Source organism: Paralichthys olivaceus, chromosome 11 (genome assembly GCF_024713975.1).
Source record: "Paralichthys olivaceus isolate ysfri-2021 chromosome 11, ASM2471397v2, whole genome shotgun sequence".
Taxonomy (NCBI): domain Eukaryota; kingdom Metazoa; phylum Chordata; class Actinopteri; order Pleuronectiformes; family Paralichthyidae; genus Paralichthys; species Paralichthys olivaceus.
In genome coordinates, this window is record NC_091103.1 from 25,423,979 (window position 1) to 25,712,250 (window position 288,272).

Below are 288,272 nucleotides of genomic sequence, written 5' to 3' on the forward strand. Positions count from 1 at the left end.
TTTGGGCTGGTTTCGGATCGGTTCGGCAGGGTTTTGTAGCCGAAACATGGGCACTTAAGATCCTTCTTCCTGCGACCCTCAGTTCAGCAGGCAGCAGTCTCACTCACTCATTCACTCACATACACACACACACACACACACACACACACACACACTACAGCTCTGGCTGACGTGCTTAACTCGCAACTTACTCCCACTACTTTCAGCACACATCACCCACACAGACCCGTTATTACCAACCGTTATTAACAAATTGTTTATTTAAATCAGTATTCGCATCGCGCATAGAGAGAGAGAGAGCGGGGCGAGCGACGAAGCGGTCTTTTTTTACTGTCTAAGTTTTACGGTTAGTTCATTTACTTATTTTGTAATGTGTAGGTATATTTTATGTTAAAACTGAAATAAAAATACCTATACAAGTAGTTATGTCTCGTTGTTTTAGTTTGTCCTCCTGTTATTGACGCATATATTCGAATGGTTCGAACCTATGTGTTTTTTAAGAGCAAATATTCGAACGTCATTTCGGAGCAATTTTCAACCCTAATTGACATCTAGAGGTTAAGTGTCATGTTGCAACTGAATACTCACCCTCTCCTTCCAAACATGAAAGAGAACCTGTGGTGAACTTCAGTTATCATGAAAACTCAAAAGGTTTTAGTTTGTCCAGTTTGGACAACAGTAAAAAACATGGCGGCCTCCACAGAGAGGACCCCCCCTCCATGTAAATATAAAGTTTTTGGTAACACTTTAGTTTAGGGAACACAATATTAGTCATTAATACATAACTAATAAGGATATCTATTAGTGCTTAGTAAGGTTTTTATTAAGCATCCGCATATATGTATTAGGTCTTAATTGAACACATTCTTATTTTGCTTAACAACTGGTTTATTCTTGGTAAATCCTTAGAAGGCCACTAGTTGGCCATGATCGTAAGTTATTAGTATTGAGTAGCAACATATTGCGACAATGTATTAGGAGTCTACTTTGATCCATACTATATATCAGCAACTTAACCAACTAACTAGCTGCTTATTAAGGGTTTGTTAAGAATAAATTACCTATACAGTAAGAATAAGAAATTGTTGAATAAATACCTAATACATACACCTGCGCAATATTATGAAAATTAAGAAACTAGTCCACGCATTTGTTACCTCTAGACGATTACTGTAACTCTTTATTATCAGTATCAGCACTCTCTGCCCAGCCTACCATTTATTTTACTACATGTCACTAACTGTTTGTCTCTCTCTCTCTCTCTCTCTCTCTCTCTCTCTCTCTCTCTAGATATTTCTGACTCCCGGCAGCTGTGGCTCTCTAACCAGAAGGTCTGTAGTTCTATCCCAGTCCTCCCTATCTGCATGTGTGTCCTTTGGCAAAATATCAAACCTACTTTGCCCCTGTGATCTGCATTTGTTTCGCCTTGCCAACGCAACATCTCAGGTTAACCTTCAGGACTTTTCTTCAAATTTTTTACAAATGTCCACTTGGACTCTAGGATGATCTGATAAGTATATGGTTAAAGATCAAGGTCACTCTGACCTCATAAAACCCTGTTTTGCTCTGTGACCAACCACATTATATTAAGATGCTTTTGGGTGGTCCTAGTGCTGTGTGTTTGTTTGGGATCTGTTTTCTCTTTAGATTTAGAGATACCATTCAGATTTTTATACTTCATCAGGAGCTGGAGCTGAAAAACAGGAGAAACTGCTCCTTTTCTGGCCATTGGACAACTGGTGTGCTGTGTATGGTCTTTTCTGACTTCAGTGCTTAAAGGAGAAGTTCGGTTTTTTTCAACCTGGTCCTTATTTCCAGCAAATGGTATGTAGAACTAATCACCCATAAAGGTTTGGAGTAACTTGGAGTCCTTCGGACTCTTTTAGATCCACACGCGATAGGCGTATATACATACAACGCAAGTGATTGGGGCATTCACAATACAGCCTCTAAATAATGTATTATCTGCCGCAAAACTCTTTATTTACTATGAATCACCAGCACTAGTCCCCTGTGAGTCTCGCTAGCCTCGGAGCTAGCGTTAGCTTAACGATTTGCTTTGTTTACATCCTGGGCTTTCACTGGGGTGACGTCACCGAGGCGCGCAGCCGCAGCTCAGCTGACGATCAGCTGTGTTTGTTTACACGGAGTTTGCTGCTGCTAGTTTTGCGCAACATGGCAGAATACTTATCAGGTGCTTTACAGTACAGTATTCTTTTAAAGCAGCTGTGTCCTGGTGCTCGGGCGTATTCACCCGGTTAAAGGCTAGCTAACTTCAGCGGGCTAATGAGCAGCCTTGGAGCTAGCATTAGCTTAGCGAACTGATTTGTTGATTAAACAGGGAGACAACTCGCTCTTGGTTCGCTAAGCTAATGCTAGCTCCGAGGCTGGCGAGACTCACAGGGGACTAGTGCTGGCGATTCATAGTAAATAAAGAGTATCGCGGAAGATAATGCGCTATTTAGAGGCTGTATTGTGTATGCCCTGAACCCTTGCGTTGTATGGATATATGCCAATTGCGTGTGGATTTAAAAGCATCCGAAGGACTCCAAGTTACTCCAAACCTTTATGGGTGAGTAGATCTACATACCATATGCTGGAAATAAGGACCAGGTTGAAAAAAACGAACTTCTCCTTTAAGTGTGGTACCGATAAGCATAAACCTTTTTGGGGGGGAGGAGGGGTTCTGTTTACAATTAACTTATTAACAGATTCATTTGTGTGTTCTAGATTTGTGATTGTTTTGAAGCTTGTTTTGAGTTTATTTATTTTCTTTAATTGTGAAAAAAATCTAAATTATTTTGAATATCAGCCTCCCTCATTTCCTTTTGCCCAGTTTTACTTATAACATGTAACTTCCCCTATCCCCTCTACTTCACAGGAACGAGACATATTTCTGGGGTTTTCCTGTTATTTATATGGATGAAACTGGTTGTCGGAGGCATACAAACGAAGGGTAGTAATTCAAGTCAGTATACTGGCCCGGGTTCTTTTACCTCCTTTTCAATCTGAAATAGCATACAAGAAATGCATGTGAAAATAACAAGTTAAGTAAGATATTCAATTTATATTACAGACATCACATCAACAGTAATCAAGCAAATTCAGTTTTATTGTATACAAATATTTTGACTCTCATTGATCATGGCCGCTCAATGACTTAATTGCAGTTAAACCTGGTTGGATTAATTTTTCTAAATTAACTCTGCATTGTAGGCTTTATTTAAAAAGCTCTGCACACAATGTCCAGCACACAAACAACAACACAATTATAATATATTGTAGAACTGTTTGAGGAGGGCTCAATATAACAAGGAATCATTCTGAAGTAGAGTGATACCTAGAGCATATCAAAGAAATAGTCATTCATTATAATATAATGTACATGTGATAATCATGATATGGAAAGACAGAGCTTTAAGAGCATTTCATCTGTCTAATAAGTACAGATATCTGTCTATCTAGGGTTCACATATGTAGAGAACTGTTAATCTTATCAGCTTCACACTTGTGTATTATTAATGGCCCAATTTCATGTCCCATGTTATCACCACACAGACAGCCACATCTGTTTCCTGCAGCAGAGACTGCATTGTTAATGAAACAAAGTTTGGGAGAGTTGATTTTGCAAGTGGTCTAAAATACACTTCCTCATCAACAGGTGCCATCATGGGACTGTAGTGGGTAATTTATGTATTTAGGGGCTCTTTAATGAATCTGACTTAAAACACTGGTACGAAAAATGTAACACATCTGCGTCAAGGAGAAGAATATGAAAATGTGTAGCTATGCTGCTCAGCTGCTTACAACATGGCTTGAAAGCTGACTCATTATGATATGCTTCTTTCTCTGTCAGGTTCCTGTAGGTACTGTGAAGACATAGGGCAAGCTGTTGCGGAGACACCATGAGGCAGCTTAAAGGCAAACCCAAGAAAGAAACATCCAAGGATAAGAAGGAGCGTAAGTTGGCCATGCAGGAAGCGCGACAGCAAGTGGCCACTGTAGTCCTACCTACATTGGCTGTGGTGGTGCTGATCATTGTGGTCTTTGTCTATGTGGCCACTAGGCCTGGTGCTATTGAGTAGACATATCCATTAAAGAGACATAAACTCTTAAAGTAACCAGGCTTTGACAAACTGACAGGCTATAGCTACCCATAATATGGCTCTGTTGTGACTGACTTACCATTTGTCATCATGAAAACCCCCTCCAAAATGTTTTTTGCTTTAAGACAAATGAATATGACCCAATCGTTTACATCAACAGATGGATTCATGTTGATCTGTTGCATAACTATGCTATATCAGGCATACCAAAGGACTTGCATGCAACCTGTCAGGTGTGTCCAGAAATGTTTAAAAAAAAATGTGTTGTCTCGTGTTGCATTTTGACCAGCACTCTCCTCCAGTACCTGCATGAATAATGTTTGAAAAAAGAACTTAAGAAGTTTGTCCATTGTAGAGTGTTTTCTCTGAAGCCCAGTATGTTTATACATCGAAATGTTTTCATGTATAATGTCAGAATTGCCCTATGATATTGAGTCACTCGTGACATCTGTGCAGAAATAACAAGGTGCCTTAACAGAGCTGCAACTTTTACTTTACTGCACTGCTCTTATTCAGTGTTTTAGAGTTCTTGATTTCTGCACATTTATCTGTTTATGTGTCACACAACCAGAAAAAAGTGTACGTCTGAGCAAAAAGTAATTGTCTTGGTCATAAAAGGGTAATTAGGTAGATTAGGACTTGACTTGTCTCTGTTGCGCCAGTTTGTCCAGTAGCCTAGTAAACATTTTGAAATCAAGTGCACAAATGTTGTGCTAAGGGCTGTTTTTTTACATTTGGATAAATATTGTTTTTCAAAAATAAAAAACACATGGCCAAGTCCAAATCCATTTTTGCTAGTTTAATGGCAGAAAGAAAAGTTGCTGAACCAGGTACTAACCCTCTAACATGCAATATACCAATTTGAGTGCCATCTCCTATTCCCTTTTAAAAGTTATGTGCACTGCACTTGCACCTTGCTATTATAAGGACAGGTAAATAGATGTGTGTGCTACACATTCATGTTTCACACTTGCCTATGTGGGTGTGGATTACTACTATGATGATGGGCCTTTACATACGGGTGGGAAGTATGACAACAGTTTCAAGATTTTTTTTTTGTCAAGCAGGATCACAATCTTGTATACTTTTTCATGTTTGAAACATTTGTATATATTATAGCCTGACAAGAAAATAAAACTAAAACAAAATAATGATACAGACCATTTAGGCAAAGTACCTTTTCAAATAAATTCAATCAACTAAGTACATTCAATGAGAATGACTTGTAATCAGTTGAAATTAGAGTTGGTATGAATCTCATCCAAAAATGAAAGTTGGTGTCAAAAGTTAAACAGCACACAAGTAAAGTGTACTCTTTCTACATAAACCTTAACAAAATAAGACAGATTCTCATCAAAACCAAAATTTTGCATAACTCCCAAACAAACATTGGTTTCAAAAGTATCATTAGTTGTGCAGTGCACGTGAGTCATTGCCTGTAAAACATCAGAGACACAACTATATGAATATGATTCAGTTTTAATAAGGAAAGTATCTTACAGGAATATTTTTGATATACTGTACAAACCTGTTGATGTTTTAGATATGTGGTATAAAAATAACAATTACAACCTATAACTTCTAATCACTACCATTATTCAATTCAATCTGTTTTATTTGTATAGTGCCAAATCATAAAATACATAGACATTTGAAGTTTGGCCAATTTAAGCATTAACAATCAATTTACAACAACTTCCTATTTCACAGCAAAACTTCAAAATTCAACATTATGCATCATACATCTTCAACTTCTTTTGACAGCACTAACCAAATTCGAAGTTGTTGATTGAAGAATGCCTGCGAATAACAAACACCAAGCAAAAAGTGTACATCACAATCAACATTGCCAACGTCCTGTTCAATTTAGGGTATGGGTCGAAGACTTCAAAGTCTGGCCCTGATACATACTGTATACCTACCAATTTTCCTAAGCCAAATACAAATCCAAACCAAAGTTATGACACAACAATATAAAATAATTCACATGGAGGAAAAGCAATCGATAGCCAATAACATAATCAACAATTATAAAGAATATAAAAATAAATCAAGAAGGAGGAAATGCACTGAATGATAAATGGAATAATTTTAAAACTATTACACAAGAAGGATTTCAAAAATAAGTAATATTTTTGTCATTACAGCACAATCACCACATGTCTTTACCCTCTGTACCTGTTTGTCCATGATGGCAGCTTGGAGAAGGGGGAGATCTGTGGCTGATCAGGTAGGAGAGGGGTCAGACCAGTTCAAGAAATGATTGAACTTTCCTCCTCACTCCTCTGACCTGTGCTCACTTTACACTTTAACAAAAAACACCATCACTGATTACGAGTTATCAGGACACATACAGGGTTGACGTTTACTTTGTGTTTTTTTGATTCTCCAGAGATTATCAGTTTAAACCTGCGAACACAAGACAGTCAGGACATCAGGGTTCAAATGCAGCGTGGTGTTTTAACTTGAAGAAGCAACGCCCTGTCTATTCAGGAACATTAATATTTATTCAGCAGGTTTTTATAAAGATCAGTGTGATGATTAGAAAACATCAGAGGAGCAGAGTCACTTGTTGACCTGTGCAGAGTAATGTGTCTCAGTGCAGTGGTGCTGCTAAGGTGGGGTGTGGCGGGGCCACCTTGATACCTTGATTGATAAAGCACTTCCCTAATAAAAACTGAGTTTTGTCTGACTGATTTTATTTAGTGATATTAACTGATGAAAAAGCAGCCATGTGCAGTAATATAGGACATTGTGGATGTGATACATAGAAATACATCAAGATGCTTCGTTGTTTCCTTTGTTGTTGTCTGCTCTTGTGATAAACCTAGTGAATACCAAAGAAGACCAGTGTGTCTGTATGAACTGTTGAGTATTTGACAATTGCGCGAGTATGAGGGTTATAAAATAAATTGTTAAGTGGGTCAGAGATGTTCTACTAAAACTTTTTTTTAATAAATAATTACGAGAAGTGCCCTTTTTCCTATTTGAGCCCTTGCCCTTCAAAATGTCTGTGCAGGTCCCTGCCTTCACTCCATCTAGAGGGTTTCATCAGCACAGAACCTAGCCCCAAACATTAATGAGCTGGCAGCCAAGAAAAGATGCCAAACATCTGGCTCTGGCACAAGTACATAAGAGAAGAATGTAGCCAACCTAAATATGTTTTTTTTTGCACTTTATCCAATATCCTGTCTATCTTGTTTATAAATGTTGACCCCGTTAGACCCTCACTGTAGTCCCAGTTTTAAATGTTGGCCCTCTCTGTGATTGAGTTTGACACCCCTGCTCTAAGACAATCGTCGCCAACCCATTGATTGTGATAACAAATTGAAATGTTACGAATGCTTTTACTTTGATAAATGGTTTAAAATAGGTACTAGAAAATTATCTTTCACCTGAGTTTGAATGTTTATCTGTTGAATTGATGTCACAAACATGAATGGTTGCAATACTTCCTGTATTCGTTTCACAATAAATCTGTTTTTTTTATATGAAATATTACAGGAGCAGAAGAAACATGGCTGCATACTGTATAATGCTGGTATTTATTTGACTACAGAGGTCTACTTTTACAAAACAAAATAGTCATATTAATGGCCATATTTAAAGCAAAGGCTGTGTAAAAACATTGTGCTGCAGAAGATATTATTGAACTGAGAAGATACATATTGTGCATTGAACAGATCCTGTAAATATGACTTCATAATAATGTAAATATTGTGCATTGAATAGATAAAGTTGCATAACTGCCTTTCTTTGTGTATATTTATGCTGGTAAATTGAGCCTTTTAACAGAAATTGCACAGATATCACCCCTAATCAGGGTGGTATATCTTGGTTTATTTGGAATTAAAAGGTGATCTCTGCTAATGATTGAGATCAATTGGGTAAGCACCTCTGATTACAAGAGAGCCATCTCTGTAAATGGTAAATAGTTTATATTTATATAGCGCTTCTCTAGTCTTGATGGCCACTCAAAGTGCTTTACAGTACCGTTTGCCATTCAGCCATTCACACACACAGTGCATCTATTAGCAGGTGGTTTTTTCCTATGATGGGCAATTTGGGGTTCAGCATCTTGCCCAAGGACACTTCGGCATACAGATGGGGAACACTGGGATTGAACCACTGATCTTCTGGTTGGAGGATGACCACTCTTCCCCTCAGCCACAGCCGCCCACACTCTCTGTGTGGTCATTGTTTGTCGGACAAAGTTCTAATTCCTTCCAGGATATCAAATGTTTGCCGTGATCAGGGCTTGTTTCATGACATTTTAAGATTGCACCAATATTAACCCAGTCATTCTGTCCCTCTGAAATGAGACTGAAATAACTTGCTAGCAAAAGCAGTACACTGCATCATTCTGCTTTCAATATGTTCGCAATTTCGTCTCACTTTCTCACCATTTGTAAGGCTTCTGAACATGTGGTATTGGAAGCTTTTATTTAAATAAGACTTTCTTGTCTTTCGGTACAGGACCTCTGCGAACCAAGTCAGTCCTTAGTTGGTTAGACAGATTTGAAGGTCACTGAGCAGGATCCATAGGTTGTGGTGGAGCAGAGTTCCTTTACATTAAATATTTCGGGCAGTGCGATGATGGGCCTGGTATGAAATGAAAACATTATTTTTTATTGGCAACACTAACACTACTAATAGCATGGTCTCTATCATTAAAACTAAGTAAAGTAAAGGAATAGTTTGTTGTACACTAAGACATTAATATTGGCTGGCAAGATATTGTTAACTTGGTTAACATCATCTGGTGTTGTATCCTACATGTCTGTATCCTGTTAACCTGGAGTTCCAATTGGGTCATCATCAGCTGCTGTGTGGGACACTTAGCAGTACACACTCTTGACTTATACCGTCAAGAGTGCAACATGATTGCATAACATGCAGGGTAGACAAAACAAGATAAATCATAAAAGGTTCTATTCAGGTACAAGAACACAACACAGTGAATTGGGATTTAAAAACTAATTTTACTTTGGCTGGAGGGTGCATGTAGCTTTCATTGTACAGGTTGTTAAAAATAACATTCAAAATTCAGGCAGTCGATGACGGTGTGAAGGTGCTGTAAAGAAAATCACGTGATCGCCTGAATGGAATTAAAACATTACTTTCTGCCTCTGTCTGCTGTACCGGCTGCTACACCTCTCGCCTGAAAAATATGGATGATTTGTTGCTGTTGTAAAAGCGTGCAAAGAATATTGTGTGTAGCTTGAATAGTGATCTATGACCAGTTATATAACTGTCCTATGACCAGTCAGCTTAACCTAACTTGATCAAAGACATACAAGGGCGCACACACAATTGGCTCGGAAATAAGATACATACACACTAATGAGCAGTTAAGGGAAATGTGACTTGCACATGCACAAGTCCTGGCAGCAATATTGTTTATTAAAGAGTATAAAAGTTCTGGTTACGGTTGAAATAAGCAGACCCTTCCACTGCAATTCTGCCTCTGTGTAAGACTGCATCTTAGGCTGGGTCTGGACTGTAAAGCGGTCACAAAAAGGTAAGAAAATTCATTCCATTATTTAATTTACTGTCTCACCCAGACCCAAGAGCAGTGAGTAGTGTCTAACACTCTCCAGGAAAGATAATGAAAGAGTCTTGCAGGTGGTCTATTCACACAAAATAGTCCCCAACCGGGACAAGAGGCCCCAAACAGTGAAGGAAAAAAGGGACTCTTCTGTGTTTGAGCAAATTTGACTCCATAGTCTTGTGAAGTGAATCTGACCTAATTAAGTTTGTAAGTAGAGTTAATGAGTTTGAGAAATTCCTAGAGTTAATGCCAAGGATGGCAATATGAGAATAAGCGCTATTGATCATACTTGTGAGGCAGCTCACAGATACGAGCAAGGAGAAACTTCTTAACTAGTTAACATTGAGACTACATAAAGTAATTAATTACGTGAAAGTTTAGAATGTAACTCTGAAAAATTTGCAGTCACTATGAGAGGGCACCTCTAATTAGGGTTTGAGCCCTGAGGGGCAGAACCCTATTGTTTTTGCTTTGGTTTGTTATTATTATTTTACTTACTCGGCTCAAACAGGACTGAGAGTAGGAAGGAAGTTAAGGGATGTGGCCCCTTCTCACTCCTTCAAGTTCCTGTGAGCCTGCCTGCCTCTGTGTCTGTAAAGCTGCACTATAGTGCAATACAATTAAATGATACACACTGTATGCCCAAGATATAGTGCTGAAAGATTTTTTTGTTAATGATCTAGAAAAACATAGTACCTGCTTTGTATCATCCTTTTTTGCTTGATTGTTGTGGCTGAGGGGTAGAGCGGTCGTCCCCCAACCAGAATGTCAGCAGCTCAATCCCCAGTCTTCCCCATCTGCATGCCGAAGTGTCCTTGGGCAAGATGCTGATCTCCGAATTGCCCCTCGTAGGTATAAAACTACTGCTAATAGATGCACTGTATGAATGTGTGTTTGAATGTTTTTGAATATAAAACATAATACATATATATATTTATAATATAAAGCAGCCTGTAATCAAAACATTTAAATCACAATAGTTGCCAAAATCAAACTATAATCTAAGCCTAAGAGTACAGCAACAATATGGATACACCAGTGGTTATCCTACACTGTAACGAATTGCTGTATATTTACGGTGGATTTACAACAGTATCCTACTGTATTTTATAATAATTGTAAAATACTGTTAAATATTCATCCTTCACATGTAAATTAACAGTTAAATCAGTCATTTAACAATACCAGTAGATAACTGTAATTTAACAGCATAAAACAGTATTTGTAATGAATTGCTGTAAATTTACGGTGGATTACAACAGTATCTTACTGTATTTTAAAATAACTGTAAAATACTGTTAAATATTCATGCTTACATGTAAATTAACAGTTAATGCTCAGTTAAATGACAGTTACAGTTAAACTACAGTTACAATAACAGTTAAACTGTAATTTAACAGCATAAAACAGTATTTTCTGTCAAGCAGTGGAAACATCCCTTCTTAAGTCCAGTCATTATCCATCAGCATCTTACTGATGATTGCAGTCTTATGTTTCTATTTTCATGATAGCACTTCTTTACTGATCAAACTCCTCAAACTCCTCATTTTCGAGTGACAATATACTAACTGACTATTCCCGAACACGACTTTGGAGAGCACAGCTCCGTCATATCATTCGAGAAGTCCAAGTGGAGTTCATCAGAGCAGGTAAAGTAAAGTTATGCTTATCTCCTGAAATTGGTAGTGTCCAGTGTTGCTTTGTCTGCATGATTATTGAACTGTTGACATTTCAGATGTTTTATTAGGTCTGTTTCATTAGTTCAGGTTGCCTGGCTAAGTGAAAGCTAGCTCTGTAGCTAGCTTGAGCTCAATTAGCTGTAGGTGTTGCTGACCTTCATAAAGTTTTTTTTATTGTAAAATGTATGTCATTAAGATCTCAGCGATTGTTACGTTATTAAAGTTAATCACCAATTTTGTGAAGATATAACTAACTTGTGTTAACTTGTGCTTTTATAGAGCTGACTGTGCAAACACAAACAGGAAGGAATGGAGGATTTTCCAAAGGGAGTGAGTTAGGACCTACAGTCTCTCACCAAGTGGAGAAGTAAGGTGTGTCAGTGTGTTCCTGCCAGGAGCAACATTCAAAACATCAGACACGTTTTATTATGTACTCCATTGTAGTAATGTCTGTCTTTCTCAATCAGTGAAATTGAAGAAGGAAAAAAATCAGCTTCCTTAACTTTGCTTAATCGTTTCATCATATAGGCAAGTCTGCACATTTAAACTGCATGATATTGTCATATTAGCCAAGTATTGCTGTGTAATGCGAACATACAGTAGCCTACTTTGTTTTTCTTAAATGCCAGAAGTTATTCTTTTATCACACTAAAGCTGAAAACACATTTTTGTTGTCAAAGACAGACATTTAACTAAAGCAATATATATATATATATATATATGACAAAGATGTCAGATGTCTGATATTTTGCCTCTCTCTCTCTCTATCTGGTCTTTAACCATTTTCTGCAAGAAATTGTGTTGCTAATTTTATTTATTTATTTTTTTTTTTACAGGCACTTGTCATTAGTGACTGAGGAGACCAGCCAAACGCTGCTGTCAAGTACTCACTCTTTCTTTCTCCCCCTTTTCTTTCTCCACTCCCACTGTTATAGTTCACATGCAAAAGACTTGTTTTCAAGCTATACTGTTCAGTTACACTGTTCTAGATGGTACTTTAATGCACTGTTACACTGTTCTAGAGTGTAGGGCTGGGTATTTAAAAGGCCCTGCATACTTTGGTTTTAAATGGGTGAGGATTTATAATGTAGAAAAAAAACAGATTTTATAACACACTGGCATCTACTGTAAAATTACTGTAGCTGATGTTCATAATTTATCATTGATTATGTAATTATTGTCAATTGGTACATGTTTCAGGTGTTTTTGTTGTTTGAGAGGGCTGTCAACCTTTATTTCTAAAGTATGACTTATTTTGACATGCTGTGTTCGCTGCGCTGCTCCGGAGAGTGAGAAGTAAACCTACGAAGGTGAAGAAGTGCTTTAGCTTATACAATAAAATTAAGAACCAATTTAACGAGGTAATTAATGTGTTTGTCTGTATTTTACTTTGCACGTGTTTCATTTTGATGTTGTAATGCTATCGCTAACACTTTTTGTATATGTATGTTATAGTTTTCACGGTGGATTTGGAGGAAGCTTCAAATAAATCAGTACCAAGAAAGCCACTTGTGTTGTCCGTGCCTTGAGGGAATTACAATAACCATAACCCACAGTTCTCCTACTGTCATGTACTGTAATCCAAAATACGGAAATATACTGTTAAATAAATTACACTATATGCGCTGTAAAATTACTAAAACACAGTTATCCTACCATCATGTACTGTAATCCAAAAAACGGTAATATACTGTTAGATAAATTACGGTAGATGTGCTTTAAAATAACCACCAAACACCCACTGTTATTCTACGGTCATATACTGTAATCCAAAATATGGTAATATACTGTTAAAATAAATAACAGTAATTTCACTGTAAAATAACAGTAAAATACTGGCGTCCCTGCTGCCAGTATTTTACTGTTATTTCACAGTGAAATTCTTTACAGTGTAGGCGTAAAATATCATCAAAGAAAACAAACAGAAAAGATGTCTGAAATTAACTAAAGGGTTAGACATACCGCATAAGCAAATCAATCAAAGGGTTAATAAAGGCAGGGGTGCTAGTTGAGACCCAAAGTCGCTATAAAACTTCCCTGTTACCTGTGTTAAAAGCAGATAAGTCAGTATCGGCTGGTACATGACTGACGTGCCGTGAATGAAGTAGTAAAGGATTGCCCAGCAGAGGTTCCAAACCCTCCTATGCTTCTCACTAATGTGCCACCTGAAGCTAAGCTTCTCACAGTGATTGACTTGTGTTCTGCCTTCTTTAGCATTCCATTAGCTGAAGACTCAAGACAGCTGTTTGATACTGTTCATACAAAGGTAAAAAATACACATATAAGAGAATCCCACAGGGGTCTAGACTTTTGGAGCAAGACCTCGATGGATTGGTGCTCAACAGCACTCTGATCCAATATGTTGATGATTTGCTAATTACTGCACCTACACTTGATGGTGTCCAAACAACATAACGTGTGTTTCAGCAGTTTTGATGCAAGAAACATGTAGCGGTCATAGAAAACAATCGATTGAGTATTACAGCATGAAGCATAAAGAATTGTTTTAATATTAATCCTGTAGATGCAGTCAATACATCTATAAATCAATCAATCAAATCTTATTTCATATTCCCATATTCACAAATCACAATTTGTCTCAAACGGGTGTGACATCCTCTGTGCCCTTAAACCTCAACAAGAGGGTAAGGAAAAAATAACAAAACGGGGAAACATAACAGAAACATGGATCAACATGTGAGGGATTCCTCTCCCAGGACAGACAGAAGTTCAATAGATGCTAGGGATGAGCGAGTACACCATTACCTGTATCTGTATCTTTTCAACCAACTAAATCTGTATCCGTTTCTGTACTCGGAAGTGGGCAGGACCCAATTGGAAGTTGGTATTTTAAGCCTGACATGGATATTGGTTGATCAGAAGTTGCTATATTTAATGTTTATTTGAAAACTTTACAGAACAGCCTTAGAATTGAGCTTCAGATCAATGTTTTTGATTACAGGAGTAAGATAACTATTCACAAGTTTTTTAAAAACTTCAGTGAATAAATTTCAGTGAATCAATGAACGCACCACATGCAGTATTGAGACGTATTAAGTAAAATGCAGGTTTTCATACTCAACTCAATGAGTTTTCATACTCCAAATTTTTTCTTTTTTATTGATTTTAACTTTGTAACTTTTTATAAATTATATTTAAACAGTGTGATGTTTTTGTGTGTGACCTGTCATAGTTTTTTTGGTAGGTGCTGCTTTATTTATTATTTCTTCACAAAGTAGAGCACAATGTTAATTATGTTGTGTGGTCTGTATTTACGTATATAGCGCTTTTCTAGTCTTGATGACCACTCAAAGTGCTTTATAATACAGTACTTTACAGTTTGCGATTCATCCATTCACACACACATTCATACAGTGCATCTATCTGCAGCACTATTTTCTATGATGGGCCATTCTGGGTTCAGCAACTTGCCAATGACACTTCGGCATGCAGATGGGGAAGACTAGGAATGAACTGCCGACCTTCTGGTTGGAGGACAACCGCTCTACCTCTCAGCCACAGCATGCCAGTACTTTTACCCAAATGCAAAAGCCAGGCCCAAAGCCATATTTTGAGAGAGATAACATGAGGAACCCCAATTCCACCCAGTCGGATTTTGACACCGTATGATATTACAAGGTCAAGTGTGTGGTTACAACAATGAGTAGGTTGGTGTACACAATGACTGAAACCAATTCAGTCTAATATTGAGATGAATGCAACACTAAGGCTATCATTATTATTGTCAACGAATAATAAAGTCACCAACAATAATAACTTTATCTGACGTCTGGCGTAGCGATCAATGGAGTAGACATGACTTTCGGTGCTCCTGCAACAATCATTACAATTACTATTTTAAGGCACATTTATATGTTCTCTTTTGGTTTTTTATTATTTATTTTATTTTCCCAATACTTTAACTTTTTACTTTTAGTGGACCGAAATGCTTCTAAAGCCCAAAACCAGCAGTAATTAATATGAACAACCACAGCGGCCTGCTACACCGTGGCATCCCTGCCTCATAGTGTCTTCACACGCACCAAAGGTGCTGCCACCCCAACAGGTAACACTACCTTCTCTGGTTTCTGGGACGAGCTGCTCTCTTCCCTACGCAATGAGATGGTGGCTATTTTCAAGACCGAGCTACAAATAGATCTGAGCAATAACTTATCATCCATTAAAAGGGAGCTACAGGCAGTGTAATCGGAGTTATCATACAGTCCGAGGTTTGTGCTCTAAAGTGCACCGTAGGCGAAATGGAAACTTCCCTCTCTTGGTGCACCGACAACATTATAGGTCTCCAGGCTAAAGTGGAGCATATGGCAGCCAAGCTAGCCCGATTGGATAATAAATGTGAAGATCTTGAGGCGAGATCACAGCGCAACAATATAAGGATAGGGGTATCGCCGAGGATAAGCCCAACTCCTCCACTACAGTGGCTGTCTTCACTTTGCTTAAGGAGGCACCTAAACTTGAGAAAGAGCCTCTCCTGGACCGCACTCATTGCACTCTCCAACCAAAGCCGAAACCAGATGACTGTCCCTGTGCAGTAATTGTTCATTTACACTATCACATGGACTGTGTTGACATCCTGACCCACGCCAGAGCCCAACAGCGAATCAAGACCATGCTCATTCTCTTTCTGTATTGTAATGGAAAATTTGCATATGGCCTTAGCTTGAACTCTTTCCTATGTCCGATCAATGATATGTGCTGTTCTCAACAATAACTCCTCATATAGAAACAGTTGTGCTCGCATAAGAGTAACTGTCTGGTGTACGGGCAGACAGACGATTCAAAACTAGGCAGACACCTTTTTGTCTTTTTTACGTGTAACTAACAAATGCCCTGGGTGTTGCTATGCACTTGGCTGATGCAACCTCAGAGTTCATGTCCTTACTTGATGATGATCTTCTTGTTGACCCTGATCTGTGCAGCTAGCAAACTCTTTCTTTCATGCAGAAGCAAGAGCGGACAGTTTCCTGGGTTAACCAGACTACAGGTAGCTTCAGTTTTCATGATATTTTTCAGAAACAGTTGTCTCTAATGTTTCCTGTTTACTCAACTGTATAAAAACCTTCTCCTTTAACTATTGGAGGTGTTCCACACTGAGCATTCATCCTGAGTGTGAAACCCTCTGCAGAGCTCTATTAAAGACCCAAAGATAACTCCGGTCTGAGAAACTCTTTATTTCAGATCTCAAGATAAATTTCCACCACAATATCTTAGTACTTCAAACATTGCTACTGATACTAGCAATTCAGGAATGCAACATTTTGGATCATCTCTGAGGAGTTCGAATATTAAAGGCTGTGGAGCTCTGTTGAGCGATCGAAAGTACTTGGTCATTTGAAATGGCTAAAAGCTGATGCAGTGTTTCTGCCAGAGACCTTGCTTACCAAGTACCAGGTCAGACTAAAATTCCCCTGGGTTTCAGAGGTGTTTCACTCAAATTTCAATTCTAAAGCCAGAGGGGTTGCCATTTTGATTGGTAATAGAATTCAATTTTCAGCTCCCAAAGTTATATCTGATAGGGATGGTAGATATTTAATCGTCTCAGGTTTTATTAGTTAATATCTATGCCTCCAACTTTGATAATCCACACTTTATGAATAGCTTTTTGAACACGTCCAATTGTTAAGTAGCAGCTTTCTTACATTTGGCAGTGACATGAACTGTGTAATTGATCCCAAACTCGATCACTCTAATCCCTGTTCCCTGAGCCCATCATTGATGTCGAAATCTGTTTATGTTTAAAAATGGTTGCATTGATCCTTGGAGATTCTGTAACCCCCATATTAAGGAATACTCCTTCTTTTCACATATGCCAAACTAATCTCCAAAGTGTTGGCTGTCAAATATCATCTTATCATCATCTCTGACCATTCAAGATTCAAGATGTTTATTTGTCATATACACAATAACAGACACAGCGGTTATTATTGGGTAATGAAATTCTTATTTTGCAACTACCTGACCAAAGAACTATGCTTACTAATATAAAAAAGAAATATATGTAAAATATCAAATATCAAATATAAAGTGCATGGGGGGTCACCTGATGACGGCCTAGGAGACAGTCATTTTTGCGGGAGCTCCGCCAACACCCTACATATTTTTGTACATTTTCTCTTAACTACACTGCCTTTTTGTAGTGCTTGTGCTGTGGTGTGACTCTTGAGCAATTTTGGTCGAAACACCACCAAACAATGCCGAAGGGAAAGACTAAGTCACGACAGCCAACCGACGACACGGCTACGGAGCTAGCCCAACATGGCAGCGAGCATGAAGAAGATGGCGAGGAGGCAGAACTTGAACCTGGACTCGCTAAAGCGATGGACTTGATGACTACGAAACTAATGGTGGCTATTAAGGACAAACTCGATCCTTTGGCTAAAACAGTCCTCTCTCATACTGCCGAGCTGAAGAGGGCTAGCTGCTGCTTGGACGAAGCAGAGGCTAGGATACTACAGCTTGAGACCGCTAGCGAGCCACAAGCTAATCGCGTAACAGCTCTGGAGAAAAAAGGCGATTCCCTCCTCGACCATAATGACGACCTGGAAAACAGAGGACGGCGGAAAAATATCCGCATCTTCAACCTGCCCGAGAAAAGGGAAGGGAAAGATGCTGTGGCCTTTTTGAACACTGGCTACCGGATTTTCTTGACATGGATGCTAAGAGGGGGCGAGTCAAGATAGAACGGGCTCACCGCTCTCTAATGCCCTTGCCCGGGGCTGAGCAGCGCCCGCGCCCGGTCATCATTCGTTTCCACGCGTTCCCGGACAAGCAGAGAGTGATGGCAGCTGTACGGCGTAAAGCAGCAGGCGGGGATGTTATTGTGGAGGGAAGGAAGATATCCGTCTACAATGACCTCTCCGCCGCAGTACTTCGCAAACGGAAAGAGTTTAATGAAGCCAAACAACACCTCAAGAAAATCGGTGCTGATTACTCCATGCTCTTCCCTGCAAAGCTACAAGTGTCGCTGAATGGCACCAAGAGGACCTTCCTGTCCCCCACAGAGGCTCTGACCTTCGCAACCAATGCAGCGCATCAGGAATGACGGACTCTACGACCACATGAGAGCTAAGTGTGGACACTCGATGTATTCTGGTGACTACACTCTTTGATTCATCTTACATTCATGTGAATAACTATTCGCTGTCATAATGTCTATTAAGAGGTCCCCCTTGCTTAATCATACTCGAGTGTCCACCCAGTTAAATCCAACTGTTTTAAAGATAGATGGCGATTCATACTTTAAAAAACAAAACAAACTTTTGTTCATCATTTAATAATCGGGTGTAGCTGTGAGCCCCGGTCATCTGGGTTATGTCACTTTCTTTGTTTTCTCTCTGTTCACATGATGTGAGAAACACACTCGGCCCTAATGGAGATGGCTTACAGAACAGCAATTCCCCGCAATCTGGGGAAGGATCCCCATTATCCATCCTCTTTTCTTTTAACATTTCCTTTTTCTTTTCTTTTTTCTTTTCTTAACATGTGCAGTTTCTTATTGTTATGGTTCTGTGTTTCTTGTAGTTCATGCTCAGTACTGGTCTCTTACAGTTCAGTGTATAATGTTGTTGTATTTAGAGAAATCACATAAAAACATGTCCCTAACAGCAATACAACCTAGTAGATATTATATACAACTGCATTTTAGTCATCTGTATGGATTTTCAATTTAGCTCATTATATTTTCTAACAGAATGATGCCACCTTTTAAGTTAAAACTCTATTCATGGAATATAAGGGGTTTGAGGGGTAATGTGAAGCGTAGAAAGGTTTACTCTTTATTGAAGAGGGAGGGAGTAAATGTGGCTCTATTACAGGAGTCCCATTTAGATGATAATCAGCATCTCAAACTTAAATACAGTTGGCCAGGTGTACTTTTCCTCTTTTACTACCAGGAGCAGAGGGGTTGTTATATTGATCGAAAGAATCTACCATTCCAATTAAAAAAGTGTATAAAGGACACACATGGAAGATTTTGATTATAAATGGTGTCTTAAATGGTAAAGATATTACTATTATGAATCTTTATTGCCCACCCAACTATTCACCAGATGTATTAACTAAAGCATTTTCAGAATTTGCAGAAGTGTCTTCACCACTGGCCTTGGTGGGAGGTGACTTTAACTGTCTACTTAACCCTCGACTTGATAGACACCCCCCACAAAATTCTCCCCTGTCAAACCAGGCTAGAGCCGTCCTGTCAACTTGTGGGGAAATCAACCTGGTTGATACATGGCGAATATTACATCCTTCTGATATAGAATTTACCTTTTACTCCTCTCCTCACAAATGCCACACGGATTGATTATTTTTTCATACCCCAGACTGTGGTGCAATGTGTATCCTCCTGCTCAATAGGCAATATTGTGGTTAGCGATCATGCAATTCTGCTCCTAGAATTGTCTCTTGACATAGAATCTACGAAAAGTAAACGCTGGAGATTTGACACGCGTCTCCTAAAAGATAACAAATTCGTGTCTTATCTGAAAACTGAATTTAGGATATTTCTGTCTATTAATTCACAATCTACTCATAACCCATCCTTACTGTGGGAAACTTCCAAAGCATACATCAGGGGTATAATTATTGCCTATTCAGCTTCAAAAAAGAGAAAACAATCAGAACAATAACTAAAACTTGAAAAATAACTGTCAGATATTAAAAGTGCACTTTGTTTAACATCAGACCCGTTACTACTGCAGAGGAAATGCGCCATACAGGCTGCTTTAGACACTTAATAACCCAGCAAGCAAAGAATGCTCTTCTTTTCTCAAAGCAAAAGCTATATGAGTATGGGGATAAGCCCAGTAAATATTTATCTCATTTGACCAAAATTAAAATGGATCCTCAGGTGATTTACTCAATTTTAGATGCAAATGGCACCCGCCATTTTGATAACAAAAACATTAATGATACTTTCAGGCAATTTTACACTAAGTTGTATGAATCAGATCAATCACAGGGAGTCACAGATAGGATGGAATCATTTCTAGGGGGACTAACCCTTCCAACCATCTCTGATTCCCTAAAGCGAGATTTAAACGCTCCCATATCCAGGGAAGAGGCCTTATTAGCACTTTAAAAAATATATAAGTAGAATGAAAATAAACATAATTTAAATAAAAAATAATAAATGGCCAATCAATGTGCAGTAGGACAGCAATTCAAACAATGTGAAATAGGAGATATGATGTGCAATGTCTTGTGCAAAATTGTAAGGTAGATGGTGGTTATAGTCCGTGGTTCAAAAGCCTGATGGCCTGGGGATAAAAACTGTTTGTCAGTCTGGTAGTCCTTGCTTTCATCTGCGTCTGCCAGATGGTAGGAGTGTGAATAGTCTCTGTTGTGGGTGAGTGTGGTCCCTGATGATGCTCTGTCCTTTTTGTAACCCAAGTGTTACCTGTGTGTCCTGTATTGGGGGGAGGGCAGCTCCACAGATGAACTGTGCCGTTTTAATGACACGCTGGAGAGCCTTTCTGTCCTGGGTTGTGCAGTTCCCGTACCACACAGTGATGGAATTTGTTAGGACGCTCTCCACTGTGCACCTGTAGAAGTTACTGAGGAGTTTGGTGGACAGTACAAATTTTCGCCCAGCTTCCTCAGGAAGAAGAGTCTCTGTTGAGCCTCCTTGATGGTCTGCTGTGTGTTGTGTGTCCAGGTTAGATCCTCACTGATGTGAGTTCCAAGGAATTTAAATGTTTTCACCCTCTCCACTTGTGTCCCGTCGATGTGCAGCAGGGCGTGCTGGTCTCTCCTCCTCTTCCTCGGGTCCATAATCATCTCCTTGGTCTTCTCAGGATTAAAGGCGAGATTGTTTTCCTGGCACCAGGGGACCAGCCGAGCCACCTCCTCCCTGCAGGCTGTCTATTCTGCGCCGGTGATCAGCCCAATGACGGTGGTGTCGTCAGCGAACTTGACGATGGAGGTGTTGCTCTGGCAGGGGGTGCAGTCGTAGGTGAAGAGGGTGTACAGGAGTGGACTGAGTACACAGCCTTGGGGGGTCCCTGTGCTCACTGTCTTGGTGCTGGATGTTCTTGTACCGACTCTGACAGCCTGGGGTCTGTTTGTGAGAAAGTCGAGGACCCAGCAGCAGAGGGAGGATGTCAGTCCAAGGTTGGAGAGCTTCTCAGTCAGTCTGCTGGGGATGACAGTGTTGAAGGCTGAACTGTAATCCACAAACGGCATTCGAACATAGGTGTTCCTGTGTTCCAGGTGTGACAGGGCTGTGTGGATGGCTGCATTGATGGCATCGTCAGTTAAAGGGTGCTGATGATATGCAAATTGAAGGGGGTCTATTGTGTCTGGGATATCCTTTTGGATGTGTGACTTGACTATCCTCTCAAAACACTTCATTTCAACTGTATTGAGTGCAATTGGGGGCGATAGTCATTCAGGCATGTTATATTGTTTTTCTTTGGGAGGTGCACCATGGTGCACTATGGTGGTCTTAAAACATGTGGGCACAGATGACATGGAGAGGGACAGGATGAAAATGTCTGTGAAGACCTCTGCTAGCTGTGTGGAGCAGGCACTCAAGGCACGGCCGGGGATGATGTCAGGGCCGGCTGCCTTTCGGGGGTTAGTCCTCCTGAAGATCTTGCTCACCACGGTTATGGTCACAGTGGGTAAAGAGCTGTGTGCTGCGTCTGCTGGTAGAATTCCTCTGCGTTGGTTGGTGTTGAGGGTGTCGAGGCGTGCATAAAACTCGTTCAGCTCATCTGGTGATGTGTTGTGGTTGGCTGTGACCCTGCTGTTCTTCTGCTGGAAATTGGTGTTGCAGGCCTTGCCACATGCCCCTGGAGTCTGAGGTTGTAGTAGCCTTCCAGCCTCAGCCTGTGCTGCCTCTTGGCTTCCCTGATGGATCCTTGAGGTCTTATCTGGCCTTTTTATATCCATCTGTGTCACCAGAGGCAAATGCAGCATGGAGCGTACTTCACTGATAATCCAGGGTTTTTGATTTGGATAAAATTTGCAGCGCTTGGTGGGGACAATGTCATCAATGCACGTGCTGATGTAGCTGGTAACCACAGATGCATATTCCTCTAAATCCACATAACAGTCTTCTTTCAAAGCAGCAGTCTCAAACACATCCCAGTTTGTAGAACTGAAGACGTCGTGGAGCACCAGATCAGTCCCTTCATTCCAAACTTTAACAGTTTTACTCACTGGGGGGGCTTGTTTAAGAAGGGCCTTGTAGGCTGGGTAGAGGAACACAGAGATTTGGTCAGACTGTCCAAAGTGGGGGCGGGGCACCGCCTTGTAGCACTTCCTCACATTGCTGTAGACATGGTCCAGGATGTTGTTGTCCCTTGTCGGGAAGCTCACGTGTTGTTGGTACTTCAGTAGCACAGTCCTGAGGTTGCAGTGGTTGAAGTCCCCAGCCACGACGAACACGGCATCTGGGTGCGCGGTCTCGTGTTTGCCGATGATGTTGTGTAGTAGTCCTAGCGCTGTAGTCCGGTCGGCCTGCGGCGGGATGTAAACAGCCAGCATAAACACAGCACTGAACTCCCTCGGTAGATAAAAGGGTCTACACTTCACCATCAGCACTTCAATGTCCGCGCAACAGTGTTTTTTGACCACCTGTACGTCCATACACCATCTGTTGTTAACATAAACACACACACCGCCACCTTTGTTTTTACCGGAAGCAGATGTGCAGTCTCCGCGGTGCGTGGAGTGGGTCTGTAGTTGAATGGCTGGGTGTGGCAGGCTTGCAGTAGTCCAGGTTTCCGTAAAAATCAGGGCACAGCACTCTGATCTCACATTGAGATATTATCCTGGTTCTCAGCTCATCCATCTAATTTTTGAGAGAGCGAACGTTGACTAGCAGAAGGCTAGGTAGTGGTGGTCTTGTAGCTCTAGCCTTTAGCCTAGCATCTAGCCCGCCTCTCTTTCCGCGCCTCCGTCTTGGGTGCATGGATCGTCGGCCGTTTCGCCTACTCGAGTCTGGTGGTGATGCGGCCTGCCTGATGGTGTCGGTGTGGAGAAGAAAGCTCCAGTCCAGAAGGACTGGACTGGGCCCGTGGTAAATTTAGCCAATATCCAGATGTATGTCCTTGCTGTATGTGATCGTAGTGTACAAGCACTGAGCATTGTCACGATCAAAAGTACTAAAATAAACAATAAAGAAGGTTGGTGTCGGGAGCGTGTCGTAAAAATGTTCACCATGGGGGGCGCCATGACCATGTGCCTCTCGTTCTGCATACTACGAAACACGGCGATGAAGCAAGTCGGCTCCTAGATCACCAGTTTGCCCACCAGAAGGCCTTGCGCATAATCATTCAGATTAAAGATTCATCTGGCAAATTGCACACAGATCCTACTTCTATTAACTCTGTCTTTTGCTCTTTCTATTCTTCTTTATATAAGTCTGAATCCCCATCAGACTCCAGTGTTACTAATTTTTTCTTAGATTTCAATTTCCCCGTGATACACCCAGATGTTGCCAAAGAACTTGATTCACCATTAACTGTAGAGGAAGTGTGAATTTTGCCAACCTCTACACTGTCAAGAACTCCATATCCTTCAACTTTGCTAGCTATTTATGTGTCAGTTTAATTATTATTTAATATTAATATTTTTAATATTATTTTTAATATTAATATTTAATATTGTTCTGATAGCCACATTTATTGAATGGCCAAAAGCACACCATTCAATGGTGCCCCGCGTGAAGGAAAGTACATAATCTTACCCAGCGCGAGGGGAAGTACATAATCACAACATTTTTGGTGCTCCGTGTGAGGCAAAGTCATTAATAATAACATTATTTTGACGCCACGTTGAGCAAAGCACAACAACAGTATTGCCTGCTTACGCAGTCTCAAATCTGTGATGTATAGGTAGTGAAGGCTTTGAACTTCGCCAAGCTCTCCCACTTCCCACACACAACAGCCTGTTGCACTATGCCCCAGAGAGGACAAGAGACAGTGTCTATGAAAATTACATAACACCCATTCCCCTCTGGCTCAGTGCTTGTCAAATATTCTCCCAGCTATTGTTTCAGAGGAACAAACTGGATTCATAAAAGGGCATCAGCTGTTAATGTCCGAACCCCCTAAATAAAATTTGTTCTAAAACCACCACAAACTCCCCCGAAGTTGTGATCCCTCTTGACGCTGAAAAAGCATTGGACAGAGTCGAATGGGACTGCTTGCTTGCTGTTCTAAATACATTTGGGCTGGGAAATATATTAATTTGAGGATATGCCTCCTTTATACATCCCCACAAGCCAGCATCTCGACCAATGGCATTCACTCCAACTTTTTTACTTTGACGTGTGGCATTCTACTGGGATGTCCCTTGTCACCTTTAATATTTTCCCTAGCAATAGAACCCTTGTCAATTTATTTTCGGTCCTCTTCCATTTTTGCCAGGATATCTTGATCAGACATGGAATTTAAGCTATCACTTAGAGCAGTTGCCCACCCAATCCTTTAGTATAGAGATGGTGTCTGTCCTCTGTCCACCTACATTATTTAAAGATAAAACAAACAGAAGAGGAGTTCATCATAACAACTTAATAAAAAATTAAATCAACATCTCCAGCAGTCCAAAATAAGAGAATTAAATGTGGACTCTTGAATATCAGGTCCTTGTCCTCTAAAGCTGTTTTAGTCAATTCATTAATATCTGATTATGATATTGATTTATTTTGTCTTAATGAAACTTGGCTACAGGAGGATGACTATGTTAGCTTAAATGAATCCACTCCTCACAGTCACTGTAATACTCATATTCCTCGAAGCAGCGAGGTGGTGGAGTTGGAGCCATATTTGACTCAAGTCTATTAATAAATCCTAAGCCTAAACTAAATTATAAGTTCAATTCAATTCAATTCAATTTTATTTATATAGCGCCAATTCATAATTTACATTATCTCAAGGCACTTTACATTTAAAGGTCAAGACCTTAAAACAATATTAACATAGAGAAACCCAACAGTTCCCACAATGAGCAAGCACAGGCGACTGTGGAGAGGAAAAACTCCCTCATTAACAGGGAGAAACCTCTGGCAGAACCAGGCTCAATGTGGGCGGTCATCTGCCTCGACCGGTTGGGGTGAGGAAAGAAAAGTAAGGGGGGAGGAAAGGAGAGATGGGTGGAAAGCGGGGGAGAGAAGAGAGATGAGGTGGAGAGAGAGAGACCGGTAACAATTTGGCACCATCAAAATCAAGGCTAACCATAACAATAACAATGTATAGATCTACAACATGACTAGATATATTAATGAATTGCTGAGTTCTTGTAATAAATGCAGACAATGGTGATGGTGGTCGTTGTGGTCCTGTAGTCCCGGTGCCGGAGTTATCTGAAACGAGATAGAGAGAAGAGCCAGAGGGACTATGGGAGGACAAAGTGACACTTTGACATGATGACATGTTAAAACTAATAAATAAATAAATGAGTGTGGGGGGGCAGAGAGACAGAGAGACAGAGGGAAGTGAAGAAGTGCTCAGTGCATGATGGGCGTTCCCCCAGCAGTCTAAACCTATAGCAGCACAACTAAGGAATGGTTCAGGACTCACCTGATCCAGCCCTAACTATAGGCTTTGTCAAAGAGGAAGGTTTTTAGTTTTACTTTAAATGCTGAGACAGTGTCTACCTCCCGAACCCAGAGTGGGAGCTGGTTCCACAGGAGAGGAGCCTGATAGCTAAATGTTCTACCTCCTGCTCTACTCTTACAGACTCTTGGAACCACTAGAGAGCCTGTGTTTTGGGAACGAAGTGATCTACTTGGATAATAAGGTGTTATCAGCTCTTTGATATATGAGGGGGCGTGATTGTTGAGGGCTTTAAAAGTGAGGAGCAGGATCTTAAATTCTATTCTAAATTTTACCGGGAGCCAATGTAAGGAAGCTAAGACAGGAGTGATATGATCTCTCCTTCTAGTTCCTGTCAGCACTCGTGCTGCAGCATTTTGGACCAACTGGAGACTTTTAACAGTCTTCATGGAGCATCCTGCTAATAGAGAGTTGCAGTAATCTAATCTAGAGGTTACAAACGCGTGGACTAGTTTTTCAGCATCCTGCTTAGACAGGATGTTTCTAATTTTGTTAATATTGCGCAGATGGAAGAAAGCCGTCCTAGACACTAGTTTAATATGGGCGTCAAATGACATGTCTTGGTCGAACAACACTCCAAGGTTCCTCACAGTGGAGCTGGAAGCCAGACTGACACCATCCAAAGTGACTATCTGGTCAGACAGTGTTTCTCTGAGATGTTTAGGGCCAATTACAACAACCTCAGTTTTGTCTGAGTTTAAAAGTAGAAAATTTTGGGTCATCCACGCCTTGATATCTTTGAGACATTCCTGAAGTTGAACTAAGTCATTTGAAAGTCTTGTTCTTAGCCTTACTCATCCAACCTGGAAAACATTACAGCCAATATCTATCGAGTTTGCATCAGGCTTGATCCTTAAAACAGATAAAGTAAAAATGATTTTAATATTCATGTGGACAATCACGTGCTGCATTTATCTCTCTATTAGATTCAATTGGCTTCTGTCAGAGTGTAAATAAACCGATTCATTGTCTGAACCACACTCTTGATCTTGTTATCTCATATGGCATTGAAATCGATCATCTAACAGTCTTTCCACAGAATCTTCTTCTGTCTGACCATTTTTTAATAACCTTTGAGTTCATATTACTGGACTATAAGCCTTTTGGCAGAAACTCCTACAGCAGATGTTTATCTGATAGTAGGCCTGGGACGATAACAAATTTTGCTGGACGATATATTGTCACTCGAATTATTGCAGATAAATGATATCATTCTCAACATGATAATATATAATAATAATGCACACCCTTTCAAATACAATAAACTTTTATTTCTCAGTGTTTTTTACCTTTTGCGATATAGCGAACTTCACTTTCAATGAGCGCACACCATTTTGCGCTGTTCCGTTTATATTTACTTTGTCGACCAAACGCCTCAGTGAGTGTTGACTGTCGGGACGAAGGCTCTGCATCTCGAGGTGCACTTTGTTTCCCCAGCTGGTTAAACTGGGTCGGGTGGTGATGCTTTAAGTTTGTTGTGTTGCGTTTTTTTATTGCCACCACTTTTGAACTGGCTCGTCCATGTTGATGGGCTCACCTTGCTCATTCGGTTTGAAGCCGAAACATTCCCACACCGGGGCTGTGGCATTTGACTTTGCAATCATCTTTTCTCCTCGCGTTGCTCCGCACGACGCTCACTCGCTGCACTCTGTGTGTGTAGCATGTGTAGCTAATGCTAGCGGCCCCGCCTCCCTCCACAGAGACAAAGAGAATGGATGACTGACAAGAGGGTTCACTCCATTCATTCCGCAACCAGCGCCCCCAGGTGCTGAGACCGAGCACAGAGTGAACCCTCTTGTTATCCAGCCTGCCTGGAGGCGAGAGACGAAGAAAACAAACACGCATGCACATGGCGATATATCAAGGCCGGAAAAATTATCGAGTTCATTTTAATTTATCGTGCGATTAATTGATTTATTGATTATCGGCCCAGGCCTATCTGATAGTGCTGTAGCCAAATTTAAGGAAGTGATTCCTTCAGTATTGAATTCAATGCCATGTCTCAATGTAGCAGAGGAATTGTCTGCTTCCTTTAGCACCTCACAAATTGAGCATCTTGTTAATAGTACTACAGGCTCATTACACACAACTCTCGACTCTATTGCACCTCTGAAAAAGAAGATAATTAAACAAAGGAGGTTAGCACCATTTTATAGCCAGCAGACTCGCAGCTTAAAGCTAGAAGCACATAAATCCAAACATAAATAGTTTGCTACTAAACTGGAAGAATCTCGTTGAGTCTGGCTAGATAATCTTAAAACAAACAGGAAGGCTCTCCGTAATGCCAGAGCAGCCTATTACTAATTATTAATAGAGGAAAATAAGAACAATGCCGGGTTTCTCTTCAGCACTGTAGCCAGGCTAACAGAGAGCCACAGCTCTATTGAGCCATATATTCCGTTAGGTCTAAGTAGTAATGACTTCATGAGCTTCTTTAATGATAAAATTATAACTATTCGAGACAAAATTCATCACCTCTTGCCCTCAACAGGCACTGATCTGCACTTGTACACAGCAAGTTTGAAAACAGCTGTAAAACCCGATATATTTTTAGACTGTTTTTCCCCTATCAACCTTCATCAAGTAAGTTCATTAATTTGTTCATCAAAGCTGTCAACCTGTCTCTTAGACCCCATCCCAACCAGGCTGCTCAAGGATGTTCTACCTCTAGTTAGCCCTTCTTTTTTGACTATAATTAATCTGTCTTTATTATCAGGATTTGTACCATAGTCCTTTAAAGTAGCTGTAATTCAAACTCTACTTAAAAAGTCCACTCTAGATCCAGAGGTTTAAGCCAATTACAGACCAATATCAAATCTTCCCTTTCTCTCTAAGATCCTTGAGGAAGCTGTAGCCAATCAGCTGCGTGACTTTCTCAATAAGAACAGTTTATTTGAGGATTTTCAGTCAGGATTTAGAGTGCATCATAGCATAGAGACCGCACTAGTCAAAGTTACAAATGACCTCCTAATGGCATCAGACAAAGGACTCATTTCTGTACTTGTCTTGTTAGATCTCTGTGCTGCATTCGACACCATTGACCATCAAATTCTTTTACAGAGACTGGAACATCAAATTGGCATCAAAGGAACCGCCTTAAGCTGGTTTGAGTCCTATTTTTTAGATCAATCTCAGTTTGTTAATGTCAATGATGAATCCTCCATGCATACCAAAGTTTGTCACGGAGTCCCACAAGGATCTCTGTAAGGACCACTTCTATTTAGATTATATATGATTCCTTTAGGGAACATTATTAGGAATCACTCCATTAATTTTCATTTTTATGCCGATGACGCCCAATTATACTTATCGATCAAGCCTGATGAAACCAATCCGTTAACTAAACTTCAAGAATGTCTTAAGGATATAAAAAGTTGGATGACCTCCAATTTTCTGATACTAAATTCTGACAAAACTGAAGTTTTTGTAATTGGACCCAAAAACCTCAGAAACTCTCTTTCTAGAGACTTAGCTACTTTAGACGGGATCACCCTGGCCTCCAGCTCCACCGTTAAGAATCTCGGAGTTGTTTTTGATCAGGATCTATCCTTTAATGTCCATATAAAACAAATTTCAAAGACTGCTTTCTTCCACCTACATATAATCGCCAAAATTAGATGCATTGTTTCTCAAGCAGATGCAGAAAAACTAGTCTATGCATTTGTTTCTTCTAGGCTGGAATATTGTAACTCTTTGTTATCGGGTTGCTCCAATAAGTCTCTTGCACTTTGCAGCTAATTCAGAATGCTGCTTTACGTGTTCTAACAGGAACCAAGATCAGAGATCACATCTCTCCCATTTTGGCTTCTTTACATTGTCTACCTGTTAAATTTAGAATAGAATTAAAAATGATCGTCATTATACATACAAAGCTCTTCATGGGGAGGCACCATCTTATCTCAAAGAGCTCATAGTACCTTACTACCCCTCCAGAACACTACACTCTCAGAATGCTGGGTTCCTTGTGGTTCCCATAGTCTCCAAAAGTAGATTGGGAGCCAGAGCTTTCAGCTATAAAGCTCCTCTTCTGTGGAACAAACTACCATTTTGGGTTCGGGAGGCAGACACGTTTAACACTTAAGAGTAGACTTCAGACTTTCCTATTTGATAGAGCTTATAGTTAGGGCTAGCTCTAAACATACATGTCTCATTAATGCATGTTACTAATTAAACTTGTTCCCCGGAGTTTCTGTGCTCTCTCATCCAGCAGGTTCTCATGGATCATGGCTGCTTCCGGTCATGGATCGTTGTTGCCACTACTGCCATGGCCCTGCCTGACATCCACTCTTGTTATTACTATTAGTCATAATTCTATGACATTAATGTTAACTTGTTTATTATTGTAGCATTATTATATATTACCACCACTGCTAACCAGTACTGTAATCACTGTCTTTCATTGTAATTGTACAATATGTTTCTGTTGTCTGTCCATCCTGGGAGAGGGATCCCTCCTCTGTGGTTCTCCCTGAGGTTTCTTCCACCTTCTTTTCCCTGTTAAAAGGGTTTTTTTGTGGGCAAGTTTTTCCTCACTCAAACCGAGGGTCTAAGGACAGAGGGTGTCACTCCCTGTACAGATTGTAAAGCCCTCTGCTGCAAAATGTGTTTTGTGAATTTGAGGCTATACAAATAAAATTTGATTTGATTTGATTTGACTTTACAAGGATGATCTGTTACTGTATGTCTCAGATCCAGATCATTCTATACCTGCGATCATATACTTCCTACAGACATTTGGTTCATTCTCAGGGTATAAAGTAAATATTTCTAAGAGTGAATGCTATCCTATCAATGCTTCGGCCCTACAACTTAACCAGACTGATATCCCTTTTAAATTGAGCCCATCTGGCTTCAAATATATGGGGATCGATGTGACCAGAACATTGTCTCCAACTTCTCCCCTTTGATGTCCAAAATCAAATCTGACCTTCAAAAATGGAGAAGTTTACCTTCATTGTTGATTGGAAGTATGAATGAGGTGAAAATGAACATCATGCCCAAATTTCAGTTTTTGTTCCATTGTCTCCCCCTATTTTTGCCAAAATGTCTTTTTTAAAACTATTGATCAGACATTTTTTCTTTTTTATGGTGTGGAAAGGTAACCAGAATCCGCAAAATTACTATTGGAGAGATGCAAATTTAATGGTGGACTATCTCTCCCCAATTTCCAAATGTATTATTGGGCAGCACACATCCAAAAAATACATTTTGGTTCAACCTAAGTGATTCACCATGGTGTAAGCTAGAGGCACAGTCTTGTGTCTTGTCCTCTCTGTCAGCTTTACTTACCTCCTCCATCCAAACCAGCCCCTCTGGCTTTACAAAAGATCTGGTACCAATTCACAAGACAGTTAAAATTTACTTCAGCTTCAACTTTTCTTCCCTTACTAATGAATCACTTATTCCAACCCACATTCACAGACTCCACCTTTTCTGTATGGCACGCTAAAGGCCTGAGTTTTGCAGACCTGTCGTGTGAATTTTACCTCCCTCCCTCTCATTTCTTTCGTTATTTTTAGACACTGTGTCAAATCTTTGTTTCCAACTTTTCCTTTCTCACCTCCAAATAAATTATGGGATGAGTTCCCTGCTCTAGTCCCCTCCAAAAATCCTTAATTTCGAAGTTGCTATCCTATAACTGTTCACCAGCCACTAAGGTCAAGACTGCCTGGGAAAATTAACTGGGGTTCAACCTGGAAGACAATTGGTGGGATAAGGCACTTGGCAAGATCCACACAGGCTCAATTTGCGCTTGTTTGACACTCATTTTTTGAAAGCTTAACTGTCACTAATATATCCCAACATCATTGATAGTTGACAAACGTCATTCTTCATCCGTCAATTAAACCCACAAGTTTTATTCTTGCCCATTATTATCCTGCTCTGTCAGAACAATTTACACTCTACAAAAATACTTTTGATAACTATAACGCATAGGTTCTTAAAGTGCGGCCCGCGGGCCAATGGCAGGAACATTTCTGGCGGCCTGCAATGAATTACAGTTGATAGTTATAATACAACTGTACATTGATTTGAAAGGATGAATCTCCGTTTCGTGGTCTTAAGCAACATCTATAGGGATTAGCGTTAATGACAGGGTAATTACAGGTGTGGTTTAGACCTCACTTGACCTCACTCCCAGAGGTCCATGGGGCAATGTTTTTATTTCACCACTGGGGCGCTGACGACATCTCCCACTTCACTCTGCCTCGGGGAAGAGAAGAGACCGTGACCGCATCATGGAAGATGGATTCAGAGCCAGGCCCCTTGAGGAAAATACCTTGTGTCGGCGAGGAGAAAAGGCGGTTTCAAGCTAGGTGGACGAACGCGTACTTTGTCGTACCTCACGGATCGGATAAAGTCATGTGCCTGATCTGCAAGCAGGTTAACACAATGCTCAAAGAGTTCAATATAATTCACCATTATGTTACGAATCATAAAAGCTTTGAAAAATTCACCGGCAAGGAGCGCACTAGTAAGCTCAAACAAATGAAAAGAGGCTACACAGCACAGCAGTCAGTGTTCACAAATGTGGCCAAATCCAGTGAAGCTGTGACAGAGGCTAGCTACGTGGTCACTCAAGAAATATCCAGGCGGAGCAAGCCGTTCAGTGAAGGAGAACTTGTGCGAGAATGCATTTTAAAAGAGGCTGACATTGTATGCCCAGAGCAAAAAACAAAGTGACATAAGTTTGTCGAATGACACAGTGACACGACGAGCCGAAGATCTGGCCAACGATCTCAAAGAGCAACTGGGACAATGTTTGGAGGGCCTGGGAAAGGGGGCCTTTTCAATCACACTGGATGAAAGCACGGACATTTCCAGTACAGCGCAATTGCTGATTTTCATCCAAACAGTCACAGAGAACTTTGAAATAGGCAAGGAGCTGCTAAGCATGGAGAGTATCAAGGACCGAACAAGAGGAGTCGACATTTGTGATGCTGTGTGCCACAGTCTCGATGCATACAATGTGAAGCTGCTGTCTATGGTCGCTGTCACAACAGATGGAGCACTGGCAATGGTCTAGAGAAAGACAGGTGCTGTGTCGCTGGTCTCTGAGAAAGTGGCCAACAACGGAGGTGAGAAACTAATCAGGTATCACTGTATAATACACCAAGAAGCCCTCGCTGCTCAAATGCTTGAAATGAAACATATCATGGACATTGCTGTGAAGACAGATAATTTCCTGAAGTCCAGAGGTCTGAATCACCGCCAATTCAAGACTTTTTTGGAGCAATCAGAGCCAGATTTTGGTGACGTCATATACTTCACTGCCGTCAGGTGGCTGAGCAGAGGTGCCACACTGAAGCATTTTTTTAACCTGAGGAAAGAAATAAGAGAGTTCATGGAGTCAAAAGGACAAGGTGTGACACAGTTAAGTGACACTAAATGGCTCTGTGACCTAGCGCTCCTTGTTGACCTGAATACTTGCCTCAGTGATCTCAGTGTGAAGCTGCAGGGCCATGGGAAGCTCAAAACATCAATATGTGGAGTGGAGGGACCGCTGGCAAGCTGCTGCCGTGCCTCCCCCGCTGCTTTCACTACTTTGATGTTTCATATTGATTCCATAAAATTGTCTCGTATGAATTGGACTTCAAACCCATCTGCTTGATTCAGCTGCTCGATCTAACGCTCTGCGACACCGAAACAGCCGTTAAACAGCCTCTACCTGTCTGCTGCTACTGCCTCGCCACTCGTTAGCCAGAAGCTAGCTTCGCCGGTACAGGGCTCACCTGTGAGGGACTCCTGCAGCTCCTCTCCGCACTCTGTGGCTGGATAGCCTGTTCTGGTGTGCCCCACGAAGCACATCCATTCAAACCGGTCCGCTGCCACCCTTCCAGCTCTCCTGGACGCTTACCTGGGCCCGTGGATTGCTGTCAATGCGGAGGACGCCACCTCCCTGCTACACTGATACCCGCCAGTGTCCACCTGCAAGCTGGCTAGCCGACTGCTAATCCCCGGCACCAACCAACGTGTTTCCCTGTCTTCAGCGAAGCTACTACCAGCACGCTATACTCCTCTGCCTCTGCTGCGCTGGCTCGCTGGCTCTGTGGTTTCACCACAATCACCTGGACCATCTACTGTTGGACTACGTTAGTTGCCGATCTCACATCAGGGTGATTTTTAACCTGTTCCTTTGGATCGCACTATGTTTTGCTCTCACAAGCGCAGCTCTGCCGCTCCGTTACTCGGCAATGGAGATGCTACATCTCCGGACCTTCTCAAGGAGACCCCCACCTCAGCTTGCATCCCACCATCACATTCTCAAATGACCAAGATACATCCACCGAGGCTCTGGACGGAACTTTCAATACACCCAACACAACAGCAACACAAACATCTGCTCCTTCTGGTCCACTGGGCCCCGCCCCCCTCCTCGCACTGCCCGTCCTGTCCGTCCTGTCAATCACATTGTACTGTCCCCACTGCTCAAAGATCCAGACATCAAAGTCACTGCTGTCACAGTCCCCCATCACACCTCCTTTGAATGTTTAGCTGTAAAACTCACAGGCCCCAAACCCACTATCATTGTGACCATCTACAGGCCACCTAAACCCTCTGCTGTTTTCCTCACAGAATTCTCATCACTACTAACATCTGTATGTGCAATGTCTCCCACTGTTATCCTCCTCGGAGATTTCAACATCTACATTGACAAACCATCCAGTATCTTTGCTAAAGACTTCACATCACTCCTGGACTGTCTTGGTATCACACAACCTCAACCTCCCAACCCATGACAAAGGCCATATACTGGACTTAATCTGCTGTACTGACATCACTCCCACTAACCTTGATGTCACTGATTTCCCCATCTCTGACCACAAAGCTGTACTTTTTGACATTCACACCCAACTACACAAAGCCAAAGAACAACGGACCATCTCCTTCAGAAACATCAAACATATCAACACCACAGATCTTTCCACCCTGATCAGCTCCTTCCCCAGCCCTCCCACAGCATCCTTCCCGGCTGACCTGGTGACTTACTATAATAACTGCCTCTCCTCTTCCCTTACCACCCTGGCCCCCCTGAAAACCCGCTCAGTCTCATTTACTCACACTGCTCCCTGGTTCACCCCTAAGCTCGGCCAGCTCAAAGCCACTGGCCGTCGACTGGAGCGACTCTAAAAAAAGACTGGACTCACTGTACACAGCCAAATGTACTCAGACCACCTCCATCAATACAAGAACATCCTCACCACTGCCAAATCTTCATACTTCTACAACCTCATCAACACTGGTACAAGTAACAACAGACTCCTTTTCTCAACAGTTAGCCACATACTTCAGCCCCCTAAAAACCTCCCTTCAGACATCTCTACCGATCAGTGCGCTGCCTTCCTGGACTTCTTCAACTCCAAAATCAACACCATTCACCAACAACTGGCCTCATCTTGCACCCCCTCAAATGACCCACCTTGTGCGATAACCATTGACCAACCTCTCATCAGCTCCCTCTCCAACTTCACCCCAGTATCAGAGCACACCATCTCGGAACTCATCCTAAAAACCAAAACCACCACCTGTCAGCTCGATCCTATTCCCACCTCCCTTGTCAAAGCCTGTCTGCCGTCCATTTCCCCCATGATCACAAACATTATTAACTCCTCCCTCATCACTGGTACTGTACCCCCCACTCTCAAACTGGCTGCCATCACACCCATCCTGAAAAAACCCGGTGCTGACCCAGCTGTCCTTAACAATTACCGGCCCATCTCCAATCTCCCCTTCATCTCCAAAACACTTGAAAGGGTGGTTGCCGCACAATTACAGTCCCACCTCGACACAAACAACCTCCATGAACCCTTCCAATCCAGCTTCCGTCCAAAACATAGCACCGAAACAGCCCTGGTCAAAATCACCAACAACCTCCTCTGTGCAGCTGACTCTGGACTACTCACTATTCTCATCCTCCTCGACCTCAGCGCAGCGTTCGATACCATCTCCCACCCTCTGCTCCTGGACCGCCTGGCTGGCATTGGGATCACTGGTGCTGCACTCTCCTGGTTCACATCTTACCTCACTGACCGCCAACAATTCGTGCAACTAAGGAACCACAAGTCTGGGTGTTCCGGTGTTTCACTGGGTGTCCCCCAGGGGTCAGTCTTGGGTCCACTTCTTTTCACCATCTACCTCCTCCCCCTGGGCTCACTCCTCCGTCACCATGGGGTCCATTTTCACTGCTACACCGATGACACACAGGTCTACATCTCTTCCAAACCCACTGCTGCCATCCCTCCCACCTCCCTCATCAATTGCCTTGGTGACATCCAGAGCTGGATGACCAGAAACTTTCTGAAACTGAACGGCAATAAAACCGAGGCCCTGCTCATCGGCTCCAAATCCACCCTCACCAAATAACAACACACCCCAGCTCCACCCATCATCGTCGACGGATTCCCTGTACAATTCACCCCCCAAGTCAAGAGCCTCGGCATCATTCTGGACAGCACCCTTTCATTTGCAACCCATATTCAAAACATCACTCGGACTGCATTTTTCCAACTCTTTCCAGACTCCGCCCATCACTGACCCAATCCAGCACCGAAATCCTGGTTCACGCATTTGTCGCATCACGCATCAATTACTGCAATGCCCTCCTCACTGGACTCCCCACCAAACTCATCAACAGACTGCAAATCACTCGGCTGCCCGGATCATCAGACCACATCACCCCTGTTCTCATCCAACTCCACTGGCTCCCTGTACAATACCGCATCCACTACAAAAACCTTCTCCTCACCTACAAAGCTCTCCACAACCTAGCCCCCACTTATCTCTGCGACCTCCTTCATGAATACACTCCCTCCCGGACCCTCCGCTCAACCTCTGCTGGACTGCTAACCGTCCCCAGATCACGCCTCAGTACCATGGGTGCCAGGGCCTTCAGCTGCTCAGCACCCAGGCTCTGGAACTCCCTCCCCCCACATAACATAACACAGTCAGACTCCATCACATCATTCAAGTCCCAACTCAAAACCCACCTGTTTAAACTAGCATACTCCCTGTAACATGACACTGTGCAATTCACTTGTTTTTATGTTTTTATGTTGATGTTTTTTTTTTAACGTTGTTTATGAATATTTAATCTTTTATTTTATATGTATTTTCTTTGTAAGGTGACCTTGGGTGACGTGAAAGGCGCCTCCAAATAAAATGTATTATTATTATTATTATTTCCACACTATTTGACAACATCAGAGCTTTCCAGTGAAAACTTCAACTGCTGCAGGGACACCTCAAACAGGGAGATCTAACCCATTTTCCCGCCTGCAAGGCGCTGGCAGGTGACACAGGCACAGATGGGCGCCATGTATTATGTCACCTGCATTCAGACAAGAACCATAACCTCGTAAAAAAAACTCAAAGAGGATTTTGACCACTTCTTCTCCGACTTCAGGGACCACGAGAAGTCATTCTACCTCTTCCAAAATCCTTTCTCATGTGTCCCTGAGGAAGAGCCTGAAGAAATGCAGTTTCAGCTCATCGACCTGCAGGAGAGCTCAGAGGCCAGAGCAGCACAAATCCCATGCCAATAAAAAAAGGTATGTTGAACTAGTAACAAATAGTCAGTGTGACTTAATGACAAGCTTATTGATGATAGGCAATGATAGATATTGATGATGATGACGACTTGTTTGGTAAGCTTCTACTTTAAAAGTCTCTCTCTCTCTCTCTTTCTCCCCCTCCCTGCTCTGTGTGTGTCTGTCTGTCTGTCTGTTTGTCTGTGTCTGTCCGTCTATGTCTCTGTCTGTGTCTCTGTCTGTCTGTCTCTGCAGGTTTTCCTGTGGTGCTTTGGTAGCTAGAATTGCTCCTGAATAAGGTCCCTGCTGATGATAAGACAGGAAGCAAGGCACACTGAGACTGACTGTTGTAAATAGCTTTATACATACTGTATATTCTGAAATGGACTGCACACTGTGGACTGTTATATCCTAAATTTGACCAGATTTTGGTGTGCATTACAATGTTCAAGTTTCGCCAGGTTTAGGCTCATTTATGAATTAAAATGTGTTTATTGCACATTATTGGATGCATACCAATATGTTTTTTTTTTAATATTTTCTTTTATTTATTTGTCTATTTATATATATATACATATAAATCCATAGTATGTGCTTTGTTTATAATGGGATGGGTGGGATGGAGGGTCAGGGGAGGGTTAGGGACGGGCGGAGGGTGTTTGCTTGTTCTTATGTTTTTATGTGAAGCACTTTTTGTTGCATTTTTTTTTTAGAAAAGTGCTATACAAATAAAGTTTGATTGATTGATTGAAGTGTAAACTGTAGAAATGCAACCTGGTGATTTAAAATTATTACAAATGGGATTTTTCTGTTTTTTCAATATTTTTTTTCCTTCAGCGGCCAATGATGAGTTCCTAAATTGGCCCTCAGCTATCAAAATTTTGATAACCCCTGCTATAACAGTTTCTCCCCACATTGCTATATTTGGGCTTCCTGAAGATTATAGCCAATATACCTCCATGCAACTAGACATTCTGGCCTTTACCTCTTTACTTGCAAGACGCCATCTTCTGTTTCACTGGAAGTCCACTAGAGCTCCCTCCAGTTCTCAATGGCTCAGTGAGGTCATGTCTTTTCTTAAACTAGAGAAGATTAAATATGCAATGTGAGGTAATTTTGATAAGCTCTTTAATAAGTGGCAATCTCTCTTAACATTCTTCAACTCTCTTCCTTGTCTGCAACCTGATTGATGGGCCCTGGACCCCACCCTACCCCACCCCTCTTCTTCTTTTTATTTATTATGGGTGCCTTGCCAGCTGGGGGCTCCGCCCCATGCAATGCATTGGCACTTATATTATTATTCCTCGAGGATTCCAGGGATATTATTCTTCGTTCTTCTTCCGTCATTTTTTCGTCCTGCTACTCCTCCCACAGATTTCATCGCACATACTTGAGACCTATAAAAATACATGCGGAATTACGTCGAATGGTGTGCTATGACTTTTCTAAGAATTTCGTCCAATAATTCGCTCAAAAATCGCGAAAACGCGGCCAAAACTGACGAATGGGACTCAAGGTCTAACGCCCAAAAGAGCGAGAGGGCAAAAACGGGCGTTTTTCAGCTACTTTTTTTGTCTTTAAACACTTCTTTTAGCCACAAACGGAGTCCGACAGACATGATTTTTACATCTGGTGAAAATAGAGATTGTTTCCAACGCACACATGTCACTCTGACATCTGTTGGTGCAGTAGTTTAGGCTTGAACATTTTTTTGAAAAATCTTTTCCGGTCTCACCTCTCCATTGACTCCCATGTTAATTTTTGGAAAAAGGGGGTGGTCTGAAGCCTGTTCAGGTCTCGAACGTGAGGAGACAACAGGTGTTCCTCATCTAATCAGTGAGTAACCATAGCAACCCCATAGACTGACAGAGGGAAAGTCTCCTCTTTAAATTTACTAAATTCAAAATTTTCACCATGCTCTGCTTTGGCCTAGTGGTTAAGGTACTTGCATCATGTGACGTAAGTCTGGGTTCAAGACCGAGTGAGGGCGGTGGTTTTTGCTAAATTTTGAAAATTTAAATAAAAGTACAAATAAGCCCCCCCACCCCCCCATAGTAACTAGATATTACCAGGAACATGTAATGGGCCTTTATTTTGAAAATGAGCCCCCCCACCCCCCCATATTACAAGGAAACATGTACAGAGCCTATGTTTAAGCATATAAATAAGCCCCCCCACCCTACCCATAATGAGTAATGAGCCTTTATTTTGAAAATAAGCCCCCCCCAATAGTAACTGGAAGTTACTATTGGAAGTCTGTACAGAGCCTTTATTTTGAAAATAAATAAGCCCCCCATAGTAATAGAATGTTATCAGGAAGTCTGTACAGAGCCTTTATTCTGAAAATTAGCCCCCACAATAGTAACTGAATGTTACCAGGAAATCTGTACAGAGCCTTTATTTTGAAAATAAGCCCCCCCCCCATTATAATAGAATGTTACTAGGAAACATGTAATGAGCCTGGTTTTTCAAAATAAAACCCCCAGATGGTTACAAAATATTCCCAGGAAGCATAAAAGATGCTGGATTTTCAAAATAAAAGCCCCAGACAGTAACGGGATGTTCCCAGGAAGCCTGACAGATGCTGGATTTTAAAAATAAAATCCCCAAATAGTTACAGGATGTCCCTTGGGAAGTCTAAAAACGCTGGACTTTCAAAATAAAACTCCCGAATAGTTACAGAATGTTCCCAGGAAGCCTGAAAGACGCTGGATTTTCAAAATAAAATGCCCAAATAGTTACAGGATAACCCAAGGAAGTCTCAAAAACGCTGGACCTTCAAAATAAAATGACCAAATAGCTACAGAATGTTTCCAGGGAGCCGGAAAAAGAGTGGATTTTCAAAATAAAACTCCCAAATAGTTACAGAATGTTCCCAGGAAGCCTGAAAGATGCTGTACCTTCAAAATAAAATTCCCAAATAGTTACAGAATTGTCCCAGGAAGCATATAAGATGATGGAGTTTCAAAATAAAATGCCCAAATAGTTACAGGATGTCCCTAGATAGTCTAAAAAATACTGGACCTTCAAAATAAAATGCCCAAATAGTTACAGAATGTTTCCAGGAAGCCTAAAAGATGCTCGTTTTTCAAAATAAAAGTCCTGGATGATGACAAGACCTTACCAGGAAGCCCAAAAGAGTCTGGATTATCAAAATAAAATCCACAAATAGTTACAGGATGTTCCCAGGAAGCCTGAAAGAGGCTGAATTTTTAAGATTAAATGCCATGGATGGTGATAAGACCTTTTAACATGGTTTCTCTCGGTCTCTGAAATTGGTCAAGTCTCTCTGTCACCGACCTGGATCATGCATGATTATAAAATCAAGCAGCTTTTGGAAATGTCTTTAGCTCACACTGTCTCTCTCTCTCTCTCCCAGGGTCTCTGTCCTTCCTCTTGAACTGGTACAGTCTCTCTCTCTCTCTCTCTCTCTGAAATTGGTCCACTCTCTCTCTGTCCTTCCTCTTAAAGGAAATGTCTCTCTGTGCGAGTGTCGGGAACGAGCACAAGGCACCCATTCAAAATGTCTCTGCGGGAGAGATTTTCTAGTTTTATTATTTTTATTTTATTTTGTGTTAGGTCTTTATTTTCTTATTATTTTTTCCTGATCTTAGTTACTAATTTGTCGTAGAGTTCAAAGACATCTGTTAAAAAAAAATAAAACAAGTAAACTTAGAAAGTATAGCATATTTTTCACTGGACCCAGTGAGACACGTAGTACCTCTGATTTTACCATCAATTGTTTCTAGAGGCCTTAACAATGATTCTCTCTGTTAAAAATGTATTTTATATGTATCCCCTGTGCCATATTTTCAATAAAAATACTGAGAAAAATAAATAAAAGACTTTCAAATGAGTTGTAGCAGTTTATGTTTAGGATTAATTGATAGATAAATTGAGGCTGCTCTGTGTACTAACGCAACGCACTTGTTAGCATTAAAAAATCACAACAAGAGTAAAGAGTGTATTGGCCACTGCTTCCTTCTTTGTGAGATACGACACACAGATAATTTGTTTACTTACAGGTTGATGATCTTGCACCAGGATGTGCAGTGTGGAATGTTGTATCCTTGAGGTGTTGTAGGTTGAGAGTCTGGGGTGAAATGCACCAGACTCCTGAAAGTCTCCTTCATGTCAGATAAAGTAAAGCGTAACTGCTGGTTTCGAGTGGTAAAGTTCTTAGGAGGAATGTGCACAGACACATTCTCTTCCTTGCATCCCAACACACTGCAGTGTTTCTTCAGTGTTGTTTATTGTGGTTAGCCTGTGGTAGCTAACATGCTGCCAGCACAGCAACATGTTTACCTGGTGTTGTGATCGGTGTGAAGGGGAGGAGAGGTGGTGGCTGGGAGCGGGTTGGTGGGTTTGGAGGCTGGACTGGTACCGGCTGGGTGGGGCTGAGAGAAGAGTGCAAGAGTAGCTGACGTTATCCTACCTTGGGAGTTTGAAACGAGCCATTTCAAAGACATATTTCTTGGAATGGAGTGAAAATTTCCGCGGACTGACTGTTTTAATATTTTGAGGGTACCGACTGACCCCCTCCAAGTAATTATGGATAGTAAAAGCCAAGGAAATGTATTTTACACTATATGGGCCCTTTAAGAATTGATCACAGTTACTATCCTTGCACCAGGTTCAAGAATATTTTCACAGTTGACAAGATAATACAAAAGTGTCATGCAGAGCACAGAGGTTTGGTGTTTTGAGGACAATGGATATGGTCTTAACAAAGAAAATACAAATAATATTTGCCCTTCAATTGATGCTAAACAAAGGAGGTGGTATGGCAAATAGCATATTTTCTACAATTGTTAGTGATTTGGAAGAAATTGCTACTGAACTGATACTGTCTGACATATTGTGATTAGCATATTGTGTCACATCCGCTGTAAGCTGGTGTTTGTGTATCAATCTCTTCTCCTCTTCGTATCTCTCAATTCTGCTACTATCTGACTCACTGAAGCTGATTTGGAGTCATATTCACAGTTGTATTGTTCTTTACACAAACCTCTCCCTCTTTTAAGGACTTGTTCGCTAATTCACAGTGATTTACACACTACTCATGTCTGGTGTTAGCTTAGCAACTTAACTTTAGCAGCTAATGATGGCTTCTCCCTCTCACTCCCCTGCTCTCTCCTGCTCAGTGTGCTTGATGTTTAGTTACTCCTCTGCGTCCTTTAGCGATAACGGTATGTGTATTAAAAGTAGCATATTCGCCAGTATGGAGGTGAGGATTAGCCATTTTGAATCGCTGCTCTGCACAATGGTATAGGTATACGGTGCGAGCCAAGTAGCTGTAGCTTCTCCAGTAGCTCCCGAGCAGCCAGGAAGCCAGGTCGGCTGGGTGACTGTGTGAAATAAGAAGCGTAGTCCGAAATCGAAGCCCCCGGTTCACCACCAAACCGGTTCACCACCAACTGGTTCACCACCAACCTGTTCGCGTCTCTAATAAATTTTCCCCACTCAGAAACGTGAAGTTCAGTCATATTTAAAGTCATATTTAAAACTGCTGGCTACGGGTAAGCGTAAGTACAGTAAGACTGTTATTCATGTCGGCAGTAATGACCTCCGTCTACAGGAGGTCACAAAAATCTATATTGATTTGGTGTGTACATATGCAAAGACAATGTTGGACTCCGTAATTTTCTTTGGACCTCTGCCTAATATGACCAGCGATGACATGTCCAGCTGTTGTGGTGAAAACTAAGTTTCACTCGTGGTCTAAAGGCCAAAAATTCAGTCGAATAAAAAGCAGTCAACTTAAAAGCAGCAGAGTTTATTGTCGACAAAAAACCAGAGAGCATTCAGTAGCGAGCCGGAGCTTCACCAGAGAAGAACTCTGCCTAACAGTAGTGTGGTGTTTTCTTATAAACCCTTTAGAGACCACACCTGTCGGCATTTCATTGGTTATCATTATTTCGAGGCCACACCTGTCAGCAGGTCATTGGTCTATCGTTTTATCGTGGCCACACTTGTCAACATTTCATTGGTCAATTTTCTAGCTCTGGAAATTTCCACTGGGCATGTTGGGATCTTACACTGGTTTTGCCCAGACATGCCCAGGCTTGTCTATTTTACTTTTAAACAGCTTTGCTTATTCTTGACACCATTATCTTTTGTTTAATAAGCTTACTAAAAGATATTGTGCTTACATTTGAAACCATTATCTTTTGTTTAATCAGCTTACTATTTTTTAAAAAGATATTGTGCTTACATTTGACACCATTATCTTTTGTTTAATCAGCTTACTATTTTTTAAAAAGATATTGTGCTTACATTTGACACCATTATGTTTCAATTCGGTCAGACTGCCTTTTTAAAAAGATTAATATTTCTTCACACAAGTTATACAATCAGCTCATACTGTTTGTTACACACAGAATATATGGTTTGATTCGTAATTTCTTTCACAAACTTATTGTAATCAGTAGTAAATCATGTTTCAATCATACCTTAGTTTGTTGTGCAGATTTTTAAAGGTATATAGGGACATTCATATGTGACATGGTTTAATGACCAAAAATTATACTACACAGCCATAGGTCATCCTTTCATCGCTGGCTGTCGAGGTGGTGTCCAAATAACAACTTGGGCTTCGTAGATAATTGGTGAACTTTTTGGTAGAAACCTGGTCTGATTAGAAGAGATTGTATTCATCCCACTTGGGATGGAGCAACTCTCATATCTAGAAACATGACAAAGTTTGTTAGACAGTCCATACCGTGACAATCCAGAGTTGAGACCAGGAGGCAGAGTCTTACACGCTTCTCTGCGCTTCTATTTGAGCAGTCACCCTTACAATATCCTATAGAAACTGTTTCTGCCCCCCGACCACCTAAATTCATGAAATCAAAAGTAAACAGGAGAAGAGTAATACATTCAAACCTAATAAAAGTTAACACAACCAATATATCAGTAACAAAAAACAAGAGTATAAAATGGAGTTTATTAAATATCAGGTCACTCAATCCAAAATCCTTACTTATTAATCATCTGATTACCGATCATCAAATCAGTCTACTATGTCTATATCATGTCACCCATACTAATCTCAAACTCATATTCCTAGAAGCATAGGCAGAGGTGGAGCGGTTGCAGCAATCTCTAAACCTGATTTATCTATGAACCCTGGACTGAAAGAAAGTTAGAACTACTTTGAAAATCTGATAATCAGCCTCATCCATCCAAGACTGAAATCACATAAACCAATTCATCTAGTTATCATATATCGTCCGCCTGCCCCTTATTCAGAATTTTTATCAGAATTCTCTGGACAGGTAAAACCATTACAGTAGGTGATTTCAACATTCATGTAGATGTTGCCAACGACAGCCTGAGTTCAGCTTTCAAATCAATAATAGACAAGATTGGTTTCACTCAACAGAACCCTCTTCTGTCTGACCATTTTTTAATGACATTTGAATTTAGAATTATTATTATTAACATTAGACAAAGGTCTGCAATTGACTTGGGCCCCATAAAGAGCCTGATAAACTTATGGTTAAGATTTTTTTAAAACTTTTTTGTTAATTAATCATTTCTCTCTAAAAGTCCATACACTAAAACACAATGGCGCTTGGTCAATAGAGGCCACTCCTTGTGGAGAGTGTTTTATTTATTTTTTAAATCAGTTTTTTAAAAATCAGTAGCTATGATTAATTATATATTATGTTAAGTATTTATGTGTTTAAATTTCACAATAACGTGTTGTATAACATATAAATAAATATGTTCAGTGGAAATGTGTGGGAAACGAGTGTTCGGGCACACAGTCGATGGTTCAGAGGCGCTGGAAAAGTCACCCATAAAGTCCCAATAAGAGGCTGTTGCTGTGAAAGATACATGTACGGTAAAGTAAATTTGGCAAATCAACATCATCAAAAATAAAGCACAAAGGGCGATTCTGAGAGCACCCCAAGCCCAGTCCCTCAGTGTCAGTGGTGGAGGAAATCAGATGGTACTTGTGACAAATTCCGTACTGGGGACAGGACAGGTGGCACAAGACAAACAGATGATCATGATGAGGGCAGGAAGTCAAATGGGAAAAACACACGAGCAGGGACTACAAAATAAAACAGGAAACAGAGGAACAATGAACAAACTTAAAACATGGATTCAAAAAGTAACAAAAACACTGTTTAAACTTGAACTGAAAACACTATTTATACAAGAGGACAAAAATACAATAACCATGACAGAAAACACCATACCCGTGACAAAATACAATACCCATGACAGAAAATACCATAATGTGACAAAATACTACCATAACCGTGACAATTCCCTGGAGATGTTAAGTCAGATTTTCCTATGGTTCTCCTCATTTCTCATAAAGTAAAAGGTGCCATCCATCACACCACTTTACTTTCTCTTCTCAAAAGCCATTATTTCTGCCTTGTCTTAATTTGTTATTGCTGTTTTCTCTCCAACTTTTAATATTGGGTACTGCCACACTGTTCGGATTCCCGTCATCTTTTTGATCATTCCCCATACATTGCTTATAAGAATTGAGCTGCCTATGTTATTACAGAATTCTCTCAAATTTTCTCTTTGCTTTCTTCACAACTTTCCTTACTTGAGCATGCGCCCTTTTATATTCAATTAGCTTTTGTAAATTGTGGGCTCTCTTTAATTCTTTAAAAAAACTATGTTTCTTTCTTTAGTGGCTCTACTACACTCCTCTGTCCACCATGGGACTGCTTTCCTATTCATTTTTTCTTTGCTTCTAGGAACTGATAACTCTATTGCTTTTAGTTCAGTTTCTCCAAACTTTTCTTCCACTTTTTCTATCTCTTGATTTAGGTCTATGTCTCCATTTCCACTCTCATAAAAGTACGGAAATGGATCCCATTTAGCTTTACTAAATATCCACTTTACTTCTCTTTCTTCTACCTTTATTTCCTGGCATATGTATATATTACGGGGTGGCTGTGGTTGAGGGGTAGAGTTGTCATCTTCCAACCAGCAAGGTCGGCAGCTCAATCCCCATAGTGTCCTTGGGCAAGATACTGAACCCCGAATTGCCCCTCCTAGAACAAAAAATGTATGAATGTGTGTGTGAATAGAAAACTGTACTGTAAAGGGCTTTGAGTGGTCATCAAGACTAGAAAAGCGCTATATAAATACAAACTATTTACCATAACTGAATATTAAGTAATGGTCACTGTGGGGATACTCGGCTCACTCAAGGTAAAGACGGGAGGAGAGAATGGCGTTTCGCAGTCGTTTATTGGGTTTATAAGAACACATAAACTTGGGTCTCTGGATCCACACAAGCCCACACACATACTGGCGTCTGCTCCGGCTTCAGGAACCCAGCCTACTGCAAGAGACCAGAACCAGGTTACCAGCATGCTCTTATTGAGTGATTACCTGATTCTGTACAGCTGTCCGATCGCCAGCTGAGCCACTCCTCCCTGTCATCCAGCAGCTGGCGCCCTAACCACACCTTGCCACCACAGTCACTTTATATTGTTGAGTCTTCCCATACTTCCCACTCACATTACCCTACCACCCCACTTGTCAAATCTAGTGCTGAAGTGCACTTCTAGTGCACAGAAGTGCTACCTGTGTGTACATCTATCCTTCTAGTTTCCTGCATAGTTTATAGAAGTTTATGATGTTAAACTGTCACTTCATTTTCACTTTCATATTTCTACCACTCTATATTTTTATTCTTTCCCCTTACTGACAACTCTGAATGGCATATTTTCCTTGATAAATGTAGTGCACCCTCCTCCTATCCCCTCCACCCTATCACACCTTCCCACAGTATAATTGAGGATTCTAAAATCCAGATTTGGTTTCAACCATGTTTCTTGCACACAAATAATGTTTGGATAATTGATAAATAAAGTTTTTAAGTGTTTGTCCATTTGCCATCAAACTCCTTGCAGTCAATTATAATATTAAAGCCATGTTTTATCCAACCCATGCTGCTTCTTGGCTTACGTGTGCACTGAGATTTTGTCTCACCTCCCCCAAGTCAGTTCATTAATGTTCAGAGATTTGCAGGTGCTTTTACTAATATTTGTATTCTTTTCATTTTTGATTTTGTTTCCACTTTAACATGTATGACTCCTGCTATAAAAGTGACTAGTTTCTTTGAATAAATCCATACTTTGCCCTCTTTTGGTTGTTATTGTTTAATGTGTTGTTCTTCATTTGTGTATCTTGAATCCGCATCTTCTTTTTCCTTTACATGCCATAGCAGTATGACCAAATCTTTGACAGCTTTCCAATCCATCTTACTCTCCCCACTCTGGCCAATTCACAGCATTGCAGTTTTTGCCTGTCTGTTGGCTCCCCCCATACCTTCCAGACTGATACCTCGCCTCCAATTTACAGGTTTCACCAGCAGTTTTCTGTTGGATTCATCAACCGCATCTTTACTCACTTTCCCTTGCGAACTTTTAACCATAAGTCAACTCTGTTTTGAAAAAAAAATTGTTCCATATCCTTAGTGGCCCACTCATGCACCTCTTCTGGACCTTAACGTGTTTGGTACATTTTGTTATGAAGTAGAAAATGTTAAGATGTTTTGTGTGCCAAGTGTAATGTCCCTTTTTGGAAAAATGATTATTCTTGGTAGGACCCAGCCGCTATAAAGGAGGGGGGTGGAGGTCCTGGTCAGTTGTGATCTTACCTTGAATAGAGACCAGCCAGATGGTGAAAGGAAGGGGGCCCAGCACTGAGCCTTGCAGCACACCTTGGTTGACTGGGGCTGGAGTGGAGCCATAACCTTTGATGATAATGAACCTTCTCGTGTTGGAGAGGTTAGATTGGAACCAGGTGAGAGCTGTTCCAGTAAGGCTGAGGTGTTTGGATAGGCGGTAGAGGAGGATGGTACGGGAGACTGTGTTGAAGGCAGCAAAGAGGTCAAGGAAGGATGAGGATAGTGATGTTGCCTGAGTCAGGATGTTGTTGGTGATTTTGATGAGGGCTGTCTCTGTGCTGTGGTGGTTCTGAAACTGGATTGAAGGGGTTCATAGAGCTCATAGTTGGACATGTGCTGGTGGAGTTGGGCGGCGACTGCTTTTTCCAGGATTGTTATGAGGAAAGGATAGATATCGACTGGTAGTTGTTGGGATCCTCTGGGTTCAGACCTGACTTTTGACTTTTGATCTTGACTTCTTCCCCAGAGACCCTGTGCCTTATCGTTCGCAGATCCAGGGCCGCGACTGCGGCCACATCATGGATTATGATGATGGATCACGAATCAGAGATCGTGATCAAAATGGTGGATCCTGTATCGTGCTGACTGATCATGATGGTAATGGCAGATCCTGTATCATGCTGACTGATCATGATGGTAATGGCAGATCCTGTATCATGCTTGCATCTGGTCGTAGTGGTGGACCATGATTAAGGTGGCAGCTGATGGTGGATCCTGATTGTGGTAGGGGATCATGATGATAGACTATAATGGTGGATCCTGATTGTGGTAGGGGATCATGATGATAGACTATAATGGTGTATCCTGATCATAGTGGCAGCTGATCGTGGACTATGACTACAACAAGACTGCTTCATATGTACAATATGTCAACTCAGATACTCTACCATTACTGAAAATAATTCCTCAATTAATTTACCTTCCATCATGCTACAAACTATTTACTCCAACCAATGCTGTAATCATTCTTATTTTTATGACGTTCTCCATTGCACGTGGCATCTATCTATCTATTGCACTTCTGTCCCTTCTGGGAGAGGGATCTCTCACATGTGGCTCTCCCTGAGGTTTCTACATTATTTTTCCCCGGCTAGGTTTTTTTTTAGGGTTTTTTGGTAGTTTTTCCTTACTCTTATTGAGGGTTAAGGGCAGAGGATGTCACACCTTGTTAAAGCCCTATGAGACAAATTGTGAAGATGGGCTATACAAATAAAATATGATTGATTGACTTTTTCAAGTTGTGCTTGGCCAGTATTATTGGTGCTAGAATAAAGAGTTAAACTGATAGTTTGTTTTAATTATTTATTACACTTATTCGCTGTTAAGTCTTGTGAGCCAACACAGTTAGGCTTGCATAAATGGATAGAGGGGACATACATGATAGTGTTCATACTGATTGTAGATGTCATGGAACAACACTCTGAATGTTTAAAATGAACATTCTTGGTGTATGGTAATAGCCTGTATGTCTATAGCGCCTTTCTAGCCCTGATGAGCACTCAATGCCTTTTATTGTACAGTTTTACATTCACCTATACACAAACACAGTCAGTGACACAATTTGGTGTTAAAAATACACTTAAAGATGTCATGGCATCTATTGCACTTCTGTCCCTTCTGGGAGAGGGATCCCTCACATGTCACTCTCCGTGAGGTTTTTACATTATTTTTCCCTGGCTAGATTTTTTTTTAGGGTTTTTTGGTAGTTTTTCCTTACTCTTGTTGAGGGTTAAGGGCAGATGATGTCACACCTTGTTAAAGCCCTATGATACAAATTGTGAAGATGGGCTATACAAATAAAATATGATTGATTGACTTTTTCAAGTTGTGCTTGGCCAGTATTAATGGTACTAGAATAAAGAGTTAAATTGATAGTTTGTTTTAATTATTTATTACACTTATTCGCTGTTAAGTCTTGTGAGCCAACACAGTTAGGCTTGCATAAATGGATAGAGGTGACATACATGATAGTGTTCATACTGATTGTAGATGACATGGAACAACACTCCGAATGTTAAAAATGAACATTCTTGGTGTATGGTAATAGCCTGTATCTATATAGCGCCTTTCTAGCCCTGATGAGCACTCAAAGCCTTTTATTGTACAGTTTTACATTCACCTATACACAAACACAGTCAGTGACACAATTTGGTGTTAAAAATACACTTAAAGATGTCATGAAATTTCAAAAGTGTACCTTTAGCTCAGAACCAGTGAGAATTATATAAACTCAGGGTTAGGGTTATTTTTCTGATAGCCAAATGTATTGGATGCCCAAAGGCACAACATTTAGTGGTGCCACGTCTCAGGCAGATTAATCCCAACAGAGAGTTTTGCTTCTTTTCATTGTTTAATGCCACGACTCAGCAGGAAAACCTATTGGTCAGCAGGATCATTTAATATGCATGATGTTTGCATTAATCATTTATGGTTGAATGTGGGTGTGTGGAGGGTGGAATATGAGACAGATTCAAGTATGCAAGTTTCCAGGTGGACTGTGATTTATAAAGGGAACATTGCCTTCAATTGTGTGTGTGCAATGTTTTATAAATCTACCATGCACACGTACACTTTAGTATGAATCCTACACACTGTTTTATAAATGAGGCCCTTGGTCACTGGAGAGACAGAACTCTCACTTCTCAACTTCTAATAAAATTAAGGAAGCTAACTTTTATATCTTACGCCTATAAAGATGCATAAAATTACATAGACAATTTATTAACTTGTAGATGTAAAACTATAGAAGCAATAATTATGCATATACTTTGCCAATGCAACCTGTTGAAATGGAGTTAGATTCGCTCTCACCAAATCAGTTTTGGAGACAGAATTGGATTTTAACTCCTGTTTATATTTATTAAATGTAATGCCTGGTCTCCATTTAGATGAGAAAAAAATGCAGATTATTGATTATGATAACATATTTAGCTAAGAAACACATTCACTTGGAAAAATTAATCTCCTCCAACCTTTAAGCTGTTTTTGGATCAAATGTAAATGGTTTGATTTTTATTTATATAGTGCTTTTCTAGTCTTGATCACCACTCAAAGCGCTTTACAGTACAGTTTTCAATCACCCATTCACACACACATTCATACAGTGCATCTATTAGCAGCATTTTTTTCATCTATGAGGGCCAATTTGGGGTTCAGCAACTTGCCCAAGGACACTTTGGCATGCAGATGGGGAAGACTGGGGATCAACCTGTCTACCACTCGGCCGCCATATAAGAATTTCATAAAACCGGACATGGACACTTTTTGACCTTGCGCTGCTGTGGACAACATAAACTAAAGACTGATTATTGCAATTGCAATTATTTATATTTATGTCACTCTTTATATATTTTTTTCTTTATTTTTTTAAATATTATTATGAATATATTTTTTCCCTTTCTTTCATTGGACAGTCTTATCTACCTGGGTGCAGGGGGATATTAATGAGTCAATATACTTGTGAGCTTGTAATCTGTTTACCCACTGTTTGTGGCTATTGTACACTTTAAAAAAAAGTATTAAAAAAAAAAGCAAGTTGTGTCTGCTTATTGTGGAAACTGTTGGTTTTCTCACAATAATATTGTAGGGTCTTGACCTTATGATGTTAAGTGCCATTAGATAATGTATGTTTTTAATTGTAACTATTTTTCCACTGACAACTGCCATAAATTATTAATAGTTCCAGATGAGAGCATGCTGTATTTCCAGTGTGTTTGCTGCCTTTACCGTACTCAGCGCATATAAATGTAAGAATTGTATTAATCAGCAAATTAGTTGATTTTCCAGCCTTCACCTTCAGAGAACTTTTGCAATACAGTGTTCTGTGCTTGGTGCTACATTGTGTCATTCATATAACCTCTCATTTCCTAAATATCCTAAACTTTATTGTTGTGTATTATTGCATACACCCACAAAATGAAATTTTACTTGTGTGAAATGAAAATATAACACTATGATATGAAAATATAACACTATGATAAGTCTGATCCTATTTGCATGCCATCGCAAGACGCTGATAAGTCCCACGAGTTATTTACACAAGTAGCAGATTTAAAAACGACCCTATTTCAAAATAAAACAAAGAGGAGGTCACAAGAATAGGTGAAGGTATTTGAGCAGAACATATAATCACACACACTACCTTAGAATATGAGTCCAGATGTGTTAATGTTCACTTGACATCAGTCATTTCATGCTTTAAACTTGAGAACTAAAGGAAAACAAGGTGCAGACCAGACCTTACGTGTTTCCTATGTAGTGGTAGCTTGGAGAGACATTTGGCCAATAACAGTGAATATTTTGAATGCAGCAGGAAGTTGTGTTTGTCACTACAGTTAGCTTGACCCCGATCTCTAACACAGCCTACCAGTCTGTGTGAAGAAGACTTCCGGTGGTGTGTCATGGCGGTGGCATGGTGAATCCTATAGAAAGGGAGAAATCTTATTCCCCGTGCTGCTCTCCCGTCAGTTCAGGGCAGATTTTCTTGTAGTAAGAAGCGTGTCCGCTCCGGCCTTGCCCCTTGGATCAGTCAGCACACCGCTGCAGTTTCCCTTCGCCCGGCCATGGCGGCTCACAAACCCGTGGAGTGGGTCCAGGCCGTGATCACCAGATTCGATGAGCAGGTAAGATGGGCTGATTCGGGGTATGGGTGTAGCAATCCGCGGCAGTCCCACGGGCCTAGCAGTCGGTTCGACGGTGCATAGGCGCAGACAAAGTCAATTTATTAACAAAGTGATTTAAGCAGCGATTTTGCTTCTGCTCTGAAATGTGTCTGTGTTTGTCTCAGCTACACAACGACGGCGAGGATCTCTCTGTAGCTACCACATTCTACACAGTCGTATAGCACATTATCCCACATCTGTCCCATATTTTTACTGTGCTAATGACGGAGCGAGCCGTCAGCTGATAAATAATACACAATGCTATTTCATGACAGCCTGCACACAAACCTCTGTGGACGTGTTCTACCTCATAGCCGATGGCTTTCGTACGATAGCATGAGAGCTATTATTATCAGGCCTAGCTGTCTAATGTAAACAAATAAGATGTGACCGAGTTAGCACCGTGCAGCATCACAGAACCGGACAACCGAGAGATCAGGGGGGTCGGCCCCCAGTCCAGATACCCAGTTTGAAGTCGCCGTTAGCTTTTCTTTATTGATAGCCCAGAGTATAGCGAAAAATAATTAAAGGCTACTGCAATTGGCAATTGGCCCGATTATAAACCCGATGTGCCCCTTCCAACAATCGTGTGGGTGTTTCTAACTGGAGTTCAGTTGGTGCCGATTATCTGCTCAAATAATCCCGAAGTAGGGTTAACAAAATGATCTTAATGCTTTCGATTGAGTGGGGGTCTCTCTGATCTCGAAACTTAAATATCAATCATGTTTGATATTTACCCGCAATAGCCAATGAGAGCGAGCTGACCGGGAAGCATCACCAACCAGATGTTGCATACTTGTGCAGCTTAGACTAAAAAAAACAATACATTTCCAACTCACCTCCAACTAGCACTGCAAAATGTATAAGTTGCAGCACCGGCAATGATTTAATACATTTACCGTTCTTTTTTTTCACATGATGTCGGACCTTGTTTTTCATCTGAAGTTTTCCACTCTCCAGTTCAGAAAGACCAAAAAGTTGTCGCTTTAAAAAACAGAAAAATAATCTTGCAAGTTTCAGTAACATTCCAAGTCTCTGGAATCGCCACTGTGAAATCGTTTCCTACAAACGGCAAGTGTGTGGTCTTCCATTCTGGCCAAAGCATCTATTGTGTGCGTTGTGATGATTAGAATAATTAAATATTGGTTAAATCTGTCATTATGTCTGTGGACTCCCATGTTTTAAAATTGGTCGAGAGTTGAAAATCCTCTGGTGTGCACCAAGCTTCAGTCTCTCCAAAGAAACGCTTAACAACTGCAAAGATTGTGAATTTTTTTGTTTGGATGTGTTCGTAGTAAAGGGTTCTGTAGTCTTATAATCCATCACTGTATATTTACAGATTTGAGTTTCAGACATGAAGAAACATCATTAGTAAGGGTTAAAGTTTTTATCCTGCAAGCTGATGTCTCAATTATCACTTTCAGGTAGTTGAATATGAAAGGGGAAACATCAACAGAGAAGATATATCTTTAGATTTTCAAAGAGCTTGTAGATCCAGTTGACATTCACAATAAACCTCATTTCATTGTTATACAGTTTACTTACTGGTTGCTATTGTAATTATTATATATTGGCAGGGTTTAAAGTAGGGCTGCACAATTAATCGTCCTAAATTATGACCTCGATTCACACCCACATGCAACCTCATTTCTAACTGACAATGATTAGTCTGCATCTTAGGGACTTAAGCTGTAATGGATCAAGAGCTCCTACTTTATCCCAATGACAATGCTGTGATGTAGAGTAGCACAGAACTGACAGTAAAATTAAATGAGTGAGAGAAAAGCAGAGGAAAGTTTAAACAAAAAACAACAAAATTAAGGGGGGGGGGATGTGGGCCCTTTGAGAAACTCTCTTGAATGTGTCTTCTTGTCCACTTGTGATCGGATTTTACTTCCCACCTTTACAAGAAAATAAACACGTGTCAGTTGGTATCGCGAAGACCAAACAATACTATTTCATCTTATTCTGAGTTCACAGAAGTGTCTGATGACGATGCTTGTGTCTGTCAGTTTGTGTGTGTGTTTCTGCAAGTGGGAGAAAGAGAGAAAGAGCGTGCGTCAGGAGGGGCTGAAGGAATAATGAGCTGCACACCGATCTGCAATGAAGAAAGATTTTACCCATTGAAAAAGATAGAAATCATATTGTGGCCGGTGTTGATTCACAAAGAAGTCAACATATGGGCACTGAGAAGTGTACAAATACTTTTGAATCATTGTGCAATTGCATTGGGTCACAGAATATCAACTGCAAAGGTGGTTTCTATATGTGGCCCAGGAAGTGTTTGTGTTTACAGTAGGGGTGGGAATCTTTTGGCACCTCACGATTCGATTCGATTACGATTCAGAGGTCAACGATTCGATTATAAAACGATTATTGATGCATATTCAATTTATGTATATTGATGCACTTTATCACAACATTTCTTTTTGTCTCACTGAATACACATTCATCACTTTATCAATTTTTAAAAACAGTGCATTTGTAATAAGAAACAAGAGTTGAAATCATTTCCATTATATTTTATTAAACTAATGGAAATGCGTGCAAACTGGAAAGTTACAACTTCGTTGTACAGAACCAAAGGTAACAGGTATCTTGAATCACATAAATTAAAATGTTTCCTTATACACATTCAAGAAAAAATGTAAACAAAGTTTGTGCAATACAGTTGTATAGTGTCGGGATGGATGTGTCGTTGAAATAGTGTTGGGATGGGATGGTGTATTTGGGCTCCAATGTATGCAGAAGTGCTCGAAATCCCTGATTTTCCACGACGGAATACGGACGCAAATCCTTGGCAATAAATGCTGCGATGGACTTCGTAATTCGCTTCGCCTGTTCCGATGAGGGTGGCAGCTTTCTAATTGCTTCCTCGATTGTTCTCTGGTCGGTAGCGCCACTAGTCGCAGCGACAACAACCTGGAATCGAGTTAGATGGCTTCTCATGTTTGTTGTGTTGCCAGAGTTTTTTATTTTAGCGCGACACAGCTTACATATAACGTGGCTCTTGTCCAGTTCGCTTCTGCCGTCGACATTATAGAAGCCGAAGTGTTTCCACACGTCTGCTTTTAAATTAAAAGGAGCTGTTCGCATCTCTTGGCGAGATGAGTAGCTGCAGTCATTATGTTTGTTTTCCTCTGTGCGGCGTGTCCGCTTCAGGTGCGCTCCCCGTAGTGTCCCGGAGATGACGCGTACCGCGCTTCTTAGTTCCGCATTTTAGAACCATCTGTATTACTTTATTTAAATAATCGAAATTTGGACGTGTGTGAATCGATTCAGAATCGTCCCTGTCCGAATCGCGATGCATCTAAGAATCGAAAATTTCTCCCACCCCTAGTTTACAGTAGTGATGCATGGATTGCTGTTATAGTCGCAGACTCATGGTTGAACCCCTGGGTAGGGTGGGAAAAATTAACATTTCTGATCAATAGTGGATAGGTTTGAGTGGGTGAATTAGGCGTCACACATTATTAATGTGAAAATATTTATTTCATTCTCTAAAATGTTAACGACTGGGTTTTATTGTGTGTGTGTCTCCCATAGGCTCAATGTCCAGAGTTCAATCTGAATATTTACAAAGTCTGTTTCAGTTTAGAATAGAGTTACAGTCAGGTTAGGTAGAGTGTAGGAGAAGCAGATGGAGCAGCACATGTGCTAATGTTTGGGCTACTGCATAGAGGTGTGGACATTTCTGATTCTTAGATGCATCACTATGCGGACTCTGCATTGATGCAGTGACTGAACATAATAGATTCATGTTTTCCGCTACATCTATTGTTTAAGTGGTTTTCCACCACTGAATAATTATAACCACCACTGAGTACATATAACCACCGCTGCTTCAGACGCACATTAAAGGTTAAAGTGACTGGAACGATCCGGAGTCATGACCCAACACCATAGATTGATAATTAAGTACACGTGTTTGTGTTAGAAGAGAGAGACACACACACACACACACACACACACACACACACACACACACACACACACACACACACACACACAGTGTTTTAACTTTATTGATGCAAGCGATGCCCCTTTAATCCAGGAACATAAATATGAATTCAGCAGGTTTTTATAAAGATCATTGGGAGTAAAGTGTGAGTGATGAGGAAACATCATAGGGGCAGAGACACTTGTAGACCTGCACAGAGCAATGCGCCTGAGTGCATTGGCGCTGAATTGATTTATATTGTGATATATATCAATATTGATATGGTTATTCCATCTTCCCAAGCCCTACCAACAACTCAGGAAAGTAAACAGAAAGTGTAACGTCTGTGTCGCTACAATAGCAACAGCGTTCCTATATACAATATGTACCGGGAGAGAACAGAGAGAGAAAGAGAGACTACTGTAATACAGCATGAAGCCGTGCATCTTCCGAGAAAAAATATATAACTATGGTGTCCCTCCTCTCGCGAGTCACATAATTTACAGTGAGATCTCCTCATGTGAGTGACATTTTGTTTGTGTGCGGTGTTGCTTGTTAGTGTGTGCGAGGCACTTTACTGAAATGTTAGTTGAGTAGATGTAATTGACGCAAGAACAGCCTTATTTCTACACTGAAAAAAAAAAAAAATCAGGAGTTCAGAGCGAGAGGAGAAATGCTTGTTTACTTTCGGTTTCTGGCCAGCTCCGAAGCAACGGCTGTCTCACTCTCCCTCTCCCTCTATCCCTCTCCCTCTCCCTACTAACCAGTATAAATGTAGCCGAGAGTTTAATTCACGAGTAATAGTATAATAAGGACATGAAGAATGTGGCTTGAACCAGGACAGTATGCCAGTTTTTTTTTTCACAAATAGTCAATACTTCGCCCCCAAAACAGAACAACTTCCGTTGGTGACCCTTCACAATAAAAGTCCCTAACAGATACTCTGCTTATGATTACAGGAAACACAAATTCACTTACCAACCTTCCACAATAAGGCAACTAAATAAAATAGCTTACATAAATTATTTTTAAATAGCTGAAGGTTACACTATAAAACTAACTTGTTATAGTGTATAATAATAATAAATATTTTAGTTCATTAGCTATATTATTAGCTATATATTGCTTGTCGTGTTTTTTTCTTTCTAAAGTATAGATAATCGTGAAAAATGTGAAACTGTGATCTTTCCTCTGACAATAATCCTGGGACCACAATTTCCCAATGCTGGAGTGTTTTTATTTTCAAAAAGGTGTCCTACAGGAAGTGTCTGTATTCGACAGATAAACTTTTAAACCGAGCTGAAAGATATTTTCCCTGTATTCTTAACTATGAATACAGGTAAACTACAGTTTTATTGAGCATGAAAATAATTAGCACACACAAAATCCCTGTCTGTGTCCAGCGGCAACCAAGACTATAAAACTATAAATGCGACCCTGCACCGGGCAACACCATATCCATCTACCTCCCAAAGGCACACTGAAATAACAGACGTAACATCGTTTTATTTAGCCAAAGATATGTTTCCAATAAATACAGTAAGCAACGAGGACTTCATTCATCTCCGCATAGCGCTCTTTCTCCCTGTCCACACACACACGTTGCACTTTGTGATTGCACAGTTAGCCCTTGGTAAATGTTTAATTCTTGGGTCAATTATATATTTTTTATTATTTAGCATTTATTCTTATTTAAAGTTTCATTTTACACTGAAAACTGTTCACATAATATGTTCAAAAGTAGTGCAATAAAAATACAGATGTTTTCCTCAACATGATGAGTAATCGTAATTAATAATCGTGATTACAATATTGATCAAAATAATTGTGATTATCATTTTGGCCATAATCTGGCAGCCCTAGTGTTGGGCAATAAAACAATAGCAATAATTTTTGGGATGTAACTTTTCCTGGATAGAAATTTAAGATATGTTGATGTAATGTCGATATAACTCATCCCAACTAATGATGGGCATGATTACGAATCGATAATTGATCATTAAGAATTTCGTCGATCACGTTATATTTTTATCGATGAAATGATCGAATAATGCGTGGAGGTACCTATGCACCCCGGCAACGTCAGTCCCCTCAGAACTGGAGGTGACTCAACCAGAAAACGTCCCATGTAATAACTGTTGCTCCCTCAGTGATGTTTAACCAACAACAAGCCTTTGTCACACAGTGCCTGGAAGTCATGATGTTTCTTAAGGTGTGTATGTTACATGTTTTTTCTTTAATTGACTATTTTTGAAACCACAGTATCAAATCAGACCCCAAATACAAATGATGTGGACTCCGGTTCGGGAAAGTGACGCCAGTACTGAAGCACCTGAAAACTTATTTCCTCCTCCTGACTTCATAGACTTCGTCATCTGCAGGATTTACTCTGTGTCAATAAACTATCGAATAATGCGAATAATGCGCGGAGGTACCTATGCATCGCGGCAGCATCAGTCCACTCAGAGTGGGTGTTTTCGGCGGCTAGACTGACGGTCACCAGGCTGCGGTCATGTCTGACCCCTGTCAGACCTAAGTATTATTATGTTTTTGGTTAAGTTATTGTTTAACAAGATTTTTTTTATTATTATTATTTTGGAACAAACGAGGGTCAATTGTGTTTAAGAGCGCCGGCTCGCAGCTGCAGGCTCCTCTGCAGGCTCCTCTGCTTTAGAGCGCAGCAGCGCACATCTTCAAGTCTAACCATTGAAAGTCAGTTTAACTGCTACAAGAGTTGTTCTTTTCGTAATAAAGATCTCATCCAGGAAAACACTCTGTATTTTGTATTTTCATTGCATTTTTAATATATAAAAAGTTAAATAATGTTTTTTAATTAAATTTTTTTTTTACTGATTAATCGATAATTGATCCTCCCGACGATCGATTAAGAAAATTTAATCGAAAGCCCACCCCTAGCACACATAGTGTTAGGAGGAGCAGGAGCACAGGTGCTAATTTTTGGGCTAAACAGAGGTGGGATGACTCGATGCAGTGACTGAACATAATCATGATAGTTTTAGCGGATTTCCACCGCTGAATATTATGAGCACCACTGCATCAGGACCAGGACGGACGCATATTAAAGTTCTGGTTGTCCTGTGTTCAGGTCTATGTTGGAGTCTGTTTCCTCACTCCCCCTCTGACCTGCGCACACCTTACCAATGAACACCATCACTGATCACAAGTTATTAGGACACGTACAGGACTGACTTTTATTTTGTACTTTGATTTGCTCTATACTTTATGAGACACATGTTTAAACATGCTACATAATACGCTAATAATGTGATGTGCATAGTCAGGACATCACATCCGCACACACACTCCTGCAGACAGAAGTTCCTCCCTTCACAGATTATGACTCACAGGGTATCTTAACTTAATTGTTGCAGAAGAAGCAACACCCTGTTTATCCAGGAACATAAATATAAATTCAGCAGATTTTTAAAAAGATCAGTTCTAAGTGTGAGTGATTAGTAAATATCAGAGGAGTGGACTCACTTGTTGACCTGGGCAGAGTAATGCTCCTCAGTGCAGTGGCACTCATTTAAGAAAAGATAAGATCAAACTTTGTTAATCCACACACCAGGAAAATGAGGTTGTTACAGCAGCAGGCACATCAGAATGAGGTAGTCAAGAGATTGTTATTAAGATCAAAAATTTAATAAAAAAAAGTGCATGACTTTGTGTCGGTATTGAAACCAACATTTTTGGTATTATGACAACACTATTATGTGTGTGTCACTGTGTGTAAAATCCCTGCACTGAACATGACTGTACCATCAAAAGCACAGAGCGCATTGGAGATCACTTACAAAAGATAAAGAAAAACTACTATAACTTTCAAAATTTCCAAATTATGTCCCAGTGGGATCTTAGTGGGATCCTAACCTCCACAAAGTTAAAGGAGAAGTTTTTTTTTTTTTTCAACCTGGTCCCTATTTCCAGCATATGGTATGTAGATCTACTCACCCATAAAGGTTTGGAGTAATTTGGAGTCCTTTGGATGCTTTTAGATCCACACGCGATCGGCGTATATCCATACAACGCAAGGGATTGGGGCATCCACAATACAGCCTCTAAATAACGCATTATCTGCCGCGAAACTATTTATTTACTATGAATCGCCAGCACTAGTCCCCTGTGAGTCCATGTTGGCGCGTTTACATCCTGGGCTTTCACTGGGGTGACGTCACCGAGGCGTGCAGCTGGCAATCAGCTGTGTTTGTTTACACGTGAGTTTGCTGCTGCTAGTTTTGCGCAACATGGCAGAATACTTATCAGGTGCACTACGGTACAGTATTTTTTAAAGCAGCTGTGTCCTGGTGCTCGGGCGTATTCACCCGGTCTGTTGATTAAACAGGAAGACAACTTGTTCTCGGCTCGCTTAGCTAACGCTAGCTCCGAGGCTGCTCGTTAGCCCACTGAAGTTAGCTAGCCTTTGACCGGGTGAATACGCCCGAGCACCAGGACACAGCTGCTTTAAAAAAATACTATACTGTAAAGCACCTGATAAATATTCTGCCATGTTGCGCAAAACTATGCTGCAGATAATGCGTTATTTAGAGGCTGTATTGTGGATGCCCCAATCCCTTGCGTTGTATGGATATACGCTGATCGCGTGTGGATCTAAAAGTGTCCGAAGGACTCCAAGTTACTCCAAACCTTTATAGGTGAGTAGATCTACATACGATATGCTGGAAATAAGGACCAGGTTGAAAAAAACAAACTTCTCCTTTAAGATCCCACTGATGTGTGAAGTAAACGGTCTGATTGCTCTCAATATATAAACACTCTGGTGACACATAACGCCATGGTTTCATAACATCACAATTTCATAACCGTAAGAATTGTAGAAACTACTAAAAAGGGAAACCCAGTTCCCATAATGAGGAGCACTTGGCAACTGTGGAGAGGAAAAACTCCTGAATTTATGGGGAGAAACCTCTAGCAGAACCAGGCTCAATGTGGGGCGATTATCTACCTTGACCGGTTGTGGTGAGCAGAGAAAAATGGGGAGGAGATGGGTGGAAAAGAGGGGAGAGAAGAGAAAGAGATAGTGGGGAGGAGGGTGAAAGAGATGAGAGAGACTGGGAACATTTGTGCACCATCAGGTATCAGCTCTGACTAGTTAAAATGTAAACAATAGCAGTGTAAAGATTATTAATGATAACAGCAACAATTCATATAATAATGAATTACTAATGAGTAATTAATAAATAATTGTAATAATTATAATAATAATAGTTGTTATCCTGCAGTTCTGGAGTCAGACATACCTGAAAAGAGAGAAGGATTATGGGAGGACAAAAGACACAGTTATAGACCTGTAGTAAAATAAATTAATTAATGTGGGGGGGCAAAGAGAAGGGGAGAAGTGTCCAGTGGATGATGGGAGTTCTCCTAGCAGTGTAGACCTATAGCAGCATAACTAATGCCATGTAATTCAGGAAAGTTATCAAAACTACTGACCCATCTATTCCTCTAACCCTGAGAAGCAATGATTTGACATTGAGCCTGCTAGAGGCTAGAGGGAGTTTTTCCCTCTCCACAGTCGCCAAAGTGCTGCTCATTGTGGGAACTATTTCTCTATGTTAATATGATTTTAAGGTCTTGACCTTCTATGTAAAGTGCCTTGAGATAATGTATATTATGATTTGGCGCTATACAAATAAAATTGAACTAAGGGATGGTTCAGGACTCACCTGATCCAGCCCTAACTATAGGCTTTATCTAAAAGGCTTTAATGCAGAGATGGTGTTGTTCCTCCCAAACCCAGAGTGGGAGCTGGTTCCACAGGAGAGGAGCCTGGTAGCTGAATGCTCTACCTCCTGTTCTACTCTTACAGACTCTTGGAACCACAAGAGAGCCTGTGTTTTGTGAAAGAAGTGATCTATTTGGATAATACAGTGTTGTCAGGTCTTTGATCTATGAAGGGGTTTGATTGTTTAGGGCTTTATATGTGAGGAGCAGGATCTTGAATTATATTCTGAATTTTACAGGGAGCCAATGTAGAGAAGCTAAGACAGGAGTAATATGATATCTCCTTCTAGTTCCTTTCAGCACTTGTGCTGCAGCATTTTGGACCAACTGGAGACTTTTTACAGATTTCCTGGGGCATCCTGATAATAAAGGGTTACAGTAATCTAGTCTAGAGGTAACAAATGCATGGACTAGTTTCTCAGCATCCTATAAATAGCCAAACGTTACACTATAAAAACTTACCTAAAGGTGACTATCTGGGTTTCTCTGAGATGTTTAGGGCCAATTACAACAACCTCAGTTTTGTCGGTATTTAGAAGTAAGACGTTTTGGGTCATCCATGCCTTAATGTTCTTGAGACATTCCTGAAGTTGAACTAAGTGATTAGACTCAACAGGCTTCATAGATATGTACAGCAGGGTGTCGTCTGCGTAACAATGGAACTGTATGTGGTGCTTTCTGATGATGTTGCCTAAGGGAAGCATATATAAGGTGAAGAGTATTGGTCCAAGGACAGACTCTTGTGGAACTCCATGACTAACTTGCATGTGCATGGAGGGGTCATTGTTGACATTGAAACATTGAAGTCTATCTGATAAATATGATTTAAACCATTTAAACTTTTAATAGTGCTGTTTCTATGCCGTGATGGATTTTAAATCCTGACAAAGTTTTCCAACAAACCATTACTATATAAATAATCACACAGCTGGTTAGCAACAGCTTTTTCTACGATTTTGGAAATGTAATGCTTATGATGAAAGGAAACAATTTCACTGTAAAACCTTCCACAACAAGGCACCTAAATAAAAAAGATTACATACATTTTTTTTTAATAGCCAAACCATACAATATAAAAACTAACTGGATATAGTTAATGATAATAATACATAGTTTAGTTCATTTGCTATATTATTAGCTATTTATTGTTTGTCGTGTGTCTTTCTCCATCTATAGTATCACAATTGTGAAAACCGTGGAACCATGATATTTCATCTGACAATAATCGTGGCACAAAAGTTTATATCATGACATCCCTAGCTGTGAGATTGATTCACTGGCACTGATAGAGGAGTGCCCGAATGGAAGGAGGAGGACACGGGTGTTAAGCGTAGCAAAGATTTCTTGGCCCATGATGATGACATGCTGATATAGATTATATATATCTATGATAAAAACACAAAACAGCACAAATCATGTACAAAGCAATAAATAATTTACTTCCTGGAAACATACTACTCATGTTTATGGGTAGTAGGGCTGTCAACGAATATTCTAAATTCGAATATTAAAATAAAACAGTATGGGCATTGCGCATAGAGAGAGAGAGAGAGAGAGGGAGGGTGAGCGACGGAGCTGTGTTTTTTTACGGTCTAAGTTTTACGGTTAGTTAATTTACTTATTTTGTAATGTGTAGGTATGTTTTCTGTTAAAACTGAAATAAAAATACCTATACAATTTGGGCTGGTTTCAGATCTGTTCGGCAGGGTTTTTCAGCCGAAACACGGGCACTCCCTGCGACCCTCTGTTCAGCAGGCAGTAGTCTCACTCACTCAATCAGTCACATACAAACACACAGCTCTGGCTGACGTGCCCCCTAAACTCGCAACATACACTCCCACTACCTTCAGCTCACGTCAGCCACAGAGACCAGTTATTACCTTTACAGTCTATGGTTATTTTGAGGTTGATCTGATGAAAGCTCTAGGAGGAGTACAATTTTGTAGCACGTGAAAATGCCAAAAATCAGGCCAAATTTAATTTTCAAACCAAAATTGCTGACATCCTGTTGGGTGTGGCTAAGAGTGTTGAGAAAAGAAAAATCTGTTGCATTTGGTGTTCGTTGACATCAGGATTGGGTGATATGGAAAAAAATCCTATTCTAATCTATTAAAGTCCTTATCAAATCTCAGTGATTTGCTACTCTCTACTTCTTGTCAGACTTTAAATCGCCAAAATATCTGTATGCTACCAAATTACTTGGACCCTTCTTTTCAACAATGTCCTCGTCTCTTGAGCCTTTGTCTGTGTCCGTTGGGGTCTCTTCTTCGGTAATGCTATCGCTCGAGTTTCCGTTTTCTGATGTTTTTCTGTTTTGGGAGCAAGGTATTGACTAGTTGTGAAAAAGTAAACAGGTATACTGTCCTGGTTCAAGCCACGTTCTTCATGTCCTTATTAAATTATTACTGTATAGGTGAATTAGACTCCTAGGTACATTTAAAATGGTTAAAAGGAAGAGAAAGAGACTACAACTTCCTGTTTCACGGCAAAAAATTGAAATGTGACACCACGCCAAGAATGTGCTATCTGACAAAAACTCACTAAATCTGATTAATCCTCTAGGAGGAGTACAATGTGTATGAGTCGCCAAAAATGACCACTTAATCCATAATGCTGTCTTCCTGTTGGGTTTGTTATATGGGTCCTCAGACTTTTTTGGGGTTACACTTTTGGGGGTGCTATCAGGTAAATTGGGCATGCCCATTATTTTAAGGTTGCCAAATATTCGATTCGTTGGGAGGAGAAAAAACAAGATTCTTTCAATAGGGCCCTCACAGAAGTTGCTTCTATTGTGGCTAATAATTGTTTTCCTCTGGATCCTGCAGCACTGGAGTCAGAGATACCAGTAGAATATAAGAGGGAGAGAGAGACAGACAGAGAGCGAGAGACTTTGCGTGGGAAAAAATTAGGGCTGCATCTATCGATTATTTTTTTTTAACATTTCATTTAGCTGACACTGACAACATATATCAACCATGAGAGAGATGTGTCTTTAGTCTGTGGCAAAAGATATGTAGACTATCTGCTGTCCTGCTGTCAACGGGGAGCTTGTACCATCTCTTGGAGCCAGGACAGCAAACAGTTGGGATTTTGTTTTTTGGTTAGCTCACAGTGAGGGAGCAGCAAGCCAATTGGCAGATGCAGAGCGGTGGATGGGCTGGGGTGTAAGGTTTGACCATGTCCTGGATGCAGGCTGGACCCAATCCGTTCACAACATGGTACGCAAGTACTAGTGTTTTGAAATGGATGCAGGCAACCACTGGTAACCACCGCAAACATTGGTAAAAGGAGCAGAGGAGTGGAGTAGTGTGAGTGAGTGAATTTGGGTAAGTTGAAGACCAGTCGAGCTACTGCATTCTGGATGAGCTGCTGCGGTGGGATGTGCTATCCCACCGCAGCAGCTAGCAGGTAGACCAGCCAGGGATTCAAAAAAATTAATAAAAATAAAATAAAACACAAATATCCACTGGACAAATACCATTCAAAATATCTGGTAGTGCAATCAGTTTTCAAATAATGACAAACGTGCAAAGAAAAAAAAAGCAACATAAAGGGCTTCAACATTCAAGTATGCCTACCATTTAACAAAAGTGCTAATAAATGAACTGTTTCAGAGGTTGAGTTTTAGGAACACAAATTATTCAGCTTGTTCTGACATTAAATAAAACCTCTTAAAATTACTTGGCATCACACCCTTAAAATAAGTTTTTTATATTTTTCTTTCCCGTTTTTCACAGGTTGAGAGATAGGAAGACAAGCTGGTCAACTCTTTCAGGCTTGAGACATGATCTCTTACATGTAACTATGTTCCCACTAGCACTGAAGACCCGCTTAGATGGAAAACTAGTCGCGGGGATACATAGGTTTTTTTTTGGCAAGCTTTGCCACTAATGGGAAGTTGACCTCATGCTGCCTCCACCATACAAGAGGATCTTTCTCTGCATCCAGGTCAGCTGTCTGCAGGTATATGTTGAGCTCCAGTTCAATGGATGTTCTGCTTGGCTTTGAGGTGCCTTGGCCTGTGGGTGCTGCTGGTTTCTTGAAGTAGCTGGATAAACTCTTCTTTGCCTTTTTGGCTGCAGGAAGCTCTGATTCATCCGCAGCAGCTGCAGGGACAACGGAGTGGAGACTGCTGGTGCCACTGTTTCACCTCCAGCCACCAGGTGCTCCATTTCTGCAGCAGCTCTTGTCTTCATGTCTTCAAGTCGATTCTCTCTTCCTTTATGTAGGCTGTTTAAATCGTGGATCGAGGAGTGTAGCCATGTCAAGCAGCTTTTCAGTGGTGGTGTCGTCGTCATATTTGTCATTGAGGAAGTTCAGGATGCCCTCTTTGATGGTTCTAGTGAGTGGGGACTCGTCATTCCTGAGACTTGAGGATTTCATGCTTGAAGAGATGCAGTACAGGTTTAACATAAGAACATACTTCTCCCCAGACAAGGCATCTGTAAATTCCATGAGATGACTCAAATGCTTGTCCATGGACTCTAGAATTTCCATGTCTTGCCTGGTCGGGATCAGATGCCTCACCTTCTTGTCTTCTGCTTGCAGACCCCAACTGCACGTTTCACAGCCACTTGGGTTTGAGGAGGAGGCATTTTCAGGCTGTTCTCGGTTACAGAGATACAGAAGAAGGTTAAAACTTTGTATAAGTGTAAATTGTTTACATTAAAACATGTTTGGACAGCAGCAGATAATTACAATGTAGGCATTTGATATTTAAATGTATAGATCAGAGTTATTGTTTAGTATTTTTCAACACAACACTTTGTGAGTCAAATGTTGCCTTCGCAGTCATTTAGACCCATCTCAGTCTCAATTAACACATGCACCAGTGCCTCCTCAGGCTTGTTGTGTTGACACATTTTATATTATAATAAAAATATATTAAAACATGTTTCAACAGTCACACTACAGCAGATAATTACACAAGCATTTCAAACCATATATGTAGGCCTATATTAACAATTTAATGTAATATTCATTGTTAATGTTGTGCTCCACTCACCTATGGCTAGCTGCAGACGGTGCCCAAAGCACTGTAGCCTGTTCCACTCATTCCGTTGCAATGCACTGATGTTATTAGTTGCATTATCTGTGGTCACACAGATAAGCATATCTTCACGCAGATCCCAGGATTGAAGTGCTTCTCTTAGGGCTGTGGCTATCATCACTCCCGTGTGTTCTACAGGGAAGTAGCTTGTCTGTAGGCATCAGCTACTTAGTATCCAGTCGTTGTTGATAAAATGAACTGTTAGGCTCATATATGGCTGTGTGACTGCTCGTCCACAGATCAGTCGTCAATGCATAATATTCCACACGTTGAAGTTCCTCTTTCACCTTCGCATGGCATCCAATATGCGGGGCAGCTGGACATAACTGAAGTGTTTTCGATCAGGCATGTTGTATCTTGGGTCAAGGGTTTTGAGCAGTGCCATGAAGCCCTTCTTTTCAACAGTATACCGGGGCCATGTCTTGACATATGAATTTAGAGATGGCGTCTGATTTTGCGGTGTCTGCGGGACTGCTTGTCATAGGGGATGCCTTTAACGTGTCATTTTAATTAAAAAAAAAACATATAAACAATAGAGGGCTTTATTTTACGTTAGACATTTTTATATCACACTACGACATATATCGTAATATCGCACAGCACTAGTTTTGGGCATGACCAAAACATGTGAACCAAGTTGGCAGGGGACTGGCAACATCTATTACACGCATCTCTTACATCTCTGGGGTAAAACTTAGACAGTCTGCAGTTAGTGTAGTAAATTCTGTGTATGAGTTTGCATTGAATCAGCCCATGGCGGGCACAGCTAGAGGAGTTGTGGACTAGCTCAAGAATCTTGTCCCATTGGCCATCTTCTATATTGAATCCCAGATCTTGTTCCCATGCTTCCCTAGTTTTAGGGGGACAGTCTAAAAAATAGAGTCCATGGCACTGCAGATATGGGAAATATTGCCTCTCTGTTTGGGATCCACTGTAAAAAGAGTGACAGGTCCAGTGTGTAAGATTTAGGTGAAAGGGAACTATTGGCAGAAATTGAATGTAGAATAATCCTTGTGATGTTTTCACTAGTTCGTTTCATCTAAATTGTATGAATTGTTTTCTTTACCCCAGGAAAGGCCCTTTATATTTAAATACTTTATATTTACACCAAGGGGGTCCTCCCTACGGAGGCCGCCATGTTTTTTTATAGTAGTCTAGACAGGACAAACTAAACACCTATTGAGTTTTTATGACAACTGAAGGTTAACATGGGTTCGTTTTCATGTTTGAAAGGGGAGGGTAAGGTGAGGGGTATTTAGTTGTAACAGGCAATTTCAACATTAGATATCACAAATTTCTACACACTGTACCTTTAACATTTTGGGGGGGAAATTCGGAAAATGTGGATATTGAAAAAACGAAAGAAGTAGGATGTTGGGAGCTCAAATTTAGTACACAGTTCAGTGAGTGACATGAAGAGCCCATTGCTATACAGGTCATTAATTGACGTTATGCCCTTATCACACCAATGTTGAAAGGTGGAACAATTGTAGAAGGCTTGAAATTGTGATTATTAAATATGGGGGCAGAAGTAGAGGGGCCTTGCAGGCCAAAAATGCTTTCTAAATTGCAACCAGATTTTGAAAGACTGAGTGACTATTAGACTAGTAAATGACAGCTGACAACAGTGGCAGATGACGGGAGTTGAGAGCATAGCCATGACCTAGTGAGAACTTTGTGGAGGAACACGCCATTTGGACCCAGGCAGGCTGATCGGACATAAATAAGGCCATCCAGTATAGGAGTTTTTGAATATTAGCTGCCCAGTAGCCCTACAGAAAATTGGGGAGATTCCCCCACATGTTTAGGAAGCTGCAAGATATTTTTCTGAATGCGCACCAGTTTGCTGCCCCAGAGGAAGTTTGATATTGATTTGTCTAATTTAGCAAATTACTTTTTAGTGATAAGTGTGGGAATATGTTAGAAAAGGTAGAGGAACCTGGGCAAAGCCGACATTTTAATGAGATTCACCCTGCCTACCAAGGACAGTGGCAGGGTAAACCATCTTGCAAAGTCCTCTTGAACTTTTTTGAGTAGAGGTAAAGCATTACCGTTAAAAGTATCAGATAGGGATTTTGTAATGAAAATGCCTAAATATTTAATGCCTTTATTCACCCACTTAAAAGGGTATTGGGAGTAGTAGAAGGGTTTGATATGCAAAGGAGTAAGTCATCGGCATACAGTGACAGTTTATGTATTGTTCCCATGCGAGGGATGCTCTCAAATTTCACCTCGGATCACAGCCAAATGGCCAGTGGTTCAATGACAATAGCAGGCACCCTTGTCTTGTGCCTCGGTATAACTGAAAATGAATGAGGTTACATTGTTTGTTCGCACAGCTTTGAGCTTTCCAATATATTATGGAGCTCGATTGTTAAGGGCTTTGTATGTGAGCTGCAGGATCTTGAATTCTATTCTGAATTTTATCGGTTGCCAATGCAGAGAATCTAAGAGGAGTAATATGATCTCCTCTTAGTGCTGGGTGATTAAATGATAAAGATAGGTATCACAATGTAACTTTTCCTTGACAGAAATTTAAAAAATGGACGAGCGCAGAGTGTAGGAGGAGCAGCAGCGCACATGCTTATGTTTGGGCTGCTGCATAGAGGTGGTCAACTCTTTATCAATGCAGTGACTGAACATGATTATGTTTTCCGCTAAGGTTATTGTTTTAGTGGGTTTCCACTACTAAATAATAATAACCACTGCTGCTTCAGGATCAGGACAGACGCACATTAAAGATCTAGTTGTCCTGTGTCAGAGTCTCCAGTCTGAGTCTGCATCCTCCTCAGTCCCTCGCTGACCTATGCTTACTTTACACTTTAACAATAAACACCATCACTGATCAGAAGTTATAAGGACACATACAGGACTGACGTTTACTTAGTGTTTTGTTGATTCACTCTAGAGTTTATGAGACACATGTTTAAACCTGCTAAACAACACAAGACGTAACGTGACACGCAGAGTCAGGAAATCAGAGTTAAAGTGACCAGAAGGATCGCAACATCATTGATGAAAAATAAAATACATGTGATTATCAGTTTGTGTAAAGAGGGACAGAGACAAGGGCAAACACACACACACACACACACACACACACACACACACGCACACGCTCTCACACACGCTCTCACACACGCTCTCACACACGCTCTCTCTGCAGACATGAATTCTTCATTGTTGCAGAAGAAGCAAAGCTCAGGGACTTAAATATAAATTCAGCAGTTTTTTTTTAATAAGATCGGTTCTGTGTGAGTGATTAAAAAACATCAGAAGAGCAAAGTCACTTGTTGACCAGCGGAGTGATGCGCATTAGTGCATTGGCACTGATTTGATTTATGATATATATCAATATAGACTGAGATTTTTCAAAGACTAACTAGGACATCCTGATAATTTTTCGCAGTAGAGCTGGGGGCCTTCCAAGGCAACTATCTGGTCAGACAATGTGTGTCTGAGTTGTATAGGGCCAAGTACAATAACCTTAGTTTTGTCTGAATTTAGAAGTGAAAATTTCTGGGTCATCCAGGTCTTAATGGGATTGTTTACCCAGAAATGAAAATTCACTCTTTATCTACTCACCACTATGCCGATGGGATGGGTGGGGGACGTGTTTGAGTCCACAAAACACTTCAGGAGTCTCAGGTGTAAACAGTGTTAGAGCAGAATCCAATACAACTATAGTAACTGGTGACCAAAGCTTCAGACGTAATAAAACAACAGAAAAAAAAACATGCCTCCATACTGCTCGTGAGTTGTCATCCAAAAGTCTGCAAGTCCCGACCATTATATATTTGACTCAAAAACGAGGTAATTTACACCAGGTTTTAAGCCTAAAAGTCCACTGATATCATCCGACCAGGTGCAACTGCACAGAAATGCAAACGTCCACTAGCATAGCCACTTCTGGTGGACTTTTAGGTCCCAAAACTGACAAATAAAATAAAGTATGATTCAATTGTATTTCAACAATGTTTATTATTAATTTTCACATTGAACTGAAGGGTACTAAAATAAATGTTCTTTTCTTGTTTTAAGTAAAATAAGGTTTGCATTTAAAAACGAAATAAAGAGCTTTGGAAAAAATGCATCTTAAAATAAATTAAGATGCATTTTAGAAGAAAAAAAAGATATAGTTTTAGTTTCCCCTTCTTTTTTCTTAACATATAAACAATGTAAACAAATATTAAAAACTAAATCGTTTTAACACTCTTTGTTCCTCACTTTCTCTTGTTCGGTGAGAGAAGTAAACTCTACCATGTGCTGCCAGGATTTACTACCTTAAAGATGAGAAAGATGCACGGGTTAAAATAAGACTATCGTAAATACGAGGTCTTCGTCCGTATAGAATGTGTCTGGGTCTGGATCAGGGCTGTTGTCTACCTATTGTTGACCTATGCTTGATCATGGCCAATTTAGTTTTGCTTCAGCTTGCTTTGCAGGTAAATCCCTGCTTTGATGAGGCGTAGCCACCTTCCATACATTGCATCGACCCACATTACGCAGATCAACATAATCATAATCAGTGATGTCGATTACATTGACGTGTCGCCCGGGCCCTAACAATAAGTACTGAGGCCTTTTGTTATCCATTTTTTCAAATCTATCTGTGATCTATTTGGAGTCATAGGCACACCATCGTAGCAGTTTGAATGAGTTCTCTAATCGACATAATTTTGCTGTCTCCTGCCAGTTTTTCATAGTATAGTAGCTACCATAGAAGCGTGCGTGCGTGCGTGCGTGCGTGCGTGCGTGCGTGCGTGCGTGCGTGCGTGGAAGAGGACACCCTCCACTCTGTCCTGCTCTCTCCATTAAACACATCAGTTATCAGGACCCGATCAGGACATGAAGTAACTCAGTGTTTGTTTGATTCGCACCAGAGTTCATGAGGCTGCATTTAAACATCATGAAATGACTCGTCAACATTTCGTGCTCAGTACAACATGAGACGTGACGTGAACAGCAGGTCTGTTAAATTGACCAGAGCGGCATGGATTCATGATCTGACACCATTGATTAATAACTAAACACATGATCTTAAGTTTGTCATCTAAATCATCCCAATGGAAAAATGGAACAAATGTGAACTAGGTCATTTTTGGAACTGTGTACTTAGTTCAAAATTAAAAAAAAAAGAACTATGTGAAATGTGAACTGGCACAACAGTGTAGGGCCGTATCCAGTCCAGGGGTCTCTAGATGAATAGGCCTGCCGTGTCTATACAGATTTGTCATCACAAAATTGCATCAGCCAGACTTTTAACATGATTTTCAACAGTGGTTTAAAACAATTAATTATCCATAATTATCACTTGATTGATAGGTGACGTCACTGTTTCCTCATCACTGGCTGCTAGTTGTTTAGTAACGTTGAATTTAACTAGTTTGATTGTTAATATATCCACGACAAACTGATTATAATACTGCAGAAACAGACTTATTAGGATTAACTGAAATTATGACTATTACGTCTGCATCACCCAAGCATGTGAATGCAGACATGAACCAGATTTTTTCGATGAATGGGTATGAACAATTTCCATCACGATTATAGTGACCCAAATTATCACGATAATCAGTATTATCGTGACATTGTTAAAATGTGCTGTAAATGTTCAAAAGGCGCTGATACTCCAACTATAGTGATTTCACCAAGAATTATATTAACATAATTTACACTGCTAAAAAAGATTAAGTGAACACTTTTATCACAGATCAGACCTTGATAAACAAATTATTCAAGTTGAAAATCTTTACCGATGTACATTGTATAATTTGTTGAGAACAAAATGACTTAACAATGGTCATTGGAAACCAGAATCATCAACCTGATTCAAAACCACACTGAAAATCAAAGTAAGTAAAATTTAAGTCACATGCTGATCCAACTTAAGCGGCAACTCATAATGTGACTCACTAGTGTGTATGGCCCAGGGATGAGCATTATTTATGATACATGTATTTGAAACATGTATTTGGAATACAAACTAGTATTTTGTAATTTGTATTTAATAGGTTTGATGAAAATGTATTCATATTTTGTATCAAAATGCTTTATTGTTTTGTATTTTAAAAATACTGTAACATCTTCTGTGAGACATGTCTACGTGATGATGTCATGAAAATCAAAAGCACTGTATACAGCCTCTGATTGGTGTATACTTTGCCAGTGGTTGTTGCGATCAGAACATTGAGGTTCAGAATTTTTTTTTACATAAATTGCTACAATTCTTAAAAGTAAGGTTTTGGAGTTCATTTTTGGTATCCTAGGCTTAATCAAATTTGCAGTGTTCTAATTAACTATATCACCTGAGTAACGTGAGCAGTCCTTACACTCAGTTAAGCTTGCTACTTTCAGCCTATGCTAAGTTTTCGTCGGTTGTGCATGGGGTCACAAGATGGTGTTAGTAAGCGCACGTGTTAGTGCTTTATTAGCATTATCAAAGTTGTGCAGCAAAGCCATGAAAAAACAGGTTGCTATCCCATCCACCAGTGGTGTTTGTTGTAGCTCACAGTCGAAATGTGTAGTGTTAATGGACCCGTTGCCACTTTAATTTGCACCAAAGCAGGTTAAATTGATTTACAATCACTAGTGGTTCCTCAATGGATAGATTGATAAACCTGAAGTTTAACTGACTTGGTGTTATCCAGTGATGATTAAGAATTCCCTTATTTTTTTAATAATAGCGAGCCAGTTCACTCCACCTTGCAACAGCAACTCTTCTGACACTCTGCCTACCGCATTTTTGTTAGCAGGTGCTGGTAGGGATGGGAATTGATAAGATTTTTACCTTTCTAATTCCATTTCCGATTCTGCTTAACGATTCGGTTCTTTATCAATTCCCTTATTGATTCTCATTTGGAAAAAAAGGACAACAAACAGGTCGATTAGCATCAACTTCGTTTAGTTTAGAGGTAACAGGAGTCATGACCTTTCAAACCCAACAACAGTGAGGTCTTAAGAGGCCCACAGCCTAGGACTCCTCGATGGGGTGCCAGGGGTTCCTCAGAAAAAATAATTTGTCTTGAAAATAAATATAAAATTTTAATAATAATAAAATAAATATTCTTCTGTAATAATTAACAAAATACAACATAAATTATTCTGTGGCAATTCCATTAGAATGTCCAACATTTTTCTAATAGAACTACATCAGCTAGTGACAAATACAATCAAGTCAAATCCAATGGAACTGTGCATTGTGCAAATCTGCAACCATCAACTATGAAGAATTAACAATTCTTTTGCAGAAAAATAAGCATATCTGCTTTTTCAAGAAGTATACGCGATCTTTCTGGACTTATGGTGTCTCCAGCTGTGGAGAACACCCTCTCAGATGGGGTGGAGGACACCTGCACACACAGAAAGCTTTCAGCCAGTCCTGACAGCAGGGGCAGAGACTCTCTCTTGCTCCACCACCATACGGTGGCGTTATCCTTGCAGGGGATGGGGGTTAGGCTTCTGTACAGCTGGATCTCCTGATCCACTCTCTGGGCCAGGGAAAGAAGGAGCTGCCGTTGTTGAAATGACTCCAGGTCGTTGTCCTCCTCTTCAAAGAGTTCCTCCAAGGCCGTCTTTTTCTGCTTTACTGGTGGCGGCAGCGGCGGCGCCTGAAATTAAATGGACATAAAAGCGAAAAATCACTCAATAATCCATGACATCTAAATGATCATGACAATGAGATAAACTTACATAGTCTTCTTCTTCTTCTTCCTCGTCTTCATCTTCGTAGCCCTTCCTCTCTGTCTCTCCTTGCTCCGGGAGCTTGAGAAGAAAGTGACAAATAAACACAAATAAATCCACAGAACCATAGATGAAAAGTCTCACTCTCACAATGGAAATGTGCTACAATCAAAGACATTGTCAAATTCAAATACCTCATCTGCTGCTGCCTCTGTGTTTGCTGCCATTGCTGCTTCCCTGATCCTGTCCCAGACTTCATCCTTATCCACTTCAGATTTAAATCTGGGGTCTAAGATGGTGGCCTCCTCCAGGAATCTCTGGATATCAGCTTTCTTAAATTTCAAAAAGGAGGAAAATGTGACATCATGAGTCATGAGTGACTATCCTTAAGTATTTATTATAACTGTCATTTTATTTATGATCATCAACTGTACCTGGTAGCATGTTCTCCTTGATGCTCCTTGTGAAAGCAGAGTCATCTTCCTGCACGGTGTATTGTTGCTGTAGCTTTTGCAGGATGGGCAGAATCTCACCACAGGTTGGACTTTTGTCACTGGAGACTGCCAGTGTGGAGGTGTAATGCTTTTGCATGAGCAGCACAAACCCCTCTGCTTTTCTTAGGTCCTCATTGCCCATTTTGGCCAGTCTGCAATATAAACAAAACAAAAACTCAAAAGTGTAATATTATGCATTTAATTTGATCAGGATCTAATAATTTACATGTACACATTTCTATGTTGCCTGCAATATAAAGAAAGTATTTATCTTACTGAGCAAGTCTTGCTTCTCTTCATCCATACAATCACAGAGCAAATTCTTGCTGCCCAGTTGGAAATTGCAGTGCAGTTGTACAGCTTCTGAGCTCCAAGGTTCAGCGTATGTGCAAAACATGAAAACTTGACAATTTGTAGCTTTTTCACAGCTACATCCATGTTTGCCGCATTATCCACCGTTGCTGCCACAACATTTGCTCTGACACCAACACCATACTCCTCCAAGATCTCATCAATCTCCTCTGCTACAGCTGTCCCTGTCTGTGCTTGGTACACTGCTTTGGTTTTGAGGACTTTTACTAGAGCCTGGCTATTTCGACATAATGCAGCGTTACTGTGAGGTAATGATCTTGACTAAAACTTGTCTATCCATCAGCAGTGATGGCTGCCTTCGACACATGTTTCAACTCAGAGATCAGATTTCCCTTTTCAACAGCATACCAAGCAGGGATCAAGTGGTTAGTTAAACTGTCTCTGTTTGGGGCTTTGTACTTAGGGTTGAGTTCACTGAGTGAAACATCTGGTTGACTTAGAGGAAAACATGCAACTTTGACATTCTCTGACTTAGCATACAATTGAACACATTCACCTACAGAAATTCAGGGGCATCTACTGTGGCAAATGGGTACATGCCTTTTACCACAAATCCTGGCCTGGGTCATTTTACTCTTCCCTGCTTCGGTGAAAGGAGAAGCTAGAGGTAGAGATGAACTGGAGGTAGTACTGCCAGCCTCTGCCTCTGAGCCAGTCAGACTCTGTTTCTCGTGATGGTCATCTAAATGTAATGCATGAGAAGGCATTCATTTAACGTTAACCATTACTAATAGCAGGTTTTTACAATGAGGCAAATGGCGCTAACATGATAGGCAGTGTTTGTTAGTTAGTTAGTTACCTGCACTATTAGCCTGAGGACATGCTAAAGTTGCTGCTGCTGCTGGGTTGAGATTAACGTTAGTCCGGAGCAGATCGAAAACACAACATTCATTAATAGTTATTGCATGCTGTGTGCGCAAATGTTTCTGCATGTTGGTAGTATTTCCTCCCTTTGATGAAATATCCACTTGCAAGTATTGCAAGTTGCCCTGTTGTCGTCTTTTTAAGTTAAGTGTAACCAAACTTTTGAGCGTTTGTACCGCTTGGGCGCCATGTTTACTGTTGACTGCTGGCTGCACTGGACTCGCCACGCAGGTAAGCTACGCAACGTGTGTGGTGACGTAATTCGGGCCGACTGGAATCGATAAGGGAATCGTTTGCAAAATTGGCAAACGATTCCAAGGAATTGAAACACTGGGAACCGGTTCTCAACAAGAACCAGTTTTCGATTCCGATCCCTAGGTGCTGGTGGTATTTAGGATGCCACAAATGTCAAACTGGGATACCAGATCCATGGAGATGGGGATTTCTTACTTCTTTCTACATAATCTTTAAAATCAATCAAGCAAATGATTTCTTGTGTTTTCATGAACTCCCTTAATTTCAAAAACTCATGTAGCATAAAAATGTGTACCCATACAACTTACTGTATGTGGGATGTGTTTTTGTACTTCACTCTGCAGTGCTACTGAACTTTGAGTAACATTACAAAAAGATTTTGTTAAAAATTAGCCCAATATAACAGTCTATATGTCAATTATTGACAATATATTTGACCAATCACATGGAGCCCTTCTGCCCTAGATAATAAATTAAAGATATTGACATCATTGACAGGGTTTACCATCGATGAATCATTGTCTGAAGTAGAGAATAGAGAAAGAGAGAGAACAGGGAATTATGAGCTGCCTCCTAAATTCTGTGGAAACTTATATTGGTCACGTTTGTCCCGAGTCAGATTCATCACAATGAGCTCTTGATTATATAAAAGAATGGTGAAGCTTTTTTATGATAGTCCCAGAACCTGAGGGAAAGTAACAGGACACACACACACACACACACACACACACACACACACACACACACACACACACACACACACACACACACACACACGCACACATCGCAATATTCAACACTATCGCATGTTTTCATAATGCAGCCCTAGTATCTAGGTGAACGACCGTCCTTGTTTAATCAGCGTGCTTTGCTCACGTCGTTTTAAAGATGTAAATGTTGAAAAAATGATCCATCTATTCAGGAAGCAGTCTTTGGTGAATATAATATGTTGGGAAGTAGAGGGAGTTGAGGGAGATCAGTGAAAATAATTTTTTAACCACTGAGTCATATTTTGAAAGTGAATACAGACAAAATTTCCCTTTGCACTTAAAAATACATGCAGGGCTCCAGAGTGACACCAAAAATCTGTGAAGTGTGACTGAAAGTCTTCCTCAGTGTATGAAAAATTTAGCTGGCACTGTCTCTGTATTTTCAAGAGTTGTGTCACTGTTTTGTCTGTGGGACAGAAGAGCTCTCTCTGCTACAGACTTTGGGATTTTTACCTTTGCACACCTTGTATATACAAAAAAAAACTATACAACCCGCTAGAGTAAAGGAAAATACCGTCAAAACATTATGCTCCTTTCTAATCACTCACATGTGAACTGATCTTTTTAATAACCTGCTGAATTTATATTTATGTACCTGAATATATGGTTGCTTTTCTGCAACAATTAAAAAAGAGAGGTTGTTATAATCTGTCGGTAGACCTTCTCTCCCATCTACTGCCTGCATGCGCATGCTCGTCTTACGCTTTTCACAGCGGTTGAGTGAGGTGGGAGGAAATGTGCCAGTGTAATACAGCACTGAACAAGGATGCCATGCCTATAATGTGTCTTTCGCAATGACTGTGATGCAAAGTATTTGAAACAATGATTCTTTCTTCCGAGTTACTCCAGTAATTGTTTCAAACCCATCACTACTTGACATCAGCAGGGACACAGTTCACATTTTCTGTGAGTGCCCCTTTATATCCAGGAATTTATAGAAGAAATTTGCTTAGATGTCTACTATGAAAACCTTACCATAAACAATCAAAATCACCATCTTGTTGTCTGTGATGAAACCATCTGAGTGTCCTCTGTTATTCTCCTCTGGAACCGTGTTGACGTTCATTCGCACACACCTCACACAAGCCCTACTCCAAGGGTATGTGTGCGGTAGCATCACTACTTCTGCTAACAGACATTTACTATCTCATTAAATCCGAATTCTTTGATGAGAATACTCCATGGATTTATGTTGACTGGTGTTCTTTACCACGAAGACGCCTAACAGAGTTGAGATTACCAATTTTAAAGGGGGCCTATAATGTTGGATTGTCATATTAAACTTGGTCCGAATTACCAAATATTGGCTTAATGCATGTTGGAGTAATCTCAGTGAGCCACAGGGACCCAGGCATTTCTTTTTGTTAAGGCCTGCACCTTACACCCTTCAGGTAATCTCACATCAGATCACCTAGCACTTGCATATTTTGGCATTTGGTCAAGTTACTGGGAAACATAGCCATGCCTGCCCAGCAGAGGGACACACCCCTACCTGCTCAGTCTGCTCAGTCTGCTCAGTCTCTTTCATCAACAGAGCCCAGCATGAAGCTGGATTTGCAGCTAGGCTTTAGGGCTGCAACAACTAATTTAATTAATCCATAACAATATAGGGCAACTAATTTACTCATTGATTAGTCTGGTTTGTTGTAATACACAACTGGCAAATGTAACCACCCCCCAAATATCACTTAATTTATCTTTTGTAATAGGTGCCAAATAATTGATGGACTGTTTTAATGGGCTCCTTTTCTACAAAATAGAAAACATTTTTGTAATGTTACTCAAGAGTGGAGAACATCCGGAAGCGTGCATACTGACCATCTGGATCAAGAAACTCCTGGCTGAGCCCAAGGACATCATATGACGTGCAGTTGCATCTCATTCATCATGTAAATATTAAGATGGGATAGGACTTAATTGATCCCTCGTCAAGGAAATTCACTTGTTACTGCAGCTGAGAGTGAGGTGGACAACAGACTTTAAAAAAGGTGATACAATAAAAATACAGAGAATATGTACATAATATGAACCTTTTACTATGGAAATATTGTTTGCAGAGAGATGTACTTAAATAAAGTGCAGAGGCACAGCATGAATGCACAAGGATGTATACTGTATTTGTGCATGAGTCAATCAGGAGATTGAAATAAACATAAACATACAATGCGTGCCGAAGTATCTTTTGGCAAGATGCTGAACCCCATTTTTTGCCCCTTTATTGCCCCTCATAGGAAAAAAAGAGTGCTGCCAATAGAAGCACTGTATGAATGAGTGTGTGAATGGCGTACTGTAAAGTGCATCAAGACTAGAAATGCGCTATATAAATACAAACCATGCACAGACGCATTCACAACAGCAACAATCTCTCAAATTTGCGTTCACACAACATGCACTTCCCTGGAGAAAATACGGGGAAACTGCAGAATCCAGTGCATGTCTGAAAGCAGCTATAAAAAACTGTGGCTGTAGCAAACAGTAATGACTGCCACATCATCCTCTCTTGTCTTTTCCTTCAGCTTCCCATTAAAGTTGGCCACCAGAATACTCACACCAAAGTCAGCACAGAGCACAACAAAGAATGTCTGATCAACATCTCCAAGTACAAGTTCTCCCTTGTCATCAGTGGCCTTACCACCATCCTTAAAAATGTCAACAACATGGTGAGTGGGCTTCTTCTCCTTCTCCCCCTTCTCCCTTATCTTCTGACTGTTTTTTGTAATCGTTCTTCCTGTTCATACTGTTCATGAAGTGATACCTTCCTAGAAGTCACAAGATTTTCTGTTTTTGGTCCCCCTTATTTATTTAAAATAGGAGATATGAATGTTTGGAACACTTCAGAATATAATGCTGTCCAATACATTACTAGCTCAATGTTAAATTCAGAACTCAATTAGCAACAAACACTGAGCATTATAGGATTCAGAAATGGCAGATGGCAGAACAATTGCATTTCATTAAACTGTTTTGGCGTGTGTAGTATAATTGATTGTATGAACGAAGAATGGGAAGAGGAAGTGGGCAAAGAGATTAGGAATGATGACAGAGGTGTGGGACACATCAATTTTTTTTGGTATTTACTATAGTCAGACTAATTAATACAACTTTCAAGACTAAAAAAACTTGTTTTGAAGTCTAGAATCTAGAGGTGTTACCTTTGTATGAAAATCTGAAACCTGATAAAGCTGATTCACAGGTCCTCAAGAAAAGTAATGAGTGGCAATTCTCAGAGTAATACAAGAATACATTCTTTTTAACTGGAAAAAAGCTCAGATAAGACCAGATCTAATTAAGATAATTCTAGGAATGAGCTTTCCTTTTGCTGTGTCCTGTGATTTATTTCACAGCGGATATTTGGAGAAGCTTCCGAGAAGAACCTCTACCTCTCTCAGCTCATCATCCTGGACACACTGGAGAAGTGCCTGGCTGGGGTGAGTCTGATCTTGTCTTAAACAGATTTTGGAAATGGTCTGATCTCATCTCTTTGAAAAAGTTGGGAGCTAGTTGTAACTGTTCTTGTGCTGCTAATGAAATCTAATGTTAAAATCATTTACTTTATATGCTGCTGGGTTCTGCTCACCCAGATACAAACTTTTTGTAGTGTACACATGGCATCAATCATAGTCTCATCCACTATGGGAGGTTCCTTTTTTGCAGTCATTTGGTGGTAGTCAAGTCCACATTGTCAAATGGAAGCCGGGTACCTTTTGGATAAAGGTCTAACTGTTATACTGTTAGCATCAGCATGAAATTATATTGTTAAAACCACTGTAACTATACTTCTGAGGCTATTGTTTAATGTAAACATATATCACAATGAATCATTCATTGATCTGGATCTATGTGTCAATTCAATGAGCAGTGATATAATGTATGGCAGCAAAAGTGAAACAAATTTTAAACATTGATTCATACTTCCGTATTGTCTGAAATGTCTGTGTAGAGGTAGGCACCTCCAGGTGAACCAGGGAGAGGGGATGGCAGTACTGAGAAAAGTTGGCCAATTAACTCTCCCTGGATTCAAAAGGCAGCAGCTGAGCTGCCAGAGGGGAGACGGTGCTGATGGAGTATCTGCTGGCCTGGTCAGGGCTCGCTCCTTTTCATGCTTGCTGCAACGTGCTGAAACTGGCGGCGAGCGCTGCACTGATTAAGTGTCCCCACACAGCTCTGGAGTGATTAAAGTGAATAAAGATGCTACAAAGCAACACTTTTGTTTCTGGCTCTGTTGTGGGAGTCCCCAGTGGCATTGTCTATTGCCACAGTCTGTGAGTTTCTGTGACCATTTCCTATGCCCTTGTGTTTGACACGTGAGCACTGGGTCTGAGTCTATGAAATATACAAAACCACAGGAAAAAAGCAAAGGATAACAAAACCGCAAGCACCGACTTGTTTCCTCCATTGCCACCATTTCGTGCTGGTGTGTACTTGTTATCCCTGACAAACTGGTTGCTGAATTTTTCCATACATTCCTGCAGAATGTCTCATCTTAACTGAAAGTCTCTGTAATCTCCCTCCATGAGACATCTGAGATTCTCTAGGCTTTTTCATTCATGGAATTATTGATGGATCAGACTGATGTCAGCAGGTATGGACCTGTCCATTGTCTCTTTTCTCCATGTGATCCATGTTTGTATGTGGGCTAGCCGCACGCAGCATCTACCAAATAAAAAAAGTTGGGAAGTCCACGATAAGTCAGTGTGGGCTAGCCGCACGCAGCATCTATCAAATAAAAAAATAGGGAAGTCCATGATAAGTCAGAATCAATTCAGTGCTGTTCTGAAGTACCAGTACCGTCGCCTGGCAGTTGTTTTGGCCTGTTGACTACTGGTAACACAGTTGGCCAATACAGCAGGAATGCTTTGATGGACCTCTCAACCTCACCAGTGGCTCTCTGTCTGAAGGTGTGTGTTTTAAAATTGACATCACCACACTGGCTGCATCCCTCAGAGAGCCAAAATGATCAGCACAGAAAAACTGTACCAGCTTCTCTGTGCTAATCATTTTAGATGAGACACCCTGCGAAATGGGCAGCCATGGACAAATGGAAAGGTGGAGCAGAGAGAATGAGATATAACTAAAATGGCTGTGTAATATTTTTTCATTAACATTGCAGGACCCTGACTCATATCAAATGGAATCCTATTGTAGTAGATTTTGTAATATTGGCAAATATCATATTGTTGTCCAAAGAATTGAAATGGTGTATTGTTGATTTACACCCTTAGACACAATATGTTGTAGTGTATATAGTCCTGCAGGGTGAAGCTGATGTTTAAAGAAATTGAGTTTATTGTACTTTTGAAGTTCTGCCTAATCTAAATCCGACTTGTTTCAAAAACTACATAGAACATGTTTGGAGGTAAAACTTTGTCTATAGTAGGGGTTGCATGACTTCAGATTTTTTAAAGTCGACTCTTATGCGATGAAAGTCGACGTCGACTAGTCGCTGATGACGCCATTCATATTTTTCCGTCATAAACAAAATCACAGGAGGGAATGTTTTGCAACAATCTGTATTAATTGACAACAGCATCATGCATAGAAATCAGAAATCACACATAATATCAGGAATATGAACAAAAACCTGTCAGCTGTAACATTCATTTAACACCTTAGGCTATACTTCTCCCACATCAGTGCAAAAAAAATACTGTGAACAAGGGAGGAAAACAACGCAGGCATGGACCTGCAAACCTATTCACCACCATCAAAGTCCTGCTCAGACACAGCTCCTGTTTTTTGATCCTGGTTTGCATGTAAAAACACAAGGGCATCGACATGGGCAGGATGAAGGCTCGCCCACTGTCGCGTGATGGTATTTCCAGCCAGAGAAAAAATCCTCTCGCTCGGCGTGCTGGTGGCTGGAACAGCCAGGAAAAGCTTGCCCAATTTTGGCCGGGGGAATCTGTCCTCATTCTGGGCTCACCACTGCAGCTTTTGCATGGTGGGAATTTGTGGTGTTTGCAAATAATCACGGACCTCTTCCTCTGCAGTGCACTGATTACTGGCTCTCCGTCCACTTTGATAGTGCGGGCCGAAAAGTTGTTCAAAATCCTGCTTGAGTCTGTCTTTTTTCCCCCTCACTGGCTCTCCCTCCCTGTCATCCACCTCCTCACCTATAATAAAATTAACAACCAAGTTTACCAAGGCCGCGCATTCAGAAATAGAAGACAATTTCAATAGGTTGACAAATCCATAGGTTGGATTAATTTCATTTAGCGCACTCACTTGTCGCTGCCAGCGGCTCCCCCTCCTCGCAGGGCACCCTTCTTTTTTTTACTCTCCGAGATGAACTGAAGATGCTTGAACCGGGCATCAAGCCCACAGGGCACAATAGGGATGGATTTCACCAGGTCATATGAGTCCAGTTTTAACTGCTCTCCGACTGTGATTTTGAAGTTGAGCACGGCAGCCAGGTCAGATGATTGAACACGCAGAGATATGTTCACCATGTTGAAAATCACCAGGTAGATGAAAGACGTCCCACATGCAGTTCACCACACATTATTACAGTGGCCTTGGCCAAGGGCTGCAGTACTGGAATAAGCTGTTCCACCTGCTCCCACTGTGACGCTTTCATGGCGAGGGATTTCTGGACGCTTGGTTTTGTGACCGCATCATCCGAAAGCACAGATTGCACCGCAATTCGTTGTTCGAAAAGCAGTACTAAGGGGAGGGTGGCATGAGGGCTCTAGTGGGACCTGTGCTCATAGCCCAGCACCGTGCAGCTCAATTGGTATTCACCAGAGAACACCAGTATTGGTAGGTCCACCACTGGCCTCCCATTTTAGTCACAGATAAGAGCAGTTCACACTGAGCACATGTGACTGGCTTGAAACAGTCTGGATACGCCGTGGTGGTATTATGCTGCCTTTAACGTCATCCAGGATGACCGGTTTTCAGTGAGTCAGTGATGGTCTGGGGAGGCTTATCCTTGGAGGGTCCCACCATGTCATAGTCAACGGTATCATGACTGCTGTTACATACCCGGATTGTCAGACCTTACCCTGGTGCAGGACAATGCCTGGCCTCATGTGGCCAGAGTGTGTAGGCAGCTCCTGAATGACAAAGGCATTGATGCCATTGACTGGCCTTCATGCTTCCCTGATCTAAATTCAATTGAGCATATTTTGTTGGGTTGGGAAGAAGTTACAAGTAGAACTTTCTTAGATGAATAAGGGTTGAAAACAGATGGAGAACAACGTATGCAGAGGGCCCCATGCCTGTGTTCGCCTGGGGCCCCCAAATTGCTAAATCCGCCACTGATACCAACTCTCCATGACGTACAGTATCCGTTTTAATGTGTCTGGGATGGCAGCTTCTCTCTCCTCCGTAGCTCCTTTTACCTTCCCAACCATCTGTAGGTGGGATATGTGTGATTGGGGCTGAAAAGGATTTTCGTGTATTGTGTTGCGCACATACATCACATTCACTCAGTGTTGTATCTACTGTGGATGCAAAAAAAGGCAAACACCATACAGCTTGGAGACGCTTGTGTGACTGAGGAGCCAGCCAAATATCCAAATGATAGAAAAAACAACTATTACAGTTATTGACAGGAGAAAAAGTATGTTTCCTCTAAGGCCACACAGGCTCCATTGTTGTCCAACGGAGGTGACCCGTAGTCACTCGTACTACTCGTACTGTATGACTCACCGAAGCAGCTCAGGCGGCTCTCGGCTCTCACCAATAGCTGTGCTGGTCAACGCTGCCCCAACTTCAATGATCCTGTGTTTTAATGTCTGTGTGTGTACAGTGGGTGGATGGTCTGGTTCTGGAACTCTATTGCAGTGACTGGTATAAATCCACGGTTTCCTTTCAGCAAACTTTACTGCTGAGTGTGTTGTTAGCAGGATCAAGTTTTGCTTTGAAAAATGCCATAGGTCTCTGTTTGCCACCATGTTCCTGGAATAGCACTGATGGCATCTTCTCATCAACTGCTTCTGTGAAAGGTCGGTCAGGGTAAGGAATTCCTAAGGTCGGGGTCGATTGTAAGGTCAGTTTTAAGTCAGTGAAAGCTTTCTCTGTGTCATCAGTCTATGTGACCCTACTATGTGCTTGTAGGCCTTGCCCGTGTGCGATTGTGCTGAGGGGCACCTCAAGGACAGCATTGTTGAGAATAATTTATGTGCAATAGGAGCACATTCCCAGTAAACGCATAACTTGTTTCCTTGTGACAGGTATTGGAGTATTTTGAATTACTATTACTCTCCTAGGGGAAAGGGATTTGCCCTCTGCTGTGATCACATGCCCGAAAAATGAGAGTTGTTCATTAACAAATTGCAACATTTTCAGGCTTGCCTTTTGTCCTTCTGCACCTTAATGTTTTTAGGAGAGCCACAGTATCCCTTTCTGTAGTCAACATATTGTTAATGTGCATTCCCTGGTGTTATCTCCAATGTGCTTAAGCTTTCTTTTAGCGCCTGGTTGTAAATGGTATGTGATTCACAAAAGCCCTGACAAAGGCGTGTGAATGTAGAACTTCCCCTGTTAAAATCAAACGTAAACCAGTATTGACTGTCTTTATCAATTTGATCGCTAAAAAATGCATTTGCCAAATCAATAACAGAGAACCGTTTACTATCCAGCGGTACTTGCCATCTATCATTTTTGTGCTTTGATAGCAAAACATGTTGGTGGGAACCAGGAACGTCAAAAAGGAATCAGCCTCTGAACATCTGTGGAAGAACTTAAGAGGGTGACTTATTTTCTGGTTTGGGTAAAATTACAGAAACAGCACATCTAAATTAATTCGAGAACATGCAATTCAGCGTTAACTTCTCTCACACAACCTTCTCTACAACTTACTCTGAACCATCTCTTCTCAAAACCTGCATCTTTCCCTGTGTAGTGCAGTGTAAATCTTCTGGATGTATGTACATGGTGTTTGTTCTCTAGTGTGACTGAATGTGCTTTATCCTCTAGATCAATGTGACAACAGATGAACAGAGCTTCCACTCATTCATATATAATAATAAATCAGCATTATGCTTAATGCATTTGTAAATCTGGTGGATCATGATCAGCCATTCAGACCACTAAGGCTCCTGTTGGGGTGGAAAATGAGAGAAATGGCCACGAGACACATTAAATCTTTTCCCATCAAATTTATTGGACAACATGAGGATAACAAAAATGAACACTTGAATTTTCCTGTGATGCTATCACTACATGAATGGAGTTGTGAATTGGTCAACCACAATGTTTCCTGAAGACCCCACAGATCCAACAGTTAGTCCGCTCATCTTAGGAGGTGTGTCAAACATTTCATTCTTGATGACTGAATGTGTTGCTCCTGAATCTACAAGGAATGTAATCTCTTTCCCTAGCAATGTGCATTGGCATATGAGCATAAGCATCTGATTTTTACTTAATGTTGCTATCTGTAGTTCATCTTTCTTTTCTAAAAAATCTATTACTTTCGTGATAAGTGTTTATGTTGGTGTGGTGCATTCACCCTCTTGATGTGTCAAGTGTTCCAAGATGCTGGTTTCTCCCTCTCCTCCACCCCCATCTCAGTTCAATCAGGCTTGTCAGGTTGCTGTTTCTTCTGCCCATTGTCCCTTCTCTCCACAGTAAAAACATATGTCTGGATCAACATTCCATATGCGGTCTCCCCTTCTTCCTTGCAATCCTTAATTGCGTCCATGAGGTGTACCTCTGAACATGGTCAATATAGCTTTATGCAGATCAGTCTCTCTTTTCTCCTTCTTCTTTTCTCCATCTTTACTTATTTTTTCAGCATGAACTGCATGTGCTAAGTTTTCCAGAGTCCTACTGGACACATGTGCATTTTAACAGGTAAGCAACATCAGGTCTTAGGCTGTTGCTGAAACTTTCTGAGATGGACTTCCCATCTGGTCCCACAACTTCAACCATCAGGAGGCACAAAACATTGTCCATATTGCCATCCTTGTCTGGTGTGGGGTAGAGAAAGAAGTTGCAGAGGGTCTGATATGTTATATGGTGGAGGAGGTGGTGGAGACTAGGCTCTTGCCTGTGGAACATCCGCTTGTGGTGGATCTTGGTGTTGTTTAGTTCGTCGTGTACTCGGTGGGGCTGAGTCAAGGTTGGTATCCTGCATTATGAGACACTGAGACACTTTTTTGTTTGTTTGTTTTGTGTCCCTACATTGCACTTCTTCTAACCACATTCCACATACCTTCCTATCTGCCTGAAATATAAGCTTTACTTTTCTGGCCTGACTTACTTTTTCTTTCTCTTCTAGCTTCTGTCTTAGCTGTTTTAGCTGCCTAATACCAAAACCTCCCCCTGCTGGAAACCCACATTCTTTTATCCACACTTGTATCTGACTTAGTGCTATGTCATCAGAGTTCCTCTGCATGGACTACTCAGATCAGTTCCATTATTGAGATCTTAACAGTTTTCTTTATTGTTACTTATACCCATTTAAAAAATGTATGTTAGGTATTAGTCACCTTAAGTCTTCAATCAGTCTCCAAAATGCTTTTGTTAGTAGCAATAGGAAACTTTTTTTTTTGTTACTTAAAAGTACAGTGTGTGGAATTGAGTGATAGCATGTGTTGAAATTTCATGTTGCAGCAGAATACTCACCTCACCCTCACCTTCCAAACATGAAAAAGAACCGGTGGTAGACTTTAGTTGTCATAAAAACCCAAAAGGTTTTTAAATTGTCCAGTCTGGACGACTGTAAAAAACATGGTAGCATCAGTAGAGAGGAACCCCTCGATGTAAATATGAAGTATTTAAACATAAAAGGTCCATTCTAGGGTAAAGAAAACTACAATTCATACAATTTAGATGAAACGAACTAGAGAAAACTTCATGAGAATTATTCTACATAAAATTTCTGCCAATAGATCCTTTCACCTAAATCTTACACACTGGACCTTTAATACACTTTCAAATATCCCGTCTGACCAACATAAATCATAATGCCTTAGAGAAACTGTCCACGTAGTACGCTTTTAGAGTCTTGCTTCACACAATCCAAATATTATATCCTTTTTTGATTGTGGTCTTAGCAAACTCTTAAGGTATCTCTTCAGTGTACCTTCCAGGTTTCTACTAAACCTTGGTTAAAAACTTACAGGGCTTTAACCCGTCTGGGATCCAATCCCTGTAGACACACTTCTCCTTAACACTATGTATGCAGGTATAAAATATACATGAAATATATAAATAGACAGATTCTTACCAGATAGATCGCAGCACTGAGACATTTCAGCCTCGTGTCTCTGTCCCTCCGTCTCACCCATCCTTTTTGGGAGGTTGAGGTTGGAAACTACTTTTCCAAGAAGGCCCCTCAACCGAGTCCAGATGTGCCCAGTCGTGCGATCCCACTTTTGACATTAAATTGGGATGGAAATCTGAAAATACAAGAGGCTGGATTTCCAAATTTGTCTTTTATTAGGGGCTTTCTGCCTAACGGATCAACAGAATGCTGATGAAGAACAGTCAAATGCAAGCATCTTATATAGGAGAACTAAGGCTGTTTGACTGAGCCAGTTCTGACTGGTTCTGTAGGCACGGTTTCAGACACCATAAAAGTATTGTTTGCTACACAAAATGGCCATGTGAACCTCTCCATAGTCTCTTTTAAGGACTGTCATAAGGATTAAAAAAAAAAAAAAAAAAAAAAGTATAGCCCTCTTTTTACTCATAGCGCTTTCTCATGGACATCCACGCTGTCCTGTGCCATTATTAGGGAGGAAAGAGTTGTGATGGGTTCAAAATCCTTAGCTACTAATAATGGACCCACACTGGGGACCCCTGCTACTCTTCTTGCTGCTTCATCCACTAGAATTTTGCCTTTGGCTATGAGGGAATGTGTCTTTTGATGAGCTGGTCATTTGATAATTGCAAGAGCTGTAGTCAGGTGCATCGATTCTAAATAATTCACATAAGGCTTCCCCATGAGTCGCTGCGGTGCCATCGGCTCTAAGGAAGCCTCTCTGCTTCCAGATGTTGACCATGTTCATGACACACACCGTATGCATAGGCTGAGTCTGTATATACAATCTTACACACTGCTGTTAATGCATGAATTTCTGCTTATTTGGCAGAACAAAGCTGAGCTATCAGAGCCGCCTGAACATCTGTAAAGGTGTTATCTCCATTTAACTGAATGACGGCATAGCCTGGTTTCCTGTAGCACCTTTAAAACAGGAACCATCCACGAACAGTGTGAGGTCTGCAATAATTGGCTGATTATACATGTCTTCATGGGTGCGCATAAAAGCATCTATCTCCTGGATACAGTAATTTGGTGAACCATCCACAAGTAATATCATACGAGTAGCTGGGTCTATTGTGTTACAATGTTGTATGGTGGGTTCAGGCGCTGACAAGATTCCTTCATAGCCTGTTTTCTTAGCTTGGGTTAGAACGAACCATGGACTTGTGAACAAGGCAATGGTTTAGAAGTGTACAGAATTACTGAGTGTCCCATTGTTACTGAGGATGCTTTCTGAAAGGCAAAAACAGCTGCTGCTAAACCCTGATAGCAAGGTGGCAGTCCCAATTCGATACTGTCGATAATTACCTGTCGGTGTTTCCTGCATTAATACTGCGCTTGCAAATCCTGACCTTTCTGCGAGATGCGAGTGAAATGGTTTAGAATAATCTGGGTTTCCAAGTGTGTGGGCAGATTGCAAGTCTCCTTTTAGTGCTTGGAAAGCCCCCTCTGCTTCCTCTGTCCACTTAATTCAGCAGGGTTAGTTTGTCGTGCTGCCTGTATAAGGGCTCGCAAAGGTGCAGATTTGAATGCATTCTCACAAATCCACAGATTACTATATCCCACCATTCTCAGAAACAATAGCCATCCGTCCAACTGTTTGTAGTTTTGGAGCTTTAGTGGTAGCCTTTTAGCTGCACATATTCGCCTTCCAAGACACACAACTTTTGTTGGACATAATTGCAGTTTATCTTTACGATCCCCTTTTTGTAAGAGTCATCAAAACTGCCAGAGGCTTTCTCACATTACTGTTTTGAAGGACTGCAGATGTACAAATCATCCATGTACTGAATTTGAGTGCTTGGGACATCTTAGGGTTGTAGGTCTTGAGCCAACAGCCTGTTAAATATTGAGGGGCTTTCTACATAATCTTGAGCCGAACTGTATACCAGCGTGCATCAGGCAGGATGTTTGAGAGCAATGTGTGAGGGTCCGGAACGATGGGTGTCTCAGCATCTACAATGGCATTGATGGCCCTCAGATCATGTACTCTGATGATCGCTAATCATCAGAGTGTGGTTTCTTTATAGGAAACATTGGGGGTATTACATTGGCTTTTAGTTTTTACTAACACTCCGGCTTTCATCAGACCATCAATTATTGGTCTGATTCCTTCAGTAGCATGCGTTGCAGTGGATGTTTCCTATATGGTGGCCTAGCTCCTGTTTCAAACTTGATACATGTAGGCTGTGCTGATAAAACTAGTCCTACATCTTAGACTCTGGTATCTGATTCATGTGTGGGTATTCCCACTCCTGTAACAGTTCTGGCTTTGACATCAAGAGGATCCAATACACCAGGGGCTTGATTTGATCCTTGATATTTTTGGATGCTTGTAATGGAATCAGTTTTGCATGTGCATCTTAACGGAAATCCATATAGGCTATAAGGCTTTCCAATGTACATATAATATTGGCGTCAAGGGTACTCAAGATATCTCGTCCCAAGCGATTGATAGGTGTGTCACTTGAGAATGGCAGAGGTGCAACAATGGTTTTGCCCACAATTGCCATTGCGACAGGCCGTGTTATGGGTATCACTGGAACTTTCCCAGAGAAGCCCACATTCTTGACAGATGATCGAGTGGGGGAGTTGTGAGCCAGTTTTTTTCCAATACATGAGTGAGTGCATCAATTTATGGTAGACACAGGGGCATGTCTACCATAAATTGATGTTTTTGATTCTGTATTGTGACGGCAATGGTGGGCTCATCTTGTGGTCTGATTGACACTGTGGAAACCTTCAAAAAGCACCTTAAGACTAATTTGTTTAGACTAGCCTTTGTGTAATTGTCTGCTTGGATGTAATGTCTTTTCTTATTGTATTTCTTATTTGTATTCATGTATATCCTTATTTTACCCTGTAAAGCACTTTGTGACGTCTCTGCTCTAGAAAGGTGCTATATAAATAAACTTACTTACTTACTGCTATGCTGTGCTACATTAATAGGGATTGTTGCTACTGCTTTAGAAACACAAATGTTCCAGCAATAGAGTCAATACTCTTGGGGTCCATCAATGGTATGCCAGGAAATTCTTTCTGTCCTTTTTTTTGGTTAATGATTTTCGTGATTCTGATTTATCTCCTGTGAGTCCTGCCACTGCTCTATGCCTTCCACATCTATATAGGTTTGTTCTAACCAGAAATACTTTCTTGTCCCCTGTATATCTATATCTCGGCTAGGGATGTTGCGATTAACGATTTTACGATATCCGCGGTTTCATACCATCACAATTTCATAATCGTAAGAACTGTAAAAACTACTATATCTTATGGTGTGGTGCCTCGTGGTGAAATCTCTCGTGAGTCATGTTTTGTGTGCACGAGGCACTAAAAGTGGAGTAGACGGAACTGACTTAACTTATTTCGACCAACATTGTTCGAAAAACTCCATAAGAGGAGTTCACAGTGAGAGGAGAAAACCTTGTTTAATTTCGGTTTCTGACCAGCTCCGTATTACTCTTAAGAAATGGAATGTATTTACTTAATCAAGATATGGCAACCGGTCCCATTTCTGTATAAATAGAAATAGTAATATTCAAATAACTGTAATGATGTGTTTTAAGTAAACTTAATTAAACTGTGTTAATTAAGTGATAAAGCATAGGGTTACTTTAAATTATCTTAACATCACTGTCTTGGATTTAGTGACAACAGGTTCAACTTACATGACATGATTAAGTTCAAGTTATTAAACACAAATGAGCATTATTAACATTCTCAGGTTGTGTTAATTCTACACTGTAGATCAAACTAGAAAATCTCTCCTGCCGAGACATTTTGAATGGGTGCCTTTTTGACGCCGCTCCGCACAGAGAGACATATCTTTTAAGAGGAAGGACAGAGACCCTGAGAGAGAAAGACATGTATAAATGCTGCATTTTGATAACATGATCCAGGTTGGCAACAGAGGGACTCTACCAATTTCAGAGAGAGAGAGAAACCATGTTGTAAGGTTGTATGGTCTTTTCACCATCCATGGGATTTAATTTTAAAAATTCAGCCTCCTTCAGGCTTCCTGACAACATCCCGTAACTATCTGGGGTTTTTATTTTGAAAGTCCAGCCTTTTTTATACTTCCTAGGAACATCCTGTAACTATCTGGGGTTTTTATTTTGAAAATCCAGCGTCTTTCAGGCTTCCTGGTAACATTTCGTTACTATCTGGGGCTTTTATTTTGAAAGTCCAGCCTTTTTCAGGCTTCCTGGGAACATTCCGTAACTATCTGTGGGGTTTATTTTGAAAATCTAGCTTTTTTTTAGTCTTTTTAGGAACATCCTGTAACCATCTGGGGGTGTAATTTTGAAAATCCAGCCTCCTTCAGGCTTCCTGGGAACATCCTGTAACTATTTGTGGATTTTATTTTGAAAATCCAGCATCTCTCAGGCTTCCTTTTAAGGCCAGGGAACTATCTCTAGGGTTTTATTTTTGGAAAACCAGGCTCTTTACAGGTTTCCTGGTAACATTGTATTACTATGGGGGGGCTTATTTTCAAAATATAGGCTTTGTACAGACTTCCTGGTAACATTCTATTACTATGAAGCAAAAGCACCGGCCCTCACCCGGTCTTGAACCCAGACTTACGTCACATGATGCAAGTGCCTTAACCACTGTACTAAACCAGAGCGTGGCAAACAATTCTCTGCGTGTCTATGGCATTGCTATGATTACTCACTGATTTGATTAGGAACACCTGTTGTCCCCTCATTTAGGGAGCCGAACAAAATGCTTCTAACTCAAAATCTATAAATTCTATCTGAGAAATAAATCCCAAGACTTTGGCCGACATACACATATGTTTTTTATTGGGTAGAGTTAAGAAATGAGGCCGTGAGAGCGAGTTAGAAATGTAGTTTTCTCCCTCCAAAATCTCCTCTTCAACTTTACATTGGATCCAATGGGGAAGCCAGAGTGCTGTGCTCTAGCGCCAGTCTTCGAACAAATGTCTCTTACTCAAAAACTGTAAGTCCTATCTGTGAAATGAAAATACCGTGAGAGTCCTTCCCCGAACTTTCAGATCTATTTTTATTGGGTAGAGTTAAGAAATGTGACCGTGGGAGTGATTTAGAATTTCCTTTCTGTTTTTGTCCTTTCTGACTTTTTTTTCAAAAATTAACATGGCAGTCAATGGGGAGGTGAGACCGGAAAACTTTTTTCAAAAAAATGTTCCAGCCTAAACTACAGCACCGAGAGATATCAGAGTGACGTTTGTGTAGGACACAATCTCTATTTTCACCTGATGTAAAAATCATGTCTGTCGGACTCCATTCGTGGCTAGGAGAAGTGTTTAAACACAAAAAAAGTGGCTGAAAAACTGCCGTTTTTGCCCTGTTGCTCTTGAGGGCGAGAGACCTTGAGTGCCATTCGTCGTTTTTGGCTGCGTTTTTGGATTTTTGAGCGAATTATTGGACGAAATTTCTCTCGAGTATGTGCGACAAAATCTTTGGGAGGAGTAGCGGGACAAAAGAACGGCGGAAGAAGAATGCATGCAATGCATTGCCAGCTGGGGGCTAAAGTTGCTTTAATTCACCTGACTTTATTAATCAGCTTTATTAATCAGCTTTCAAAAACTTGCTCAACAAAGCATTTGACAAGGTTGTCTGACAGACAAATTGAACAGTGAAGCCATTACACAATTATCAATCAGTACAAAACATTTACATGTGTCACTCTGCCTCCTTAAAAACAAGTTTTGATTCTATATGCCAGCTGGTTCTTGTGTACTATCACAATCAATGTTGAACATGACACTTGTTGCTTCCTCACTGATATCTCATTGAAATCCTGACTTTAACCGAAACTGACAAAATTCCTAATGTGTGAGACTGTGAGAGGAAGTGGTGCAAGGCAGGGGCACCTAACATGACTAACTGAGCTGACTGACATAGTAGTGTGAAAATACAATGACTATGAAAAAAGACCAATATGAAGATATTTGTAGTTGACATTAATGAGAGAACAGCAGAAAGAGTAACATCTAATCTCTAATACCCATTTGTTAAACTAATACAGGGTGAAAAAACAGAACACTGGAAAAAGACCATCTTAATGGAATCCAACTCCATCATTACAAACATTGCAGTTGAAAACTTGAAACATCAGGCAACATAAATGCAAGAGTTTTTTTCTCTGCCTCAAATAAAGAGTCAACATGTTTGCTTTTTATGATGGTTGGACCCCTTTTACATTGACGCAGTGCTACCCACCAAGGCTCCATACTCAGCTCAGTTAACTTGAACTTCAGTCAGACATTCATCCTTGCTCCCAGTCTTCATGCTCACTAATCTCTCTATGTGATATCTTGATACAGAATGAGAGTGGTGTTGGTTTTAAAGCAAAGAAACAATTCCTAAAATGTTGACAGTTATACTAAAGGAGCATAAAGTGCAGATCGGTGTCCTTGTGACAACAAAATTAGAGTGAACCAAACAAATCCTAGAATTTCTTCAAAGTCTGTTCTTGAGATGATACCACACAAAACCCTTTGAGTCAACTCAACTTCGCAGAAAAAGTAAACGTCTGGGACATTAAGGTCACTGAACAGCATTGACCAGCATTACTGAAATGATGCCTTTTTTTGAAGAGTTATTTGATGAGTTCAATGAATACCTCTACAGCATTCATCCAACTCAACATTTTTAGTCACGTAACTTTACCTTTAACAGCTCTTATGACTGTGAGTTTTGAAAAAGGTGTCAAGATAATCATCAAAAAACTGAAGTTGACCTGAAATAAATGAAACCAGCCTACATATATGATGTGTATGTTGTTTTACAGTGTAGCCAGGGGATGATTCACACCCTGGCAATTAATGCCCACTAAATTATTAATGAAAACCTTTCATTAATAAGGCCAGAAACCTTGTATGAAGCCTTCAGAGAGTTTGAAGAAGAAAGTATACAATGATACATGTTCACTTGAAATGGCAACCAAAACTGTGTTCAGGCTGCTTGTATTATTGTCCAGCATTAGTCCAAAATCCTGTTGTTGTTTTTTCAAATCCTCTGCCCAGGTAAGCACCAAAAGGTCTAGCGTTGTATACTGTACTTTTTTTTACTTAGACATTTTGTATTTTGAGGACTTCCACCTTAATGGAATCCAAATCCATCACTACAAACATTGCAGTGAAACATGCAAATGAAACATCATCAACAAAAATTCAAGAGAGTTTTTTTCTCTGCCCCAAATAGAGTCAACATCGGTGCAACTTTCACTTTAGTTGAGTTAATTCGTGCAGTTTGTTTTTGAGAACCTGCACCTTAGTGGAGAGTTTGTTCTTATCCAGTCCCATCAACACTTTTTGAAAAAATTCAAATGTGTATCGCAGTTCCTTAGGATAGCTCAAGTTCAAACTGTAGATCAAGCCGAACAGGACTGCACACCTATTTGCCACATCACCCAGATATTGCATCACTGTGCATCCTTCAACGATGATGCCAACATCCTCAGGTGGATCTGTATCGCCTGCTCCCTCATGTCGGACAATGTAGACACACAAAACCACTTCCTCCATTTCATTCACTGCATTGGTATCAGTATCCTAAAAATGGCAGAAAGACAGAGTATTAATTATCTGTGAGTGTATTATTTGTACATTTGCACATACAGAAGTATTAGCCTGGTGATTGTCTAAATTTTCTTATATTCAGTAAATCCCTGAAAAAACCCATAACCAACAATGAATATACACTGACTATATACATATTTTCTATATCACTTTGGCTGTGATTGATAAACAGTGTCACAACTGTCAGGATCTTCATTTAAGTAGACACATAAGGATTTTAGTGTACATTCTCGTCTTACTTCAATCCCTGGATTCTGTGGGAGACCAACAACATAGTTTCAGGAATACATGAGTACAAAAAGCTTAACCCTTAAGGCATCCTGGGGACATTTCGTGCCACCCTGTTGTTTATTTTTTAAGCCATTTTGGCTGTGTTGAATGAATATAGCTCAAATTTGCCAGAAGATATTTACATTTTTAATTGTCATCTCAGTACTTTAATTAAGCCTAAAATGGCTAAGCAACTCAAAAACCGCCTTAATAGTTCCTAGAGCCAAAATCTGCCCCATTGAAACCCATTAGAACCACAATTTTTGATCCCACGTTTGTTTGTATTTCATTTTGGACCACTGGCTTTCAATTTGTAATTTTTATATTTGTCCGATTCTGACGGCGACACTGAGGGCGGCTCGGAGGTAGAGACAGATCAGCTGGAGTCCAGCTCATCTTCAACTGAAGATTCATCTGAAGATGAAGGGGAAGTGGAAGAAGCAGAAGGATGGACTTCCAAAAATGGCAAGATAGTGTGGTCTACCACAAACAACGAGACGCTGCGCTACGTCCCAGCAGACAGAGGTTTGATCCCGGGACCAACACAGGATGCTGCTGCACGTATCAGGGACCCGCTGTCCATCCTTACGCTGCTGCTGACTGACAAAATGCTAGATTAGATTAGGCTAGTTTATCAACTTTAACTTTAATCCGCCACTGCCAAAAAAGTAATAATGCACCAAAATCAATGTTGCTGCCAATCATTGACCCATCTCAGGGCCTAATAATAATAATTAGCCAATACTCATTGAAATTAATTTTATGGAAATTATTTTAGTTTTTTTTGGACAAAAAAACAGCAGACCTATATAAACATACTGGCATTTAAAGGGTTAAAAACTAAAAATATATAATTAATATTTGATATGTATATTTCAGGCTGAAGTAGTTCTAAAAGACTGACTTGTCTAAAGTAGAAAACAACATTAATATATACTATTTTTATAGCAGTTTTTGAGAAGGAGCCACGTTTTGGCCGAAGGACCTTTTAAGGCGTTAAAAAGGGTTAATTATATTAACAGCAAATCTCAAACCCCCAAGGGTCAGAGCCCACACAAACTCATACAAAACACATACCTTGTCCATGGCTTCCATGATCAGTCTGATATGGTGTCCTGCTGTCCTGCCCTTCTTATTGAACACCATCTTTAGCTCACTGGAGTAATGATCAAGCTGGGCCATAAAGGTTGAGAGCAGGGGGACTGTGGTGATGCGGGTGAACGCTTCATTTATCTGAAAACCTATTGAAACTTCAATTATTAAACTAGAAATTATCTCACATCAGTTTCAAATTATCACATTGCAGGGAGGTAAACATCAGCCTGGTTTTGGCTGACAATCCCAAGTGTGGGTTGTGATTTATGTACATTCATGTGTACTGTGCATAGGTAAAACAACCATTTGTGGAAGATTACAACTTTCCCCTCTTCTGTCATTTCACCGGATTTAATGAGAATTAGACCTAAACTGACACTCAAATCCATTTTTCTTCAATACATGTACAATATTTGAAAATAAAATACAAAAGGTTAATAACATGTTACCTGATTCTCAATAAACAGAGCTGGCCATCTGTTCTTGAAATCTGCTATGAAGGGCCTATCTTCAATGACTTCTTGTCTTCTGTAGGCAAAGGTTTTTTCCATTTTTGTCTTGATTAACTGTTGGTTGTTCTTCTTTGCCATCTCTAACTTCAGAGCTTGCCTTTCCTCTTCAAGAGTTTCTTTTGTTTCACCTGCTGGGTAATCAGGACAGAAGTTGACCTCTGCCTTCCTTGGCCTCTTAACCTGGTTTGGACTTTGACTCATGGCCCCTCGCTTTTACAGAATTGATACTCAACTCTGGGCAGCCTATGTTTCTTAGTCTTGTGCGGTAGTTTGCCATTTTGTATTTCAAACTTATTTTCCATCCATAGAATCCAGTCACTGATCCTTGCTCCTTTAAACAGGGATATGTGTTATCATAGCTAGAGCCACATCATCGAATTCAGCACTTGAAGGATAAACTTTGTATTTGACAATTTCTGATGCCAGTCCTTCAAGTATGTCTGACTTAAGCTTGGAACTTGGACTTAGAAGAGTGCCATTGTTGAAGAAGGCTTGGTTGGCTCTCTCTAACTGAATCTGTACCTCATAACTGAACTGAGTTATTTGGAATTTGAGAGCCATGGCTGTGATCTAAGGGAAGAACCTGAAGATGTAGATTCAGGGGAGGAAAGTATGTCTGTGTCTGATGTTGGAGACAACGAACTGTCATCTAACCCTTGCAGTGCTGGAAGGTGAGTGGTTGTGTCTGACTCACTTGGAAGGTAAATAACTAACTGTGTTCTTGTCTTTGATTTCTGCAGTTTGTGTCAAGTTTACAAACTCATTATCAAATTCAATATCTCTATACTACAGTCTGAAATTTCCAGACATACTGAAGTTTCTTCTGATCTCTTCTTTAAGGACATCGACTGAATCTGGTATCCCAGTGGGCAGAGTTAACTTTGATGAATTGTCAACTCCAAGTATAACGCTCAGCATCACAGCCATCATGTGTTCATTCTAAAAAAACATTTCTTTGGAATATTGTCATATTTCTGAAATGACAAAAGCAGTACATTTTTATAAAATGTAAAAAATCTAAAATCTATGAATTTTTTCTTTCATCCTCTGCCAATTTTTCTTCATTCATTTTACATCTCCTTCCTGCCCTTTCCCTTCTGCTTTAAAATCAAATTTATAGAATATCTCTCCGTAATGATTTTTGCGATAGCTTCAGAAATCACTTTAAATTCTTAAAATAACTAAATAAATAAACTTTTCATCAGCTTCATGACTTTCAGCATTATGAAACTTTATTTAGTTACACCAGTAACTAAGTATTATTATGGACTGACACATAAGAAAGTTCAAGCCTTTAATTTGTACAAATCTTTTTAAAGTCACCATTTGTAGAGATCTAACTTTGTAGTCAGCCAAAGGATGCTGGTCAGCAAGCTCCTTCAAATCAACCACTGCAAACTCTCTTGTTGGACGCAACTCAAAGGCACGATAGTGCTCTGTGTACCATGAGTTAAATTTTTTAATGATGAAACTCAAATCATGTTTCATAATGCACATCTGAATGATTTCTGAGAATTCTGGCAGACCACCACATGACCCATGCACAACTATCATACCTTTTTGTATTTTAGACCACTCACAGTTTGGGCAAGGTTTACAGTAGTGATTTCAGTGTGTTCACAACATCTTCATTAAGGACATCGATAGGGACTTTTGAGACTTGCACAACATCCAAGGAAGACTTTTCTTTGTCAGGACAAAGCAAATTATAGGCAACCATTAGCTGATGTTTTATTGCCAATGACAGAAGAACATTCCTGAAGTTTTTGTATATGCCTAGCAACCTGCTTAAAAAAGCTGTGTTTGACCTCAAATCGCTTAGTCCATAATGACACAAGGGGACAAAACGCTTAATCATTTCTGGATTAATGTTCCAGAAAATGATGTTTAGGTAACAACCTTTGATCAGGAAAAAGTTCCTGATAACTTTTTCTGTGCTCTATACAGTATGGAATTGATTCTAAACCATGAACAGGGGCAACAACCAATTCTGCTATATCCTTTAACTCCAAAATCACTTGCCAAGCAGGTTCATCATTGCAAACAAGTTTTACAACAATTAAAGGGAGCAATCTAAGGAGACACCAATTTTCGTGGGCATTGCCACCTATTGTACGTTTCCTCTGAAAGGTTTTGGGTAAAAGATGAGGGTGGTTAGTTTTATCCCCAAGAGTAAACAGCTTTTCCGATAAAAGCACATCAAGGCACCGTGCTAGTTCTACAGGAACTATGCCCTCAAACAGATCATGGACAATATCTGGTGGGTAACCACTTGTCACATTAAAGTGAAAGGGGCTGTCAGTTAAAACACAAGAGTTTTTTACACCAAAGCAGCTTAACCCTTTTTCTTGAGCTGTTTTCACATGAAGCTGAAGAATATCCTTAGTTCTGCCTTCAAATACTCCTGACTTTACTTCTTGGTGCTGAATGTCACAAAGGTGAGCTGTACAAAATCGACAGAAATATTTGCCTGAGAAACTCTCCACAAACCCAGCTAGCCCATGAGCTCCCAGATTATCAGCAACAACACACTGTACTGTGCCCTTAATAAATGACCCCAGCTGTGGAACAAACAGCCCTTGCTTCTTCAAAGTCACAATATCATGCAACAGAGGCTCAAAGATTTTGCCATAACCATGAGCTTTAACATGATCACTTTTTCACAACAGTGCAAGATAAATTTAGGAGAGAGCTAAGCTACTACCAGGAGGCGAGTTACCTAAAATCCAATAGACTGCACAAAGTTTGTGTTTCTTGCGCGATGTGCCCAAAGGATTGCAAACTTCAAAGTCATCAATATACAAACAGGGAAATCCTTAAATCCTCACATGAAAAAAAGTGGTTGTTTTTGTGATACTCACCATCTTAAAAACATGTATATCTGTGTGGATCTGCAGAACAGGCTGTATGATTATCAACCAACTTATCAACTATATCTTTCCGCCCCAGTAGTTGCTGAAGAGACTTCAGTAAGGGAACATACTGAAATGTTTTATTGGACCTTGCCTCTAGCACATACTCAACAGGTTCCACAACTTTAAAATGTTCCTCTTAGTACTGTTCACGTTTAAAGGCTGATGCTAGCGTACCTCCGTTAGCTATAGCTCTTACCAAAGGATTAATGGTAGAAATGTTGAAGCTGAGTTCATCTATTATAGACTGATTAACTTGAAGACTGTGCTTTTAAAAATGTCAGCAGCTGTATTGTGTGAAACTGGCACTGCAGCAGAGGCAAATATGAAATGTAGCTCTTCAAGTAATTCATCAATGGCTGAACTCGGTACATGTGATAAAGTTTCTAATTTCAAAAGTACAGAAGCCAATTTTTTTTAATTACTGTCTTGCAAATTCTCATTTGACACACCTTCAATCAAATTAAGACAATCTGAGTCACAGGCAATTTCCCCAACATCAGTCAAATGTTCCTCAGACAGTTGACACTCCCCATTCACGTTACCACCTTTCATTATATCAAGTTTAAATTATTTTACTGTACTATTCCCATGCTTCCTACTCTTGTGAGATTTGAAAGTAGCATATATGTTAGTCTGAAATAACAATTCTGAAACATACAAGAAACTGTTTCATAACGTTTTAGATGGTTGTTGATATGAGAAAAGTACTATTTACTGGATAATATTTCACTTCCAGGACATAAAAGGCATGCAAATATCACTAGTTCAGAACTTCTTGCACCACAACTTGCATGACATCGACTCAAATGGGTTTTAAGAGCATTCCATGTTTTTAATGAGCATGGGCAGTCATAGTATGTGCATGGGTAATTATGTTCAGAGACACTTGCTTCAGCTTATAGTGTTTTAGTAACTGGTACCTCGTAGATACACTTTCAGGACACTGCTTGCATCTCCACATCCATAGCCTAAAACAGAGAGAAAGAGATGAGTGTCAATGATCTGCAGTTGTCATTTGACTAACACTTTTGACTGAGACTGTGCGAGTCAAATGCAGTGATTTATTTTCGTGTGACAGTGAAGAAACATTTACATCCCTTGTTGTAAACCAGGGCGGGATCGTATTGGTGTAGCGCGGTCATGTGACTACCGTGCCGCCACTCCCGAACCAAAATGTCATTATGCTCAGAAGGAGCTAGATCCGAATTACGGCTATGATCACAGGAGGTGTGCAGGGTTATGAGCTATGAACTCTTCGGTGGTTAGCTAAAACCATTTGTAGAGTGGACGCGGAGTGGAGTGTATGGGTCTCCTCTCTGCTGCACGAGGCTACTATGAGACTGACAGCCTGTCAGTGCTCTGGGATGGGGGAGGAGCTCACGGCAACACCTTCTGCTGCTGAGGACAGTAACTGCAGTCTCCAAAAGTCTCCAATAACGCCAGAAAAAGTCACTAGATTTGTTGCTAGTCGCCTTTTTGTGAAAAAACAAATCGCTAGAGGGTCTGAAAAGTCGCTAAATATAGCGACAAAGTCACTAAGTTGGAAACACTGGACCACTGATTAGTGTGTCAATAAACAACGGAAGCAGTGGGGTTAGAGGTGGTGCACAGGTCTTGACCTGTGTCAGCTGTTGCCGTGCATTGTGGGATTTGTAGTATGAGTGGTGGGAGTGCGATTTACCGGCGGGCCATTATTAATAGACATATGAAATTATTCAGCTAAAAATTATCAGGATATGAATTTTGGTCCTTATCGCCCAGCCCTACAAGACACCAAATCTTCATAGGAGGCATGGCAACTGTTAGACTGCTGTGCTGGTAACAAACATGAGCTAGCTGTATGAATTAAGCTAGCGATAACAAAGTATACGGCCAAGTGCATAAAACTGATTAAATATTTCATGGGATGTCACAAATGTACCGTTTCATTGCGTAATATGAAGTAAAAAAAAAGTTGTACTTACCAAAAACTTGGTGGAAGGTCACTTCCTCATGGCACACAGAGCAAGAGTGGCGTAGTTTGAAAGTCAAGTTAGTCTTGGATGTACTGTGCATGTGTGAGCCCGCAGAATGTTGTGTTTAAGTACTACTAGTAGATCGGAAGTAAAGAGATTATGTCATTCAAATCTGAGGTATTTTGTAGCCTTGACATTTCTTACTATTATTTTGATACAAATTAACCTGCTTATTTTAAATGTAGAAACTAAAAAAGTCATTGTAATTTTCACACAAAAAATATATGTAAGGTAAACAACATCAGTATTTAATTTCCTAGAGTGATAGGAGTGGCTGACACACACCTTTCTCTCTGTCGCTCTCTCTTTCTCTTCCTATTATCCATTTTAAATGTAGCCAGGAGTTTAATTCACCTATACTGGAGGTAGTAATAGTATAATAAGGACATGAAGGATGTGGCTTTAATGAGGACAGTATACCTGTTTACTTTTTCACAACTAGTCAATACTTCGCTCCCAAAAGAGAACAACTTCATTCGGTGACACTTCACAATAAAAGTCCCACACAGATACACTACTTATGATGACAGGAAACACAAATTCAATGACCAACCTTCCACAATAAGGCAACCAAATAAAATAGATTACATAAATTACTTTTAGAGGTCCAGTGTGTAAGATTTAGGTGAAAGGGAACTATTGGCAGAAATTTAATGTAGAATAATTCTCATGATGTTTTCATTAGTTAATTTCATCTGAATTGTATGAATGAAGTAGTTTTCTTTACCCCAGAAAAGGCCCTTTATATTTAAATACTTTATATTTACATGGAGGGGACCCTCTCTACGGAGGCTGCCATGTTTTTTACATTAGTCCGGGCTGGACAAACTAAACACCTTTTGAGTTTTTATGACAATTAAAGGCTACCACACGTTCTTTTTCATTTGGTTTGGAAGCAGAAGGTGAGGTGACGGGTGTTCAGCTGCAACATGCAATTTCATCACTAGATATCACAAAATTCTACAAACTGTACCTTTAAATAACCAAACGTTACACTATAAAAACTAACTGGGTATTGTTGATGATAATAATAAATATTTTAGTTCATTAGCAATATTATTCGCTATATATTGTTTGTTGTGAAATTTTCCTTCCATAGAATCAATAATCAAGAAAGTCATGAAACCGTGATATTTCCTCTGACAATAATCTGGCACCAAAATTTCATATCGTGACATCCCTAATCTTACGCTACTATCAAAGTGTTGTGGTGATGTTATCCCGTCCTCATTTCTATTCCCCACATCCATTAACTATAATTTATTTATTTATAGTTACATATGTTTTATAAATTACAACTTTAGCACATTGTTCTTTAACAGACTTAACACCACTTATTTACACAGTCAGTACACTTGTTTATTATTTTTCAGTATTTACATGCACCATATACACTTTTCTGGCCAGTGTCGCTTTCCTCAGCGATGTGCTATAGTACCAGTTTGTCACTGTCCAAAAAGGCTCCCTTAGCGACCCCCCTACCTGTGCAGTCCTTGCCCTCACTGGAATGTCCCAGCACTCAGCTGAAGAACTACAGTGGTTAAAGGCGGTATCTGCAGGTGCTAAATTATTTTCTTGTCTTTTTTTTTAAACAACTATGAGTGTGGTCCACACCGTTTTCACCTATTCTTATCCTTCTTTTTATCTAATTATTCCCATTCAGTGCTTTACTTTGTTCAGTGGCTTGTATTGTTAACCAAACCAATTCCCCAGCAAACACAAAGCATGCAGTCCTCCGACATGCAATGCACAAATTCAGTAGGAACTCATCCATTCTCTCCACGTCATGGTGTTCATCATATCCAGCACGCTGATCATACATCAGATATGTTCTGCATTTATTTTTACCTTGCGAGTGATTTTTAGTTTTTAGTAGGGTTTTGTATTGAGATCAATTTGTGTCAGTAATGTTATATAGATTCTTTTAAAGAAAAGTAATTCTGATTCTTCTTACCTGGGTGGAATCCTGCACACAGTCAGTATATTGCAGAAAAAAGAAAAATAGGCTCTGCTCACCTCTGAGTTTTGTAATCACTGATGTTCTGAGATGCAGGTTGGTCCGCTCCGGTTGAGGTTCCTCAGGTGCTCTGTCTCTGCTGGCTGGCTCGCCATTAAATGTTGGAGATAAAAAGTCTAATACTGGGCCAGATACTAAGACTAGACTTCTTCTCTAACACGTAAAGTTTCAAAGGTTCAAAGGTTTTATTTGTCATCTGCACAACAAATACAGCGTACATGTTGGCAATGAAAATCTTAAATCCCAGGCAGCTCAACATGTGATAGTGTCAGAAAAAAATAATAAAATAAGAGTAACTAAAAATACAAAAATACCAATACACTAGTGCAAATAAACAAGAAAGTACAAATTTCATTAACTAGTGCAAAAAATAAAATAAAACATTAAAAGGTGCCAATAAACATTATAATAAAACATTATAAGGTGCTAAGGTGAATTAAAAACAGTCATGATTTAGCAGCAGTTATGGGGAGGTATGAACAGATATGAATTATTGGACTCATTATATTTTTATGTAGCTTAGAAATATGATGAATAGAAAGATGTAGCAGAATGAGAATTATTATAGACTAAATAAATAAATATAGTTCTTTGTGTGTATGAATATTATAATGTGTAAATGAATATGTTGCTATAAACAGATGTAGTGACTTTCACAGAGCTCAGGAGTTCAACAGTCTTATAGCCTGTGGGATAAACTGTCCCTGAGTCTTGTGGTCTTGGTCCGGATGCTGCGGTACCGTCTGCCAGATGGCAGCAGACAGAACAGTTTGTTGCTGGGGTGATGGGGGTCTTTTAGTATCCTGTATCCTTCCTACAACGCTTGGTGTAGAGGTCCTCCATGGATGGTAGCTCCGTCCTGGTGATGTGCTGAGCAGTTTTCACCACCCTCTGTAGAGTCTTACGGTTGAGGGCGGTGCAACTGCCGTACCAGGCCGTGATGCAGCCGGTCAGGATACTCTCGATGGTGCATCTGTAGAAGTATCCTGTTGAACCTCCGCAGCCTGCGGAGGAAGAAGAGCCGCTGACGAGCTGTCTTTGTGATAACCCTGGTGTGATGGGTCCATGTCAGGTCCTCAGTGATGTGAACCCCGAGGAACCTGAAGCTGCTGACTCTCTCCACAGGAGTCCCATCGATGGTGAGGGGGGCGTGTCCATTTTTCTGCTTCTTCCTATAATCCACAATCAGCTCATTGGTTTTGCTGACGTTGAGATGGAGGTTGTTGTCCTGGCACCAAGATGTCAGGGCTCTGACCTCCTCTCTGTAGGCCGTCTCGTCACCGTCTGTGATCAGGCCGATGACGGTGGTGTCGTCAGCAAACTTGATGATAGTATTGGAGCTGTATGTGGCCACGCAGTCGTGCGTGAACAGGGAGTAGAGGAGAGGGCTGAGCACCAACCCTGGGGGGCTCCGGTGTTGAGGGTCCCAGCTGGAGGATGTGATGTTCCCCATCCGAACTGCCTGGCATCTGCCCGTCAGGAAGTTCAGGATCCAGTCACAGAGGGCGCTGTTGAGCCCGAGGTCCCTGAGCTTGATGACGAGCTTGGAGGGCTTAATAGTGTTGAATGCTGAACTGTAGTCAATGAACAGCATCCTCACATACGTGTTCCTCTGGTCCAGGTGGGAGAGGGCAGTGTGGAGGGTGAGGGTGATGGCGTTGGCTGTGGACCTGTTCTCCCTGTAAGCAAACTGCAGGGGGTTCAGTGAGTCGGGGAGGGAGGAGGTGATGAACTGTTTGATTAACCGCTCAAAGCACTTCATGATGATGGGGGTGAGTGCAACTGGGCAGTAGTCGTTGAGGCAGATGGTCTTTGTCTTTTTAGGGACCGGAATGATGGTGGACTCTTTGAAACAAGTGGGGACTATAGACTGGAGCAGTGACTTGTTGAAGATGTCTGTGAACACCTCTGCCAGCTGAACTGCGGGGGGAGACGGGGGAGGGCTTTGTATCCATTGTGGAAAGGAGAATAAACATGGTCCAGTGTATTTCCACCGCGCATGGGGCAGCTGACGTGCTGATAGTATTTTGGCAGGACTTTCCTCATGTTGGCGCTGTTAAAATCCCCGGCCACAATAAAGGCAGCCTCCGGCCTTGAAGTCTCTGTCCTGTCGATAACTCTGTACAGCTCCTCCAGCGCTGTGTTGTTGTCAGCGTGCGGCGGCACATACACTGCTGTTAGAACCACAGATGTAAACTCCCTCGGCAGGTAAAAAGGCCGGCATCTGATCATGATGTGCTATAAGCGGGGAGAACAGTCCGAAGAAATTATCTCCACATCTGAGCACCAGTTGTTGTTGATCATAAAGCAGACACCCCCTCCCTTACTCTTCCCTGAGTTTATTGTCCGGTCCTGGCGATGAATAGAGAATCCGTGCGGGACAATGGCGGCGTCCTGGATCGAGGGGTCAAGCCAAGTCTCTGTGAAAACCATTACGTTACAGTTCTTAATGTCCCGTTGAAATGCCATCCTGCTTCGGAGTTCATCCAGCTTATTATCCAGGGATTGGAAATTTGCCAGAAGTAAGCTCGGTAGAGGAGGCCGGTTTTTGCGTTTCCTCAGTCTGACTAGGACCCCGGCCAGGGATCCTCGCCGTCTTTGTCTCCTGCGCCCCCCAGGTAAAGCGCCAACAGGTAACCACGGATACTCGCCATTGTTGTTGTCTGCTGGTCGTGGTGGTTTTTTGCTGTTTGCCAGCGACCTGATGAGTAAAAGTTGTTGCATGTTAACAAAAAAATTTAAAATAAACAGAAAAAGTACTACAGAACGACACTAGAAATGAGAAGTTGGTGAAGAGCTCGAGACACGGCAGCCATCCTCGGCGCCATTCATGCTTTACATTTACGTATACGCTATTGCTACTTAGGGCTGCAGCTATCGATTATTTTGCTAATCGAGTATTCTATTGATTATTCCATTGATTAATCGAGTAAGCGACATTTATTTATTATACATATTATGCAAAGTAGTAAACCGTTTCATTCAAATTTTCCAATGAAAATAAATACAATTACTTCAAACTTAACATTTCCTGGGACACAAAATTAAATAAAAATAAATAAAATTGTTTCCCACTTATTTTTTCTAACTATCAAAAATAAAAATAAAAAATACAGATTCTTAAACACTGCCTTAAAATTGTGTTAAATTGTGCAACTTCACATTCAGAATCAGAACCATTACGTTTCAACAGAACTGCTTGGCTGTGGACCGGGACTTGGAACAAGAGTCTTACACCCCCTTTACAGTCTCTCTTGACTTGTGTTTGCAAGCCATTAGGAGCATGTGGTTGCAGTAAAGGACGGTGAGCATATCTACATGCTCAGGGCTGAGGCTTGCCCTCTTCTTTGAAGCAATGTTACCTGCTGCTGAAAACAAACGCTCTGATGGTGTGGATGTGGCCGGAATACACAGCAGGGACTTTGCCAGCTTCGCCAGTGTTGGATAGCGTGGTGCATTTGCTTTCCACCATGTCAGCGGATTATTCTTCTTGGTCAGGGGCTGTTCTCCAAAATACATCAAGAAAAACAAAATAAAACATTATTTGTACTTATCTCCTTCTGTAGAGCTTCATTTGACAGCTGCTCCTCATCTTGTTCTTCATCACTGGTGGTGGAGTCCGAGTCAAGGAACGACGTGGTCATCTTGCCACCGTGTGCTGCTAGTGGGGAGTCCTCTGCTGTGCTGGATGCTCCATTTCCACTTGCAGCAAGTCCCGCCATGGTATGTACTATGCTTTTGACCCTGAATGATTGGTCAGCAGGCCAGAACTTCAGTTTTCGAAACCTGGGATCTAGAGCAGCAGCAAGCAAGGTGATGTTTGGAGATTCAGGTTTGAACTCCGTTAAGTCTTTCCATCTTTCTGTGACCAGTTCTGTCGCATGAGCCTGGAATGACTTCACAGGTAGCGACTCAAGATCTGAATTCTGGAGTTATTTCTTAATTTTGTGCACAATATGTGGAAGTGCAGGCAGTGTGACATATTGTTGTCCACTCATAAACACTGTGGCTGAGTTAAAGGGCTCAAGGACCTGGTTCAGCTCCTCAATCAGGCTCCACTGGTCAGTGTTGAGATCCAGGTAGTGTTTCCCTCTCTGGGTCACTGCTGGGTCAGACAGTGTAGCAGTCACTGGCCATATCTGTTCTTGCAGCCTGGAAAACATGGCATAGGTGCTGTTCCAGCGTGTGCAGACATCTTGCACCAGCATGTTCTCCTTGGTACCCATTTGCTTCTGTTTGACCCTCAACTTTGTGCATGCCAGTTCACTCTTCTTAAAGTGTTCAACAAGGCTCCTTGCAGCAGCCACACACTTGGAGATAGCCTGTTGACTTTTCAGAGAGTTTTGCACAACCAAGTTGAGGGTGTGTCCTGCACATTTCACCGATGCCTATCCATGCTTTTCATGCAAAATCTTTGCTGCTGCTACGACATTAGCACCATTGTCATGGACGACAGTCTTGATTTTCTCTGGTGCAATGTTGAATTTGGCAATTACATCCTCAATCCATTCTGCAATATTTACAGCTGTGTGTCTCTCTTCCAGGGGCATTGTTATCAGGCAGTGGGACACCATTTTCCAATTCTTCAGATAGTGGCACGTCAACCCCATATAAGCCTCTGTTGCAACGCTCTTCCAGATATCAGTTGTGAGTGCCATGCTGTCAGTCTCTTGCAGGGCTTTCTTCATCTCCTCTTTGATGTCGTCATACTTTTCTTGCAACTGTTTTGTGAAGAAGGTTCTTGATGGAAGTTCATAATTGGGATGAAAAGTGGAAATCATCGCCTTAAATCCGCCATCGTCCACCATGCTCAGTGGGCGCATGTCTGTGACCAGCATATTTAAAATGCTGTCTGTCAGTACAGCTGTTTTTGCAGGGGTGCAGGCTCTTGCTTTTTGCAGAAACTTGTCCATAAGAGGCTGTGATGGTTTACTGAAAAAGAGGTGAAAATAATAATTACTTAAAATATATTTTAAAGGCTAAATGTCTTAATCCTACAATAAGTTACTTAGTTACATTCCACCACTGCTTAATGTTAGTGATAATTAATAACAACAATGTTCCTTGGACTAATGCAACGTTAGTAACGTTAAGGTTTATCACATCATGGATTTAATGTTGAATTTACCTTGTCTCAGGTCATCCGCTCATGTTGTTAAATGGGTGTTATCTTTTGAGGTGCTGCAGCATTGAAGTCGTGCTGCTATGGTACGCCAGCTCCATCTTGCAATGTACACACACCACAGTGTTGTCCTTAACTTCTAATTTAAAATGATCCCACACCTTCGACATCTTCTGTCTCCCCTCCTATTACTTTCACTTTGCTGCGTTTGCTCATCTTCGCTATTTTTGGTCCCGGCGTCTGCCATTCTGTACTGTACATCAACACTGTCCACACACATTACCAAAAGCCCACTTCCTTCTTCTTCCGCTTTTCAGGGAACGCATAGCCTGTAACGTAAGCATGTTGTGTCACACTAAAAAGAATCCGTGCGCCTGGCCGCCTGCAGATTCTCATGCCCTCTTTATGCAGACATGTTTTCCATATACTTTGAACAATTTCCTGACCTTTCAGGCTACAATTTCAATCTTCAGTGTGAATTATTAAGGATTAATGTTTTTAATTTTCCTCTCTTCCATTCAAGGAAACACAAGTTGTTCTACCTCTGTGTTTGTATGACAGATTCATATTCTAAGCTTTTCTCAGCCAATTTTCTCCCTCTTACAGATACAGACTAGACTCCATTCTCTCCTCCTTCACCTGGAACAATAATACTTCTTCAATAGTTGAAAAAGTTCTTGGAGCAAGCTCTCTAAGAAGGGTGTAATCTCAATATTGTACAGCAGGTTCACACAGGTACCTTGCTCACTTCTCCTTAGTATTAAGACAGACTGGAGACAGGATCTAGGGGAAGATATTACAGATGAATTATGTTTTTCTTAAAAAATTCACATCTCCTCAATATGGCGCCATACAATGCGTCGTACCCATTGGACCAAACAAAACATTTCTAAATGCTTCCCAGCATCAGTCCCTTATGTATCCGTTGCAACTCATTGTCCACTACTCATGCCCATATGTTCTGGTCCTGTGTTAAAGTACATGAATTCTCGTCACTCATCTTTAAAGAGAGAATATCTAAATATATCTGTTGACCCATAGCCATTTAGTGTGATCTTTGGCACTTCCTGGGACTCTAACATACTGTTTAAATTGCATGCCGACTGCATCGCCTTTACTATACTACTAGCCCAGTGCCTGATACTATTGAGATGGAAAGTTGCATCCATCCACATTTACTCATTGGATCAAAGGCCTAGAATTGGCCATACACAATTACAACAGATTTCAAATACAGCTGATAAAAATATACATGTCCATCCCATTCTCATTAATGCAATATCTCCAGAATGCTATGAGTTTCTGAAAATTTTGTACGAATATTCACTAGGACTCAAGGATGAACTGATTAGAAGTTAAAGTTTGGCAGTTCGATTTATCAATTTATTGAATTGTTTTTTTGTATGCAACATTTTTTCCCAAAATATTGTCATCCGAATTTTCATTTATTGTGGTTATATTTCTTGGCCTTTACAATGTTGCTGAAGGTATCATACAATTCAGCATGCTATTGTAACATGTTCTTTGTTGGAAAAGGACCTGATTAGAATTTGGAGGTCAACGTTTACACTGACCTCACAGATAAAGTGATTCAATTTTGGTGGTCAAAAGTAAAGTTCATGGTGACCTCAAATGAGTCTGGAAAAAATTTATAAAGAATAAAAGTGCAGTGGTTGATAGGTAAACAACTATAGGACAATAATGCTAGTTTGCTTCTATTTAAAGTAGGGATGTCACAATACCAACAATTTATTTGTCGATACCTTGAAATTTCCCCGTCAATACCCGTTTCCATGCCACGACAAAAGACAAAACAATAAATTCCATTTACTTCAACAGACACAGTGGCTAGGTAGCCATCTAGTATTAAATAACAACAAAAGACTAGTAACATTAAAAAACAGAACAGTGGCAGAAAGGTTTCAGTTATTTCAGTTTCAGTTATTTTAAGTGCCCTTTTAAGTGCCCTTGTCCTATTCTGTGTTTTTATTTTTTCTACCTACAGTATCTTATTCTATTGTATTTTTATTGTATCCAAATACCGAACTGCTATGATGACCTAATTTCCTTTTGGGGATGACTTAAGCAATCTATCTATCTATCTATCTATAACTTATCAGGTATAGCTCAATGACTGTAAGAAACTAGCAGAGGCTACACACACTGTATACTAACACACATACACATACTCAATTGCAAGGCTGCACCCCCCACACAAAGCAAATCCCAAGCAGGGGTCCCAAGAACCACTGATCTGTGACGGTGTCCACCGTCAACGTGCAAAGTGAGTGCGGACATGCGGCAGGGGATGGACAACCGACATGCAATGTGCAATGTACACCACCATGATGTTTTTGGGCATAGACTTGATACCAAGGTATCAGTTCCTGTGACATCCCTAATTTCAAGTTATTAAGCTAAGTAGCTGGCCTTGGTTGCCCTGAAGAAGTTATTGTGTCCCGAGTATTATACTGTCACTTTTGTCCTGTAAATGCAATGATTGCTGAAGCTCTTGACAAGCGACCAACACTACCATCCCCTCCTGGCAAGAAACCACATTCAGTGGCAAAGAAAAGTTTTTAGGACTTCAATTTAATAAAGTAGATTAAATATTTTTACTACCTGAAAGTTCAACTTTATGTATGAGGTACTTTTTATGATTTATGTGCATTGGTCCTGTTCCAGATCCTGTGGTTCCTACCTAAATTTAAGGAAAATGTCTCATAATATGTGACTGACGTCACCAGAATTAACTCTAATGTAGCTTCAAGCAGTTCACAACAATTTCATATTTCTATACAGAGATGTAAAAGGCTCTGTTCAAAGTGGAAAATCCTGTCTCATGGCTAGCTGCAGTAAAGACTGAGACAGCTAGGTGACAGTGGACAAGGCCTTTTTCCTGACTGGCCTCCTCCCTCAACTCTTTTCTCTTTCCCTTCAGCAATCTAAGGACTCTTTGCGTCTGGATGAGACCATGCTGGTCAAACAGCTTCTTCCAGAGATCTGCCATTTCATCTATACATACCGTGACGGCCACCAGCATGCTGCTGAGCTCCGTGCCTCAGCCTCAGCTGTCCTTTTCTCTCTGAGCTGCAACAACTTCAATGCTGTCTTCAGCCGTATCTCCACCAGGTACCTGCCCTAGTATAACCCAGTCTTTCAGAACAGCTCACTGTCCTGTCGTTGAGAACTGCAAAGATTCTTTCTCAGATCCTCGACATCCAATTAACGTTATATCGACATAATACTTATTTTCATTTCACATTTATCAGATAAATGCTGAATTCTTGTTCACATTTTTCAAGACCCTACATTCAAGTTAGGGTAAACATAAATGAAAGATGAGATGTCTGCACACGAAGCACTAAAATATTAATCCACTGTGGGAGAAGACATAATCATAATTAATTTCTACACATATCGGGAGAGATTTACAACAAATGAATATTGGCGTTGTGTCAGTCATACTGTTCACATGTAGATGTTTTCGGTTCTTCGTGAGACCCCCCCATCCATTTCAGTAGAGCTGTCAATCAACAGTAGCACAATTTACTAGAGTATTGTCCTGAAAGTTGAAATTATCATTTATTTCATAAGCTGATAATAATAGACTGTAATTAAATGCTAAAAAATACATTGGATCCAGATTTTCAAACTCAACCATTCATTTTGAAGTTGGGACCCATCAGATTGAACAGAATGAACTTTGCAACATCCACCATACAGAAATGAAAATGCAACCTGCATTTTTTCCACTGGGATTGTCTTATGAATACCTAATAACGTTCACTTCCAAATGAAGGCTAAAAAACATTTGAGTTAATTTCTTGTTTTGGTTGACTACATCCAGTGAAGCAGAATTAATTTGTACTTGTGTGTTTTGTTAGGCTCCAGGAGCTGACAGTGTGCTCTGAGGACAATGTGGATGTTCATGATATAGAGCTGATGCAGTACATCAATGTTGACTGCTCCAAGCTGAAGAGGCTGCTACAAGGTTTGCTTCTGAAGTTCTTACAGGTTTAGGTTAACAAGCTAAAACTGAAAGTCTTATTTTCTAAGAGCTGATCTTGGGGGTTCACCACTGAGAATTATCCTAGATTGTAACAATGCTGGGTGAACATACCCGTCCATTGAATCCTGACCTGTTATATTTGAAAGAAATTAAAACGACACTAAGATTGATGTTTGTGATGCATGTGTGTATTTTGTGTTTGTTCTAACTTTTATTTTCTTTCAGAAACTGTACTGAAGTTTAGAGCTCTCAAGAAGCCTGCCCAGCTAGCAGTCATCAACAGTTTAGAGAAGGTAATTGTTCTACCATCTTGTAATAATTTTGAATCCAGAGAAGATTTTATATATACCCACTTGCATCTGGAGCCCTGGGTCAAACTACCCTTGTAATTGGACATTGCGTGAGAAGTTCAGAACACTATCTTGACTTGTCTATGACCCGCTAGTCTGCTGTAAGTGAGGGTCCTCTGCACCCATTGCAATTTGGTTTACGAAAGCATCTTTCAACAGAAAGAGCAGTCTACAATTTGTTAAGCAAATGAAAGCAGAATTGGTGTTGTTGGTGCCTTGTTTTTAGATTTGAAGAAGGCAATTGACACAGTCAACCAAAATGTTCTACTTTCAAAGCTGTCTAACTTTAACGTATCTGCCAAAGCCTTGACCTGTATGGAATTCTACTTAAACCACAGAAAAGAACATACAAGTATGGGTGATAAGTGTTCTGATTTGCAAGCTGTATAATAGTGGCCCAGCAAGGGTAAATCTTAAGACCAATTTTATTTAGCATGGATATTAATGTCCTTCCTCAGGTCTGCCCAAATGTAAACATGTGTTTGAGGTTACATGTGTATATTTAGTTTGGGGGAGATGTGTGTGAAGTGCTACTGCCAGGTTATAGAGAGTGTAGCATGCAGGGTTTATCCTGCATCGAGAATTGTGTTGAGGGCACCTCCAAAATTTTGCGCCGCTAGGCACAGCTCTAGTGACCAAATATACGACGGTGCTCTTTTCAATCTGAAGCTGGTTGCAATATGAGCCACATCCATCATTCGTCTGGCTCCTCGCCTACAGCTCACTTGGCTATGTTTTACTAGTAATAGTAAATATGTTCATTTTCTATGAATGTCTTAATTTTGTCAAACCTCTTATTCTCATTCTTTCTTTCCCCAAACTTATGTCAGACACACATTTCTTCAGGCCTGGTTTTACTCACCCTAAAAAATGGTGAGATGCATAAAGAGAAAAAAAAAAGGTGCTCAGAAACCTAAAACTAATGAGCGAAAAAACTTCAATATAATTAAATGCAATTAGAGCAATATTTTATTGCATAAAAATTAGTTGTGTGCCCTATGAGCTTTGCAAAAATAGCGCTTCTCTTGTTATTTAGTTGCTTTTATTCTCAAGGATCAAGCCAGTGTAAAAGTAGGCAGCTAAGGTCCTAGCCAGCCTTTCTAGTGGCCCTGTGCTTTCGTTCACACTGTTAATTGTTGCACACCTTAATGAGTGTTACCTAATTATTAAAATGTAGCAAATTATTAAAAGGGAAAAATAGGAATTAGGAAATTAAGAATTCACAATAACATTCACTTTGTTACATATAAAGCAAGAGAAACTTGAGTTACTGTGGAAAAATCCATTACATCATACTTTATGAAACATGATTTGTACAGTCTGACATGAGAATTGTCAAACGTTTCTAGATAGGTGACATGAGTTAGGATCAGTCCTTCCTCCTGTCCTCTGTTCTCCTGTGTCTCCTTTGTCCTTCTGTCTGTTCTCCGTTCTCTGCTCCTGCTGTGATTTACTGTGGTACTGCTAGTAGAGTACAACAATTGGTTTGATAAGGAAAGTTCCTTATCAATTGGCATACATTTTTACTAGACTTAAACTAACATAAGTTGCTGTCAACTTGAGTTGACGTCACCTCAACTAGCTCACTGTGTCCACTGAGCGTGTATGTACCCATATGATGATTCCAAAAAGGTTTCGTAATAAAGGTCTAGTGTGTAAGATTTAGGTGAAAGGGGTCCACTGGCAGAAATTGAATATAAATAATCCTTGTGATGTTTTCACTAGTGTTTTTCATCTAAATCATCTAAATAATTATTGTTTTCTTTACCCTAGAATGGGCACTTTATTTTTAAATATTTTACATTTACATCAGGTCCTTTCTACAGAGGCCGCCATTTTTCTTACAGTAGTCCAAACTGGGCAAACTAAAGACTTTTTGAGTTTTTAAAACAACTGAAGCCTACTGCAGGTTTAGAAAGGGAGGGTGAGGGGTATTCAGCTGCAACCTCACCACTAGATGCCACTTAATTCTACATACTAAGCCTTTAAAATATGACCAATTGTACAAATCAAACAGGGAATTACGATTAAAGGCCTCAACAGCCTTAATAAAGTAACCAGATAGACATAAATAAATAGCTTGTCACTGGCTTTCACCAGTTATTTTTAATTTTGTTATTAATAAAAGCATTTTTTGGCCTGGTGAGGACTCATACTGTTACACGTTTATATTGGTATGTGCTTTGTTCTACTACTGCTTTTCTTTCTCTGCAGGCGTTTTGGAACTGGGTGGAAAATTACCCCGATGAGTTTACCATGCTCTATCAGCGACCACAGGCCGATATGGCAGGTATGAACCAAGAAAAAACATTCACTAACACTTTTGATTTGTTTTGTTTCTTTTAATGAAGATCCACTCAGATCAAATCCCATATTTGCTCGCACAAATGTATTTTTATGTTTTACATTATCTAGTAGTTTTACCTCACACAGACTGCATATATTTGGACAGTTCTGTATTTTTATTTTCAGGCTCTCAGCTTCAGCACATTCAGTTTGAAATAAAGTAATTTGGTGAGTTTTCAAGCATGCCAGGCCCTTCAAAAAACTGTTTCCTATTTTATGGTGAATTGCATCGTCATGGTAACAAAGTTTCTTGAAAAATAAAAAAGGATCATCAAGCTATTCTGACTAGATTTGGGGCACACATGTTAAAGCTGTTAAATGAAAAAGCCTAAGTAATAAACTCATGCTGTGACCAAGATTTAAATTTGGCCTGTAGATAGCCTTATGCCTAAAAAATTTGTATAGTATACATCTTCTAAATGGTAAATTCAGGGTTCTGTATATTGCCAATGGACATTTGAACTGAGATTGGACCTTCTTGTTGGATAATGACCACTCCACCCCCTCAGCCACAGCTCTTGTAACTCCCTTTTGCTAGTATGGCCATGACTCAATATCCGCTTTTACATTTTAAAAATGTCATTGTAGTTTGAAAGCCACATATGTAGCTCCGAAATAGGCCATTTATTTTTAGATGCTAAATATTTAAAAACAACAGACTGACCAATGTGCTGTACAACCAAAATAGCAGAGATGCATAAAAAGATAAAACAAGCAGCCAAGAAGATAACAATAAGCCATTGAATGACCTGAATTAAAAGGAAATTAAAAACAAAACACAGTAAAATAAGATAAAATTACATGAATAAAGGTCTTCACCAGTTTAAAAGCCAGGGAGTAAAACATTTTTTTTAAGTGAGATTTAAAAGTGTCCAGAGTCTTGATGTGGACAGGCAGACTGTTCCAAAGATGAGGGGCAACTACTGCAAAAGCCCGATCTCCTTCATGCTGCACTCCAGACCCTGCATCTGATTGGCAGACCTCAGTGGTCGTGTGGGTGAGTGTAAAGTTAAAAGATCATAAAGAAACGTGGTTTCTCTTGCATGTGCCTGTTAAAAACAGTTGCAGTACTTTGTACTAGGTGCTAGGGATGGGCATGATTAATCGAACAATTGATAATTGATCGTTAAGATTTTCGTCGATCGCGTTTTTTTTTATCGATAAAATGCTCGAATAATGCACGGAGGTACCTATGTATCCCGGCAACGTCAGTCCCCTCAGAGCGGGTGTTTTCGGCGGCTGGACTGACGATCACCAGGCTGCGGTCGCGTCTGAGGTTGTGTGAGTTTATTAACAGCTTCCTGAGAGCTCGCTCTATGAATGGAGGTGACTCGACCAGAAAACGTCCCCTTTAATAACTGGTGCTCCCTCAGTGATGTTTAACCAAGAACAAGCCTTTTTGTCACACAGTGCCTGGAAGTCATGAGGATTCTTAAGGTGTGTATGTTACATGTTTTTTCTTTAATTGAGTATTTTTTAAACCACAGTATCAAATCAGACAGTAAATATAAATGATGTGGACTCCGGTTCAGGAAAGTGACGCCAGTACTGAAGCTCCGGAAAAGTTATTTCCTCCTCCTGACTTCTTAGACTTCTCCATCTACAGGATTCACTCTGTGTCAATAAACTATTGAATAATGCGCAGAGGTACCTATGCATCCCGGCAACATCAGTCCCCTCAGAGCGGGTGTTTTCGGCTGCTAGACTGACGGTCACCATGCTGCGGTCGCGTCTGACCCCAGAGCATGTTAACATGCTTATCTTTATCAACAAAAATCAGTAGACTGGTGCTGAAGTTGTATGCGAGTTAGGCCTACTAGTTATTTTTATGAGGCTTTGTTAAGTAGCCTTATTAATTGTTAGGTAGGCTATCTCTCTCTCACCCTCTTTTTAGACTCAGTGCCTTTTGGATAGTTTTTGAGTTACAGTATTATTATGTTTTGGTTAAGTTATTGTTTAAGATTATTTTTTTAATTATTATTATTTTGGAAAAAACAAAGGTCAATTGTGTTTAAGAGCGCCGGCTCGCAGCTGCAGGCTCCTCTGCTTTAGAGCACCGCAGCGCACATCTTCAAGTTTAACCATTGAATGTCAGTTTATCTGCCACAAGAGTTGTTCTTCTCGTAATAAAGATCTCATCGAGGAAAAACACTCTGTATTTTGTATTTTCCTTGCATTTTTAATATATGAAAAGTTAAATAATGTATTTCAATTAATACAAATGTTTTAATGATTAATCGAAAATTGATCGTTAAGTCTCCCAACGATCGATTAAGAAAGTTTAATTGAATGCCCACCCCTACTAGGTGCAGATGAGACAATGAGAAAGCAAAGGGCTAGTGGTCCAAACAACACAACCTCTAATTTTGTTAATATAGATTATTGGCAGTCCATTAGGGCCTTAACTGGGGTCACAGCTTTATAACTAATTGACAGATATACTGTATATTTATATTGTCTGCATAGCAAAGGACCATGATGCAATATATTTTAAAGTAGATATTAAAATAGGAAAAAAGGGCCAATAATGGACTCCTGGGAAACCCCACGTGTGAGGGGGTTGAGGAAGTTGATGACTTTAAAAGATGAAAATGCCATGATCCACAGTATCAAATGTAGCACCGATGTCGAAAAGAATTGTAGAATCACCAGAATCAGTAACTAATAAATGATCATTAACAACTAACAAAAGAAGACTGAAATACTACAGTGATACCATTTTCATCTTAAAAGGGCTGGAGCTGATAGAGGTACCCTTTAAAAGAAAGGGTTTTTTTGGGCCTGGAGTTAGATAGGTCTGTGGGATCGAGATTACTTTTTTTTAAGAAGAGGCTGCCCCATGGTGTATTTAAAATCAGCAGGAACACACCCAGTCAAAAGATAGCTGTTGATTATAAATATATTATAGATAAAGTCAAAAACATTTCAAATAAGACAACAGGGACAATGTGGTGAGAGCCTGTTGTGGACTTCAACTGTTCAACCACTTGGCCAGAGAAGAAAGAGAAATTGAAAGTGGTCAAATTCAGCTGAGGATATAGGGGGTTCAGATGGGTCATGGGGAGTGGATGTAATGCACGATCTGATATCAGCAATCTTTATTGAAAAAAATCTTTGGAAGTTTTTACATAATGCCAGGGACTCTGCAGGACTGGAGTTGGGTGTCTGTTGAAACAATATCTGACAGATATCTTTTTTTTTGTAGCTCTCACAACCTTCTGGTAGTGGAGAAAGAGGTCCTAAATATACTGTATAACAATATACCTGTAGTTTTTTTTTTTCTATTGTTAGACTTGTCTCAGGGCACATAGGGCATCATTTTTCCCCAGCTCAGTTTTAGATGTGGGGTGCTTGGTTTTAAGAGGAGCTACATAGTCAAGAATACTTGCACTTACTAGCAAGTTGAGTTGAAAAGTAAGTCTGTGGTGAGTGGACAGGTGAGGGGAGGTATAAACAGAGGTAGAGCTGTATATGGGTCTTAAAAGGCGACAGAGAAATGACCAGCAGTAGCAGAGGTAATACTGTGAGAGCAGGTGCAGGTATGTGCAATTTAAGAGAGAGACAGAAGAAGAGAGGCAAAATGGACAGATACTTTCCAAAATTCATCATTATGATCAGTCAATTGTATAAAAGAATTGTTAAGCTTATTTATGATCCTAGATCCAGAGGGAAGTAACAGCGCGCACACACACACACACACACACACACACACACACACCCACACACTGCACTCGTTGCACTCTATGTTTGTGTGTGTTTGTGTGCGTGCGTATCTCTCTCTCTCAGCCGACGACTCTGACTCGCTACAGTTTAAAAGCTGATTTGTTTGTCGCCACAATATCAACACTGATCATCACATAATGATACTTTTATTGAGGAGTTAAATCTTTCTCCAGAGCAGTGCATTCATCAACCACTCGCTCACTCTTTTCCCCTCTCTCTCTCTCTCTCTCTCTCTCTCCTACACACACAAACACAGTGCGATCGGTCACGTGTAAAAACTCAGTCTGAGTAAAAACAACAGCCTTTGTAAACTTAAATGTAAATGTATGGAGCTGGAGGAGATGGCAACGTGCTCTGTTTGGTTTGATGCAGTTGGCAAAGCGCAAATGACAGACACGAGAGAGGATCTAAATTACTGATTTAGCCACTGAAAACTGTAAAAAATAATAAAATAAAATAAAAAAAGTACTTTTCACGCTCCAAACATATAGGAAAAGACCCTGAATTAACACTGTAAGTGGACTTAGTGGAGCTGGGTATCCGAACACGACTTGGAGGGGCTGTGGCTGGGCCCTCTCCTGGCTTTGGAGGTGTCCGTGGTCTCTGCGTCAGTAGCCAGGGACTGTTTATTTATCACAAGTCATATCGCCATCACGATATCAAACAACGTTATCGCATATCGCATGTTTTCCTAATATTGTGCAGCCCTAGTTAACATGATTGTAGTAATGATGTTTTGGAATCCCTGCAGGAAATCTGTGATGTTGCTTGTATTAACTGTGTCTGTTTGTATATATTCATGTTGGTGTGTGCTCAGAAGCTGCAGAGAAGTTGTTTGATCTGGTGGACAGCTTTGCAGAAAGTGCCAAGAGGAAGGCAGCTGTGTGGCCACTGCAGATCATCCTCCTCATCCTTTGTCCAGAGATCACTCACACCATCTCCAAAGACACTGTTGAAGACAGCAAAGCCAACAAGGTTGGAGGAAAGAGCACACACACACACACAGAGAGCACAGACTGACTCCAGAACTTAAATACACCTTTCTGTCCTGTTTTGTGTGCAGAAGCTATTTTTGGACAGTTTGCGGAAAGCTTTAGCAGGCCAGGGTGGTAGCAAGCAGCTGATGGAGAGTGCTGCCATCGCCTGTGTCAAGCTGTGCAAAGCCTCCACCTACATCAACTGGGAGGATCACTCCACCATTTTCCTCTTGGTCCAATCTATTGTCATAGATCTCAAGGTCTGAAATTTTCTCTCCTTGTGTTGTGTTTTTTTTGTTAGTGTACCCTCTCTATATCCAATGCATTCACAGTAGTTGAAAAATGGCTATGTTGAAAAATGGCTATGCATGTGTGCAGGAGAATGAGAACATCAAAGTGTAAGAATATTCAAATATCACATTCAATCGTTTATCTTTTGAATTGCATTACCCCACACAATTTGTATTTCGTTTAACACAGTTAAAGTCTACTAGCTTCAAAGCACATCATCAATGTATTGCAGTGGTATTTTGCTTGCATCTGACCATGTTCTGATTACTAACTGCTGTTCATGACAAATTAGTGATTTGATGCCGATTCAGTTAAGTGATAAATCCTAACAACTTAAAATCCGAGACAAAACTTTTTGGAGGTCTTTATGACATTATGCGAAAATGAAAAAAAATAATTGAATCTATTCCAAATTATAGTTTTATTTTGTAATTCAACATCAACTAATGATCACTTATATGTTGTTATTTTTATATTGCAGATAGCATTCTATTTGGATAAATATGGAGCTGAAATAATAGCTTTAAAACAAACCATTTGTTTGGCTGTGTTTGGCTTTATTTGAGGTGCAACCCAACTTTCAGCTACTTAATGCCCTACATTTACTGCACTTTTCCTTGTTGTTGCTTTCTCAGTCTGAAAGTTCTGACCGTTTGCTGTGTTTCAGCTTTTACAGAGTGGCTTGGGCGTTAATGCTAAGCGCAAGCTCAAATCAAGAAGTAGGTGCTGTTGATTCCAGACGTAGACAGACAGGTGCTGGCAGATCAATCGAAACCTCCTGGCAGATATCCACCTCCTTGCAGATACATGTAGCCTTTATACTGTTAACAGGTCAATCTATTGCTTATTCAATTACTTTTTGGAATAAAAGGACAGGGGAATTCAATCTAGTAAAGCTGTGGAGGGCGGGAGTGGATGAACCTGGTTAAAGAGTAACTGCCCACACGGGACGCTCTGAAGTAAAGCCAACGCCCCGCAACGAGGCAGGGCTCATTTTATTGGTTGACCAGTGGTCAACAATACCCCTGGCATTCTATTGGTTGGGGAATTTTGCGAGGCTTGTAGCACAAAAAAATCTAAGAGCACAGGAGGAATCTGAAAGCAGACGATTCTCAAGCTCACAGAAAGCAGACCGGCGGTGAAGGGCTGAAGCTGGGAGCGCACGAAATCCATGCAAGCAACAATAAATCTGAGTGCAATCACAGAGTTTGAGCAGAAGCATAGCAAATTTAAGTTCAAACAAGGGCTATTTTAGTGCAAGGGCAGGGTTTTGATGAAACGTAATACACAATCTGAACATAAATTCAACAAGTCATGGGCTCAAACTGAAAGACCACGCTCTTGAATTAAGATAGGAAAAAATCTTAATAAAAGAACAGACTATAATCACACTGTAAAGTACTACGCATACTTGAAATGCTTGTTTTTACTTTTAATTTTACAGTTGTATAGTAAGATTTTAATTACCAAAAGATATTTGATCATGTTTATACTAATAAAAGACAGCCATGTTTCAGTCCACATTTAAAACAAATTTAAACACATGGAAATGTGTTAACTTGTTGGAAAGTGGAAAATATTTAGTCACAGAAATAGTCCATCTTTAGATTTTTCACTCTGGTTTTTACATGTTAAATGTGTCACATGTTCCATAATTTTACTGATTCAGCTTTTAGTTATATGTTCGATCCAGTGTAGCCTATTAATTCTGAAAATAGAATTTAATTCTGCTCCAAAACCTTAAGCGAACACTTAAATCACACACCAGACCTTGATGAACACATTTTTCAAGTTGAAAATCTTTACTGATGTACATTGTATGATTTGTTGAGAACAGCAAGACGTAACAACGGTCAATTGAAACCAAAATCATCAACCCGTTGAGTACTGGATTCAAAACCACACTGAAAATCAATCATTTTTTAAAATCACAGTCTGATCCAACTTGTAACTCATAATGTGAGTCTGTAGTATGTATGTTCCCTGCGTGCCTGTATGTACTCCCGACAACGTCTGGGCATGCTCCTGATGAGTCAGGGCATGATTTCCTGGGGGATCTCCTCCCAGACCTGGAACAGGGCATCACTGAGCTCCTGGACAGTCTGTGGCGGTACTTGGCGGCATCCGATACACGATACATAATGTCCTACAGGTGCTCAATTGCATTAAGTCAAGGGTCAACATGGGGGTCAGTCAATGGCATCAATGCTTTTGTCATCCAGAAACTTCCTGCACACTCTGGCCACATGAGGCCAGGCATTGACCTGTGCCAGGAGGAACCCAGGGCCCACTGCACCAGCGTAAGGTCTGAAAATAGCTCTGAGGATTTCATCCCGGCACCTAACAGCGGACAGGGTACCGTTGGCTATGACATGGACTTCTGTGAGCCTCTAAGGATATGCCTCCCAAAACCATCACTGACCCAATGCCATAACGTTCACCACAGAGTCTCCAGACTCTTACAAGCCTGTCACATGTGCTTAGTGTGAACTTCTGGTATTCTCTGTTGAATACCAATTGAGCTGCATGGTGCTGGGCTGTGAGCGCAGGTCGAAGAAGAGGATGTCGGGCTCTCATGCAACCTTCATGGAGTCTGTTACTGACAGTTTGATGAGAAACATACACACCAGTAGCCTTCTGGAAGCCATTTTGTAGGGCTCTGGCAGTGCTCCTCCTGTTCCTCTTTGCACAAAAGAGCAGATACCAGTCCTGCTGCTGAGCTGATGACCTACAGCCCTGTCCAGCTCTCCAGGAGATACCAGGAGACCAGTAAAAGCTCCTCCATGCTCTTGAGACTGTGCTGGGAGACACAGCAAATCTTCTTACTACACATGTATGGATATGCCATCCTGGAGTATCTGGACTACTTGTGCACCCTGATTGGCTGCAGGTACCACCTCATGCTACCACTAGTGAAAAAGACATTAGCAGAACACAAAACTAGAGAATAATCAGTGAGGAAAGAGAAGGCAAGAACAAATGTCTGTGGCCACCACATCTAAAACCATTCCCTTTTTGGGGGGTTGTCTTGATTTTCCCTCTCCATAGCACCTGCTCTCACATTAATTTGCACCAAATCAGGTGAAATTGGTTCACTTTCACTTGTGCTTCCTAAGTGGACGGATTGATACTGACTTGGTTTTCGACTGTGACGATTAAGTGTTCCCTTATCTTTTTTGAGCAGTGTATCAATGCCCCTTGACCAGGGGTAAAATTAGAGATCCAGATAGGGTTAGATTTCTTCAAGAAAAGGTCCAGAACATCATAATGCCCATTATTTCCAATAAAAATGCTCTTCTCTCATGTCAAGTAAATAAATAAAAACAGAAAAATAAAGCTTTTAAAATAATGTCCATCTTAAAATGAGTGTTTCAAAAGTGTAAATGAAATTTACTCTACTTTTAGTAGAGTCCAAAACCAAATTTCTGACAATTTCAACACATAAACACCTGCTTTTCTGTTCCTTTCTTTCCCTAATTTATTCTCCTTTTATTATTCAGAGCAGTGAGCTCTATCTTGTCTTGTCAGGATTTTAAACCTGGGCTGGATTTTGTATTGTTTCACATTGCTGCTTTTAACAATCTTAGAACATATGAGAAAGGGTGGTTTTGAACTGCCAATCAAAAGAATGAACATTTATTATTTTATTATTTATTTTAATTGTCCAGTCTTGATTTAAAAGTTGTTTTGTTTGGGGCATGCAATGTAAATTTACTTTCCATACTTTTCTCAGACCTTTTTACTATATTTTCCCTTCTCTTGTCTCTCCGTGACTCTGACTGAGTGAGACACAGACATGGTCAGAATCATCACTGTAATTAACAGATTTGATTGACGTCATGTGAGTTAATTTACAACAATTGGTGTGCGAGTTAACTGGGCCACCAAACCATTGCTGTAAAGGCTTGAAAAGCTGCACAGATGAAAATAGAAAGTCCCTGTCAAAATTGGAAAATTCTCAATACTTTATTGATTTTAAATCCAGATTTGATTAGCACAGAGTCTGGGTCCGGATCTGGACCATGGTTGTCCTTTTACTGACCCCTGCAATTGAAATGTGTTATTAAAAGTCCTAAAATGACCTTTAGTCCTCTCTGTCCGACTAGGCTCTGCTTTTCAACCCAGCCAAACCTTTCTGGAGGGGCACAGGCAGCCAGAATGCTGACGTGGAGCTCATGATGGACTGCTTTGTTTCCTGTTTCCGCATCAATCCTCACAACAACCAGCACTTTAAGGTGGACTGAAACGTTTTTTTGTAATGTTTCCTATAGTTAACAGCATGGAGCAGTCGCTTTGATTTGTGTTTCCTGTGTCTGTGTCCTTTAGGTCTGTTTGGCCTCCTCCTCCCCCTCCATCTTTCACTTTGTCCTGGTCAACTCCTTGCACAGAATAATCACCAATGTAAGTCTGCAGACCTTTTACACATCGTGATAATGGAATGATTTTATTTGTTTTTTACCTAATTTATGGTCCTGTGTTGTCTACTTTTAGTCACATCTTGACTGGTGGCCTAAGATTGATGCAGTGTACTGCTACTCTGGAGAGCTTCGCTTTATGTTCTCAGACACTCTCAATCGGGTGATTCAAGGCATGGGCACCCACGCTCCACTACGTATGACACCGGTGAGAAGACATAATGCTACATTAATACATTAAACATGTCAAATCTTTGTTGGATGAAAGTTTGTGATGGAGGGATAGTTGAATTCCTGAAAGGACAGATGATATTTAATTTCTATCTTTTTGAAAAAGGATGAGAAAAACAATGAGAGCTATGTCTTACATTTGTTGTTTGACGGTTGTCTTTCTGTCTCTCCCATTCTTGTGAGCGCAACATCTCAAGAACGCCTTAAGGGACTTTCATCAAATTTTAAACAAACATTCACTTGGACTCAAGGGTGAACTTTTTTAGATTTTGGTCAAAGTTCAAGTCATGGTGACCTCACTTTCCTGTGAATGTAATATATTAGGCCTGCCCACAGAGAATTTCATTACATCTGGTACAATTTACTCTGGTCTCATGGATGACCTTATCATAATTGAACACATGTTTTGCCTTGTGAATGTGATATCTCAGTGACACCTCAAGGGAATTATTTCAAATTTGGCACACATGTTTACCAAGACTCACAGATTAAATTACCAGACTTTGGTGGTCAAATGTCACACAAGGTCACAGTGGCCTCACAAAACATGTTTTTTGACTCTTGAATGTGATATATTATATCAGAGATTAAATGTTTAGATTTGTGGTCAAAGGTAAAGGTCAGAGTTACCTTTGAATTGAAAATAAAATGTTATGTAGACGTCGTGACTGTACACGAAAGTGACGGAAAAATCCGGAGTCAAGATCCGACACCATCGATTAATAACTATTTTATAATACAAGACGAGATGGTAAATATACAATGTGATTATCAGTTTGTGTTTGAAGAAGGACAGGGACAAGCGGACACGCACACGCACATACACACACACACACACACACACACACACACACACACAGACAGAAAAAAAAAGTGTGAGTGATTAGAAAACATCAGAGGAGATGAGTCACTTGTTGACTAGTAGAGTGGTGCTGATTTAAGATGAGATAAAACTCAATTGATCAACACTCCTTGGAAAATCAGTTGTTACAGCAGTAGGCACATCAGAAGGAGGTAGACAAGAGAAGAAAGAAATATAAAAGGCAATAGGATAAATAAAAATACAATAAAAAAAAATGCTGAGTATGTACATCATGTTTTAACGGTAGTGGTTTGTGTGAAATGTTATAAGTAAAGTGCAGTGGCACGGGATGATTGTATCAGCAAGTAAAATCAGTTTGGTGCTAAAAAAAAAAAATTTTGTAATTATGAAGAACATTGTACATACACACAAATGTTTTTGTCGCCCAGCCCTACCTCATAAAGTTCTAATTGACATAGGGCATAGCTGCTTGTACCTCCAGAAGTAGATGTTGAGGGGGCTTGCATTGTATAAAGACTGATCCGTAGTCCTCACATGTACTGTGAGGGTTGTGGTGTTTTCCTGCACCCAGTCTTAACCCAGTGTGCCGGTGCATCTGGAATATTGTTTGGAGCTGATCTGTAATGGGAGCCGTGTGGGGGGGCAAAACTCTGATTGGTTGCTGCCTGTGGTATCTACTGAGAGAGAGGGGAGAGCGAGCGGCAAAGCGCCCTGCACATAGTTCTATAAAGCAATAGCCCAAAACACTAAATTAGAGGGCTTTCATGTTGTGTAAACATTTTCGATCATTATGCTCTTCTTATCTATCGTAGTGACGTGGTAGTCAGTATGACTTAATGGATGTAACCGCTGTATTGCAATTACTATGCAATACACCATTCAACCATTCTCTGGATGCAAAACAATTAAACACGGCTCTTAATGTAGAAATAGTGAATATATTTCTGGATGCTCTTGACACACTGTGAACTTATTACCTCCTACAGAGTCTTACATTCAAAGGGAAGATGACCACCAGCCTTAAGTTCAAAGAGAAAGCCACAGACCTGGACACTCGAAGTTACAAGTGCCTACTTCTTGCTCTGGTCAAACTCATCCATGCTGACCCCAAACTCATGTTGCATGTGAGTATACACAATATTTATGCCACAAAAACACATTTTCCAGGACACAATGATAAATACTTTTCTTACTTGCAGGTTTGATTTCAGTGTTCATTGGTGTCTGGAATGACTAAAAGCTTGCTGAACTTGTCCTTTTGTGTATTGTTGTGAGTTAGAACCCAGTAAGGCAAGCTCCAGAGATGCAGAGCAGCACAGCAGAGCTCATCACCGGCCTGGTACAGCTAGTGCCTCTAACCAACACAACCCAACTATCACAAGAAGCTATGGAGGTCAGAGACCAAAGCCACCACTAACACATCTCATTCAATGCCACAAGACAAGGGTACCATGTGTCCAATTCCAACATGAATATTTTTTTTTTCTCAACAAAGTTAAACAGACTTTCAGTCAGTAATTGCAATCTTTAGACATCAAAGGGAACTATAGCATTGAAGTCCTTTAAATGACACAAATTTGTGCAGTTTTCTGAACTGATTTTTGGGATTAATAAAAGAATGGATTGAAAGTAAAAGTTGAAGCAGTACAGGCTGTGATATGCTGACTTTTTTCAACACTTCCTACCGATGTTTCATATGAAAAGCTGAAAAAACGTATCATATGAAACAGCTGCAGTGTTTCCCTTATTATATAATACAGGCCTAGTGGGCTGCCAGGCCAATAAGAACCCCTGCCAGGCTTAAGAAAAATATTTTTATTAACCAAACGAAAAATAACTAGTGCTTTCCACAAATGCTGGCTGTCTTTCACACAGCTTTGAAACCCAGGCAGTTACTTTATCAAGGCTCGTTGTGGCCTTTAATTCTTATTCCCTGTTTGTTTTATATAAGTGGCCATATTTAAATAAGAACCCCTGTTTTGATGTGCTCCTGTTTACACTTGATTTAATGTCATGGGCATACTCTCAAATACATACTGCGATCTGAGCAGTGACATTAGCTATTTTTAGGCATGACCTCTGGAGGAAGTTCAGAGAACTGAGTCTGGAGGTGCTCCTCCTGTTCCTCTTTGCATAAAGGAGCAGATACCAGTTCCTGCTGCTGGGTTCATGCCCTTCTATGGCCCTGTCCAGATCTCCAGGAGATACCAGTAAAGCTATTCAGACTGTACAGGGAGACATAGCAAACCTTCTTGTGACCACACATATGGCTGTGCAATCCTGGAGGAGTTTGTGTACCTGAGCAACCTGATTGGGCTGCAGGTACTGCCTCATGCTACCAGTGGTAACAAGGACACTGGCAGAATACAAAACTAGGGAAGATTCAGCCAGGAAGGAGAGAGCAATTGTGTGTGGCCACCACATACACAACCATTCCCTTTTTGGGGGTTTTCTTGTTTTTGCACAAAAGCAGGTTGAAGGTCTTGAAGTCAAGAGGAAGTGCAGGAATCAATCATGCTGTGTTCATGAAGGTCATAAGGTTACACAGTTTGTGTTTATTTTATGCAATTAAATATTTCTTTAATTGTTTTTAATGAGAGTAAAGTTTTTCATTTTTGTGAGTGGGGTCTGAAAAAAAATCTTGGGGAAACACTGAATTGGTTAGATAGTTTTAGGTTCACCATGATTTTCATTGAGCTTAGTAGTGATTGAAAACTGGCAGATTAAAGACAGCTAGAAAAAAAATAAAGAAAACAATAACTATTCATCTCACAAAAGACATTAATGTTTTGTCCGAAGGATTTTTTTTTTATACACACAATAAATGGAATATGAAAACAAAAAAACTTTCAAAACAGGGATGCTGCTTACTAAAGTATGGTAGAATATACTTGTGAAACACAATTATATTTCTAGGTCTTGCTAATTCTCTGAAATTCAGGTAACTGGTATATGGTATATTATCTTTGAGACATTACATTGATGAAGTTAAATGAGAAGTTTTTTTTTTTTTTCAACCTGGTCCTTATTTCCAGCATATGGTATGTAGATCTACTCGTGTGTGGATCTAAAAGCATCCAAAGGACTCTTAGTTACTCCAAACCTTTATGGGTGAGTAGATCTACATACCATATGCTGGAAATAAGGATCAGGTTAAAAAAAAAAAAAAAACTTCATGTGAAACTTTATGTCAAAAGATCTTAAGGCTTTGTTGCATTGAAGTCTTATTTACTCTAAAAGTGTATTGAACAAAACTTTGTTTGGGTCTTCTGCTCCTCGCTCTTTTTATGCTTCCTGTCTCTAGGCACTGTTGGTTCTACACCAGCCAGAGACCATAGAGCTGTGGAATCCTGATACCCCCACAGAGACATTTTGGGACATCAGGTACTCAATCTTATTGTTTTTATATAAATAAATTAATCAACAGCGATACAGATGGGGATACTGTTGTCTGCTGTGACAGTTTTGGATGTCTTGGGAGCTTTGCAGCATCTTTGAACGCCTCTTCTGTTTAAAATATTTTCTTTTGATGACATTGAACTAGAAAGCAACATGCACAATATATGTTCAAAGAGAAGTATAATAGACGGATGGGATTGTTACAGCTTTTACGGATAATGCTTATCTATCCAGTACTTATGCTACAATGCTGCAGTTTGCCTACAGCTCCCTGCTTTAAGTGATCTTAATGTGGGAATTTCTGAGCTAAGTTAAGATGCTGCTCTGACTATTTCAGATTGAATTTATGAACATACATACCCATAACAATCAACTGGCTAATGATTATTGTATGTTGCCAGCATAAATAACACACCTGAGAACTATTTGACAGCATATGTGAGTGCTGCCCCCGCCAATCATACAAAGGCTCTTCATCTGGTTTGAGAACAGCAAAATGCATCATAAGAGAATATCTTTGTCAGAAATGGAGTCGCTGAGATAAAAAGTAATAAATAACATCTCAGCTTATTTTTACTACAGTCTTAAAGGTCCAGTGTGTAAGATTTAGGTGAAAGGGAACTATTGGCAGACATTTAATGTAGAATAATCCTCATGATGTTTTCACTAGTTCATTTTATCTAATTTGTATGAATTGTAGTTTTCTTCACCCTAGAAAAGGCCCTTTATATTCAAATACTTTATATTTACATCAAAGGGGACCCTCTTTACGGAGACCGCCATGTTTTATTACATTAGTCCAAACTGGACAAACTAAACAGTTTCTCTTTCAGGTTTGGAAGGAGAGGGTGAGGTGAGGGGTGTTCAGCTGCAACATGCAATTTCACCACTAGATATCACTAAATTCTACACACTGTACATTTAAGTAATTTGGCTCCTGGACCTGTTAAATACTAGGTTTTGTTACTCATACCTATTTAAACATTTTTGTTTGTAATAACTTCTGTGATCTGCCACTTCAGCTCACACGCTAATTTTATTATTGTGGCATTGTATACAATTAGCATTGTATATCAATATTCAACAGCTCTGATTTTTCTGATAAATTATTTTCATGGCTGACTGTAGTAAAACTGCTGTATTTAAGTCCTGTAACTACCAGAGTTGTAGACTCGAGTCACTTGACTTGGACTTGAGTCAGACTCTGTTCACCAGGTGGTGGAGACGGTGCTCTTGATTGTCCATGATGGATAAAAGCTTATTCAGCGCCCTCCTCTCCACCACCACTTCAGTCTGTTGTCGATTTGGACACCCATGTATTTGTTATCCTCAACTGTCACAACATCCTCTCCCAGAAAACGCAGTGGCTGTGAAATCGTCCTCTTCTTCCTGAAGTCGATCACCATCTCCCTGGTCTTGGCCACATTCAGAAGCAGATGAATTTTACTTGCCCACTCTATAAAACGATCCACCTGCGCTCTGTAGTAATCCTAACCCAATTATGGCACTGTTGCCTGAATACTGGCCATTTTTCCTGCTTAGCTGCGTGGCTACACCCACAATTACTGCAGTTCATTATGCTCTGGGACGGAGAGAGTGATTGTGGCTTTGACTGGTGCTTTCTATATGTGACTGGCCTTACTGCATCAACACTAGTAGCTTGAATGGCTAGAGTCTTGCTAGAGTTTTTCACAAAGTGTCACTGGTAATACCACACACTATCCGGTCACAGATAGCTTTGATCTTCAGATCACTGATGACTGACTCAATACTCTCACCTTACTTCTGGTTCCTTGAGAGAAACTTGTGCCTTTCCATGGTTTTGTTGGTTACAGATTTCATGAAACCTCCTTTTCAGGCAGTCCAGGTCCTCTCTGGATTCAGTCGGGTTAATCAACATCCGCTCCAGGCGTGTGCACTTCAGTTGCATAAACAAACGAACGCTCCCGTTCAATGGCTTCTGGCCCAGCAAGATTAAGGAGTATGTAAGACTTTGTTCTGGCCGGCTTGTTGTAGTGTGCTGCGGAAATAAAATGTCATATTTCCTCTCTAAACCCGCCAGCTCTCAGGGGGATATACTCCCTCCGCCATCATGCTTTCCTGGAAAAAATACTCATGGGCAAGAGGCTCATGTACAGGTACAGGAACAGGTTAACTATACAGCATTAGTGAGTGTGCGTATACACTGCGTGGTACAGACAGCACTGTCACAGGTAAAACACATCACCTACTGGTGAACTTGCTACAGGGGCCTGTGATACACAAAAGGATGATCATTCACCAAATGCTCTACACCTACCTTTCAAACGTAGTACATTTAGACGCGATTTTTTCCAGACTTTGTAACTCACATTGTGTCTGCTAAATTAAAGTATTTGCATCTACGGGTAGAAATGCCTGATATTGCATATTCATTCAGGCAAACGTTCTAAATGAACAGTGTGTGTTATTTTGCACGCAATCCTCAGTGTGCACTGTTTGTATATCAGCTTGCGTGTTTTTTTGCGGGTGAAATCAAATTTGCACACGTTTTACACACACACATACCTTTGGTAGATCAGGCCGTAAGTGTTACTCTGACAGCAAAAATGCAAGAGAAATGAATTAGTTGAAGAGTGAGCGATGGCTTTTTTAGGACTTGAAAAATAAGGTAAAGCACTTGGACTTGGTAATCCTTGACTTGGGACTTTATACTTTTTTTATGAAGTGGTCAGTATGTTTGTATGTTTGTCCATACATCTGTGACCATTTCATTTTGGAGCAGAACTCAAAAAGCAATTTGAAATATTTAATGGAACTTATGTTAATCACATAGTGAAGAGATGCCATTTGATAATTTGGGTTTTACAACATTTAAATATTTGATGTCTAGTTTTTAAATGAGTTTGACTCAGCCAAATTATGACCTAAACCTAATTAAAGTAATGTGTTGGCAGTGACCAGGAATTAGGCAGTGATATGGTGTCTGTTGATACTGGTTGATACTTGATAAAGTTTTTTGACATTTTAATTACCCTCTGAGCTGGCAGAGTTGGAAGCAGGTACAGGGTATTGTTTTTGTGTGTACACAAAATAAATAAAAAATGCATTGAAAGATCTTCACAAGTCTTGGTTGGAATATTACTTTTTGAAATGATCAGTTATGTGGGGCAGGCACCCAAACTTAGTTTTCTTATACAAACATTGCGAGTGTTAAGTCGAAATATGCCTGCCTGTTGAAAACTTAACTCTTTATCTGTATGTAAATAAAAACATAAATAGACTTTCATTATAGTTAGAATTTAGAATGATTATAACTTCAGCCTGGTAAGTCTTTTTTCAGTCAGCATTAAGTTAAATATCACCACTTAAAGTGTGACGGCACCAAATGATCTACTCTCAGGATGCCATTGGAATATCTTCGGGTGACTCCTTTTGGTCCTGTTTGCTTCTCTTCAGTTCACAGGTGCTTTTCCTTATCTGCCGTAAGCTGATTGGCCAGCAGGTTAATGGGACAGAAGTTCTGAAATGGCTGAGGGAGATCCTCATCTGCAGGAACAAATTTCTGCTCAAGAACAAGGTATGCTCCTGTTCCTAATTGCAAAAACAGGTGGAAATCAATGACAAGGAGTGTGTAAACTGTATATTTGGTCCTTGATCATAGCAGGAGTGTGTAAACTGTATATTTGGTCCTTGATCATAGCAGGAGTGTGCCACCATGGGTAGTGGGATTCCCATTTGCCGGCAAGCGCAGACAAAGCTGGAGGTGACTCTCTACATGTTCCTGTGGAGTCAAGACACAGAAGCAGTGCTTGTGGCCATGTCATGTTTCCGCCACCTCTGCGAGGAGGCTGACATCCGCAGCGCGGCTGACGAAGTGCCTGTCCAAAATATCCTGCCCAACTACGCAACCTTCAGTGAACTGGCCTCTGTAAGCAACATGATGGGAACAGGTCAGTGCTGTTAGTCATCTGAGGTCTTAAAGTTTCCCATTTAATACTACATTACTAAAACAATATTGCAAATGTGCTTTACAAATAATGCACTAGAAGACTGAAGTCTGCAAACTGTTAAACATCACATAACGAAAAGGCAATCTTCTAGAGTTAGAGTACATGTGTGCATCTGTAACTGGACTACCTTGTGTTTTATAAAGACATTTCACTTCTCATCAGAAGTCTTCTTCAGTTAGGCCTGGGCGATATGGGAAAAAATCTTATCACAATAATTTTTTTCATATTAGTCGATATCAATATATATCACGATTTAAATCAAGAAAATATTTTTTTTGCACATTTGTGTTTATGTACAATGTTCTTATGTAGAAATGTTTTTTCTTATGCACAAAACAGATTTTTTAAGATCACTTTTTAATTCCAAATGCAAGCCGAGATCTACCACCCCGATATCTTCCAAAAACCCACTTGAGAGGGTCATATTTATTATTTATGCAATTCCAAAATTGCAAGGCTTATGTGGTGAAAAACTCTGATTATATCCTTTACTGTACACAGGTGCCCCCTGTGGCTGCACCCCACTTGGCAGCGCCGCAGGTTGAACTGATCTAAATAAAAACCTGCTGAAGTCATATTTATGTTCATAGATAAACGGGGCATTGCTTCTTCTGCAACCATGAAATAACAATGTTGTGTTGCAGCATAATCTGCGGGAAGAATTTCTCCCCTGTCTGCCTGTCCACATCACGTCTCTTGTGTGGCAGGTGGACTGCGCAGAAAATGTTGGACTTTTTCTTCGATGTTTTGAAATACGTGTCTCAAACTCTTGAGCAAATCAAATAAAACAAAGTAAACTTCAAGTACTGTGTCTTAATAACTTCTTGGTAGTGTTGATGTTTATTGTTAACGTGTAAAGTGAGCGTAAGTTAGCTGGAGATTAAGGAGGGCAGGCATGCAGCAGGGTAATACAGCACAGTACAAGGATACCCGTTCTTTAATGTGTCTGCTGTGACCCTGACGCAGCGGCGGCAATAATTCAATGTAGCAGACTTTCTAAGGAAGATCTAAGGAAGGAGATTTACTACATGATCTGTTTTTTATAAAATGCACCCTAGAAAAAGGATCATAGACATAGAAAAAAGCCACACCTTTTCTCATGATGGATGGAAGCGGACAGGAAGATATGCTCTCTTAGTGGTACAGGAGGAGACATTTAGAATTTAGTAATACTGAATTGCAATAATGATGAATGTTCGGTAGCTGCGTAAATGAAGTATAAATTACACAGCTCTTGGCATTTCTCTTAACTGAGTGGTTCTTATTTTCACAGGACGATCCACCTTGCAGAAGAGGGTGATGGCCTTGTTAAGGAGAATAGAGCACCCCACACCAGGAAACACTGAGGTAACATTTAGTTCAAAATCTAGTTTATTTTAATGATTGTTAAAAATGTTTGTTGAAAATCCGTAAAATCCATATTCACCTTATGTGAAAAATAAAAAGGAATAATAAAAAGGAACAAACCAATATGAGGTCATGGGCTATTCAATAGTTAAAAACAAATTTACTATATACTTAATTATATACATAATTATTATGGATGGTTTTTGATATGATCATTGCTATTTCCTTCCAGAAATCCTGACCAAACAAGTATGTGCATAATCAACCATTGTTGCTCCACATTTCCTGTAGAGGCATAGCTGCATATGAATGGTTTAGAGTTTTGTTTAGGGATGATAAAAAAGCGAATCTAGCAGAAGTCTCTCCAGACCATGGAGTTGGTGGTAGATGACAGTATCTCCCAGGCCCACAGCCACATGTCTTAAGTTATTTCAATGTCCAGTTTTTTTTTGTTTCAAATAGTCTGTAGAGTCCTTATTCAGTAACATGGTGCAGTGATATAACTTGCTAAAATAAACTTTGTTATTTCAAGAATTGTAAGCATCAGTAAAAAAACAAATGAAATTGGTAATTCTCTTGGATTAGAACCTTTTACTTCTTTATGAAAATAATCACCAAGCTGTAGGTACCTGAAAAACTCCTGTCCAATCAACCCATATATCTGACATAGAGTATCAAAACTACTAATTTCCTATTTCTATCTTGCATAAACAATTGATGCCGGAATAGAGCCACTGTCTATGCCTATAATCTTGTGATGCCGGTCAGATGCTTGGCATCTGAGCAAATTAACCTCTCTTTGGAGTTGACAGTGTTTAACCATATCTATCCATACTTTCAGTGAAAAGTTAACTTATTGACTCATTGTCTGCAATGTTTACTTCTCCCTGTCAACACGACCCAGTAATGACTGCATTGGTATTTCCATTAGAGATGACTCCATACTTCTTTGTTTCAGTATACAAGAGGTCTCAGCTGAGTTGATAAATAATAATCAGTTAAAGATGGGAGGGCCGTTGACATTTTCATTAATATTGGCAAACTTGATCATTGGTCCATGATTGTAACCAGCCCACCATCTGCATACAGACTTACTTTATACACTTCTCCACCTATAAATATACCTTTTAATTCTGTCTCCTGTCATATCGCTTGGGCTAGAGGTTCAATGAATAATTGAAAAGCCAGTGCCATGCCAATGTTTAGCCTCCATATTGTTTTATGCTGTCTACCATCTAAGTGTAAAGTGAGATAAACTCCTAAGTGCTCCCTCTGACCTAACTTACAGTCTTTCAATCTGTGTAGATCTTTTTCAAGCCCAAGAACACTTTTAATTCCAAACTTAAAGGTACAGTGTGTAGAATTTAGTGATATCTAGTGGTGAAATTGCAAGTTGCTGCTGAACACCCTTCACCTCACCCTCCTCTTGCAAACATGTAAGAGAACCTGTGGTGGACTTCAGTTGTTGGGAAAACTCAAAATGTGTTAAGTTTGTCCAGTCTGAACTACTGTTAAAAACATGGCGGCCTTCGTAGAGAGGATCCCCTTGATGTAAATTTAAAGTATTTAAATATAAGGGGCCTTTTCTAGTAGAGTAGAAAAAACAACAATTCGTACAATTTTGATGAAACACACTAGGGAAAACATCATGATGATTATTTTATATTCAATTTGTGCCAATAGATTCCTTTCACCTAAATCTTACACACTGAACCTTTAAGCTGAGGTCTACCACCCTGATATCCCCCTAAAAACACTAGGGAGGACCCTCCTTTATATTTATTTTTTTTGCAATTTCTGTTTAAGGCTCAATTCAAGGCACAATAGTAACATTAATATCAATTCATATTTATAGCATCTGTTCAATGCACAATATTTCGCTTCAGTTCAACAATATGTTCTGCAGACAAGCTGCAATTGCAGTACAATGTTTTAACATAGGCTTTACCTTGAAAATGGCCATAAATATGACCATTTCCTTGTATAAAAGTAGCCCTGTAATAAAACAGTATGAAGCCGTGCATCTTCCGCTCCTGCAAATATTTCACAATAAAAAAAATTATTTCAAACTGTGGCGGTGGGGTATGGTTAGGGCGCCAACTGCTGGACAACAGGGAGGAGTGGCTCAGCCGGTGATCCGACAGCTGTGCAGAATCAGGTGATCAGGGCAATCAATAAAAGCATGCTTGTAACCTGGTTCTGTCTCTTGTAGTAGGCTGGCGTCCTGGGACCAGAGGAGCGGCAGACGCGGGGACGTGTGCGTGCGTGTGTGTGTGGATTGAAAGACCCCCGCCAAGATAGATAGATATATATATATATGTGTGTGTGTGTGTGTGTTGTTGCCAAGGGAGGCAACAGAAATAAAAGACTGTACAAACGCCATTCTCTCCTCCCGTCCTTCCCCGGAGTGGGCCGAGTATCCCACACAAACACTTCCCGAACCCATTTCAAAGTAAAAGCAGTACAAAAGTGTGTCATTTTCTGAATCCATTCATTTGTTCTAAGCTTCTAATAGGGCTTTAATTCTACTGCTTCCGTTCTCCTTCAGTGCTTTCTTAACTGTTATATATTCCTTCCTCTTGTTCTGTACAGGTTTTGATGCCCAATGCACAGTGTGGGCATTCTTTTCTAAGATCACCGTCTTGTCCTGGACCAAAATCTTCTCTGAGTCAGACTTTATCATGTTTATCATGTGCAATTGCAGATGTGCCTTCAGCCTCTTCCAGGACACCATAAGTCCTATGCTATTATGCTTTGAGTGTCCCTCCAACTCAGATATTTTATCTTGTAATGTCCATTGGTTACTAAGCAGCTGTGTGAGGGCATCTTTAACACCGATGTCCAATCGGTCCATATCGGCCATCTCCCACTTGCTCCACTGCTCCTTCAGTCTGATCCGTCACATCTTGTACCATTTTATTTCGGTCATGAATTTGTTCATTTGTATTTTAATGTCATTTTGCATTGTGTATTATGTCTATTTCTGCTGTATTATAAGCCTACAGTTGTTTATCTGTTGTTTTTCTACTCTCAGGCTTGGGAGGACACATATGCAAAATGGGACCAAGCCACCAAACAGATTCTCAACTTTCCCAAAAACAAGGGTGATGATGGGCAGGTAGGGATGTTAAAGAGAAGATAACTAATCTCTTTTCCCCTTTTAATGATGTAATGTGAACTGAAGTTTCATCAGTCCGTCCATCACATGTGATCAAGCAGCCCCCTGACTGACCAGGGTCGTGCCATCACATAAGTTCTAGAGGGGCATAAGTAGGGTTGGTATTGCTTGAATTTTATCAATTCCAATTCTGTCAAGGTGTGCGAAAATTGAGAATGCCTACATTAACATTCAACAAAAAAATTCAGATTCCACTATGTATTTCTTTGAGTTCACAATCTAGAAGCCTGGAGACACATCGCCAAAGCAGTGCATTGAGTACATGCATGTACCTGATCATGGACTGATCACTAACTGCTGTTCAACAACATTATTCATAATGATTGATTTGATGCTATCTCAGCAATGACTCAAAGACCAAACACCAAACTTTTGTTTGAGTTGTTGAGGACATTAAGGCTATCTTTGGTGAAGATTTGAATATATAAATATAAAATATATATAGATGTGAAATTTTAATATTGAGCTTGATAAGAGCTTTAAAATACATGAGAACCATTTCTGTGTGACCTATATTGAAGGCGATATGGCCAGTCAAAGTCACAAAGTCATTACAAACAGTTGGAACTATGTTAGCCCACATCGTTAGTTGTGATCCAAGCCACAGACAATTGTGGTTCTACAGGTCACTCATTGACCAACCCAGCATACAAATTTCAACTATGACAAAGACTGAACCTGAAAAAATTAAGTGAACATAGCATGACATACATTTTGGGCTGCTTGCTGTTATAGGCCTTCCCCACATCATATTTATTGGAAACTTACTGACATAAATCATACAAAACATGTTCAAGAAGAATAAGAGTCTATCAAGAAATGCAAAAGGGGGAAAATGTGAGAATAAAAGGGAATTCTGTGTAAAATACCTAACTAGTGTCTCATGGCTCTACTGGAGGTGCCTTCGAGGTGCTTGCAATAGCTTAGCAGGCTTACACACTTGACATCAAAAAATGTGCATTGCCCTACATCAAAACTCAACTGCCTCAAATGTTTGGCTAGCTTCAAGGTGTAATCTATGCTGGTAATAAACACCCTGCGAGTACTGCTCTTTGCCTTGTTGCTCATTTGTCAAATTACTGTCTGAATTTTGCTCTGCTGCACTTTCAATCATGCATGCTGAGCGGTAGCATGTCAAAATACAGACACTGTTAAGTTAATGCATGATGTAGGCAGATCAATAAAAAACTCCTGACAGGTAACAACATCCTTGCAGACATATGCAGCATTTGTTTCCAAAAATAGAAAAAGTATGTGTCTTTTTGGAACCGTTAAGCAGACCAAATTCTGGCACCTGCACATGTCTTTTCTTAACATAGACATTGTGTGAATAACACATGTATAGATTTCTTCTCTTTGTTGATGTGCTGCAACCTCTCAGGATCTCTGTGTCCCCCCACAGCAGGAGTGGATCAACATGACAGGCTTCCTATGTGCTCTGGGTGGTGTGTGTCTTCAGCAGCACAGCACCCCAGGCCCAGCCACTTACAGCCCACCTATGGGCCCCATGAGTGAACGCAAACACTCCATGATCTCCATGGGCCCCTGCGAGGTGTCCAATTCCATGGTCTCAGCTTCATCTTGCTCCTCGTCAGCTTCCAGTGAGACGCCTGTTAGCCGTTTCCTGGACCGGCTGCTGGCCCTGCTTGTGTGTGGCCATGACAGGGTTGGTCTCCATGTTCGCAACAATGTTAAAGACCTGCTGGGGCTGGAGCTCAGCCCTGCCCTCTACCCCATGCTCTTCAACAAGCTGAGGAACAGCATCGGAAAGTTCTTTGACACACAAGGACCAGTAAGTGCAGCTATAGCTGTTTGTAATCATGTAACTGTTCTTCATTCTCACACCCTGGCAAGCACTCTATTGGTATGAAAACAGTGAAATATATGAGTGTGGTCTATTTGTAGTCAACTTTTGGATGCCCACATCGTCCTGTCAGATGAAAGTACTACTATTTAATGTAGAAATTAAAGCTACATGCAGTTGACTGGGATGGCATGGATGCCTACAGAGTGTTAGTTTATGTAGCACTGTGTGAATGAGTTTCCTGTGTGTTGAGCATGTAGTTGTGAACGTGCTGTATTGACATTTCGAAATATTGATAACTTTCTGTCCGCTTTGTCTGTATAAGAGGTATACCAAATTTCATGAGAATGAACAGCCCCAGACTAGTTTGTGTTGCATTCACAATCATTTGTTGATAATGTTGCTGAATGTTTTATATAATTTAGTCATTTATATTTATATTAAGTAATATATAGTAGTGATTTTATAGATGTTTAGATTTTCAGAGCAGAATGCCATGTGAGTTTTCTGTTGTTTTCATATATATATATGAAAACTTTTAAAATACTGAAAGAAATGAATATCGCATCCAGCACCAACGATTGGTTTCTGGGGCTTAGTTTTAGGAGACCTTATTAGGCCCCTAATGAGGAATTTTAGATGCAGTGGTTAGTATTGTCCCCTCACATGTTTTCATACCCCGCATCTCACCCAGCTTGGATTGGCTCCAAGTGGATATATGGATATTCACAGATTAAACATATATCCATATATCTAATAAGAAATTAACTGAGGTAATAATGCAAGAAAGAAAAAGAAGAGAAAATAGATAAAGACAAAAATGAATATGGTAAATATTTATATAGTAATTTTCTAGTCTTTATGACCACTCAAAGTGCTTTACATAAAAAATGTTGCCCTTCACCCATTCACAACCACATTCATACAGTGCATCTACTGTATGTGCATCACTTTCTTTATCAAACACTACCGGCACAGCAGACAGAAGCACTTTGGGGTTTAGAATCTTTCCAAGGACACTAAGGCATAAGGAACGGAGACTGGGATTGAACAACCAACATTCTGGTTAGTGGACAACGGGCCCTACTTCCTCAGCCACAGTTGCCCCTAAAATTTTTTTTAAATAAAATAACCACAACGATAAACAAAACATTCAAGACACAGAACAGGGTTCATAGTAAATCTATCTAAGCAAAATACTCCAAAGCAACTACAACAAAGAATATATGATGATTACAGGCGTACTCAGGTGATGAAACATAACCAAAAGTATTAATTAGTTAAGGTTATATGAAAAATAATGACTTCATTTTGAGGCGATAGGATTTGATTAATGGATGATCTTTAGATCAGTGTTTTAAAATCTCAGCTCTTTTTCTTTTTCCAGGTTCCTATCAACGACACTAACACTCAGTTTGTGGAGCAGACCATAGCCATCATGAAGAACTTGTTAGATAACCACACAGAGGGCAGCTCCGAACACTTGGGACAGGCCAGCATCGAGACCATGATGCTCAACCTGGTCAGGTCAGGACCTTTCCATTGGCCCAGAAACTGTCTGAATGGAGTTTGCATTGTTGTACATCACTGACGGTTCAGCATAGGCCTGGGAATTACTGCTACTCAAGTCATAATTAAAGGAGAAGTTCGTTTTTTTCAACCTGGTCCTTATTTCCAGCATATGGTATGTAGATCTACTCATAAAGGTTTGGAGTACTTTGTAGTCCTTTGGACCCTTTTAGATCCTTTTAGATCCACACGCGATCCGCGTCCATACAATGCAAGTGACTGGGGCATCCACAATACAGCCTCTAAATAACTCATTATCTCCCGCGAAACTCTTTATTTACTATGAATTGCCAGCACTAGTCCCCTGTGAGTCCAAGTTGCTTTGTTTACATCCTGGGCTTTCACTGGGGTGATGTCACCGAGGCGCGCAGCCGCAGGACAGCTGACGATGAGCTGTGTTTATTTACACGGAGTTTGCTGCTGCTAGTTTTGCGCCTCGGTGACGTCACCCCAGTGAAAGCCTGGGATGTAAACAAAGCAACTTGGACTCACAGGGGCCTAGTGCTGGCGATTCATAGTAAATAAAGAGTTTTGCGGCAGATAATGCGTTATTTAGAAGTTATATTGTGGGTGCCCCAATCCCTTGCATTGTATGGAAATAACACAAACCTGTGTGAATCTAAAAGCGTACGAAGGACTCCAAGTTACTCCAAGCCTTTATGGGTGAGTAGATCTACATACCATATGCTGGAAATAAGGACCAGGTTGAAAAAAAACAAACTTCTCCTTTAAGTCTCTGTTTAGTTTTTGGCCATGAGAGCAGTGAAACCTTTTATAGCACAAGGATTCTTTTATTGTTTTTGGCAGCACTCTTTGGTAACTATTTTGGCCTTTTACTTACCTTATTCCTTTAAACAATACTGTGCTGTTTAAAGGGAGCCTTGTAACTCCCAAGTGTTTTATTGAACTTGTTTTACTTTTTATTTAAATAATATAGAGGCTTGTTTGCCAAGGGCAACTGTCTTCTCTGTCACCCCCTGTGATACAATAAAGTCCATGAGCTATTAGCTGTTAGCAATGACATTATCTACTCTCTACTGCTTTACAAATTCCATGTGGGTTCTCTGAATGCATGACATTTTTGTCGGTTTTTGTGGGGTTAAAAGCCCATTTTAATATTGGTTAGGAATGACATAACTGGTTGAGCAGTTCAGATCTGTCCCATCAATAAATAGGCTTAAAGCAACGTCAAATAATGCCTTTAAAATCTTTTCAATTGTACACAAACCTACAATAGGAAGATGGGTATCTCTGCCATTGCCACAGTGCTCCGCATTGCCTGAAAATGAATTGTGTCACCCTAAATAGAAATTTAGGAACATTTGCAACAGGCTTTATTGTGAATGTCACATATGATTGCAACAACCAGAGGCAGTGGTAGCAACTAACTGTTTACAAAATGCTAAGTTTATTTTCATGATGTCACTCTGGTGGGACACATTCACACCAGGTATTCATTGCCCCTCTTTCATTTCATCACCTCCAGCAAGGAGGTTATGTTTTTCTTTCATTTGTTTGTAAGCAAGATTATGCAAAAATGCAAAAAGTACTCATTCAATTATTGGGGTGGCTATTGAATGTGTTTCAAATTTGTTTATTATTGGGGGATATGGTGTTTGTCAATATGTTTGTTGATTACTCAGAGAATAATTCATGGGTCTTGATAAAAAAGATGTTAGCATCTGATTGTGGTGGTGGATCCTGATCGTGGTGACAGCTGATTGTGAAATATTATTTGCAACAATACTGCTTGATGTACGATATGTACTCACATATTACTGACAATAACTCCTCAATGAATTTACTTTCCATTATGTTTCAAACTGTTTCTTCTAACCAATGTTGAATATACTGCTATTTTGCTGATGTTCTCAGTTACATGCAGCATCTATTTCACTTCTGTCCGTCCTGGGAGAGGGATCCCTCACATGTGGCTCTTTTTACGTTTTTTCCCCTGTCAAAATGTTTTTTTGGTAGTTTTTCCTTACTCTTGTTGAGGGTTTAGGACAGAGGATATTGCATCTTGTTAAGCCCTATGAGACAAGTTGTGATTTGTGAATATGGGCTATACAAATAAAATTTGATTGATTGACTGATTGAAAAAAGATCAGATATGTTTCAGGGACTAATATTTATGATTTCGTGCAGATCCAAAAAATAATAGCAATGGATCTAGTGAATTTAAATGTGGTTTCATAAGGTAACTTACTGAGCTTGGCAGAGACTTATTTAGAGCCATTCTAGATTTTATATCTGATTTCACTGCAAAAAATTAATAGTTAGATTTGCTTTAAATCTGATATCGCAGAATTGGCTTCTTAGGTTGCCGGTTCTATTTCCATCAGCTTGTAAGATAAGGCACATGCTCAACCGAGAGTTGTATTTACAACACTGATAAAGACATGATTTCTGCCTCCCAACATGGGGATCCAAGAGCAAGTCTTGCATTGTGTTAAACACAATGAGTGCTACAGTAGTGATTTAAAAAATTAATTAAAGTTAGATACTGAAGTAAAAATGATTTAGTGCTGGTCAATATACATTTGAGTTACTACAGGTCAGAATAGAAGAAAAACTAATAAAAGTGAATTTATCAGCAGAGTGGAATACTGTCTTGCACTCACAAATATGTAAAAGTAGCAAGATAACCTTGCACAAAGTGACACAAATGAAACAGAAAATTATAGAAATGCTTACAATAATGATAGTCTTTGTTTAAATATTTTTGTTAACCAAAGCTTATGGAGAATCGGCTAAACTTGAAAGTTAATTTTCACTGTAAAGTACTCTTAAAACCAGAGTATAGTGTTCTGATGTGCTCCCCCTCTCCCCTCAGGTATGTGCGCATCCTGGGCAATATGATACATGCGATCCAGATAAAAACCAAGCTGTGCCAACTGGTGGAAGTTATGATGGAGAGAAGAGATGACCTATCTTTTTGCCAGGAGATGAAATTTAGGTCAGTGAAAACAGCTAAGGGTTACACACATCTGTTTTTGAAATTTTAGAAGGCCACCTCTACATTTTCAAGCCAACCACCTGTGCCAGTAATAATACTCCTCTTAAATGGGATACATGTATTTATCAGAAAGGGATGAACTTACTTTCTTACAGTTAATTTTACTCATACTGCAGGAACAAGATGGTAGAGTACCTGACAGACTGGGTGATGGGAACCTCCAACCAAGCTACTGATGATGACATCAAGTGCCTGACAAGGTGCATGTCTGTTTCCTGTGCATAGCTACATTGTAAGGAACTGAGTGCTTCCTCCTCACTGTTGTTTGTTTGTTTGTTTGTTTGTGTGTGTGTGTGTGTGTGTGTGTGTGTGTGTGTGTGTGTGCGCGTGTGTGTGTGTGTGTGTGCGTGCGCGTGTGTGTGTGTGTGCGCGTGTGTGTGTGTGTGTGTGCGTGCGCGTGTGCATGTCTGTGCGTGCTGTGCAGAGACCTGGACCAGGCCAGCATGGAGGCAGTAGTGTCTCTGTTAGCTGGTCTTCCTCTGCAGCCAGAAGAGGGCGATGGAGTAGAACTGATGGAGGCCAAATCTCAGCTCTTCCTCAAGTAAAAAATAATCTGTATTTATCTCCTTCCACTGGCACTGCAGCATCTGATCCTGAATTTATCTTGATAAGAGTCCACAGTTATTTTAGGTGATTTTAGCCAGCTTTGTTTTGCCTCTCTCTGCAACACACAGACAAAACTAGATGAGGTCTTTAAGCCTTTTGAAGGCAAAGACTGCTGCATACAATTCTCCACCAAGGAGGTAATGTTTTCTTCTGCATTTGTTAGTGAGCAGGATTACGCAAAAACTACTGGACCATTTACCACAAAATTTTGTGGTAAAATGAAAATAAAATCTAAATTTTTTCAGGGACTGATATTTATGAGTGTGCTATTTGGTGCAGATCCAAATAAAAATGTGGATCAGGTGAATTTAGATATGTTTTCATTAGGGGACTGTTGGGCCTTAGCAGGTGTATGCACTCTATTGAGTGCCATTCTAGTTTGGAAACAAATGACTGATTTGGTGGGACAAATGACACTATGGCCAGTTCAAGGTAGAGGGAGGAAACACTGAAGCTGTCTATAATGGTTTTTCCTTTACTACAACCACTCTGCTGTTAATTTCCCTGTCTGCAGTGTTCTGTCCTGCACATGCTCAGATGTAAAAAAAATAATTAAAAAATCCAGTTACCTACTTGGCAGAGAAGTCAGAGTTTTATGTGCAGCTGAATGATATGTCTGTTGTATAAAAATGTGATGACAATACCATGTTTAGACGGTATTGATAACATTTTATTTTCTCCATTTTTAGAAAGAACAATGATTTATCATACTTTTTTTCAAACAAATACCATCTATTTAAAAATGGGATGTAAAATATATTTTAAAGGCATCTTGCTCATAAGTTGTTGGCTTCACACTGGTGTGGTGTGTTTTGTCATATTCATGCTTATTGTTTAGCCTTCAGGAACTTTATAAAAACAGTGTTGGCTCTTATGATAATGTTTGCTTTACCCACAAAACTTTCTAGCAAAGTCATCAGCTTTTTTTGTCATGTTATGAGGTGAGTGGAGTGCATCCAACCTGCCCTGTACTCCACAAGAACAATAGTGCACCTTCTGCACATCCAAAGTCAAGACTGTCTAAGAACAGATTTGAGAGAAGAGGATCTCACACTTGCTGTTTTTATGTATACTAATAAAAAGTAGAAAGTGACTTTCTGTATTAGTGGTAAACGATGTGCATGGAGACGGCTTTTGTAAAGTATGATCTGTTATTGTTTGAGCAGGTACTTCACTCTATTCATGAACCTGCTGAATGACTGCAGTGAGGTGGAGGATGAGGGCCAGGCAGTGGGGGGACGTAAAAGAGGAATGTCTCGCCGACTGGCCTCGCTTCGCCACTGCACCGTCCTGGCTATGTCCAACCTGCTCAATGCTAATGTAGACAGTGGTCTCATGCACTCAATTGGTAAGTTGGCCACAATATTAATAGGAAAAAATTCTGCTAATCATTAAGAATCCTGAAGAGTTGTCCCAGCAGTGCAATTGTAGATTTTTTTTTCCTCTTAAGGTCTGGGCTACCACAAGGACCTGCAGACTCGTGCCACCTTCATGGAGGTACTGACAAAGATCCTGCAACAGGGAACAGAGTTTGACACGCTGGCAGAAACTGTTCTTGCCGACCGCTTTGAGAGGCTGGTAGAGCTGGTGACCATGATGGGAGACCAGGGAGAGCTGCCCATCGCCATGGCTCTGGCTAATGTGGTTCCTGGATCTCAGTGGGTGTGTACCACCTTTTGATTTTCAGATTGGTTTCAAACAGTATGTTGATAGTGTGAATGTTTGCTATATGCTATATGCTGAGTGGACATATGTGAATACGTCTGCAAGCATATAGAAAGAAAGCTATTAAATGTTGTATTAACTTCTCATAAAACAATGTTCTTGCAGTGATATCTATATATTATGGCTGAGTATGCCCAATCCACAGTTTGGTTTGGACCTCGGTTTTTGAGCCAAAGTTCGATTCTTATTAAAATACAAACATTAGGAACAGTAAAGAGAAGAAAACTAAAAACATGTTGGACTTAACTTCACACAAAACTACATAAACAAAAATGACCAAAGAATAGGAAAGAAGTGAGGATGTGTCTCCCACAGTCTCAAGGTCCAGAATTCAATCTGTATATGTACAGTCTGATTCAGTCACCCCCACAAGCCCAACGCAGTTCAGTTCAATCCACTTCAAAAAACAGATACAACAAAAAAAATCTGTTCCTAGGTATACTGCAGATCTTCATGAACTGACAACTCAGGATAGTAAACAGAAAGTCAAGTGGATCAGTCAGTCTGGCATACAGCTCCATGGAAACTCTATCAGGAATAACCAATCCACCTGACTCCGGTAATGGAAATATACTTAACTACTCACTTGCTTAATAACTACTTAGTTTATGCTTACAGCAGACATTTCCATCTAGGGAACAGCTCGACATAAACTTTATGTATAAAGCTTGTGAGCCCATTGTCTATTCATGTCTTGCAGAAGTCGATCCTGAAGTCACCTGAGCTCTGTAGTGAACTTTGCTGCAATCTGGTTGAAGTCTGTTTATCTCACCTGACTGACAAGCAACCCTTACCACACATACCACTATTTCTTCTCCAACACATTTTAGAATGCAGCCTATAAGTCACACCTTTACAGACTATATGTTACAGGCACAGAACAATACATTCACACACACCCCATGCATGTTTTTGGTCAGGGCCCACACAGAGAAACTTAAATATGAGCACAGACACTTCACTTTTTCATCTCACTTGCATCATCTACCCTGCCTCTGTGATCCTTTCTAAGCTTCAATAAAACTCACTCTCTTAGACCAAATACATTCTTTGACCCATTCATTAACCGATTTCCACCACACTCCAACACCTAATTTCCTCCTGACTCCAACTTCAGAGACAATGCTTCTGCTTCAGAGCAGCGACTCCACCCAAACTTTACATCACACTTTTGTAAAGGCAAAACAGACGATCCTCTCTGACCTCTAGACTCATTGCTCTGAAGATACTAGTCACTTCTGTGTTGATTCAGATTACAGGGTTGTGATTGGACGCATAAGCACACAAACAATAGGCTGCACCTGCTGCTGTTGCAGTGTGTTAGGTTTGGCAGTAAGATGTTTAAACGTCTTTGCGTGTGGCAAACCGGTGCATAGACGCCTGGAATATCGGTTTCCGTTCAGGAATCGTTACAGCCCTAATCCGTGTGTGTGTGTGTGTGTGTGTGTGTTTATTTCCTTCCTTCCTTCCTAGGATGAACTTGCCAGAGTTCTGGTGACACTGTTTGATTCCCGTCACCTCCTCTACCAGCTGCTGTGGAACATGTTCTCTAAAGAGGTGGAGCTGGCTGACTCCATGCAAACTCTCTTCAGAGGAAACAGCCTAGCTAGCAAAATTATGACCTTCTGTTTCAAGGTAGAGGAAACAGCACAACTTCTGTTTTCAAATAACTTGAAATGCCAATTTACAAAATCAAATACTGCCCAATCCTATTTTATGCTGCATTATGCTAGGTATATGGGGCAGCATACTTGCAGAAGCTACTGGAGCCTTTATTAAGAGGGGTCATAACCACTCCTGACCACATCAGCTTTGAGGTGGACCCCACCAGGTAAGAACCTACACCACTGCTCTAATAGCATTCATAGTAGGGGTGTAACGATTCATCGCTTTATATTCCTTCGATCCAACTACATCAATCTGTGCTCTGCAAGTTGGCCTTCTGGATGACATATATCGATCTAACATCATTTTAAAAAGTAATCGATCGATTGTATCGATACTAGGAAGTAACGCATTGGATTTAAGCACATCAGACTATATGGATGTGTTTTTTTTACTTTTAATGATATAGGCGTTAAACGTTACTCGATTCAGTCTGCCTGTCTGTGATCTCATCGCCACGCGCCAACAGCAGCACAAATATCAAAACATAGCATGATGGCGGATGGCAGAGGAGAAGCCGGCGAGCGAGAAATCAAGCCGCCATTGAGGTCCAGTGTGTGGAAACCCTTTGGCTTTTGCAAAGAGGGAGATGTTCTAAATAAGTCGCTCGCTTTATGTGGGATATGTAAAGGTCAAGTAAAGTACCACAGCAATACGTCAAGCGCTATGGGATTTCATCACACAACACCGACGGTCCAGGCACCTCTTGCAGCGTTCCTGCTGCAGCAGCAGCGCAAGGTGAAGTCAGCTCTGCAGAAGCCTCAGGCCTTGCCAGCATGTTTAGTCAGAGACTAAATATATAAATATAATGGATATAAATATGTTTGTATCCATAATTTATACCTGATTCCCTTACAAGAAACAACAGGAATCTAGGAAACTTCACCTGCACTGTCCAGTGTCCAGGTATTTATTTCAGTCACACTGGATGAATCTTTGGCTAAAAAGTTACTGAATCGATTTCACTGAATCGTTTTGGGTCGTATCGTTCTAAATGAACCAAAATCGTCCTTGAATCGTATTAGCAACCACAAACCGTGATACGAATCGAATTGTTGTTAAAACGAATTGTTACACCCCTAATTCATAGGTAGCATTTATGTTATCAGAGAGAAATAATCCAGACAAGAATTTTCATAATCAATCTGGATATTGTAGAAGATGCCACCCTATTGCCCTCTATTGGTCAGCCACCCCTGTGGTGTATATTGATAGAACAATTCTGCATAAGGATTGCAAGCTATCCAGATGCTGATATGGGATCAGACGATCTATAATATACTCAGTTATAGTAATTATAATAATAATTATCCCAATAATATCTTTCTGCATCTCTAGAATTAATTTTTGCTACATTATAATAACAGCATTGGACAGTTTTTGTGACATGTTGCTCAATCATTGAGAATATAGGACGATATGTTAAATATCCCATGTACATTTGAAGGTCTTCTGCACACATTAGGTTACCAATTACCAGTAGATGTTAGCAGGTTTTAGTGGCCATATATATGTGTATATAACCCTAACCATATGTATATACACGTATGTGCATGCGTGTAACTGAAGCTGCTTGTTTTTCTTATCAGGCTGGAACAAGGTGAGAACCTGGAGGACAACCAGAGGAACTTGCTGCAGATCACTGAGCGGTTCTTCCAGGCCATCATTGGTTCATCCAGTGAGTTCCCCCCTCAGCTCCGCAGTGTCTGCCACTGTCTCTACCAGGTACGGTTTTCCACCCCACCCCTTCTTCCACTTAACTATGGCTTCCATCACCACACCTACAGAGTCTAATATGAGTCATTAAAGTGCATTCATATATTTTAATGTGGGTTTGTAAAACAAAATAATGTTCACGCTGAATGTTTAGTGAAACCTTGCAGCTGTAGAAATATTGTATACCTGTATGAAAAAGTTTTGAGCACACATGTAATTTATATTTGAATATGTGTGTGTAATTTTAAATTTGTGTGTGAATATTTTCAACGGTGATGTTTCACAAAGTCTGAGAGATAGACACAAACATTTTATTTTCTGTTCATGGGAGCTGAAATTACAAGCACCAATTGTTACCCTGTTTTTATAATTGAGCTGACCCCATTATCAGAAAGAGTTAAACTGTCACAATTTGTCAGTTTGACTCGTACCCTGCCTCTGATTTCCTAATCCCTAACTACCTACCCTTACTGGTAACATTTGCCTGGCTATAATGTTATGTAGTGTCATGAATTTGGCAGGGACGGGAGGAGAGCATACTGAGCCCCTACAGCTAGATAAGGGCCACTTCTTGTACATAGCCACTACTTCAAGGTTAGGGCAAACTCACACTACTACTACCCTGCTGACCTGTGCTCATGCTGTACATTAACGTTTCCAGCCTGAGCACAGTAAATTATCTGTATTTATATAGATATTAACATGTCTTCATGACCACTCAAAGCTCTTTGAAGTCCAGTTTTGTCATTCACCCATTTTTACACACAATTATAAAGTGCATCTGCGTGCCGCACTTTCTCACACATCACTTACTCAATGCCATCACAATCCTCAGAGGTTCAGAGTCTTACATAAGGAAATTGTGGCACACTAAATGAGGGAGACTGGGATCATACTGCTGACAATTTTGTTAGTAGATGACTCACTCTACCTTCTGAGCCACAGCTGCCTCTGTATGATTTTGGCTCGCATATCTCAAGAACCATACATCTTATCACCTTAACACTTTGCATTTGTATGGTTAAGGGCTCGAAGAAGTGCAGTGTTGAATTGTGTTTTGGACACACAATATGCTTAGTATTAATTAACTCTGAATAAACATGCAACTAGTGCCTTGCATTCATTGGGGACTGGGCTAAAGGGAGTCTGCAGGCTGAGTTGAACATGTCTATGTCCTTGGATACCTTACAGCAGTGGTGACCCCCCTCCAGCAATAATATCTCTCTCTCTCTCTCTCTCTCTCTATCTGTCTCTGTCTCTGTCTCTCTGTATATATATAAACTTTTATTATTAGAGTAAAAAAAACTATAATGGTTAAACCAGTGTTCTGTACAGTGTTCTTTGTAGCTTTTATATGGACAATCATAGAGATGCAACACCCATGTCTGAAATAAATGTTGGACTTGACTTCACATAAAAATACATAAACAAAAACCAAAGAATAGGAAACAGGTGAGAGTGTGTGGGTGCCTCCCACAGTCTCAACGTCCAGAGTTGAATCTGTATACATCCAAAGTCTCCCCTACAAGCAATCCAGTCAATCCAGTTCAAACAACAAAACAGATACAAACTACAAACAACAAAAATAATCCGTTCCGAGGTTTTACCGCATATCTTCATGAACCAACAACTCAGAATATAAACAGAAAGGGGATTGTCCGTGTCTCTACAACAACATCATTCCTATATACAATATGTTCAGGGCACTCACGGTACAGCAAAGTTAGTCGGGTATACGCTGGCCAGCAGCTCCAGGGAAACTCCATAAGGATTAAACAATCCACCCGATTCCGACACCTGATTTCCTCCTGACTCCAATTTCAGAAACGTGGCGTCTGCTCCAGAGCAGCGACAACACACAGTCTATACAACACACTTATTGCTCTGAAGATACTAATCACTTCTGTGATGGTTCAGATTACACAGGGTTGTGGTCCCAGGGTTGTGGTTGGAGTGTATTTGGACACATACGCACGTTGCACACATGCAACAGGCTGCACCTGCTGCTGTTGACGTCTGGACCAGGGTTTTGGTTTTGGTTTGAGAATCAATAAAGCCCTAACAAATACATTTGTCTTTGGTAACAAGTCAAATGGCTTTAAAATCGCTGTGCAGCGCTGACTTAATGTGACGCATGCTGTTCTTAACACAATGCATGCCGGTTACAGTTTTTGTCCGACTTCATCAAGTGCTGCAAAATGTCACAAGTATATGTATATCTATGTGTATATAACCAAGTGTAAGGTGTTCAAAAGCAATGAAAATGTCCAACACAGGAACAATATCTACCTCTTACCTTGTAATTATTTTTTTATTTTATATGTAATTATATATACCTTTATGATTGTGTGAATATATAATATAGAACCACTGGTAATAATCAGTTGTTTTCTCTTAGTTTCTGTTATGTTAATTTATGTGTAGTGCTTTTCTAGTCTTGATTACAAATCAAAGACTGGAAAAGTCCTTTACATTTCACTTAATTGCCATTTACACATACATTCATATAGTGCATCTATAGGCAACCTTTTTTTTTTGAGGTAATTTGGGGTTCATAATCTAGCCCAAGGACACTTCGGTATGCAAATGGGAAAGACTGGGATCTAACTGCCAACCTTCTGCTTAGAGGACTACTGCTCTAGCCCCTCAGACCATTACAATTTAATATGCTGATTAATAAAAAATATAAAAGGACTGACCATTTTCTACAAAGAGGATGTGATGAATTTTCTCCTCACATGGTCATACACTACAGTTTTAATTTTCAGCAGAAATTAAGTTCTCACGGAATTCTTCACAGAATTAATTGTTCAAAAACACTTTTCTAAACATAGGTTTAGAATGCAATGGAAATTCATTCTTTAGGAATATCTCTACAAAGTAAAGCCCAAGCAAAAGCACACATATTCTGTTGCTTCAGTGCTTCATACAGAGCTTTTTTTTTTTTAATTGTGCACTTGGGTCTGAGGATTTTGTCGAGTGCTAAACAGACCTCTAAAATAGCGGATATGTATGAAAAAAAGAATACCCGTTGTCTTGAAACATAAATATAAGCCACACATGTGAACAGCATTCAAATCAAATTCAGTTTAATTTTATGAAAAACTTTAAAATCAAAAAGACCAGATTCCATCTGGTTGATCATAGACACACAGTAGCTTAATTCCAGATAATCCAGGTAGGATGAACATGCAGTTTTCTTTTTTTTCCACCTTATTTATTGGTTTTTCTGATGGAAAATGAAACATATACATACAGAAGTATAAGAACAAACTTTTCTCCCACCTCCACCCGCCCCAGGGGACAAGCAGAAAGAATAGATAAATAATAATAATAATTAAAAAAAAAATATATATATATATATATATATATATATATATATAATAGACATCATTGTCATCAACAAGAAACAATCAAAACAAACAGACAAGCAGACAAGAAATAAGTAAATAAATAATAATAATTAAAAAAAAAAACATAAGGTGTGTGTGAGAGAACATTCATGCGGTTTTCAGTAGTGATAAATGACAATATATACATGACATATAGGACAAAAGTTCATACTTGTTCGAGCAGGTATGTAATAAAAGGTTGCAATATCCTGCTAATTATCATGAGGACGTCGTAGAGCCAGTCTAATCTTTTCTAGCTTCAAGAGTGGTGGCGTATCTCTAACCCAATGTTCATAGGAGGGTGGGGCAGCTTGTTTCCAATTGAGTAAAATTATTCTTCTTGCTAAGAGGGTGACAAAAGTAAGGCGATCAGATTGTGTCCTAGGAAGATGGTCATCCTCACATTGAATACCAAATATGGCCGTGAGAGGGTTTAGGTTTATTGGCCTTTTAAGTATCTTGGATAGGGCATCAAATATAGAGGACCAGTAACCTGAGAGTCTTGGACAGGACCAGAACGTATGAGCTAATGTTGCAGGTGGAAAATTGCATCTATTACACGAATCATCAGTTGTTTGATACATCTTCGCATCTTTAGACAAGTGCAGTCTGGTTGCTACTTTGAATTGAAGTAGGCCATGTTTGGCACAAATTGATGAAGAGTGTATCCTTAAACATGCAGTTTTCTAACTCCACTCTGCATTATATTTCGAAAATAGGAGAAGATGTTGAATATCCCTTGTACATTTGAAGGTCCTCTGCACAATTAAGCTTACCAACTACCAGTATATGTTAGCAGGTTTTACTGGCTGCCAGCAGATGTTGGAGACATAACTTAACTTGTGCACCATAGCATCATCAAGTGTTTTGGCCTTGTAATCAATGATACAGGCCAAATTTGGGGGTACTCTCAGGCTAATAGTAAATCTTTCCCATTTTAGAAGATGGAGAATATCCTTTCTACGTTCTATCGACTAATTAATGCCTACTGCTAGTAGATGTTATCAGATGTTAGTGACCACTAGCCAATGTTCAGGACATATCTTCAGTTGTGAACCTTAGGGTCTTCGGGTGTTTCAGCCTTAATCACAATAGACCCACCATCTTCTAAGGCAGGCACAGAAGACCTGGGTTAATGTCCCTAGCATCTTGGGGCCCAGTTGGGATCTTTTCTCCTGATCCAGAACCATTGACTGCAGCATTCTGCAGTGTGCAATGTTTCTTTTATGGTCTGGCTCAGGGCTTGTCCATGGATCCCCAGATTTTTGACCAACCTGATAGTGGATGTTGCAAGGAAACTCCTGTAGCCAACCTCCACAGGGCAAACTATTGCTTTCCAGCCACGTTGCTTTGCCTCAAATGCCATGTCCACATACTGCAGCCTTTTCCTCTCATTACCTTCATCAACATTAATCATCCCAGGGTACTGTCAATTCTAAGAAGTAGAAGGGTGGTCCCTATTCACCTCATGGACAAATGATGCCTTTTGAACTGTGTTTGATGTTTTGTATGACAAGGCAACAATAGAACCAAAGAGAAGTGGTACATTGGTTCTATTGTTGCTGCAAGGCAAGTACCTGGTTGTGTCTCCACATATACCTACCTTGTGAGAGACTTATTTTACAACCAGTGAGGATGTGCCTGAGGGTACCTGGAGTTGAGCATAGTGGGCAGGATGGATCTTCGTTCAGCCACTGCTGTAGGTTTATTTGGTGAGGGAAGGAGGTCATAGGTTGCTCTATGCAGGAAGCTAATCCTGTTTGCTTCCATTCCCCACAGGTCTTTCTAGCTGATCTACCTTTTCTCTATACTCTCCCATTTCATCCACTGCTACTGTTTGACAGCTTCGACTTGATGCCTCTTCCTGACGCTAGATTTCTAGGAACATTTTCGATACTGTGAGGGATTTGCCCAGTTCCGCAGGGGTCAAGTCTGACCTAGGCCAAAACCTCCCTGGGTCAGGGGGTTGGAATTAGGGCCTGTTGAATGTTGCCCACAATGTCAGCATGCTGAAATGTTCATTTTGTTTGGGTTGCTTCCCTTGGTGTCAATTTCCTTCCTGTTGTCAGTGATGGGTGTAGACTCTGAGAGGATCATCTCTAGGCTTGTCTTTTCTGAGGGTTGAGATGTCCATACAGGCCGATGTTGCTCTGATAGACTGTATAGGAAAAACAACATCTGGTGCAAACAATACATAAGTCACAGCAATGACTATTCATTCTCCAGTTTTGCGATCAAACTTTACTTACCAAAAATGTGAGCAGCTTTTTGTACAGCAGTTTCACAGGATCAGGCAAGTCTCGCAATCAGTCTTTACTTCAGGGTTCTGTGGACTAAGTTCAGCTAAAGAAGGAAGTGCATTCTTGTAGAAGTAAGTTTTCAAGGTACTTTTATTTAAGCCAGTATAATTAAATCTGATAAAATCAGGAAATGCTGTCTTGTAGAAGTGTGTTTAAAGTTTAAAGACTTAAAAGATTAGTAAAAGAACACTGACTCTGCCAGTCTCATTTAGGCTGGTCATTCAAGAGTTTTGTGGGCCTGACTTCAAAGGTTCTGTCCCCTTTACTTTTTGCCCTGGTCTCTGGACCTCAGGTATGACCTCTGCTTGAGGATATCAAGCTAAGGTTCATAGGGGATCATATAGGCTTGGATATAATTAGGAGCCAGGCAGCAGTGGGTCAATGGTATTCACCTATATCTTACAACCAATCCTAAAACAAACATAATGATTTCAGTTTTATTTGAACTTAACTGGGGGAACTTTACAAAACCATGAGGTCTGTATTATAGAACTCTGTTTCATCTACGTAGTGGTGGAATGAAATGCACTGTCTTTGGATTACCTCACCCAAGAGAGGCATACATTGAGAGAATAATATTGGATCCAGAATTGAAGCAAGATACTGCTTTGAAACTATTTTTTCAAATACTGTCATGGATGATATACCTCGATAGAACTCATCCCATCCATGTTTTGACAGACAACACAACAGCCAATGATGATAGCGCTGCGCTGAAACAATCATGTAGCTTTTATAGAGTTACACCCTCATCAGGTCAGGTAAACGCACACAGCGCAGAGTTCAGGAGGACCAGCAGCACACATGCTAGTGTTTGGGCTGCTGCATATGGTGGATGGACTCTGCATCGATGCATGACTGAACATAATCATGTTTATCCGCTATGTTCATTGTTTTTGCGGCTTTCCACTGCTGAATAATTATTGATAATTATAACTAGTGCTACTTCAGGACAGACGCTCATTAAAGGTGTGGTTGTCCTGTGTCAGAGTCTCTGTTGGAGTTTGCTTCCTCCTCACTCCCCTTCTGACCTGCGCTCACCCTACACTTTAACAATAAACATCATCACTGATCACAAGTTACAAGGACACTTACAGGACTGACATTTACTTTGTGTTTGTTTAACTCGTTGTAGAGTTTATGAGACACATGTTCTAACCTGCTACACAACACAAGGCTTAACATGACATGCACAAACAGGACATCAGGGTCATGAGTCATGATTCCACACCATCACTTAATAACTAAATACATGTGATTATCAGTTTGTGTGTGAAGAGGGACAGAGACGAGCACACACACACACACACACACACACACACACACACACACACAGACGCACACAGACGTTTTTGCCGCCGATTACGATGTAACGAGTTGAAAAAGAGGAGCAGAGTCTGTTGTTGACCAGCAGAGTAGTGTACCTCAGTGCAGTGGTGCTGATTTAAGATAAGATGGATTATTGATCCATACACCGGGGAAATTCAGTTGTTACAGCAGCAGACAGGTCAGAATGAGGAAGAGAAAAGAACAAAGATATAAAATATATAAAAAGGCAATAGAATTAAAGATAATAATAATTTAATTTAAAAAATGTTGAGTATGCACATTATGTACACCTTTTCATCGTGGTGGTATGTATGAAATGCTATAGTAAAGTGCAGTGGCACAGGATGCACAGAATCAGTACAAATCAAATTTGTGCATAAAATACGTTTTTACATAAGAACATAAACAAACATGTACATAAACACAAATGTGCAAAAAAGTTATATTCCGTTTTTTTGATTTATATCAAAATTTACTTCATATCGACTGTGAGGACTTAAGACTCAACACCAAAGTGACCTAAAAAAAAAGATGCATAAATAAATAAATATTGACATATGTTAAAATAAAAAAGAACAAACACAGAAAGATAAGGAAATTAACCACCCCCAACCTTTGAACCCTCCCATCCCTTGATAGTGCTGACTCGGGGTGATAAGGATCATTGTCTACAGTGCCTTTTAACAATTTGTTCTCTCCAGGTGATCAGCGGTTTTCAAATCCTTTCAAATTCCTTTAGCATGTATTTTATTCATTCTAAATGAAGAATATCAGTCAGTTTTGTTGTGTTGTAATCAGGACTTAAAGTTGGCACTCTTTTCCAAAACAAAAGAATAAGTGTCTTTGCACAGAGAACCTCATAGGACAGGAGATGGCGTTGTGGGCTCTGTAGATTTTCAGAGCTTTCAGATGTATCCAGTATAATCAAGAGCGGGTCTGGTTTTACTTGGATCTTAATAATCTCTGAAAAGAATGTAAATATAGTTACCAGAAACCTTGTTAGTTATAGCAAAACGCATAGCTATGGAGAAGATCAGCTTCTGATTGGTCACATTTCTCACAGATCGACAATACTTCTGGAAATGTTTTATGTAGCTTTACTTTTGAATAGTGGAGCCTGTGTAAAACATTGAACTGTAGCAAACAGTGGACATTGAGGGATAGACTTTAAACACATTAATTGGACACATTGTAAACATTTAAGGCCTTCGTTCCAGGTGCTCTCTTCTATTTCTATACCCAGTTATTTTTTCCATTCCTTTTTTATACAGTTGGTATTTATTTGTTCATGATCTTGTATGTCTAAATAAAATATATATACTATTACACAGCCTTTCGAAGAAACTGGTATAACTTGTCAGGTTTCGAGGTCTCATAGTTATGGGGATGGGTTCTCATATTATGTCCTGAAGATATCTAAAGAAGTCCTTCTTTTACAACTCCTACTTCTCCTGAAGCTGTTAGAACGACACAAACAATCTCGGAATGTGAATCCCCAAGTCCTAATTTTGTCAATTGGTGAAAGGCACCATCCAATGTTGAAGGAATGAATGAGGGATATGCTGCCACTGGAAATCGATCAATCAAATATCAATAACATTTTATTTGTATAGCCCATATTCACAAATCACAATTTGTCTCATAGAGCTTTAACAAGGTGTGACATCCTCTGCCCATAATCCTCAATAAGAGTAAGGAAAAACAAAAACAAAAACTTTTAACAGGGGAAAAAGAACGTAGAAACCTCAGAGAGAGTGTGCAAAGGGTAGAGTTCTAAGATTGAGTTGTTTAGTTGCTTGTGTACAAATCTTAATATTGCTATAAATAATTGGGTTGTTGTCAACGCAGCATTGAGACGAGTTTGAGACATTATAACAGCACCAGTCAAATATGGCAGATATTCTTCTCACTCCATGTCCTGCAAACTGGCGAGCACAAGTGTCCAGTAGGAAAAGTGAATTTTTACCACCCAATAATAGCATATAATATATGGCATGGCCAGCCCATTTTGTGTTTACATAGATTACCTTTTCTGATTCTGTGGGATTTGTTAATCTGGATAAATGATAGTATTATGGAGTCAAGTTTATTGAAAAAAGCATTTGAGTCTTATCCCACTTTGCTAAAAAATTTAGTCAATTATATTCATCATTGAGTGGCACTGTTGAGCGATGAGCAGATAGGACGCACTTACTGGTAGCTCTAGCAGATTTTGGTTTCAAATCCCACTTTTGATGAAACCATGCTGAAACCAGCTGATGGCATCAGAAAAGTGCTTAGATCTGGAAGGGCACTCAAAAGGGCAAAATTCGAGAGTGGCCAGAATAAAAGAGGGGAAAGAAAATGGACAAAAAATAAGGCATTTTGTAGTTCAGATGCCAAAAGAAGCACTAAACCTAGGGGATGCACCTGTAATAGACGGAGCCCACAGAGCCCTGTGGAGACACCCTGGTGATAACAAACCACCAAGTCACCTGATTGCGGGAATACATTACTGTATTGATAGTGGGAAGAAATTCCGGAAATGTAACTTTTTGCACATGGAATTTTAATGAAATTAACAAGCCCATAAAACGGAGGAAGGGGGAATGTTGTTACAAGCAGATGTGATCCTTATACATTTAACGCATTTAAAAAACACACCAAATCATTGCTAAATGGATAAGCCAAGTGTAACATTCCAAATTTACAGCAAAGGCCAGAGGAGCGACCATAATAATCCTTAAAAACATCCAATTTTTTACAAAATTCACAATAACAGATTTAAGGGAGATATATTTTGGTTAAAGGTGAAATTCAATCTACTTCAATTACATTGCTCAACATTTATAGACCAAATTAGAATGACCCTGCATTTAAAAAAAAAAAAAAAAAGAAATTAAGCTTGATAAAGGATATACCGACTACAAATCTGATAATTTGATGTGGTTCTTGATACTTACGCAAAAATTTGCTCCTTCTAATGCTTCCACTTTTTTTCAAATTATATATCAATTCAAATCTAGTTAAAACTTGAACTTGAGAATTTAAATGCAACAGGCAGCGAGTGCTCATCTTAGTCACAAGTTCACAACATATTTTTATAATGCTATATACTATGACATCATCATCACTAACCACTGCCCGTTCTTAATAGTGTTGCAATTGCTCACAAGAAAACCGTTTTAGTGAGTACTTCGATGTTCAGATGAAACAGTTTTTTTGAGACAAATGATAAGAATGATGTTTTCACAAATGTTTCTGAGAGGGCCCAACTATGCTTCAAAAATTCTAGGTCCCAACAATAATATTCCTGATGCTAAAATACTTAGTAATCGGACAGTTTTAGAGACCTTTAACTTATAGAGGGGTGCTAATTAGGGATGCCCTCTGGGTCCTTTTCTATTTGCACTGGCACTAGAGCCCCTTGTCGAAACAATTCGATCATGAAAAGAGATGCATGGATACAAAACTGAATACACTTCAAGCTAAATTTCACTATATTCGGATGATATCTTGATGTATGTAACGAGGCCACAGACTTCTTGTTTTAACTTCTAGTTGTTTAACTCATTTTTGGGATATATAATAAACTGGAGTAAAAGTGAGTTGATGGCATAATGTTGTAAAAACCCAGGTTTGCTTAGACGGTTTCCATTTAAACTGGTTTTGGATAAATTCACATATTTTTGAGGCTTTTTAAGGCTTATTTTATGGCTATACTGGAAAACAATCACTCTTATCCTAACCTCTACTCTGTAACAGTATTTCGAAATGGAAGCTTGAAGGTTCACAAGCTCATGTATTTTTTTGTGCTCTCTTGCTGCAGTAATATTTACTGCATGTTACATACACACACGCTTTATGAAAAAGCTTTATGTTGACATGCACAGGTTTTCACGATTGACCATCAATGCAAAATATCAGGGCAGTTGGTCACCAGAGTCTCTTGTGTGGTTGGTGTGCTCCCCCCAATCTGCTGACCTGCACTCACTTTATACTGAAACAATAAACACGGGAGGACCTGACAGACCAGTAAAGAAGTTTACTTTGTGTTTAATTGATTCGCTTGAGATTTTATGTGGCACACATTTAAACACATAGAAAACAGTTAAGTAAGCTCAAGTGTCGCTCACATCACAAGCACACAGCCAGGACATCAGTGTAATTGACCGGAATGATCGTTCAATAACTAAATAAATGTGAGCGTCTGTGTGTTAAAAGTGACAGAGACGAGCACACACACAAACACACAGTCTGTTTTATTTATTGTTTTGGTGTGTGGTTTGTTTTAGTTATGTTTTATTAAGATTATTCTAATATTTTTAATTCAAATTCAAATGTCTGAATATTCTTGAGAATTCAATTCATTGGGCCTCATTCACCAAACATTCTTAAGAAGACATGTCTTCTTAAAACTCACATACGCAGTTTTTACGAAGATTCTGAAATCCCCAATGTTGTCTTATCTTGGATTTGTTCTTAGGTAAGAATATAATCTATGTACAATCGAGAGCACGTCTGCGCACACTTTACTACTGACATGCTTGTGCAAAATAAAATGTTCTGTAATCCATGAACAGGTTTTAGTGCAAATTCTTTATTTTTTTAATTAAGTGCGTCAGAGATGAAAAAGAGAACACTTGTTCACCCATCATAAGGTTTTACACACTGGTTGTGTTAATATGTCAAGTGTTCCATAGTGTACCAGTTTTTAGTTCAAAATTTCTGTCCAGCCTGTTCATTCCTAAAAATTAGCTGACTTTGTGACTCTGAGATGGAGAATGCCCAGGAGAGCTCACGCACCAAGCCCGACCCAAATCTGTGACTGAGGTCAACCAGAGCGGTTTTAAAGGTTCAGTGTGTAAGATTTAGGTGAAAAGGATCCATTGGCACACTTGTGATTTTTTCACTAGTGTGTTTCATCAAAATTGTATGAATTGTTGTTTTCTGTACCATAGAAGTGGCTCTTTATATTTAGATACTTTATATTTACATTGAGTGGTCCTCTCTATGGAGGCTGCCATGTTTTTTTATAGTACTCCAGAGAACAAACTAAACACCTTTTGAGTTTTGATGATAACTGAAGGCTACCACGGGTTCTCTGTCATTTTTGGAAAGGGAGGGTGATGTGAGGGGTATTGCGCTGCAACATACAACTTCACCACTAGATTTCACTAAATTCTACACACTGAACCTTTAAGGGATATTTAATCGAAAAATGAAAATTCACCTATAATCTACTATGCCGATGAAGGGGTTGGTGCAGTGTTTGAGCCCACAAAACACTTTAGGAATTTCAGGGATAAACAGTGTTTCAGCCCAGGCAGCTGCTTCTTCAGACGTAATGAAACAACTGAAAAAACATAACATGCCTCCATACTGCTTGTGTGGTTTCATCCAAGTGTTCGCAACCCCTGACATTCATGTTTGACTCAAACTTGAAGTTTGAGTCATTAACTTCCATCCTGTAACTACAACAACTAAGAACATCAACCTGAGCTCCTGGGGCATTATGGTTCTCCACCTGGCACTGTCAAGTTCGTAGCACTGAATAGTGCTATAGCTAGGCCAATGTTAGCAGTTACAAGAGAGGAAGCAGGATAGGGGCAGTTCTTCTTTTGCTCCAATTTGAAATTTGTCTCATTCGCTAGTCACAGTTGTGGCAAATTCAGCCTCTTGTAACTTGAGTCGGGTAACTTCAGTGTCACATGCACAGATAGGATAATAATGTGTCTGTGCCTCAGACTTTGTGAAACCTCAGTGATGAACACAACCCTGTCCAAATGTTTGATTACATATGCACAAAATCTATCTGAAGATACAAGAATTTATATTTATAACTTAAACTTAGAAGCTCTTTGCTACATATACCTGTGTGCATGAAACTTTTTCACACATGATTAATATTTCTACAGTTGTAAAAGTTCACACATTCACAACCACAATTTGCAATTTTTTCTGTTTTTCAACTTGCATACTTAAAATGCACATAACATAATTTGAATATAATTGCACAAGCTCAAAATGTTACCGACCATCATTTGACTCCATTCAAACTCAGCAGTTCTGCCCTGCGTGTGCAGTGTATGTTTCACATTTCAAGTCTCTGCATCTCCACTTTCCAGGTCTCCTCATGCTGCTCCACTTACTGCTCTCTACATCACTTGTGTCAGTGAATAGCTGTACTGAGTATTAAATCTGATAATTCCACTGGAGCAGTAGATAGAGGCCATGATTTTCATAGCCTGAAAGATCCACGTGCTTGATCTTTTCACCCCAAGATTTTAAAGCAGCTGAAGCATCATGGAACATGATTTATTGATGTAAAAATAGGTCCCCCTTTTCCTAGCTTTTGCCTGCTTTCTAGTTAGACAAAAAAATTACACATTTAAGATAAGAGTTTTACTGATGATGACAACAAATTGTGAAATCAGACTCTGCTTAAAGAAAAAACTAGTTGAGATTGGGTAAGACATGTTTCATGCAGGTAACAATTTCCTGCACCATGTTGCAGCAAATCCCCTGTCAATCATAATATCAACATCCTGTGATCACACCTAATCCATTGCATTTCAGTGGTTTCAGTCATGAGTCCCACAAGACCTTAATTTTTGCTTTGGTCAAGCATTTGCAGAATACAAATGCAAAGCTTTACTCAAATTAATCAATGTATTTGAGTCTTTAGAGATGTTGGAAATGAGAGCAGAAACAGAGAGATGCTATAGGATGTTGTAAGTCAAGACAGGTTCCGTGCCATAGCACTCCCTGTAGTATGATTTCTATCCCACATCCAGACATCTGCTTAGCACATATATTTGTGAGTGTGTTTTAGCTGGAATTCCAGTGCAATACTGTATATATGAACTGCATTGGCTACAAAGGTGAAACACAAACTGGCTGTGCATTGTTCAGTTTATAAGCTTTGAAGACATGAGGTTTTATGTGACTTTACACATTGAAGTTTTTCCAAATTATATACTGTCTTCTATCACTCTATGAAACTGAACTCAACAAAATATTTACTAGTTTTTTAATTTTCCGAATTTGGTTTTCTAATTGAATATGAAAAGAAAGAATGATACACGGATTGTACTGACCCTAATTCGATTCTCTTTTTAGGATCACGGTCTAATCAAACAAAATAAAATTCACAATCAGAGAGAAGAGAAACAATTCTGAGATCCCCAAAATGGACACCTTCCTTACCCAATATGTGCTTTGCGAATATTATTTATATCTCTTAAGACTATCTCAAACAAGTTAAAACAAAAACAAAACAAATTAAATTGGAAATGTGTTTGAGTACCGAGAATATGGACACACCTCTGACTCAGGTTATATCAGGGCCGTATGGCTTATCACAAGCACCCTAATGTTGGTAGGGACTAGCAATGGATTACTTGTGATCACAGCAGGATGGGTTATCTAGGACCATAGGATGATAGACGCTGACTGCTATGTCTCACCAAATATATCTCCAGATAATTCCTATAGAGTGTAACCTTAATCCAAGCTGCCACACCTTCACAGTTCTGTCTGCTCACTCTACAACTGTGACACAATGCTACACACACACACACACACACACACACATGCTCGCACACACTCTACAGTTTGCTGAAGTCAAACCACAGCACCAAATGCATAGATATGCTTGGAGTCCCCAGATCAGTGATAAACAATCTCATTCAGGAGTTGAGATTTTTCTGTGTTTAACTAGATAGGAAAGTGTGTCTGTGTGTGCGAGTGTGTGTAGCTGGTGCTGTGACCATGATTGTGCTCATCTCTGTTCTGTAGGCTACTTGTCACTCTCTACTGAATAAAGCAACAGTAAAAGAAAAAAAGGAAAACAAAAAAGCAGTAAGTTTGGAGAATCTATTTTCCCTAAGACACTTTCCCCTGAAGCAAAAAAAATCTTTTTTTTGCATCTTACCCATTTGATTTTTTTAAGTTCTTCATTTAAAAAAAAATGTTTATTTGGTATTTCTGTAGAAATGTTTTGTACTCTCCACACTCAACCTTGTTTACAACCCTCTCTCAAAATCGCTGTACTAATATTGGAACCATTTGATTTATTTTCAATTAACAGTTCCTTGGAACAGGGACATTCTCTCTTGTCTCTTGTCTCTCTCTGGAAACTCTGTTTGCATTCAAGGAGACATTCCATCTGCTATCATATTATGTCTTCCCTTCTTATATAACACATTTTGATACATGTGAGCATGCAGTTTGTGTGTCCAAGACTCGAAGTTTGATAAGATTAGGCAACATTATGCACAGTGGTTGGCTGTAATGAGATCAGGACCACCAGATTATTATTTTTTTGTATTTTTTATTTTACAACAATCATAAAATCACCTCCTCTTTAGTAAGTCAATGTGCAATGTTTGTTTTTGCTGCACTACTTTGTTTTGACCTGGAGTCACACACGTGAACAATAACCAGTTCTTCCTTAATCTTGTTGAGGATTAAAGGGAAAGTTTACCCAATAAAGGAAAATTCACTCATTATTTACTAACCATAAAAAATATTAAAATGCCTTCATACTGGTGTCATCATAGTTTCCATAAGCCCTGGCATACAAATTCGACTCAAAGCAGTTCATTTACACCTGTATGCTTAGTTTTCACTTAGCAGAGTACAGTCTTTGACTGAGGATTGGGTGGGTAGAAGTCAACAAAAAAACACGCTTATAAATTATTGGATTTGGTGTTCTTTTGGTGGATATGCACCACATCCATCATCCCTTTGGCTTCTCATGAACAGTTTGCTAAACTATATTTTCAGGGTCAAGACTGAGTCTCTGTGGGTCATAGTGCTTGAACCTGTAATGAAAGATTAAAAGTAGGAGCACATGTAAACTAAGGTGGGCAATTAAAATTAATGTTTAATTATGAAGGGATATGAAGATACATTTACAAATAGATTGAAAGTACACAGGTTTTTAAACTATTTCTTCTTCTAACAGCCCTGATCCCAATCTGAGTCCTTTAATGTTAATGTGTTATTGTATTATCGGCACATCTGACACTAGGGGTGTTTTTAAATATTAGCATTGATGATTATCTTAATATTAGAAAAAATAAATTATTCATGTAAATAATATATGATATGATATGGGCCATACACTTGTCGCTACTTTTCAATGTCTATGATTTATTAATTTTAACACTAAGCTGAGCAGACACAACGCTTTCCCAACAGAGACACCAGGGCCACACTGGCTGCTTGAGTGAAACAGCTGCTCCGCGGATCTGCTGCATGTCACGTATGTCTGTTGTTTACACAGGTAGCGTCTTTGCTGTGTCTGCAGTGTTTCTGGTATGATCACTGTACTTTTAGCCATAATAACAGTTACAGCGTAGTCAAACATAATTACATGCATGGCATGTGCTTATCCTTTTATATGGCAAGATAGTCTGTAGTTGTCAGAGGCTTCACCTCTTGTGCTGTAACCATGCCCAGAGGTGCTATTTATTTGGTGATCCAGACTGGCTGGGTTGTTAGTACTAATTAGGTTCATCAGCATACAGATCATTGAGAATCTAGGATGAGATGTTGAATATCCCCTGTACATTTGAAGGTCTTCTGCACAATTTAGGTTACCAACTACAAGTTGATGTTAGCAGGTGTTAGTGGCAACCAGCAGATATTAGGGACATAACTGTGCACCATCAAGTGCTCTGGGCTTGTAATCAATGACAGGCCAAGCTTGACTACTACTACTGGCTTGTATGGCAGTGCTATGAGAATATGTAATGTACATTCTGCCGTACTAATTATGCCTTCTGCCAGTTAATGTCAGATGTTAGTGATCAACAGTGGATGTAAGGGACATAGCTTCAGTTGTGTACCTTAGTGTGTCATCAGGTGTTTGGGCCTTTTAATCACGAGACACCATCTTCTAGGGCAGGCCCACCCCAGGTTGATCAGTCCTAGCATCTTGGGGCCCATTCCTCCTAATCCAGAGCCATTGGTTGCAGCGTTGTGTAGTGTGTGATGTTTCTTTTATGGTCTGGCACAGGACTTGTCCATGGATCCCCAGATCTTTGAGCAACCTGATGGCAGATGTTGCAAGGAAAACCCTGCAGCCAACCTCCGCAGGGCAAATAATTGCTTTCCAGCCTGGTTTTGATATCTTATCTTGAACTTAACCTAAATCAGAAAGGAAGCTTGGCAGCTGGATTCATTTAGCTTGGTGTGCTTAAGGGAGGCAAATAACCCTGTTAGTTAGTTCCGGTGGCCAGACAATGTGGTGGTAGGAGGCTTCCTGGGACCAGCATCTCTTGTAACTTGTGTTGTCTGTGATGGGTGTCCACTTCGGTCTAAGGTCAGTAGCTAGTTAGCATTGACATAGTGTGAAATCTAAAATAGATCTTTGATTTATTGATAAAATGTTCTTATTGATCTCTTATTTCATGTCTTTGATTTTATTGATTTTATTGTAAAGAACTTTGAGCTGCATTTTGTGTATGACAAGTGCTGTATAAATATATTTATTATTATTATAGGTCAGAGTAGATTGCTTGTGAAGTCAGAATAGGTGACTGGTATGTCACTCAGGGCTGGCATATTGGTGAGAGGGCTTCTGTGAATACATAGTGAGACATCGAAGCCAATGCTAAGAAGGAGAACCTCCTCGGCAGAGGTAGCAAAGTTGAAATTGACTTGAATTTGGCCATGATAATCATGTTGTGAAAATGTGACTTTCTCACAGCCCTGACACATTGAATTATAGCAGATGTAGACTAATTATTCTTGGAATGAATCTTGTCATCAGGTTTTTCCTAATTACTGATGTTCATGGATCAGACATACAGAGTAAACTGCTGATGTAATGTACCGCCTTGAACTTCTGTTCTGTTAACCAGCGTTTTCAGTCTTGCGAAACTGGTTGACTTCTTACTGAGGTAAATGACCATTGTAACTCATACTGAATAGCTAACCCTTTCTAGATCAGGTTAAGTTCAAGATAAGATATCAAAACCAGAGTCAACAAACTACAGTATTCTGGTATGGAGAGTTTAGGCTACAGTAGAGAGAGAAATAATAAATGTGAACAGATTTCTTTATAGATGTGTGGAATCATTATTCTGTTCTAAACTTTTCATGTATCTACTCTGGTTTTAAAAGCAGGCTTATATCAAATGGAGGGAGAGTTTATCACAATAAAACAGAATACATGACGATTAATATCTTTTCTGAGAGCAACTTGGTTAAGAAGATGATGGTCTAATAACATTCATCAACTCTGGTGTTTAAAAAAATTAGCAGCACTTATATATGGCACTAACATGTAGCACTTTGTAGTTTGGCTTTTTTTAAGCTAATGTACTTACATGATTCTTGCTGTTCTGGCTTTGTAAACTCATGGTGGAATGCACTTATTGTAAGTCGCTTGGTAAAAAAGCATCAGCTAAATAGTTTGTAATGTAATGTAATACAGTTTCATTTAAATTAAATAATTCAAGATTTGTTGATTCCCAACATAATACCTGTGTTGATGCTTTTAAATTCTTATTCCATCACTGAAGTTCTGTATAACATGGTTAAAAATATAAAATAAAGTCGCTGATGTTTTGTATTAAAAAATTATCAATTTCAGTCAGACTGAGCTCACCACACATTAAGTATATCTTTTCTACTTTGGCAGCACAAACTGTGAGAAGTCGGAGACTTCACTTTTACTTTTTATATTTCCATTATTTGTACATAATAGTTTATTCATCAGCTTTGTAGTATCAGAATGGCAGATGTTAGATATCAGATGTTATACTTGTGGACGTGTGCAGGGCAGTGGCTGCATTAGGGTAACTGTTTGATAAGATATTTTCTTTGCATACAAGTTCCGAAATACATTTTGCAAAACATAGCCTTGTCAACATCATGACTATGGAGGTGATATTCTGTACGACAATTGGTTGGTCCAACTTAAGTATCTCAACTACTACTACACATATCCATGTTCCCCTGTGGATCAAATAAAAATTTTCTTTGGTGATCCTCTTACTTTTAACTGAGTGCCATCATTGGGTAAACATTTGACAACTACTTTGACTTATGATCAAATAACTAAAAGATGGCAAGGCATACATGCAAGCAGTATTTCCTCTAGGGTTCCTGGAGGTACAACAATTCCAGGTTGATGCATGGAGTGGAGCAAGCCCTGTCCCTGTTCCAAAAATAAAAAAATCTTCAGAATTTCAACATGACCATATAATCATTGATCAAAGTACAATGATCATCACAGGTCATACTCAAATACAGCAAATAAAATATGATGCATTATTCATATTTACTTAAAATCAATGGACCCTCTTCTTCAAAGGAATACAAAGGCAACATAACGGAAAAAATATATATTCTATTTTAATAGGAAATAGTGGTAGTTGGCCAACACAGTAGGTGGTGGTAATGCACCTTGACATTGGTTTCTTCCCGCCAATAAACATTAACTGATTCTAATATTGACATCGACCTAGTCGGCAATAACATTAGTTTAATGTTAAGGATTAGCTTACTTGAGTCTCATGTCATTTCATGGTGTAGACTTTAGCTAGAACCCAAAGCCATGATTGGTGGGTTGGTAAACTGACATCAGATTCAGATGTTCATCATACATTGTCAGTTGCTTTTGACGGTGGTTCTGTCAGTGGTCTAAGCTGTTGGAGGATGGAGGCTAGAATTCAGCACGGTGGATGTATTGATTGGCTATATTCTTCTGATGGGTTATCGGACCAGACTCTAATTGGACAAGGAATTAAACTTGACTTTGCAAAGACAAATTGGCATTGGCTGGGTTAGACAACAAAAGTCCACTTTTCTGTGTTTTTTTTGTAAGGGATTCTCATTTTTATTCTTCAGGAGCAGAGAGAGTTTTCCTTATCTTGCACTTCCTTTTGTCTCTCTCTTGTGCTGTTGCTTGAGTAAAACCTTTCCTCACTCTTGTTACTGGAATGAACTAGCATTGTTTCAAAGTCTCTCTATGTATACTCCTCCACTGTTCCTCCACCTGACCAAGACATCGTCACCTCACTTTCCTCTATTACAAATATTGAAATGTGCATATTTTATTATTCTCATCATTCCCTCCTGTGCTCTTAAATGTACTGAAATCCATTTTAAATATTTTTTCATACCTCTTGCTCAAACCTGCTCAAACATCTGTATTTTGTGCCATCTATTCCACATTCTCCCTTTATTGTACCCTGCTCCCGCCATCCTATTTTGTGTAGGTGGTGAGTCAGCGCTTCCCGCAGAACAGCATTGGTGCTGTGGGCAGTGCCATGTTTCTTCGGTTTGTCAACCCAGCTATTGTATCCCCATATGAGGCTGGCATCTTGGATAAGAAGCCCTTGCCCAGGATAGAACGAGGTCTCAAACTTATGTCCAAGGTAAGGCTGTGTACTATAATGGTTTATAATGCAGCTGACTGGATGATACTTGTTGAGGATGCAAACTCACAAATGTAGTTGATGAAATTAAGAATTTACATTGGGAACAAGGTATTACCAAAAACTATACAGAAAATCCTGGAGCTGGGAATGGTAGCACATATGTACTTGTATGTTGGGTCCGTCTTTGTATTTGCTTGAAGAATATAGTATAGAAAGTGCAAGAACTCATTCTCCAAATCATTGGTAGCCCAGTTCCAAATTATGGTTGGCTTCCTCCCTTTCAGAGATAGCAACTTTAAATTAGTGGGTCTTAGAACTTCGAAAATTAAGTATTAGTATACATCTGACCAGACATTTTTTACCCTTTGTAGTCAACAACAGTTTTTTCTTCCTCTCTACAATCCTTCAATCTTAGTGCAAGTACCCATAATTCCTAGATTAAGATTCCTCTTTATGGTCCCACACATAGCATGCAACATGCAAACATGGGGAAATTTGACCTCTGTATTTAACCCATCCGTGTGAATTGAGCACACACGGAACACACGGAACAGTGGGCAGCCATGAAGGCGCCAGGGGAGCAATTGGTTGGGTTGCGTCTTGCTCAAGGGCAAGTGCCCAGGAGGTGAACTGGCACCTCTCCAACTTCTGTTCCATGCTGGACTTGAACCGGCCATCCTCCAGTTACTAAGCCTACTGCCTCCCCTAATGCCTCACATAATGCATGTGAGTACATACTGATCATGGCATAAGACAACAAAGCCACCAGAAAACCAAACATCTCAACTTATCTATGTTAGCTGTGACCAAGTCACTTACAGTGACAAAGCAAGATCATGCAACTTTGTTCCTAAACAGGAAGTGCTAAACACAGTGTAACAGTACAAGTAGCCAACATTCAGAGGTAAAAGACAAATAGAATTGCCATGAGAGTTTTAATATGTTTGTTGTTTATTTTGTCTTGTCCTACAGATTCTGCAGAGCATTGCAAACCACGTCTTGTTTACAAAAGAAGAATACATGAGGCCTTTTAATGATTTTGTGAAGAGCAACTTTGATTCTGCCAGGAGGTAAGAAATTTGGATCATGTTGCTGACGATACACTTTTGTTCTTTAAACATGAAATCCAGAGGCACTTGCTTTTCTTCACATATTACAACTAATACAGACCAAATACAGACGATTTAATCGGCTATGGATATTTTGTGTCGCTTTGGTTAAAAAATACATATGTACACTAATTGTGGTTTAGTTTGTGGTTGTTGGTGTAGCCATCATGGTGCATGTGTGTTTGTTTTCTGGTGCTTTATAAAGCACCAGAGGTACACACACACACACACACACACTCTCTCTCTCTGGACTCTGAAATATCTTCATCACTCAAGACCATCAACTTTCTCAGTTCACCTCATGTCTTGATATTCTATTTAAAGTCCCTTCAAGATGGTGGCGCGTGTAGACTTAGCGACCTCTCTCTGTCCCAACTGTGTTTTGTATGTTTAAAAAGTTTTTTCCGAAAGTGTTTCGTGTTCGTCTCGTCTGTCTACGCCGGAATACAAGTACAGTCAACAGACTCTGCTAGACAACTGCAAAAGCAAGAGTTGCAATGTTTTGGACTATGCAACAGCGACGCTAAGGGAGCTCAGATTATTCCGTCGGCCTGCGATCACACCGGACTCGCGTGCTACTGTTCCCCCGAAAGGGAAGCGTCGGAAGCGGTGTGTGAGGAAGCTAGGCTAGCGGCTAGTCCAACTCGCCAAGCCATACCATCCGTCCTACTGGCTAATGTACCATCATTGGACAATGAAATGGATCATATACGACTGCTGAGGTCAACGAATCGGACAGTGAGTAACTGCTGTGTGCATGTTTTCACTGAAACATGGTTAAATGACAACATTCCCGACTCTGCTGTACAACTGGACCAGCTAGCATGCTATCGAGCGGACAGGGCCCTCGTAAACGGAGGAAAGACTCGTGGCGGCGCTTTGGTTGTATGCAAACACTGTTCACCACTGGTGGAGTTTATGATCGTAAGGTGCCATCCTTTCAATCTGCCCAGGGAGTTTACTGCGATTTTGCTGGTCGCGGTTTACATCCCTCCCACCAACAGCAGTGACAGGAATTCTGCACTTTGTGAACTGTACCAGGCCATCAGAATCAGAAATCTTTACTGTCATTGTAACGATGTGGTAAATTAATGTGTGAAAATAAATAGATAAAAGGTCTGTAAGAAAAAAAGTAAAAAATTAAAATACACTATGGAAAGGAATGAGAGAAACCTAAACTAACAGCAGTCATATAGTCATTTTTCCAGTCCTACATTTATCAAAAATATTGCACATGATGAATTGCACGTGGTAAAAAGATTGTATTTCACATGGTGATGATATACAGGGCAAAAAGTATTCCGGTGCCATGCCGGATTTCCGGCGTGTGGCGTTTGACTGCGATTCAAAATAAATAAATAAATATACAAACTGTTGATGCGGGATTGTCAAGCCCCTCCCTCAAAACACTACTTTCCAATCCTACGTTAGCAATTGTAACTATGCACACGCAATGACATGCATAGTTACGGTTGTTGTCATGTCTATGGTTGTTGTGACCATGCATGTACTAAGAAGGTTGAGAAAGACATAGCAACAGTAACCACGCGGAGCCAGCAGTAGTTGATGCTGCGTTCCAGATAACTCGGGGAAAATACGGGCTGTGAATTGTGGAAAATGAATTGAACAGTGTCAAACTCGGAAATTACACGTATATTCATCTTCTTCCAAAATAAGCCCCCTGTGAGGCTAGCGAGACTCACAGGGGACTAGTGCTGGCGATTCATAGTAAATAAAGAGTTTCGAGGCAGATAATGCGTTATTTAGAGGCTGTATTGTGGATGCCCCTAACCCTTGCGTTGTATGGATATACGCCGATCGTGTGTGGATCTAAAAGCGTCCGAAGGACTCCAAGTTACTCCAAACCTTTATGGGTGAGTAGATCTACATACCATATGCTGGAAATAAGGACCATGTTGAAAAAAAAAAAACTTCTCCTTTAACAAACTGGGGCTCAGCACCTCCCTCTGCAACTCGCTGCTGGACTTCCTCAGTCAGAGGCCACAAGCAGTACGTGTCGGCAACAACACCTCGAGCAGCATCACACTGAGCACAGGGGCTCCCCAAGGCTGTGCTCAGGTGTGCTCAGCCCCCTGCTCTTCACCCTGCTGACACACGACTGCACAACATCCTACAGCACCAACCACATAGTGAAGTTTGCGGACGACACAACTCTCGTGGGTCTCATTACCACGGCGACGAGACTCACGAAGGAGGTGAACCCTCTGACCACGTGGTGCAGAAACAACACTCTCCTACTGAATGTCAGCAAGACCAAGGAGATTGTTGTCAACTTCCAGAGAGGCCACACCCAACACCCGCCACTGACCATCAATGGTGCTGCTGTGGTGAGAGTGAGCAGCACCAAATTCCTGGGGGTGCACATCAGTGAGGACCTCTCCTGGACCACCAACACCACATCACTGGCGAAGAAAGCCCAGAGGAGTCTCTACTTCCTGCGCAAACTCAAGCGAGCGAGTGCACCACCACCCTTCCTGTGCACATTCTACCGAGGCACCATTGAGAGCATCCTTTCCAGTTGCATCACTGTGTGGGGTGGGAGTTGCACTGACTACAACAAGAAAGCCCTGCAGCGCATAGTAAACACAGCTGGAAGGATCATTGGTGCCCCACTCCCCTCCCTGCAAGACATATTATGAGCAATGCAAGCCACCCCGCACACAATCTGTTCAGCCTCCTGCCCTCTGGGAGAAGGTATAGGAGGCTCCGTTCCCGCACCACCAGACTCACCAACAGCTTCATCCACCAGGCTGTTAGGATGTTAAACTCTCTCCCCTCTCTACCCCCAGCTCCATCTACCAGGCTGTCAGGAAGCTAACCCTCCCTGTGACCCGGTTGTCTCCTGGTGATCACACCCAGCTGCTAGAGCTTTGCCCACCTAACAATGCATATCTAAGCACTCCCAGGGATAATGGCTGGGGGATGACCTAGCTGTTGTTTTTAAAAAAATTCTTTACTTGCTGCCCCATTACAACAAAAACATTGTCTAGTTTTGAGGCTGTTATGTTCAAATTTTGTAGCACTGCTCCTGTCCTTGGCATAGTGATTTATCACACTCTCAAAACAAATGTTAACTTTGCCCTTCATCAATCAATCAAATTGTATTTGTTTAGCCCATATTCACAATTCACAATTTGTCTCATAGGGCTTGAAAATGTGTGACATCCTCTTCTCTTAAACTTCTACAAGAGTAAGGAAAACTACAAAAAAATTGTTATTCCATAACAATAAGGGGAAGAATTTAAGAATTACTGTAATTTTGTAAGAATGCGATCTAAGATACAAGTTGTGGGTTTAGAGGATGAGATTGTTGTGGTCAGCTGATCAAGGGTGATCAGAGAGAAGCTGTCTAAGTAATTGGTAGGATTCTCAGCTGTGATTTCTCTGCTTGATGGTGTATTAGTGTCAACTGAGGGTAGGAGATGGTAGATTTAATTTCTAATAGTTGGAATTATATCATTAAAGAAGTTTATAAAGTCATTGCTGTTCAGGGAAGGAGATCTACTGGGCTAGATGAAGGTGTGACTCAGGTGTCAGCCTGGCTATAGTGCTGAAGAGAAACCCACAGCTGTTATTATTTTCCTCTATTAATGTAGAGTAGTAAGTAGCTCTTGCTTTGTGGAAGGCCTTTTTATATGCTCTCAGACTATCTTTCCAGGCTAGATGATTTTCAACACAATTGTTGGAGCGCCACTTCCTTTCTAGTGTTCTTGACGCTTGTTTTAACTTGTGTGTTAGAATTATACCAGGGAGCCAATTTACTTTGTTTTACATGCTTCTTTTTTAGAGGCGCTATGGAGTCAAATGTTAATCGTAATGAGTTTACAGAGCTGTCGACAAAATAGTCAATTTCAGTGGAGCTAGGGTTTTTAAAGAATTTGTTGGTTACGTCACCGGATAGTGGGGTTAAATGTAATTGGAATTATTTCCTTAAATTTAGCTACAGCACTATCAGGTAGATGGTAGTCGACCTGATTAATGGCATGTAGTCTGATAATGAGAAATCAAAAGTTATTAAATTATGGTCTGATAGAATCGGATTATGTGGAAATAATATTAGATGTTCAATTTTGAAAACGTATGATATTACAAGTCAAGTGTGTGGTTACAACAATGAGTACGTTGGTGTGAATACTGACTGAAACCAATTGAGTCTAATATTGAAATGAATGCAGCACTAAGGCTATCATTATTGTTGTCAACATGAATATTAAAGTCACCGACAATAATAACTGTTTTTAGGACTAGGCTTGATTAAACACACTGCACCCATTGCACATTGCACTTAAAATTTGATTTTGACGAGTTTAACAGGATTATTGTACTGCTATCACAAGACTGTTGATCTTCAGAAAGGAAGAAAGAGCTTTACAAGAGCCATATCCTGCGAGGTTCAAGATGATACACAAAAACAGAGACAACAGTGTCACTTATGTACTTAGATTATCTGTAAATAGTACAGTGGTGCACCAGGTAAAAAGTATCTTCTGTCTATAGGTGGGGTTTATACTCTCCTCTCTCCACCACAGGTTTTTCTTGGACATAGCTTCTGACTCTCCACCCAGTGACACTGTCAATCACAGTCTGTCCTTCATCAGTGATGGTAATGTACTGGCCCTCCACCGCTTGCTGTGGAACAACCAGGAGAGGATTGGCCAGTACCTTTCCAGTAACAGGTCAGAATTCATAATTTCATCTTTATCAGACAACATACTAGTGTGTTCTGCTGTATCATCTCAATACTAAAACTAAATTCTTCATTCATATGTGATAAAGTATGAAATATTATCTGATTTCCAGAGATCACAAGGCTGTAGGAAGACGACCTTTTGACAAGATGGCAACCCTGCTAGCCTACCTAGGACCCCCTGAACACAAGCCTGTGGCTGACACTCATTGGTCCAGTCTTAATCTGACTAGCTCCAAGTTTGAAGAGTTTATGACAAGGTCGGTGTACTACTAGCCTGTAACATAATGTCTTCTAATGGACTTTTTTCTTAGGCTCCCTTTTTTCCACATGCCCTGTACAAGTGAGTCTAGATTTAAGTCACTGCTGAGCTTCATTTTCAGTTTTCATTCTGTAGTTGCAGTACTTAAAGGTCTAGTGTGTAACTATTAGTAGAAATTGAATGTAGAATAATCCTCATGATGTATTCACTAGTTTGTTTCATCTAAATTGTATGAATTTTTTTTTACCCCAGAAGAGGCCCTTTATATTTAAATACTTTATATTTACATCGAGGGGACCCTCTCTACAGAGGCCGCCATTTTTTTTCATTAGTTCAGACTGGACAAACTAAACACCTTTTGAGTTTTTATGACAACTGAAGCCTTCCACAGGTTCTTTTTCATGTTTGGAAGGGGAGGTTGAGGTGAGGGGTGTTCAGCTGCAATATGCAATTTCAACACTACATATCACAAAATTCTACACACTGTACCTTTAACTTCAAATCAAGACATAGTCTTTTACCTTATTGCTATATATATGTATATGTAATGGATGGAGTGATTAATATCGCTGTTTTGAGGCATGACCTTAATGAAGTTAAAAAATTAGATGAAATAAAGAAATGGATGACCTTCACTTGATCATAGTGAGCAAGAAAAGATTTAATATTTGAGATAGTCTTCAACCGATAAAAGCAAGACTGAACATGTTATTTGTTTGTATTTCCGTACACTAAGGTTGGACTTGGGGGTACTATAATATTTGTTATTAAATATAATTATCTCAGACTTATAATTGTTTAGTATCAGAAAATACGGTACATCTAGCATGTTTGATGACTACTTTGATTTGTGTGCTTTCACTGCATCCTCAAAATCTTTTTTGCTCAAGCAAAGCCATCTACCTTCATACTCTCACTCTGAATTCAGCTTTTGATGACAGGGGTAATATATGGCTTTTTCCTTCTGCAGCCTTTTCTTTTCAAAATCACTTCTTGCATTTCTATTGCTGGCAGATGCTTAGACCTTTGCCGTTGGTGCTGTTGGTTGTTCTCACAGAGATATTGAGATATTTCTTTAAGTCTCTTGGCTTGTGGTTGGCTGTTACATTCTCTGCTATACACACATATGTTAGCTGGGATGGTTACAAACAAATTAATAATATAACACTGAGTGACAAACCTCAGTGTGTGTCCATGGTTCAATCCCCAGCTCCTCCAAACTTACTTGCTAAACTGTTGAACCTCAGATTGGCCCTCTTAGTAATTAAGGAGTGAAAGAGAACTGGATATGTGATTCATAGACAAAGAGGTATAGAGTGTGAATGTAAACTGTGAGGTAAAATGCTTTGAGTTGTGTAGGCTAGAAATGTGCCATATAAATCCATTTACTATATATAAAAGTCTTTGCTCTTTAGGCACCAGGTCCATGAGAAGGAGGAGTTCAAAGCCTTGAAGACGCTCAACATCTTCTACCAGGCAGGGACATCCAAGACTGGGAACCCAGTATTCTACTATGTGGCCCGCAGGTAGGACCTGAATGTCCATTTTCCTTTTCTGTTTATTAAAATTTGGATTTTGTTGTGGATTGTCTGGAGCTTTTTATATTTTTTGGTAGTGCAAAACAGTGCTTTATCATATTTCTGTGAAAGCTATGTGGTTTCAGCATAACTCATATGTTGTTTGAAAAACTATTCTGACATTAGCAGTTGGAAACATAAATCAGTCAAAACGGGCTAGTTGAGCACACTGTGTTAACTTGTCTATTGCTAGAACATTCAACACATTCATTCTACATGTACTGTACACACCCTGGTATTCTTATCAGTGCAGTAAACTGATTGAAGTATAAATATAAAATATATACTATTTTGTGCAAAAAAAAGTAGCAAAAACAGTAAACTTTAAGTATAAAATATGAAATCTAAAAAAACTAATAACAGAGACAGTGGAATGCCGTGAATGAGGTACTGGTGGTTGCAGAATGCTGTGCAAATTAGCAGTATGTAAACAGATGTAATACAAAGAGTCTGTGGTATAGTGTACTTGTATTAGTGTTTATAATGTAAGGTGTTTCGTATATTTTGCCCCTCCATATATAACCTTGAGAAAATATTAGACACACCCTACAGCAGGGGTCTCAAACTCAATTTACCTGGGGGCCGCTGGAGGTAGAGTCTTGGTGAGGCTGTGCCTCCACAAAAAATCTTGTTGCCTCAGTAGACATGTTTTAAGACTGGCGGCCCAGTTCTCTCTCTCATCTCCCTGGTATATTTGGCATATTCCTCAGCATGTCTCGTTGAGTAATGACATCTGATGTTGTACTCCTTGTGCACCGCAAATTTCTCTGTGCATATAAGACACATCGGCGTGCTCCTGTGCTCAACAAAAAAATATTCCTTCTCCCACTTTTCCTGAAATTGTCTGTGCTCGTCGCCAACCTTTCTCTTCACGGCAGGTTTTTTGGGTGACAGGCAGTGGTGTAGTGGTCCCTGGAGAAGTGTGTATACTCTCAATGTTTGCCCTTTTTTAATGCAGCCCAGAAAAATGCCCTGTTTTAGAAACAGTGACATGTAAGACTACTCTATTTAGTTTACCCAAAAATCCATCAGTAGTATTTGCTCATTGTCACATGATTTCTGCTGCTTGATCTCAGGGAGGAAGGATTATGAAATTACTAAACCAATACTGGCCCACAGACTAGTGAGAGACAACTATGCATTTTGAGTGAACTATTGACACCTATTCTCTCACTTGGCAAGTCAGTAGTTTATTTTGTAAACTGTCTCTTTGAACAGCTGATTTGCAACAGATAGCGTGGGCCAGAGTGTGCCACTATTATAAATCAACATGACTTGATCAGGAGCAGTTTGTAGGTATTACTGATCACACAGGCAGCCTGCATGAATGTAAAATATAGATGAGGCAAACATGGTGTTTCAGTTATTTTTTGAACATTTACTTAAATAAAATACTTCAAATCTGAATTTGACAATGCATCTTGTTCATATTTCACCTTAGATAAAAAAAAATGCAAATCATTCTCTTCCACATATCAAAACCAATCAGATAAACTCAAAAGTGCACTGTCATAAAATTTAAATAAACACTATTTTAGCATAACTCATTAGATATATATATAAATATCATATGATGATTGAACATCATCATTCAAATTATTCAACAAAACAATATGTAACAAAACAACAATATTTAGTTAACAATGAAAAAAATGCATTAACAGTGATATACTCTGTCACTGTTATCTGTGATTGTGTTGTGTTTTCAGCTATTAAGTGTCGTTGTTGCTGAAGCACTGTGTTTTCCCACATCATTGAACATGCCACAGGTGGGCACAATGGTAGGGGTGGGATGGCATGGCTGGGTCCCCATTGACCGGTTGTCAGCAGGTTGGGGCGTGAATGACATATAGATTCTATATGTATCTCACGCGTGCATAGTAAGCGAGTTAAAAAAACACATAAGAGGCAGAGTAGCGTGTGTCATGGCTTCTCCATCCTAGGAAAAAAATGGGTAATTTGGCTCGCAGATACTACTGAATGGTGCGCATCAGGGGGGATTTAGAAGTGGGTATACCCAATGCTTACTGAAAAATAAGGGGTACACCATATACCCCCATTACCCTGGACTACACCAGTGGTGACAGGATATATTTTCCTTCCACTTGGTGTCACTCCGGAAACACTGCTAATTTGCTTTGGCTAACTTGACAACAAACGCCACCAGAAGCTGTCAGGGCAAGCACGGCCCGCACGACGACTCGACAAAAAGATGCGTTTGAGAAAAACACGCAGGCCGCACTAACACTAAACTTTGATGTCAAGTAGGGGGCCACAAAATATCATCCAGCGGGCCGAAATTGGCCCGCGGGCCACAAGTTTGAGACCCCTGCCTTACAGTATATTTCAGTTCAATAAAATAAACTACAGCATGCTCTACATCACTAGAATCTACTTTGAACTGAATCAAAAACTGCATTGCACCTGTGTTCATTCTTGCCTTTGGAAATAATAACTTTTCAATAAAAATCAAATCTGATCTCATAATTAAATTCCTGACTGTCAGTATTTTGACAGTTTCACATTTTTTGTTTCTCAGGCTTTGAGCCTTAGTACATTCATTGAAATTAAATACTAGACGCTACATTTAAATGCCAAGTATCAGCTTTAATTTGAGCAGGTTTACATCAATACAGAAAGAACTGTCTAAGAGATACAGCACAAGGTGCCCAAGGTTTAAGGCGCAACCTCACCTTGTCCCTGCCCCTTCTCACTGTTGCCAGGCCCCCAACCCCTGCTCTGCTTGAACACTCTCAAAGTCCAGTATGTCTTGTAAATTGACCAAGTTTCTGTGGGTCCTTCCATTGTAAATGGTAAATGTTTGTATTATATATATAGCACTTTTCTAGTCTTCAGTGTACGAACAGTTCGGTGTGATGCAGCAGCTCATAAGAACAGGACACAGACTTGCGGTGGACTTTTCCCTTTTGACAGCCATACGCAGATCAGCTGTTCCTCTGATGTGAGACGCTGTAACCTAAGGCAACAGAGGGCTGCCATGTTGGTTTGTAAACATGCCTTGTTCATGCTTCTTGACACAATTTTGGGTGTGTGGGTGTGTATGCCCCTTGGAGTTTTGGAGAATACTGCAACTATCAATGTGTTGAGCACATAGGCCCGGTGTTTTTAGCGCCAGTGATGTCATTAAAGATTTAGTGCAGAAGTATTTAAAAGCATAGCGTCAGGGACGAAGATCTGTGACTTTTTCAAACATTCACCTTAAAACTATGGCAAAGATTATAGGTTGCAAATGGGTGGTTGCTTGTTTATCAGTCAGATTAACAAGATGCCTCTCTGAAGTTTGACGAGTTCAACCAGGCTATATTTGTAAAAAGGTATTAGCCGCATTGAACTAGGCTAGATATCTGAATCATTTGCTAATTACATTTTAAACTTGATTTCCATTTATGCTGGCTGTACCTTAACTTGGCCATTTTCACAATGAATGTATGTTTTTATGTGTTATTATTACACATGCACTCATGTAAAAGCATGATTTTATAATTTCTTAATTCGTGAACTAACAACTATAGCTTGATAGAAAATGATAGTGGAGTAGGTTTATGGGGAGTCTTCAGTACAGCATGGAAACCCTGCTGTTTTTGTACAACTTAACTCAAAGATTGTGAAAGAGACTAATGAATAGGATACATGCTTCCAATTAGCCTTGAGGTCAGGCAGAGGGTTGGACAATGCTACAGGCACCCTATCAAATTTGATTCTGCCTCACTTAAAGGTTCCAAGGCTTCTGTGTGACAAATTTGTGTAAAATTTCCCTCTCCTTTTAATTGCATTCAGCCCCACATTGTAGCAAGTAGGCCAGAAACCAAACATAACAATGACTTTAGCTTGATGTGTTGGCAAACAGATTTTTAACTGGAAATGTCACGTGAATGACATCCTTTCAGATGCTATCTCCTCCTCCACCATATGACCCTGGATGATTAAACCCAGCTGTGCAAGGACAGGACCCTGACCCCAGCCATACCATTCAGCATGTTTAAGCTGTTTCCCTCTGGCTGCAGACAGTTTGCCTCCATTCAGGTCAAACGGTCCCAACTGCCATTGGCCTTTTAAATTTTTTATCATGCTATTAATTTATCAAGACCCTGCAGATTTCTGTATTTTTAAATTACTTATACAGTTTCATTTACTTTGATTATTTTATTTTTTCATATTGTATTTATCCATCGTTTGTGTTCATGAGGTTTGTGTGGATACTGCTGTCTGTACTACAAATTGTCCCACGCCTTTTGCTACAAGCATCAAAGTTCTGGACATTGGCCAGAACTACAGGAATAATGTGCAACAGCAATGTTGTCATTTCACTACAATACTGCAAATGTCAAAGGAAATAGGGTATCTGCTTATTTTTCAATCAACTTCTGTAACCCTTGTGAAAGCTTTGCTGTTTGGACAAGTATGTGACAGATCATTTGTAGCTGTTTCCCCCAACCTTTGGAACCATCTTTTCTTATATAAAAAAAAAGCAGAATGAGTGGAAAGTTTCAATAGCTGTTAAAAACTGAATTATATCACAAGCACTCTTTGTACAGATCGCCACTGGGCGGAGGCATTATGTCGTTCAGGTTGTCTGTCCATACGTCCGTCCGTCCTATTCTTGTGAACGTGTCATCTCAAGAATGTCTTGAGGGATTTTCTTCTTCTCTGAGATTATGGTGGTGAAAGGTTAAGGTCACAGTGGCTTCATGGTGGCCTCACAGGGTTTTTTTGGTTTTTCTTTAATGTGATATCTTAAAATCAGCTCGAGGTGAGGTCTTCAAATTTGGTACAAACATTCACTCAGACTCAAGAATGACCTGAATAGAATTTGGTGGTCAATGGTCAAGATAACTGTGACCTCACACTGCAATTGTTTTGCCTGTGAAAGTTCTATCTCCGGAATGACTTGAGGGAGTCCTTTCACATTTGGCACAAACAGCAACAAGGCTAAGAATTCACTAACCAATGTAGTGAAAATGAGCTATACGATACTCGGAGTGTAGCATAGTATGTTATTTGATCTGTTTAAAAGATTAAAAGAAAAGAAGGAAAACTAATTCCATACATTTCTGATTTTTCCTTTTGGCTCTCGATTCAGATCTTCCCCTGTTAAGAAAACAGGTACAAGCACTCTTTCATCCCTACGGCCATTCAGGGGTGTAGGAAGAGTTAGTGTGACCAAGGCTAATCACTTGGCTGTTGTGTTTGCAGTAGAAGAAGTAGTAGTTAGTTGTTTTGACTGGCTATTATATGATGGTAGTGGTGATGATGATGATGATGATGATGACGACGACAACGACGACAATAACTATGATGTCTCTGATGACTATGTCCTTGATGATGGCTGTTTGTGTAAGGGATGCCAAGATGCTGATCAGGTATGCCTCTACACTGCACTTTAGTCGGACTGCCTAACTCTTGCACTTGACCTTATTTATTCTGTTATTTTTTTCTTGTGTATTTTTATGCTATTTACATGGAATTATTTATGTTTTTTCTCTGCCACAAATTGTCTCGAACAACACCTGCGACTCCTGTTCTTGGTTTCTCAGGCCTACTATATTCAGGGCTCCTCCGACATTTATTGTTCTTTGATGTTCTTTTATTTAATCTTATGTGTGTACTTCCTTGCTGTAAACATACATTGCCCTTTAGGGACAAATAAAGTTGAATTTTGAAACTTGGACTCAATGATTAACTAATTAGATTACGGTGGTCAAAGGCCAAGTCACAGTTGCCTCAAAAAACATATTTTTCGGCTTCTGGAATATGATATCTCAACACTGACTTTCAAAATAATTTTGGTCAGCTTTTGATCAGTTTTACTTTAACTTAAAGTTAAAGTGATTACACTTCAGTGGTCAAAGGTAAAAGAATATGTAGTAATATATTAACAGAAACTTCTTTTAACCATCTAAAATACATTGATTACATACACATTACATTACCTAATAAGTCAGTCCAAGAGTGCAGTGAATGAAAGATTGTAGTGACTGAATTAAGAATGTTTCTCTAAAGGCATACAAGGTCCTAAATTAAGGTTAATCTTCACTATACAGATAGTGAATCTTTGATCTAATGATCTGAAATGTCCACCACTGACTCTCTGCTCACTTTCTTTTTCTTTTTCAAATTGCTATTAAAAACAAAATGGTTTTAATTATCATGTCAGAAACATACATTAGTAGTAAGCAGGGCTGTGCAACACTCTCCTATAATCTCCTACGGACTAAAAAAAAAATCTATATTCTGATTCAGGAATAAACTTACAGCTTAGTTAATAACTAAAATTGCTTGTTGCTGAAAGGGCATCCTCGTCTTTCTTTTTGGATGTAATTATTAGTTTCTTGTGCTTTGGTTTCTCTACTCAGAATTTATTTTGTATATTGCATCATAGGGGAGTCATTGCATTGTCCTGTTGTAATTAATGGAATTTCTGTTATTTTAGTATCCACTGAAGACAGGAGCCACTACAACTATTTTATGAATCGCTAATGTTTGTTGATTAGACATTTTGGTCACTACTCAATAAGAGAATGAACCACAGGCACTGTGGAATGGTGGATAATGTATTTTGTACATCCAGTTTACAATAGTCCAACAGCACTAGCATCAATATTATCAAGAAAACATAGAGCACAGTAGACTGTCAATCTGAAAGCTTTACTCTGAGTTAAGCACTGACATTAGTATGCCATTTGAATAATTTTTGAAGACATTTTGAGAGGTTTACTGTTATGTAGGTTCTTACAGTTTCTTCTTTCAACAATCTTGTTAAACTTAATAATAGTGAAAAGAATAACAGCCTCAGCAAATTTCAAGGTACTGTGTTGAGTTAATAATTTAATCTATTGAACAGTGCATTCTGTGTCTTGTCAAGGTGTTTTAGAAGTTGTTGAATGTTGATGTCATTACTATAATGCTCAGGGTTACAGTTAGCTGAGTCTTCACAATTGGGCTGTGACCTTTATTCTGTGAGTTATTGGGCGTCTTCTTTTTCGAAGACAGTGGGTGTGCTGTTGTGCTTGTGTATGTAGAGAAACTGTTGAAACTTGTGGAAGATGTCCAGACAAACACCACTTGGTCACCAGATTTGTTCACTCTTCGTTTGTCTTGATACATTACCGTCTCAAAAAGGGCAGATTTGCCTTGGTGACTTGATGTGACCTCTTCAGTCCTTGCAGGCAATTGGCCTTCACCTCTGCTGTCAACCCAAAGTGGTGGCTCAGTAAACACCGTAGAGTGCCACTCTATTCCTGGTGTTGCCAGGTGGGCTTGCCCACAAATGGGTGTTGTATAACAGGGACAACCTAGAACAGTTGCACGGGTCTGCTTAGCCCATCTCAGGAGCCTCATTATATTTTCTTCTTCTTCACAAGCCCAGGGGTTATCTCCAAGAGACATCATCTCTAGTCCCGTCAACTTCTCAAAGACCCCTTCAGACAACCAGGAGAAGCGATTAGCATTCAAGTAAAACTTAGTCAGCCTAGGCAGCCGGTCCAGTGATCCAGCCAGGATCTGCACTAGATAGTTATGTGACAAATCAATACTCTCAAGGTTGTGTGGCATATTTGTAGGCACAGTCCAAAACCTGTTGTGACTAAGGTTGAGAGTTTGAAGACTGGACAGTGTGTTGTTGATGAAGACCACTCTCTCTAGCTCATTATCTGACAAATCCAACACTTTCAGGTTCCAGTGGTAAGCTGTGTCATTTTTGTCCAGTGACCGTACATGGTTCCCTGCTGCTCGCATGACCCACAGAGACCTTGGTAAGACAGGGGGCAGGTTTTCCAGGCTGTTGTAGGACAGGTCCAGTGTTCGCAGGTGGGCATATCTGCTGAGTTGGTTGTCCAGGCCCAGCAAGCTGTTATAGAAATGTGATCATTGAAAGGCACATTTATAAAAAATTAATTGTATTTACACACTAATGCAAATTATTGTTGCTTTTATTTTAGAGAAATTGAGGCAAAGTGACTCAGTAATGCATAACAGAGCTTTGGACCTTACGTCTAACAAAATTAGTCAACATAAGCTACTGTTTACCAAACCAAGTTATTTATATGCACTGTAAGTGTTTCCCCACCACACTATATTTACTGTTATTATCCTGTCACTTTAGTGTGAAAGGATTTGATAATATGGTCTGATTATTATGATGACCATCTTACATAACCTCGTCATGGTCTGGGAGCAGGCCTGTAATCAGATGACAGCGGAGAGCTGCAGCTGCTTACCTATTAAAAGAGAGGTTGAGAAGGCGGATGTTGTGCTGCAGATCGGGAGGTATTTTGGTTAGGCCTCGTGAGGAGCAATCTACCACACGGTGTCCACGGCTGCAGGAGCACACAGAGGGGCAGATAGTAAGCACCCAATCTCCCAGTAGCCCACACAGCAGTAGGAGGAGGAAGCAGAGCAGAGAAGCTGAGCAGGCAGACATGATCAGAAACCTACAGAATGAGAGAAGTGTTACAAACAGGTTGTACATCTTAAGGTAATTCTTTCCCAAAAGAAAGAAAATTGTGAAAGATTTTGCAAAACATTTCATGAATGTCAGCTTAATAAATTGTATTACTGTCATATTTTGAAACAAATCAATTTAGTGACATACAATACAAACTAGGACTGAATGGCCAAGTATCATTACATACAATTCTGAGAGTATCTGTATTTCTATAAATTGTTCTGATGTCAGTTAGAAAACCAAAATGGAAGTGGACACTTGCTGAAGTCTCTAGATTTTGCCAGTCTATTGCTTTAGTACCGACTGAAATGACAACAGTTTGATAGATCACCATCCAAAATTCCCTATGTGTTCTTTTCAAGGGACAATTTATCTATTACCATCACCAGTTTGTTATCAGATATCCAATGAAATTATGCCAACATTTTCCTGATGGATTGACCCAAAATTCTGTTCAGATCCTCATGGTTCACAGGCGATGAATCACCTTGTCATAATACTTGCAAACTTGCTGAAGCATCCCCTGAATGTCAAACATTCAAATAGTCAGAGACCCCTAGTCAACTGAGATTCAGGCATTCGTTTTTCTTCATCATTCAGAATGAGCGATCCTCACTTTCACATTGCCCTCCTGGGTAAAATTATTCCACAGCAACATGCCATCTTGTCAGTGTGGTGAAGAGGTCTGGGATCGATTCAGGCAACTATGGACCAGTGTCCATAGTTGCCCAGGGTAAGACTGAGAGAGCAACCTCATACAGCATAGTCTCAGGCATTTGTTTGATCTCTCGTGCCAGCAGTCTTTGTTGCACATGCCCAATCCATTGTTAGTGCAGTGAGCCCACATAGCTTGTTGTCTATACTACATCAGCTTCACCAAACCTTGTTAAAAATGTTGCAGTTTTATAAAGCATCAAATTGTCAACATATTTATATTGAACCACCAAATTGGATTCCACTGACAAAATTCTTTGTCAGGTACACCCTAAATCCCAACAATAAGTTAAATTTCCATTCTTAAAGTTCAGAGGCTTCTGTTTTGCAATGGCTGAGCTGTGTGAATAATGTGAGCCATGAGTCATCACAAGTGCTAGTGGTGGCATTTATTATTGAACAGTTTCAATTGGCATGTGATGCCTGTGAAGTGCTGTGGAATTAGAGAGTAGTCTAATTATACTGTCACATCCAAATACATTAGTTAACTCAGACCTTCTGTCAGCTGTTTGTCAGGACTAGTCCTGCTGTAAAGTGGGACAGCTTCTTTCTCCCCCTCTGCCAGTGGGATTGGAGCTAAGACTGCTGCAGTGAGACTATTAATTTGAGATGGTAAAATAACTAAAAGGAAATAAAAAGGTCCATATGTGTCTGTGTTATTAAACGCAGGACAGCAGGACATGTTAACACGTAGAAAATTAGGAAAAATAATTATATTGCACTGTTGGCTTGATGATTGCTCTGCTGTCATTGTGCCAGATATTGTTGAAATCCTGTAGTAACACATTTCTTAATGTCCCCTTGGAATCTTAAATGAAGAAATCTGCATGGTGACAGAGCAAGGAGTTGAGTCCTCATAAGCCAGCACATCATTACATTGAAACAGCTCCCTGTCTTTGCCCATCGGGTGTGTTGCTCATACATTGTTCCTTCTCTGTCCATCTGCATCACTTACCTCATCGTGTCATCTCTCCTTTTCTCCTGTCGTCTCCTCTAGCTCCAGCTGTTTTTCTCCTTAATGATTCTATTGGTTGACTGCTGCTCATAGGTCATTGTGTCACACTCTCACATACTTCCTACTAGTTCTGGACCCATCCTGCTCACTGCTCTGCAGGCTCTTGATAAAGCCAGACGTCCAGGTTAGAGGAGAGAGAGAGAGAGAGAGAAATGCAGCAGCAAGCCAGCCCACTCTGTTGCTGATGAGGCAAGCAAGTGTGTGTGTGTGTGTGTGTGTGTGTGTGTGTGTGTGTGTGTGTGTGTGTGTGTGTGTGTGTGTGTGTGTGTGTGTGTGTGTGTGTGTGTGCGTGTGCGCGCGCTTCATGGCTGTAGCTCTCTCTCGCAATCTGTTGTGTTTTATAATACCTTTTTTATAATAGCTGCCAAAAAATCTTACGGCCTGGTTGACATTTTTAAATGGTGATAAAGGATATCCTCTGGGGTTGTGGTTTTAGAATCCCTCAAGCTATACTGGTTAGAGGTATAGTTATTTAATGGCCTTACTGACAACTATAATTTTAAAAAATCTGCAGGATTTCAGTTACCCGACTCACGGTTGTAACATTGATGTGTGAATTACACATGATTCACTACATAAACATTTTTTGAAAATAATTGCGTTTGTGGTATGTCTCCTGTACTTTTTGTTTTTGGAACACCTGCAGCAGTTCCCTAACTATTTTGTTCATTATTTCCATCCACCTGGTTTATTTATTTCCAAATGTCATACCTGGTGTCAAATCAAACTCATTCAAATTTTATTTGGTTAACCCATATTCACAAATTTGAATTTTGTCTCAAAGGGCTTAGCAACATGCCGCATCCTCTGCCCTTAACTTTCAGCATGACTGAGGAAAATCTACCAAAAAAAACTATTAACAATCAGCTGCCATCATGATCAGCGATCCACCATTACAATTGTGATCCTCCATCACAACTCAGGAGCTAATGCAGCAATCCTAGATCAGCAAACTATAAAAGCACATAGTCTCCACGGAAGAAGTAAAGTCAGTTAAATGTTTTAATGAAACTTTATTGTGATTAAAAAGCGAGAAGCATTTTATTGGCATTGTACTTGTACTCTGCGCAATGACAATAAAGTTGAATCTAAAGAGGAGCAGCTCCATGTGTCATATGGCACCGACAATCTAGGCCTATAGCAATATAACTAAGAGCTGGTCCATGACTGAACTGAACCAGCTCTAACTTAAAGCTTTATCACGGTCTTAAGCCTACTCTCAAACGTAGATGGGTGTCTGCTTCCCAAACTGAAATTGTGCACTCCACAGGAGAGGAGCTTGATAGCTGAAGGCTCTGGCTCCTACTCTACTTTTGTAGACTTCTGGGAGTGCAGTGCTCTAGTGGGGTGATATGGTATCATGAGGTCTGTAAGTTGCTCTAATTTCTTTGAGTGTCATTGTTTGAATGGTGTCTAAAATACCAGTTGCTGGTTGAGATGGTGAGATAATTGAAGTTAGCTGATCAGAGAGATAGAATATGATGAAGCTTTATTGATCCCACGTCATGGAAATTCCCATGTTACAGCAGCAGATAAGTCCGAATGTGGAAGTCAAGACAATATAAAATATAAAAGAGGTAAACAGAATAAAAAACTTCAAACAAAAAAAATACAGAGTATGTATATAAAATACACCTTTCACTTCAGAAACATTGTATAGAAAAAAGTATGCAGTGGTACAGGATGATTGCACAAGAATGTAAAGATTAAAGATTACATTTCCTTTATTAATCCCACAAGGGGGTTAGAATTTCTTTTTACACTCATTTTTACATATGCAGTTTAACCCAATCCCAAACACACAGAGGGCTCACAGACATGCACATTGGTGAGAGATTGCAGAGTAGAGTGATGGGCAGCCCCAGGAGAAGCGCCCTGTAAGCAATTTGGGGGTATAGTGCCTTGCTCAAGGGCACCTCAGCAGTGCCCAGGAGGTGAACTGACACCTCTCCAGCTACCAGTCCACCTTCCATGCTTATGGTCCATGCTGGACTTGAACCAGCCAGCCTCCGGTTCCCAAGCCAAATCTTTATGGACTGAGCTACTGCTGCCCCCAAACGCATCGAATGTAGGGTGGAGGTGCTTGATTACGTTATAATCCTTTCCATGGTCTTCATCAGGTGAGAGGTCAAGGCTACCGGCCTGAGGTTTGGTTCAGTTTGGTTTTGTTCCCTGGGGTGCGCAGTGTTTGGTACCGGGACCACACAGGACATTTTCCACAGTGTCGGGACTCTTTGAGGCTCAGGTTGTAGATGTATAGTACCACCTCACAGAGCTCCTCCGCAAAATCCCTGAGTAGTCTGGAGCTGATGCCATCAGGGCCTCTAGGCTTCCTGGCCCTGATCCTCTTCAGAGCTCTTTCTTCACCTAATCAGCTGTTTAGGGGATAGTGGGCATGGGGGGCGACTCCTGAAGAGGGAGGGGAGATGCAGCTGAGGATGTCCCTGCCGTTCTGGAGGAGGGGGAGTGCATGGTAGCTGCAAGGACAGGTCTTGGGTCCGGTGGGTTCATTCAGTTCATTTGACCACTCCCATTCACCAGATTCTGGGCCCCTTCTATTGTCTTTGCTGTGGCCGGAGATTTTGTTTCTCTCTTGAATTGTTCTGTTGGAGCCTTTCCTCCAACTCCCCCCTGAAGCTGCCCTTGCACTTCCTTATCTCCCTCCTTAGCTCCCTTTTGACCCTCTTCAGTTCCTCTTTATCCTCCTCCTTCAGCAGGGCCTTTAGTGCAGGGGTCAGCCAAGGTTTGTTGTTGGAGAAGCACCTACTGGTTGGCCACAGTGTTTCCTCCAGTGCTAACAGGTGTAAACAATGGAGCCATGGCTAAATGGATCACCCAATGTAGTCCAAGAATTATTTAAAGGCATATGACTAGCCTCAGCACATGTGCATCATTAGGTGCTTATAGTTAACAGGGACTAGTGTGAGAGAAAACACACAAAGCTGTCTTCATAAATAACAAGATTCTCAGCCACTCCTGAGAGTTCTGTGCTTCTAAAAATTCAGAATAAGACCCAGCAGCACGTCAACTATAGCTTATAGGATTGACTGTTGAGTTTTCCTGTGTGGGTATGGCAGACTAAGAACAAGGCTTTCAAATTAGTTCTAGTTTAGTTTAGGTTTACTATTAATGCCAGAGCCCTTTTATTTTGGCCCAGCCAGGTCTCAGTGAGACAGTAAATCATTATTGTGATTTGAAATAATCATTATACTGAGCCTTGGATGATAATGATCTTACATTTTAGAGTCCACATTTAATAAAGATGGTTTGTGGTTGTGTTAATTTTGATTAGGTTAATATGTGGAATTCCTATGTGGAGTTTTGGCTGTCTGACTGATCTAAAGGTAGCACAGAGAAGGGTAAAGGACTGCAACTCTGCCTCTTGGTCCCAACTCTGGGTTGTAATTTTGAATTTATAACTCAGTTATGAGTTTATCATGGTATCATGTCTTCTAACTCCCCATGTTTCTGGGAGCAAGGACAGCCTTTTGAGAGAGAAATTTGGTCATCTCAGAGTTATGTGGCCAGACCATTTCTTCAGGCTGGTCCCCATAGAAATGGGAAAAGACCTGCCAAGTCTGTGATAGTTATCTGCTGCCTTGAGCTTCCATTTATTTATAAAGATGACCAAGAATCCTACCATCACCAGTACCAGGACTCCAGCTGTATTGCCTGCCACTGCTTTACTTTGGTCTGTTTCCTTATTAGGGCCTGAGCACCGACAGTCCAAACGCCCTATTGCTTTTTGTTTGATTATTCAGGCAAATGATGGCTTGAACATACTCAAAAACTCACCAAATGGGCACGTCAGGCCTGGTGAAAATGTATGTAATCTGGTTTAATTGGAAATGGTTGTGGGAAAATAGCTCAACGTCAATTCTGTCCGGTTTAACTGATCTTAACAAAATTCAGTACACACGTGTATCATGACAGGACAAAAAGAAAAGGCCCCTGCCATCAATTTGATTAATGCAACAGAAAGTCAAATATTCTGGATTTAGTGGCCATTTTGGCCATTTTACTTGTGTATTTTAATGAATTCCTCTTAGAGCTGTAATCAGATCAACATCAAAATCAGTAAGTGTCATCTTAACAAGATGGAGATTAAAGCTACCTCGATTTTTGAGGGTTTTTTATAAGGCGTCAAAGTTTGATGACTCGTTATCAAAACACAAGGTTGTTGTATCTCGGACATACATGGTCCAATTTACTCAAAACTCGACATGTATGACAGTCCTGGCCTGATGATATCTACATAGAAATCTTGACTTAAGCTCACAGTGCCTCCAACAGGCAAGAGGAAGTGTCCTTTTTTTTGCACGTCTTACACTTGATGTACTCCTCCTCATCCATTGACTGCAACCATGTCGAACTTTATCAGAAGAGTCTCAAGACATTAATAATTAAATCTTATTGAAACTGAGTTTTCATTGAACACCAAATAAGTGGTGTGGCGTGACACACATAATTGCTGTAACTTCAGTGTACATTGTTCAATCTCCTTCAAACGACGTGTGTAACAAGATCCCCCACCCCAAAGACATTCATATGTAGTTTTATATTTATGTATATGAGCGTGGCAAAGTAGCTGAATAGTGCCCCTCAGGAGCAGCCCTAGCACCATGATTGACTGACATATACAAAAAATGGTAGGGACAAGTGTCATTTCATTACGAACAAAAAACTCTCTTGGATCGATATGCTAGACCTTACCGGAAGTCAGACATTTTTAATTAAGTGGCCATATTTGACCATTTACACACGTTACATTTGAACAAACTCGTCCTAGAGCTTTCATCAGATCAACTTTAAACTCAGTGAGTGTCAACTTAACACCATGGAGATTGAAAGTTATTAAAAGGTCTAGTGTTTGTCATACGTTGTGACCATGGTGTGGCAATGAATTTGATGATTTTCCAAAAAAAAGGGATTTTTTATAACTCTCTGTGCATTGTCCAATCAGCCTCAAAACCCATTCACACGATCACAGTCCTGCCATGAACAGATCCATATGTCAATATTGACTCATGATAAAAGTGCTGACTGCTGACATGTTTTATACTTTGATTCACTGCTCCTGGCTGGTTTCAAATATACAATTCAAATGAGCTCAGACAACTCATAAGAACATGGTCTGGAGACATTTCCTGAAACCTTGTAAACATTGACTGCATCAGGTCCCAAGATTGCAAATGCTCATCAATTGTCAATAAGAACGTCAGCCCCTTTTCTTTGTCTTGGCTTTTTGGGTAGCTGCTTAGTATTGAAGGTAGCCTTGTAGTTATGGTTCGGTTGAGGGCTCTCCTGGTTACAACCATTGTTGCTGATGTTGTTAATTCCATCCTAATCTTGCGGACTTTTTCTGGTCTTGTTATTTCAGGGTCTCTGGTTTGATACCACTGAGGCTAAAAAGTTCTTACAAGAAAAGAGATAAAAAAAAAAAAAAAGTAGATTCTCAGAAATTAAAATATATGATTCTTTTGCAAATTTGGCCTTGCTCATGTGCAAAAACTCATGTAAAATGCAGTTTATTTAGTACATAAGGCCTGAATTTAAATCTGATTTTGTCTTATGTTTATTTATCTTCTTTCTGTAGGTTCAAAACGGGGCAGATCAATGGTGACCTGCTCATCTATCATGTCCTCCTTACCCTCAAACCCTACTATGCCAAGCCCTATGAGATAGTAGTAGACTTAACTCATGTAGGACCCAGCAATCGCTTCAAGACTGACTTCCTTTCTAAGTGGTTTGTGGTCTTTCCTGGCTTTGCCTATGAGAACGTAGCAGCTGTTTATGTCTACAACTGCAATACATGGGTGAGAGAGTACACCAAGTACCATGAGCGGCTTCTGACAGGCCTGAAGGGCAGCAAGCGACTCCAGTTTATTGACTCTCCAGCTAAGCTGGCCGAGCATATTGAACCTGATCAACAGAAGCTGCCTGCTGCAACACTGACCCTGGAGGAAGATCTTAAAGTGTTCCATAATGCCCTAAAGCTGGCCCATAAAGACACCAAGGTCTCAATAAAGGTGAGGATGCAGCCATAAAATCTGAATACCTTGCATTATGCATTATATTTTCACATTTTCTTGTTGATCAGGTGGGTTCGACAGCAGTTCAGGTGACCTCAGCTGAGAGGACCCGTGTCCTTGGCCAACCAGTCTTCCTCAATGATGTCTACTATGCTTCAGAGATTGAGGAGATTTGTCTTGTGGATGAGAGCCAGTTCACCCTCACAATGGCAAATCAGGGCACACCACTCACATTCATGCACCAGGAGTGTGACACCATCGTCCAGTCCATCATCCATATACGGACACGCTGGGAGCTGTCGCAGCCCGACTCTATCCCACAGCACACCAAGATCCGTCCAAAAGATGTTCCTGGCACTCTACTCAACATTGCTCTGCTCAACCTTGGCAGTTCTGACCCTAGCCTCAGGTCAGTCATGTTAGGCTTGTAGTTATTTTTCCCATGTAGTTTAAACAGCTTAAATGGAATAAGCCAGGCTACAAAGGGAAGGAGACTCTGAACCGTTTGATCAAGACACCATTTTCTTTTCTTTTTTCCAAAGAAGCTTTAATTTCTTCTGTGTACTCTGTGCAACAATTTCTTCCCAGAGAAAAATTGTCTATTTAGTATTATTTTTTGTAACAGGAATTGTAGGTACCAACATTTCAAATGACTTCTGTTGTGCCCTGCAAATATAAAATGACCTTGTGTGTTTTTAATAACGTAGACACACAAGGTAAATTTAGGCAAGTTAGGTTAATCTACATGCCCAAAAGAACATCAGACATGTAATGAACTTAACACCTGACTTATTTTCTTTTTCACATCCAGGTCTGCAGCTTACAATCTGTTGTGTGCTTTGACCTGCACCTTTAACCTAAAGATAGAGGGCCAACTGTTGGAGACGTCAGGCCTCTGCATCCCAGCCAACAACACTCTCTTCATAGTCTCCATCAGCAAGACTCTTGCTGCCAATGAACCCCATCTAACACTGGAGTTTCTGGAAGAGTGCATCTCAGGCTTCAGCAAGTCCAGTATGTCCACTTAAAGGGATAGTTAACAGAAAAATTAAAATTCACTCATCTACTCACCACTATGCCGTTGGAGGGGTGGGTGAAGTGAAGTGTTTGAGTCCACAAAACACTTCTGGAGTTTCTGCGGTAAACTTTGTTGCAGCAGATTCAAATACAATTGAAGTCAAGGGCCAGTCTTTCTTCAGTCGTAATAAAACAACAGAAAATAAATAACATGCTTCCATACTGCTCATGTGGTGTCATCCAAGTGTCTGCAAGCCCCGACGTTCATATTCGACTGGAAACAAGGTCATGTACACCATGTTTTAAGCCTAAATTTCCGCTGATATCTTCCTACGAGGTGCATTCAAGGACCCTCGGACACACCATTGTGTGGCTATGGCTGCTAGTTTAGCCACTTCCTGTAGACTTTTATTAGTACAACCTACTATAAACCCACATCTAACCTACTGTTACAGATAATAAGAAAATCTCTAATTGCATAGCATTGATCAAACTCTTAACTTGTCTTAACCTTGTGTTATAAAGTAAACCAGGAATTGTGTTAAGTCTCTGTGTTGGTCTGTTGCAGGTATTGAGCTGAAGCATCTCTGCTTGGAGTACATGACACCTTGGCTGCTCAATCTAGTCCGCTTCTGTAAGCACAATGATGATGCCAAGCGCCAGCGTGTAACTGCAATTTTGGACAAACTCATTACCATGACCATCAATGAAAAGCAGATGTATCCCTCTATCCAAGCCAAGATCTGGGGAAGCCTGGGCCAGGTACGTGCACCACACCAAATGTTTGAGTAAAAAATGTCTTGTGGTTTAGGCCTCTAACTTTGCCACTGTGTCCTCAGATAACGGACCTGTTGGACGTGGTGTTGGACAGTTTCATTAAGACTAGTGCCACTGGAGGTCTCGGCTCCATTAAAGCAGAGGTCATGGCTGATACTGCAGTGGCTCTGGCTTCTGGGAATGTCAAATTGGTCTCCAGCAAGGTGAGACTCCTAGTTGTGAACTCATAGTGCATTAACAGTAACCTGTTCCACCATCCACATATCTTAACTGGAGATGCTTTTTAAAGGTCCAGTGTGTAAGATTTAGGTGAAAGTGAACTATTGGCAGAAATTTAATGTAGAATAATCCTCATGACGTTTTTACTAGTTTGTTTCATCTAAAATGTATGAATTGTAGTTTTTTTTACCCCAGAAAAGGCCCTTTATATTTAAATACTTTATATCACATCAAGGGGACCCTCTCTACGGAGGCTTCCATGTTTTTTACATTAGTCCAGATTGGACAAACTAAACACCTTTTGATTTTTTATGACAACTGAAGGCTGCCACAGGTTCTTTTTCATGTTTTGAAGGTGAGGTGTGTTCAGCTGCAACATGTAATTTCAACACTAGATATCACAAAATTCTACACACTGTACCTTTAAATTAATATGATGCTATTAGTGATCTCTACTTTGTTGGAGGGGAAATTGTTTTTCAACCAGCGGGTAGAGAAGTGTTTGCTAGCACTGTCAAACAATCACGTAACTCGGCCACTGCATGAAGATGCTTGGTTCCCTCCTTCTACACTCCATCTGGACCAAGCACATGCACAGACACTCACATACACACCTGTACTTAATGTAGGATCTTGTTTGATCATGCATTTACCTGAGGTTATGACTCATTTACACTGATTTTCAGTTACTTACATTAACCAATGAAACTACAGTAACATTACCTTGTTCAAAGTATGTGTAGTTTTGTATGATCCAATGGGTTGAATAATACTTTTCCATATTTTTTGGAAAATGAAAATTTTCCACAATGTATAAATTTAATAAATACATATATTTCAGCACGTACATTGTTTTATGGATCAAGTGATAAGGTGGATGAATGACTGACTTCTCTTTAAGCTTGAGCTTCTCCCACAAGTTGATAATTATGTGATAAATCACCTGTAAATGTCTCCCAACGAAAGAAAGAAAACAGCTAATCCACTCACTATCCATATCTGTGTGCTTTGGATCCAATTCAGCCTGTCAATTAAAATAAACAAACAGCATGTACAGGCAGACACAAAAATAGCCAGGCCCTGGCTTCTATTTCGATAGTTACTAGCACTGCACTGAATGGTGACATGCCTTTCATTTACCAATGCTATGGATTTGTTCATTGGAGTCATATTTTTCTGTAAGTTTGTGAAATGTTTTTAAATGATTTGCCACAATTAATTGATCAAAGGTAAGAGTAAATGTGTCACTAAAACTTCTACAGGATATTTATGCAAAAATGAAAGCCGACAATAATCATTTAATTCTTCAGTTATTGTCGATGTGCCCTTATTTTATAATGTCTGTGTTACTTTGACCATTTTGGCCTGCCTCACATTTGAGGAGTGAGCAAAACACAAACAGAACAAAACAAGCACCAGATTTCCTCCAGGAGCATTGCTTCAGGGTTTTCTCTGACAAACTGATCAGTTTTTTCATTGGCTCCTTGTGAATTTCACATCTTTACCAACAGCCTCTGTAATTACCCATCTTAGAATCTCTATGCTACTTCATTAATGGCAGTAATGATGGATCATAAACATGTCAGTAGAGATGGATACCATATAAGGCTATGCTATCTGGAGTTTTCTGCTCTGCAAAATTAAAGTGTCTTGAATCTATGACCGTGAGTGAAAATGTTCCAAACGTTAACATACTGCACAGCCCCCCAATTGCTGAGTCACATAAGCCCGCTCCTCCTTCTCCCTTATACTTATAAAGGATAACTAACACAAAAAAATTGAGTAGTATTTAGAAAAATCAGAGAAAGACGCAAGTGAGGGTTTCCTCTCCCAGGACAGACTGAAGTACAATAGATGTCTCATGCGGCATAGCTCATCAACAAATTAACAATATTTACAGTTGTATAGTTGTATCCATAATCGACGCTCAGCTGCTACCACAATCCAAGATAGCCCACCATGTGGCCGCACCAGCGATCCTGGAGCTACAACGATGTCTTGTTGCATGAGGGTTAGGGTTGTGCATGCAACTAGACATCTTTGCAGATCCAGGTTTTGACATTATGTCATGTATCGACATTAATCTGATGATGAGGGAGAGGTAGAAAGAGAAGCTCCATTTGTGAATTACAATGATTACAATAATCAAGTCTGGAGGTAACAAAGGCATGGACTACTGTTTCTGCATCTTTTTGAGACAGGTTGGCCTGAGTTTTGGAATGTTACTTTGGTGAAAAAAGGCAGTCCTTGAAATCTGTTTTAAATATGATTATTTACTTTTCCTTAAAACATGTTTGGAGTTTAGTTCACTTCATAGATAAGTCTCAAGTAGGAAGTGGAACCAAATGTTTTATACAATTCTCAAATGTTGCAAAATATGCATGTTGCACACAAATAGGGTAAGCTTTTAGTTCTTAAAATATTCTTTAAAGATTTCAGCTCATAGCTCACTGGCTTATCCTGTTTGAGCGATTGTTCTCATTTCACTAATTGAAGTTCTGTGTTTCAATACAGTGAGTGGGACTCACTCTGTGAGCGACCTGTGGTAAATTCAGCACATTCACTAAATCTATTACACAGTGTGAGAGTGAACGTGAGCCGTGGGTCACATATGAAAGACCAACTACTCAGCTGAAATACCCTAACCTGCTAGTTTCACAGTTAATCAAACTAGTGAAGTGCCCGTTCTATACCTGCCTATTTGGAATGGGCTGTTTACTTTGCCTGTGGTAACACTGATTGCAGATTTCTTTCTAAAACTGTAACAAAACCACCACAATATCAACACTTACCACCACCTAATGATTGTTACTTTTTCTAAAGTGGTAAAATCTTTTTTCACCACACAACTGCACATGATTCAGTCAGGCCTCTTTTTCTCTCTCTTACGACTGCTCTCTCTCTTGCTAGGTTATTGGTCGGATGTGCAAGATCATTGACAAGACATGCCTGTCGCCAACACCCACTCTGGAACAGCACCTAATGTGGGACGATATTGCCATCTTGGCACGCTACATGCTCATGCTATCCTTCAATAACTCCCTGGATGTTGCAGCCCACCTGCCATACCTGTTCCACGTGGTGACCCTGCTGGTAGCTACGGGGCCGCTGTCGCTTAGGGCTTCCACCCATGGTTTGGTTATCAACATCATCCACTCCCTCTGCACCTGCTCTCAGCTTAACTTCAGTGGTGAGCACTGACAGAATCTGTGTGTTTAGGCTAGCACCCTGCTGCCACAGTTACATCAGACTTGCATCAAACTTGAAAAGAGCAATCCTGAGGGTAGTGCACTCAAGCCACTTGAACAGTTGGGAGCACACACACACACAAACACACACACACACACACACACACACACAATACACAATGGAAATTAACGTATGTCGTTGTGTTTAATGATTCCAGAGGAGACAAAGCAGGTGCTGAGGCTAAGCCTGACCGAATTCTCTCTGCCGAAGTTTTACCTGCTGTTTGGCATCAGCAAAGTCAAGTCAGCTGCCGTCATTGCCTTTCGCTCCAGCTACAGAGACCGTTCCTTTTCACCAGGCTCTTATGAGAGGGAGACATTCGCCCTGTCCTCCCTGGAGACAGTCACTGAGGCCTTACTGGAGATCATGGAGGTAAGTAAGAGAAAGTCAAGCCTATTCGACATAGGCTTTTCAATAATACTTTTTTCCCCAGTGCTTTCATTGTAGGACAACCTCATTTATTCCAGCATGTGAGTGTTAGGAAGTAGGGAAGAAAATGTATACTAATGTAAATGTCTTGGGGGTCTCTGTGTTTACCACACGTTGACAGCTTACTGACGCTAGATTATTAAGGTTAAAACATGTACAATCTCACTAACTGTTCCTACCTCACTGGTGTATCTTCTGTCCAAGACATTTTCCAACTCTGGCCAATGTTTTCAGTCTGTTTGCACTGTTTTGTCTTTTCTCAGGCTTGTATGAGGGACATCCCAGCCTGCAAGTGGTTAGACCAGTGGACAGAGCTTGCACAGAAGTATGAATTTCCTTCATCCTATTTCAATACATCAATGCTAAGAACATTACACTGTGTATCATACATGTTTGTGTGGTTGGATTCTAGGTTTGCATTCCAGTATAACCCATCTCTTCAACCAAGAGCGCTAGTGGTTTTTGGCTGCATCAGTAAAAGAGTGAGCCATGGCCAGATCAAGCAGATCATCCGAATCCTCAGCAAGGCAAGCCCTTTGCTCAGCATAGACCGGGTGAGAGCCCACCTTCACTTATACAACCATCTCTGTCAGAATTGAATGGTGTGTTGTTGTCATGCCTGACTACTTCAACTATTTTACCAATGAATTCCATCCAAACCTCTGTACCAACTTCCTACTAGCTAATACTAATTCCGACATCAACCTTCCTTTTATTGTGAGTACACAAGATATGCTTTATAAGAATGTTTTGTTTTCAGGTTGACCTTCTGATCCATTTTTGCAAATGCTATGCTCAGATATGCCTTGGAAATTTCCTCTATTTTCTTCTAATTTTCATATTGGGCACAAACTTTCTATTGGACTCAAGGATGAAGTGAATAATAATTATTAGTCAGAGGGCAACACACTGTGATCTAAAAAACATGTTACACACTTCAACATGGTAATATTGTTTTAGTTATTAGTTGTTACGTTAACAAGACTGTGACTCAGTTAACAAAGAATAATACCAATAAGGACTTTGTTACAACAGTCACATGGCTCAGCTATATTTCCTTTTACAGAACACCTCCCCATTTCAGTAAGAACTCTCCCTGATGGATTGTGTAGGGCTTGACACAGCCTGAAGCTGTAACATATGGTGTGTTGGTTGCGTCAGTATGTTTGTGGTTGTTAGTGTGTCTGGTGATGTGTGTGTGTCAGTGTTACCTGGCTCTGGGATTGATACAGGTGTATCTTGTGGTATGGTATTTAGGTGGGCTACTTAAAATGTAGCGTGAAAAAAAGTCTGTGCCCACCCTTTGCCAAGGTCTCTTTTGCACTGGAGTGGTCAGCAAAGGTTCTCTGTGCTCTACCTTGTGCTATGAACATATTTTACAGTTCTCCACCAGCTGACTGATGTGTACAGTCTGTCCTGGCCACCAGACGGACTGGCGTGCCCTTTCTCTGCCCTTAAAAATACATGTACATTGTCAAGGTCATGGAGGATGTCTTGTCTCATGCAGAGAGGAATCACAATTCAAATACTTCTTTCTATAAGTTTAATTCAGCATCTGCAGATGGACTCACAGTACACATCACCTGAATGACATGCACAAATGAGCAAAGAACAGAGGAGAATCTGTGTACTTATAACTCACTGCCTACCCAGTGGAGTATGCAAAGGTATTTATTACCCTCCTGTAGTTTCACTCAGTGGAGGAGACATCCTGTCTTTACGTTGTTTACATGTTTGTGGAAGACCGCCAGATGTGAGATCCCAACCAGAGATACCAAAAGATACCAAAGTAATAAAGTTGTGGTTTTTCGAGGCCATAAAATTAAAGTCTCTTAAGCAATCATCATAAACCTAAAGTTGCCCTTTTAGATAAACAATTAGGTCAGTCCTCCACATACACGTCTGCTCATGCAATTTTACATACACAAAAGGCAAATTTCCAATACAGTTATGCTCACTAATCAACAATCATCTTTACATAAACTCATCATCTTGAAATGGAGGATTCCATTCTAGATGAGAGTCATGAAATTGAACACATTGTCCAGTTGTTTTGATTAAAGTAGTAACTATTACCTTAACACAAGGGACAATACAACAGACTAACATACAAATGACAATCAGAATAGGTGTCAAAAATTCCAATAACACATTTTTCACATTTAAAATTCACTATGACCACCAATTTCACCCTTCAGGAATCTGCATGTCCTTGTGCTTTTCTTCAAACAATTGGTCATTTAAATGAGAAACAATATTCATCAAATTGTCAGATGTCTGTATGTATATATGTGCTGCAATCTGTCCAGATTATGTGACATGCATCATGTCCAAAGCCATCCTATTTTGCAGAGCCACATTTCTGAGGCCTTGGACATTGGGAGAAAGAGATGTAAACCCAACCCTCACTTAAGAGCAATCTCATTTATTCTGTGTGCATTGTTCACAGTTCCGCACCATGGGAAGAGTCCTCCAAATCCTTTGAAAACACTCTCGCGGTGGAATGCTTATATCTTCATGGCACATGATAGTGAGTGCAATCTGTATGGAAGTAAGTGAGGTTAGATCTCTCAAAGTTGTCTTGTCTCAATGCATACCATGCATTGTCTTCAGGCTTTGTCCGTTCAAACAAGAGTTTTCCTTTTTGGTTCTGCCTATGATGCTTAGGTTATTTTGGTGTTTTCCTGCCAAGGTTTCACATGCCATCGTAATGGTGGCAGGATTATGATGACGGTGAGCAAGAACAGGGAACACATCTCTTCCCTCGAACTGCATCCCGGTCATCCCATCAGGTGTCCCTTTTTGTCTTTTGGCATCATTGTTTATCAGCAGTGTCACCCTAGCCAACCCCCTAATCAATGTGCTGCCTCTTCATGAGATTAAAGATGTGTGGTCCTTGCTCGCGGACACAAAGCAGTTGCAGGCTGAGGCTCACTCACTGACATCAATGCATGCTCTGTTCTGAATAATCCACTCCTGGCTCAGGAACCTTCCTGCAATGGCTTGCATGTATCCAGGTTGATCTTTCTTCACTGCCATCTTTGGATTTTAGTAGGGCGTCCTTCACCTGTTTGTGGATCTCAGAAAGCATAGGGGCCAGGTTGCCTTCGCCACTGCTGACAAGTCCTGTTTAAATGTGGACAAAGCTCCTACTCACTTCGGAAACATGTCAACAAAATCAAGAGAGTATTTCTGTCCCTGACTTTGTCCCTTCAATAAAAATCTATGAATCCATCTTTGAATGATTAAACAGTTTGTTTGGTGGTGAATGTGTACTTTGTGGAATCTGGATTCTTCTATAGCACCAATTAGGCAACTCCAATAAAATAAAACAATTTTCATTTGTGAGCAATTGGACAATCTTTTTGTAAACCAATATATCTGTATCTCTGCCTGCATATGGCATGCCCCCTTTGACACTTGGTTCTGACCATGTGTAAACTTAGCATAATGAGCAAACAGATATCTTGCCAAACAGGATTTCCCATTTGGCATACACCAAAATTCTGTCAGCCACCAAACAATCTGCTTTCCTTCAAACAGCTTTTTTTGTTTGTTTTCCTAATGCCCTTATCTACAGCTCCTGTAAATCTGCATTAGGTGTTAATGACAAATCAGATATAGAAACGCCTTGGACAAGCAGACTGCAGCTTTTGCAGCACCCCCCTGTGAAACTGAGTTAAGATATTTAATATGTGCTTCACATTTGTAGATAGCAATCAGTTTGGAAAACAACACAGCATCAATCAGAGCAGCAACCAATGTATAGTAGGTAGGTTTTCCCTTTAGCCCAAAATCTGCCAAAGTCAAGTGCCACTCCCAGCTAGTGGTTCATCCAAATCTCTCATACAAAGTTGTAACTGCAAAATCCACTTGATTTTTACCAGTTGCTGGATCTTTCGATGCTGAGCTGTCCACAAACAGCTCCATATCTGCATTTATCAGCTTTATCTGAGTCACCTGGCTTTTGAAAGGTGGGAGGTCTTTTAGAAGATTTAAGAGTTTTTACTACTGGGTCTGCTCCTCTGATAAGACCCACGTCATATTTGTGTTCCGTCTACAAACATGACAGTACCCGTTTTCAAGTCAGAAATGTCATATATTTGACATATAATATTTACAACAAAACTGAATCCTTCATCAATCATTGCTAAAATGTCCCTACTCCCGGTGTATGTCTGAAAGTGATTAAATCTCTATCAGGAATGAGTTCAACTCTCTGAATTGCATTCATCACTGCAGAAAATCTTTAAACCTCGGTTCACATCAATTTTGGGATCAGATGTCTTCTCTCTCTGCACCTGCACTTGTTCACACTAACCATCGCACCAAGGTGTGGGTTGGATCAATTTAGAAATCAGCCCCATGTCCATGAGATGACAGAGCAAATGGGATGGCACCAGGCTCCAACTCGATTTTGTAGGGTTCCTTTCATTTTCCTAAGCCGGAATATAGTGTGGGGTACTGCTGAGCTTGAATTGTGTGGACCTGCTGTATTAATGTGAGAGATTTTATGTCGGGAGACCTAGTAGCAGCAAAAACAGTCCCTCAACGACATAAATGTCTTGCTCTGTTTAAAAGCTGAGCTTCCCTTTAAAGTTTCCTTTAACATCCAGTCTGCGATTTCCTGGTCTATACAGCACTTTACATGGCAGCTGCAGAGTCCCGTGCTTTTTGATGGAGAAAGTGCTGCTTGGAATTGCTATAAACGTTGCCCTGGTTTCCAATTTGAAAACAGTCTGTTCTCCATTCAATTGCAGTATTTTGTTGAGCACATTTCTCCCAAGAAGGCAAAGTCTGCCTCCTCTTTACTCTCTATTTGTGCCTCTGTAATGTCATGGACACCATTGCCTCAACTTCAATTATCAATTAAATAACATTGTATTTGTGTAACGCCAACCATAGTATACATTAACTTAAGGCACTTTACATAGAACGTCAACACCTTAAAAATTATAGAGAAACCCAACAGCTTCCACAATAACATTAACTGGAAGAAACCTCTAGCAGAACGAGACTTAATATGGGTGGCAATCATCCTCGAAGGGTTGGGGTGAGCAGAGAAAAATGGGGAGGAGAGGGGAAATTGGTGGAAAATAAGGGAGAGAAGAGAGAAAGATTTGGAACAGCTGTGCATCATCAGGTTTTAGCTCTGACTAGTTGTTACAATGAAATCAATAAGAGTGATAGTTATGGATGTAAAGATCTTATTAACATTTCAAATAATAATTATATGATAATTGTTGTTGTTGTCTGAATCATGCAGCTCTGGAGTCTGAGATACCTGCAAAGAAAGAGAGACGGAGTCACTTAATAATAATATAATAAACTTTACTTATATAGCACTTTTTAAAAACCAAGTGCTTTGACAACAAAGCAAAAAAGTCAATAAAAACTTAAGTAAAATGACAATAAAAATAAGTGAACAAGTAAAATAAAAGGTTTTTAGATGGTTCTGCGTTGTAGGAAGCAGGACTGGACTACTTTTTTAATTTATGGTTCGAAAGTGAGTGATTGGTCAAACAGAACTCCTAGGTTTCTTTCAATGGGCTTTACATTGATTAAGCAGGTACCAAGGCTGCATTCAATCTGATTGATGGGGTTAGGTGGATTGAATAACATTATTTCTGACTTTGAGTTGTGTTTAAATAGTTTTGTGCCATCCAACTATTTATATAATTTAGAAGACAGTCTAACACAGCAGTTAGGCTTTCGGGTCATCAGTTCTCACTGGAAGGTATATCTGTGTGTCATCTGCATAGCAGTGGAAGGTTAATCTTTTCTGGTATTCTACCTTTCCTTTTTTTCTTCTGACACCATGTTATGTTAAAAACAAGACTGCCTGGGCTAACAAAGAATAGACGTAGGGTTGATGATTTTTAGATTTTTATTCATTCTGTCTCTGATATCCTCTGCTCTGTTTCTGCATCTGCAGGGCACCTACACACAAACAGCATAGTCAAAGTGGTGTGGGTGTGTGTGTCTTTATGAAGTCACAAGTGTATAAAGGAGACGCAGATGTTAAACCATAAGACATTTTATTGAATTTTAATTAAATGCTATTATTACAAGTCATCATCATCTCTGCTCATGATTTGAAGGAAATTCTATTTTTTCAGAATCAAAATTCCTTTATTGTCCCAAGATTGGAAAAAATTTTGGGGTATTTTGACCATAATTCACTTGCCAAAGATGAGGTAAAATACACAATAAACCATGTAAAATATTACACAGTTTAGTGAAAATCTTTTATTGTGACAGCCCTAAGGTAAATCATAATAATACAAAGGGATATAATTAAGTGATGACATTTTACACCCAACTTCACTTTGAATGTATAATGTTGTGTTTTCCATACATTGTTCATACAATTTTCTGGCCATTATTCAATGTCACACCTCAGCAAAACCATATTTGATGTATATGGACATATTTACTTTACAGTACATATTTATTTATGTAAATTTTTCCTGCAACTTGATTGTTTAAAGGTGCCAAACAACTGCAAAGTGGTAATTTTAGTCCATTGATGTCTTTATCTCACCATAACAGGGTCTAGAGAGCTGTCTGAAGGGACCGGACAATTACAACAGCCAAGTATTAATTGAAGCCACAGTCATTGCTCTAACCAAGCTGCAGCCTCTTCTCAGTAAGGTATACAACCATTCTTAATCCATCTGCAGCCACAACTATAGCTGTTATTTTGCATACAAAGAATAGACTGTGCTTAGTTAATACTTACTACAAATTAATAAACTGAAGCCTCAAGTTTCAGACTTAAAATTGGTGCAGTATTTGAAATATTATCATTTGCAAATAAAATGGAATTGACAGGACCAGATTAAGTTATGAATTATCTAAAGTGGAATAGGTATGCTAAGATAAATAAATATTAAACCTATTTCTTATCAAATGTAATGCACGCACATTTTATATCAGCTGAGTAGTCACCAAATCATTAAAGATTATCTGATCATCCCTTTGGTATTTGGATCTGTATCAAACGATCAAACTTTTCATCTTCACCATCATAGATATTAATGAAATTTGCCATTCAGAGTTGATCATATGAGAAACCTATGGAACCAAATTTTCATGTGTCTGGTGTTGCAATTTAATTCCCTACAATGAGTTTTTAACTGGTTATGAAATGCTTATTTTAATATCTCTGCCTCTTTATGACCTACAACAGCAAAAAAGACAATCAGGGAGGAAATTGTCTTTTTCTATAAACTATTCGGTAGCCAGGACAGATTACCCGCAAAGTAAGGGCAATGTTCAGGCTGAAAAGGCCTATATTTAGGCGGAAGGAGAGGAAACAGAAGCAGGGGAAGCTAGGCTAAAGACTGACCCATACAGACTAGCACTCCAGAGTCTGTTTCTTGCCAACTCCATGTCTTTTACAAACAAGAAGCTGTTTGTTATGGTGGTTTGATATATTCTGGCCAACAGTGGTCTGAGAATAGGATGTAAACTGATCCAGACCTTTAATGTTATACTATCACAATAAAAACAATCTAAAGAGAGCTACAAAGTCGCAGTGTTTTGTTGGTGTGTGTGTGTCCGCAACTCGCTACTTGTGTCTCTCCTTCCAAAACAAATGCACATGCTGTCTGGACCAAGATTTTTACGAAAGGTGACTGTGGAAACATTACCGCTTTTGTCCCCAAAGGCGCCAAAATCAACCAAAATGAAAGGTTCCTTGTAGAACCTTTAAAGGATTTACATAGTTTAAACTTTTTCAAACTTGCGGGAGAGTCAGAATATTGGTATCTGCCATAATATACTGTAGGTCACAGAAAAGGGTTTTCATATTGCTTTAAAACTATTTACCACCTCCATGTTTATCTAAACCGTATACTAAGCACAATATAAAATATGAGCATTATGAGTCAGTGTAACAGTCGAATTACAAAAAATATATATATTTAAAAATTGGTAAAATCCCTGGATTAACATATAACAGGTGGCTAGGCTGTTTTGAAGAGCAAAGATACAATTGCCTGAAAGAGCAGAAAAATGCCTACTGTTTCTTAGTTTATTACCACCTCAACATTCAAACAGTAATGCAAGAAAGTGTACTTTTGCAATAAATACAATTAACATGATATTCTGGGAGCTAAAAACCAGTACACTTAATTTTTTTGGCCGAAAAAATATTATTGCCCATGTTGTATTTCTTTGAACACACAACCCAGTAGCCTGGGAGCCCATCAACAAAGTAGTTCATTGAGCTTTTGCATGAGCTTGACCATGTAATGATCTCTATGTCTCAGCAATATTTTAAGGATTGAGTAGTGCCTCTTAGGTGAGGCACCTTCAGATAACTGATGATATCTCAGCAACAACTCAAGCAGCAAAGACCAAATTTTCTAGAGGTCCTGATGACATTATTAACTAACTTTGGTGATTGACCAATTGTTCTTGAACTGTTATAAACACTCATAATGCTGTTAAATACTGCTTAATAAAAAATGAAAAGCATTTCTCTGTGACTTATATTAAGGGAGATATGGCTGGTCAAAATAAGAGTTCCATAGGTTTCTCATATAAACAAATCACCAATCCAGATTTCATGAGTCCCTGTGGGGGTGCTGCCCAAACGTGTGTTGACATGTTAAGGAATTACCCATTTATTTATGTCCCTGACAATATCAGCACAACCCTCCCCTGCTGTTTACAGCAAGTCACACTGTCTATGAGTTACTGTGCATATGAGCCATATGTGTGTTTGCAGGAGTCCCCCATGCACAAAGCTCTGTTCTGGATCGCAGTAGCTGTGCTGCAGCTGGATGAAGTTAACCTGTACTCTGCTGGAACTGCCCTGCTGGAGCAGAACCTCCACACTTTGGACACAATGCGCATCTTCAACGACAAGGTAAAAAATTATAAACACACGCCTAACCTGAACCCTTGGAAGGACAAGGACTCCTGTGCTTACCCATTCCCACATTTTGATGTTCTGCAAACTAAAAGCCAGTACACTTCATTGAGAAGATGAGACAGTCGTTGACGTGACACAGGACCTTACTTTATATGTCTCTTCTCCTCCAGAGTCCAGAAGAAGTGTTCATGGAAATCAGACATCCGTTAGAGTGGCACTGTAAGCAGATGGATCATTTTGTGGGCCTCAATTTTAGTGCCAATTTCAACTTTGCACTGGTGGGCCACCTACTCAAAGGTAAAGCAGCTGCTAATAGTGATTAACATTCAATGGCAGTTGTCCAATGTTCAAGAAATACATTGTGGTCTTTTTTTTTTAGCACTGGGACATATTCACACAGGCCATGACTATAGCAGATACACATAATTCGGCCATCACTGGCAATGTATTTCAAAAGGTGTCAGTTACCTTCAGAAAGTTAGAGTGAGCACCACTATATGTGGTATTTTCGCTGTGTTTGGGTGTAGTGTGTCTTGCTTCAGCACCATGGCTTTTTTTGGATCAGCTGCTGTCCCTGAGAGTCTGTTTTTATGTCTATAACCTGTGTCTCTAGGCTACAGACACCCATCACCCACCACAGTAGCGAGAACAGTGAGGATCCTGCACACGCTTTTGACTCTCATCAGTAAACATCTGAAATGTGACAAGTTTGAGGTCAACACCCAGAGTGTGGCCTATCTGGCTGGTAAGTAACACTACATTCACACAGTGAGCCCAAGTGGCCTGAATCTGATTTTTTTCCCCTATGTGACCCAGATTGGAAGTGTGAACAGCACAAATCACATGGAATCTGATATTTTCATTGAGAGGATATGTCTCTCATTTGAGACTCTTTCAAATCAGATACAGATCAGATTTTTTGAAATGCAACCTCAGTCTGAACAGCCATGTGACCCGTATCAGAATTCAATGCAACAATGAGACAGCTGTGACAAAAGTAGTCAGTGGAGGGACAGTGAGGTTTAAGGCTGAGTACTTGAGTTGACACATCTGTACAAACAAAACTTGAGTCATCGTATTATAACTGGTCTGTAATAGAAAGCATATAAAAAGAAAAACCCTAGTCACTCACATTTGTGGCCTCCATGTTTATGAATGACTTCTTCTTGTTTACTTCCATACAAAGCATGCAGCGTGTGACGACTTGTGCTTTTGCGCATGCATCAGAACAGGGTCATGCCCAATTCACATTGGAGTCTGAAATTGACCATATTTGAAAAGATAATGTGAACAGCTACATAAAAAATCTGATCTAGAAAAAAATCGGAATTGAGTGGTAAGGCTTGCAGTGTGAACGTAGCTTAACACCTTACTTTCATTCTATATATGCATTATCCATCCATTATGCCTACCATTAAAATTCTGTTACAATGTAACATCATATTCTGTTACTGAAAAATACCTACTTTGCATCCAGTCATTTCTTTTAGAAGAGTGCTTTTACTTACAGAATATATAACTAATTTCTGAGCCACTATCTGTACTTATGGTGGTGATTGGTTTGTGTATGCCCTGATGTTGTTGATGATTATTATTGCTATCTCTTTGTGGTATGGTACAGCACTGCTCACTGTGTCTGAGGAGGTTCGAAGCCGCTGCAGCCTCAAACACAGAAAATCACTACTTATTTCTGAGCTGTCCATGGACCCAGTACCTATGGATACCTACTCTAGTCACATCGCTGATCCCAGCTGCAGGTGAGCCAGTAACAAAGAGGTATACAAAGGATGGAGTTGGCTGATCTACCTACAAAAAGAATCATACTTTTTAACATTTGTGGTACAAAGCTTGGCCTCAGCATGGCACACGGCACACCTCAATGTTAGATTGTAACACTGACCAAGCTTTGATGATGTTCTTTTTCATGCAATTTGTATACATTTTCTTTCCGTTAACTGCTCTCTGGTCTCTGTACAGCTATTATAGTTAAATTTATAAAGTGAAGAGGACCTAGATTTATGTGCTGATGTACAATTGTATCTCGTTAAGGAAAACCTTATTAGGTCTTGAGCAGGACAGTGCAAGGTCCTGAGCAGGACAGTGCAAGGTCCTGAGCAGGACAGTGCAGGGCCCTTTTGTTTTTGCTTAAGTTTTTATTAGGTCCCGAGCCCAACACGGCAAGGACCTATTGTTTTTGCTTGAATTATTAGAGCCCCAGCACGACAGTGCAAGGATGTATTGTTTTCGCTAGGATTTTTGGTTGAATTTTTTGGGTGCTTTAACATACTCAAAACATCACCAAATTGTGCAGGTGGGTCAGGTCTGGTGATAATACATCATTTTAATGTGGTTGGGAACATTACATTTGGTTTAAATCAAATCAAATCAAATCAAATCAAAGTTTATTGTCACATGCACCAAATAACTTAGCGTCATCAGAGCGGTGAAATTCTTGTGACCTGGCAGGCAACATCTACGCAGTAGACGGGAAATACAAGATAAAATAAAAAATAAAAAATATATATAATAACATATGACATATAACATAGTAACATATAACATTTAACATAACATTTACCATATTACCTAGTAACATTTAACATAACATTTAACATTAACCTAGTAAATAACATTTAACATAACATTTAACATATAACCTAGTGACATATAACATTTAACATAACATTTAACATACAACATAGTAACATATAACTTTTAACATATAACATAGTACAACAGTTTAAATTTAAATTTAAATGAAGGGCTAGCAGCAGTTTACAGGGTGAAGGAGTGCGGGATATTAAATTAAGTATTAAATTAAATAATATATGTGTATGTGTAGTAAGTGTAGTAGTAGTAGTAGTTTATGTCATGTCGCCGACTTTCTGATTAAAAGTTTTGTAATCTATTAGTTTTTGTCAGGGGGTGTGGCCGTGAATTGCTTATATCTTCCTTATATATTGTCCAATCTGCCTCAAACCACATATATACAACAAAGGTCCCGCCCTGAACAGCTCCATATGATAATATGGAATAATAGTCATAGCGCCCCCTAGCTTTGAAAGGAAATGTCATGTTTTACATTTAAGTGTCCTGCAGCAAACCTGTTCACCAAATTCATGTGAAATTTGGTCAGGTGAGCCTGAAGGAGTTGCTGATAACATAGAGTCAAACTTTTGAGTCTTCATCAGGGGGCATGTCCTTGGCATGGCACCGAATCTCAATGTCTCGCCAAGAACTTTCAAATAGCTGTAACTTCCATGTTTTTGCTCCAATTACTGTCAAACTGTATATATGGGATAATGAACCTGCCCTGAAGTGTTCAAAATGCAAATATGCTATTATAGTCACAGCGCCTTCTAGCTGTGACAGGATGTACCATGTTTTATACTTTGACATGTCACGCCTACATTTTTCATGTGATATACCTCAAAATTGGTGACGCCATGTTGTGACACTTAAGCCATTACATCCAACCGCAACAGCTTGCATTTTGATGGAATGCAAAGAGGAAGTGGCTGTAACGCCGATTTAGTGTTTAAATAAAACCTCACAGAATGCCTTGCATGGCTGTAGACTGGTTGAATTCATTTTTGTGGAGCAAGACATGATGTTGTACCCATCATCAGTCTAAGCATTTGTGCACTTCAGCTTTCAAAATCAGAATCAGGTTGATTGCAAGTAGGATTACACATACATGGAATTTGCTGTGGTGAGTTTGTGCAGTTATAAATATAGAAAATATGAAAAAAAATGAATTATAAAATACTATAGGCAAATAAAAAATATGTCATAAGTGGAAGGGATTGTACAAGTGTCAAACTTACAGGTAGGGACACAAGTGCAGTTAGGTTAAAGGGTCCCGGGCCTTACTGATGAGGCTGGCATGATGTTTTGGTCCTGATGGCCTGCAGCCTCCTGCCAGAGGGAAGTGGCTTAAAGAGTCAATGTCCCACGTGGGCGGGAGGGGTTGGCCACAATCTTACCTGCACGTCTCAGAGTCCTGGAGAAGTACAGGTCCTGGATAGAAAGCAGGTTGCAGCAAATCACCTTCTCAACGGAGCGAATGATGCGCTGCACTCTGGCTCGGCCCATGGCTGTAGGAGCAGCATACCACAGGGTTTCCCGCAGCGCTTTATAGTTAAGGCGGTCCCCCCGAAAATAAATAAATAAATAAATATTCCGCATCTCCGCATGCATAGACAGTAGGTTAAAATATGGCAATGAGGCGGAATAGCGGCATCTGTAGGTTCTGTAGCCATCTATCATCTGCTGTAACTGCGTGGCAAGGCCAACATCTCTTTTTTATTGGGAAAGAAAAGAAGCTAGATCCGACAACCGGATAGCATGCCAGTTGTCGTCGCGGGAACTACAGTTCCACGCCCCCTCCCCCCGATCCAACAGGAGGCGGAAGTTGGCTCTTCCTGAAGTCCACAGTCATCTCCACTGTTTTGAGAGCATTGAGCTCCAACTGCACCAGGATCCAGTGCTGATGGTCCGCGTGACAGAGACATTTTTCCTCAGCTTCCCCTGCTGCCCCCTATCAGACAGGAAGTCTGTGATCCATTTACAGATGTAGTCAGGCTGTGAGAGCTTGTCCTGAAGCAGAGCAGTGATGATGGTATTGAATGCACAGCTGAAGTCCACAAACAGGATCCTGGCATAGGTTCCTGGGGAGTCCAGGTACTGGAGGATGAAGTTGAGAGCCATGTTTACAGCATTGTCTACAGATCTGTTGGCTCTGTAGGTGAACTGTAGAGTGTCTTGCAGGGGGTTGGGGATGTCCTTGAGGTGGGACAGGACAGGACGTTCAAAAGACTTCATTACCACAGAAGTCATAGTCATTAAGTCCTATGGTCCTTGGTATTTTGGGAATGAGGCTGGCACCTGACATGTCTCCAGTGAGGTGTTAAAAATGTCAACACTGGAATCAACACTGGAGACAGCTGATCAGCACAGTGCTTCAGGGTGGATGGGGAGACAGAGTCAGGTTTGTCTGCTTTATGGGGGTGCTGTCTCCTGAAGAGCTTGTTAACATCCCTCTCTAGGATGGAAAGTGGTGGTGGTGATAATTCTACTTTAAGCGTGGCACCATTAAATGGTGTGCATTCAGTAAATGTGGTTATCAGAAACATATTTATAGTCAATATATTTATATTTATAGTCAATATATGAATAATAACTTTAATTGATAAAAGATCAATCGGGGCATCACTCTTCAAAGGAAGGGAAAAGATAGACAATTTATTACGTCTCATGAAATTACTGACTACAAATTTGGAACTCTGATTAATAATTAAATAAATAAATATTACTAAAATTACCATATCAATAGCTAGCACAGTTGAAGGATATGGGGTTCTTGACAGTGTAGAGGTTGGCAAAAATAATTAATGAAGACGTGTTTTAAAGAAAAACATGTATGAAAATAAGAAAAGTATAAACACACAAACTAACTAAAGGTGTACTTACTATATACAGATGTGCAGGTGTGTGTGTGTGTGTGTGTGTGTGTGTGTGTGTGTGTGTGTGTGTGTGTGTAAGAATGAGATTAAAAATTAAATGGTGGGACCATGTGGCTGAGATCACATGTATGTGTTAAATTTGGGGGGATGAGCGTGTGAGGTGTTGTTGCCAGGTTAAAGACAGTAGTTAGATACATGCAGAGAAAATGATCAGTCAAACTTATAAACATCACATGAAATAGAAATAGAATAAACTGTCCTTTGCTTAGCCTAACGTAATAATAAAGCCCAGTTGTGTTAACCGTCCATGAAAAAGAGGGAAAGGTCCTTTTTGGATCTGCTGTTTGAAGTCCAGTGAAGTGGTCTTGTTGGTTTGTGGCTCCTGTTGTGCATCTTCTGGTCAGACCTTGTGTTGTGGCCAGTTGTGCTGAATTTCTTAGGCAGGCTCCACTGCATTTGGAAGGTTTTAGCAGTCTGCTCGAGGTAGGCCTGCTTGAAGTTGAGGAGCTTGTGTAGGGAGGAAATCTCCTTGACTGGGAGAGCAGGAGCAGAACCTACTCCTCCAGGAGCGGTCAGCAGGGGAAGAGGCAGAAGAGGAGGAGAGGGGAAACTCGGCTTATATTGGCCTTGTGACCTCATGGGTCATGGGGCACACAGTGACCAATAGTGGTTGAGAGTTGTCTCCAGGAGCAGTTTTACCACTTATGTGTGAAGATGAAGCACCCTGGGAGACTTAGTTCTAGAAGCTCTTTTTTGTCTCCAGAGCAAAGGAGACATGCGGTCAGACTTTTGACTACACATGTAGGCCCAACTATGGATGCATTACGGTCCATGCCATCAAGTGTAGACCACACTGTGAAAATTTTACGTTAATCAAATCAATGTTGTCTTACTAATCTTGCATCCTGTTACCAGTAGATGTCGCAATGAGTATCATTATGATCGTATGGCTTATCTGAGCACATTTGAATGTAATTGCAGTGTGTCAAAGTATAAAACACTTGGATTCCAGTCCCCAGCAGGTGGCGCTATGATGATGAGTCAATATTGACATACAAATCTGTCCAACCTGGGACTCTGGTCAAGCAAGAGAAATTTGGGAAGGATTGGACGATGCACAGTGGAGTTATAATAACTTCCTATGTCATGGCAAATCTTTGAAATTTGACACAACAGACATGCCTTTCAATGTAAACTCACACTTTTCATCAATTTGTGGACACCCTTCTTACAAAGTTTGACTGATGGTTGTGGTCAATGGAATTGGAGGAGGACATCAAATCAAGTTCCTGTTTCCACTAGGGGGCACTGTGATTGTGAAAGTCAATATTTTTTATTTAGATGTTGTCAGGCCGGGACTCTTGTCACTTAAACTTTTAACAACTTTTATTTTTTGGGGTCAGATAGTTAGTGGTTAAAAGGGGGACAGAGAGAATGGGAAATGACAGGCAGCAAGTGGTAATTGTTAAAAGGGGGACAGAGAGAATGGGAGATGACAGGCAGCAAGTCGTAATCGAACCTTGCAGAGTTATACACCACCCCACTTTTAACAACTTTTAATCTTCAGTGAGTTAAGATGACAAACAAAATTTGAAGTTAATCTGATGAAAGCTCTAGGAGGAGTTTGTTGAAATACATGTAACATAAATTCAAAAGTGCTGACTTCCTGTTGGGTTAAGCATGTCACTCTAAGAGACTTTTTTGTTCATAATGCGCATGCATATGCGTACTAATTTTCATACATATACATACATAGATGACGTGCCGTCAGATCTGCTTTGTTGAAATCTTTTAGGGGGTGTTATTGAGCGTTTTTTCCACATCCATATGCAAGACCCATATTGAAGTAGATGTTTGGCATTTCCCACATGTGTGATGAGTTTTGTGTGTGATGATTTTCATGACTTTTCGTGCATTCCCACAAAATTATGATCACTTGTAAAAACTAAACCATCTTTTGTGCGCCGCCACAGCAATAGCATTTAACACAAATGCAGTAGATTCAAAACATATCATCGACCAAGTCTAAAGGGTCTTCTGACCAAATTTCAGCTGGATGTGGTCAATCTGCTCGGAGGAGTACATCACAATATAAAATATGCTATTTCATGTTGCCAGTAGGGGATGCTATGACAATAACTGAATATTGGCATGTATATGTGTTCAGGTTAGGATTTTTATCGAATATGTGAAGTCTCGTGCAGATTGGATAATGTACACTGAAATTCCTATTTTATGGCGAAACATTGAAATTCAACGCCACTCCCCCCAACAAAAACTCACAGAGAGTTCAACTTTTCATCAACAATGTGGTAAGATTGCAATGACCAAATTTGAAGTTGTTTGGAGTTTGTTGTATGTGTATGAATAGAAAAATGTTAACTTAATCCAAAATGTCTGACTTCCTGTTAAATTTTGGAATATGGGTCCCCTGACTTTGTTGTACATGTGGGCATGAAACATATGCCCAATTATTTTCATGCATTTCGGTAAAGTGCACAGCAGGCACTACACTTAAGGGGGTGCTGGGTTTTAGCTTTTAAATAAGTCAACGCTTTGTCTATTAATCTTTCTCTCAGAAGTCTGCGAGAGACTCAGCCATGGACATCACCTCAGGTTTCAGAGCGCTATCTTTCAACCCATCACTACCCTACAGTGGGCCAGATCAGCCCACGAACACGCAAGTCCATGAGCCTTGACATGGGTCAGCCCTCACAAGCTAACACCAAGAAGCTTCTGGGTATGATTTCTCTCTCTGCTCTATACAATACATGTTGATCTTTCTTTGGCTGAAGCATCCCTCGAAAAGTTCATATTAAACCTCCAGATTGTAAATGCAATCATCATGCTTGTTTGTTGGCCAGGCACCAGGAAGAGCTTTGATCATCTCATATCAGACTCCAAGGCACCAAAAAGACCAGAGATGGAGTCGGGTATGACCACCCCTCCCAAGATGAGGCGTGTAGCAGAGAACGACTATGAGATAGGTGAGAGTATCATCCAGGGATAACCTGATAGATATGGAGATATTTAATGTAATGCCTCCATTTTACAATTTCAGAGACACAAAGAATAGGAAACTCTCACCTTCGTAAAGTATCTGTATCAGAGTCCAATGTTCTGCTGGATGAAGAGGTGCTGACTGATCCAAAAATCCAAGCTCTACTCCTCACTGTGCTGGTGAGGAATAAGAACAGTTCAGACCAGTGGATCATGACTATTTCTTTTCAGCTCTGACTCTGTTAGTTAATAGACTGTTGCTCTGATTTTCCAGGCCACCCAGGTCAAATATACTACTGATGACTTTGACCAACGGATTTTGTACGAGTACTTGGCTGAAGCTTGCGTCGTCTTCCCAAAGGTTTTCCCAGTTGTGTAAGTAGCCAATATACAGCCTCTCTGGGTTAGACTTTCTTAGCTGTCAGAATTATAAAATCAGTTTTTAAAAGTAGAGGTTGTCATGGATACACCCAGTTCAGAGTAACTGAGGTACTGGGACCCAAAGTCTGTCTGGCACCTGAGTGGATCAAAGCAATCTATCTCTTAGTTCATAAAGTTGACATCAAATACCTTGATGAGCTGAAAGACCAATCACAAAACATCCACAACCTGGGGCAGTTCTATCAGTTGCTCCAAAGAAACTGCATAGGTATAAGCTGTTTCAGAGAGCCAGCTTTTGAGCTGGGATGCTACTGTTAATTCTGTCTGTAAAGTTTACAGAGCCATCAGTGAGCTACAGACTGCCAATTCTGACAGTATTTTAATTCTATTTCACAAACCTTTGCCAACCAAGTTACATCAACATGTTGATTTTTAATAGAGGGGACAACTAGAATTAACTTGGGGGATAAATATATTTTTTCAACTTTTTTACTTACGCTCAATGTGGCTTGTTGTACACCAACATAAGACCACATGTCCATAGGCTACTCAAAACACTGGATGTTGCCCTCAAATCCAGGGATGGGAAAGCCCTCACTTTTGCTATGGATCGAATCTCAAGATTGTGCTATTACACATACAAGACAACTGTTTATCAATTTCCGTTGAGGCTTCAGTTCATTCATACCACAGAATCTGTTAACAGATCAGACCACAGACCCTCTGTGTGGGCATTTATCATCAATCAATCAAATTTTATATGTATAGCCCATATTCAAAAATCACATTTTGTCTCATAGGGCTTAACAATGTACGACATCCTCTATCATAAAGCCTCAACAATAGTAAGGAAAAACTACCAAAAAAAACATAGAAACCTCAGAGACAGCCATGAGGGATTCCTCCCCCAGGACAGATAGAGAGTGCAATAAAGCTGCATTTAGAACCTATTCAGACCCTGCTCCATATGCAAATAATCATAGACCAACGATGTTGTTTTAACCAAGTTAGAGTTTACAGATGTGTCAGATGACAATGTTGCTGTGTGTGTTGGTATGTGTGTGTCTGCGCAAGTGAGAGAAAGAGATGGAGTGCAAGCAATGTCAGGAGCAACTGAATGAGTCGATACTATGGATAGATCTGCAATGATGAAAGATCATTTTATCGATGTACAATTTTAGATTTGTCAGAATCAAAGTGAAATCAAAAGTCCTTTGTGTATGGCAAATTATTGCTCCAGGTTTATCAATTACTTATCCTCCATCTCCGAGCCACTGCGCAAGCTCACCAGAAAATACCCACCCTGGGTTTTGGGCCCAGAACTGCCTTAAAAACATTCAAAGACAGTTTAATCAGAGAGTTACTTCTACCCAGGCAGAGAGACGGAACTGATTGTGGATACTAGCCCTGTTGGACTGGATGCAATCCTCTGCCAGCGTGATTTAAAACGTGTAAAGCACATATTAGCATATGCTAGTCGGTCTCTTGGGGATGTAGAGAGGAGATACTCCCAGACTGACTGAAAAGGAAGCACTGGCCATTTCCACCTGTACTTCTATGGTCATCCTCTAAAACTTTAGACCAATCACAAAGCCCTGGAAATCATATGAAACAACTACCTGCAAGGATTGAAAGATTGGGGACTCAGGCTTCAGTCCTATGATTACAAGCTGAAATACAGAAAAGGAGCTGAAAACCCAGCTGATAACATGTCTCATCACCCTCTACCATCTCAGACAGATGACAACACACAAGCAACACAAGTGGCAGAAGAGTATGTGAACTTCATCGTGAGTAATGCAACCTAAGGCTATGTCACTCACTGAGATCAAAGCAAAGACACTTAAAGACCCGATCATTCAAGAGGTCAATGCACATGTCACTCACAACAATGTGGTATAAAACTGACAAGTCACCACATGCTGCCATATAAAGCAGTTCAGACAAGTTAGCAGTGAACTAACAAAATCACATGCATCAGACATTATAAGGCACAAGGTTAGTAATTCCCACCACCCTTCAAGATAGAGTGCTACAGCTAGACCATGAAGGACATCAGAGCATTGTCAACACCAAAGCACTACTCAGAAAGGTTTGGTTTCCAGACATTGATCGCAAAACAGAAGCAGCAGTGCGCAGTTGTCTCGCATGTAAGGCAAACACCCCAGCTGCACATACTGGGATCCCCAGAGTTGTGAAAACAGTTAATGGTCCCCCATTTAACAGTGATCAGTTCTACCAGTTTGCAGATTATTTGGGATTTCATCACCGCCGGATCACACCACTTTGGCCACAAGCTAATGCTACAAATGAAAGATTCATGTGCACACTGGGCAAAGCTTTTCTGGTGGCAGTAACACAAGGACTTCCCTGGAAACAACACCTGAACATCTTCCATCGTGAGTACCAATCAACACCCTATAGTATAACTGAAAGCTCACCTGCTGAACTGTTGTTCCAACGCAAGGCCTACACAAAAATCCATTCATTCGCTCACACTGCAAGTGAAAGTTCAGACACTGAAGTGAGAGCAAGGGACAAGAGGGCTAAAGCCAAGATGAAATCACATGCAGACTCTTATTGTCATGCTACACCACACACTTTCACTCCAGATGACATTGTGCTTCATCGTCAGCCAAAGCGAAACAACCTCACCACACCATAACATAACAGTGAGCCCTACACTGTGGCCGAAGTGAAAGGCTCCATGATTACAGTGGTCAGAGATGGACAAGTCGTTGTCATGAAGAGAGAAAGATCCAGAGCTATAGGACATCCCACCAGATCCTGTCAGTGATGATAGCACTGATGTCTATACAGTCACAACAACATCTAGGTACCCCTTGAGGCATTACAGGCATCCTCCCACCTACCTACAGGACTATACATAGTATATGGACTGTCAGTCATATGGATTATCTCTCATGTGTTAAGAGATATGAGCAATAACTGTCTTTCAAGTGAACAGTTTGTAATGCACTTTCAGTATGCATATCATTCTATGGGTTATGTGTTCAAGCCTAGAATGTGAAGCACTTAGAAGCAGTGTAACAGCAGAGTTGCCATGGTTCTTCATGACTGTTGTTCAGTACAGTTAGACAGCTGTTGAAATGATTGTGATAGTAAGCCCAGTGTGAAAGGTCAAAATATAATGCTAATGTTTTTCAAAAAAGAAAAAGGGCAATGTGATTTTTAATGGGAATACACTCTGTTCTTAGTCAAACTATGTCATGTGGTGGCAGTAGATATTATAGCCATGCACTGAATGTCTACAGCCTGTAAGCTGCGGATCAATAAACCTTGTTACTGATCAGCACATCGTGATTCGTCTGGTGTCTAAGCACACAACGGAAACATTACACCACCCACCCCCAACAAGGACTGTTCACACCTCTGCCCTCTGGCAGAAGGTACAGAAGTGTCAAATGCTACTATCCAGCAGCCACTAGACTGTTACGGGCTGGCTGTGGCTGAGGGATAGAGCGGTCGTCTGCTAACCAGAAGGTCGGAAGTCCAATCCCCAGTCTTCCCATCTGCATGCCAAAGTGTCCTTGGGCAAGATGCTGAACCCCGAATTGCCCCCATAGAACAAAAAAAAAAAAAAAGTGCTGCTGTAGATGCACTGTATGAATGTGTGTGTGAATGGCAAACTGGTAGTGTAAATCGCTTTGAGTGGTAATCAAGACTAGAAAAGTGCTATATAAATACAACCATTTAAATACTAACTTGCCCTTACACCACCCTAGACTACCTCAACTCACAGATCCTTAGCTCTGCCTTCCACCTCCCTTGATATTTTTTTATACTCTTCACAGTGCAAAGGCAAAGAAAGAAAGTCATTGTACAAGACTGTATATCTTTGACCACCCCTGGTCAAGTCACAGTGGGAGGAGGTGTGGAGGCAGTGAAGCAGATAAGGCTCTAGAAGTCGGCTCAAGAGTATTGGTGGATAATTAATCATGCCTACCCAAAGACCTAGCACTTAGGGGCAAGGATCTCCATAATTAGAATGTCTTCAAATTTAGTACAAACCTTAACTTGGCCTCAATATTTAACAAATTTGATTTGGGTGGTGAAAAGTCAAGGCCTCTGTGACCTCACAAAACCCCCTTTTGCCTCATAAACTTGTTATTTTAAGAATACCTCAAGAGAATCCTTTCAAATTTGGCACAAATATAATCCTTAGACTCAGCTATTACATAATTATATTTCGGTAGTCAATGGTCAAGGTCTGTTTTGCCATGTTTTGGCCTCTTGAAAATTATATCTCAACTCTTTGAATATTGACCAGTTATGACTTGGACTCAAAGATTAACTAATTAGCTTTCAGTGGTGAAAGGACAAGGGCATGGTAACCCTCACTGAGTTTGGGTAAAGTATACCTGAGGAAGTCATGCATTTAATGTTTCTGCCATGACTTGTACCTGTGTCGGCTGTGAATGTTTGTGTCTGTCTAAAAAAATTTACTCAATGACCAGATATATGCTGGCATGCCTGCTCTGGCCTGGGGCCGTCAATTTACCTTCCATTATGCTACAAACTATTTATTCTAACCAATGCTGTAAATACCACTTTTCCGACGTTCTTCTATGTGGCATCCATTGCACTTCTGTCTGTCCTGGGAGAGGAATCTCTCACATGTGGCTCTCTCTGATGTCTGAAGTTATTTTTCCAGTAAAAGGTTTTTTCAATCTGCCTTTTTGAAGTTATCTGTACAAATTCTGGACCTTTTTTTGCCATTTCCACAGCTTGTATGTAGCAAAAGTCTCCTAGGGTGTTATTCTAATCAATTTCATATTTTGTCAGTCTTAGCTTTAGACTTTGGGTGTTAATTTGCAAAAGTTTTTAGTTTCATGTTTTTTTAAGATTAAGATGCCTCTTTATTGTCCCACACACAGCATGCAAACATGGGGAAATTTGACCTCTGTATTTAACCCATCCGTGTAAACACAGCACACATGGAACACAATGGGCAGCCATGAAGGCGCCCGGGGGAGCAATTGGGGGGTTTGGTGCCTTGCTCAAGGGCACCTCGGCAGTGCCCAGGAGGTGAACTGGCACCTCTCCAACTTCCGTCCATGCTGGACTTGAACCAGCCACCCTCCTGTTCCCAAGCCAAGTCTCTATGGACTGAGCTACTGCCTCCCCACTTTTTTCATTTACCTGAACTTAACTAAAGTACTTCATAATGAGCCATTACATTGTCAAATCAGTTCCAAACTTCATATATCTGTTAAGAGTCTTGACCTGGACAAATATACTGTATATGACAATCTCAGTCTCAAACTGCTTTTAAACTTTGATATCTTCCTCTTATTGATAACATCCACTTCAAATTTCCTACCCTGAAAACATGCAGACAAATTTTAAAGTAGCTCCACCTACTTTTAGATATCCTGCTTAGATTTTGTTTGAAAACTTGTAGGATCCTGATGATGCAATATTAAGTTTTTCATCAATCACACTGTTTGATAGAGGCAGGTTTGATGCTGCTGCTACAAACCCAACTCAGAAAAAGTTGGGATGGTATGGAAAATACAAATAGACAGTAGGGCTGTCAACGAATATTCTAAATTTGAATATATATTCGAATATTTAAAAAAAACAAATATTCGATTGTGAAAATTAATATTCTACTTTGGAAAAAAAACACATCAGCGGCTGTTTTGCAAGTGGGCGCACTGCATGACAGGTCAGGCCAGCGGAGTTGCACTTGCACAGCGTCAATCACTGCTGAAAGTGAGACGCGACCACGGTTTCCAGGCGGATGGATACAAATTTGGGCTGGTTTCGGATCGGTTCGGCAGGGTTTTGTAGCCGAAACACGGGCACTTCAGATCCTTCTCCCTGCGACCCTCTGTTCAGCATGCAGCAGTCTCACTCACTCACTCACTTATTCACATACACACACACTACAGCTCTGGCTGACGTGCCCCCTAAACTCGCAACATACACTCCCACTACCTTCAGCTCACCTCACCTACAGAGACCTGTTATTACCTTTACAGTCCATGGTTATTTCCGACCGTTATTAACAGATTGTTTGTTTAAATCAGTATGCGCATTGCGCATGGAGAAAGAGAGAGAGGGGCGAGCGACGGAGCGGTCTTTTTTTACGGTCTAAGTTAGTTCATTTACTTATTTTATAATGTGTGGGTATGTTTTATGTTAAAACTGAGGAAAATACCTATACAAGTAGTTATGTCTCGTTGTATTAGTTTGTCCTCCTGTTATTGACATAATGCGCATTGTGCATGCACAGATATTCGAATGGTTCGAATATATGTGTTTTTTTAGAGCGAATATTCGAACGTCATTTTGGAGCAATTTTGACAGCCCTAATAGACAGCAATGATTTCTAAAATTATTTTGACTCGTATTTTATTGCAGACAGTATGAACATATGATATTTTATGTTTTGTCTGGTCAACTTTTTAAGTTTTATTTAGTAGACTGATTAAAACGTGAAGTGATTTGAAATAGGTGATGTCAACAGGTGATTGTTATCATGATTTGGTACCAAAGCAGCCTCCGGTAAAGGCCTCGTTCTTTAGGAACAAAGATTGGCTGAAGATCACCAGTTTGCCAAAAATGTGTGATTAAATTATTGAAATGTTTAAAAACAGTGTTCCTCAAAGAAAGATAGGAAGGGATTTGGATATTTCATCCCCTATGGTGCATAACATTATCAAAAGAAAAGGGGCAAGCCTAAGCTGACTAACCGTGCTCTCCGATCCCTCAGATGACACTGCATCAAGTACCGTCATTCTTCTATAAGCAATATAATCACATTGGCTCAGGATTACTTTAGCAAACCTTTGTCAAGCACTACAATACGTAGTTACACCCACAAATGCCAGTTAAAACTTTACTTTGCCAAAAGGAAGCCTTATGTTAAATGTGTCCAGAAGCACCGTCGACTTCTCTGGGATTAAAGGCTTCTGGGATGGACCTTAAAACAGTGGAATGGTGTATTGTGGTCAGAAGAGTCAGTATTTCAGGTCATTTTTGAAGAAATGAGCGCCATGTGCTCCGGAACAAAAATGAAAAGGACCATCTAGACTGTTATCAGCAACAAGTCCAAAAGCCAGTGTCTGTCATGGTATGGGGTTTTGTCAGTGCCTTTGGCAAAGGTAACTTACACTTCTGTGATGGCACCATTAATGTCAGAGATATTTCAGAGACATCCAAGCATATTTCAAAAAGACAATGCAAAACCAAATTCTACACATATTACAAAGACAGCTGTGGAAGAAGAGGCTGTGGCTGCTGGACTGGCCTGCGTTCAGTCCCGACTTGGCCACAATAGAGAATGTGACAACGCAAAATGCGACAATGGAGACCCTGTACTGTTGCAAAACTTAAGACTTGTTTGCAGAAAGAATGAGACAAAATGACACCTGAAACACTTCATCACTTGGTGTTTCAGGTCCTTAAACGTCTTTTAAGTGTTGTGAAAAGGAATGCTAACATTACAAAGTGGTAAATGCTTTACTGTCCCAACTTTTTTTTAAATATGTTGCAAGAATTAAAATTGAAATGAGTTATAAATTCATGATGTCAAACATAAAATAATGTGTTTTAGTGTTGTTTTTACTGTAATACAGGTCAAAGATCATTTATAAATTACTGTTCTTGGTTTTAATTTCAAATGTAACATACTATCCCAACTTTTTCTGATTTGGGGTTGTAAACTAAAAGAAACTTTTGTAATTTCTTAATTTTCGATTTTCCTCCAGCAGGTTCAACAGATGTGCTTTAGATTAAAATAATATCTCTGACATGTCTAAAGGTGCAAGGGCCCTTCATTGCTTGTATTGCAGTTTTGTTTTCCATGGGTATATGCTTCTTTGATCTTTTCACACGCCTACTGATCATGTTAACTGTATTTACCCCAATGTGATTTCAAGTCCCTTTGGCTTCTATGATGTATAATTAATCAATAATTTAATGACCTGTCCAAAATCTAAGAAATACTTGTGCTGTTACAAAAGGGAAAAATCCCATTTCATCAGTGCCACAAAAGAAATGGGCAACCAGAGTCCGTGCACATACAGAACTGTTTCCAGATCACAGACTTATGAAAGGTTCTTTTATATGTCTCATCCTCAGCCACAATCTGCTGGATTCAAAAATCAACACTGTGCTGTCCATGTGCCAAGACACCAATCTCCTAAACCCTGTCCATGGCATTGTCCAGAGTGTGGTTTACCATGAGGAATCGCCACCACAGTACCAGCCATCCTATTTACAAAGTAATACATGCTGACATTTTTTATTTCTTAACACTGCCTAAAATAGGGACCCACATTCAGCTTTGACAGTTAATTGATTATGCTGATAACAGTTATATGCAACTGTATTCTTTCCCCTCCCTCTCATTTGACAGGCTTTGGCTTCAATGGACTTTGGAGGTTTGCCGGACCCTTCTCTAAGGTATGAATGATTCTGTCCTCTTTTTGGTTTTTAATTTTTTTCTCAGGCACACCTGCCAACCAGACAGGATAAATTAAATATCACAACACCAATTAGCAGGCAGGTGCCATGAAATTCACATACACACAGCAGTATCAGAGAGGATGCATATCGTTTGAAGTTCAGTTTTCAGTTCTTACCAAGTCCACCAGCCAGTGGCGGATTTAGCATTTTGGGGGCCCACAGCAAACACAGGCATGGGGCCCTCCGCATACGTTGTTCTCCATCTGTTTTCAATCCTTATTTGTCTAGGAAAGTCCTACTTTAATAGTTTAACAAATGCACTCACAGTAAAATCTTATTTTCATAAACAATATGATCTTAGTACAATAAGAATGAACCATATTGTCAATTCACATGGAAGATCTGTCATCTATAACCTTGGTTTTCAGTGGATTAAGTTAATGATAGGCCTTTGTCTTATATCTTGTTTTAATTAAGTGAGAAGATAACACACAAGGAAATAGGTCATTTTTGGAGTTATAGAAATAATAACAAAATATACCTTTGAAAATGATTACCATTTCTCTTTGTCCCTGTCTTTTTCTATCTCTCCCTTGAATGTTTTTATTTTCATGTCTCATCATGACATCATCATAAAGGCCATCATGTGAAATACCAGGAGTGAGCTGAAAAGTGCACACAAACAGAGGCTCCAGGGCCCCACCCCCTCTCACTTGTTCAGAGCGACACACAGTGAGATCAGAGCTTGTTCATGAAGCAGCTGGTCACACATTTGCTTCATGATCAGAGCAGAAGCTGCAATTGGTTTTTATCAAGCTGTAGCTTCTGTTTCCTCTTCCACTCTGTGCTGCTCTCACTATAACCAATAAACACTCATCACTAGTTATCAGGACCTGGTCAGTACATGAATTAACTCAGTGTCTGTTAGATTCCAGAGTCTATGAGGCTCCATATAAACATCATGAAAAATAAGTCATCCACATAATATGTGCGCTCAGTACAACATGAAAGGCGACACACACAGGACTCAGTGATTAAGTGACCAAAGCGACACTGATTCATGATCCGACACCATCGATTCATAACTAAACACATGATCATCATCTAAATAATCCCAATAAAAAACAGAACAAATGAATGTGAATTTGTTCATTTTCATCTGTATGAACTTAACTTGTTCTTTTTAAGTGTGAACGGGCGCAACACTTCTCTTCAGTCTCTGTTTATACCCTGAATCACTTCCGTGACTTCACTTGACTCGCTCATGGAATAGTCCATCGTAGAGGGGGGTTGCAGAGACACTAGTTACTTTTGAATTATAGGCATTCTGATGCTTCTTCTGTTAACCCAATAGAGTTAGTAGGTTGATGACCCTTGTACCTAAAGAGTATTGCATTCATTATTATAGACAGGTACCTTTACAGAGTAAAGTACCTGATATGCTAAGTATGTGTGCAACATTTCCGTGGAAGAAGTTGAAGGGTTCTTGGAACCTTTGATTTTATGTGCTTTGTATAGTGTTACAGTGACAACTCTTCTTTCACAAACTAACTTTGATAAGTACTGACAACAGTATGCAGAGAGCACACAAACAAATAGCTGCCATACATTTTAGTTGTTTCAGTGGGTTAAGTGGTCTGTCTGTAGTCACAAATCAGGTATTGTAAATCTATCTATACAAACTACCCCCCTGCACCTCCCTAGCTGGCTACTTTTTTCCGACTGTCTTGTTAATCCTTTATTCCTCTATTTAACAGAAATAATGAATAAGGCAATTTATAGTGCACATACATAAATATACTCACCCACAGCATTAGCATAGCTATATTGCAATACAATACAGCTGTCGTCTTTCAAGAGAACAATGTTCCATTCTGAAACATTTGGCTTCTCTTGCTATTTGGGATAAAGCTGCAGCATCTTAATGTACTCACATCTCCACCCACTCCAAAAGGTATCCACATGGCTTTTGATCTTGCATTAGCCTCTTTGAAAATTTCTGTTTCTTTAAAGTTAGCAGGAGGAGGGGGATGAGCAGCGCCAGTCAGAAGCCTCTGTTAGTGAGGACGAGAGGCAACTCTGTATCTTAGGACACTTCAGATGATAGGTTTTTTGTTAATGACTGCAGTCACCTCAGCTACCAGTGATATCTGTAATCTGTCATCTGTAAGATGATAAATGTGTCAACTATGAAACTTGTCTTTGACAGACTTAGAGAAAGAGTGAGTTATGTGGATGAGGTATTCTACTGCTACATTATGAAGATGGTGAACTTGGGGTGGTAAAGGCATTGATAGTGCATCACGTCTCCCTCTGGAAAGGGTGTCAGATCCATCTTTTTAATGGCTAAGTAATTTCCTGAAGAAAAAGCTACTTTACTTTGTCCATGCCAAGGAACTCTGTGCCAGGCACACAGTTCCAGCCTGGAGATGGTTATGCCAGGCTCAGGGGCCAACTTTACTTTTCCGAAGACAAAACGTACTTCAGTTTGTTCTTCATGACCTACATGAATGTGTGTCCTGCATCTTACCACATCTGTGTATGTGAATTGGTCTTCTTCCAGGAGTGACAGAGGAGTAATATATGTTATGTGTAACAGAACAAACCAACAAAATACAAATATTTGCAACATTTACAAGAATGGACAATGTCTAGCATTAAAAGAGAGGTTTATCAATGTTTATAGTTTTCATACAAAAGAAAATGATCAGCTGCCCCCAATGTTCAAGATGTGGCAGCAGCTGTGATCATTTGTTCCATTAATGTGACAAAAAGGAAGAGGGGGAAAGAAAAGCTTCATGTGTCATGTTTCCCCTGACAATCCTGGCTTCTATCCAATCCAGCAACTAAACTGGGAGATGATTTCACAATAGAGGAGCTTGATCGCTGAAGGCTCTTGCTTCCACTCTTCATTTGGAGACTTTAGACAAGACAATTAAGCCTGTTGTTGTCAGTACATGTGCTGCAGCATTTTTGACAAGTTTTAAAGTCTTCAACAAATTACTGTTGGAGCTTGATAATAAGGAATTACAACAATCAGGTCTGAAGGTAACAGAGGCATGGACAAAATGTTCAGCATCTTTTTGCAATGTTTTGTAGGTGAGTCCTTGAAATTGGTTTTAAATGTGAATCAAAGTGCAAGTCCCGAACTCCCAGGTTCAGTGGAGGCAAGGGCGATGCCATTTTGCCCATGGTTACACAAAAACTCACCATCTGCCGTCTGGAATGTACCTGAATATAACTTATTTAGATGTGATAGAGCTGAGGGAAGAGATGGTGGAGTCATGGTTTACATTAAGAATCATAATAAGTGCAGCCAGATTCAATGATGTAATGTTAAGCTTGAGTGTATTGCACTCCAAAATGTCATTTTTTCTGGGGTTTGTTTTTTTTAATAAAAGATTTAGGACAAATAAGAATCCCTCTGAGTACCCTGGAATGACTAAATGTGAACTTGATAATTTAAACTTGAAACCAAACAAACTGGAAGGAATTTATGGGAATTTAAGTGGGATGAAGGTAGAGGAAGAGAGCAGTATATCTATGAACACAATTCTGAGCATATACAAAAAGTTATAAAGAAGCTCCCAGGTAAGGAATATCAAAATAACTCTCTACCTTGGTTGAACACAGATGTAAATCTTTTTTAGATCATGCTCTAAAGTCTGAAATTAATATTGATAGACAAAAGTTTATTAAACCATGCAATATGGATATATGCCAAAGAGTTAGATTTAATTTAAGTAATTTTAGATTTGTTACACAATCACTTAGCTTCGAAACTGCAATGATATATATGAATGCCGTGATTATATTGCATTTTATGTATTGTTTGACAAGCTGGGCACAGGCCAAACTTGAACTGTTTTATATCAGAAACGACAACAGTTTTCACAACTGGCACATTTTAAATACACGTAAACTTTTAAGTTGGGAAAACATGATTAAATATAGTAACCTTTGTCTAGTTAATAACACATTACACAACACTATTCTGCCTCCACTGAAGACATTTGTTGTGCAATGAGAAGGCACTCAAAGATATCACAAGAGGGGACTGTATCATGTGCAGTGTGCACATTAGACTACTGACTGCCTACTGACTTTTGCTGCCTGCCTGCAGTTTGTCTTTGTTGTTTTATAAAAATGTGTCTACTTATACAGAATATTTTCTGGACATAAGATGATCTGCACCCTTGCACACTGTGCAAACGAATAAGATGTTTTTCCCAGTTTTGAGTATGTGGTGGTGGACACAATGTCATGCACATTTATGAACCACTTCCTGTGACCATAATGTGGTCCTGAAGAGCATATTAAATTTGAACATTTCCTGAAAAACCAAATAATGATTTTAACACAAGGGTTCCTTCCTGTTGCAAATAGGCCATGGTCATTACCTCTGGCTACAATGCCTTAAAATTAATTGTGTGTCCTTTGGCTATTGTGACTTTTAAGTTCCTTCTAGTGTTGGACTGTACTGAGCTGTTTGCTGCGATTTTTTCTGTCGCTCTCTGTTTCTTGCTCTCTGACATCTCTCTCTCTCACAACATTTGTGGCTTGTTAAATAATCCAGTAAGTTTTTACCTTCCTCTGCACCCAGACAGGATTGCACTCCCCTCCACTTAAAAATGTGTTGTTGTTTTTTTATGCTCATAAAATTCAATGTTTAAGCTTAACTTCCCTATTATCTAACTACCACTAATTTGACCTCTGAAATCAAATATTTACATATTTATAGATTTGAAAAATTTGAATGAGAGAAGGATAAGTAGATGTAATGTCAAGGACTGTAACACAATCAAACTATTTTGCGGAAAAAAGTATATTATTTTCATGTTATTTGTGTTTTGAAATGAAGCCTGGCTCTGTATATACCCCAATAAGGCAATTCTAGCTGTACTGTAATAATGCCATTTCATAATGTTGTCACCATGAATCTAAAATGTAGATTGTGGCTGTACATTTATTGATTGCAAAAGTTAATGCATTATTAAGCTATTTCATGGCATTTACTGACTTATTATTATTTACTGACCTGACACATTAACAATACATCTACCATGTTATAAATAATTTTCAATCTGTTGAAGCTTTAGGGGGCCTATGGTCCTACAGGATGAAGAGATACCTAAAAAAAATTTTTTTGTGAGTTCTTAATGATGTCACTTGACAAATTGACTGCATGTATATAGTACTCAAAGTGGACACACATTTATACAGGGTTTTCCATACGTAGTGTATTGTCTTTTACTCACACACCATTCTCAACCTGTTGGCACAGCCGCTAGGGGCAATTTGGGGTTCAGTACCTTGCCCAAGGACACTTTGACATGCTTTCTACAGGAGCTGGGAATTAAACCACAATCTTCCAATTAATGTATGACCAGATCTACCTCCTGATGTGATATCATACAATGGCCTATGATTTTATTATCAATATAAACTTATGTTGTTTTACCCAAATAGTTACATGTAACTAATTATGATTTTTCAACTCCAGTAAATCCACGGCCTAATATTAATCTCTTCAAAAGCGATAGGTACCTTAAAACTTACAATCTGACACAATCTGTAAGACTCCATTCTAACTTGGTGTTATCATTAAGATAAGAGGACACTTTCAAGACACATTGAGAATGCACTTGAGAGCATTTGGAGCAAAAGACCAACATTTTGCCTTTGTTTGTAAATATACTGCTAAAAAGGAAAGGATTCAATCACAAATTCTTTGTTTGGTACAGACCTTGATATTAGACTGACTGAAAACATATTAGATCAGAAGTAGTGTTAACAGTGTTGTTTGAAACTAACATCACTCAAACAATTTTCATATTCTTTGCTAACCTTGCAGCAAACCCAGATACCAGACTATGCCGAGCTGATTGTTAAGTTTTTGGAGGCACTGATTGATAGCTACCTGCCAGCAGCTGACGAGGAGCGAGGAGAGGAGCAGCTGAGGACACCCACCTCCCCCTACCCGCCCACCAGTCAGAGCCAGCTCAGCATCACTGCCAACCTCAACCTGTCCAACTCCATGACTTCACTGGCCACTTCGCAGCACTCACCAGGTCTCACTAGGTCTCACATGTAGACAGACCCTCACTCCCTGAATGGAAAATGTTGCTGGAGCAATTACAATTTTTCTTCCTAGGCTTCCTGTTTTTTAATAACTCTCTTGACCTCAAAATATATTCAAGTCATTAAAGATATTTATCAGATGCTTACTCAATGGGTGACATCCACACTTTTATACTATTATATCCAGTTTCCCTGAACTTCAGAAGAGAGGGATTCCAAATGTCTTCATGGTCATGTTGCCTCAAGAAATGCAGGGAGAAAGCACGTTACTTGATATATTGTTTAAGACATATTGGAACCAGGAGAAAAATGAATGAAGTGATGTTTTTTTAAGCGTGATTGGCTTATTGATATCAAACTGTATGACAGAAAATTAAAAATATTTACAATCTGTGAAGTAATGAGATAACATCAGCACAGTCAGAGTGAAACATTTGAGTTTGAATGTGAAGGAAGGAAATATAAAAACACATGGCTGCAGTGCTGAAAATACAGTGTCAGCACTTCACTGGATAAAGTGATTTTTGTCTCCAGTGTAAATAAAACCAAAATTAAGATATTGTGTTTAATCATTTGCCATGTAGAGTTTTAATTTCTTCTGCGTCTCTGCTATAAGCTGCTTTCACTGTTATGTTTCTGACAGAAACAGCATCAATAGGCTACAATTTTCAGATCATACTCTTTGTACCATTAAGAACAACAATGTTGAGTAATTCACTTTGAAGTATACAGTAAAAGTATGAACTTGACGTTTGTGACCAACTGAGAAGGAGCTGGCAGTTCACTTTGAGCTACCAGTTAAGAACCACTGATTTAAAGGAAAAGTCTAATCTAAAATAATTTATATGCTGTCCTGAACTGGTCACAAACAGTGGATAATTGCCTCATATCAAGTTTTTCAAACATGTATTCTTTGTGTGTTCCCTATGGTCCTCCAGGCGTAGACAAGGAAAATGTCCAGCTGTCCCCCAGCTCTGCTTTGTCCACTGGGGGTCGTACTCGCCATGGTTCAGCCAGTCAGGTCCAGAAGCAGCGCAGTGCCGGGAGCTTCAAGAGACCAAGTATCAAGAAGATTGTCTGATCAGCCAGAGAATGCCATCCCATCTATTCCCTTAACCTCCTGCATCTCTTCTTTCTCGCTGCCCCTCCTTCAGTCTGCAAGGCCTCATACTGCACTTGACTTTAAAATTTGCTCTCACTTCAAGCTTGTTGCTTTGAACAAGTGATATTCTGTTCTGCTTTGAGTAGAAATATTCCCAACTTAAATTATGTTTTGCTTGAAATCTTGTGTGAGCCAGCCTATGGTGGAGGAGAAAGGTTATGTTGAATTGTCCCTCACTTCTGCAGTCAGTATCTTATTTCTTTATTACCTTTGTATCTGCAAATAAGTCTTTTGGAATAACTGGACATTAAGGTTGAGTTTGGGACATGTATTTCTTAAGTGTTGACTGTACCACATCCCTTTGCCTTTCTCATGACCAAACAGTTCTTGTCAGTGAGATGATCCAAAATGACGAGACATTCACATCGGTTCTGCTTTGACATGTCAGCCCCCCTCTCCCACTTCTGTACATATTTTACATAGAAAGATTATGTATAACCAGTCCCTAGTGCTAATTTCAATGTTGACTTTTTCTCCATGGTGTGCCTTTGTCAGGGTTTTTCATTGTGTACAATTTGTAAAGTAAAAGAGAAAAAGACCTTGCTGACGATAAAGAACAGGTACTAATTATGGAGGTGAGCCTTCCATATCACCACATGTTCACACAAGCTGTGTCTTGACCAGCCTCCAATGATCGTCAAATATACAATCATCCATATACCCTATTGCCTAAAAGTATTTATCCCGTATTGCTAGATATTGCTACACAAATCTTTCAAAAGCTTAAATATGAAGGTTGCAAAAGACTAGGGGAAACACAATGGTGTAAATACTGTCAAGCTTTTTGTTTGTTTTTTGTGCAGTTGCTTTTATTAACCTTTTTACATTTTACTTAGTTGTTTAATGTAGGTTACATTTATTATGAACTGAATTTTCAGCAGCAAAGCATTTTGATTTGTTAACATAGTGAAAAAAAAGTGTAACAGGCAATAATCCTCAACTCATTTGTCAATCACCAATTTTATTTGTACAGTGAACAGGGGCAACACATCATTTTCAGTTTTGATACCACCTCCAAGTTGCCTGTTAATGTGATAATTAGCTTTCTTTTCAATTACCTCTGGTGACCATTTCAATAGAAAAGGGCCAATGCACATTTAGACATTTAATCCCTGTGGTCTCTTTAAAGGAAAAATCCAACTAAATGAAGCTTTCACAGTTTTCACTAAAGCCCTGACAGAGTAAAAACACATTTTTCTTCAGAAATATATCATTGTTTAACAATGTAAGCCAGTTTGATTCCTTGCGTGGTAAGAAAAAAAAGCCACATTTCTCAAAAGCATTAATCAGTTAGCCTTAAATAATAATCTGATTAAAGCAGTACCAGGACAAGGAATCTAACCAAACATTTAATTTCATACCTGGACTTCTTAATGTTCTTGCAGCTACACACATTTCACTCTGAAAAGAACTCTTGTGATTTTATATATTCTCTAATTCCAGCACAAGACAGAGTTGAGAAATGTGAAACACGAACACTCGACATCAATAGGGAGTTCAGCGCCCTCCCTTCAAGAGATTCCACAGCTCTGAAAAAATAATAATGCATTAATTGATTAATCATTGAGTGTGAGATGGTGAATTTCCTTTAAGATTTGTAATAACAATCCACCAGGTTATTAGTGTTGCAGATGGGATTTTCAAATCAGCCCTATGTACCCCCAGAGCACGCCCTGTATTACAGTGGGGGAAACAGTTGTCTACTTTCAAAGACATGTTCTGGGCACATATAGGACTCAGCTACACATAATCGGATTGTTTTCTAAAGCATGCTGTAGTATTTCAAATTCTTTATACTGAAAAGGTCTCTAAACTTTTAGGCAGTCATTGGCTAAGTCGTCACATTTTATTAAACATCTTACAGAGTTCTAGAACTGCATGTACACACAGACAAGACCATCTGCAGCAGAACCCAACACATTGCCATGACCAAAACAGATGAAATGTCATGAGAGGAAAAATTATGTTTTAGGTAATTTAGTGTCATCCCAGAATTTGTCCATCAGAGAGCATTTTATTTTTACACTTTAAAATGTTCAGCTGATTTGCAACGTTTAACATAAAATGATGGGATCAAAACTGCTAGTGCTGGCAGTTAAGTTTACATTGGTATGACTTACAAATATATCTGGAAACACATGGCTGCCTAGAGAGTAGAGACCTAGTGACAGATTCAAAACTCTGTAGCAGCTGTGAACACGTTTCCATAGATTGAGCTTTGTTCAGTTGACCAGGTGCACACTGAGATATGCTTATCAGTGCTGCACTTGCATCTTTAATCCAAACCTCAGATTTGGTTTATTTGTTAAAATGCCTCTATCCTGTCTTATCATGTATGCACGGTCAGGTATTGCACAACTCAGATTTTATTTTTTCTCAGTAACAACTCCATACATCTGCTGCTTATTCATTGTTCATGTGACTGTATGGATGCATATATGAATCAGTTTACAACTTAAGTTTTTCTTGAATAATAGTTGAACGAGGAGATGTTTAAGTTGTTTTTTTTTTAGTCCATGGAGACTCAACACATTCACAAGATGAATGCCATGGCAAGGGGTATTTTCATTAGACAGCCTCAGAAATAATATGTTTTAGTTAAGCCCCAAAGAACAGCATAAAGGGAAAAATGTTTTTAATACTAAAGAGAATAAATGTGCTTGTCCACTTAAAGCTGTGGAAGTGGATTTTAGCCTTAAGAATCCTGACTTTTTGTGTTGGCCTTTACCGCTGATTTTTCTATGAGATTTGCTCTGTGAATCAGGACTCGACCTCAAAATATTTTTTTTCCACTGGTAAAAAAATCAGAAAAGTACTGGATAATTGCAACTCTAATTCATATACTTAACTACTTTGTGTAATGTGACTTCTTAATACATCTGATAGCAAAAGTCACACTCAAAAGGACTATTAATAAATTAGTTATCCTTCTCATGAACATAAGCTTACACCTTGAGTCACTAATGTAGTTTAATTACCTTTAAGTTGTCAAAGTCATATTTTCCAACATGGATCACTACAGAGGTCCTGTCAAGGATTTTTCAGATCTAAAGTCAAGGCTGCTGAAGGAGTAAAGCTATAAATGTACTCAAATTTAAGTGTCAGATTCCACAGAAACAGAAAAAAACTTCAGAGGCACTGTTAATAAAGCTATTCTCCCTGATATCCTTTAAAGAAGTGTCCACAAAGCCTAAATAACACAATTAGTGAATGTAACAAAACGCTACCAGGAATAAACTGAAGGCAAGCTTTATTTAAGCACCGTGTTATCAGTATCCATTGTTTCAAGGTTCTATTTTGATTAGTATGCGAATGGAAATACTAAGGATTATATATCCTTAACCTCTTAAAAAAGTGGTTGACTTGCACTAATTTAAAAACAGTCATAGCTTTGTAAAGATGAAAACAAAACCTCAAAGGGTGGCATGTTTTATTTGATGTTATGCAAAATCTAATGTCTGTAGAGTATTAGTCTGAGCTTTGTTTTTAATGCAGTATGTGTGACAATTGTAAATACTTTGTGTACAATTTGAGATGGTATATTTACTACACTGTACATACATGTGATATTGTATCATTTAGTTTTTTGTAAAGCAGTTAGTTTCTGTATAATAATATACAAATTGAATTATTCCCGTGTTAGTAATAAAACATGTTTTCTCTCCACAAGAGTTGAATCTATCTGTATGACACAAGAAAGCTTTTATTTTTCAACACTGCAAGATAAACCAAAAAATAGGATTTTACTTTGTTATGATTAAATATGCTCGAAGGTGTTTTTTCTTCATTATTTTAAACTTCAGATTTCACCAGTGTAAACACTATTCCACATTCTGTCAATTCAGACCTTTAGTAAATAAAACTATATCATCAGCAAATTTACATACTTAATTATGACTTAAGTAATTCTACTCATGATATCATTTTATTTATAGTTTTGTGTCCTCAAAGTACTAGTAAGGTTTGCTTTATTTCTTTAAACCTCATATTTTATATATATGTGTATATTAACTGCAATATGAAATACATTTAGTTGGTAACACCTCATGTTAGGGAACACATATCAACCATTAACTAGTTGCTTATTGATTCCTTTTTATTGTCCCACACAATCATGCACACACAACACTACATGGAACATGGGGAAATTTGACCTCTGCATTTAACAAGCAGCACGCTCCCAGGGAGCAATTGGGGGTTCGGTGCCTTGCTCAAGGGCACCTCGGCAGTGCCCAGGAGGTGACCTAGCACCTCTCCAACTACCAGTCCACCTTTTCGATACTTCGGTCCATGCTGGACTTGAACGGGCTTCCCTCCGGTTCCAAAGCCAAGTCTCTATGGACTGAGCTACTGCCTCTATTATTAGCATGGATATAAGAGGCATATTGGCCCTTTATTAGTCATTATAAAGCACTTAATACTGCGTTATTCTTAATTAACTTATTCTGCAACTACTCAATTGATTAACAGTTTTCCCTTAATAACCTCCTAATTACTGCTGGTAAGTAAGGAAGTTGTTGTAAATTAATTACAATCAAGTGCTTGGATATGTTCACTTTGTGTGTTCCCTAATATAAAATGTTAACATTTAGTTTTATTAACTGTAATGTGTGATCATGATATTGTGAGGACACATAAACAAGTAATCATATTTTCCACTGCACAAATACTGTTATTAAAACAAAGGTGTGTGGAATGTTAGAATGTTACATGTCAATAAAACCTTTCTCTTTCTCTTGTGGCTCATCTATCACTTCATACACTAAATTTGTGACTTTCATGTAATCTGACTTCCCTAATTGTTGAGCAACAACACAGATGTGGGTGAATTTAAAACTGTCATATCCACCATTTTTTCACACTATCACACATCTGTGTTCAGTAAAGTGAATATGCTGCTCTTTTTTTGAGTATGGTTTTGTGCTTGCATTGGCATGGATTGTTTGTGTGAATTTTGAGACTAAATAAATGGAATACTGATATCTGTTACATAAAATCAAAACAGGAATGTAGTTTAAAGGTCCAGTGTGTAAGATTTAGGTGAAAGTGAACTATTGGCAGAAATTTAATGTAGAATAATCCTCATGATGTTTTCACTAGTTCGTTCACTAATCTAAATTGTATAAATTGTACTGTAGTTTTCTTTACCCCAGAAAAGGCCCTTTATATTCAAATACTTTATATTTACATCGAGGGGACCCTCTCTACGGAGGCTGCCATGTTTTTTACAGTTGTCCAGACTGGACAAACTAAACACCTTTTGAGTTTTTATGACAACTAAAGGCTGCCACAGGTTCTTTTTCATGTTTGGAAGGAGAGGGTGAGGTGAGAGGTGTTCAGCTGCAACATGCAATTTCAACACTAGATATCACAAAATTCTACACACTGGACCTTTAAAAGATAAACTCAAAATCACAGACTTTTAGAATCAATGTATTCTCTGTTCTCCAAAAAAGACGTATTGGTCCAGTCAGAACTTTAGTTTGAAGTAGGAGACATCACAAGCCCTAGAGGCCTACCCAGCAGAACCACTACATACTACTTATCCTCCACTTTGCCATCGCAGAGGAAACTCTGATTGCAGCAGTATTAAAACAAGGGCAGACTCTAACTGATTCCAACTGATTTAGATTTTTGGGATCCGATGACGATATCAATATTAGGGAGAAAAAAATATTTCATGCTGATACCAATGGCCAATATATACAATTAAAAAATCCTCTTGGCAAAGAAATGTAACTGAGGTATGGAATTTTACAATTTCACCGTATACTTTTTAATTAACAACTTTAAATGAAAAGAAAACACAAATACAACCAAATATAAATCTTAAATGTGCTCATTGTAAACATGTTATTGACAAACTATGTAATAACACCATTTCAAACAGTGTTGTGCAAACAAGTGTTTTTAACTGCAGTTTCCAAATCAGCAAACATAATGCAGATACCAATTTGTCTGTGAAAGGCGCACATCTGCCAATCTATATCAGCCAACCGATATTTTTATCAGCCAACTGATATATCAGTCAGGCTCGAGTACAATGCTTGTGTGACTTTTATGGCAAGCCATTTGAGCATTTATTCTATATCGTTGATATCACATGTCAGTCCCCTCCACTAGTTCGGTCTTTGTCAGCACTAGTTGGACAGTTGGTTGCACTAGTTCTGCATCTTTTTGTACTAGTTCTAGTACAAAATCTCATACAAGTCACTCTTTTTCAGCAACTATTGTCCCTTTTGGCCGATTGATTCCAACAGAAACCTTACAAGTAACACTGTACGCACTAGTGGCCCTCTGGACTGAACTAGTAACACTGAAAGTCTTGCTTGTTAACTAGTGAGCTGCAAAAGCTATGACACGTAAACTAGTAGAACATGGAATCAGCTCACCAGTTAACTAGTAAACTACAATTTTCTTCACTAATTGTAGCAATTATAGAACTAGTGCCAGCCAAAATGTACACTAGTTCAACTAGTGCAGGCCAAAATACCCACTTGTTAACTAGTAAAAGCCTATTTTGACCTTACTAATTAACTAGTGAGGTCCAAACTGTTTAATAGTGGAACTAGTTAAGTCAAAATGTGCACTAGTTAACTAGTTGATGTGTCTTTTGACTTTACTAGTCGAACTAGTGAGGCTAAAAGTGTTTACTAGTTGAACTAGTGGCAGTGAAAATGCCCACTAATCACACTAGTTGCACTAAAAGCTAATGAGGAGGTGGGAAAGGGGCATAAATTGAACCTTCCTATTGGCTCTCCAGCAATAATTCCACCCAGCAAAAATGTAACCCTATAAAGCCTGATGAGCTTTCAGTGTTGTCTGCTGGCAATCCATGTGGAATAAAGCATGAAAATTTGTGTGTGTCAGATTCATTAGTGTTTCTTACAACAATGAGACAAAGGTATGAGAGTTTTTTCTGTTGTGTAAATTCACTGATTTCAGATGTTTCCCTTTTTTGGCTTTTTAACAATCAAACAAACAAACAACAAAAAGTCCACTATATATACAATATGTGTGCTGTCCCACCAGAGGTGAGAACACATTAGATCAGGTTTATTCCAACTTGAAGCAAGCCTACAAAACCCCAACTTCCCCCCCTCATCTGCTCTTGGATCAAGGACTTCCTGACCAACCGACCACAGGTTGTGAAGGTGGGTCAGCTCTGCTGCTTGCTGAGCCCCTTCCTGTACACTCATGACTGTGCTTCCATCACCACCCCTCTAACTCCATCATCAAGTTCGCTGACGACATCACTGTGGTCGGTCGAATTGCGAGGGGTGACGAGCCTACAGAGAGGACATACAGCAGCTGGCGGCGTGGTGCTCGGTGAACAATCTGGAGCTGAACACCAGTAAGACCATCCTTGACTTCAGGAGGTGGTGCGGGGTCTATGCTCCACTGACCATCAACAAAGTGAGCGTGGAAAGGGTGGCTTCATTTAGGTACCTGGGGACACACATCACTGAGGACCTCACCTGGTCAGCCAACACATCGGCGCTGGTCAAAAAAGCCCAGCAGAGACTTCACTTCCTGCAGGTGCTGCGGAGGAATCATCTGGATGAGAAACTGCCTGTGTCCTTTTACCGGTCCACCATAGAGCCAGTGTTGATGTACTGTGCACAGTGTGGTTCACCGTCTGCTCGACTGCAGACAGGAGGGCTCTGCAAAGGATTACCAGGGCCGCAGAGAGGATCACTGGCTCCCCTCTGCCCCCCCTGGAACACATTGCAAGCTCCCACTGCCTCAGCAGAGCGCAGAGAATCTCCAGGGACACTTTCCACCCTGGACATGGACTGTTTAACTCTCCCGGACTGTTTAATCCTCCCGTTGCCCTTCTTATTCCCTATACACTAATTACACAGAAGTCGATTTTTAAAACACCCCCCTATTCTTTCTGGGGCTGCTCAGGCGGTGTGCCTGTAACCCTCCGGTTGCCCTTCATATTCCCTATACAACCAGGTGACAGTGTTCTTCTCCTGTAGTAACACAGAAGTCGTTTTTTTCAAAACACCCCCCCATTCTTTCTGGGGCTGCTCAGGCGGTGTACCTTGAAAGGAAACTCGCAGCTCCCCACAAACAAGTCCCGCACTGACATCTGCTGGTATAAACTGAAACTTTCGGCTCCCCACATACAAATCCCACACTGACATCTGCTGGTAGACGCTGTAGATGCCTGCACGAAACAAATCTGTTTTTCCACCCCCAGGTGACAGTGTTCTTCTCCTGTAGTTACACAGAAGTCGATTTTTAACACTCCCCCATTCTTTCTGGGGCTGCTCAGGCGGTGTGCCTTTAACCTGATGCCGTCTGGGAAGCGGCTCAGGTCATTAAAATGCAGAACAAACAGACTGAGGAACAGCTTCTATTTCTTGGGCTGTCAGAACACTGAACTCAATAAAATAACTCCTATATATTTCAGCTTTAACTACCTACTTTGTAACTTCGTAACTACCTACTTTGCACTACAATCAACCACAACTACCTCTTCTTACACCTCTCTTTGCACATTTTGTATAGTTTTTATCGTCCTGTAAACATGTTTATTTTATTGTTATATTGTATTTCTTTTTTTTACTAAATGCACCTTTTAGTGGTAGCTGCTGTAATTTCGCCATGCTTCATTGTGTGATGACATTAAAGGCATTCTATTCTATTCTACTAGTTAGACCAGTTGGGTTTTTTTTTTGGCCGTACTAGTTACAGCCATATTATCTTACTAGTAAACTAGTTAGGTGCAAAAAGAGCTACTAGTTAACTAGTGACACTGATTTTTTCCCCCACAACCTTACTAGTGGAAGGCATTTTGTCTCATTAGTTAGACTCTGTGCCAAACATATAAGGACTTTGAACATGTTGAGCATTTTTCTTACATGTTGGGCATTTTCTTCAAATAGTTAGTGGACGACTGTGCATAACTAGTAAGACATTTGATTGACATGTTGTTGTTTTTTGTCATACCACGAATTAACTTCAGGCTTTGTCAGTTCATCAGGGAGGTTGAACAACTTTAGAAATTTAGAAACATGTGGCCCTAGAGGTTTTCACACCTCTCCTTCCTCGCAGACATGAAGCAGTTGAAGGCTGAATGCTCACTCACTGACAATGCACACTCTGTTCTGAAGAATCCACTTTGTGCTCATATATATATATATATATACATTCTCAGATATGTTCTTATGTTTCAAGCACATGGGCCAGACATGACCATCAAACAGGCCGGGGGGGTCTGGCACCATGTAGTTCCTGGAGCACCTCCTCTTTTTGCATTCTTCGTATGGGATGGAAATACAGAAATGCTGGTTCAGCACGTCGATCAAGGGTCTGTAGGTGTAAAGCTAGAAGCCCTCCACAATGAGGGTGTGAGTCTCCTCCTCTTCCTCATGGTCTGACTTTGGGATGATCTCAGTATCCAGGGTGTTGTTGACTCCGTGCGACTTCTCAAACTTCTCAAACGGCATCATCAACTTTCAGAGGCCAAAAGACCCCAACGACCTGCTCAACAACTGGTCACACAAACTCAGCTCTCTCATGTCTCTGGTCAACAAGACCACTCATCTCATTGCCAAGGAAGAGATGATCCACAACCTGCAGTGAAAAAGGAGAAATATGTTGTTTTTTGTTTTCATCCATATGTTTTGTTTTGTCTGGAAGAAGAAAAAAAAATTACAAACCCATGTACAGTTGAATACCATCAGCTTTTTTCTTTGTTTTGTTTTTTTGAGCCGTCACCTATTTCTTTATTATTTTTTGTCTTGCAGTTTGAGAGTTATTTATAAATGTTGAATGACAGTGGTATTCATGCTGCCGAGAAAGTTCCCATTTTACTTTTGAATGTTCCTTCCCCCAGAGGGACGAGCCCGGCTTTCTGTTCAAGAATCAGTGTTTCACTCACAGGAAGATAAATTAAACAGGCTATCACCTCTTTATGTGCATACTTTTGGGGGGAAAAGTAAAATCCTGACTGATTAATGCACCATTTCCACACTTATTTACTTTATATGAACCTATTTATTTAGACTGAGACTATTTCAAGATGAGTATCATCTGTTTTGAGTGTTTTATATATATATATATACAAAAGATTCAAGATATTTATTGTCATGTACACAGTTTACAGCATGTAATGAAATTCTTACTTTGTTTTCAGTCTCCCGGCATACAAATATTATAAAATAAAATAGTATTAAAAGAAATAGAAGAAATATATAAAAAATAGTGCAAGTATTTTTGCAAAATGTAATAAAAATGTACAAAGATGCAGAGTAGAGGTAGATATGTTTTGTTTAAAGTGCAGAGTGTACTGATTATTGTGATGGTTATTGCACATTGATTAATTTCACATGGTTGTAGTCAAGTTCTGTCAGTGGAGTGAGTTGAGGGGGTGGGAGCAGAGTTCAAAGTTTTATTCAATAGTCTGATGGCCACACGGACTTTTCAAAATAAAACGAAGAGGTACAAAACCCTTAAATTAATTATTCAGAGCTAGAAATAATGATAAAATAATAAATGTCTTGATACCTCCCACTTGGCCGATTGATCAAAGATCCAAAGAGGCCACAATTAACAGTCATTTGAGTCTCTCAGTAGGTATCTCAAACATAAAGGTTAGGTGTTCCTCATTGGTCCAAAATGAACACAAAAGCTAACTAAGGACGTAGGCACCACCACCTTTCCTTCTACTGAGTGTAGGTCTGCCCTCTAATCACTCAGTTGCCTTTCCAGGCAGTGGCAGTTTTAGGCATGGGCAAACCGGCCAGCCGCCCGGGGCGCCATTTTTTCAGGTTACGTGGGGGGCGGCACAAGCACTTTAAAAAAAAAAAATCAGCCGCGCCGCAAAACGGTTTTCTATTGTCTATCATGTCACAGTGTGTGGGAAATTGGCAAATTGGCGCCCCCTGCAGCTGCTGCAGGTGCCACTGCTTGCTGAGAATGTCCCGCATGGTGCACAGAAGCTGTGTGAGAAGGGGAGAGGCAGGCGGGGAACAGTTCACCTCTGGGTCTCCCAAGTCTCCCAAAGCTCGGAGGGGGTCTCGCCCGGGGAGTAACTCAATGTAGAAACGCCACTGCTCCCAGGCTTACTTACTAACTAGACAACAAAGTCTCTTGGGTAACCCTTTGCAAGGACTTATCCTACTTCTGTTGGTCCTCAACTGGAATCAAGACCACCAGCCTTCGCACATCCCTGCGAAGGACAATGGTCGTGGGCAACTCAGAGTTTTCTCTCTGGACCCTGGATACATGGGGGCCGGGAAGTCCCATGCAGATTTCCAAGTCCACGTCCCGGACGGTCCCTTTCTTATCAGGATATGTAGCGACAACTCGGCCGAGCTGTCCTCTCAAAGTATTTTGGTTTTGCTAACCAGACCATATCTCCAACCTTGTTGCTTCTCTCCGCTCTGTGCCACTTGTGCCGGATGAACAAGTTTGGACCTGCCAGCTCACTCCACTTTGACCAGAACTTGTCCACTCCAGCCTGGACAGCCCTCAGCCTCCGCCAAGGGTGGGTTTTCACGTCGATTCCGTGCATGTCTCCTCCTTGTCCGGTGCGTCCCAGGATAAGGGAGTTAGGAGTCAAATACTCCACTGTGTCTTCCTGCTCCTGCGCTATGGCTTCAATGGGTCGATCGTTAGTCAAGTTAACTGCCGAGTAAAGAATGGTTTGGAACTCCCCCCAGGTTTAGCAGCTAGTTTTTCCACAAAGGCTGTGAAGAGCTCTTTTAATGAGCTTAACCAGTGACTCGACTGCTCCACTTCTGTGAGGCGCGTAGTTGGTAACTTAAATTGTGCAGAAGACCATTAAACCAAAGGGATATTCATCATCATATTCTAAAATAAAAAAGCCAAAAAACCTCATCCCTAGTCTTCAGACAGGTACTTGTGGTGGGCATTTACTGACTGAAGCCCAGCAACCATGGAGAGAAACCCTAACCCTAACCCTTTGAATTTCCCTATGGGGATTAATAAAGTATTTCTTATTCGGATTCTGATTCTGATAAACCCTGGATGTGATCCAGAGCCAGTTGCTCTAACAACTTTCTCTGCCACACTACAGAATACACCCTGCAACAGATTATCTAGTACAGCCTAACCCTAACCCAGCCAAAAGATGCCACACCAAACCAATTTTGTTCACTATTTGTACTAAAATTGTTTAGCCTAAAACTGGATAAGAATAATGCTCCCCAAATTAAGAAAACACCATAGCATGTGTGATAATCAACAAAAGTAGCACAAAACAATACTACAAAAATGTGGCTTGACGAGCCTCCATTTTGTCAAGAACTGGCTCAAAGGAAGGACAAAACTGGAGACCACACAACTCTTTAAAGTAAAAAAATAATTTATTCAAGTACATTAAATTAGAAATATTTACTTCAGTTTATCAGTTATGTTTGTAGTGTGTGGATGTGTGAATATGTTAATATTGATGTAACTATACCAAATACCTAACAACCCAAATCAAACCAAACCAACCAACCAAACAACCTTGGAAGGAGAGAGAGTGTATGCTAAGGCATCCATATGTAGCAGGATGAAATGCTTCATCCCTGCTTAATGAGTCAGTCTTAGTGCTCAGGCCTTGTTAGCCAATAGGCCACTTTATAAAAGGGAGATAGTGTCTATCTTGCTTCCTCTTTGCTCTTTGGCACAGAGCACCGCCTACTTCTGTGTCACCTTGTTTGCTTCCTCCACCGGTGCAGGTAGGATAGCATCAGCTGTAATTGCTTTCATGGGAAGTTAGCCATTCAATGCACATTCACGTGTGGTGTGTCTGGCTCATGATGACCGCTGGCCACTGTTAGTGTGTGAGCATGGTGATCTCCTCTCCCTCATGTGTCCGCAGGGACACAGTCTAATCGGTATGTATGCCTTACAGTGATTTTGTTACCATCTTCCTCTCACTCAACATTAAGTTAATATTTATTTGGTCTGTTTTGTGTGACAGGAACCGTGGGCCAGGTATGTTCAGCTCATAATTGATGACAGAAACACTGCTGTTTTGCCTCCTTTGGATGTTTTACCTCTTCGTATTTGTTTTGCTTAACTGCTTTTGCTCAGCTGATTGTTGCCTCGCTGCCTTCGCCTCGCCGCTTCTGATGCTTTGTTTCCACCCCATGGCTTTTCTGGCCTCACCTACCCCTGCCTGTTTTGCCTTCACAGCGTGGAGACCTGAACATAGCTGCACAGTTGGCTAAGCTTTTGAGTCCCTTTTAGCTTGGGTCACTTGTTAAATGTTTGTGTGGACTGTAGGCTTACTTCCCTTCTTTTGTCCTGAATTGTTTGAGTTTCCCATTATTTGAATTGTTTATTCCATTTATTTAGCTTTTTATCATTTGTTCATTTAATTGAATTAATATTAACTAATTTTCATTTGAGATTCCTTTTTGTTTGCTGTTATTGAATTAGTTGCATTATGTTCCATTTTGGGATACTGATATTATTGTATTTTCGGTTTATTTATTTTATGTTAATTGAATATCGAACCTAGTTTAGCCGTGTCAAGTGCCTGCCCTATTCCCATGACTGATTGTTTAATTTTGATATTCTTTTCAGAGTAATTCAATTATATTGTAACCTGGTGGCTGCCAACCCCATAGGTTTTGCGTTGTGTTTATTTGTACATTAGTTAATTTATTTTGCCTGTTACCCTACTGACTGTGTACCCTTATCCATTTCAGTTGCTGAGAGCCAAATGTGTTGGTGTCCCCCCCCCCATTTGTGTGTTTACATTTACATTTAGGTAATTTAGCAGACGCTTTTGTCCAAAGCGACTTACAATAAATACATTTGTCACAAGAGAGAAACCACAACATATCACTGTCAATGGGGTAAAACGAAATATAGAAACAATTGTCAAGCCCTCATCTGAGGATCGTAACTGCTATTTGTGTGTTTGCTCCCCCTGGTTTTCTTCGCAATGTATGAGTGCGAGTGGTCTTCACGTGTGACTGGGGTGAATTCTTATTTTGGTTTTTGGGATCCCTAATCCCTTGTTAACCCTCAGCACCTGATTAGCTCCTGATCAGGACCCTCTTTCCCCACGTCCGTGTGTGACTAGATTTTACTGCCTTTTAAGACCTGCTATAATAATTCTATTTTGTTCAAAAGAACCACGTATCTTGCCTCAGTATAACAAACCTGAATGCCTTGGTATAGGTATAGAATTTTATACATCAGCACTTGAGCTGGGGTGCAATGATGCACTAAAGGCTATAATTGGACTGACCACTGTCATGGTGTGCACCCTGGCTGCTGTGTAATTAGCTGCTTTCAGACGTACGCTGGTCTCCACAGTTCTTCTGTATTTTCTCTGGAGGAGGTGATGTGTGAACCCAAATGTCCGAGTAGTACGCCTTGCAGTTTCTACTGACTTTATCCACCTGGCCTCCTAATAAATGCTGCAGGCGCAAAAATGAAAAAACTAAAAGAACAAATACCTCCCTTGTGAAAAAGAGAGTTTGTTGTGATAAAAGCTGACAGGTTCAGGGTTCTATAAACAAAATCATGTGATCTATGGAGCAGAGTTAATACATCACTCCCTGCCTTTGCCTAGTGCACCCTGCTGCTCCACCTCTTATAATAATATGAATAATGCGGAGGATGGTGCTGTGTGTGCAGAGAACCTCTCAGTGTGTTGTGATTGAGTGAAATTAAAATCTTTCTAAAACCAACTTTGCTTTAAATAAATGTGAATTTAATTGAAAGCAGCCTTCTTAAGTGTAATATGTTACCACAATCTCCAATAGAGGTGGAGTGGAATGTTCATGTGGGTGCAGGTCTCTAAATTGGAGAAAATAATTACTTTGGGTGGGTGATTGGCGGATGAGTCAAGCATACGTAAAGATTTGGATGTTGTCAGAGCTGTGTGTATGTGTGGCAACACAAGGGCGTAATGTGTGAATTAGGGCAGTGTAAAGGTTTTAAATTTAGTTTGCCAGACAACGCCACCCTGGGAGTTTCACCCAGGGAAATATTCTAAATATAACAATACACCAAATAATAACAACTGGCCAACCGAGCCATCAGCCGAGCCATCAGTGTCAGGTGAAGCAAAAGACAGTCGAAGTAAAAGGGAGCAAAGCAAAACAAAGCAGCGCAAAGCAGCACAAAGCAGAGCAGTGCAAAGCAGAGCAGTGCAAAGCAGAGCAGTGCAAAACAGTGCAACGCAAAACAGCGCAACGCAAAACAGCACAACGCAAAACAGCGCAACGCAAAGCAGCGCAAAGCAATGCAGCGCAAAGCAAAGCAGCGCAAAGCAAAGCAGCAGTGGTTTCTTGCAGGTTTAGCCGGTGCTACGCCGCTGCTAGGTTTTCTTTATCCTGCAATACAAAGCAAATATATACATGAGCAACTTACAATGGCTGGAAGAGGAAGCTAAAGCCACCGCACTACATACCGGTCAGGCAGTCTCGGACAACACAGCGTGGAGCGGAGGGAGCAACGCTGGGGCTCTCTGTCCGTATTTATACAGCATTCTTATGCAGCGATCTAGCATGTATGTGTGTATTTGGCATAACAGGTCTGGGCATGGTTTCTCCTTTGCTGGTTCCTGGAGCTAATTATCATGATTCACTTGAGGCAGTATCAGAACCCTGGTCTTCCCTCCACTTATCGCCAAATTATACAGTTCATTACCCGGAGGGATTAGTTTATATTGACTCTGGTATCCTGTTCTTGACTCATTTTATGCCATTGTGCTGGCATACCAGGTAAAATTTGGTTCCATTCAGAATTTTACAAGATGCTAATGCAGAGAAAGTAAAACTGAGTAATATGATCTCTTCTTCTCGTTCCTGCAGCATTTTGGACCATTTGGAGACTTTTCACAGACTTACTGGGACATCCTGATAATAAAGAATTACAATAATCCAGTCGAGAGGTAACAAAAGCATGGACTAAGTCTCCCAGGGTGCTTCAACTTCACACCTAGCTGTTAACCTGCCCCTGGACAGAACTTTCAAGGCCAATTAAAGCCCTGTTTCCCCTCTTTTTTTTCTTTTCTACTGACCTCTCCCGGATGAATAGATACCACTACCTACTCTCTCTTTCTACTCACTGATTTGACTTCCGGTGTCGGCGTGAGCAGGACGCCTATCCAGTAGCTTCATACGTGTTGTGTCATTTTTAGCGTTTAAAGTGTGTTTTTTTCAACTTTGATTTTTTTGAACTACACTTGCTGTGTAGTTTTTATATATCCTATGGATACAATGTCTTTTTATCAGCAACACAGTGGTGGACAACTTGTTTATTCAAAGGAGAAGCTGCTTGCACTCCAAAAAATGGGACGAGCCGGCATTGTTCACCCCATACCTGTGGAACTGAGGAGGAGGCAATGAGGTCGCAGAGCCGGGGCGAAGGTGAAGGCTAGGCTAGCGGCTCAGCAGTGGAAGTACAAACCCTCAGTTCCTATGATAATCATTGGGAATGTCAACTGTCTGACCAACAAGACAGACGAGCTGACTGCCCTTGTGAGGACCGACAGGACATTCAGGGAGTGCAGTTTACTTTGTTTATCTGAAACTTGGCTCACCCAAAACACACCGGACACTAATGTGGATTTACCTGGATTCACGACAGTGAGAGCGGGCTGGGGCTGCAGACGCAGCGGCAAATGCAAAGATGGGGGAATCGCACTGTTTATTAACATCAGATGGTACAACTCGGGGCATGTTACGGTGAAGAAGACTGAGTGCAATAGAGACATCGAGTTGCTGGCGGTAGGACGCAGACCATATTACATGCAGAGAGAGTTTTCCCATGCCATTGTTGTTTGTGTTTACATCCCTCCGCGTGCACACGCCGAGACCACGTGTGATGTCATCCACTCCACCGTATCGAGGCTGCAAACACAGCACCCAGACGCCTTCATCGCCATCTCTGGGGATTTTAACCATGTCACGCTGGACTCCACGCTACCAGATTTTCACCAGTTTGTAAGCTGCCCCACCAGGAAGAACTGGACTTTAGACATCCTGTATGCCAATGTGAAGGAAGCTTATACTGCCACTCCTCTGCCCCCACTGGGAAAGTCTGACCATAACATGGTCCTGCTCACACCACACTACAAGGCAAAGATCCAGAGACAGTCCACAACCACACGGTCCTTCAGGACAAATGGTCTTCTGAGGCAGCGGAGGCTCTGAGGGACTGCTTTGAATCAACTGACTGGAACATCCTGCAGGACCCACACAGTGAGGACATCAAGGGGGTCAACCACTGCACTAGGGACTACCTGAACTTCTGTATGGATGTTGTGGTCCCCATTGAAACTGTACGCTGCTTCCCTAACAACAAGCTCTGGATCACCAGTGATCTCAAGCACATCCTTAACAGGAAGAAGAGGGCATTTAAGGACGCTGACAGAGACAAGCTGAAGCACGTACAGGGAGAACTCAAGGTCTAGCTGAGAGAGGCAAAGGAGGAGTACAGAAGGAAGGTGGAACAGAAGCAGCAGCAGAACAACATGAGGGAGGTCTGGGATGGCATGAAAACCATCACGGGCCAAAGAAGAAGGGCAGCAGCACAGAAGAGGGGGATGCTGGGAGAGCAAACCAGCTAAACCTGTTTTTTAACAGGTTTGATACTCCAGCTCCCACAGCCAGTGACTACACCCTTCACACCCCCATCACGTCCATCATCACCTCGGACTGCAGAGCCCCCCCACCCGCCAGTGGGACAGTTCAACCCCCCTCCCCACCACCACCACAGAAATTTCAAACCCCTCCCCACCACCATGGACATTTCATCCCCCCTCCCCACCACCACGATCATTTCAACCCCCCTCCCCACCACCACCACGGACAGTTTAACCCCCCTCCCCTTCACCATCACCAAGGAGCAGGTGTGCAGAGGAGGCTGCGTGCGCCCAAGGAAAGCTGCGGGCCCGGACAAAGTGTGTCCAAGGATGCTCAAGGTCTGTTCTGCTGAACTGGGGGAGCCACTTCAGCATGTCTTCAACCTGAGCCTGCAGCTGGGGAGGGTCCCCCTGCTCTGGAAGACTTCATGTCTCATCCTAGTTCCTAAAACATAACACCCCAGGGAGCCGGGTGACTTCAGACCAGTGGCACTAACATCCCACATCATGAAGACTTCCGAACGGCTGCTGCTCCATCTCCTCAGACCCCAGGTCCACCATGCACAGGATCCACTGCAGTTTGGATACCAGGAGAAGGTGGGCATGGAGGATGCTATCCTCTATCTCTTACACAGGGCTTACTCTCATCTGGACAGAGAGCGGTGCTGTGAGAATCATGTTCTTTGATTTTTCCATTGCTTGTGGTGGCAATTTCTGTGAAACAAGCACAAAGTCAAACACTTCTTTCTCAAAGTTTAATTCAGCATCTGCAGATGGACTCATCAGTACACATCACCTGAATGACATGCACAAATGAGCAAAGAACATAGGAGAATCAGTGTCCTTATAACTCTCAGCCCCCTCCCACTAAGCATGCAAAGGTTTTTATTACCCTCTTGTAGTTTCACTCAGTGGAGGAGACATCCTGTCCTTTTGTTTACATGTTCTGTGGATGACCCCCTGTGAGACCCCAGGTGTTAGATCACAATCAGAGATACCAAAAGATACCATAAAGTTGTGGTTTCTCAAGGCCATAAAACTCAAGTATTTTAAGCCACTATCGTAAACCTTAAGTTTACCCTTTTTAGATTAACAATTTGGTCAACCATTTGGTCAGTCCTCCACATACATGTCTGCTCATGCAATTAAACACACAAATTTCTATTACAGCCTTCAACACCATCCAGCCCCTCCTGCTGACAGACATGCTGACAGAGATGAGGGTGGACTCACACCTGGTGAGATGGATTACAGACTACCTCACAGAGAGACCACAGTATGTCAGACTGAAGGACTGCAAATCAGACACTGTGGTTAGCAGCACTCTCCCGTCCTGGCTCTGCCACATGCAGAAATACTCAGATGTTACTGCGATAGTTGGCTGTATCAAGGAAGGACAGGAGGGGGAGTACAGGAGCATGGTTGAGGACTTTGTGGGGTGGTGCAGGTCCAACCACCTGCAGCTGAACACCTCCAAGACGGGATGGTGGTGGACTTCAGAAGGAAGAAACCGCATCTCCAACCTGTGTCCATCGAGGGGGTCGATGTGGAGGTGGTCAGGACTTATAAATATCTGGGGCTGCAGCTGGATGACAGGTGGGACTGGACAGTAAACATGGACACTCTCCACAGGAAAGGACAGAGCCGACTGTACTTCCTGAGAAGGCTGGGATCCTTCAACATCTGCAAAAAACTGCTGCAGATGTTTTACCAGTCTGTGGTGGCCAGCGTCCTCTTCTACGCTGTGGTTTTCTGGGGAGGAAGCAGCAAGAAGAGGGACTCTGCCCGACTGGACAGACCGGTGAAGAGATCTGGCTCAGTGGTGGGCACAGAGCTGGACTCTGGTGACAGTGGCAGAGAGAAGGACCCTGGACAAACTGCTGTCCATACTGGACAACACCCACCACCCTCTGCACAACACCTTCATCAGGCAGAGTAATGTGTTCAGTGGCAGACTGCTGTCTCAATCCTGCTGGATGGAGGTGATGTGAGAACTCCAGGACCAGTAGGAGAGCAGGCAAGATCATTGCTGATCCTTCACATCCCGGTCACCACCTGTTCCAGAGACTTCCCTCCGGAAAAAGGTTTCGGGCCATCAGGACTAAAACCTCTCGCCATCTGAACAGTTTTTTCCCCGTGGCAGTGGGGCTCACAAACAAGCCCCCTGCATCACACTGACTCTGCACCGCACTGACTCTACCCCACCACACCCCACCCCCTGCACATAATTTATAATTTATTACTTATATACTACTGGCACTATCACCAATCTCTGCACCTTCGCACAGCACGTGCCCATAACCCTGTTACTCTGTTACTGTATATATGTATATACTTTATTTTATTTTATTTTATTCTATTTTATTTTATTCAATTTCTTATATATTGTTGTTTTTTATATTGTTGTTTTATGTACATAAGTAGTGCACCAATGACACCAAGGCAATTTCCTGTATGTGCAAACATACCTGGCAAATAAAAGAATTCTGATTCTGATTCTGATAAACAGAATTAAGAACTCTTTCTTCCCCCTGGCCATCAGACTGTACAACAGCTCTCAGTGATGGCAGGAGGCACAATAGACAATGGACTAATCTCTTTGCACAACTTCCTGGACGTCATTGCCATGTCTGACTACCTCTGCTACATGCTGTGACTTTCATTCATTCATTTCTCCCAATCTCCTACGGTCACTTTATATTTTTAATATAGTTTATAGTTAAAAAACATTTTTATTTCTACAGTTACCTTCTAGTTTTTATAAAGTTTTTGTATAGACGATTAGCACGGGTTAACTTAACACAGTTCTATATTTATTTTCTATGCACATTTTCTGCAAATTTTTTTACTTTAATTTTCAATATTTAATATTCCTGCACATTTTTAATTCCCCGGTATATATTTAAATCCTATGCAGATATTTAATTTCTCTGTAAAAGTTTAATTTTGCTTCAATTGTTTAATTTAATTTAATTTCCTTAATTCCTCTCTACACATTTAAATTTACATTCATCTCAGGCCAATTTCTACGTATGGTTGCTGTGTAATAAGTTAACTCTAATGTATCAGTCAAGTCTAATGTATGTTCAATGTATGTATGTATGCCACTTGATGCTTGAATTTCCTTCGGGATCAATAAAGTATCTATCTATCTGTCAATCTATCTAGCTATCTATCTATATCTTCTCCTGGAGGAAAGGTGGCTCACCCAGCCTGGGAGACTGAGTCCTGGAACCTCTCCTTTGTCTTCACGACAAAGGAGACATGTGGTTGCAGGCTTTTGGCTACACATGTAGGCCCAACTATTCTTCACAAATAGTAGCTCTCCAACCTCTAAGCAGGCCTGTCTGAAACAGACTGCTAAAACCTTCCAAAGTGAGTGCCTGCCTAAGCACAAGCAATTGGCCATGACACAAGCTCTGACCAGCAGATGCACAACGACAAGAGCTACAATCAGCAAGACCACTTCACTGGACATCAAACAGCACATCTAAAAGGACCTTTCCCCCTTTTTATGGATGGGTAACACAACTGGGCTTAATGATTACACAAGGCAAAGCAAAAGACTGTTTAATTCTATTTCATGTGATTTGATTTGTGTTGCTGTGATATTTTGGTAATAAGTTATTTGAAAACTAATGTTAGTTATGTTATGCTCTTCACCAACTCTTTCTTTGCAGGCAACTAACTACTTTCTCTAACCATAGGTGGAAAGTGAAGAAGTACAAATAATTTGTTGTTTTATTTTCCTGATGACTTTACTTTTACTCCCTACATTTGAACACAAATATCTGTACTTTCCACTACATTCTAAAAAACTGGATCCTTACTTGTTTCCCAGCAAGCATATCTGGGATACCTACATCTTCATTTATTACAGAACTCAGTATTTCTTGACTCCTTCCCAGCATTTTCTTACTTCTGTGCAGAGAGAATGACTCTTGATAAAGAACAAAACTTTACCAACCTGAGAACATCAAGCATTATATATGGTTTTCTTAGCAGAGGTCATGGCCTGTCGGGGATATATTCTTTTTGATATATGCATATTTTTCTTATATATGTATATCTGCATATACATATAGATATTATATTCATATAATTGAATGTTTCCAGGATAACTGGAGTAGGGACTACAGCTCCCATAATCCTGTGGGAGTGACATCACCAGGAAGTACTGAAACACGAGCTGGTTCGCCAGTGTTGTTTACATCACGTGCAGGGGAGATTTCATTCAGCAGATGGGACAGGATGGAAGCCTCAGCGGATCCAGGCGTATTTGAGGGATAATATCCTCAGGTGAGGGGGAAATTGGTGGCAGCGAGGCTTTGGGAGGAGGCTGTTGGTAACGCCGTTACCAGCGTTTGTTCGGCCAACAACAAGAGTTGAAGATCTCCTCGTGTTTCAAGCCTGATCAATGAATGTTGTGGGCACTCAGCTCTTCCAGGATGCGGTGCACGGGCCACACAGCTTAGAGGTTTGCATGAGCTAAGGTGCAGACACTGGACAGATGATTCACACTTTGAGTGAATCTGGAAGTTTTTCAGGAATAAAGCGAACTACTTCCCTGGAGGTCTCAGACTCAATCGGTTTGAGAGAGACAAATGACCAAATGAAATGAAAAAATGACAAAATAATGATCACGTGGTCAATAGCTGAGACACTGAAGCAACTGGTAGCGATACTGCAGCAGCAGTAAAAACAAAGGGGTTGATGGGAAATTTCTCTCTGCTTCAATAGGCAACTTAATAAGGTGGGTGTGTATAATAAATGATTGTGGAGAATGAGCCATGTCACATGATGCGTGTCACATGATTGGAGCAGCGCAGCTCCAGTTGGCTGCCTGAACTAGCTCGCAGGGTTTGATCTATTCTTGATCTTCTATGTAAAGTGCCTTGAGATAATTTTTATTATGATTTGGTGCTATACAATTACAATAAAATTTAATTAAATGAAAGATTTGTTATCAAAGTTTGCATGGGCAGTCTAGATCAAACAGCTATAACAACAGCCCATGCCCTTTGGACTAATGTTATTCCGCCATTTGGCTGTTCTGAACTGTTTAACTCGGACCAAGGCCCTAACTTTGAATAAAGGTTGATCAAAGAACTGTGTCCAATTTAGAGCTGTACCACTCCCTGCCATCCAATGGGAAATGGGGCATGCAGAAGGTTGAATCAGACCCTCCCGAACCTCCTCAGCTCCCTGGAAGAGGAGAAACAGGTGTGTGGATTACTTACCTCGGCTATTCCAAGCATATAAAAATACATTGGTCCACTCTCTGGCCAGAACCTGCAGATTCCTACAGACATGCTGACTGGAGCTGTGGGACCTGCCATGCCTAGCAAGACATTGGAATGGGTGAGTAGGCAGCAAGAACAATTATGCCATATGCCTATACGCCAAAGGGGCAAACTCAATGACAGGTGGGAGCCGTATGTGGCCGTAAGCTGGCCACACCTAATGCATTTGTATAAAATCAGGCCAGAAGGAAAAGATGGTCCTGAATGCTCCATTCATCGCAACCACCTGCGGCGATGCATCCATTACCCCCAACAAAAGAATATTGTTACTGAAAGTGGCAGGATGAACAAAGCACACTTGCCTGCACAGGTTTTACCATTAGTAAGGACTGTTAAGATCCTTCTCTTTATGTGGCTTCTCTGCACGTAGGCCCTGTTCATTTCCTCACTCCTGCATCTGACCCAGCTCAAAGCTCATCAAAGGAAGACTGGAAATGTGGACTTGGTGTTTTGGCAGAGAGTTATTTTAACCATAGGCCTGGATTTTTTGTAATACAACATATAATAATTTTTATTACAATTGTTTTATCTTTTATCTTTGCACTAACTAGTGTGTGTGCTGTCAAGAACAGAGTGCTCCCCTCTAAAAGTAAAAGTGATATATAATATTTTAATAGGGGTAAAGCCCCTGTTAAAATATTATATATCATTATAATTCTATCCTAATATTGTTTTCACGTTTTGTATGGGGGCAGCCCCCCCCCCCCCCCCCTGGTTTTCCAGAACACTAATAGGCTCCATACAGAGTAATGTGACCAATTGAATCATCCTCACCCTGGAACTGAAGGCTGCAGATCAGGAGTGCAGAGAGCACTCCACTCACACTAGCTCCTACACTAAGGAAACTTCTCTGAGTTGGCACTTTATAATTTTCTGCTCAGGACTGCTTTGGGATTTTTCACACTGTCCTCCAAGGAACTAGTGGCACTCTTTTCATCTGCCTCAGCCTTTTAGCCTGCTTGGCAGACCTCAAATCAGCTCTTAGGTGAAAAGGTCGGAGGGCCCCTGTGCAGCCCTGCCTGCAGATCCAGGTGAGTACACAATCCAGTGTGCTGATGCTGATAACCAGGACAACGTGTGAGTGATCAGCTGTGATAAAATCAATGGTGGGGGTCTGTGAAGCAGCCCAAGGTTCTTGTAACTTGTTGAATCCATAATACGAAAAATCATGTTTCAGATCACATTGATTATATTAATATATACTATATAGACTTTGTTAGCAGCAATGATTAAAGTAAATACTTATTTCTTATGCTAAACTTGGCATTAAGTGGCGTTAACAGGGAATGAAGTAAGTGAACAGCAGTAAACTGAATGTTACAAAAACCTCTCTGCACCCCAAGATGGCCATGAAGGCATTCTTGGTATAACTTAATGTGTAACTGTTTGTTCACGATGGTTTAATGTGAAAAGTGCACACCAGCCCTTAAGGGCTTCATGCTCCCCAGAACAGTTACACAAAGTGTTTCTTTGCATCGTCATCTGACAACTCACAGTGAGGAAAAATATCCTAATATCATTACATATAAGTAATTATCATTATCAAGCTGAAATTAAAGATTCAAATTTGACTTCATTAAAGGCAAGGAAGTATTTACAAAATCATCAAAAATAAACATGTGTAAATGAGCAAAGACACAATACAGGAACATTTCCCTCAAGCATCCCATGATCAATACTTAGACTTAAAATTAGGAAACATTTCTCGAATTGTTATCATAGTATAAGCTGAAAATGGCGAATAGAACTCAGTGATACAGAATTTATGTCAGCATTGGATCTGACTGCATTTCCATGAACTCTGCAAAAAATATAATCTACTGTGCATATAGAAACAGGATATAACAGAGCTCTTGTGTAATGAGGGTTTGACCTTAATGTAACAAGTAGTTTACACACACCACAGACTAGTCTGTGTCCCTGTCACATGTGGCAATACCCTGCATTAGCAAAAATAAATACTGAATGAGGAAGCAAATGAACATATCTGCAAAGTCGGACTTACCTCATTATACATAATACTATACATATTTTTTGTCTTCTGAAAAACAGTCACTGACTATGTATTTATTTAGTTTCTATTGGGTAAGATGATGGTTGTCAACAGTGACCTGAGGTCACATACATGTTTGACTTCAATAAGTTATAATGTTAACACTTAACAGTTATAATACCTTTTTATATCAAATTTTTATTGAATTGAACTTTGTTTATAACATACATGACATATACCAATAAGAAAGGAATGAGGACATTCTTGAAATGAGTAACCACAGTGTTCATAATCACAAAAACTAAACATAACCAAACAAGACAAAACCAACACAACAAGAAAAAAAATTAAAATAAAATCCCACTTATACCAACCCCCCACCCTCAGTCCAGGCCACAGCTCCTCATGAAATTTTCATACGAAATGATTTTTGAGCTTTGCTGATATCAGACTCCACATATTGACTTGCTTGCCCCATGTACATGGGCTGTCGATAGCTCCAAGTACACAGTATCAAAATATGTTAGACCCTTTACTTCAAGGGAGAGAGAGTGGAGTGGTTACCATCGCCCTGTGATCATTTTTTTTTGCTGCAGTGAGCCTAGCTAAAAGCACTTGCTTTTTGACCAGTGTTTAGCCAAACAAAGTGTAATGGGCGAATGAGGGACAGCACACTCAAACATATCAGAGAGATTTGAAGCAATCATTTGCAATAATTCCTGGAATGAGCGCAAACCCTCATCCCCAAAAATATCCCCAAGTGTGCAAACTCTCTTCTCTCCAAAAGGAGAACTGGATAGGATGGCCATCAATCATCTGCCTGGAATTATTAAATATTGGAGAGCATGGGTTCCATGCAAGGGGACAGTTACACGATTTCTCTGCTGCCCTCCATATGGAGAGCAATTGCGAGATAATCAGTCCATACTAATGAAGACACATTGCAATACTTACTGAATTTAAGAACACAATCCAGGCAGTAGTTGCATTTCATCCAAAACATATCATCAGTGGTGTATAAATGCTCAGTTATGTAGGTTATCTGAGTGAAGAGACTATCTCTCCACTATGTTACATATTCTGTATGTGTTGGGAATGATCCCCCTGCTGTCATGGTGCATGGATATTCCTTTAGGGCATACCAGCTTGCCACACCCTACCTTTTTACCTGTGAAACACCTGTGTTTGTCACTGCTCAAGATGGTGGCATCCTCTGATGAACGCACAGAAGGCACACTGGCTTCATTGTCCTGTTCTGGAAAGAGTGGGGGCTGATACCCTCTAGAGCAGTGGAAAGGTGACAGACCAGTTGCAGAGGTGGGCAGTGTGTTATGGGCAAACTTAACCCACAACTGCTTGGACCAGGAGGAGGGGGCGTAAGAGGCGGCACACCACAAGGCTGTTTTATATCCCGGTTTTTCCATTCTGTTAGACTATTGGACTGTGGTAAAATGACTGTGTTACCTTGAAAAGGGGGCAGACCAGTGACAAAGTCTAGAGATATTTGAGAACAAGGTTGATGAGGAACTGGAAAAGGTTATAGATGGCCTGCAGGATTTTGATAGGATGGTTTGTGTTGGGAGCAGATGTGAAGCGTTACTTGAGCTCCTGAAACGCTGCTTCGGCAGCCAAGGACCAGGAGAACTTACACTTGACAGAGGTGAGGGTAGTGAGGAGAGCTGCCTTGGAGTATAATTCTGGTTGAAACGTCTGTAGAAGTTTGCAAACCCCAGGAAGCGCTGCAGTTGCTTGCAGGATGTTGGCTGAGGTCAGTTCATGACCATTTCCACCTTGGCTGGGTTCATTTGAATGCCTACCTTCCTGAGCACAAATCCTAAAAAAAGAAACCTCAGACACACAGAATTCACACTGCACTGCGTTCACAAAGAATTAGTTTCACAACAGTCTCTGCAAAATCTTCCTTACATGACCCTCATGCTCCTGGAAATAACTAGAATATCATCAAGATATACAAAGTTGAGTTGTGGACTCGAGTCACATGACTTGGACTCGAGTCAGGATTTTAATGACTTCAGACTTGACTCAACAAAAATTACTTGCAACTCGACTTGGACTATGACTATTGTCAATAAAAACTTACACACAAAGTGCGTTACCATTCAGTAAAAGCTTGGCATGAATGAGTGATTTGGAGGACATTTCAGGGAATAGGGCCTGACCTACCAGTGCCCTCCAAATTACTGGACTGCACTGATTATTAACTGTCCGTGGAGATTGCACTGATGTCATCTTTCTTTTCTTTCTTCCTTTTACTTATATTTTGACAAGCTCTTTGTGCTTTAGAATTTCCCTCCGGGGACAAATAAAGTTGTTTTCAATTGAATTGAATTTTCTTTTACTGGACAGTTGGCAATAAACTTTCCCTTCTGGCCGCAATACAAACAGCAGTTCTCCTGGTGGCACTGATGGCATTCCTCTAGGGACAGACGAGTCCTTCCCAACTGCATGGGCTCAGAGTGACTGGAATTTGTCACAGACAGGGTTCGTAAATGGTTGTCTGGCTCAGTGGTGTGAGATGAGACAGGTACAGGAAACTGTGGACTGGAATCTCTCTCTCCTTCTCTCATGCGATTATCAATACGAATAGATAATTCGTTTAGCAACAAGTCCATCTTTTAACCTTTCAGACAAGCCATGATAAAAGGCATCATACAGAGAGGGAGATCTAGGCAATCGTCCAGAATTCAAATTAAGTAATCAGTCACCTGTCATTTCCCCTGATGCAGGTTAATCAATCCTCTTTCTTTTTATTGGTCTGAAGCTGTGTGGTCAAAAACGTTCCTTAACTCAGCGGAAAATGCCTCAGCAGAGAAGCATGCCACTGACAGCTTCTCCTACTCAGCAATTCCCTACAATTTGGCTCAATCCGTATGCAGGGAAATTATTTAAGCTACCTTGGAGTGTTTCTTAAGAAAAGAGGAAGGCTGAAGCTCGAAGGCTGAATCAAATTCAGGCACACTGAATCAAAAAGGCTCTGGACCTGGATTTGAAGGTGAAGCAGAAACTGGAGCAGCAGCCGAGTAGAAGTGAGCTGGTGGGAGTGACTGGATCTGAAATGATTGCAGAGTTATGAGCAGAACTGATGACAAACAAGACTGAATGAATGAATGAATAAATTAAATTAAGTTTAAATTAACTAAGGCAATCAGGATCCACCATTAGCTGCCATTTCAATCATGGTCTACCGCTACGATCTGATTCCCGCGTGATACCAGATTCGCCTTTATGACCACGATCTCTGATTAGTGAACCATCATCATAATCCTTGATGTGGCCACAGCCGCGGCCCTTGCTCTGCAAGCATTAAGGCATAGGGACTCTGGGGAAGAAGTCAAGTTAGTTACATGTATTGATGAGACATTCATTTCTTTGATAAGGAGGGAGAAGAGGAAAAAGAAGCTCCATGTGTCCCTCGACATTCTAGACCTATAGCAGCATAAGTAAGAGCAAGTCTAAGACAGGCCTGGACCAACTCTAACTATAAGCTTTATCATAAAGGAGGGTTTTAAAGGTTCAGTGTGCAGGGATCTCTCTACAGAGAGGATGTTTGTTTTACAGTTATCCCAACAAAACAAACTAAACACCTTTTTAGTTCCTATATGTTCTAAAGGTGACCACAGGTTCTCCTTCATGTTTGGATGGGTAGGGGGAGGTGAGGGGTATTCAGCTACAACATGCTACACCACTAAATGTCACCAAATTCTACACACTGACCCTTTAAGCCTACTCTTAAACACAGGGAGGGTGTCTGCCACCCGAACTGAAACTGGGAGATGATTCCGCAGGAGAGGAGCCTGATAGCTCTGGCTCCTACTATACCTTTTGAGACTTTAGAGACAACAAGTAAGCCTGAATTCCGGGAGCGCAGTCCTCTAGTAGGGTGATGTGGTACTATGAGTGCTTTAAGGTATGATGGTGCCACACGATTAAAGACCTTGTAGGTGAGGAGGAGAATTTTAAATTCTATTCTCGATTTAACGGGAGCCAGTGTAGTGAAGCTAATACAGGAGATATGTCATCTCTTATCGTGGTTCTTGTCAGGACACGTGCTGCAGCATTTTGGACAAGCTGCATAGACTTGAGCGACTTACTGCTGGAGCCTGATAATAAGGAATGACAATAATCAAGTCTGGATGTGACAAAGGCATGGACTATTTTTTCTTCATCTTTTTGAAAAAGGACATGTCTAATTTTTGAGAAGTTACGTAAGTGGAAGAAGGCGGTCCTTGAAATCTGTTTTACATGAGAATCAAAGGACAAATTGGGATCAAAAATGACTCCCAAATTCCGGACTGTTTCATTGGAAGCAAGGGCAAATGTCATAGCGCAGCTATATCATTAGATAACATTCGGTCAAGTATTAGAACCTCTATTTTATCTGAGTTTAATGAGAGAAAATTGCGAGTCATCTAGGTTTTTATGTTCTTGAAACATGCTTGAAGTTTAGTTAATTGGTTACACTGTTCTGTTCTGGTCTGAGTGTGTCCTGATAATTTCTCCTAGTGCAAGCATATAAAATGAGAATAAAACTGAGCCGAAAACAGAACCCTGCTGAACACTTTGGTTAACTTGTGTGCACAGATGACTCATCATTTATTTGCACAAATTGGAATCGATCTGAAAAATAGGATTTAAACCAGTTTAGGGCGGTTTCTTTAATGACAATTAACTGTTCTAGTCTCTGTAATGGACATAGATAGATTGTATTTAGTAAAGTTATATTAATTAGGGGTAGAATTTCTTTAACTAACTTAGGAATTGGATCTAAGATACATGTTGTGGGTTTAGAAGATGAGATTATTGTGGTAGACTTTACCATAAAAAAATATGCATGGTCTGGCTAACCATCAATTCATTTTTGTACATAAGAAAATGTCTAAAAGGATAAAGGGAGCAATCTAGTTGTATTCATAATCCATGATCAGGTGCCCCCACGGTCCATGATCAACTGCCACCAAAATCACCATCCATGATCATGATCCACTAAAGTCACAATCCATGGTCCACCATCATGGTCACAATCTACCAGCATGATCATGATCCACCATCACGTTGACAGTCCACCATCACGACCCATGATATGGCTGCAGCAGCGATCCTGGATCTGCATACAATAAAACACAACGACCCTGGGGAAGAAATCAAGTCTGTAATATGTATTGATAAGAAAAAATGCTCCCCCAGCAGCAGGTAAAAAAAGAGAGCAGACCCTGGTGCCGCAAGTGTGCCAGAAACATTTCATCCCAGAGGTTGATCTGGGGGGCATGCAGCAAAGGGCCAGGTTCAAACTGAAACTGTAGCCACAGCAGGAGTTCCCATACGTGGGGCATCTGCTGAACCAGGTCTCTGAACTATACCCCCTTGTCCTTCACGGAGAAGAAGAGGCAATATGTTGACTCTGGAAGCAAACAAGTCAACTTTCACCCCTTGACTTCCTAAGGATGGAGTCTCTACTCTCCTGCGTTTGGAGCACCTCTTGACCTAATGTTGGCTGCTGTGTCAGACAGCTCTGGCACCTGTACCACTACAGGCGAGTAGAAGAGGGGTCAGCCGTAGTGTTATTACCAGCTTGTACAGGCTACCTTATGAATATCCACACACCTTGACAGCAGGGGAACATTCCCTATCTACAAGGAATATGTAATAGAGTGGAGAGATTGCCTTGGTATTATAGAGAACACCATTGTGGGAGTACTTTAAACTTGCATTGTCACCAGTTTGCAACATTAAAGCAACTTGCAGCCATAATACTCGTGTAGTGAAACTCCTTTAACAACCAAAAAGGAAATACTTATTTGGAAGTAAAGATTATTATGTTTTTGTTTTTGAGAAATATACATTCACTTTTTTTCTCAGCATGAGATAAGTTGTCTGGGTGTTGAGTACATAGCTGGAGTCTAGACATGGTTAGCATAGCTTCGTATTTAAGACTGGCAGCTTGGGGAAACATCTGTCAACACCTGTTAAATTAATCCATTAACATCTTGTATATAATTTGTTTAATTAAAAAGTGATTCTTGCTGATGAGCACTTACACAAAGAAACTAAATGCAGCTTCCTGAAGTGATGTTGCTTAGATGTTGCCATGCTTGGCACTATCATGCCTGTATCAGAGATCAAATCAAGACTGACTCAGATTAATCCACATGGATTGCCATGACATGTCACAACCTTGCTGATTCCCTCAGCCTCAGCAAAAAGTCACACTTCTTACCTAGAAATCAATGTTACATCCACCCTACTCAACATTATTTAAGCTTATATAGCACATACATTCAAATACCGTGCTCAGGTATTTGAATATAAATAATTGTAGTATATATCTTCCAAATAATAATACTGATAATATTACTTAAATTAATTTCTAAAATTTCAACAATCCTCATACCCTCACACTAAAGTTTGATTTGTTGAGTTTTATGTCTCTGAATCTTCTTTTCATACATGTATTATGCTTACTTCACAGCAAACACTATATAGCTACATGTGCATAATGAGTTCATGCATAAACTGCTAGTAAATGTATATTGTAATTGGTGAAGATGAGGAGTGGAGAGCTATGCGGTGCAGTAAGTTTCAAGCACCCCACAGATGAAAGACACATTCCTACTCTGCATGTCGCTGTGTTCCTCAGACAGATTTCCAGCTGGGACCTGCTCTAATCTCTTGGCAACAATATTGACATAGAAATAGAAACCCTGGAGAGGACAGGACTCTAGCTGTCTGATGGCCTGCACATACATCTGGTGCTCAGAGTGCCTCATATACAGTGATACTGTAAAGACAGCTTAACCTTGAGATTCCAAGGAACAGTTTTGCATTTTACGAAATGTGATTGTTCAGAGTTTTACCTAAGGTTTAATGAAAAGATGGATATAAATAACATGCCTTTGTCCAGGACCAGCCAGGACTAGCCTAGCTACTGTGATCAACCAGAACAAACTCTGTGTTTTCTGTGTATTTAATGTACTACTTTTAGTAATATTTAAAATGCAACTCACATTGTTGAAGACTGAAAGCTTGAGTTCATAGCCCACTATGAAGTGACTATGCATTCGTGCCAATTCTTACAGAATGTGTTTAGCACATTTCATGCCAATTCTTTGGACGGCTGGAGTACACCAGTGAGTGGAGATGAATGCTATTATCAGTATGCTGTCATGCTGCAGTTTTAGCAGTTTAGCTAGATAGCACGTTAATATTTGGGACTTCGCATTAGAGTCCACTCCAAGTGCAGCTGAGACTGAATGGAACTCTAATGGTATCTGATCATAAACCAATTTGGATGAATTTAAACTTTGACCTGATAATGGTAGTGACTATAGATGTAGAAGATCTCCCATCATTAAAATTGTATCTGTAGGCAACACAAAAATAAGCAAAAGGGTACCTGTAGTAATCCACTAACCAGAAAAGCAGTGGTTCAATCCCCAGCACCTACCGTATGCATTCTGAAGTGTCCTTGGGCAGGATGCTGAGAGCCATTTTGCTCTTGAGATGACAGTCCTGCTCTCATTCTTTGTGCCAGCTGTCTGGGACAATTTGGGGTTCAGTAGCTTGCCTAAAAACACTTCCGCACACAGAGACTGGGATAGAACCTCTGATCCTCTGGTTAGTGGACAACCTGCTCTACCTCCTGATGTATCTCTGCACTGGACTAAGAGATGGACATGATACTGATATTAACTGATAATTGTATGCCTCAAACTGGTTGTGAAATGTGTTTGGTTCTTTCATCTTTTTATTTCAGGATAATCTTCACTTTGACCTATCCTGCTTGACATCTACCTGTAACCATGACAACCAAATCCACCAGCAGTGTTTTGGATGGGAAAGCCTCTTCCTCTCCTCTCTTGTCCTCTCCACCTCGCCAGCGCCTGGTCACTAAAGATGGACACTGTGCTCTTAGTTCCCCTCAGTGTCCCTCAGGCTCATGGTGCAAGGCATCAGGCACAGCCTGGCTGCTGGCTCTGCAGGACTTGTGGGGATTATTGGTGGGTCTACGGTGGAGATGGGTCCTGCTGGCCTTCTGCACCTCCTTCCTCACCCACTGGCTGCTGTTTGCCTGTCTGTGGTACCTGCTGGCCCACCTCAATGGAGACCTGGCAGTAAAGGATCATGATGCCCCCCCCCAGGGGCATGTAGTTTGTGTGAAACACATTACTAGCTTCACTGCTGCCTTTTCCTTCTCCCTGGAGACACAGCTGACCATTGGCTATGGCACCATGTTCCCCAGTGGAGATTGTCCCAGTGCCATTGCATTGCTGGCTGTTCAGATGCTGTTGGGGCTCATGTTGGAAGCATTCATCACAGGTACACCTCTCCTACTAAAATCATATCTTTAATCAGATTAATAACTGTGTATTGAACCATAAGAAAACTGAAGGCAATCATATTGAGTTAAAAAAGAAATACATTTTTCTGGATATTTCATTTAACTACGTCAGTGTTGTTATTTTTGTGTATTATGTTGTATGTTGTGTGAAATTTAATTCATATTTTGTCTGTTTCCCCTTCCATCAGTCTTAGGCCAACCCCCAACCAGACATCTTTTGTGGTGTTAACTTCAACCAAACCTTAATTTACCTTAAATCTAACCAATACCAGTTGAAAAGTTACTCAGATCTTTTAATTAAATAAAAGTTGCAGTATCCCACTGCAAAAGTCCTGCCCCTGAACAACTTGAGTCAAATCTATAAGTAAAACTATATAGGTATTTGCAACAAAGTGTACTCATTATAGATTTTGTTATATTGGTTTATTAGTATTGATCATAACATTGATAATGTTTTTGCTGGCAGAGGTGGAACTCAGATATACAGTTCTATGCAATATTTATTTGTTATGTAATCATTAGTTACCACTCTGAAAAAGAGGCACAGCTGTGAATCAGAAGGTAGAGGTGGTCATCCACCAGGTGTTTGTCCAGTAATTAGAAGGTTGGTGGTATAATCCCCAGTTCCTCCAGTCAACATGGCAGTGTCTTTGGGCAAGACACTAAATCCCAAATTTCCCTTGATGACTGTACCGTCAATGTTTGAATAGGATGTACAAGTTACACAAAAGTCCTCTGTGAATGTGACTTTTACTGTAAAGTACTTTGAGTAGAGATTCATAATACAAAAAAACTGGGGAAAAAATGCAATCCATCTCTGCACCTAATCACATTCTGACCCAGCATCAGGGGGTAGACCTTAAAAAATCACACAGCATTGGTTCAAGAGGAGATTAGTTGAAGAGGGGACAGAAACCAGCAGAGCCTAAGAGTGTTAATTGCATTATGTGTTGTTTGTAGCCTTCATGATCAGCCGTAATAGTGATATTAAGATTAAGATTCCTTTATTATCCCACATCATGCACACACAGCACTACATGCGAATGGGGAAATTTGACCTCTGCTTTTAACCCATCCATGTGAACACAGCACACGGAACACAATACACACAGTGACCACACAGAACAGTGTCTACAAAGCATATTTCTTACTAAACTGTTTCACAAGTGGCTGAGGGGTAGAGCGGTCGTCCTCCAAACAGAAGGTCAGAAGTTCAATCCCCAGTCTTCCCATCTGCATGCCAAAGTGTCCGTGGTGAACCCCAAATTGCCCCATAGAACAAAAATAAGTGCTGTTAATAGATGCACTGTGTGAGTGTGCGTGAATGTATGGGCTTATGGCAAACTGTAGTGTAAAGAGTGGTCATCAAGACTACAAAATAAAATAAAAACAATACATTGTCAAAGATTATACCAGTTCCTAAACTTTTGCCTCCTGACAATGTGTAGCTAGGGTTCACCATAGACTGTGTATAAAGATGTACGACATGACAACTCCACAATATCAATCTGTCTACAAAACAGTAATTATTTGTGTAGAAGAAGTTTTATTTCTTCCTTTTTTCACTCCCAATTATCACTTAACCCTTCAAATATATCTTGTAACCCCTATGTTGGAAACCAGTGGAAAATGTCTCTAATTGTCTCTAAATCAAAATAAATAGCTCCTCCAGAAGCAGCTACAACAATAATGAATAATGTGATAATTCAAATCATGATTCAAATATCACTCAAACAATGAAACTGTCTGTGTATATTTATTAAGAAGAAGCTTTTGGAAAAATGATTTACCCAGAGCTTGGCATAGCCTACTGTCGGAGTGTCACTAATAAAGCAGATCATTATTACCGATTGATAGAAACAACCTTGGACAACATGTCTTAGGGAGGTATGGAGCACAAGATAAGAGTTTACTGGAATGAACAATTTGTACCAAAGAGGTATGTGATACTAGCTAAACGAGAAAGGTTAATTGAGGATGACATTTTCACAACATACTTCTCCCTTTGTTTATTCATAAGCAATTTTAAGCAGATCTAAGTTCTGAATTTCATCAGCTGGATAATAAGAAAAACCGTCTTGAGTTTGGTTCAGTTCTGCTAAGGATCCCCATGACACTGAGTGTATAAGGAGCTATTAACAGTAGTAGTTAAAAACCAAAATGTGTAATTAAACTAAAAATTACACATTTTCCTTCTGTTATGCCCAGCTCGTTTGAGAGCACAACAAAAAGGGAGGTCCACACAACAAACATTTAATTAAACAATGATTTATTAACATTAAATCAAAATAAGGCAAAGTATAATGTGCTTGATCAGTAATGAGGTGTGGGTGTTGAGTGTTGTGTAAATGCATGTGTAAATTAACATAAATTATTCATAACAAAAAGTAACTAAACACAAGCATAACCAAACACAATAACCAAGTGGAAGCTGAAAGGCTCCAGCCTTTCAGGAGGGAGAGAGAGAGAGAGACATTTTTAATCTGCCAGTTTATATAGACTCCCAGCAGGGGAAGCCAATGACGAGGTAGGAGCCAGGTAACCAGAGGCTCTGAAAGAAAATACACAAGCAGGACAGAACCAGGACTCTCATATGGCCAGAGGCCATCACACTTCCTGTAATAGATTATCAAGATTGCCTTGTGAAATTAAGCAGACACATTCGAATAATCTTTGCAAGCAAAGTGATATTTTAATCACATCAATCAGAAGCGAAAAATAAAATAAAAGAGTTAATACTTTGTAAACTGTGACTTGAAATATGCTAAGGCTGTTTTTGTATGGAAAAGCCCCCTGATATTCATTGAAAAGCTAAAAGTATGAAACACAGTAAAATAATCTGTTTATCATCAGTATTAAATTAATTTGCAACAGTGTCTTCCAAGTCATTGTCCATGTTGTCAAAGAGAGGAATTCAATCAGGAATTACGTCCTAGTCAGGTGTGTTTTCAGTTTATTAGCATTGTTCAGTGGTAGTTGCACATACTGACCAACTGTGGGGCCAAGCCATTTCAAATATGAGTGCCTTGATACCACAAAAGCATAGTGCAGAAACAAATACCAAGGGCCAAAATAGCAAAAATAGGAATTAGAATCTGAAATCACAGAGCTCACCTGGGTCCAAATTTTTCATTCAGCCACTCCATAGCACTAACACGTGCACGATCAGAGGCCCTAATTGATATTATCAATATTATCTGCAAGATATGTCACTCCATACCACAGGAAGAGTCCTATTTTCTCCCCAAATAAATATGATAATGATATTCGTCTATGGACTGCAATTGACCCATTTCTCATTCAGCAAAGTTGGGAGGTAAGGACCCGTAATATTGATCTGCACAAACCCAATAATGACCCTGAACTGTGCCAAAACCTTGAGGGGACTTTACAACTTAGGTTTGTAAGTATTTGGGAGTTTGACATTAACTGACATGCAAGCAGTGTTTCCATCAATAAGACTGACATGTTTCATATTTTAAACATGATGATGTTCCCCAAAATTTCCCTTGTCTCTTAAAGTTACCAGGTCAAGGCTTTGTACACTTATAACATGTCAGATTCATACCTCTGCAAATACAATATGATGATGTTGTTGTATTGTGATGTTTACGACCAGCTTTACCACATAACCTAGAGTCAGTTGAGTTTTCACGGAAAACCATTTCAGATGACATAAGAGACTGCAGTCTGTTTTGTTGAAGTACATGATGTCAGTAGTTGTTCTCCCTTGTGCTGCTGTGAGGCAGGTAGTTGTGTTCCATGTGGCTTGAGTGTGATTTAATACTACCTCCTCTGTTAAAGTTAACAAACACTGGGTCAATGCTTCAGAAGCAGGGGGTGCATCCTGGGATATTACTTGCAGTAAGCGTTAACAACAGCAAACACATGCTTTCAGGCCACTGCTCAGGTCTGTGTCTGTGACAAAGAGAGTAGTCAGAGACACAGACAGACCTGAGCATCCTCCGTGGGTCAGTCTCCCTATTTGTCTTCTCCATGTGTTTCTCTCTGTGTGGCAGCTCTCTGTAGCCTTTTTAACTAGGGAAGTATCCAGCCAAAAGCTTTGAGCTGCACTGATTATCCCCATTGCACTGCTGGAGGTGCTCCATGAGCCCCTCCACTCTCACAGTGATGTTTTCTGCTCAAGTAAAGTGAATGATACAGAATGATCAACCAAACGGCTGAGCTGAGCATAACCCACAATATCTCTGGATGCCATAATAGCCTTATCAACAGCAGCAATGACTCTTAAATACATAGGCAAACCTGCTGCAACCAGGTCCAGTTTTTATGAAAAGTGGGTGACAGGACTCTGTCTGCCTCTATGCTCCTGTAACAAATGTCATACAACCATGTCATACAACCACCACCAACGGTCTGTTTCAATGCAGTGCCAGTGTAGCGGCTTTGTACTCCTCCGTTGCATTGTGTATTTCACTGAAGAAGACCGTCACTTTTTCAGGATTACAAACACAACACCCCGGGGCCTTCATCGTCATCACAGGTGACTTTAACCATGCTTCCCTCTCATCCACACTCCCAACATTCTTCCAGTTTGTAAAATGTGCCACCCCTGACTATAAGACTTTGGACCTGCTGTATGCAAATGTTAAGGATGCATACAGCTCCACTGCCCTGCCACCACTAGGCAGATCAGACCACAACCTAGTCCTGCTCTCCCCATCATACAAGCCTGTGGTCCAGTGGCACCCAGTCAAAGTGAGGACAGTGAGGAAATGGACTCCTGAGGCCATGGAAACACTGCGTGGAGCGCTGGAGGCCACAGACTGGGATGCTCTGTATGAGCCACATGGTGAGGACATTGATGGCATGACTGACTGTGTCTCTGAGTACATTGGGTTCTGCATAGACAACACCATCCCCACTAAAGAGGTCCGCTGTTACCCAAATAACAAACCGTGGGTAACAAGCGACCTGAAGGCCCTTCTCAACGAGAAGAAGAGGGCCTTTAGATCACGGGACAGAGCAGAACTCAAACGGGTACAAAGGGAGCTAAAGCGCAGCATCAGGGAGAGCAAGGACAACTTCAGAAGAAAACTGGAGCACAAACTGGAGGACAACAATAGCAGAGACGTCTGGAGTGGGATGAGGGAGATCACCGGCTTCCAGAAGAGAGGTGAGGGAGCAACTGGGAATGAACGACGTGCGAACGAGCTGAACACGTTCTTCAATAGGTTCAACAACAACCCCCCCACCCCCAGCGGACCCTCCACTGCCTCTACTGCTTCTCAGAGCAACAACCCCCCACCTCCCCCCATCACCCTCTGCCCCACACCACACCCGTCACCATCTCCCCCCACCCCTCCGCTGGCTTTCACCACAGACTTTTTCACACCTCCCACCCCCAGGACATCCTCACATCACCCACAGTCCCCCACCACCACCACCTCCTGCAACACACACCTCTTTGCACCACCCTCAAACCCACCACTGACATCCCCTACCCTCCAGTCTGGACTACACATCACAGCCCGCCAGGTGAGGAGAGAGCTGGAGAGGCTCAAACAGAGGAAAGCTGCTGGACCGGACCGCATCAGCCCTCGTGTGCTGAAGGCATGTTCCAGCCAGCTCTGTGGAGTCCTCCAGCACCTCTTCAACCTGAGCCTACACCTTCAGAGAGTGCCAGTGCTCTGGAAAACATCCTGCCTGGTCCCAGTGCCCAAAAAAGGACGTCCTGCTGCACTACAGGACTACAGGCCGGTGGCACTGACCTCTCATATCATGAAGGTCATGGAGAGACTGGTATTGGCACACCTCAGACCGCTGGTGTGCCCATCACAAGACCCCCTGCAGTTTGCATATCAGCCCCATGTTGGGGTTGATGATGCAATCATCTACCTGCTGCAGAAGGCCTACTCCTCCCTGGACAGACCCAACACCTCAGTCCGGATCATGTTTTTTGATTTCTCCAGCGCCTTCAACACCATCCAGCCCAGACTGCTGAAGGCCAAACTGGAGGGCATGCGGGTGAGTGCTCCCCTCATCACTTGGGTCGATGACTATCTGACGGGCAGACCGCAGTTTGTGAGATTACAGAACTGTGTGTCTGATCGTCTGATCAGTAACATCGGGGCCTCCCAGGGAACTGTACTGTCCCCCTTCCTCTTCACCACATACACTGCTGACTTTAAGCACTGCACTGAGTCGTGTCATCTGCAGAAGTTCTCTGATGACACGGCCATTGTGGGGTGTGTTGAGGGCGGGGGGGAGGGGGGGAGTACAGGGACCTGGTCGACCGCTTTGTGAAGTGGTGTGGGGAGAACCGCCTGCAGCTCAATGTGGAGAAGACGAAGGAGATGGTGGTGGATTTCAGGAGGAACAAGCCTGTGCCCTCTCCTGTCTGCATCGGTGGGACAGATGTGGAGGTGGTACCTGCATACAAGTACCTGGGTATCACACTGGATAATAAACTGGACTGGTCCACTCACACAGAGGCCGTCTACAAGAAGGGCCTGAGCCAGCTTTACTTCCTGAGGAGGCTCGGGTCCTTCAATGTCTGCAACAAGATGCTGCAGATGTTCTATCAGTCTGTTGTGGCGAGCACCATCTTCTTTGCTGTGGTGTCCTGGGGTGCGGGCATCAAGGCAAAGGACGCCAACAGACTGAACAAAATCATCAGAAAAGCCGAGTCTGTGGTTGGCTCTAAGCTTGTCACCATGGAGGAGGTGGTGGAGAACAGGATGCTGGCAAAACTGCTGGCAATCATGGACAATCCCTCTCACCCCCTCCACAAAACACTGGACAAGCTAAAGAGCAGCTTCAGCCACAGACTCATCCAACCCCGCTGCTCTAAGGAGCGATACAGGAAATCGTTCCTGTATACCGCAATAAGACTCTACAACTCATCTACCTCTGTCAGAGCCACCATCACAGAACTGCACTAACATACCTGTCACCTTTGCACCATGTACCCTGCACTACACTACGTGTGTTAATTTAAACCACTTTAATATTACAGACCTTTTTATAGAATAATATTGTCTTTTGCACATCCAGTCCACGTATTCTTACACTGCCAGTATATTGTATAGTCAAGTACTTATATTTATTACCTACTATATATTATATATCATATCATATTATATCATACTCTGTATATTCTCTGTATATTCTTCGGATTTACAAGTCTATATACACATATTTATACATGTGTACATGTTATTATTATATTATTATTATTATCACTACTACTACTACTATTATTATTATTATATATACTATTGCTGCCATTATTACTATATACTGCTATTATATTGGTATAATTACTGTCTATATAAATATATATTATGTTATATTGTATACTATATATATATATATATAAATATATACTGTACTACTATTCTTATATACTGTCTAACAATAACATTACCATCATATCATCATTACTATTAGCATCATATTGCCACTGCACTACTTGTCTGCCTATTCATCTTGTGTTTCTGTTTTTGTTATTTTTACCTCAAATGTTTTGTTTTGTTCTATTGCATTGTGTTTTGTTGTGTTCCGATACACAAGCTGCTATGACGACTTAATTTCCCTCCGGGGATGAATAAAGTACTCTATCTATCTATCTATTCTTGATTAACACCATGTTTAGATGCCTGACACTCATCTGGTGTGAGTGACTGTTCTGTCTGCATACACACTTTCATCAAGGGAATTATGATGAACATTTAGATCTGCAGTAGGTTCCCAGTTTTCAGCTTGTGGTGGCAATTTCTGTGAAACAAGCACAAAGTCAAACACTTCTTTCTGAAAGTTTAATTCAGCATCTGCAGATGGACTCATCAGTACACATCACCTGAATGACATGCACAAATGAGCAAAGAACACAGGAGAATCTGTGTTCTTATAACTCTCAGCCCCCTCCCACTAAGCATGCAAAGGTATTTATTACCCTCCTGTAGTTTCACTCAGTGGAGGAGACATCCTGTCCATTTGTTTACATGTTCTGTGGATGACCCCCCCTGTGAGATCCCAGTTGTTTGATCCCAATCAGAGATACCATGAGAAGCCATAAGGATTTGGTTTCTCGAGGCCATACAACTCAAGTCTCTTAAGCCACCATCGTAAACCTTAAGGTTGCCCTTTCAGATAAACAATTTGGTGAACCATTTGGTAAGTCCTCCACATACATGTCTGCTAATGCAATTAAACATTCACAAATGTAAAAATTTCCATTACAAGCTTCAACACACTTTTAACCCAAGGGCCTTAATCTTGCCATTTGACTGTGTGTTTGGCTAAGGAAATGTGTGGCCATGATTTAACAACATCAAACAGTGCATCAGGAACATACCATTCATGAGATTTGTGAAATGTCAAATCTTTAAAAATTTTGATTTTCAGTTTTGCTGTTGTGGTTTTGAAATTGAGACAGCACATCTCTGCTTTGTCCAAACATGAATTTTAAAATCAGCTTTTCTGTTTTGCAACTTCCCTTTTTTTCTCAAACTCTTCATCTTTCCCTTCACTCACATGTACAGGGCAATGTAAGTTGCCTTAAAGGAGAAGTTTGGTTTTTTTCAACCTGGTCCTTATTTCCAGCATATGGTATGTAGAACTACTCACCCATAAAGGTTTGGAGTAACTTGGAGTCCTTCGAACGCTTTTAGATCCACACGCAATCGGCGTAGCTATATCCATACAACGCAAGTGACTGGGGCATCCACAATACATATATATAAGCCTCTAATTAATGCATTTTGTGCCGCGAAACTCTTGATTTACTATGAATCTGCAGCACTAGTCCCCTGTGAGTCCAAGTTGCTTTGTTTACATCCCGCGCTTTCACTTGGGTGACGTCACTGAGGCGCACAGCCGCAGACCAGCTGACGATCAGCTGTTTTTGTTTACACGGAGTTTGCTGCTGCTAGTTTTGCGCAACATGCCAGAATACTTATCAGGTGCTTTACAGTACAGTATTCTTTTAAAGCAGCTGTGTCCTGGTGCTCGGGTGTATTCACCTGGTTAAAGGCTAGCTAACTTCAGCGGGCTAATGAGCAGCCTCGGAGCTAGCGTTAGCTTAGCACACCATTTGTTGATTAAACATGAAGACAACTCGCTCTCGGTTCGCTAAGCTAACGCTAGCTCCGAGGCTGGCGAGACTCACAGGGGACTAGTGCTGGCGATTCATACTAAATAAAGAGTTTCGCAGCAGATAATGCGTTATTTAGAGGCTTTATTGTGTATGCCCCGAACCCTTGCGTTGTATGGATATACGGCAATCGCGTGTGGATCTAAAAGTGTCCGAAGGACTCCAAGTTACTCCAAATCTTTATGGGTGAGTAGATCTTCATACCATATGCTGGAAATAAGGACCAGGTTGAAAAAAAACGAACTTCTCCTTTATCTCATGTATGTTGTGTTTGTGTGAAATGTGTTCCTCAAGTGCTTTCTGAATGAGATCAGCATGTAAAAAATTCCCAGCTTATGTGCAGAGCTTCCATCCATACACATATATCTGTCAGGGCTTATAAATGTGTGAGTGTCACGTGTCTTCAAATCAGAAAATCATTTCACATTTATCCAAGTGGGTGTTGAAACGAAACAAATTCCCAACACACATTACACCCCATTCCATTAAATGTATTTATAGTCAGATAGCAGGATATACTGTTTTAATTTTTCCTGTACATTATCATGACAAGATTAGGGCATTGTAAATCTTTCTTTAACAATTTGACCTGATGCCACAAATTCACATAATTGCTCATTTTTGGTTTCTCTGAAAATGTTTCTGTCTTAAACACGTAACATATGGCACCAGAATTTCCATGAAATGTTACATCTTTATTTTTACAGACTGTGAGTGTGAAGAAGACTTTTTCTGTGTATTTGTGTATGTGCAAGGTGCTTCTTAAATTATGGTGTGTGTGTGTACTTGATCAGTGCAATTACCAGTCTGACTATGCTGCTCACCCTCCTTCTTCCTCGCCACCACCTGGAGTCAGTTATATGCTTGCATATTTTTCTTCCGACAGTCTCTAGACCAATGTCATTTTCCCCCACAGTTAAAACATGCATCTGGATCGTTGTTCACACGTCTGCCTCGTCCTCTACCCACTCATAAGCCATGTCCGTGAAACATTGTCAGTGTTGCCATGTGCAGCTGGTCTTCTTTTTCCTGGTTTTCGTTTGAACAGTTTTTCAGCAAAGTTGCTGGTATGACTGATGTTGATGAGGGTGTGGCTGACGATGACACACTAGATGTAGATGGTATGGTGCATGCTGCAGCTGTCTGCTGACCCTGTGGTAGGTTGAAGGGTTGCTCTGGAGCAACAGTCTCATCCAGTCTCTGCAGTGACGGATAGAGCCTTCTTGGCGGGGCTTGGTCGAGGTTGGGGTCATCCTGCTTTAAACACTGAGACACTGCTATTAATTTTGTTGTTTCTGCCTGTTTTCTATCCCTGTTTCATGCTTCTTCCATCCGCATATTAACCTTTGCTGCCATCTCATCTTTATCTCTCTCTCTTCTAAAAAACACATTCTTATATAAATATTATAAATATATAAATATGATTAATAAATATATATATATATTTTTAAATTGTATATGACTAATCTCCAGAAAACACTTTTTTTTTTTTTAAAGAAAGAATTTTTGTTTGTGCCTCTAGCGCGACTTTTACTAAAGTCTTACTTCACACAATGTTATTTTTGCAAATAGTAATCACCCTTATTCTGGTCTTAGTAAACTCTTTGTAGGTGGATGCACCCGTGCAGTTGAAAACTGTTTTTGGGTTATAAACCCACAGGGACTATAAACCCCAACAGATAGGGACTCCAACCCTAGATAGACAGACCCAAAATTATATTAAAAGTGTGCAATATCTTATATCAGGTTGAACATAACAAACTTGAATGTATAATGAAAGTTAAATAACAATAAAAGCAAGTGCTAAGGGGAGGATAAGGCTGAAGGAGTTTCTTTAGGACATGCATAATTATCTGCAAATCCCACTTCTGACACCATCTTGTGGTGGAAATTTGAAAATAAAAATGAAACACTGAAATTGTCTGTGATCTATTTATTAAGAGGAAGCTTTTTCGCAAAAGGATCGCCCAGAGCTCTGCACATCTCACTCTCAGTGTCGATAACAAACAATAATGAGAGAAACATTAACAATAATAATTTTTTTAAATATTTTATTTAATATATAAAAGTAAAACATTTAATATATATATTTATTTAATATATTATAATATAATAAAATGTACTATATCAATATAATTAAATCAGCTTGATCATTAGTAAAACAGGTCTCACCCAGAACTTGTCGCATGAAGCTGAGTTCTGCCCAAAGACCAATGTGGGCCATCACAAGAGAAAATGTTGAACGATAAGGATCCCCATAACACTGAGTGTATACAGAGCTATTAGCAGAGGTGACATGTCATACATGACCTACTGGCAAAAAGCCAAAAATCTCCCTTCATGTTGGCAGAAATGAGGCTAAAAGACTTTTCAAACTATCTACTCAAACTGAACTGAACAACCAGGAAAAACCCCAAGGATAAAACCCATAATGTTCAATTCCTTTTGAACAAACCTGATTCTCAAGGGTGATTAAGCAAAGGTTTTCATTAATTGTGGGGGAAAAATAGAATACATAGTCTAACCCTTCACCCTGTGTGTTTAAGAGTGTTATGTTTGTGTTTTTTTCTCTCTCTCTCTCTCTCTCATCTCCTCCAGATGTGTGCTTTTGCCTGCACCTCCACTGGCACAGCTGAAGCCACTCCAGAATCAGGGAGAGGCAGATAACCCTGAGCAGAGCTTCAGATGTTGCCAGTGGGCCAAGCAGCAGGGTGGAACGTGTATCTTGCTCAAACAAGCTGCGAGTGAACAGTGTAGTAGTGTGCCTTAGTTGGTTGGTGTATTTGTGCACATTTGAACTCTTTGATTTACTTTTGTTAGTGCTCTTTTTGTGGTCCTGGTTCATCTTGAGTTTGTTGGAGATTGTTTTCAGTTGATTGTTCTCTGTTGGCTTATTTCCTCTTTAGTTCTGTAAAGAGTGTTTTTTGTTTCATGCAGATTGTAAGTTTTTTAATAAAAGACCTGATTTTCCTTGAACGCATCCTGCTGGTCACTTGTTTTTCCCCTGGTTTAGTTTTAATTGTTTGTCCCTCAGAGAGTAACACTGCAATGATCATGCTGAAAAACACTCATCTATATATTGACAATTGCATAGAGGGTATTAGTTCAATTGGAGAGTAGCTGAAAGAGAAATGTTATGTGAGGACAAAATTTCCACGACAAAGGTCTTTTCCTTATGACTTCAAACACAGGAAAAAAATTACAAAAACTTTTGTTAGATTTGGTGGTCTGTCCCTTTGTTCCTGGTAGTTTTACTTCTCCTTATTTCTTTTTCTGCAATTCATTGTGAAGCAGCATGAGAAACAGTTTTTACAATGTCAAGGTCAAAACATCTCATTAACGTATTATATCGATGTCTCACTGTCGTTTGTCAGGTGCATTTGTAGCCAAGATTGCACGTCCGCAGAAGCGAGCAGGAGCCATCCAATTCAGCCCCCAGGCAGTGGTGGGCCAACACCAGGGCCAAATGTGCCTCATGCTACGAGCCACCAACCTACTGCAGCAACCTCTGGTGGATGTAAAGGTGAGTGCTGTGCTCTACGAGGAGCGTGAAGGTCAGGCCCTTCACCAGACTTCTCTGGACTTCCTCTTGGATCATCTGGGGCAGAAGCCCTGTCCCTTCTTTATCTTCCCACTAACCTTTTACCACCCGTTGGATCGCCAGAGCCCCCTTTACCCTGCACTATGTGAGGGCACATCAAACCACTTTGAGTTGGTGGTCTTTCTGTCAGCTTTGCAAGAGGGAACTGGCGACTCCTGTCAGAAGAGGACCTCGTACTTGCGTCACGAAATCCAGTTCGATCGTTGCTTTGTTCCAGCGTTGGGGATGGATGCTCGGGGGAGGTACATGGTGAGCACCCAGCACTTTGATACAGCCCACTCAAAGGAGCCTTTTAACAAGGATTGTGCGGTGCAGATCAATGGAGATGGCAGCGACAGGATGGAGTAAGGATGCTGAAGGAGAGTGCTCATAGGGACAGATCAAAGCATCAGTGAAGCTGTGTTTTAAACTACTTGATTTAAATTGATAGATCTGAATTTATGTTGAAACATTATAAATTAAAATGTGTAACAGACATGGGTGCTGCAGTTGACTCCCTCACCTGGTTGCCTAATTCAACACCAAGTGTAATAATGACCCCCAGGCTTTCCACCCATCAGTACTTCCAGTTGTGTTGATTGGAATGCCAGAATACTGTTACAAAATGGTTATTATTTTTGTTATTTGGTTCCGTCTGTGAGAATAACAACATACTTACCAGGTGAATAGCTAACAACTCAAAACATGGTTACACCACTTAAAAGTCATCTAGAGGGGCAAGTAACAGGAATGGTCAGGCCATCAGACAGTTTGAGGACAAACGTATTGTGACAGTTTACAGATACACATCCTGTTTCAACTTTGACCTGCTGCTACTGTAGTTGCTTGTTAGAATATGACTGAATTTTGAGCTATGCCTCATATAGTCTTATTATAACTGATGAAACCAATGGCCAGAACACAAAAATACTTCTGTTTAAATATTTTAAAAATGAATTTGTCTGTCATTATTCTTATTTTGTGTAAGGTTACTTGTGAGGCTAAGCTATATTTAAAATTATTTGGTTGGGATGGCACAATCAGTTTCAAATTCAGCAGCTTTAATCAACGTTTAATCATAAATAATGGAGCAAATTGTTATATCTAAAATATAAATTAATTGTAAAGGGATGCACAGAGGGTCACAAATTCCTTTTAACTGTCTAATTATTGCATCTCATGTGGTTCTTGATTTAGGCTTTATGATCTCATCAACCTTAAATCCAGTCACAGCTACTGTTGTCTTTTCGTAAACAAGATCTAAAACCCATTATCCACTACTTGGTAGCATAAAGCAAACACATCTGGTTAGACAGAAACTGGTAAACCTAGTAAAGCATTTGATGGCTAAAGAGACAAATATTTCCCTTCGGAGGTGGTGGAGACCAAAACAAAAATTAAAGATAGGGAATATTAAACTGATTCATCAGATAATCACAATTTGTTTATAAGATGAGAATATGTGCCAGGGGAGTCTACCAACTTCTTTTGTCAAATAAATTGAGAAATGTAGCTTTAAGAAAAATATTAATTTAATTTTAATGCCCTTATGTGTATTTGAACATTTCTGACCTTGTTGACAATCATCTATATTATGATCAAATAAATGGGGGGGGGGGGGGTTAGAATAACACTCAGATTTCCTGTTTAGAGATGTTCTGATACCAATACCAGCATCCGAAATGCCTCCACCAACCCTATACCAGTAGTTGTGCTGTACCGCCATTGGCAAGTAATGAATTAAGAGTGGTAAAGAAGAAGTGGTTTCCAGGAGTGTCGCGTTTGCTGGAGCTAACTAAAATGTCAGGAATTTGACAATATTTCATACTGGAAAGTCCCACAAGTAAAACAGCAACCTATTTGAAGGAAGTAATTGTTGTGTATTCCTAGATTTATTTATGAGTGTTCTTTTTCAGTTATGACTGTCAAATGAGATAATAAAAAAGTTCTATGGCATTCATTATCTGTATGTTTTGTTTTTCAAAGTGTTTAACCTGAGCTAGGCCATACAGCAGCAACAGCATCATCACTTTAATACAGGGTTATTTGCAGACAGCTGGTAATGTACGTTCTAAGTTGTTTTTAAATGCACTGGTATCAGATCAGAATTTGGTATTGGCCAATATGCAAAGTTCAGATATTGGAATTGATATCGGGAAGGGAAAAGAGGTATCAGAACATTTTATTAGAATGCTGCTCTTCTTCATGTGGTATCTGCGTTTGAAAAAACAATCTCAAATGTGTTCTGCCATCTTAATTTTGGACTAAAAACTGTATACCTGCATCTGTTGAAATTTGGTTTGATCAGTTCAGTTTCACAAGCAAATCATATTAAATCGAATTTGAAATAGAAGTAAAGAATATGGCTTCAATTCTAAATTAAATTAAATCTGCAAGGAGCAATAGTCAGGCCTCGCAGTCCACACTTGCTGGGGTGTGCTGCAGCAGTGTAGTTGCTGGAGGTTGATTGACATAGCTTGGTTTTGCGTTAAGCCTTTACACAGTACATAAAGGAATTAAATGTCACATCCCGTTGAAGCATGCATCCACATGTTGCTGTGGTTGTGACACGTGTTAAAACACATTGAAGAGATGGTGGCTATATGCCAGCCAAAGAGAGAAGCTGTAAGCAGCTCCTGCAGTCACAACCAACACATAGGTCTTTCAGCCAAGATCTCTAAGTAGTGCATCTAAATGTTGAATTTCCTCGCCTCCAATTAAATATGTACCACCCACAGACGTTTCTGAAGTTCCTATCTTCATGAAAGTAAAGCAAAAAAAAAAGCTCTTGCCATTAGGTGATGCTATGATTATGTTGAATTTGTAAATGTGTTCACATCACATTTAAACATGTTAATCCTTGTGCAAATTGGACAATGCACTCTAAAAATAGTGGAACTTTCTGTTTCATGGTGATATGGCCACGGGCATGCTGTCGGAGGAAAACTAATAATGAGCACAACTTTTCATAGTCAAGGTTGTTTATTTGCACTGACCAAATGTGAAGTTGTTGTGATTTATTCTGTAGGAGGAGTTAACTCATGCCTGCAAATAGCAAAATTGTGCATTACAATCAAAATCAGCAATTTTTACTTCAGTAAGTCTGGCTATGATTAACTATTCATGGCAACAGCATTCGACAAGAACGAACATTCACAAGTTATCTTCATCACATTACAGCATGGTCTCAGCAACAAATCTGGTCATAGGAAAAACAGTATCTGGGTTCAGATGTGGTAAGCGCTTTAATTTTAGGTAGGGGCTTGTGAATGATAATTTAGTAGCCAGATTAACAAGCTGCTGTCATGTGCTGAGTAGCAGAAATGTTCAGGATATGCAAAACTGAATGAGGAACATGAACCACATAATCATGATCCAAAACAATGAGTGAAATTAGTTTTCTTTTCTTTTTTTTTCTTTAAATCTTGAGAGCAACAGCGGCTACAGCCCTGAGACAGAAAAGAACTACAGGAGACAAGCATGACGAGTAGTATGCAACAGGGCCGTAATGAGACTTGTGTATCTGCACAAGGATGTTTCTGTGGCATAATGGTTGTTCTCTCATTAAAAATCTTTTCCATCTCCTTTGTCCTTTGTGCTTTGGTCTGCACAGCTTGAAGCATGGCAATGCACATGATGGAGTCCATGGCAGCTTAATTGTAGATTTTGTGTCTGGAATAGTTCCCCATTCCCAAAAAAAGGGGGCATTCCCTTTTTTGTCTTAGGAGGAGGCATATCGTTCAAGACTTACACTTTCTTAGGCAATGACACCTTTGTCCATCTCTCAGCACGTTTCCCAAACATGTAACCTCTGGCGAGCAGATCTTCAGCTTAGCCAGGATTGCTCTGTGATCACATTCAGGACGTCTCTGCAACAACAAATTGGGTAAGAGCTTTTTTTTTTTTCTTTACTTTTATGAAGATAGGAACTTCAGAAATGTCTGTGGGTGGTACATATTTAATTGGAGGCAAGAAAATTCAACATTTAGATGCACTACGTAGAGATCTTGGCTAAAAGACTTATGTGTTGGTTGTAACTGCAGGAGCTGCTTACAGCTTCTCTCTTTGGCTGGCATGTAGCCACCATGTCTTCAATGTGTTTTAACACGTGTCACAACCACAGCAACATGTGGATGTGTGTCACTTTGAAGCCTAGTTTATGCTTCTGCGTCACGGCGTCGTTGAGCATTCGAAGTTCTGCGTCGAGGGAACGCGTTGCTCTGCAATTCACCGCCATGCCGCTAGGGGGTGAAGCTGTGTGTTTGTGTGGTTATAGCCGAATCCTCGCTTTTTCTTCCGTAAAGTAAACAACAGTAAATAATGGCGACCGAGGTGGAGCAGCTGTATTTGTTGTTGGAGCTCATTAATATTGAAGAATAAATGCTTATATTGCAAATGTTGAAGCGCGGGCGACAGAGAAGACGTTTGCGGAGGTGATTTTTACGACGAGGAAGAAAGACCGGAAAAGCAACTGCCGGAACTTACGTTCTGAGCGGACCAATCACAGCGCTTGCGGTCCGCGTCAATGCGACGCGTAGTTAGGATTTTTTGGAGGCGCGCATCAGGCTACAGCCTAGTTTATGCTTCTGCGTCACGTCGTTGAGCATTCGAAGTTCTGCGTCGAGGGAACGCGTTGCTCTGCAATTCACCGCCATGCCGCTAGGGGGTGTAGCTGTGTGTTTGTGTGGTTATAGCCGAATCCTCGCTTTTTCTTCTTAAAGCATCACCACCCGACCCAGTTTAACCAGCTGGGGAAACAAAGTGCACCTCGAGATGCAGAGCCTTCATCCCGACAGTCAACACTCACTGAGGCGTTTGGTTGACAAAGTAAATATAAACGGAACAGCGCAAAATGGTGTGCGCTCATTGAAAGTGAAGTTCGCTACATCACTAAAGGTAAAAAACACTGAGAAATAAAAATTTGTCTTTGAAAGGGTGTGCATTATCATGATATATCATCACAATAATATCGTTTATCGGCAATAATTCGTGTGACAATATATCATCCAGCAAAATTATCCAGTTATCGTCCCAGGCCTAACTCAGACCATGGGTCTAGTTGGGTTCTCCTTGAGATGACGTCAGTTGTTCAACATGGATTTCAATACTCGACTTTGTTATAAAAACGACCTACTTTGCACTACAATCAACCACAACTACCTCCTCTTGCACCTCTCTTTGCACTATTTTGTATAGTTTTTAATGTCCTGTAAACATGTTTATTTTATTGTTATATTTTATTTCTTTGTTTTACTAGATGCACATTTCAGTGGTAGCTGCTGTAATTTCGTCATGTTTCATTGTGTGATGGCATTAAAGGCACTCTATTCTATTCTGTTTTAAAACAACAGGAAAAATTGGCATTGACAATACAAAATCTAAAAAAATATTTAAACAAAGTTATGATGAAGTGATTTAAAAAACAAAAATTAGCATTTGATACAGTATTCTTCTGGTCAGCTTCCTGTTGATTTGGCTGAAAGAAAATAGAAATATTCTGGAAAAAAGTGACTCTATCTTTAATGTGCATAGGAGTGAGTAGATCTATAGATAAACCCTTATGGTGAGAGTGGAAAGATGATATACTAAATAAATGCGTGAAGAAGTAAAAAAAAAAGTCAAATTTACAGTGACTCTATGTCTGATCACTGTTTTGTCCTGGGGTCAGCCATCCCTGGTGGCACTGAAGAACTTTGGAGGAGAGGAAATTGTTTTGTATCATTTAATTGTACAACCTAATATCTAAAGGGCAAGGCTGCACATTATATCTCCACCATGACCATGACATTTGCTGTATGAAAAATTAAACATAAAGCAATATAAAGCAGACTCTGAATTAGACAAATCTCTGTGATAGGGAATCCCTGATGGAAGGATATACAACATTCAAAGTTCAGACAACTCACGATCTACTGTTTATTGCAGCATTAGAACATTGACAGTTTGTATTTGATATGATTACTTACCCAGATATGATGGGAGTGACACGCATCAAAAGTCTGATCATTATTCTCAAATTGGTTCCGACTCAAGAAAATAAGCTTGTTATCACTCCAGAGAGGAATTATCCTGAAGATAAGCTCTTCTATCTGAGAAAGGGAAGAGGCAGAGTAAGTCCTGTTAATTAGTTGAATAGGTTCTGGGTGTTATTGCTTGTCCGTTCCCTTGTTTTGGTTCTTGTTCTTGTCAAAATAGTGGTTTTATTGTATGGAGATTTGATAGAGGTCAACCTGCAGTTCATAGTACCTGGTTTATTTTATTTGTATCAATTCAATCATTCATTTGTCAAATCATAACGCATTATATAGTGAGGTAGTGTTCCTCTTGTTCGTCACACAAAGGGGCAGAACCTGGTCCTGCTGCTTAGTTGATGTCCTTCTATGGCCCTGTCCAGCTCTCCTCATGTAACAGTCTCCTGTATCTCCTCCATGGTCTTGAGACTATGCTGGGAGACACAGCAAACCTTTCTGCGACTGTAGGTAAGGATATGCCATTCTGGAGAAGCTGGACTACCTATGCAGCCTGAATGGGCTGCATATAGTGCTCGTGCTACCAGTAGTGACAAAGACACTAGCAGAACACAAATCTAAAGAAGAATCAATCGGAAGGGATAAGTAGAGACTATTGTCTGTGGCCACCACATGCGAGACCATTCCCTTTTGGGGGGTTGTCTTGCTTTTGCCTCTCCACTTCACCTGTTGTCACTTTCATTTGCACCAAAGAAGTCGAAACTGATTCATCATCACTTGTGCTTCCTTAATGGACCGATCGATATCCCAAGTTTAACTGACTTACTGTGAAGATTAAGTGTTCCTTTTATTTTTTTTGAGCAGTGTATTATGCTACACATGACAAACGACATTGCCAATGTTGTGATTATACTACATTAAAACATGGCACAATTAAATTGTGTGCTTTTGGGCATTCAATAAATGTGATAAATATTAATATTACAAATATTAATATTAAATAATAACTTAATTGATCAAAGATAAATCAGGCACCACCCTTCAAAGGAAGGGAAAAGATAGCCAATTAATTGAATAAGTCATGAAATTACTGACT

General features: G+C 40.3%; 4 protein-coding genes across 20 annotated transcripts; 2 read left to right on the plus strand and 2 right to left on the minus strand.

Moving 5' to 3' along the window:
* Window positions 1–12,555: 12,555 nt before the first annotated feature.
* LOC138411980 (uncharacterized) lies at window positions 12,556–27,827 on the minus strand. 2 transcript variants are annotated; one of them, XM_069533867.1, is made up of 2 exons: window positions 27,459–27,827; window positions 12,556–25,668 (listed from the first exon to the last, which is right to left on the minus strand). In XM_069533867.1, the coding sequence occupies exon 2, from the start codon at window positions 22,947–22,949 to the stop codon at window positions 21,741–21,743; it is 1,209 nt and encodes a 402-aa protein (XP_069389968.1). In that variant the 5' UTR covers window positions 22,950–25,668; window positions 27,459–27,827; the 3' UTR covers window positions 12,556–21,740. The 2 variants fall into 2 exon arrangements, with proteins under 2 accessions (XP_069389968.1, XP_069389969.1); XM_069533868.1 differs by lacking the exon at window positions 27,459–27,827 and adding an exon at window positions 27,211–27,452.
* Window positions 27,828–52,486: 24,659 nt separating this feature from the next.
* nf1a (neurofibromin 1a) lies at window positions 52,487–238,948 on the plus strand. 16 transcript variants are annotated; one of them, XM_069534939.1, is made up of 58 exons: window positions 52,487–52,746; window positions 80,496–80,639; window positions 81,324–81,407; window positions 109,152–109,308; window positions 113,649–113,839; window positions 114,595–114,701; window positions 114,945–115,012; window positions 117,284–117,359; window positions 121,956–122,113; window positions 122,202–122,375; window positions 126,513–126,641; window positions 126,733–126,807; window positions 126,898–127,029; window positions 128,862–128,999; window positions 129,155–129,268; window positions 131,180–131,259; window positions 134,713–134,833; window positions 134,957–135,206; window positions 136,540–136,613; window positions 139,648–139,731; window positions 141,194–141,583; window positions 142,983–143,122; window positions 146,001–146,123; window positions 146,300–146,383; window positions 146,608–146,724; window positions 147,956–148,137; window positions 148,240–148,451; window positions 149,988–150,149; window positions 150,248–150,345; window positions 151,769–151,904; window positions 166,696–166,758; window positions 172,134–172,292; window positions 173,268–173,365; window positions 177,955–178,101; window positions 178,226–178,372; window positions 179,790–179,900; window positions 195,741–196,173; window positions 196,245–196,585; window positions 196,988–197,190; window positions 197,762–197,955; window positions 198,033–198,173; window positions 201,100–201,379; window positions 201,596–201,810; window positions 202,131–202,192; window positions 202,280–202,421; window positions 208,420–208,521; window positions 210,605–210,745; window positions 210,922–211,048; window positions 211,365–211,496; window positions 212,373–212,508; window positions 218,796–218,956; window positions 219,081–219,203; window positions 219,278–219,396; window positions 219,491–219,591; window positions 227,710–227,852; window positions 227,987–228,033; window positions 233,891–234,107; window positions 235,056–238,948. In XM_069534939.1, exons 2-58 carry the CDS (start codon window positions 80,626–80,628, stop codon window positions 235,196–235,198), a joined length of 8,298 nt encoding a protein of 2,765 aa, XP_069391040.1. In that variant the 5' UTR covers window positions 52,487–52,746; window positions 80,496–80,625; the 3' UTR covers window positions 235,199–238,948. The 16 variants fall into 16 exon arrangements, with proteins under 16 accessions (XP_069391040.1, XP_019943811.1, XP_019943814.1 ...); XM_020088252.2 differs by lacking the exon at window positions 109,152–109,308; XM_020088255.2 differs by lacking the exon at window positions 109,152–109,308 and having other exon boundaries at window positions 218,799–218,956.
* LOC109630021 (oligodendrocyte-myelin glycoprotein-like) lies at window positions 186,778–190,220 on the minus strand. The gene is made up of 3 exons (XM_020088029.2): window positions 190,085–190,220; window positions 188,189–188,401; window positions 186,778–187,818 (listed from the first exon to the last, which is right to left on the minus strand). The coding sequence occupies exons 1-3, from the start codon at window positions 190,087–190,089 to the stop codon at window positions 186,840–186,842; spliced, it is 1,197 nt and encodes a 398-aa protein (XP_019943588.2). The 5' UTR covers window positions 190,090–190,220; the 3' UTR covers window positions 186,778–186,839.
* A 19,946-nt stretch (window positions 238,949–258,894) lies between the features above and the next one.
* On the plus strand, window positions 258,895–283,153 carry kcnj13 (potassium inwardly rectifying channel subfamily J member 13). Its single transcript, XM_069534744.1, has 3 exons — window positions 258,895–259,191; window positions 267,925–268,487; window positions 281,002–283,153. The coding sequence occupies exons 2-3, from the start codon at window positions 267,971–267,973 to the stop codon at window positions 281,574–281,576; spliced, it is 1,092 nt and encodes a 363-aa protein (XP_069390845.1). The 5' UTR covers window positions 258,895–259,191; window positions 267,925–267,970; the 3' UTR covers window positions 281,577–283,153.
* Window positions 283,154–288,272: the final 5,119 nt, after the last annotated feature.

What these genes read in the sequence shown, in the direction of transcription:
- LOC138411980 (XM_069533867.1), bottom strand. Translation starts at nt 22,949, where the DNA reads ATGGACGTACAGGTGGTCAAAAAACACTGTTGCGCGGACATTGAAGTG.
- nf1a (XM_020088252.2), top strand. Translation starts at nt 52,687, where the DNA reads ATGGCGGCTCACAAACCCGTGGAGTGGGTCCAGGCCGTGATCACCAGA. An exon ending in TCACCAGATTCGATGAGCAG is followed by an intron (nt 52,747 to 80,495) that starts GTAAGATGGGCT and finishes CTTTTCCTTCAG; the next exon opens with CTTCCCATTAAAGTTGGCCA. An exon ending in AAGACAGCAAAGCCAACAAG is followed by an intron (nt 122,114 to 122,201) that starts GTTGGAGGAAAG and finishes TTTTGTGTGCAG; the next exon opens with AAGCTATTTTTGGACAGTTT.
- LOC109630021 (XM_020088029.2), bottom strand. An exon ending in CTCAACCTCTCTTTTAATAG is followed by an intron (nt 187,819 to 188,188) that starts GTAAGCAGCTGC and finishes TTTCTATAACAG; the next exon opens with CTTGCTGGGCCTGGACAACC.
- kcnj13 (XM_069534744.1), top strand. Translation starts at nt 267,971, where the DNA reads ATGACAACCAAATCCACCAGCAGTGTTTTGGATGGGAAAGCCTCTTCC. An exon ending in GTTGGAAGCATTCATCACAG is followed by an intron (nt 268,488 to 281,001) that starts GTACACCTCTCC and finishes GTCGTTTGTCAG; the next exon opens with GTGCATTTGTAGCCAAGATT.